Below are 288,358 nucleotides of genomic sequence, written 5' to 3' on the forward strand. Positions count from 1 at the left end.
ACCCTACTTTTGGCCCTTGGCTTCTCCAGTGTCATGATCTCCTGTTGTATCTTCCTTGGTCCTATGCAAGGGAAGTTACTAGCTCCAGGGACAACCTTCAACAGTGAAAGTGGAGAGCTGATGAATAGATACTCCCAACTCCTTCTGGCAGTTGATTCTGGGGGGCATGCTATGCACTTTTTAGGAGGTCCTAATGGAATCGCACCCTCACGACCCAAAGTCATGACTTGATAATGCACTATACATTGATCTTTCTCTTTCTTGTCTCACTTCTTCTGCTCCCTTAAGGCCATCTATCAATTAAACAACCTATACACAAATCCTTGCCTCAGGCTCTGCTTTCAGATGACCCCAAGCAAAGACAGGCAACATAATTAGATTTCTTGAATCAAGATTTCCCCAAGGATGAATGTCGAGGTTTCAATAGGTGAAAGTGGGAAACATAGGTGTACAATTATAAGATGGGGTTTTGCACAAATCTGCCACACTGGACGTGTCCACGTGGGTTTCTTCTGGCTTCTTCAAGGTGGTATTTATGACAGGTTTCCCTACTCGACATTACTGACAGAAGTTCATACCCTTTAGGGCTAGTTTATAAGCTACACAGAGAAAAGAAGGCTCATGACCACACTGTTGTGCCAGGTTTTCATGTGTATATGACAAAGCACTTCATGGCTTAATCATGTCCTTAATCCCTCAAGTTAGCCAATGGCAGACAGTTCTCTGAGTTATTACAAACTGATTTCCTCATTTGTAAAATCTTCCATGACACCATTAACAATAATAGTAATGGTAATAAAAATAATAATAATACTGTTTACTCTTTTTATCCCCTGTGTATATAGTGCAGTGACTAATACAACATTCTTGTAAGTTAAATTCCATCATGACCTCCATTTTAGAGATGAGAGAACTAAGGCTCTCTGACATTTGACGACTGGCCCTGGGTCACACAGCTGAGTCTAAACATAAATCAGGTTTGTCTGACACTGGAAGTGTTCCATCCCCTACGCCACACCTTTATTTATTATATTACACCAGTGCTTGTCAGCGTCGACACTGTTGACATTTTGTGTCAGATCACACTTTGCTGTCTGTGGTGGGCTGTTCTGTGCACTGCAGTACGTTGAGCAGCATCTGTGGTCTCTGCCCGTCAGATGACATTAGCAATCCCCCTTCCCCTAGTTGTGAAAACCAAAAGTATCTTCAGACATTGCTGAATATCCCCTGGGGTGCAAAATCATTTCTGCTTGAGAACCACTATGAGATTAGGATTTTGCATTTTGTTTTGATTAAAGTTAGGGTTCCACAGCTCTAATTTGGAAACCACTGTGTTCATTGATGTTTAATTTCCTAATTTAGGTCCTAATGTTCCTTAAAACTATATATAAAACTTTGCATGCATGTATATATGTGCTCATACTCATTTTTCTAGAGAAACAACTCATGGTTTTCATTAGATTTTTAAGGGGAGTCTGAGAATTCTTCTTCCCCTCTCAGCCCCTTCCAGTTGGATGATATGACTTTTGAGGTTTTAAGTCCCTTTTCTCTCTTTCTTTTCTGCCTCCCCTCAAATTTCCCTCCTCCATTGTTGTAACAAAAGGGACTTGGGCCATGGTTTCTTCTCCAGTATAGTCATTCCTGGAGAGGAAACTGCCACCCTGCCTCCATAAGCTGTGGGGTGTGTTGGTGGAATGAGGAAGAAAGAATTTCTAGGGAACCACTGAGTTGTAGAGTAAGAGATGATTGCTTGGCAGTTGCCATGGGAACCTATAAACCAACTGCAGCTAAGAACCCAAAGGCATCTGTATCACCAGCTCCCAGCCTGCTTCCCTCATGGTGGCCTGTTCTTCATCTCACCTCACCCCATGGGTCCTCAGCCCCAGAAAGGCCAGCACTTTGCTGACTCTGTTTTCTTCCCTCATCTCTTGTGCTGCAGCAGTCTCCTGCTTGCTGGATGCTGCCACCGACAACCCTCACTGTGCCTTGCAAGATCGACCCTGTCTTCTTGACTCTGGACACATGTCTTCCTCTAGGATGCAGTATAGTGGCTAAACACATGGACTCTGGAACTAGATTCCCTGGGTTCAAAGTCCACTATTTCTAAGCTGTGTGATCTTGGGAAAATAGCTTTACTTCTTTGAGGCTTGATTTCCTTGACTGAAAAATAGGGGCAATAAGATTCCCTGCCCCCCAGGGATGCTTCAGTAATGTTTCATATGTGAAGCTCCCAGCATAGTGCTCAGCACAGAATTATTTTTCAATAAATATTAGCTATTATCATCATTGTAAGTTGTTTCTTACTTCTCTTTCTCCTTGGCCAATGTCTGGGCAGACAGATCCTTCTATCCACTGACTCAAAGGTTTGTGAGGCCAACAGATTGGTAGATGGTGTTAAATATAATTGACGTTATTCATTCTTTCATCAGCTGAACATTTGCACATCATCTAGTCTGTGCCAGGAAGCACAATAGGGATCCAGAAATGAAGATTTTGTTTATCCTAATGAAGCTCATATCTTGGTAAGACACATACACACACATGCACACACACACACACATGCACACATGAGCACACACACACTTGCACACACACATACACACATGCACACACACAGGCACACACATACACACCAGATTACTAAACACAATTGTCATGTCCAGAGCTGTGATTAGGGAGGTTAGAGGAGGAATCCAATCTTGTCTCTGTAGTCAGGAGAAGCTGGCAGGAAGAGAAGGAGGCCAAGACATCAGCCAGATAAAGGCTTTCAAGTGGAGGAGACAGTATGAATGAAAATATGGAAAAGAAAAGAAATAGCATGGTGTGTGCCTGTATAATTTGGGCAGCAGTGTGCTGGTAAATACTCAACTGTTTTTAAAAAAAAAGAAAAAGAAAGAAAGATAAAAAAAGAAAAAGAAAGAAAAGAAAGAGAGAGAGAAAGAAAGGGAGGAAGAAAGGAAGGAAGAAATAAAAAGAAAAACCTGATTTGTAGCATTTACCAATTTCCATGATGTATATTCTCACCATGGCCAATTTTAAAATACCCATGGGATGCCACCGAATGTGAATTTGTGAAGAGATACATTGGCTGTTGAGAGCTAGGATGGTGGACTGCACCACACCATTGGCTTTGGGGGTCCAAGATGGGGTTGGGAGAATAAAAAACAATTCTATATTACTAGAGGTAATATTCAGGTCAGCCAAAAGACTTACTCAGGCCTCCTCTGGCAAGTGGATTGTGGCTTTTATCTCAATATCCTTTAATAATCCTTGATTCACTTATTTTAGAAAATCAACAGACGTTTCCATAGCACTTACTATGTGCCAGGTACTATGCTAGCTCTAGCAATACACAGATCATAATGCATGAGAAGCCATGGATGCACGGGTGATATCAATAATGCTTTGTACTCTGCTGTCATGGCAGTGCCTACATTGGGACCAGCAGTCACCCACAAGTCAATTATAATCACACCTTTGCCTCACTGCAAGTCTACAGGATCATTGTAACCCACCATCCTGGTGCACCATCTCTTATTGCAGTGGTCCCTATACCTGGGAAGCTTTGGGAAATACAGGAGGACTTCTGGTCCCCATATTTTAGAAAATTTGATTCAGGAGGTCTGGGATAACACCTAGGCATTCCAAGTTCTGGAAGCCCATGTAATTATGGTAAAAGATTAAGTACCTAACTTACGTTTCAGAAAGGAATTTCTCTTCCTCCCTGTTGTCCCCTACTTTGAAAGGACACACAAAAGTCTTGTCACCCTCAAGTGCTATACCCTCTCTCTCACCCCTGGCTGACTTCTCCTTTCTCCATAATTGTTTAGCAAATGACTCCAGAATACACAAAAATCATTTTGCTGCAACACATTCCATTCCATAATGACTGCTCATTTCAATTAGCTGTCTAGGCCTGAAATAGAGCTGCCCAGCCCTTCTTGGATAAATCACCACCTTTGTTTGAAATTGGATTTAAGGCAGCTGTGGCAGGGAGGGTGGGGCAAGGGGATAAATATTTTATCATTTCTTCCTCAGTGCTCTGCCAGTCTGTTCTCATTCTCGTGTTCCTCCCCATGCTCACTGGCAGATTGTTGACTGTAAATTTGAGGGGCAATAGTAAACCTGCAAACATGATAAATAAACGTGTTGCTTTTGCGAGGACGGCTATTATTACCATCCAGATTTACAGCTCTCCGCGCGTGCCCGTTTTATTGCTTTTTGGAAAAACCAAGTTAGGCTTCCGTGTTATGTTGATCAACTTTCTGCCCTCCGCCCCCTGACATCCACTCTGAGTCATTTAAATATCAACATGGACCGCGGATACAATTCGTCTCTCTGGAAGCAAATGTGTCCTGACAGGTGTTTTCTTTGGGGATGGTTATTTATAACCGCCAAAGCTATCATACAGTGGGGTGCCTTTGTCTCCTCTCCTTTCTCTAAAAGTGAACATATTTTTGTTTTCCCGGTGGGAAGAAGTGCCAGATCAATGATTTAAACCTCTCCTTCTCTGTTTCTCTCCCTGTGTCTTTTTTCTGCCTCTCTCTCTATCTCTGCTTATTCTACCTTCTTCTGTCCCCTCCACCCTCTGGACAGGCCTTGGATCGTCCCCAGGTTCAAATCCAAGTGCTGCCACCAACTTTTGTGTCCCTTGAGCAAATTATTTAACTTCTCGGAGTTAAGTAATTTAAAACTACACATGTTCCTTCTCCCATGTTCCTCGTTGCCTATTTATAAGAGAGAATTGAATGAGATATTTCTGTCATCTCTACACCTTCCCTCCCCACAACCCCGACTTAGGTGGCGAACTCTTGGGGACACGAAGCCATATCAACTCAACATGTTTTCTCCCTTCCTCCCTGGCTTCTCTGCTCCCTCCCTGGAGCTGCCCAGGCCAGAACCTTGGGGTCCTCTTTGTTTTCTTTATCTCCCCACCTCCACGTTCAGTATGTCACCAGGTCCTGCAGATTCTCCCCCCAGCTCTCTGCGTACTATATGCTGCTCTCTGATCCCAAAGCCCCACATTTCTCATATTTTTGAGTGTCCCCAAAGTACCAGGCACTGAGCTTGTCTCTGGGCACTGTCCCCTCTCATTAGGAGCATGTAGGAGTGTCTTTATTGTTTTAAGGCTTGCCCCTCCCATCCTCTCTCTCTCTCTCTCTCTCTCTCTCTCTCTCTCTCTCTCTCTCTCTCTCTCTCTCTCTCTCTCTCGCTGTCTCTTACTGTAATAGCTAAGGGCTGGGGCAGTGGAGCCCTTGCCTGCAGATTCTGTTGCTAAGGAAACCACTTCCTTGGTTACCAGCCTGGGTAGCATTTGTCTCACTAGGTCTGGATCCTGCTGAGTCGCCCCCACTCTTCAGGAAGAGGATGAGGAGATGGGAGAGAAGAAGAGGGGTGGGGGGAGGGAGGCAGAGAGAGAGGCAGAGAGCTCAGAGATCAAGAGGTAGAGATGGAGAGATGTTGCACAGGCAGAAACAAAAATCAAGAAAGGGAGAAAGAGAGGGAGAGAAAGAAAGAGGGGGGAAGGAAGAGGAGATGAGAGAAGAGAAGGAGGGGCAGAAAGACAGGAAAGAAAAGAGATTTAATGAGCAGCTGGAGGAAATCAGAGACCACAAAGAGGGGAATTGAGAACAGGTGGCTGGGTAAAGAAAAACAGAGAAAAGGGGGAGGGATGGGTGAGAAAACAATGAAGGAGAGAAAGGGGAAGGAAGGGGGCCCAGCCTCTGGGAGGACGCTGGGTCCCTGCAGGACCTGCTCCCAGCAACCTTTTTGCCTCCCCCTCTACCCATTCCTGCATTGTCCACTGGGATGTATCTGCAGCCTCCTCTGGGGTTATAGGAGAATCCAGAAGAAATTCCCCAAATCAGCAGATTCCGAGCCCCGCTTGTTCTCCTGAGTCCTGGAGCCCCAGGCGGCAGCAGGACGAGAGTCCAGATGCCCTGGCTTCCAGGCCGGGCATGGACCCAGCACTGGGGAACTCTTGGATCTAAAACTTTCCTTCCTTTTTAGGTGTAAGGGTCATGTCACTCTCTGTATGTGGAAAGGACCTTTAGGCCTTGGAGGAGGCTGTGGCCCCAGCTCTGCTATAGCAACCTAGGCTTTCTGGGTTTGGGGGATGCAGCCTAGGGTTTTGGGGGATGCACTGTGAAAAAGTATCCACTTGTGACTGTTGCACCTTGAGTTCTTGCTGTTTCAAAAAAGTTCCAGGAAGAAGCTCAGCCCTGGAAAAGCAAAACCCCGTTGGACCCACAGATGCCTGAGTTGGAGATGAACTTTGGTGAACTCTCCTCAGTACTAACCCCACACCCTGCCCAATCCCAGGGAGGAACTTGTTGGCCATTTTCTATGCATGCGATGTATATGGAAGTGCGATCCTCCACTGCGCCTGTGTGGCCTTGACCCCAGCTCTGCATTCAATGGCTCGGCTCACCAGCCCAAGAGCCCTGTGTTCACCATTGTTCAGGGAGGCACTGCTTGGGAACCATCCCTAGTGTCCTATTTACTTGTGACAAGTAAAGTCCCCCTGTTAAATCTTCCTTGGTTGTGGTCACCCGCCAAGCCATTGAACCCACTGGTTGTGTGGGTAACACTATTAGTTTCTGTGTGGCTTGGGCCAGCCACTGCCTGCCTCTGAGCACCGATGTTCCCCTATAAAATGGAGTTAACAATCTCTGTTCTATCCACTTCATGGGGTTGGTCAGGAACCACTCTAGTCCTTTTCCTTCTTTGTCTCACCATTATTTCCCTGAAAGTTTTCTGATCACTTTGAGATATCTGCTCAGTACCAGTAAAATGTTAAGTTGCTGGAGCACAGGTTTTTGTCAGTCTTGTTACTCTCTTAGATTTAGAATCGGGAGCAGTGCCTGACACATGGTAGGTGCTCAGTAAATATGGAACGAATGAATGAATGAATGAATGCTACCTTGGTTCCTTCTGGGTCTGAAATATGAAGATTTTATTCTAGATGGCTGATGAAGTGTGATAGGAAGGGCAGAAATCAGCCAAAGAAGAGGCTGGTAAACTGTCCAGCCCCACCTTTGGCCTAAATAGCTTTCGCACCACCCCCTCTCACCTGACGGTGATCTGTGGTGGAAAGGCGGTGGAAAGCGGGGATTTACATAAGGCACATAATCTGTGGGTTCTCAGAAGGATCCATGAGAGCTTGGAGCTAGACGCTGCATGGCTTCCTGCACCTCCAGTTGGGAGGATTTGGTTACATGGATAGCATTTAGAAAAGTGAAAGAAAATTGGCACCTTGGTTCAGGGCTCAGCCTGTGACCAGAATCAGAGCTCAGTCCATGACAGAGATTAGGGCTCAGTCAGGAGACACTATCAGCATTAGTTCTGGGGCAGGTAAGGGCTCAGTCTGTGACTGAGGTTGGAGTACAGTCAATGGCTAGGGTCAAGGCTCAATATAAGTAGTTTGGGACTCAGTCCAATGTGACTCAGTCAACGTGGGGCAGGAATGAGGATTCGTGGATCAGTATTGCACAGGATTAAGGCTCAGTCTGTGATCAGGATCAGGGCTTAACTTTGACTCAGGTTCAAGGCTCTAGGATTGGGCTCAGTCTGTGACTAGGTCAGACTTGGTTTAATATTGGGGACAGAGTATATTCTGGACCCAGATCAGAGCTCAATCAGTCATCACAGAATGAACTTTGTGAGCCAAGATGAACCCCTAGAGAAAGGCCCTATTCTTCTGGATTCTGGAACAAACTCACACCCTTTCTGAGATCTTCTCCCATCTCCACCAGTCTCCCCAGCACTCTCAGTCCTTCTGAGCTCTCCTTGCCTGGGGGAGGAGAAGCCCCTTTCTCTTTCCTCTGCCTGGCCCTGCTCCTCCCCTGCTTACTTTCCATGCGTCAGTATACAAACACTTTGGTCTCCCTCTGGCTGGGAAACAGCCCCTGGACTTCGGCACCTCCTCCCAGAAGCCCCCCTGATGCACGAGGAGGAAGAGCACAGGGTCTTCCTTCAGCAGTATGTGGAGGTTTAGAAAAGCTCATCCGCACCCACCGGGGAACAGAGGGGACTTCTCTGTCCTCCTGGACTCTCACTGACTTCCCTGCTGCATATGCCTGTGCAAAGCATTACACTCAGGGTCTCTCTCTCTCTCTTTTTCTCTTTCTCTCCCCTCCCCCCACCACACACACTCTCTCTCTCTCTCTCACGTACACAGAAGGGATGCCTCTCATAGATAAACCTCTTCCATACCTGTGCACATACTTAGGCAGGAACATTTTCATGACACTCTAGTGATCTCATCCCACCTACCACTTCTCCCCACAGCCCCTCCCTCTCACAGCAGCCAAGGACAAAAGTACATGCAGAAGACATGCCCTCCATAAATAGACAGGCAGCTTCTCACACATGGGTTTCATGCACATTAACCATTTCCTCCTTCACATGGGCGCAATCCCATACACAAGAACCTGCACAGACACATTAAAAATGGGACGGTCATCATGGCAATTTGCGGGATACAGTCTCAAAACACAGAGAGGCAGGTGGACACAAAGGCAATTTTACACACAGAGGCACGTAATTCTTCCTAAGCAGCTATGCCAGGGTCACACAGGCACAAAAGCAGTTATACACCAATCTGCCCATCACCCTGAACATGTTCTGTGTCTCTGTTTCTCATCTCTCTCTCTCTCTCTCTCTGTCTCTCTCTCTCTTTCTCTCTCTCTCTCTCTCACACACACACACACACACACTATACACACACCAGGAAAACATCCCATTTGTGAACCTGTCTTACACAACACTCTACCACATGGGAGAATCATCAACAAAACTCGCATTTAATGATGGTGTTGACCTGAGGAATTGTCAGACAGAAGCTTGTGGTCAGAGGGGACCACCAGCAAAGAACTGACCTAGGTCTTGGACCAAGAGTCTCCCAGAGAGAGCCGACCTCCCAATGGAAGGGAGGCCAAACTCTCCACTGCTTCATGAAAAAGACTAGAAATTCACCTGGGGGAAAGAAACACGGTACAAAATACATTCAGAGCCCCCTGGGTGGGCCTGGGGCTGCCCAAATCCTACAGATGAGGGAATTGGGGAAGGGTGGCACAGGTCTAATCCCTGTGCCCTTTTCTTTGCATGGACAGATTCCAAGGGGCGGAATGTATTAATCATATTCCTCTTACAAAAATATATCTCTTTACACGCACCTTCTCCGTGGTCTCTTTGCTACTTGGGAATGAGCATTTACCTGCACCCCAAGGCTTCAGAGGGACCGCTTAGGGAGGCTGCTCCAACAGAATAGCAAAGAGGCTGTGATCTATGGCTTTTTCATCTACACAATGATGGATGGTGCAGGTGTGGAGCGGGTGGGAAGCCACTGGTGTCCAGGGTTGGGGAAGAGATGGGACCCTGGACCAACACTTTGTAAGATTGATGCTCCATGATTCAGGTCCTCAGAAATCCTTTGGTTTGGCATGGCAGCATCAAGAGAGCAGTGTTTGTATAGAAATAACACAATTTCATTCTCCCCATTCCTTAAAGGGCCCCCCAAGGGAAGCTGGCCTGTTGGACTATGGTCAAGGGGAGACAGGTGGTCTGGGAAGGTAGTGGGGTTCCATTTTGGGTATGGTTCCATCTGATTAAGAGCACTCTTGCTGTCTCCCCTGGATAGCAAAGGACCCATTTGTAGGGGTCAGAAGGGCAGTGTAAGACTGACTGGAGCCCATCGTGGAGAGAGGTATCACTGGGGCTCTCTCTTAACTCAAATTCTGCACATGGCAGGTGACCATCCTTGTGGGTTCACTGTTGGTGCCTGAGGTTCCTTGGATTTGGGATCAGGATCCCAAGGTCACTTCCTGGACACAGTATGGACAGAAGGGGGCAGGGTTTATGCCCTGGAGGTGGAAAGGCAAGCAGCTTGTTTCTGAGAAGCAGTGTGGCCTGGGGGTGGGCCCATGACACCAACAGCCCCACTTGGTGTCTCAAATTAACCTACCATGAGCACCATTGCCTCCCCACTCTACCCAGTATGTCAGAAGCCTAAAGCCACGGAGAAACTTCCCAGCAATCTTTCTTTAGAACAGAAGGTGGCCTGAGTTAAACATCAGTGCCAGTGCTTCTTGAGTGGAGGTGAGAAGGGGGCTACGAAAGCTCAGCCCAGAAGGGACAAGCATCTGGGACCATGTTTTTACAAAAGCCCCCCAGGCCACGGGGCATCCAGCAAGTCTCCTTGAAGCTGATGAGCCCTCCCTCCCACAAGCGGAACCCAGAGTGGCAGGGGCAGGGACACAGGGGACAGAAAAGAGCCCATGTAACGAGAACCCCCCCAAACCAGATGCCCCACATTGCCAAGAGGGGAACATGTGAGTAGGGTGGTAGTGCCTGGACAATCTCTTCCCTTGAGCCTCCTCTGTCATGCAGGAAACTCACTGAAGGCAAAGAACAGTCAAGGGGATTGTCCCCAAACCAAAGAGAGGACAGATCAATGGGGCCACCAGGGGTCTTGAGTCCACAGGGCTTGCATGGTCAGGACTCCTAGTCTACCCTCCCCCCATGCGGACACATCATCTTGGGTAATAGTCATCAGGGACACCCGTGAGGTTCCTCCCTTTGAGGGCTGCATCCACCATCTTGATGTAGGCAGAGATGGTCTTCTGCATGTCCGCGGTGTAGGGGTCATACTCAAGCTTCCGGAGCCCCGAGCGCTTGAAGTTGCCATCCTTCTGGCTCTCCACACAGAGCAGCCGGTCCTCCCTGACAGCCACACCCAGCAGACTGACCATCCGGCCCAACTGGACGAAGAGGTCCTGCTTCAGGTCCTCAAAGTGCACCACCAGCACCTTCTTGCCAAACTTGAGCCAGTCCAGTGTGTGAGTGGCCCACCATGGGGCATAGTTCCTCACGAATTCTGGCCACTCTGCAGAGGGAGGAGGGAGGACACAGTCAGAGGGAGGAGAGCTTGAAAGACCCAGTCAGATGGTGCTGGCCATTGTTACCATTATTCACAGCACAACACAATGACACAATTAACAATTAAGTATAATAACACAGACCAGGTGAGGTGGCTCACACCTATAATCCCAGCACTTTGGGAGGCCAAGGCTGAAGGATGGCTTGAGGCCAGGAGTTCAAGACCAGCCTGGGCAACACAGCAAGACCCCATCTCTATAAAAAATAAAATAGCTGGGCATGGTGGTGCATGCCTGTAGTCCTTGCTACTCAGGAGTCTGAGGTGGGAGGATTGCTTGAGCCCAGGAGGTTGAGGCTGCAGTTAGCTATGATGATGCCACTGCACTCCAGCCTGGGTGACAGAGCAAGACCCGGTCTCTAAAAAACAAAAAGAATAACAACTTTGTTCAATTCACTCCATTTAGAGCTCTAAACACACCCCTATACTTCTCACCTCAATGCTGTTTCTCCCTGGAATATTCTTGGCCACCACCTTCTCTTTGGGGATAACAATGATACTTGTTTGGTGATTACTATATGCCAGGCACAATCCTATATATGTGTTACTACAATATAATATACAACATATTATATTATATATTATTTATGTTAATATATAATGTATTAATTGTATATTCTAGATTACATACTTACCTATTAATATATTAATATAGCTCTTAATTCCACTTATCTTCACAACAACCTTACGAGGTATCATCATTATCTCCATTTAACAGAAGAGAAAACTGAGGCACAGAGAGGTTAAGTAATTTGCTCAAGGTCATATAGCTAATAACTGGCAGAGCCAGGATTTGAACCCAAGCAGTCTGACTTCAAAGACGGGGCTTTTGGCCGGGCATGGTGGCTCACGCCTGTAATCCCAGCACTTTGGGAGGCCAAGGCGGGTGGATCACGAGGTCAAGAGATCGAGACCATCCTGGTCAACATGGTGAAACCCCGTCTCTACTAAAAATACAAAAAATTACCTGGGCATGGTGGCGCATGCCTGTAATCCCAGCTACTGAGGAGGCTGAGACAGGAGAATTGCCTGAACCCAGGAGGCGGAGGTTGCAGTGAGCCGAGATCTCGCCATTGCACTCCAGCCTGGGTAACAAGAGCGAAATTCCGTCTCAAAAAAAAAAAAAAAAAAAAAAAAAAAAAAGACGGGGGTTTTAACTACCAGGCTTTTCTGTGTAATAGTAGTATCTCCTCACAAAATAATAATAGAATTGTTGTACAAAGTAGAAAACAACATATAAAGTTTCTAGTATGGTGTATTGAGTTCAGCAGGTGCTCAGTAAATGTTGGCTATCATTATTACCGATATTATTCTGTTTTCAGATCATCTTCTCTGACTCCCTGGGCTCAGGCATGTGCGTCCTTTGGGTTTTACAGTTCCCCTCTCCATCCCCTGCAGCCCCCCACAGCACTCATTATGCTGTGCTGAAAGCCCTGACTTCTGTGGTCTGTCTTCCCAGCAGACTGTAAGCTATCTGACGGCAGGGTTTAAGTTGGACTATTTTTCATCTTCACACATTTTTGTCCCACCTTTTTAAAGTTTTCATGGAAGCATCATGGTGAAATGACAGGATGGATTGTCTTGCAAACTGAGAGGGTGCATTTGGGACTGTCTGACGAAAGATAGGTTAGAGAGAACCTGGAAATTCCGTGAGGAGAGGCAGTCAGCTCCCTGAGCTGCTGAAACTCCCACAGTAGAAGGAGCCGGGGAAAGTGCAGAAGGGGGACTGGAGGGTGTTGGGAACAGAGAAAAGGAATTGCAGCCTCGATTCTGAGCCCCAGCTGGAGAATCAGAGGGCAGGAGCTCCAAAACCATGAACTGAGACCTGCTGCTTCTCACAAGGGCAAACGCTACCCGGTGCCCGCCAGAGCAGGCAACAGGAGGACTCTGTTTATTGAACGAGGGTGATGAGTCCCCCAGGCTGCATTGGGGATCCCAGCTGGTTCTTAAAAATTAAGTCCTAATCCCTTGCTGGGTGATGGTTACCCATTATCTTATTTAATCCTGCTGACTACCCTGAAAGGAAAAGAACTATTGTCCACTCATCACCAGGGAGGAAATGGAGGCTCACAGAGGTGAAGTGACTTGGTCATGGTCACACAGCCAGGAAGCACTGTCCAGATCAGGCCTGCCTGGTTCCAGGATGGATCTTTCCCAGGCACCAGCAGCCTCATCCTGACTTCCTTCTGATGCCTGTACTCAGCAGGTGCTCAGTGAACGGTTGTTGAACTAAATTGAAATTCGCAACTGCCAAATTGCAGTGTGGCAAAGGCCTCCCTTTCTTTGCAGAACTCATCAGAATCTGTGGCAAGACTTCTCCCCCCGCAAGTCCTCCGGAACATTCTGGCTGCTTGGGAGATATTTATGCTGGTGATAAGGATATTTTTTATCCTTAAAATAGATTATTTACAATGTATCTGACTAATTGGGCCCGTACTGTTATAATGGGTTAAGACCAGATGTATCTGAGTGATTAGGAAAAATCTAGTATGTTGTATGCTCGTTTTCCTTTTTCAGAATTTCCCCACTCCTGCATCACCTCACAGCATCGCTGGTGATTCCGAATAGCTGCTACTCTCAGGGGAGATGCCCAGGTGATAGAGACGGTGCTCGTCACCCAGCACCCAGCAACAACACAGATCCAAATTTCTAGGCTTGGCCATCTCTCGCCATCTCAAGAGGTTGCTGAAAGAGGGCTGCAGGATGGTTCAAGAAAAAGGAAGGAGTCTCTCAGGTAGCTCCAGGTGTCCTAGTCTTGGATGCAGGTGGGATGGAGATGACAGAGTGTCCTTGTGGACTGCAAACCTCTGTGGGACACCAGGCACCTCTGTCTGAAGGTCAGGAAGGGAATGCATGTCACCTGAGCATTTGTTGGGTATTGGGAGCTATGCAGGCACTTTGCATGCATGGTCTCACTCCGTGCTCTCAAGTAGCCTAGAGAGTAGGAATTATTAACACTGGCCCCATTTTAGATACAGGGAAAAGGAGTCTAAGAAGCAGGAAGCAACCTGCCCAAGTCCACACAGTGGGCATTAAAGGCAGAGTTTGAACCCACACCTATCCCAGACTGTAGAAGTATCACTCAATTCAGCAATCCCAATACTGGATATCTACCCAAAGAGAAAGAAATCATTACATAAAAAAGACACCTGCATACATGTTTAGTGCAGCACTATTCACAATAGTAAAGGTATGGAATCAATCTCAGGGTCCATCAATGGAGGACTGGATAAAGAAAATGTGGGCATTTGGGTTGGTTCCAGGACTTTGCTATCGTACACAGGGCTGCAGTGAACACATGTATGAGTGTGTCTTTATAGTAGAATGATTTATAGTTCTTTGGGTATATACCCAATAATGGAATTTCTGGATCAAATGGAATTTCTATTTCTAGATACTTGAGAAATCACCACACTGTCTTCCACAATGGTTGAACTAATTTACACTCCCACCAACTGTGTAGGAGTGCTCCTATTCAGTTGGGGGGTTGGTAGGGGAGGGACAGTGTGGGGTGGGGAAGGATAACATGGGGAGAAATGCCGGATATAGTATACACCTAAAGTAAAATTAAAAAAAAAAAAAGAAAATGTGGTATGTATACACACATGTGCATATGTATATAAAATATTTATTTTATATTTTATTAATTTATATTAAGAAACCTGCACTTTGGAAGATCCAAGATGGCTGGTTAGGAGCAGCTCAGGATTGCAGCTCCCAGTGAAAGTGCAGAGGGCGAGTGGACACTGCATTTCCAGACATATTTTTATTGCCCACAGACCAGGAGATTTCCCAGGCGGAGGAGCCCCACAGGTCACCAGAGCGGCTGTTTAGGTCGGCATGGCTGTTTTGCTGGCGCCCTGGCGTGGCGGTTCCCAGTGCAGAGTATATGGGACTGTGTCCCCACTTAGCCAGCAAGGGGAGCTGAAACAGGGAGCCAGGCTGGGAGATTCCAAGGCAAAAAAGCACCACGAATCTCAGAGCCATGGTTTCAGCCAGTGCAGTGGGTCACTGCAGGGGAAATCACACAGATCCTGGCACCTTTTCAATAGGTGACAAGGACACCCAGGAGAGAGCTGACCGTTCAACTAAAAAATAAAAGGCTCTGAGGCAGGGAGCCAGGTGATCAGGCCCAGCTGGTCCCACCCCCACAAAAACAAAAACAAAAACAAAAAAACAGCAATTGGAAACGCTCTGGGTTGAGAGTTTCACAGCAAGCACAGCTGAACCCGGGATGGTCCAGCTCGGTGGGGGAGGGGCGTCCGCCATTACCGAGGCACTCCACCACTACGGAGGCAGTCCGCCATTGCTGAGGCAGCCTGCCGTTGCCAAGGCAACCCACTGTTGCCGAGGCAACTTGCCATTACAGAGAGAGTCCGTCATTACAGAGGCGGGCCACCATTGCCAAGGCAGTTCTAACTACACCCATATAAACAGAACTGCAGGGAAGTTCACACGGCAGCTGGGTGGAGCCCACAGCAGCTCAGCGAAGCCTCTGCAGGTAGAGAGTGACTAGGCTGCCTCCTTGTCGGGCAGGGCAGCCCTGAAGAAAAAAAAAAAGGCAGCAGCATAGCAGAAACTCATAAATAAAGCCCCAACTCCCTGGGACAGAACACCTGGGAAAAAAAGGGGTTTATGAGTTCGGCTGCTGCAGACTTAAACTTACTTGCCCAGTAGCTCTGAATGAACAATGGAGCTCACAGCTCAGCACTTGAGCTACTATAAAGGACAGACTGTTTCCTCAAGCAGCTCCCTGACCCCCGTATATCCAAAGAGTCACCTCATAAAGGAGAGCTCAGACTGACATTTGGCAGGTATCCTTCTGGGACAAAGCAGAAGAAGAAACTGATAGCAACCTTTACTGTTCGGCAGCTGCTGCAAGTGATCCCCAGGCAAGCAGGGTCTGGAGTGGACCTCAGCAGTCCTACAGCAGAGGGGCCAGACAGTTAAAAGGAAAACTAAGAAACAGAAAAAACTTCATCATCAACAAACAGGATGTCCACTCAGAGACCCAATCAGAAAGTCAACAGCTTTAAAGCTGGCAGGTGGATAAATCCACAAAGATGGGAAGAAACCAGCGCAAAAAGGATGAAAACACCCAAAACCAGAACACCTCTTCTCCTACAAGGGATCACAACTCCTCACCAGCAAGGGAACAAGACTGGAAGGAGAATGAGTGTGATGAAATGACAGAATCAGGCTTCAGAAGGTGGGTAATAAGAAACTTCCGTGAGCTAAAAGAACATTTTCTAACCCAATGCAAAGAAACTAAGAACCTTGAAAAAAAATTTGATGAAATGCTAACGAGAATGGACAACTTACAGAGGAATATAAGTGAATTGATGGAGCTGAAAAACACAACACGAGAACTTCGCGAAGCATGCACAAGTTTCAACAGCCGAATTGACCAAGCAGAAGAAAGGATATCAGAGGTCGATGATCAACTCAATGAAATAAAATGAGAAGGCAAGATTAGAGAAAACAGGGTAAAAAGGAATGAACAAAGTCAACTAGAAATATGGGACTATGTGAAAAGACCTAATCTACGTTTGATAGGTGAACCTGAATGTGACGAAGAGAATGAATCCAAGCTGGAAAATACTCTTCAGGATATTATCCAGGAAAACTTCCCCAACCTAGCAAGGCAGGCTAATATTCAAGTCCAGGAAATACAGAGAACACCACAAAGATATTCCTCAAGAAGAGCAACCCCAAGGCACATAATCGTCAGATTCACCAGGGTTGAAATGAAGGAGAAAATGCTAAGGGCAGCCAGAGAGAAAGGTCGGGTTACCCACAAAGGGAAGCCCATCAGACTCACAGCAGATTTCTCAGCAGAAACCCTACAAGCCAGAAGAGAGTGGGGGCCAATATTCAACATCCTTAAAGAAAAGAACTTTCAACCCAGAATTTCATATCCAGCCAAACTAAGCTTCATAAGTGAAGGAAAAATAAAATCCTTTGTGAACAAGCAAGTACTCAGAGATTTCATCACCACCAGACCTGCTTTACAAGAGCTCCTGAAAGAGGCACTACACATAGAAAAGAACAACCAGTACCAGCCACTCCAAAAACATACCAAATGGCAAAGAGCATCAACACAATGAAGAATCTGCATCAACTAATGGGCAAAACAGCCGGCTAGCATCAAAATGGCAGTATCAAATTCACACATAACAACAATATTAACCCTAAATGTAAATGGACTAAATGCCCCAATCAAAAGACATAGACTGGCAAATTGGATAAAAAGCCAAAACCCATCGGTGTGCTGTATCCAGGAAACCCATCTCACATGCAAGGATACACAAAGGCTCAAAATAAAGGGATGGAGGAAGATTTACCAAGCAAATGGAGAGCAAAAAAAAGCAGGAGTTGCAATTCTCATCTCTGATGAAATAGACTTTAAAGCAACAAAGATCAAAAGAGACAAAGAAGGACATTACATAATGGTAAAAGGATCAATGCAACAAGAAGAGCTAACTATCCTAAATACATATGCACCTAATACAGGAGCACACAGATACATAAGGCAAGTTCTTAATGACTTACAAAGAGACTTAGACTCCCACACAATAACAGTGGGAGACTTTAACACCCCATTGTTAGTATTAGACAGATCAACCAGACAGAAAACTAACAAGGATATCCAGGACTTGAACTCAGACCTGGACCAAGCAAACCTAATAGACATTTACAGAACTCTCCACCCCAAATCCACAGAATATACATTCTTCTCAGCACCACATCACACCTACTCTAAAATTGACCACATAATTGGAAGTAAATCACTCCTCAGCAAATGCAAAAGAACGGAAACCATAACAAACAGTCTCTCAGACCACAGTGCAATCAAGTTAGAACTCAGAATTCAGAAACCAACCCAGAACCGCACAGCTTCATGGAAACTGAACAACTTTTTCTTGAGTGTTGACTGGATAAACAATGAAATGAAGGTAGAAATAAAGATGTTCTGTGAAACCAACGAGAATGAAGACACCACATACCAGAATCTCTGGGACACATTTAAAGCAGTCTCTAGAGGAAAATATACAGCAATAAGTGCCCACATGAGAAGCAAGGAGAGATCTAAAATTGACACCCTACCATCAAAATTGAAAGAGCTAGAGGAGCAAGATTAAAAAAAAACTCAAAAGCTAGCAGAAGACAAGAAATAACTAAGATCAGAGCAGAACTGAAGGAGATAGAGACACAAAAAACCCTTCAAAAAATCCATAAATCCAGGAGCTGGTTTTTTGAAAAGATCAACAAAATAGACAGACCACTAGCCAGATTAATAAAAAAGAAAAGAGAGAATAACCAAATAGATGCAATAAAAAATGAGAAAGGAGATATCACCACAGATTCCACAGAAATTCAAACTATCATCAGAGATTATTACAAACAACTCTATGCACATAAACTAGAAAACCTGGAAGAAATGGATAAATTCCTGGACAGTTGCCTCCTCCCAAGCCTAAACCAGGAAGAAGTTGAAACCCTGAATAGACCAATTACAAGGTCTGAAGTCAAGGCAGAAATCAAGAGCCTACCACCCAAAAAAAGCCCAGGTCCAGATGGGTTCACAGCCGAATTCTACCAGACATACAAAGAGGAGCTGGTACCATTCCTTCTGAAACTATTCCAAATAATCCAAAAAGAGGGAATCCTTCCCAAATCATTTTATGAGACCAACATCATCCTGATACCAAAACCCGGCAGAGACTCAACAAGAAAAGAAAACTACAGGCCAATATCCATGATGAACATAGATGCAAAAATCTTCAATAAAATACTGGCAAGCCGATTGTAACAGCACATCAAAAAGCTTACCCGCCATGATTAAGTAGGACTCATCCCGGGGATGCAAGGCTGGTTCAACATATGCAAGTCTGTAAATGTAATTCACCACGTAAACAGAACCAAAGACAAAAACCTCATGATTATCTCAATTGATGCAGAGAAGACCTTCGACAAAATTCAACAGCCCTTTATGCCAAAAACCCTTAATAAACTAGGTATTGATGGAACATATCTCAAAATAATAAAAGCTATTTACAACAAACCAACAGCCAATATCATACTGAATGGGCAAAAACTGGAAGCATTCCGTTTGAAATCTGGCACTAGACAAGGATGCCCTCTCTCACCACTCCCATTCAATGTAGTACTGGAAGTTCTAGCCAGAGCAATCAGGCAAGAAAAAGAAATAAAGTGTATTCAAATAGGAATGGAGGAAGTCAAATTGTCTCTATTTGCAGACGACATGATTGTATATCTAGAAGACCCCATCATCTCAGCCCAAAATCTCCTGAAACTGGTAACTTCAGTAAAGTCTCAGGATACAAAATCAATGTGCAGAAATCACAAGCATTCCTATACACCAATAACAGACTTAAAGAGAGTCAAATCAAGAATGAACTGCCATTCACAATTGCTACAAAGAGAATAAAATACCTAGGAATACAACTAACAAGGAACGTAAAGGACCTCTTCAAGGTGAACTACAAACCACTGCTCAACGAAATAAGAGAGGACACAAACAGATGGAGAAACATTCCATGTTCATGGTTAGGAAGAATCAATATCGTGAAAATGGCCATACTGCCCAAAGTAATTTACAGATTCAATGCTAACCCCATCAAGCTACCAATGACCTTCTTCACAGAACTGGAAAAAACCACCTTAAACTTCATATGGAACCAAAAGAGAGCCCGCATAGCCAAGTCAATTCTAAGCAAAAAGAACAAAGCGGGAGGCATCACACTACCGGACTTCAAACTATACTACAAGGCTATAGTAATCAAAACAGCATGGTACTGGTACCAAAACAGAGATATAGACCAATGGAACAGAACAGAGGCGTCGGAGGCAACACAACATATCTACAACCATCCAATCTTTGACAAACCTGACAAAAACAAGCAATGGGGAAAGGATTCCCTGTTTAATAAGTGGTGTTGGGAAAACTGGCTAGTCATGTGCAGAAAGCAGAAACTGGACCCCTTCCAGACACCTTACACTAAAATTAACTCCAGATGGATTAAAGACTTAAACATAAGACCTAACACCATAAAAACCCTAGAAGAAAATATAGGCAAAACCATTCAGGACATAGGCATAGGCAAGGACTTCATGACCAAAACACCAAAAGCATTGGCAACAAAAGCCAAAATAGACAAATGGGACCTAATCAAACTCCACAGCTTCTGCAAGGCAAAAGAAACAGTCATTAGAGTGAATCGGCAACCAACAGAATGGGAAAAAATTTTTGCAGCTTACCCATCTGACAAAGGGCTGATATCCAGAATTTACAACAAACTAAAACAGATTTACAAGAAAAAAACAAACAAGCCCATTCAACAGTGGGTGAAGGATATGAACAGATACTTTACAAAAGAAGGCATACATGAGGCCAACAAACATATGAAAAAATGCTCATCATCACTGGTCATTAGAGAAATGCAAATCAAAACTACATTGAGATACTATCTCACACCAGTTAGAACGGCGATCATTAAAAAATCTGGAGACAACAGATGCTGGAGAGGATGTGGAGAAATAGGAACACTTTTACACTGTTGGTGGGAGTGTAAATTAGTTCAACCATTGTGGAAGACAGTGTGGTGATTCCTCAAGGACCTAGAAATAGAAATTCCATTTGACCCAGCAATCCCATTACTGGGTATATATCCAAAGGATTATAAATCGTTATACTATAAGGACACATGAACACAAATGTTCATTGCAGCACAGTTTACAATAGCAAAGACCTGGAACCAACCCAAATGCCCATCGATGATAGACTGGACAGGGAAAATGTGGCACATATACACCATGGAATATTATGCAGCCATCAAAAACGATGAGTTCGCGTCCTTTGTAGGGACATGGATGAACCTGGAAACCATCATTCTCAGCAAACTGACACAAGAACACAAAATCAAACACCGCATGTTCTCACTCATAGGCTGGTGTTGATCAATGAGAACACATGGACACAGGGAGGGGAGCACTACACACTGGGGTCTGTTGGGGGGAAATAGGGGAGGGACAGCAGGGGGTGGGGAGTTGGGGAGAGATAGCATGGGGAGAAACGCCACATATAGGTGAAGGGGAGGAAGGCAGCAAATCACACTGCCACGTATGCACCTATGCAACAATCTTGCATGTTCTTCACATGTACCCCAAAACCTAAAATGCAATAAAAAAAAGAAACCTGCGCTTTATACCCTAAATATATAAAAATAAATACATTTTTAAAAAGAAAAAAATAGAGCACCTAGGTCTGATCAGCTCCTGCCCTCTTTTCACTCCAGGACCTGGGAAGCATGACTTCTAGGCTGCCTAATGCTCACTTCACCTTCAGGTTTTTGTCTGAGACCTGGGGTCTGTTTATAGGTGATTCTGCAGTCAGGCTGCCAGGGTTCAGAACCCGGCTCCTCCCTAAATGAGCTACGTGACTTTGGAGATGCTACTTGATCTTCAGCTTCAGTGCACCCATCTGCAAAGTGGTGATCTGGATAAGACCTACTTCCTACAGATGCTGTGAAGATGCAGCGAAATAAAATTTGCAAAGATCCTGGTACGGCACCTGGGACAAGCAAGGTGCTTGATAAAAATTGGTTACTGTTATGATTCTTCATGATGATATTCATCCTCCTGTATCCCCTGACTCCCTACATGCCCCCTCATTTTAGACCAAGCATCCCTCCAAAATCACAATAGATATCCAAGCTGTTTCAGCAGCAGATGTTTGGCCGCCTTGCCTCCTCCTATGGCAATGCTTCCTCCCTTGAAACTCCCAAATGACTTCCTTGGAAAGAAGAAGAAGAAAAATTGAAAACCAAAGCTCTCGATTAACTCAGGATTCCTGATAATTGATCGCTGCCTGCAAATTGGTCAATAAAACCATGGAACATTGGTAATGAGTGCTATTTCCACCAGAACTGTCGTACAGGTGTGCCTGGCAGGGCACAGGCTGGCCAGCCTCCCCTCTGTCTTCTTGTTGATGGAAGGAACTAGGGCCTGATTAATAGCTTAACTGTACTTAATTCCCCACAGAATCATTAAACACAGTGTCTGTTTCATTAAACAGATCCAGGACAATTCACCTTGTATAATCATATCACATACAATTTTGCTCTGAACTCACTCTAGGGAGATTGTAAAATTAACACTATGGAACCAAAAGCAGGTTGCGGGTGGTGGTTGTAGGAGCCTGGACTGAGATGTAACTGGGAGGGGGACAGGGCATGGTGGGGTAGACACACTCAATAGCTAGGTGACCTTGGCTCTTACAGGGTGACTTTCACATTCTGTGTCACTAAGGGCATCCAAAAGCAGCAGTTCTCAAACCTTAAAGTGCCCATGAAGCGTCTGCGGAAATCTTGTTAAAATGCAGATTCTGATCCAGGAAGCCTGGGAGAGGGCTTGAGATTTGCTTGCCTAAAAATCTCCCAGGTGATGTCCATGTCGCTGATTCACAGGCCACACTTTGAGTAGCAGGGTCTTATAGCAAAAAAGAACCCTCCTTCCAAGAGAGCAAGGGTTCTTTTTTTTTCTTGAGACAGTCTCACTTTGTCACCCAGGCTGAAGTGCAGTGTCGCCATCTCTGCTCACTGCATTCTCCACCTCCCGTTCAATCTCAACCTGGGATAACAGGTGCCCGCCAGCATGCTCAGGCAAATTTTTGTATTTTTAGTAGAGACGGGGTTCCACCATGTTGGCCAGGCTGGTCTTGAACTCCTGAGCTTGTGATCCACTCACCTCGACCTCCCAAAGTGCTGGGATTACAAGCGTGAGCCATCGTGCCTGGCCGCAAGGGTTCTTAAACCAGGGTGCTCGTTCGAATCACCTGGAGGGCTTGTTAAAACACAAATTGCTGGAGCCCTGCTCCTAGAATTTCTGATTCAGTAGGTTTGGGGTTGGGCCTAAAAATGTGCATTTCTACCAAGTTCCCAAGGGATGCTGATGCCACTGATTCTGGACCTTAAAGCAAGAGTCTCAAACTCAACCAGATGGTGAATGCAAAGGGGAGGAATGGGCTGAATGGAGACTGAGTGCTCTGTTCTTTGGGGAAGGCTCTCTGCCAGAGCCCTTGCACACCTGGGTCAGGCCTTGGAGGGGGCACTTGGAGAAGATCCCTTCCCCCATCTCAGGCTCATATGGGACCCCAGGCCCCCAATACGAGAGGAGTGTGGTGGTTCCCCTATCCCATACTCCCTGAAGTCTCTCCATTCAACCTGTTACAACTCCTTCCTTAGTGTTGGTTTAGAGCTCCCGGCTGTCTTGGATAAGGAAATAGAGGCGAGATGGGTGGCTCTTGGGAATTGGGAGACTTGTCTGAACCTAATACAGGGTTCAGGTTCCTCTTCCCCTGAAAGAGGAAAATATCTGAATGTACCAGAGGGTCAGCAACATCTCAGGGCAGCAGAGCCTGATGGTTAATGCCTGGGTTTGAATCACAGCTCAGTCATTACCTAGGGCCTTAGCCAAGAGACTTGTCTCTTCCTGGGATGGTTCTCTCACCTGTAAAATGGGATGTACTGATGATCATTGCCTTTCTTACCTCCCGTGGGCCTTAGAGAGTTTAGATGAGATAACAATCATGAAGTACCCACAAGAGCTTCCCAAGTAAGCCTCTTTTCTGTTCACTTGGTACAGCAGGGTTCCTGGGAGCTGGAGAACTGGATCCTAGGACTTGACCAACCTTGGTGGTCTCTGCTTCTCTCTGGGCCTCAGTTTCCCCACTAATCAATAGGAATCAGTGGCTCCCAGCCCTCCTGCACATTAGAAGCAGCTGGGGAGCCTTAAAATAATATTCATACATGGGGGTGGGGAACAACACACACTGGGGCCTGTCGGTGTCGGGGAGGGAGGGCATCAGGAAGAATAGCTAATGCATGCTGGGCCTAATACCTAGGGGATGGGTTGACCTGTGCAGCAAACCACTATGGTGCACGTTTACATATGTAACGAAACTGCACATCCTGAAAATGTAACTCAGAACTTAAGATAAAAATTGAAAAAAATATATTGATGTCCAGGTGCCACCCAGTAATAGTCCAGGGTGCAGCCTGGGCACTGGGGTTTGCCCACTCTCCTCTAGGGACTCTAAGGAGCAGCCAGCACAGAGGCCCACTGGGGTCGCTGATGTCCCAGGTCTTTTCCAGCTTTGACAAGAAGAGTCTGTGCTCTTAGGACAGGGTACTACCATTTGCACATATGGATGTCTCAGCCTAGCCACCAGTGTTTGCTTTTGGTTGATTGTTCTACAAATAAATAATTCAGAGGTCTCTCTACCCCTGGGCATAAATGGACAGATGTCACAAACTGTCCAAGCTTCCACCCCCTCACTGAGAAGAGGAGCAAGGGAGGGGGAGGAACAGACAAGCAGCTTAAGTGAACTGGGACCCAAGGGGCAGGCCCAAAGGTTTTAATCATCGAAGTCAGTGTTGAGGGTGTTACCGGTGAATTGCTTTGGTCCTCTCTGGGGAGGGCCTGGAGTATTGGAGCAGCCTGGTTCCTGGAGGCTAGATGAGCTGGGGATAACTCACATTTACAGAGCACCTGCTGTGTGTTGGGGGCTCTGGACTGGGTGATTCATAGCCACCAATAGTTCATTTAATCCATTATCACAGCGCAGTGCTGAAGAGTGTGGGCCCTGGAGCAAGACTCCCTAAGTTCAAATCCCAGCTGTACCACTTCATGGAAAAACTCCTCCTAACTCCAGCTTTATTAAGGTATAACTGATATACAAAAAACTGCTTATACAATTTAGTGAGTTTGGCTTTGTGGATACACTCATGTTACCATCGCCATAATCCAGGTAATAAACATTTCCATCATTTCTGGAAGTTTCCTTTTGTCTGTTTTGTTTGTTTTTGTGTACAGTAAAAAACACCTAACGTGAGATCTACCCTCTTACTAAAATGTTAAGTGAAGAATACCTTCTTGTTAACTAAAGGCACCATGTCGTACAGCAGATCTGTGGAACCTACTCATCTTGTATAACTAACTTTATGCGAATTATACAACCCCCTGTATCCCTCTTATCCTAGAAAAGCTCCTTAATCTCCCCGAACCTAGATTACCCCATCTATAAAATGGGGACAATTATCGTGGAGATTTAAGAAGTTCGCCTTTTCCTAAACCCTCAGTAGATGTGACTTTCATTATGGTGATGGAGATCATCCTATAATGGATCTGGTACTTTAGGCTGAGAAGGTTAATACTCAAAATGGCAGAAATTGGGTTTGACTTCAAAGCTCTGGCCACTGCCCTGGGCGACCACTCTGCATTGAAATGTTGAAGCACACAGCCCTCTGTCACCTAGTAAGTGCCAGAGCTGAATCTCAAACCCAGGTCATCTTAGTAAGTTCCATGCTTGGGGGTCAGCACAGGCACTTCCCAGCTGTATGATGTGGGGCAAGTCACTTAACCTCTCTGAGCCTCCTCACCCAGAGTCCTTGGGAGTGTTCATTGAAATGATGCCCTGTACCTGTGCTCTTAGGACCTCGTGGCAACACAGCCACTGACCTGGGGCTAGATTCAGTCTCCTGAAGCTCTTTAACAGGTTTCCATCAATTCCACATCAATTTCGGGAGCATCTCCAACATCATGAGAGTCACACCTACTGAGTGTTTGTAAAATTCTTAAAGCCTCACAATTTTATAATCTTCACTTTATAGATGGGGCCATCTAAGTTCAGGGAGGTTAATGAGACCTTCCGGGAGGTGGTAGAGCTGAGATCTGAACCCAAAGAGCCTTTCTCCTGCACCCACGGTTTTAATCCCCCGTGAGATGCAGCAGCCCGGCTCACAGAAGGTGATGCTTGCGGCGGGGGGCGGGGGGGGGGTTTGTGGGAGGCGCCTGCTCTACTGGAAGCAGGGACTGGAGCATGACGTGTGCCCTCCAGGATGCCCTCCAGGGTTCCTCGCATGAGGCATCGCCTCCTGTTGACCACGCTGGTACGGTCCGGAGCACGTGACCCTTCCACCACCTCCTGCAGCCCGGGTCCCCTCCCCTCCCCTCCCCGCCCCGCCCCGCCTCTCCCCTCCCGGCTTCTCCCCTCCTCTCTCCGCCCCTCCCCTCCCGAGCGGTACCTTTGCCCTTCCAGTGGGCATGCGCGGCAAAGCCTATGTGGCCACCGTATTTGCGGTTGAACTCAGCCATGAGAGCTTTGTATGGGTTGCGGATGAGCAGGATGGCGGCATCGAAGGCCTCTATCTCTTTCTGGCCGCTTTCGTGCGTCTTGATGCAGATGGTCCGTCCGCTGCGCCAGTGGTCCCGCTCACCTTTAAACCCTTCCCACAGCCAGAGGTGAGGAACAGGACTGGTGAGCCAGGGAAGCAGGAAGCTCACCCCACTCGCTTCTGGGCCACCTCAGGAATCCTCATGCATTTGTTCACTCAATCACTCGCGCATTTATTGAGCACCTACTATGTGCCAGGCACTATGCTAGGACCCTGGGATTAAAATGACTTACAAAACATTCACAGATCTTCAAAATCATTCACAGGTCTTCCTGTTTTTGAGAGTTAGGTAATTCAACTAGTGAACACAAGTAAGTGCAAAACCTCTGCCCTGGTGAGTGCTATGAAAGGGCAGTATTGATGCTTGGGTGCTGGCTAGGCACAGTGGCTCTCACTTGTAATCCCAGCACTTTGGGAGGCCAGGGTGGGAGGATAGCTTGCTCCCAGGAGTTCGAAACCAGCCTGGGCAACATAATGAGACCCCATTCTCTACAACAAAAATGTAAAAATATTTAGCCTGGTATGATGGCATTCACTTGTAGTCCCAGCCACTAGGGGGTGCTGAGGTGGGAGGATTGCTTGAACTAGAAGGTTGAGGCTGCAGTGAGCTATAATCATCCCACTGCACTCCAGCCTGGATGACGGAGTGAGACCCTGTCTCTTAACAAAAAAGAAAAGAAGCAAAAAAGCCTGGATGCTATGAGAGGGGCCAGACAGTCATGTATTGGTGACCCCTCTTTGTGGGGGTCAGCGTCCCTACCTCATCGATGATGGGGATGACTTCCTTTGGCCCATGGAATAGGGGTGGAAGTAGGTCTTCAGCACAGTCTCAAGATACATCGTATGTTTCTGCTTACTCTCCATGAGGGAGCTCTGCTATCACGGTGAAGGGACATGCCCTGGGGGTGGGGGATCCACCCAGATGAAGCCAGACACATAGAATAGACATGGTCCCAACCTGCAGCCTGGAGATGGGCAGCCCAGTCAGCTCAATCAAAATCACTCATCTAGTCAAGTGGCATCCAGAAAGGTTTCCTGGCGGAAGAGGTGCTTAAGCATAGAACTGAAAAACGAGGAGAAACTTACTAGCTCAAGAGAGCTGGGAAAGGAGGGCCAAGGGCTGGGAACAGCAGGCACAAAGGGCCTGTGATGGGTAGGAAGAAATGTGTCACATACGACTGACTGCAAAGAGAATGCAGGTAGCAAGAGGGGAGCATGGGGCTGGAGAGGGCTGTGGGGTCTATGATGAAGAGGCCAGCACTAGACCAGAAAGACTGGGGAACTCTTAAGAGGATTTAAGCAAAAAGAAAAGGAATATGATCAAGTTTTCCTTTCAGAGGCTGAGGAGCTGAGAGAAGTTTTGTGCAGCTGGAGACTAGTCTAAGGCCTTTACATATATTAAGCAATTCAATCCTCTCAAAAATTCTGTGGGGAATTTTACAGATGAGGAAATTGAGGCAGAGTTGTCCCATAACTCTCCCAAGTTACAGAGCTACAGGAGAGGCAGAGCTAAGATACAAACCTGGGTTATCCAGGCTCCTGGCACAGATGTGTCCTTCACCCTCTAAGCGCCCCTTAGCTCATGCAAGCTAAGGCATTTGGATACTATATTAAGGCCAGGTAGAAATGTTATTGTACTAGGCCTTCAAGATACTGGCTGTGTTTACAACTCAGTGAGTCATTGTGGATATTGTGTCACCTCTCTGAGCCTCGGTTTTCCTCATCTGTAAAATGGGTCCATGCACTTTCTCTCTCACAAGGGCATTCTGAGAAATAAGTGAGGCCCACAGTAACACTTCAATAAATGGCAGCTAATGCAGAATAGGACTTAGGGTGAAATCATGGACTGAGAAGCCGCTCCATATCATCAAACCTTGGAGTATAGTTTCTTCCTTCCCTGTTGTGCTCTGGCTTTAAAGACGGATGGAGTTGAAGACTGGCTTGATATCTGTTTCTGTTCCTGGAGACAGGGGTCCAGAGAGGTGCAGCCTCCCTCACAGGGCCACTGAGCAGAAGAGCCAAGAATGGAATGTGATTTTCTCAATCAGGTTCCATTCTGGGACTAGCCAAGTCAAATTGCCTGGGATTAGCCTAGCCTTGCAAATTAGCACTGGCCCATCCCCATGAGAATATATTAATCCACAGCCTTTGAGGCCGATGGGAGGCACAGTGTCATGGAAAAAGTCTCCTCTAGAGGAGAATGAGGACTAGGATGTGGGGGCTTGAGAGAGCGAGAGCTTGGGACATAAATATTTATGCAAGGCAACACTGGATGTAATTTCATGTCATGTAGTCTTGTAGATCTCTGCATGACATGGACAAAGGGCTTTCTTTCCATGATTTCATTTTATCTTTACTAAAATCTGTTTCACCATGAGGGCAGCAATGGAAAACACAGGCAGGGGGTATACCAGAACTCACACAGGGTCTCAACTAGGAAAAATACATTGTCAGAAACAAGGAAGGACGGTCAAACTATTTTAAATCAGCTCCATGCATTGTGAGACCCAAGTTACATTTCTATTTGTTCATGATGGGGTCAACTTAGCACAGTATTTATCAAGATTAAACACAAAACTAAACAGAAACCCAAAAATACCTAGAAAAGCTGTAAAGATTGGGAAAGATCTGTTTCATATTCCAGATTCTGGTTGCTTGAAGAGTTTGTCTATAGGGAGTACTGCAAATGTAGAGGAAATTCCATTTAGCAGAACATTTCCCAGAGAGGGAAGAGTACCATGTCTGGAAGGAACTTTGGAGAAGCCAAACGGAATGGGCCTGCCTGAGGAACAACAGACAGTTGCTCAGTTGTCCTCTAAAGAGGGCCTGTCTAGGTAACTGAAAGGGAATCGTGGGTGCAAGCTTCCTGCCAGAGTGGAATCGCTGGACTCCGCCACCAGGGTGTCCCCCTCTCCACTGTCCTTGACACATAGGACCCGGCATCTCCATGACATAAACATGGTATATTTAAATCGTATCTTTTAAGAGTCACCAAAATATCAGCTTATCTTGGGCACCCATGTGACCCTCAAACTCTAAGGGGCTGCCCAACTGTCCCAGGATTTGGAGAAACAACCTTGTTCCGTGCCACAGAGAGAATAAGACATGTTTTCCCCTTCTCTCTTCCAAATCTGTTACTATAGTTGCTTGTGCAGAGAATGCACATCTCTGCCACTTCCCTTCAACCCCACAATAGCCCACCCCCTATTCCTATCCCCATAGCCCTCAGGACAAGGGCCCCAGCTCTCAGAAGGGCATTCTAGGTGCTTTGCCAAAACCCGTTCTGGATGCCCCTTGTACCTTACACCCCAGCCCCACTCCCTCCCTTTTCCCTATCCAACACCATCAAACTATTTGTATTCACCCATCACACTGTGCCATTCTCCTCGTCTCTGTGCATGGCGTGGCCTCTGCCTGGGACAGCGTCCTTTCCCTCCCTTTGAGTAAATCCTATCCATCTTCTGCACACATACCTCGAGACTGAGTTAGAAAAATATAAAGTGCCTGTCACAGTGCTGGGCCCATTGTAAATATTAAATAAAGGCCCATGATGATTAGAATTGTTGACAGTGACGTGAATATATTCATAATAATAAGGGCTATGATGAAGGAATGTCTGGGGTACAAGGAGGGTAAAGGAGGACTTGTTAAGTCTGCCAGAGACACTGCAATGGGGAATTTGACCTGCAGCCTCAAGAGATGGTTTCCAGGCCAATAGACAAGAAATAAGAGTGGGGGCTGTGGGGATTGACATCCCAGATTTGCACGTGCAAATCTCCGGCACATTACTGAACTACAAAGAGCTCATTATACCTGGAGTCTGAGTGGGGCTGAAGAACTTTGGCCCAGTGATGGCAAATGCAGCAAAGGGTTTCATGAAGTTCAGCATCTTTCAGCTGCAAGGTGGTGTGGGGAGAGACTGGGCAGGGTTAGCTAGATTGGCTGATGCTGTTGCGGGGCAAGAGGCCCTTCACTTTGTCTGCACCCCACTGCCAGCTCCTAGCTCCCAGGGAGAGTTCAATGTTAACTGCAAGGGCTCAGGCTGCAGGAAGGATTTTAAAGCTCCTAATGAAAAGGCAGCTACATTCAAAGACTCAGCTGCCTGTGACCAGCCCACAAACACCTGCCTGTCTCAGTATGAATGAAGGAAGTAGCTAGTAACTAGACACAGCTTGAGGCAGGGAATTGCCACAGAGGGGTTATGTTTTCTTTCCATCTTTTTTTAAAAATCAAGATTTTTAAAAAAGATTCTAGTAGGTGTCTCACTCCATTAGTGACTAATTAATATCTCCCAACACTAGAGTATTAACAAACACAGGGCAAAGATGAATTTTTGGAACGTTTTAGGTCTGGAAGTAAGAATGCTGAGTTCTTTGTCTAGGGCCGGAGGTCTTGGCTCTGGTTTTGCATTGGAACCCCCTGCGAGCTTATTAAAAACTCCAACACCTGGGCCCACACCTGAGAGTCTGATGGTGATGGGCTGAGATGCAGCCTGGGTGTCAAGACATTAAAAGCTCCCTGGGCAATGCTAATGTGTAGTCGGAGAGCAACTCCCTTTGCCTTTGCCTAAGTAACTGACTGTCCTGGTTACATAGCATTTAAAAAGTGTCTATTTTACACCAAAGGCTCACTCATATTATCTCACAAGCATTATCTTGTTATATTTTTTGGAAAATCTCTGAGTTCAGTACTGATATCCTCATGTAACAGATTAGGAAATTAAAGCTCAGAGAGGTGAAAAATTTTGCACAAATTCTCATAGCTGTTAAGTATCAGAGTGAACTTTCAGACTGAAAATTAGAGCTTCTGACTCCATCTTAAGATTCCATTTCTTCTTCTCTGACATTAGGAGGCTGAGTTAGATCAGATGGTGAATTCTTGGTGTATAGACCACCGTTCCCCATTCTCCGCTTACAGCAGGCATTACTACTAGATTAAGGCACTTTGTTTCAGAGAGAATAGAACCTCGGAATCTTTCTTAACACATCATCCTTAAGCAAGGATTCATTGGAATCACACTAGATGAAACCCATTTTGATCCCTGAACTAAATGATTCTGAAGGACCCTGCTGTTTGTGATATTCTGGGATTGTATGAGTAGGGTTGCTGCCACAGCCAGGAGAGTTAGAATGTGGGCCAGCCATGGCATCTGTTCTGAACTTGCATTCCCCAGTTTCTGCTCCAGGACAAGCCAGATAGATTCTGGAATATCCCAGTGCTCTTCCCAGCAGCTCCCACAAAGGCAGCACCTCACAGGGGTTAAGATCATAGGGACTGCTGACAGCCAGCCCTGGGTTTAAATCCTGATATAAGCATGCAATAACCTCAGCCTGGAGCCTCATATGTAATAGGTACTTAATAAACAACTTCTCAGACCAAAACTGAAAATTAATAAATATATAAAAAGTTGGGATTCTCAAGCAGATTCCCCTGCCTGACCCCTACCAACCCCAACCATCAGCCTATCCCTCCTCACCCTTCTTGCCATTTCTCCCCCAGCCTCTGCCTCGCCCAGCCTCTGCCTCTCTCCTATGTCTTACCCTGAGAAAGACATGTGCCTGGCTCTCTCTGAGCTAGGGTTCAGGAATGACTGTCTATCAGCACCAAGCTGTGCCTGGCTAGTGCCTGGCACCCAGACCAGAGTACCCAGAGCCAACATTTATTGATGATGTTGAATGTGGCCCAACACAAATTCGTAAACTTTCTTAAAACATTATGAGATTTTTTTTGTTATTTTAATTTATTTATTTTTTAGCTCATCGGCTATCATTAGTGTTAGCGTATTTTATGTGTGGTCCAAAACAATTTTTCTTCTTATAGTGTGGCCCAGGGAAGACAAAAGATTGGACACCCCTGCTTTGAAACAACCTCATGAGGTACATACTCTTAGCTCTAATTTGTGCATGAGGACACAGAATCAGAGAGGTATAGTAACTTGCCTAAGGGCACACAGCCAGGAAGTGGTCTTCGGCTGGTTTGCAGACACAAAGACCATGGCCAAGGGCTGTTCCACATGTAGATGCAAAGCCTCCTTGCCTCCCTGATGTCTCCCACCATGCTCAGGAGAGGGCTTCATGCCCAAAGGGGCATTTCTTTCTTTTCTTTTTTTTTTTTTTAAAGAAAAAGAGAGAGAGAGAATAGGAAGGAGGAAAAAGAAGAGAAAGAGAGAGAGAGAATGGGGAGGAGGGAGAAGGAAAAGAAAGAGGGAGAGAGAATGGGAGTATTGCTTTCTTGCCCAGGCTAGAATGCAATTTAGTAATGGGTATTGAAAACCTCTTTTATACTGATAATTATACTTAATGATGTAGTCAGGAAGGAATAAGGGAAGAAGATAACAAACAAACAGCCAACCAATATTTAATTTAAACCTATGAAATGCTATGCGATTACTGAGGAGTGATTTACTTCCAATTATGTAGTCACCTTTGGAATAGGTGTGAGGTGGTAATGTATGTTTTGTGTATTTGAAGTGGAGAGTTCTATAAATGTTTATTAAGTTTACTTGTTCCGGGTCTGAGTTCAAGTTCTGAATATCCTTGTTAATTTTCTATCTCGTTGATCTATAGAATCGTTAGCTCTTCTTGTTGCATTGATCCTTTTGCCATTATGTAATGTCATTCCTCGCCTCTTTTGATCTTTGTTGCTTTAAAGTCTACTTTATCAGAGGCGAGAATTGCATCTCCTGCTTTTTGTTTATTAGTTTATTTTTACTCTCTGTTTGATTGGTAAATCTTCCTCCTTCTCTCTGAGTCTTTGTGTATTGTTGCATGTAAGATGGGCCCGGATGCAGCATACCGATGGGTTTTGGCTTTTTATCCAATTAAAATATATATAAGTTTAATACCGGTGTTTGATGCTAGCTGGCTGTTTTGCCCATTAGTTGATGTAAATTTTTTATTGTGTTAAAGTTCTTTGCTTTTTGATATATTTTTGGAAAGGCTAATATTGGTTGTTCCTTTATATGTATAGTGCTTCTTTCAGAAGCTCTTGTAAAGCAGGCCTGGTGGTGGTGAACTCTCTAAGTACTTGTTTGTTCGCAAAAGATTTAATTTTTCCTTCGCTCATAAAGCTTAGTTTGGCTGGATAGGAAATTCTGGGTTGAAAGTTCTTTTCTTTAAGGATGTTAAATATTGGTCCCCACTCTTTTCTGGCTTGTAGGGTTTCTGCTGAGAGATCTGCTGTAAGTCTGATAGGTTTCCCTTTATGGGTAACCTGACCTTTCTCTCTGGCTGTCCTTAGTATTTTCTCCTTCATTTCAACCCTAATAAATCTGGCGATTATGTGCCTTGGGGTTGGTCTTCTTGAAGAATATCTTTGTGGTGTTCTCTGTATTACCTGGAGTTGAATATTACCCTGCCTTGCCAGGTTGGGGAAATTTTCCTGAATGATATCCTGAAGAGTATTTTCCAACTTGGATTCATTCTCTTCATCACATTCAGGTACACCTATCAAACGTAAATTAGGTCTTTTCACATAGTCCCATATTTCCTGGAGACTTTGCTCATTCCTTTTCATCCTTTTTTCTGCATTCTTGTCTTCTCGTTTCATTTCACTGAGCTGGTCCTCGACTTCTGATATCCTTCCTTCTGCTTGATCAATTCGACTGTTTAAACTTGTGCATGCTTCGCGAAGTTCTCGTGTTGTGTTTTTCAGCTCCATCAATTCACTTATATTCTTCTCTAAATTGTCCATTCTCGTTAACATTTCATCAAACCTTTTTTCAAGGTTCTTAGTTTCTTTGCATTGGGTTAGAACAAGTTCTTTTAATTCACAGAAGTTTCTTATCACCCACGTTTTGAAACCTGCTTCTGTTATTGGAACACACGTGTAATCCATTAAGCCTTGTTCCGTTACTGATGAGGAATTGCAATCCCCTGTAGAGGGAGAGGCATTCTGATTTTGAGTATTCTCTACCTTTTTACGCTGGTTTCTTCCCTTCATTATATATTTGTCCGTCTGTCGTCTTTATAATTACCGACTTTTTAACTGGGTCTCTGACGTCCAACTTGTTGATTCCCTGCGCCGAAATCTGAGCAATCCACTGAGCCGGCCAAAACAGCGGTGTTAAGATTGATGGTGCTTTTCTGCCCGGAATCTCCGGACTCTGCACCAAGAACTGGCGTGCTAAGGCACCAGCAAAACCGCCACGCCGGCCACAAGAGTCGCCCTGGCGACCCGTGGAGCTCCTCCACTGGGAATCTCCTGGTCCGTGAGCAACTAATATTCGTCTGAAAGTGTGGCGTCCTCTCGTTCTTTGCGCTTTCACTGGGAGGTACGTGCCCGAGCTGCTAATCATCAGCCATCTTGGATCTCTCTCCCCAAAGGGGCATTTCATCCATGATTTCTCGTTCCTCAGTAAGAAACCTGGGAATTTCTTTCTTTCTTTCTTTTTTTTTTTTTTTTTGAGATGAAGTCTCACTCTGTCACCCAGGCTGGAGTGCAATAGTGTGATCTCAACTCACTGCAACCACTGCTTCCCAGGTTCAAGTGATTCGAACTGATCTTAAACTCCTGACCTCAGGTGATCCACTCACCTTGTCCTCCCAAAGTGCTGGGATTACAGGTGTCAGCCACTGTGCCTGGCCAGAAACCTAGGAATTTCTTACCTGTGTGATAGAGTAATAAAGATGTGGGCTTTGAAACTGGGAAACACTAGAACGCAATCCCCGATCAGCTTGTTAAAAAACACGTTGTGTGACTTTGGGCAAGTTATTTCTCCTCTCCAAGCGTCAGTTTTCATTTCTGGGAAAGAGCATCATTATTGTACCTCGCAGGGTTTCTATGCAGGGTTAAATAAGAATACGCCACCTGGCCACCTACTAGGTGCCAAGAGAACATCTTTGGCAATCTGAACCTACGTGAGTCACCTCACACACAGCTGGTGTTCCACAGATGCATGTTGGGACACCTAACTTAGGAAGTGCATCCAGAACATTCCAGGGCTCAATAAACATCTGTGAATGGAATGAAAATAGATTACCTACATTGTGAATATTGTTGACTTAAATGTGGAGAGGACCCCTGGTGTACAGTAGGTGCTCAATAAATGTCCCCAGAGTGAACACGGTTCTTGTACCTCTATTACATCAAAGAGTTGCTGGTCAGTAAACATCTGTGATGAAGTACCAGCACACAGTAGGTGTTTAAGGAATGTTTGTGGTGACCTAAATGGAGGAAAGGTACCCAGCACATGATAGGTACTTGATAAACGTCAATTATTGAATAGATGCTGGTGGAGTATCCAGGACATGACTCAAGAAATGTTTGTGGGGCATAAAGGAACGGGGGGAGTACCAAGCATGCAGTGAGTCTCAATAAGTGTGCCTGGGAGAGTGGCACACAGTAGGTACTCAAGGAGGAGTATTCCCATACCCTCCACGTGGGGACCTTCCCAAGCCCAGGGAACCTCCTGCTCTGCCCTCCCTGCTGTCTCCTCACCTTTGTTGTAGAGGGAGCCATCGAAGTAGTAGCTGCCGGTATAGAAGCCTGTGGCCAGCTCAATGAGGTGGCGAGCCCATGTGTTGCCGGCACCTGGGAAGCTGGCCAAAGCAATGAGCTGCTTGGACTTGCCTGGCAGGAACCTTCTGTCCATGCAACGGTTGTCTGAAAAGGGTGGGGCATGGACAGAGGTCAATGCCAGGGGCAGATGGAGCCTGTCTGAAAGGGACCAGGGTATGAGCCCTACCCCTGCCACTTCTCAGCCAGGTGATCCAGTGCACAGGACACTTGCCTGGGTCACGGGAAAGCTTCCTTGGGCCTTGCCTCAGTTTCCCTATCTGTAAAATGAGGGAGATGGTTCCTCCCTCATAGGGTTGAGGTGAGTGTTAAATGGGATAATGATGGAAAGGGATAAACACAGTGCTTAGCCCATAGTAGGGATCCAATGAAAGTCAGCTAGGAGGGTGAATCTTCTCTCCAGCCTCAGTTTCCCCCCAGCAGGGCAAGTCTTTCCCATTCTCCTGTACCCTTTCCTCCAGATTGAAACCGTCAATGGCATCCATTTTATATTTTCCATTATTCTTGTATTTTGTGGGCTCTGAAAAGCCAGAGAATCAGGAATATCCAAATGGTACTCACCACCTTCCAACCCATTTTACATATAAGAAAACTGAGGGCTAGAGAAAAATAATATCTATGCCTTTTGAGAATAGGATGCAGTCCAAGGTTCTTATCTTTGCCTCCAAGCCCACGTGGTTGGCCTCTGCAAACTCAAAGGCCCATTCTAATCCACTCCACCACATGCCAGCCACCTGGTTTCTCTATACTTCCTCTTCTGTGCTCTGTTTCATCCTGACATAGCGCCTTCATGCATGCTGTTCCCCCTCCATTGCCTCCTACCTGCCTTTGCTTTTTGTACTTCAGCTCTCAGTTGAATGAGTCCATCTGTCTGTCCGTCTGTCCTTCCTTCCTTCTTCCTTCCGTCTTTTCTTCCTCCCTGCCCTCTTTTCCTGACTCCCTGAGCTGTCATTAGTGTGTTACTACATCCATCTTCTTCTATTGTTGATCACACTTGCAATTCAGATAATTATTCATGCAATTAGTCGTGTGGTCAGAAACCCTGCTCATATTGTGTTTTGCTGATTCACCAAAACTTTCCACAATATCTGGTATACAGCAGGTACTTAATAACTGCTCCTGGGATGGATGGGTGAATGGGTAGAATGGTGAAGGGGTGGATGACAATAATATCATGTGAGGATTACATGAAACAAAGTGTGTAATATGTTGATACTCTAAAGTGCTCAAAATGCATACCTATTATTTTTCTCTAGCCCTCAGTTTCCTTATCTGTAAAAAGGGTTGGGAGGTGGTGAGTACCATTCAGATATTCTTGATTCTCTGGCTCTTTAGAGCCCACAGAATGCCATTACCATCAGAATTAACAGAAAATACAAGCCCCAGCACCTCCCACTGCAACCCCAGTGGGAGCTCAGAAAGCACAAGCCTTTCTTTTGGTCACCTCAGTTGCAAGGGCAGCTGAGGGAAGGCTCAGAGCAGGGGGAGCTGGAGCAGAAAGGAAGATGAGATCCCGGCCTAGAGGCCCCAGGTCTCAGTGCTGCCTTCTTCAGCAGGGGGCAGATGATCTTCACCCTTATTTACTGTCCAAGGGAAGGCAGGCAAACCTCCCTCACTTCCCCTGGCCCCTCTCCTCCATCTCTCCTCCTTCTGAGGGAAGCCACCCATCCCCTGCTCATGTGTGCAGTCCATATTGCCTCCCTTCTCTTCAAGCTCCTTGCTCCTTCCGTCCCCCAATACCTTCTCTCTATCAGCCGGCTCAGTCACATTAGCACTCAAACAGGAACAAATAGCTCCATCATTTAGAAAGAGCCCCTTCCAGCGACCACCAGCTCCCCTTCACCCTATCACTGCTGCATTGCCAGCAGAGTTGTCCATGTTCCCTCATGTTTCCTCCCTTCTATCTGCTCCTTGGCCCTTGCACGTGGCCTCTTCCCTGCTCACTGCCCCAACCAGTTATGGACAAGGTCCTCACTGACTGCCCCATGCTCAGTTCAACAGACGGGCTCGCCTCACGGCACAGGGGCCGATCACTGCCTTCCATAGGTAATTACTTCCCAAGTTTTTACTAGGGTCTTTCCTGTTCTGCATTAGCTCCTGTTTATTGAAGTCTTACTATGAGCCTCATTGATTTCACACAAAAGCCCTTTGAAGGAGAGGTGTGAATTCCTAGATTTAAATTCCAATTCTTTCACTTACTTGCTGGGTGACATAGGAAAAAAATGATCTATCTGAGCCTCAGTTTGCTCACTTGTAAAATGGGACTATTAAGCAGTGATGACAGCCTGAGGTTGTTTAAGAGAATGAAACTCATGAATGAATGCAGTGTTAGAGTAAGACAAATACGCTGGAAGTGCCCATAGAATTTACTGTGGTTTCTGGTGGTGTTGCTGCTAGCTGGGGGTTCAGCTCTCTTCTCCTGCTTGTTTAATCTTTGTTCTGAGATGAGCAGATTTAGGAGAAAATAAACCAAGAGACATCTATGTTGAAGCCAAGTAAGCTTCTGGGGATGGTTTTCACTGGAATATACTGCAGAAAGGAACCCAGGCACAGGGGCTTTCTAGAATATGGTTATGTTTTATAGTTTGACAGGGGAGTGGATTACCCAGTTGACATTAACCAGTACACTTAAAGTATGCGCACTCCACTCTGTGGAAATGTTACTTTAGAAAAGCTAATATTGAATTATAACCAATGACAACATCCTGAAGTACAATGATGTTTGCGACTTACTTTGCAAGGCACCAAAAATTAGGAAGGATTGAGGGAGGCGGGAAATGGAGAGATGGACAATAAAGTAAATACAGCAAAAGTTAACATATGTCACAGAATCTATGGAATGAGCATATAGGTGTTCACTGGATAATTCTTCCGACCTTTTTGGAGGTTTGATTTTTTTTTTTCTAGAATAAAATATTGGGTTAATAGGTCGTATGGGGCAGACCAGGCTCCTTAATTTCCTCCAAAAACAGAATTCTCTATTCAAATACTTCCTGGAAGGCCAGGGCCAACCCCAAGGTAAAAGCTGTGGTTCTCAGTGCCATAAAGCAAGTTGATTTGGTTCCTAAGCCCCATAAATTAAGCAGATGTTAGAGGCAGTATCATATGCAGTTTTGGAATCAGACTGACCTGGGTTTCCTTCCAGAACTCTCATGGTCTACCTGTGTGACACTCAACAAGGCTTTCACCTCACTAAGCCTCAGTTTCCACACCTATAAAATGGGGCTAATAAACCTTACAGGATTATGTGGGATAATGAGTGTGAATTATTCACAGTGTATTTTGAGAAGCTAGGGTGGAGAGTGCAGTCTTGGGACCTCGATTGCCTGGGTTTGAATCCATATACAGCCCTGTCTGAGCTGTGTGACTCTGGCCAAGTTGCTCAGCCTCCCTGTGCCAAGTTACCTCATTTGTAAAATGGTAATAACACTGCTTATGCAACTGGACTGTTTGGATGATTAGATGATTTAACGCAGGTAAAAGACTTGACAGAGCCTGGCACAGAGCAAGTGTTCAATGATTATTTAGTTCCCATAAGGGGCATCAGTGCTGAGCACACAGTAGGTGCTCAATAAATGGCAGCCCTGGTGGGCCAGGCTCTTGGCAGGCTGATGAGCCACATAACTGTCAAACCTCCCCAGTGTGTAGAAACTGCAAGAGTGACATGGAAAAATGCAAGCCCTAGTAATGGCCTGGGGGTAGGGCACTGAGAATGAGCAAGCTCATCAATTAGGGAATCGTTATCTGCTGTTGAAAAGGCTCCAGTGTCTGTTCTGGCCACCTCAAAGCCATTCATGATCACAGAGTAATTAATCTGTGTATGACTTTCCCCTGCAGGCTGAGGCAGCACAGCTCTGCACAGACTAACCAACACTTTTCTGAAAGCTAACAAAGATCCATCCTTCCCCATCCGACTGTAAATAGAGCCAAGAGCCACATGCTCACTAGGCTCTTAGAAGGACTTTAGCTACCATACAAACAGCCACAGTGGATCACTACTGGTACCCCATCTGTCAAACAGGGACAGGCTATTGGTGAGGCTGCCACTAGCTCTTACAGAACTTTTGTGCAGATCAGAAAAAGGTGCCCACTCCTTCCTCTGGACAGATGTTCTGCCATCCAGGGCACACGGCATGTGGCTAGCTTTCAGGAACCACTTTTTCTGTAGACTGTGCCAGTGCAGTGCTCAACCTGCTCAACCACATATGGCAGCTTGGTGACTGGGAAATGGCGAGGAGGACGTCTAGCCCAATGGTGTTTTCTTGGCTTTCCAGACTGTGGGGAGTGTCACCGGAGCATGGGCAAAGGTTTCTAGCAGGGGCTTTGGAGTCAGACACCTGAAAACAAATTGCTTTTGTAGACGTATAATTGTGGCCAGTTCCCAGTCTCTCTGAATCTTAGTTCTGTCATCTGTAAAGTGGGGATGATGCTGCCCTGATCATAGGTTTACTGTGGATTTCACATCGCTAAATGAGATGAGGCTTGGCATAAGGACTGGTACATAGTAGACAGCCAATATATTCAGACATTGGGGTGATCCTTCAGGGACTTCCTTTGGGCTGAGTGTCCTGGCAAGGGATGCCCCCAATCCCCACCCAAGTGCCACCCACCCTTCATGATACCTTGTCAAGAGAAACGGTTTTTATTGGGAAAGTTTATAAACACTATGACTTAAGGTAAGCTCCTCAACTGTTCTGAGTCTCAATCCCACCCCCTCACGGTAAAGAGGGCATAATGACTGTTTCCAACTTATAGAGAGTTGAGGGGATTCAATGAAAAAATGCATATGAAGGATGCAACATTGAGTCTGGCACAGAGTAAGACCAGACCTTGAGAAACCCCAAGTGTTGCTGCCTGCTCCTCTTCCTCCTTCTCATCACCATCATCAGCACTATCAGCATCACTATTATCACTATCATCACCATTATCATAATCATCACCATCATCCTCATCACCATCATCATAATCATTATCATTATCATCATCATCACTACCATAATTATCACCATCATCATCATCACCATCATCACCATCTTCATAATCATTATCATCATCACCATCATCATCATCACCATCATCGTAATCATTATCACCATGACCATCATCATCATCATCATGATCATCACCATCATTATCATGATCATCACCATCATTATCATTATCATCACCATCATCATCATCACCATTATCATCATCACCATCATCATTATCATCATCACCATCATCATCATCATCATCACCATTATCATCATCACCATCATCATTATCATCATCATCACCATCATCATCATCATCACCACCATCATTATCATCATGTCTGATAGCCCCAAGAGACAGAAGAGGAGATAACAGTAAGTGTGCATTCCACTAGCTAAGGAAGAAGACTAGAAGTGGAAAGGGTGAGTGAGACAGAGAGAAGAAGGGAGAGAAAGAAGAACTTATAGATAAATTTACAACATCTTAGCATTGGAAGGAATCTTGGAGGCCAACAGTCTACAGCTTCATTTTATAGATGGAAAAACGGAGGCTTGGGAAGGGGAAATGACTTGTCCAGGATCTGCGTTGCAGCCAGTGGGAGGCTCAGTCTCTCTTCTCATTCAGTCTCACTACAGGAGCCACCAAGGATCCTCAGTGATGAGGGATAGAGATGGGTCATCAGAACCCTCCCCACCCTGGGCACTCCTGTTGCCTATCCAGGAACTCTAAGCCTGGTGGAGCTCACCAGCCCTGCCCTCTGCCCTCTGGCTTGCATGGTTCTCTCCTTGCTGTGGGCTGTGTGGGATGGACTGGTGGGGACACGTCTGGGAGGGAAGCCATGGGGAGTGCATCTGGGGTCCACTGGGGAAGGGCCTGGCTCACCTTGGACTTGTGTCTGGTACACAATGAAGTAACTAGAAGTCCCGCAGCTCTCAAACTCCTCTGCGCTGCACTTCTGGGCACAGAGCTGCTCATCCTCTCTGTCATGGAGGGGGAATCGGGTGGTGGGAAACCCACAGTGGCAGGCGTTGCCTGCAAGAGCTGCCAGCGGGTACTCCTGCGGATGGAGTGGGAGAAGAAGAGGAAGAGAGTTGCTAAATTCCTTGACAGCTTCAGACTCCAAATGGAGAACAGGATTTGCATTCCAACCACTGCCTTCTCTGTCACTCTCCCTCAACTTGAGAGTCCCCAAATTCCATCCCCGAACCCTGCTTTTATGATTTTGCCCCATCTGTGCACCTTCTGTACTATTGTTTACTTATTTGTTTCCTTTAAGTCGATTCACATTTTGTAACCTAAATTTCAAAGGATACTTTATATTGCTACCACAAATAGTAGTTGTGGACAAGTAGCACTTCCATACATCTCCATACTGTAAATGCACGTACTATAGAAACAAAGCAAGTGATGAAATTCTACCTAGGCACTCTGGCCAGCCAAGACTCTGAGCCTGGTGTTGGTTCCATTTTTCCTGCATAGAGAGTAGTTGAGGGTGAGAGGTGTTGATGCTTAAACACTGAGATGAAGCTTTCTCCTGGAAGAATTGAAAGAGAACTGAAAAAGAAATCCCTTTCTCATGGTCATGCGATACACCACAGTAAATGCCCCCTTGGTGAGATGGTGATATGGGACCCATGCTTTGGGAAAAGCTGTCTGAGTCTGCTCTTTTAAGCCAAAGGAGATACTGATACCTCTGTGTAACCAAAGTCTTTGTTGGGAGAGCCGTTTCTGATTGCTTTATTTGTTCTATTGAACAGCTAAGTGGGGGCAGGATGGACCTGAGATCTGGTGGGCAAGGGTCTGCCTTTTGCCCAATTTGCTTGTAAACTGGACCTACCACCCGAGTTCTCCCTGGTAGCTGGTCCAGGACTAATCTGGTGGCAAACCAGGGTCACACCTGCGTGGCTGGATCCAGCCAGCTTTGTCATGGTAGCTTTGGTTTCTTTCCTAAAAGGTGTTAAATAGGAACTGCGGTGCCCAGCTGAAGAGCAGAAGTGCTGATGTGCTGGAGGGTCAGCTTGGGCCATGACTGATGACATTTTCTAACTAGTAAGAATGCTGCAGCCTCCTCTGACACCCTAAACCTCAGACCCTCTATCACTTGACACAAGCAGCTCTGTATCCTGGTCCACTTGATCCCCTTAATTTCTCTCCTTTGCCTCCTAAGGAGATCAGAGAAAATAGGAAGAGGGAGGTTTGCAGGAGGACTTCTTGTTCACACATACACACCCTCACTTCTCTGCAGTCCTGTGTACAGTCTATCACTTTGCTGCACCAGTTTGCCTCATGATCTCCCTGTTCCACCCCTGCTTGTCCCCCAACTTCCAGGGGATCTATAGGTTCCCCCAGGGCCCTCTGGAAGTGAGGGACTGCAGTGTGGGTGGAGGGATTCCTGCTAAGGGGAGAGAGCTGGACCAAATAATAGCCAAGCCTCCTTTAATCTCACAAACGTCACCTCCCATCTTCCAGGATGCCTTAATATATATATATATACACACACACACACACACACATATATATATATATAAAAATTTATTTATTTTACTTTATGTGCATACTATATCTGGCATTTCTCCCCATGTTATCCCTCGCCACCCTCCCCACCCCCCGCTGTCTCTCTCCTACCCCCCCAACTGCCCCCAGTGTGTGATGCTCCTCTCCCAGAGACCCAGCAATCCCATTACTGGGTATATACCCGAAGAACTATAAATCGTTCTACTATAAAGACACATGCACATGTATGTTCATTGCAGCCCTGTGTACAATAGCAAAGGCCTGGAACCAGGATGCCTTTTAGGAGCACAGCAAGCCCTTAAGAAAAACTTGGTGATTTGAGGTCACCTAGTCTTCTCGAATGGCTCTGGGAAGCCTCTCTGGTGGGGTCACCAGGGTGGCTCAGAAGTTTAAGAGCTTGAATTTGGAGTCAGTCCCCAGTGTGACCTCCAGCTCTGCCACTCACTTGTGCTGAGAACTTAGGCAAATGACTTCACCTGTGTGAGTCTTGGTTTTCTCATCTGTGAAATGAGACTGAAAATGTCAAACTCATAGGCTTGGCCTGAGAAGTAAACTGTGTGATCCATGGTGCACAGGGCTGCATGGAGGATGTTCTCTCAGCAAGCAGCCACTGCTGTGATGCTGCAGCCTTTCAGATTTCCAGAGAATTGCTTCATGCCTTAGCAGCCCAATGCATGAAGAGAAATAGCCAAGCAGGATGACTCAAAGCAGATGGGGCATCGAGGACTCGGTGTGGTCTGAGCACCCAGGAGGTGCCACAATGCAGATGCCCAGTGAATTCCTGCATCCTTGAGGACAGAGATTGTGTCTTGTTACTTTGCATCCCCAGCACTAAGCAGGAGTCCTGACACACAGTAGGATCTTATTAAATATTTGCAGATTTGGTGTGATGGTGATACAGGACCCATGCTTTGGGAAAAGCTTTCTGAGTTTGTTCTTTTAAGCCAAAGGAGATACTGATACCTCTGTGTACCCAGAGTCTTTGTTGGTAGATGTGTTTCTGATTGCTTTATTTGTTCTAATGAACAGCTAAGTAGGGGCAGGCTGGACCTGAGATCTGGTGGGCAAGGGTCTGGCTTTTGCCCATGTTGCTTCTAAACTGAACCCACCACCTCTAGTTCTCCCTGGTAGCTGGTCCAGGACTAACCTCATGGCAAACCAGGGTCACACTGGTGTGGCTGGATCCACTGGCCAGTGATCTGTGTAACTCGATTCACTGAGTCTGAGAATAGATTCAGACAGATTTCCCCAAAGCATGGGTCCCATATCACCATCACACCAAGGGGGGCATTTTCTGTGGTGTATTGCATGACCGTGAGAAAGGGATTTCTTTTTTAAGTCTTGCAGGAGAAAGCTTCATCTCAGTGTTTAAGCATTTTTACCTCTCTACCCTCAGCTACTCTCTAGAAGGAATGAAATGCTCAACCATCTTTTTGTGGTGGAGGAGGGATGGTTCTCCTCTGGGCACTGTAGTAATTAGATCATTTTGAGAAAAAGCTGGAGCTCCTTGGACATCACTGAGTGCTGGTTATGTGCCCAGTTCTGTGCTGGGGGTATTGAAGCAAGGTACAGCCCCTACCCTCCAGGAGTTCACAGTCTGGCTAGGGAAGAAGCATAAACAGTCAGACATCTAGCATCTTATGCCAAAAAAAAGATCATCCAGCCCAATTGCTATCCAGTGCCCAAAGCTCTGGATGATGCCTCTGCTCGCACACCTCCAGCAATGGGGACCTCCCTCTGCCCCAATGTGGGGCTGTCCTTACCTTTACCTGGCATTTTTTTTTAATGCTTCTAGGCCCAGTTCAAATGTCACCACCTGATATGGTTTGGCTGTGTCCCCATCCAAATCTCAGCTTGAATTGTAGCTCCCATACTCCCCATGGGAGGGACCTGGTGGGAGGTAACTGAATCATGGAGGTGTGTTTTCCCATGTTGTTCTCATGATAGTGAATAAGTTTCACGAGATCTGATGTCTTTAAAAAGGGCAGTTCCCTTGCACATGCTTTCTTGCCTGCCGCCATGTAAGATGTGCCTTTGCTCCTCCTTTGGCTTCACCATGATTGAGAGGCCTCCTCAGCCATGTGAAACTGTGAGGGCATTAAACGTCTTTTTTTTTAAAAAAATAAATTACCCAATCTGGGGTATTTCTTCATAGCAGTATGAAAATGGACTAATACACACTCATTCCTAAGTATTCCTCAGTATTAAAACTCAATTCCTCAAAGGCAGGAAACTCTATTCTGTGCAGCTCCAACCCCTCAGGTCCACATGAAACAGTCACATCCCTCTCCCATGTCATAGACCCCAGTCAACGACTGCATCTGTCCTGACTGAGCTGTTGCATCTCCAGCCAAGCATGTGGTTCCTTCAGCTGTCCTGCACCATCCCCTCCTCCTGAGTTCTGTGGTCCCCACCTTGGGCTCACCTTCTCTGTGCAGAAGTCCACGCACTTGTCCACGGACATGTTCAGCATGGCAGCTGTCACGGGTAAGGCCAGGGAAAGGTTGTCAGGCCTGCGAAAGCAGCCCCGGAACACTGCACTTCCATCTGAAGAGCCAGAGAGAAGAGGACCAGTCAGATACACAAGGAGTCATATCTGGTGTGGAAAACTACCTTCTGAAGAAAGCCCAGAGAAGGCAAGAGTCTGGCCCCAGGTCACAGAGTGAGTCAAAGCAGAGATAGAAAGAGTGGCCATGTTTTCTGTTCTTGAACATGTCTGCTCATAGTCAATGAGCTTGATACATCAAAGAATGTTCTCCTCCTGGCCCCTTTGTCAACAGCCCAGGTCGCTGAGATGAGGTTCTTCCTGGGTCATGCTATCCCCCTTTTTTAGTCAGACTCCCATGCCTTACTTCCTCATCCCCAACCATGGCAATGCCCCATCCAGAGAAATGATTAAGTGCATGGAGAATTGTTGTAATCTCATCAGGACTGAGTGTTTGAGGACTAAGGGAAGCAAGGGGTCCGGGGCTGTCTTGTCGTTACTCACTACTACCAGGGTTCTCCTCTCCCTCTTACTGCCCTGGGCTTTAGGGGAAAAGTCTTGAGCCTCAGAAGTCCCTATCTACCCAGTATTGAGCACCATGACAAGCTGCAAGGGACTGACATGTCAGAGGGACTCCCTTTAAGAAACTTTAACCCAGAAATAGTGCAGCTACACAATAAAAAATTTGGAGCCCGCTGTCAAATCTTCAATAGAAGTCATCCCTTAAGAAAATATTCAGAGATGCTATCTTAGGCTGGGGCCGCTGAAGCAGAGCCTGAGACAAATGTTTTATTGAAGGCGTGCTCTCAGATAAAGAAATCGGAGAGGCAGGACCTGACAGAGCTAACTGAGGATGTGACCTCAGCTGGGTCCCACCTCCATCCTGGTCTCACAGTGGGAATCAGGAGGGTGCTCTGGATGGGAAACTGCACTGCAGAGCTGGCTCCACCTTACGGAAAGGAGGCTGGCTTGCATTGGCCTTGTCCATCCTAGCCTCCAAGGTCAGTCAGCTTTTAGCTGTGGGCTGTCCCCCAGGGTGGGGCATAACTTCCTGGGAAGGGCCCCTTGCTCCTGATGGGTCCAAGGCTATTTTTCAGAGAAGGGGGCCGATGTGAGCCATTGATTGCCACCAACAGTCACCACAGCAAAGAGGACTCCAGTGGGCGCCTATAGCATCCACTGCAGATGTACAAAAAGGTTTATCAATGAGGATGTTCACTGCAGCATTTTAAAAATTAACAAGCGAAGGAGTAGAAACAACCTAGGTGTCCAGCAATGAGATAATTGGGCTAGGAATGTCTGGAATGACAGCACACAATGGAATTGTATTGAAAGTGGAATTCCATTGAAAGAAATGGTGTTAAAGGATATTTTGGCCAGATGAAAATGTTTTTAAGATATGAAGTTAAATAAAAACAAATATAAAATTCTACATTATAAAATACCAATTTTGTAAAAAAAAAATAATCTCTAGAGATTATACCAGCATGTTAATGACCGTGATGTCCCTGGACAGTAGGTGTGATGGATAAATGTTATGTGTCAATTTAGCTAGGTCATGGTGCCAAGTTGTTTGGTGAAATATTGGTCTAGATGTTGCTCTGAAGGTATTTTATAGACGTGATTGACATCTATCATTAGTTGAACTTAAGTAGAGGAAATTACCCTTGATAATGTGCGTGAGCCTTGTCCAATCAGTTGAGGGCCTTAAAAGCAATCCTAAGGCTTCCTGGAGAAGAAGGAATTCCATCTCAGGACCGCAGCATTAACTCCTGCCTGAGTTTCCAGTCTGCTGGCCCGCCATACGAATTTCGGACTTGCCAGCTCCCACAATTGCGTGAGCCAGTTTCCTTAAAATAAATGTCTCAGTATATCTATTCACATATCCTATTGGTTTCAATCCTATTTCTTCTGTTTCCCTGGAGAACTCTGACCAGTCCAGGAGGAATATAGGTAATTTTTATTTCCATCTCTTTGTAAAACTCTTTTCTTTTTTCTACAATGAATATGTATTTTATGTAATAAAGACAAATTTTAAAAAGTGAAGCCAAGGCAGGGAGATTGCTTGAGGCCAGGTGTTCAAGACCAACCTGGCCAACACAGTGAGACTCCATCTTTATTAAAACAATTTTTTAAGTGGCCACTGTTAAATCTTTTGAAAGGCTTGTGATATACATTTAAAATTGGATTCAGTTATTTCTCGAAGTCTGAGTTGTAGATTCCCTTCCAGAAGCATAGCCATCCACATGAAACAAAGGGCACTGCTAACACGGAGTGATCAAAACCACCAGCCCAAGAACAGGCCCCATTTACTGAGTTCCTATTATGTATCATCTGCTCTGCTGAGCACTTCAGAAACATCAGCTCATGTCACCTTCTTGAAAATCCCGCAAGGTTCATCGTAAACTCTCATTTTACAGATGAGAGAAACAGGGCTTCGAGAGAAGATGTTGCAAGACAAATCTAAGGACCTAATCATTTGCAGAAACTTACTGAGGCTCATCTCAGAATCAAAATATTAGCTAGCCCTTGGAAGAAAGCAAAGCAAGTTGCAAAAACCATATGTCTCTCTCTATAGCGGTGTTTGGGTCTATCTGGAGTATAAAAGCACTTTTTAGCATACACATATATATTTATATTTATGCACAGAGAAGAGGATATGAAATAACTCCCTGAGCAGAAGGGTGGGGGGAGGGTGTTTATGAATGATAATTTTTTATTTTAGCTACCAAAGGCACCGTAGTGATTCTACCACATGGCGCCTGGTAACCTGAAGTTGCTCGTTGCAGTGGCAAGCCAAGAAAACTAAGAGGACATTAGGAATTTGGTTAAGTGGCTGATTTCCAGGGCATGCCCCAGACTCCTGCTATTTTAGCTTTCTGGGTCTCTGGCTTTATCCTGGTGAGACAAATGACAGTGGTAGTGGTGACAGTGCCAGGGTGCTGCTGATCTGCTGCATGGTCCCTCCAGACCTCAGTGTCCCCACATATAAATGAGGACTAGGAGTTAGACTATGCAGTGACTCTCTTGCCTACTACCCTGGGAACATGCCAAGAAGTGTGGGAACACTTTTGATGGCTCCAGTGGTTTGAGGCCACTGGCACTTGAAGGGCTGAGGGCAGAAATGTGCATGCCTGTTTTGTATAGGACAGCCCTTCACCACCTAAACAAGCACGTGGCACATCCCAAATGCTACTAGTGCCCTGTAGAGAAACATTGGACACTCTTCCATCTTGTGGCCTGGGGTGCTGAGAGGGATGCCCTGTAAGATCACCCAGAGGATGATGTTCATAGAATGTGCCATACAAGGTGAGGGGAGGGAGGGAAGTGGAGATGTATACACACACGTATGTATATGTGTGTGTGTGTGTGTGTGTGTGTGTGAGACACCAAGTTTTGCTTTGTCACTCAGGCTGGAGTGCAGTGGTGCGATCTTGGCTCACTGCAACCTGCAGCTCCTGGGTTTAAGTGATTCTCCTGCCTTAGCCTTCTGAGTAGCTAGGATTATAGGTGTGCACCACCACACCCAGCTAATTTTTGTATTTTTAGCAGAGACGGGTTTTCACCATGTTGGCCAGGCTGGTCTGGAATTCCTGACCTCAAGTGATCTGCTTGCCTTAGTCTCCCAAAGTGCTAGGATTACAGGCATGAGCCAATACACCCTCCTGGGAGATGAGCCTTTGAGCTAAAGATTTATGGTAATGAGGCAGGAAGCCCCAAGCACTGTGGATGAACCCTCACTTAACTAGAAAACACAGTTAGCCGGATGCTAACTCAGGTCACTGGGCAATGAGATCCTGCTTTCCCTCTCTCTCTTTCCACTCCACTTGCGTTTACTGAGTTCCTGCTGATGCCGGGCTCCATGCTGGGAACTCTGGGTCCATTCAGTCTTCACAGCAGCCATAGGCAGTAGATGCTATGGGTACCTCCATCTCACAGATGAAAACTGAGGTGGCTCGGGAAGGCTTGCTGGCTTCCAGTGTTACAGAGCTGGCAAACAGCAGAGTGAGATCGAAGCCAGGTTTTCTGTCTCCAAAGCCTGTGCTTCTTCCAATAATAATGATACCATTATGAATAGATGCTTATATTACTATAATGTTGGCCAGGTGCAGTGGCTCACACCTGTAATCCCAACACTTTAAGAGGCCAAGGCAGGAGGATCCCTTGAGCCCAGGAATTTGAGACCAGCCTGAGCAATATAGCGAGACCCCATCACTACAAATAATTTTTTTAAAAAATTGGCTATGTGTGGTGGCACATGCCTGTAGTCCCAGCTACTTAGGCTGATATGGAAGAGTTGCTTGAGCCTAGGCAGTTGAGGCTGCAGTGAGCCATGATCATGCCACCACACTCTAGCCGGTTGACAGAGTGAGATCTTGTCTTAAAAAAATTATTTAATATTGTGATCATTATTGCTACCACGTACTGATTGTCTGGTATGTGTTGGAAAGTAGACTGAGCTGTTCACACACGTGGTCTCAATGAACTCTCCCATTCATCCTGGTCATATGGGGCTTCCCATTTTTACAGATGAGGAAACTCAAGGCTTAGAGGACTGAACCTGCTTGATGCAGGTCACCCAGTTTGCAAAAGTCAGTCTGATATCTTTGATATTTAGCAAGTGCTAGGCTTTGTGTAAATGCTTGATATATCTTATGCGATGGAACCCTCCTAACCCTTAGCTAGAAGATCTTATTCTCTCCATTATAAAGAAGAGAAAACAGGTGCAGAGGGGCAATTGACTTGCCCAAGGCCATACAGCTGACAAGTGGCAGTGTCTGGATTCCAACCTAGGAATGTCTGAATTCCAAGTCTGCACTCTCCTGGGCTGTCCCTTTTTAAAAAGCCATCCCTGGCTTTAGCATTTCACAACAGTGGGACATTGATTTTCTCTCTCCCACCCTTCATGTCCACTCTGCTTTTGACCACAGATCATTCAGAAAGTCAGGGCTGTCACTCTGAGGTCACCTGACACTGGAGTCTGATTCTTCTTTAAGCATCCTCAGATGATCAGATCTTGACCCTGGGTCTCTAGAACCAACTTCACATTGTTAACCTGCCTCTTCCCCACCAGAATCCTATTTGAGGGACCATAATGAAATCCCTCCTGGGTCATAAGCTGGAGCTGAGGGTTGCTACAGGTAGTATTTTGAGGGTTGGGGCCAACAGAGGCCCCTTTGGGGCTAGGGCAGTCCTGGGTACCCTTGTAGGGATCCCAAGCCCACCAGCTCTTATCCTGTAATGTGGGTCCTTTCTTGAGTCCCACCTCAACACCCTGGTGGGGTCTGAGGCCCCAAACACAGCACTGTTGGGAAGACACAATCGTGTCTGAAGAGGTGAGTGGTGTTTGGGCATGTGGGTGTGGATGTGTCTGTCTGTGCTTTAATAGGAGGCAGGAGAGGCTGTGTGAGGGCAGTTGTGGGTCTGGCTGCAGTGAGATTGGGCAGTGGGACGTGACCCTGAATGTGTGTCTGTTGCTGTGCACACAGTGCTCATCTGTGTATGAGAGGGTGTGAGTGATGATGTGTGCATCTCGTGTGTATGTGTGGCTGTGTTCATGCCAGTGTGAGTGCAGATCCACCTATCTGGGCATGTGGATGCCGAGCTCTGAGAATGCAAATGTGACCCTGTGGACCATGTTCATTTACACATAGTGGGTCTGTCTATGGGGGAACATAGGAGTCTGTGGCCCTCTGCATTAGACTGTGCGCTTCTATCGATAACTGGTGTGGTTGTGCATCAAATCAACCTCTAGGAGGGTGATCTTACCATAAGGTGTTTGTGCACGTGGAGACAATAACCCTAGGGGCTCTCTCTGGGTTGCCTGGCAACCAGCTGGCTGGGAGGAGGGCTCCTTTTCTCCTAGTAGAGGATGAGGCTGGGCTTCAGCCATCTCATGAGCCCGACTCAATGCCACCAGGTGTTTGACATTTCCCAACCATCCCCCACAACAGCCGGTACCTAGGTTCAGATAAAAAAACATTTATTTCCCCAGTGCAAGGGGAAATGCACCATAAGAAGAGAGAGCAACTGGGTGGGCAGGTCCCTCTGATGGAGTCTCAGGGCCTGTGGGTGGCACACATGCGTCTTCCTTTAGGCTTCCTTGACCAAATGCTCTGCCCTCTCCCCTGCCCCCAAGCTGGGCACCCATCATATTTGGGCTCAGTCCCCTGATGGGTCACATTAGCCTGCATCTTCAGTTGAGCTTCAGGAGACCCACCCTCACCCAGAGCCCCAGGAGAGGTCTTCTATCCTGGTACCACATCAGAGGGCCATGACACGTCCCTAGACTGACAGGCTCAGGATGAGTCATCCTGGCTGAGAAACAGAAAACTTAGCGACTAGGAAACAGGAGTTCGAATCCTGACTCTGTTAAAATGGGGAGCTTTCCTTCACATGGTACCCACTGGCACCTCCACCCTACCTTGTCTTTGACCATGGGCAAGTTTCCTCTCATTTCAAAGCCTCAATGTTCTCATCTCTAAAATGGGGGTATAAATACTGGGTAGATCATTCAGAGATGGACATGAATGAACTTTGTGAGCTGCAGGTAGTAGAGACGGGGCAGTCAAAGGTCTATCTCCTTGCCAGCCATCCTTAGACTGAAAAAAGGAGGAGAGCCATGTGGAATCCCTAGGCTGGCATTTCTCCATGTGCTTTCTTCCAGCCTGCCTAGATATTAGGAGGCCAGAGTAGGAAGAGGAAGGAAGTCTTTGTAGATCCAGCTCTGCAGAGACTGGTTTCCCTTTGACATTTAAGCACCTGCTAATGAGTCTCTGACTCTCCCAGATTAGAGAGGAGGGTTAAACGGAATGCTCTGAATACCAAATAAGATGAGATTTTTAGAGGGCTTAACAGACCAGAGATGGATTAGAAACTACTGCTATGCACCTCTTTGGGTAAGATGTGTTCTGGGGGTGCGGTTAGGAGGATAACAGTCTGGGAAGTCAGTTCCAGGAGCATTTAATCTCCTGGGTGGAAGGTATTCCTGAAGTCTGGCCTATTTTACTTTGTGAGGAGACTGCGTGAAGTCACAGAGGGCTTCCTGATGTCTGGTGGATAGGTTGGAGAACCTTCCAAGCCATCAAGACAATGGTTTAGCTCGACACCCAGGGACCTGGGGAGCACTTTGGAGGCCGTCTCTCTCTGCAGGTGGCTCTCCACTGTCTTGGTGATCTCGACACAGAATATACACGGTAGCCAAGACATTTAATCTCCCCACTTGCCTCATTTCCTCCATCTGTAATATGGGTCACCTCGCCCCACCCCGCCCTTCAGTGGGCGAGAGACTCTTTTATTTCTCATGTCTGAAAATGAAAGGGAAGTGGCCAGGGAATCCCTTTGCTTCCCTGACACACTCCTGTGGTATAAAGAATTCTGGATTTCCAAAGCAGTGAAAAGATGCCTTCTTGTTTGCAAAAGGCTCTGGTGTAATAGTGTCTTCCTAATAACCAACCCTTCCTAAATAATAACAGTGATGGCAATAGAAACAGCTGTTTACTCTATGTCATTAGTGCTAAGTGTGTTGTGCATATTCTATCTCAATTAATCCTCACAGCAACCTATGAGGTGGACAATACTATTACCCTGTTTTATAGGCAGAGACCCTGAAACCTGACAAGATTCAAGTACTTTTCCAGGTCACACAGTTAGTAGGGAGTAGAGCTGGGATTTGACCCCAATCTTGTTTGACATCACATCCTAGTTTCCCATCTCTTTACCATCCTGAAGGTCTGTCAAATTTTAACAAGTTGGGCTCCAGAGACCCCCATGCCAGATACCTGAATTTTCCAGAAATCCTCCCAGGCCTCATAGTGGGAGTCCAAGGATTGCAAAAGCCCATGCCCCACATTCTGACAATGCCAGCTCTGCATTGCCAGGCTAGCTGGGATGGTACATGACCTCAGCAGCTTGGGCTTTTTACTAGCAAGAAGCAAGCAGAGCAACTGTTCATCAACTCCCTTTGCTGGGGGCAGATGAAGAACAGCCTGGAACCAGCTGCAAGTGTCTCTGAAGTCCTATCATGTCTTTGTGCTGGAGCTTCACAAAAATGAGGTAAATGTCACCAGGCATCAGCTTAGAGGCAGCTGTGGAAGAGTTCTCCTTGGTTTGAAAGAAGCCACCACCCCCTGGGTAATTAGGCCAAGCTCCACTGCATTAAAGATGCTGGTGAGGGGGAAAGGCAGTGAGCTGGAAGCTGTTAACAGCTACCTAGCTACCTATAATCAGAGAGAGATTGAATTACACAAAGCGCCTAACTGTCCAAAGAGAATTTAAACCAGCTATTTTTAGACATTACCAAAGGCTCTTGTGGGCTGTTGGAAATTCAAATCGCTTGAATTGGGTGTTTCTTGGAGTAAACTGGGGAGCTTCCATTAGGAAGAAGCTAATCTGTAACAGGCACTATGCTAGGTGCTTTCTAGACTTTATCTCACTTGGTGGCCACAGAAATTGTGAAAGATTGGGATTGTCTTTATTTTATAGATGAGGCACCTGATGCCTGGAAAGATCAAGTGGCTTGGCCTAAGTCAATACAGCTGTTCAGTGAGAGAGTTGGGACAGAAACACTGTATGCCTGATTCTAAAACCTGCATTGCTCCCATGGTGCTGTCCATGGGAGAGAATTGGTTTGCTCTCCCACATTTGGCTTTCAGGCAAATGGGACTCTTTGCTGATCATCTGAGGGTTCCCCTCAGCAGAAGTAGTTGAAATGGAGTATCAGTGAACATAAAGCAAAGCACTGCACAAAATTCTCCTTCTAACTTTGGGAGACAAAAGATTGCCAGAATTAACAACAGTACACAAAATTCACCATGTAAATTGTGAACCATAAATAAGGTATCTATTTTTTCAGTGATAGTGTAAGCTTCATAATGTCTTCAGCTAGGAAGGAAAAAACAAGAGGAAAAAAGTACAGATCCCTAGGAGAGGCTGGTTTGCCATCAGTGGGGTTTTAGGCAGTGCTAAAGGGTGGTCAGCACCATGGACAGCCACCCATGGGACTGAGGAGCCACGTTCAGCGTATTTCTGATGAACTTTGTAACTCAAATCTTGCAAGAATCTTTCAGGCAAATGAAATTTCTTGCAACAGCCCACAAAGCCATAATGTTCTCAAATCACCAGCAGGTCTCTACCCCTGGGAGGAGAGCTACGCTTGCCGACACATTTAGCAAACTGCTGTGAAAAATGTAATCTGACCAAGAAGGAAGTCCATTTCTCAGTTCTTTTGTAACGGGGGCAAAGAGTCCACGTGCCTGAGAGTCTGTGTCAAGGCAGAATAGCAGGGTGCCTGCAGACATTTGCTCTTCTAACCTTTTAATGCTCTCACTATTATGGGAGCATTCCATTACCTCAGAAACACGTAGGCTGGCACCCTGTGCGAGGCAGATGCCCCACCAGAGTGGTGCTTGGGAGATAATAAGCTTCCTTTAGATCTCTCCAGTCATTAAGAGTTCTGTGCCACTGCTCAGGAAAACACAATTAGGACACAGTGTTAATACCAACTAACAACTCTACAAATGAAATCTGGTTTCCACCATAGCTGTTTGCTGGAGCGTTCACTCATTTCTCTTGCCTGATGTAATACATGCCAGAGTTGTGTGCCAGTGACTTGGAAGACATCCCTTTCTGACTTATTTGTGTACAAAGCAAATCCTAGGCACAGTCCTAGGAAATCGAAGGTACCACTGAGTCAGAGAAGAGACATTGCAGAATTCATATTGCCTAGAGTCTGGAAACAGGATGGAAGGAGGGATCAGGGGACAGGGAAGGAAGGAGATGAGCTGGAGCCAAGGAATTCCCTCCAAAGAGAAAAGATGGGGTTCTGAACCAAATTTCAAGGTCAGGGTGTCTACAACGCTGTAGCAAGTGGGTACCCTAACTGAGATTCAGGGACCTGGGTTCCAGCCCATGCTTAGTCCCTAAGAGGCACAGTAGCCTTGGAAAAATCATGCCTGCCAATCATTTTCTGTAATAGGCAGCCAGCTTTTGTGCACTATTCTCTTTGCCTACTTTCTTTCCCACTCCTTGGTGATTTGTCTTGAATCTGGGTATCCTCCCCTTCACCAGGCAACAACCTATGCATCTTTCAAGGCTCTCATCAAATGTCCCCTCCTTTATCGAGCTGCCCCCTCCTATATGGAGCTTCCCCCAGTGCGGTTTAATTTAGCCATTTCTATTCTTTGAGCCTCAGTTTTTACAAATGTAAAATGCAGACATCAGTGAGAAAGGTGTTTCCAACATAGCATTCAACACATGACCTTTGCTGACTCTGGACTTTTGAGCATGAGTTAGAACACGTGGCTGTCCTTTTCACCTGGAATCCTCTTAGAATGAGATTCAGCTCAAAAGTTGCTCCCTTGGCTCTTGAAGACAGAACCCCCATAGCCCTCTGGGTCTCTGTTCAACCAATCCTACTGGTATCAAGTCTGCACAAAATTATCCTTCTAACACATGGTTGAACCAATCCCATTAGTATCAGGTCTGTTGCCCCATGAGATGGCAAGCTCCCTGAGGTCAGGCATTGTGTTTTACTAACCACTGAGCCTCTCCATACCTCATCAAGTGTTTTGATTCAATGAATGGTCCCAGTGCTCTCTTTGTATACCATGTTGCCAACTGGAATTGAAACATGTCCTCTTGGACATAATACAAAAATTCTATTCTCAGATGGTACAAAGCACCACCCAAATAATTGTGCCACACAGAAGGGGGCAGGTGAGGGGTGCAGTAGCATTCCTGCCTGCAGCGTCCCCCTCCCAGCTTGCTCACGGTCAGCGAAAGTGTTAATTATATAATACAAGGTGATCACATCAGTGTGTGTGTGTGTGTGTGTGTGTGTGAGAGAGAGAGAGAGAGAGAGAGAGAGAGAGAAAGGGGGATAAAGAGGGGGAGGAAAGTGAGGGAGAGAAAGAAGAAGAGAGAGGCGGAGAGAGGGAGGCGGGGCGAGAGGAGAGAAAGATTTTGAGAGAGAGTGTGTCCAGATTATTCAGCCAATCTGAACATTAACCAAAAGGAGGTCTGGCTAGTGTCTGGCTAATGACATACACAATCCAATTCTTGTTATCTATCTCAGCTTCATACACTAGGATGTGTTAGTGGCAGCAGCTTTCTCTCTAAATATCCCTGACTTTAAGGTCATCTCTTCAGATGGTCCAAATGTTGCTATCAAAATAACATAAATATTGACATAAAGGTGAATGAGTATGAAGGTGATAAATCTTCCACCAAGTTAAAAACTCATAACATTAGCAGCCAAATCAGAGACCCACTCTATGGACAGTCTCTGGCCTGTATTTCATGTACTACCTCTGCCCTCTGCCCTCTGCCCCCTGCCCTCCTAGGCCTTCATGTCTGAACTGAGGTGACTATGGGGAGGTGGAAGTTGCAGTCCATTTGGAAAAACCAGCCGGTCTGCAAATTGACAGCATGTTTGACCCTACTGCACAGCAAAGCTTGAATGGAGCTTCAGAAATGTGGGATTTGAGGCCAGGCATGATGGCTTATGCCTGTAACCCCAGCACTTTGAGAGGCTAAGGTGGGTGGATCACAAGGTCAGGAGTTTGAGACCAGCCTAGCCAACATAGTGAAACCCCGTCTCTACTAAAAATACAAAAAATTAGCCAGGTGTGGTGGTGGACACCTGTAATCCCAGCTACTCATGAGGCTGAGGCAGGAGAATTGCTTGAACACAGGATGCAGAGGTTGCAGTGAGCTGAGATCATGCCACTGCACTCCAGCCTGTGTGACAGTGTGAGACTCCATCTCTCAGAGAGAGAGAGAGATGAAATTCTTGTGATAGAGGCCTTGCATTCCAGGTCGCACTCTGCATATATATATATATGTATATATGTATACGTATATGCATATGTATATGTATGTGTGTGTGTGTATATATATATGTGGAGAGAGGGAGAGAGAGAGAGAGAGATAGAGTCAAACACACTCATTGTTTGCTTGAAAATGTGTTCAGTGTTTCAAGCAAACAAACAATGAGTTTCTATAAATGATGAAATTCACATGGAAGAGGCCTTTCTCTGCAAACAGACTAGCTGTTAACTTTCTGCTAAAGCCACCCGGGTGGGCAGGACTACATTCTGGATGAGATCCACAGAGGCTCAAAATGCGGTTTGTGGACCAGCATCCTGGCATACCTGGGAGCTCCTTAAAAATGCGGCATCTCACTGGACCTGCTGAATTAGAATCTGCATTTTTACGAGATCTCCTAGGGGAACTCTGAGGCACACGCAAATCTGGAAGCACTGGCCAGAGGGCTAGAGAAGCAGTTGTGGATTTCTGCTTCTGTCTCTGGACTGCATGGGAGGTCTAACCTCCGGAAAGGTCAGTCCCCCCATCTTTCATCAAGCCCATTAGCTCTTCTCACAGGTCTTAAGGTCATTTGGAATTCGACGATGTGACCTTGGACTGGTTGGGGATAATGAATGACAGTAATGACCTGAAAAGGCTGTAGGGAAGTTAAATAAAATCAGGTCTGTAATTGGCTTAGGACAGTGCCTGGTGTGCAGCAGATTATTGATACATAGTTATTAGCTGTTATTAAACATTCCTCTCCAGTCCCCAGGAGGGGACAATAATGGGACAATGCCCACAGACAAAGAGCCATCTCTGTCCTCTTATTCACCCCCTCCTTCTCTTGGTTTGGAAACTGGAGAGATTTTCCAACAAGACTCAAACCAGAAGCATGAATAAGCCAAGATGAATTCTCTCTTTGAAAGCATCAAAGACTCCGGAGTTGGTTTAAATTCTCTGCTGCTTACAAGCTTTGTGACATTGAGAACTCAGTTTCCTCATCTGTAAAATGGGAATAAGCAAACAATAGTACCTGTGTCAAGGGTCATTGTGAAGATTAGATGTGCTATTCTATATGAGGCATGGAGAAAAGGACAAAGTGTTTGCTATTGTCATTACCATCATCATCACCATTAGAGACAATCTGCTCTGCGAAAATCAGGATGGGAAGGCAAGGCCCAGGCTCCAACTCAGTTTCAGAAGGAGGAAGACTGGTGAGAATGAGTGATGCAACTGGTACCAGAGGCAGCTCAGAGTAGTGGGAGGGAGAGAGAATCACATGCGGGACTATTCAAAGGAGCTGGGGCAGAGGGCTCTGTGAGGGACTGGGAGAGGCGAGGCTGGGGCAGGATGGTGGTGGCCTTGGAGTGATGGGGAGCCATGGAGGGTGCAAGGTGGACATGTGGGACTCTTAACTCTGGTGGGCAAGGACTGCAGCCAAGGGAGGAGCAGCAGAGAGGGGCAGGGCAGACTCACGTACACCTGCGGGCTGACTCCTGGGCCAGCTGCAGCCGGTAGACGGAGAGGTGGTTGGCGCCGCCGCATATGCTGCCTCTCTCACCCTTGCACTCCATGTCGCACTCTGCCTCGCTCACGTTCGCCGCCTGGATCTTGTGGCCACAGTAGCACTCGGCGCCAAACTCCAGCCCGGCATACAGGTAACCCCTGGGGGAGGCTGCTGTCAAGCAGGGTGGCTGCCACCATGGAGACCCCAAGACAAGGAGACTCAATGTGGAGACCTGGGGGATGGGAGGGCTCTGGGGACCAGGAGATCCCACGGGAAATGGGGAGACTGCCGATGGGAGGTAGGGGCAACTGGGAGGACCCCAGGGGACAGGAGAGACCTCAGGGGACAGGAGACCTACCCATTATGGAGACCTGGGAGATGGGGGCTTTCAGGAGACAGGGGGACCCCAAAGAAATGAGATTAGGGAGGTAGCACACAGGAAAATCCTGGAAAGAGGGCAGGGGAGACCCTGAGGTGGGCAGGGAGACTCTCAGATCTGTGAGACAGGCATGCTCCATGGGGCAGGGGGATATGGTTCTGGGATAAGGAGACCCCAAAAGGAGTCAGGGAGGCTACCGAGTTAGCCTTGCAGGGGGGCAATGTGGAGGCAGGAAATCCAGGAAAGAATATAGGTAGGCCCCTAGAGGACAGGGAGACCCAGGGAGGGGACAGGAACACCCAGGGAGGGGACAGGAACACCCAGGGACCATCCACCAGTCTTCATCTCCACCTTTCTACACCTACCCACAAAGACACACCATGTCCATATTCACACTCCTGTACACACCTGCACTTGGTACACCTGTCATACACACACATCCCAGATCCTATGGCCTCCCATACCGCACTCTCTTTCTTGCTCTTCCCTGTCTGGAAACCTAAGACATTCATCTTTCCAGAGTGCAGCTCCTTTATTCCTGGAAACATCCCCCAGGAATGGTGCCTCCTTGTCCCATGAGAGGAGCTAGGGTGAGGGAAGGAGGCACAGGGCGCTCATCAAGGAGGCAGGGACTCTTGCACCCCTTTGGGGGAGGACAAAAATGGGCTCACACATTCAGCCAAGGAAAAATTCCTCAAACTAAAAATCCAGGCACTTCAAGGTTTTCAAGTTTTTTTGAAATTTTTCATAGTGACGGAATCCTTTACTAAAAAGGGCTCTTAGTGGCTACCCTACTCTGTAAACAAATGAAAAGAGCATTGCTTGCTCTGGCTCTGGGAGTAGGAAAAACAAAGTCTGAGACGGTGGAGAACTGAGGTGCAGAGGAACCCATGAAAGAGGCTTGAGGGAGTACTTTTGCTCTTCTGCCATGGGAGGACACAGCAGCAAGACACCATCTTTGAAGCAGAGAGTGGGCACTCACCAGATACCAAATCTATTGGCACCTTGATCTTGGACTTCCTAGCCTCTAGGACTGTAAGCAATAAATTTCTGTTGCATATAAATTACCCAGTCTAAGGCATTTTGTTCTAACATCCCAAACAGACTAAGATGTCCACCAGCCTTCTGCTGGAGGATGCTGAAGGCCAATTCTGCTGAAGTCATGGGCTTTCTGATCTTTAAACACGCTGAATTCAGTCCTCCTCAAGGCCTTTGTCCTGGCTGTTTCTCTGCCTGAAGCACTCTTCCTCTGTTGTTTGCATGGTTGGCTTCTTTTTACCTTCCAGGTCTGGGCTCAGTCATCTTCCTAGAGAATCCTTCACTGACTACCCCACCGAAAGTCACCCCTCACGCCGGGCACTATCCCATCACTCCGTTTTAGTTTCTTCCGGCTCTCATCACTTTTGAAATGATCTTAGTGATTTCTAATGTATTTGTAAATTGCCTGCCTTTTTCTCTAGAATATAGTCTCTAGGAGGGCGGTGACCCTGTGGTCTTGCCCACCTATCCTGGGACAATGCCTGGCATATGAGAGATGATTAATACACATTCACGGAATGAATGTAGACCCCTTCCTTGATAGACACCCTGAAGTGGCTCCCTATTGCCCTCCAGGTCAAATCTGGATGCTTTATTTGGCTCTCAAGGCCACGTTTCACTGGGCTTTTGGCACCTCTGTGGCTTCCCCTGCTGACACTCCCTTTGTACCTTCTGAGCACTCCCATGCTGCCTACCTGAGGACCCTGAGTGAGTATATTTCAGGAGTCCTGGCCTTTGAGCATGCTGTTATTTCTGCCCTACCTAGAAAACTCCTACTCATCCTTCAAAACCCAGCTTATGGTCTCACCTCAATAACTCTTCCTGTACCCTCTTCGTGGAGCCCTCCATCCCTTCCATCTTCTTGACTTTCCTGCACTTTGCAAAGCACATCCACCCCAGCACCCATTATACATAATGTCTCTGTACCTCGGTTTCCTCATCTGTGGAATGTGGCTCATAACATTGCTACCTCATAGGGGTCTTGTGAAGTTGAGGAGTTAATATTTGCAAAATGCTCAGACAGTGCCTGGCACAGAACAAGTGCTTTTTAACTATTGTAAGCTGTTATTATTCTACTGCCCACGCCTATTGTTCACACCTCTATCTCCCCATCCAGATGGGAAACCCTCCTGAGGACAGGGCTGTGGCTGGCTCATCCCTGCATCTCCAGCACCTGGAATCAGGTCCAGCACCCATGGGCAGTCAGCAAACATTTGCTGAACCAAACTGAATTACATGAGTAGCTCTGACTCTTCTTGGCTGTTATCTTCTCTGAGAAGTATTTCCTTTCACCCCAGGCAGCTTAGACTTCATCTGCATGTCTAACTGTCTGTGATTCTTCCATCTTATCTGACTGTGTTATCCCTCTCTGTTTACACGTTTGTCTCCCCTTGCAGGCTGTGAGCTCTTTAAGGCCAGGGGCTGTGTGGATTCCACCTCTGTTTCCTCTGCTCCCCTGCCCCCAAGTTTGACAGATAACTTATTGACTTCATATTACCAAAGACTTGGAATCCTTTTCAAGTTGGAGCAGGTCCTGGGCTCAGGATTTTAATAGAGGGCTCCCCAGGCAGTTGATTATAAAGGGGACAGTGTTTCCTAATCAAGAACAGCAGGAAGAGTCTCTCAGTGGCCACCCACTTGCCCATTTCCACACCACGCATGCAGCTAAGGTTGGCAGAACTTGTGACCATCAGAGGCAGCTAGCTGGAGGTAAGCATATGAGAGCCTCTTCATGAGCTACTACAAGGTCAAGGGGCCCAAGAAAGAAGGAGAGAAGCTCAGCTCAGCCCCATGGTGCCCTCAGGGGTTTTGTCCCTGTTCACCAGGCCTCTGGAGACTTGTCCACTCCCAAAATGTCAATTCCCTCCCCCTACTCCCAGTGCATGTCAAAAAATCATCATCTTAGATTGGAAAATACTGTCTGAACAGGCGAGTGTCTTTCTCTCGGAGAAAAATAAGGAGTTTATATTTTGACAAACCATTAGATGCTGCCATCTTATCCTTCATGTGGACATCTTACAAGCTTCATGCTTACAGCCCTCATCTGCACGCACATGCGCACACCTAATGATGCATTTCTAAGTTGTGTGCAATTCTTCACAGCCTTGCATGCTCTCAACACAGTGTTGAACATTCAATAAATGCAATCAGACACCTACACACACAAGCACAATTCTGGGCCCTTGTACACATTTTTACAAAGACTCCTGCATATACGGCCACTATTATTTAAAGATCATTGCATGTTGGCATTAAGCTCACAAACACAACTAGCTGACCCTGTACCCTGTATGCTCCAAAATTGTTCCTAGACACAATGTGACACAGTTGCACAGTCACAAACTCTCATAGACCAACTCAGACAGTCCCCAGTTGTGTGCATGTGCACATACACACAATGCACACACACACAATGCACACACACCCTTGAATCACCCTTCCCTTGTGATCACGTGCTCACCCTTCAACACACCCTCCCATAGCAGGGCAAAGAATACCACAGGCAGCAATCTGAGAAGGAAGGGCCTGAAATGGACAAGTCTGGGGTGCTGGGACCCTACCGTTCAGCACAGTTGTCCTGGCAACGGAAGATGGTCATCTTTTTGTAGTCAAAAAAGGACACTCCTCGAAGGGCCCGACTCTGGGTGTCATCCAGGTAGCAGCCGATGTACTTGGCTTTGGGGAAAGGAAAAAGTCAGAGGTGGCTGGGGACAAAGCTGTAAGGGTTAAAGGAGGAAACCTCACCAATGTGTCTCTGGTTATGTGACCCTGTTGACCTTTGAATGTCAAGCCCTTCCTTTGGGCAGAAATGAGAGACTGAATGTCATTTGTCTTGGCAGAACCTGGTCTAATCAGGGCAGTGGAGACCAACACAAATGAGGGAACCCTTCTGTGGGCTGCAGTCAAGCCCTTGAGGTCACCTGGTGACAGCTGAGCATCCAGGAACCCAAGCCAAGGCCACTCCCTAAGCACCAAATAGAGCTTCCCATTTCTTGCCCTAAGACAGCTCTAAAAGGCTCAACGTTTGACAACATGTTACCATTTCTACAAGCTGCCTTAAGACATTTATTTTTCCCTGGAAAGCGCCCTGGACGTGGCTATCTCAAGGTCTAGGTCCTCATTTCACTTTGGTTACTTCCTAGCATGGACCTGTTAAGTTTAAGCCAGTTAACCTCTCAGAGACCTAGTTTTACTTGAATCAGGAACAAAAATAACAATCTAGTGAGGTTAAAATAGAATGATTTATGTAAAAGTTTCTATCATAGTGCCTTGCATATGATAGGCATCAAATTAAGGTGAGTAGAATAAGAAACAGACCATTCACAGTGCTGTGTAAAGTACTTTACAGTTTGCCTCTATTGTAGGGCAAGGTGAATGTTTCCATTGAAAGGAAAATTTTAAATGATGTAAAATAACCATCCAATTATAAAGCATACACGTAGTTTTCTTAAAGTAGTCAACATTTTCCTATACTTTATGGCAAATAGTAACTCCTATACATGAAAACAGCTGTTTATAATGTCTTTAAACTCACAGTTTATAATGCCTTTTCCCATATGTTTTAGAAATTATTACTATAATTTGGACATTCACTTTGGTAAGTGCTTTACATATATTGTCTCCTTGCATCCTTACAATGATCCTATGAGAATATTATTACCATTTTATACAGAAGAGAAAATGGCCCAGAGAAGTTAAGTCACCTGCTCAAAGTAACACAGCTCATATGTGTGGATTCAGAATTGAAGCCAAGCAATCTGGCTCCAGAGCCTGTGTTCTGAACTGCTTACTTTTGAATCAGGGGATCTTTGTAATGCCCCCACTTGAAGTGGAGAACATTAACACTGTCATGCTCTTATCTTAGATGATTTAACAGAGGTCCAGAAAGGTGCAGTGGCCTCCCTAAGGCCTACAGCTAATTGTTCACAGAATGAAGGTTTAAATCCAGGCCCATGATCAGACAGAGGATCCAGCCAGCACTTGGAATTAAGTGTCCCTTATAGGGAATGATTGAAGAAAACACTAAATTCCACTTAATCACTTCCTTGGCTAGGCAGCTATCTAGTTTAAATTGTGAGCTTCTTTCCCTGCTTACTTGTGGTAGAGAGTATGATCTAGCAGAGAACGTGGGTTCATTACTGAGCAATCACGTCCATGGATAGGGCTCTGCTGAGTGCACTGTATTTTCAGCCCCGCTGGAGACGTGTCTTGACCTGATCGCCTTGAATTTCCTTCATAAGACAGAGGTGACCTGCACGACTAAGAACAGTCCACCTTTAAAAGAAACATTGCCTCCCTGGAGCAGGCACACCAGACACTGACAGCCCCGGAGAAGCCCAGGTCTTGTCTCTGTGCTTGTTCAACAGCGTGTGCCCCTCCCACCACAGATGGAGTCATAGCCCTTGACTTGGGGCACAAATGCTATTCATACCTGAGCTGGGAGTGGGCACTTTGTGGCCATGTGGGCAAGGGCTGCACACTAACTTCAGTTCAGTCTTTCCTAGAGGACTGAGTGTCTAACACGTACCATAGGATAGGCAGGAGGGAAAAATAGAAGGAGCTGGAGGGAGAAGGAGAAGGAAGAAAAGGAGGGATGGTGGAGTGGGGAGAGGGAAGGGAAGAGAGGAAAACGTTGGTTTATTTTGATAGTCTGAGATCTTTGTCATCAGATCAGCAGATTGTGTGTGTGTGAGAGAGAGAGAGAGAGAGAGACAGAAACAGAGCAGACAAAACTCATGTTTTGAACACCTACTATGTGCTATCTACTTTACTATGTGCCATGTCCCCTTTTTAAAAATTCAGTCTTCACAAACTTCTTATGAACCCATGTAGTTTGATGACATGAGACAATGCATTTTCTTCTTTAGCTTAAGCTGGTTCACGCTGGATTTTTGTCCCTTGGTACCATGGGAAGCAGGGGCGGGGGGCAAACTAACTATTACACTGATACTCAAGCTTAGCAACTTGCCCGAGTCCACCCCACAGTGAGGGTCTCTGGCCAAATCCATGCCCGGGTCTGTCTATTCAAAGCTGCCCCTTCCTATGTGCCACACTGAGTCCAAGCTTGGGAGGAGGTGTCTTGGGAAGAGGTGTCTCCCCAGAGAGACCTGCCCAGGAGGAGGACGGAGCTGGGAAGTAGGGCGGTTCCTTGGGAGAAGATTTGGGATTTTTACCATAGGTCCACCTTCCCTAAAGCTTAGGCTTTTAGTTATTTATTTTTAAGCTTTATTTTAAGTGCTGGGTACATGTGCAGGTTTGTTATATAGGTAAACTCATGTCGTGGGTTTGTTGTGCAGATGACTTTATCACCCAGGTATTAAGCGTAGTGCCCAATAGTTATTTCTTTCCTCCTCTTCTCCCTCCTCCCACCCTGCACCTTCAAGTAGTTCCCAGTGTCTGTTGTTCCCCTCTTGGTGTCCATGTGTTCTCACCAGTTGGCTCCCTCTTATAAGTGAGAACATGCGGTATTTGGTTTTTTGTTCTTGCATTGGTTTCTAAGAATAATGGCCTTCAGCTCCACCCATGTTCCTGCAAGAAGCATGATCTTAATTCTTTTTTTATAAACCTGGGCTTTTAAACGGTGCTCTATCCCCTTCCTCATCCTCCCACCAGACCAGACATCAGGCTGAGATGTTCCACACAACAGATGCTCAAAGACTTGTTGAATGAATGAATGACCCTCTGTTTCCTTATCTGTCAACAGGAGGGAGAGGAAGATACATGGTCCTTTGTTAATGCTTTTGGAAAATGCAGGCATGTTATGCATCATGGCCCGATTAATGGGCTGAGCTGCATGGATCAGGATATCAATATTGAGTCAGTTTCCTTCCTGCCCTAGGCAAGATCTGGTGACCCCATCCCATGGACCTTTGCTGCAGGCTGAATGAAGACCGTGGTCTCTGTCCCCAGAGTTAGTGTGGTTACTGCCAGCCTGCTAAAATCCTCTCTAGCCATTCCTCCGGACTCCTCCACCTTCAAATCCTGCTGTGGTAGCAGAATCTCTTGGAGACAGGAGGTCAGATATGTAAAACAGGGACAAAATCACAGGCCACTTGAGGGTGGATTAATGACCGAGTTCACATAATCTATCAGCTCGTCTCCAGAGCCATCCGAAGACTGCTGAAATGGCAAAGTCACCCCAGCTGCTATTTATCTCCAGTACAGAAACCAACATCTGAAAAGAACCCTCCTGGTGGCACTTTTTTTCTTTACTTTTTTCTTTTACTACAATTAATCTTTTCCTGAAATTTTGCTCTCTTCGATAAAGATGATTTGTTAACAGGGTAGCTAAACATGCACTAATCTGTATGCCTCTGATTTATAGTTTGTGAACAGATTCATGAACAGGAGGCCTCACGCTGTACTGGAGTCAACCAGACCTGGGTTCGAATCCCACGTATGATGCTGCAATAGCCTCAAATATTACTCAAGCTCTTGGAGGAGCAGTTCTCTACCCGAAAAGTGAGAGCAAAAATTCTACTAGGGTTGTTAGACTGAATTGTGTTCCCTGTCTCCCCCACCCAAAGTGACATGTTAGTCTTGACTCCCAATTCCTTAGAATGTGGCCTTATTTGGAAATAGGGTCATTACAGATGGAATTACATTATGAGGCTAAACTGGAGTAGGTTGGGCCCCAATCAAATATGACCGGGGTCCTTATAAGAAGATGGGTATATGAAGACACAGAGGCAGATGAAGGCTATGTGAAGACACAGACACAAAGGAGATGGTCATGTGAAAATGGAAGCAGAGGTTGGAGTGATGTGGCTGCAAGCCAGGGGGTGCTGAGGATGGCCGGGAACACCGGAAGCCAGGAGAAAGGCATGGAACAGAGTCTCCCTTTGAGCCTTTGAGAGCTCTGCCAACACCCTGACTTCAGACTTCTGGCCTCCAGAACTGTGAGAGAATGGATATCTGTTGTTCAAGCCACCCAGTGTGTGATAGTTTGTTATCGCAGCCTGAGAGAACTAATACAAAAGTATTGTTGAGAGTGACCTAAGTAATATTAATTTGGTGCATTGAGCCTAGCACAGGGTCTGGCGCAGAAGGAAGACACAAGAAATAATTTTTCTCCTTCTGGGGATTCTCTGGAACCCTGGAAGGTGGTCCCTCCGGAAGACCACCCAGTGCTGCCTGGGTTTCCTTGTACTGGCGGTGGAACTTCCTGCTCATATCTAGGCTTTCCTGGGGCAGGAGGGATGCACCTCTCAGTTTGGTCAAGGCATAAGGATCCTACAGACTAAACTCACCCCTCTCCTCCCCCAGGAAGCCAGCTGTGGTACCCCATGACCGAATGGGGTCCCTCCCTTGGGGTCCCTCAAAACTTTTCTAGATTTTCTTAGTATTGTCCATGATTTTTTCAAATTAGAAATAATTTTCGCTTATTGTGGAAGAATTTTTAATAAAAAGGAAAGGTATTATAATGGGGAAAAGCACAGCTTTTTCCTCTGAGGAATATTCACAACCAGTGCTTGAATCATTCCTGTGTCTCCACCTCCCAGCAAAGATCTGGACACGTAGTAGGTGTTTGATAAATATGGAATGAATGAATGAATGAATGAATGAACGAATGGAGTTAGAAATCATATATTTTAAGAAAGAGGTAGTATAAGTCCAGTGGTTAAGAATAAGGGCTTTGGACTCTGATCAAATTGGGCTGGAGTCAGCTCTGCCTCTTAGCAGCTGTGTGATACTGGGCAAATAATTGAACCTCTCTGAGCCTCTGTTTCTTCATCTGTGAAATGACACTTGATATTTTTACCTGATATGAAGCTGAAAGGAGAATATCGACAAACAGTCCCTGACACAGAGCACCTCAGTAACCTGCAGCCCTTGCATCTTCAGCTGGAGAAGATGAGGAATGGATGCCCCTGCTGTCCTTCCAAAAAATGCAGACTAAATCTGTTCACGGACACCTTCACACTCAGCCCAAGCCTGTCTGTAATCTCATGGAAATAGAAGCAGAACAGCTTTTGAAGTCAAAGTGGGTTTGGCTCCTGGCTCTGCCCCAGACTAGCTGTGTCACATTATCTCTATTTCTCCACTTTCTTCTGCAAAATTACAGTATAAATAATAATACCTGGCATGTATTAAGGTGGTGTGCCAGCTCATTATAATAATAATAATAGTCCAGGTGTGGTGGCTCACACCTGTAATCCCAGCACTTTGGGAGGCCGAGGCGGGAGGATCACCTGAGGTTGGGAGTTTGAGACCAGCCTGACCGACACAGAGAAACCCCGTCTCTACTAAAAAATACAAAATTAGCTGGACATGGTGGTGTGTGCCGGTAATCCCAGCTACTTGGGAGGCTGAGGCAGGAGAATCGCTTGAACCAGGTAGGCGGATGTTGCGGTGAGCTGAGATCACGCCACTGCACTCCAGCCTTGGCAACAAGTGTGAAACTCCATCTCAGAATAATAATAATAATAATAGCTGGCATGTACTTTCTGTACACTGAGAAGTGATGTGATGTGGTGGTTAAGGTTCAGGTGTAAGACTCACAACACCTGGTTTACATACTGGTTTGCTCCCTCCTCCAGCTGAGTAATCTTGGGCAAGTTACTTAACTTCTTTGTGCCTGAGTTTCCTTCCTTAAGATGGAATTAATAACAGTGTCTATGTTATTTCATCACTATGAAGATTATGTGATGTAATAGATGTAAATGCTTTGAGCAGCACCTGGTACTCAGAGAGCACACACTGGATTCACCTTATGTAATCATTCTGATGATGACACCATCTGATGTTAAGTACTTTTTATCCTAAAGAGGAAACTGAGTGTCAGAAAGGTGAAGTGGCCTGCCCAAGGCTGCACAGCCAGCAAGTTGCAGAACTGGGATCTGAACCCTGATTTGGCTGTTCGAAGTGCAGGCTCTCACATAGCCATGTGAACTCAGAAAGTCCTAGGTAAATGACTGGTATATGGTAGGTGCCAGTTGCACCAAGGAATTCAGGCTCCTGCCCAGCCTCAGCCCAGCCTGAGTGCAGCTCTTCCCTCCCACCCCCCGGGCCATGATGGGTTCTGAACCCTCTACAGCTTGAGTCCTGGATCACTGCATCAAGCAGAGCCCTCGCCAACTTTAGAGAAAACCAAATGAGCTTAGCATCAGGTCGGAGAAGTGTCTCATTTTTATTAGCGTTAATCTAATATGTTGTCTTTCCTTGCTGAACTCTGAATAAGTTAATCAAGGACAGGCTGGATTTGTGTTTTCTTAATAACGCTGCCTGATTCCAAAGGCTGTCTGCCGAGAGCCCTGGGCTCAGGGCTATGCCGTTATTTTCTCTTCCTTCTCTCTGCACTTTATAAAATATATAAGATTGCTGGGAAGGCATGGTGGGGGTGCAGTTAGCATGGCATAGAAGAATGCTCACAAGCTTTGGAATTAAAGAGACCTTGTCTTAAACTTCAGTTCCTCCACGAGTGACCTGTGTAACCCAGGGTAAATGATTTCTTTCTGGATCTCGGTTTTGCCATCTGTGAAATGGAATAACAATCCCTAATTTAGCGAGTTGTGGTAATTAAATGAGGCTATGAAATGCATAACATGGTCTAACCTGTAATGATCATTCAGTAGATATTAGCCAATATTACTACAAATAAAGACAGCAACTATTAAGTGACCTATTATTATGAGCCAGAGGATAGGATAAGCATGTTACATATATCATTTCATTCAAACAATACATGAAAAGCAAATAGACAAGTGGTTGGTGTGAAGTAGGTACTCAAGAAATGGTAATTATTATTAGCGGTATTGATGGCAGTATTTCACTCTCACAACAAATGAGAGATGTTGTTGTTTCTGCATCATCTACACCACAAGGAATTAACATTCTAATAGCAGACATGGACAAACATACACAATTGTCATTCATATAAGGGCCATGCCAGGGAGTATAGTGGAGGAGCATTTGATCAAGCCTGTAAGGGGATCAGGGACAGTTTCTTGAAGATTAGCAAAGCTGAGACTTGGAGGAAGAGTAGAGCTAACCCTGCAGAGGTACTCCAGGAAGAGGGATAGCCATTCATTCGTTTATTCATCCAATCATTCACCCATTCAACAAATAGGTGTTAAGCAACAGCTCTAAGCCAGGTGCTGTCCTGGGTGCTGATAGAACACAGACCCGGCAGGACAGGCAACAGCCTTGCCCTCGTGGAGCTGACAGTCCGGTAGAAGAGGCTGACCTTAAACAAAGAGGCAAACACATAAATGAGACACTTTCTGATGGTGATGTTATGATGAAAATAGAGTCAGGGAATGTGGTTGTGACTGGGTAGGAAGTGGGGTTATTTGAGTTAGGATGCTCTGGGATGGTCTCTATGGAAAGGCAAGGTTTGCTCGAAGACTTGAAGGAAAGGAAGAAGGGAGCTAGGCAAAGATCTGGGGATAGCTCATACCAGATGGAAGGCACTGCATATACAGAGATCTTAAGGTAAAACAGGGTTAGTATGTTCAATGAACTGCAAGGACAGTGGGGCAGAGCATGGTGAAGGCAGTGGTGTTATAAGATGAGGTTGAAGAGTTGGACTATGTGAGGGGTCTGGAATTTGTCCTAAGCATGATAGGGAGCATATCTCAAGGTGTAGGGTGAAGAGAACTCTGTGGCTTTCAAAGGCCAGAATGGAGTTTGGAGTGGCTGAGGTGCAGCACCTCGCACCTCACCTATACCTATAACCTCCCTAGCATGCTATAAGATGATCCTCCTTCCCCAGGGAGATCCCAGGAGCACTTTCTGAGCACCTCTAAGCACCTACTTGGTGCTAGGCTTTCATGACCCTTGTCTCATTGAGCTCTCAGGAGCAGCCAGTAAAATCCCCATTTTACGGATTTCAAAACTGAGGCCTGAGAAGGGAAAACCATTTGCCTGGGCAACAGGGATGGTGGGACTGGAGCTGGACTATAAATCCACATCCCTGTCCATTCTGGTACCTCCAACACCTCCTTTGTCTCCCTGTGAATGTTGGGTTCTTGAAGAGGCAGAAGTCTAGGAAGTTCCTGAGGGCAGATTTTATCTAGAAGACTCAGACTCTATCTAGAAGACTCTATCCTAGGCCAGGTAGGGGGAAGGACTGGGGCAGGAGAATGTGCTCCAAGATGAATCCTTTCCATTAATCCTGCTTCCTTCCATGGTAGGAGAAGAGTTTTTTATGAGTTGAATCACAGTAGAACACAAAGGCTAGTGAAGTTTTCCATCTGCCTTGATTGGCGGTTTATTCTCCCAAACCATCTGGCCCAGATTTCCAAAATGTCCATTTGTGTTAATCTCATGAATTGTAGGGGTTGTGGGTTCCTCCCTATCATGTTGGTTGGATGAGTAGATGCCAGTGGACTCTGGGGGACAGCCTTAGAGAACTGAGTGTTCAGGACAGATGGATCAGATCTAAACTCTGTTCCTGCTGCTGCACAGCTTTGGGCAAGTGTCTTCCCTTCTTCAAGCCTCAGTTTCCACATCTGTTAACTCGGCACAGGATCATAGAGGCCTTGTTTAAGCCCATGAGGTGTAGTGAAAATCAAATAAACTAATGCAATCACGAAGAAAAGCCTTTTAAGATTATAAACAGCTGAGAAAATACAGTGAAATCTATCCATGACAATGATATCCCCTGAGAACCATCACCAAGGGACACAGCAAGGTGGACTGAGAGACAGTCTGGTGGAGCAGAAGCTCTGCCACTTAGCTATGAAATCTTGTGCTCTTGGTACCTGGTACCTCAGTTTCCTCATCTTTAAAATGGGAATAAATAACATCTATCACCTAGAGTTGTGGTAACATTTCTATATATGTAAAGTACTTGGAAACAGTACTTGGTGCTTAGTAAGTACCCAGTAAATGCTGACTGTTTTTATTTTCACATATATTTAACAAGGACTATGAAAGCCTGCAGGGGAGAGGCAGACTTTGATCTCTGATTGATGTGGAGTCCAAATCCAAACTTGCCTGTTGACAAGCTGTGTGACCTTGGGCAAGTTGCTTCATCTCTCTGAGCTTCAGTTTTCTCCTCTGTGCAATGCGGATGATAATGGAACGTACTATCTATTTACAGCTACAATTATATGACAGCTGGTTCCTATTAAACACTGAAAACTGACAACTGTTACTGTATTATTAGTGTCTCCTCCCTTCTCCCCGGCCGCGCTGTGTCCAGAATTTCCTCGCTCTTACCTCGCTCTTCCTCCTTCTCCCGGACGACCCTCCCCTTGAGGGCTCGGCTCCAGGCTCCACCGTAGTCGCCAAGCTTGGCTCTCTCATTCCCATCCTTGCCCTTGAACCAGGGTCCGTACCTGCGAGCGATGCTTGAGGCTTCACCTGCGTCCCGGAAGCCTCTGCCCAGATGCATGTCGCCCAGGAAGGGCAGCTCAGCACCCTCAGCCAGGCCTCCTGCGGCGGCGGGGTTCGCCTGGTTCTCCGAGACGGCGGGCTGGCCCACAAAGCCAGAGTGAAGGAAGACGAGGCTCCCGGCAGTCAGGTAGAGCGCCAGCAAGGTAAAGAAGCGCACGGGTTTCCGGCGGAAGTACCGCTGGAATTTGAACCAGAGCTTGGCCATAGCGGGATCATTCCGGACTGGCTCTCTGGGGCTTGGCTGGGGTGCTTGGGAGGGGATGGAAGGGGCTTGGTTTCCCAAGCTTTTTTTAGGGATGGAACACTTGGGGGTCCTCAGTCTCACTCTTCCTGAAAAAGTAATCTCCAAGGCCAGAAGGGGAGGGCAAGTTCAAAGCTTGGCTGAGGCCATGAGGAAGGACGGAGCTTACCTGCCCTCCCAAAGTCAAGGTGAGCTTCTTTGGGCCAAGAAAGGGGTTTTGAGGCTCAGGACACACATGAGTCGGTCCCATTTTCCTACATATTGCTCTTCACTTCAGAGTGTTCCCAAAGAACGGTGAGAATAGCAATTGGAGGTTTCTGAGGATCACCAGCAGCTGCAGCTCACTTCTTCCCCTTCCTCTGCTTCTCAGACCAACGGATCTGGGTTATTTCACCGGGGTCCTTGTTTCTGGCCTCTTCCCCCGCTGAAGACCAAGGCCTGTCTACCTCATGGGAACAGAAGCTGACAGGCTTCCATCCAGTCAGGCATCAGGACTCAGCGCTGCTGCCTGCAAAACAGCAGAGACACAGGCATGAGAAGCCCCTTCACCAAAGCACAGAACCCACGGGGTTCTTATGCATCCTGGAGGGAAATGCAGAGGCCCAGAGAGGGGAGGAAACCACCAATGGCACGAAAGGGCTTAAGAGCAGTGCTGGATATAGAGCATCCTCGCGTCTTCTAGAACACTGCCTTTTTCTTGAAACCAAACTGGGAATGTGGGGGTCTGGATCCTAGTGGGCCCTAGTTGGTGACACACTTTGTCTTGGACAAGCACAGGTTCTTATGGGCCAGTGGTTTGCTTTGCTCCATACTTCCTATATGTTTATCAAATATACACTGATCCATGGATTACCTCAAGTCCAAAAAGTACTTCCAAGGTCCTTGCTGAACTACCTGCTGAACCTGGGCGATTCTGAACCAGACCAGATTCATTCATTTTATTTTTCTCAACAAATATTCAGCGAGACCCACTTTGTGTGAGGCACTGTCCTAGGTGCTAGAAATAAAGTTGCAAGCAGGAGAGAAAAAATCCCCTCTTTCATAGCGCTTACATTCTAGTGGGAGAAATATAATCCATAGCCCGTCTCCTCTATCCAAAGAAGAAAAGGACAAAGAGGGAGAGTAGGGTTATTTTGCAGCATATTTGTTCATTCAGTGTTTACTGGGTGTCTACCATGTGCTCAGCTTTGTGCCCAGCCGTCTACACTTATTGTCTCATTTATTCCTCCCAACATTCCTATGGGAGGTAACTATTTCCCTGCTTTACAGATGAGAAAACTGAGGTCACACAGCTGGTGAGTGATGGAGCTGGGATTTGAACCCAGGACAGTCCAAATTGCAAATCACAGCTCTTAACCAGTGCCTTTTTGGCTCCGCCTCTTTCCCACAGTCTGGACATCACTTGAGAATTCAGAGACAGCTCCCAAAACAGTAGCCCATCCTCACTGCCACCCAGTTACCAACATGGCTCACTCTTTGTCAGGGTCTCTCAGGTGTGGGTCTGAGAAACAACTGATTCAGAACCACCTGAGAGCCTGGTAAATATAGATCCCTAACCTTTCTAACCAGAATGTCTGGTTGAGAGGGAAACCCACAGCTGTAACCAGGTGCTCTCAGATAATGGTAATGAGCACAGAGCGTTGACAACTACGGCTTTATGAGTAAATGTTCAGGATTATCAGTCAAGAGGAAAAATAGAACATAATCAGAAAACAGAAAACTCCATTTAGGCAATGCTTTTTCATATTACCACCAGCAGGGGGCCCCATGACCATCTTAGCCAACGCCTAAGATTCTGTAGTCAGCCAATGGAAGAAATGAATTATAACAGCCTCTGCTAATCCAGACAGTAGTGTGGGCATTTAACTGTGGTTTAATGCTGAGTCTGCCATCCCATTTGTTCAAGAACTAAGTACTGAGTACATACTATGCACCAGTCACCTTTGTAGGCACTTGGAATAAGTAAGTGAACAAAACAGACAAAAATCCATACCTTTGTAAAGTCAAACTATCCATCCATCTATCCATCCATCTGTCTGTCATCTGGCAGTCCACATACCCATCCATTCATTAGGCCAACTATCTATCCATCACCCATCCTTTCATCTGTCATCCAGCAGTTCACCTACCCATCCATTCATTAAGCCAACCATCTATCCATCTGTCATCCAGCAGTCCACCTTTCCATCCATTCAGTAAGCCATCCATCCATTCACCCACCCATTCACTCACCCATCTATCTATCCATTCATCCACCCATCCATCCATCCATTTGTCTTCCAGCAGTTTGCCTACCCATCTATTCATTAAGCCATCCATCCACCTACCATTAATCTATTCATTAATCCATCTAACTATCCATTCATTCATCTGTCCATCTGAACTGTAGTAGCCCATCCATCCATCTGCCTCACTGTCCACCATTCAGTTATCCACTCATTCTTCCATTTATTTAAAAATATATGCTGATCACCTACTATGTGTGTGCTTGAGATGCAGGAATAAATAATACAGTCCCTGCTTTCAGAGACTTCAGAGTCAACTGAGGGAGAAAGCAATGTAAATAATCACTATGCTAGACAGACAATTATAAGTTCCATAGTAGATGTGTGTACAAGACACAGATAAGCAATCAATATTAATTCAAACATTAATAGTTAATGTTTATTGAGCACTTAATACATGCCAGACATCCTTCTACACAAATACATACTCCGATTTAAACAATTCTATGAGGGAGACATGCATCTATTTTTACACAAGAAGGGAATGAGCATGAGAGAGATTAGGTAACGTGTTCGGGGTCACGAGTGGCAGGAGGGTTGTAAACCAAGGCCACCTGACTTCAACGCCTATATTCCCAACTGTGTGTCTGTTCTGATCTTGTAACTTTGAGGCTCTCATGGCAACTACAGATGTATGCCCAGAAAGAAAAATCCCTTGCACATAAGCTCCCAGAATTTGGCTTAACATATCAAGGTGGGGGGTTTGGATCCTGGGTTGAGAAGCCATGGAATGTGGGAGCCCAGGGAAGCTAGGGTCTGCAACTGCCTGGGGGAAACATAGAGGGCTTCCCCAGGGAGGAGTCTTTGAGCCAGCAGGTCTTGCAAAAGGAGTCAGAATTCTCTGGGTGAAGGAGCAACAGAAGGTTAGCACAGGGAAGAGGAACAGCCCACATGAGGGCACATCACTGAGGTGGAAGAAACAAAGGAGCTTGGGGGACTGTGGGGTAGGAACACAACCAAGCAGTGGGCAGGAGGCAGACCATGGGAAGCCATGGACGCCAAGCTCAGGAGTCGGGACTGTGTTTTAACAATGCACATGAGAATCCACTGAGGTTTCATAATCGTGCCAACACATGTGCCAGATGTTTCTGCAGCTGGGCTAGGATGAGAAAAAGCCAGCAGTCCTCGTGGGATGGGCAAGGGGACACCATCCCTTCCAGAGCCATTTAGGCAAGAACAGAGGTGGTCTCCACTACAGGCAAACAGACCTGGGTTCAAATCCTGCCTCTTTCATCCTGCAGCTGAGTGACTGGAGCAAGACATCTCTTCTCAGCAAGACTCAGTTTCCTCACTTGTAAAGTGGCCTAAAGAATCTTGACTTCTTCCTCAAAAAATACATTGCTGGAAGGACTGAATTAAACATTGTAGGAGGAATACCTGACACACAGGAGATGCTCAAGAAAAGCCCCACTCCCACCCCCTCATGGGTGCATGTGAGACACTTGAAAGCCATTTGCCACCTCAGCACATTTGCTGCCGTGGAGACAGCAAAGATTTCAGCTGTAGTGTTCCCTGTGGCTTTCTGCCTCTCTGAGGATATTTCTGGGTCTAGTCCTTTTTTGTTGTTCCCTCCCTGTTCTTTTATATTTCAACACATCTTTTCTCTAAGTGGGTGCCAAATGGGCTTTAAGAAGATAATGAGCTCGTTAGGGGCTGGCAGGGAACAGAAAGAGACTGAGGCATGGGCGATGTGGAAATCAAAAGAGATCTGCCGGAGGCGCTGTGCCCACCCCCTACTTGAAGAGCTCCCTTTCCTCCTGGGGAGGGAAGGTGCTGACCTGAGCCACCCCACACCATCCTGCTGGTGCTAGGAGGAGGCGGGGGCTCACCCGGAGGAAGAGCCCCCTGGAATCTGAGCCTTATACATAGGAGGGTCCCAAGAAACACTGGTAGAGAAAACAAGTAAAAGGAGTCAGGTTTATCCCCCCAGGGCTTACACCTACAACCATGGCTTCACACGCTGGCAAAACACTCAGGCGGCAGCCTTGGAGAACTGCAAATCCAGGGCTGTGTGGAGGCAGCACCTTGTGATACTCAGCACTGGGTGGTTCTGGGGTTCAGGAGTTCCAGGATTTGGTTGAGCCATAGCCTCAATTCCTCAGAGGTATCCCAGACTCCCCTGCCTCCCACACATCTGTTGTTCTCTCTCTCCTGCCTCTCTTTCTGTCTGTGTCTCTCCAAGTCTCTCTTTAGTCTATCTGTCATTGTCTCTCTTTCTGCTATCTCTCTCCAGACAGAAATCTTGCCTCAAAGGGAGTGGGAAAACAAAACTACCTGCGTTTGTTGAATACCTACTATATGCTGGACACTGTGTTTGAAGGTTTTATAAATACATTCTCCCATATTTCTCCCTGTGGGGATAGCTGCGAGGCAGGTGTGATGTTTCTTCCCAATCCATAAATGATGTGTCTACAACCCTGAGTGAGATGAAGGCTGTTGGCCTTCAGCAAGCCACTTCTCTCTGTCTCCATTTGTTCATAACATGTTGAGGATTATAATTGTATTAACGACCCCTCCTGTCACTCACTTGCAGGTGTGAGGCCCAGACAGGGGCCTTCATCTCTCTGAGCTGCCATCTTCTCTCTATAAAGTTAAGTAAACCATAGAATGGCCCTCCCAGGTGTGTGGGGAGGATTCAATGAGACAATCCATAGGGCTGGCTACCACGACTTCATCCCTCTTCATTTTACATGACACCTCGCTGAGCCTCAGTTTCCCCATCTGTTAAATGTGGTGGACGACCTCTACTCTGCCTTCCTCCCAGGGCTGGTGTGAGCTTCCTTCCATAGGGAGGAGGCTGAGAGGCCCCCTTTGTGGGAGTGGCAGCGTTCAGTTACTGCAGTTCATGTTTCCAGCTGGAGCCTCAAAGTGTCTAAACACAGCCTATTTTTAGCACCAGAATGAGGCTCTGGTGTTGAGCTGCCAACTTGAAGATAGGCAGGGAGAGCTGCCCTGCAGGGGAAAGAAAAACAGAGGCCCAGCCTCCCCTGTGGTTCCTTACCTCCTCTGGGACTGAAAGGGTGCTTCTCCTTTCCAGGTTCTGGAGGCTGGAGTAGGTCAGGATGGAAGCCTGTGAGGCTGGGATGGGGGGCTGACCCCCTCTCTACAACCCAGAACCTGACTTGGGGGGCAGAGGCAGTTTGGAGGGACTGCGCAGGCCCAGCGACCAACTGACCCCCAAACCACCCAAGCTTCACCAAGAGATAGCTACTGAGAAACCAGGTTCATGAAAGTTTGATTTCTTAATAGTTCTGGGTAGGAGATCCATCTGTGAAGTTTCCAAGAAACTTGGGAGTCCAGGTAAAATTTCAGTCTTGTTCTAATAATAAAAATATCAGAAATCACTGGTGTTTGTTGAGCACTTACTATGTGCCAGTCATCTTATTCCCATTGTGCCTTTTAATCCCGACTATCATTCTTTGAGGTGGTCATTAACTCCTTTGAACCTCAGTTTCTCCATCTTTAGAGTGATGATGTAATATAATTTGTCTCTTATGGTTAGTGTGAGAACTAAATAAACTAATAATACAAATGTATCATATTATATTAATACATATCAGGTATGAATGCTACATCTTATAATAATTTCTGGAGAATACATGTGGTTTTTGCCTGTTCAGTGCCCCTTTGTTCTGATACAAGGACTCCATTTTCCTTCATGGAATTGCCAGTTGCTGTAGACATTCCCATACCTCCCTCTTGATGCACGTATATAAGAATTAATGTAGGGTGCATATGTATACCTAGGAGTGAAAGCACTAGTTTTTGTTTGTTTGTTTGTTTGTTTGTTTTGTATGAGCATCTTATGATTATCCTAAAAGACGCCAGTTTTTTTTTTTCCAAGGTGGCTGTAGTCACAACTTCCTCAGTAGAGTTCGAGCATTCCTGTTGCTCCACATCCACACCAACACTTAATGTTGTCAGCCCTTTCCTTTTTGGTCGTTTGGTAGATCTGTAACAGACACTGCATGTGCCCCACCCACAGAGTTAAATTCTGAATGTTCATGTCTACGTCTGGTGGTCTGAGGGGTTTCTCCAGTACCTTGAATGGTTTTTGTGCCCATGTGGTTGGCAGGTGAAACATGCTAGAATGTTTACATCTGGAAGCAGCTGCAACAAATGACTGATGGGAGTTGGTGTATAAATACCCCAGCTCCTTTGCTCCTCAGCTGGGATAACTCTGAAGTATGTTATTTCTCCAGTGGGACTTGGCCTCAACCACCCTCTGTGATAGATGACTTGATAACATACCTTTTATTGATTTCTTCCCTTCCTTGTCTCACTACCCCTCTCAGGGAAGGACAGGAGTAAGCGTGCTCTTCATTTCCTAAATGAACTACTTATCAGTGGTTATTTATTCCTTGGAATCGTTGATTCCTTAGAACAGGAATCAATATGGTTTATTCATATCATATCAATTTTTTTCAACCTTTTCCTTATCATTAGACATGTAAAATATTTCCAGTCATCCCTCGCTTATAAATAAGTAATGCTATGATAAACACCCTGTATGCAAATCTTTGTACAGATTCCTGGAAGGCAATATGGAACCTTTCAACAATGACGAGACATTGGCATATTATACCCACTTTACAGATGAGGAAGCTAAGGTTCACAGAGATTTAGTAACTCGTCCAGGTACACAAGAAATAGGGCATGAATTCAAGTGCAAAACTGAGCCTCAGTGTCACGATGCCATGGTGGACACTATGCAGGCCAGCAAGGCAGCTATTCCCTCTCTTAACCACTAATCCCTTAGTTGAATCCAAGCCTTGATGAAAGGAGCCTTCCTGAGCTTATGACACGGATGACCATGCCTCAAACACTTCTCCAGGTAGATAACCCTCAATTCCTTTAATCAAATTTCTTTCTCACCCTTCTTGCTGGTGGACCAGCTATTTGGCAAGTGAAAGACTTAATAAAATAGCCTGAGAAAAAAAATAACATAAATGCCAAATCCTTTCACTCATTGTCTTAGGAATCCAGAATTTTATTAACCCAGTGAACTTTAGGGAAGACTTTTGCACCCCATACAGTGGGTGGACCCCCTCTGGGACACACCCTTCCATTCATGGGTATGCTGTAGTTTCATTATCCCATTGTGCCCATGATGGAATACAGTAGTTTACTCCAGTTTCTGACCATTCTGTGCAAAGCTGAAACTGGTACCTCTGTACGTACAGACTTATTTCCTGGTCAAAAAAGTGGGATTGTTGCATCAAAGATTCTGAAGAATCCCACTTTGTTGACCAGGAAGCATGTATACACTGGGGAAGCTTCGCCAGCTTCTAGGCACACCCGTATGTTGTCTCCTACACTCACTCACCCACCTCCAGAAAGAATCCTCTAGGTCCCCACACTTCCCTCTGTTCCCAGGACAGAAACTCACTCAGCACTATCCTGAGTTCACAGCCTGCCAACCATATCCATTTTCATTTATCTTTCCCAAAATTCAAGAAAATAAATGAGAAGGCAAAGTGCCATTAGCTTAATGGCCTTTAACACCCAGCCATCTGCCATGATGTAATTAAATAAAAAAATCAGAGGGAGCATATGGTGTCCATTAAAAATAAATATTAAAATTTTGTTTCTCTGGATAATGACTCTAGTGCCTCTTGCTCCGTGGGCAAACTTTACAGCCATCTTCGCTTGTTGCAGGGAGTCAGGCTGGGTCACCGTGAACAGGAATGGCCATGGAGACGAAATGTGGAAAGGGGTCAGGGTCAGGGTCACACACTCCTGCATCTGAACCTGCCTCTGAGATAGGGTGGCTATGTGATCTTTAGCAAGGGGCCTCTCTGCAACTCAGTTTCCCCACCTGCAAAATAGGGCCAATCCACTCTGCCTCACTGGAAAGGTAGGAGAGTTAAATGAGCTACTGTTTTAAAAATACACAGTACCCTAATAATAGCATAAGTTAGTATTTATTGAGCACCAACTATGTGACAGACACCGTCTAGAGTGTATCTTGTAATCCTTACAACAACCCTCTAAGAAAGGTTCCACTTGTTAGCCCCATTTTACAGTGGAGGAAATCAGAGAAGTTAAGTCATTTGTGCAGGTTCACACAGCTAGCAAGTGGTGGAACAGGCTTCTAGCCCAGGGATTCTGGCTCTGGGACGTGCACTCTTAACTGTATGCTAAGCCTGTCATGACAGTTTCTTAGTAGATAGTCATTCTCTGTCACAACTTTGGCCAACCAAACAAAACATTTACCTCTTCTCGTGACAATACCCTTTTCCCAGACTTCAGAAGCAGATAAAGGGTCAATGAGTTGATGCAATGATTGTTGACTATCTAAGTTGGTGTGGAGGATACATTTTGGGGAGTCTGTCTAATGTGTGACACCCACCCCTTGCTTGCAGAGGGAGACCCCGGGGGCCGCATTTGTAGCATATTACCCTTTCCACTGGCATTGCTGGTGGATAATAGGTACATCTAAAACTGGCCAATACATTCTTGGCCCCAGAAATATGGAGTTGGGATTTGAGACATTCACATCTTTGCTGATCACTTAGACTACAGACCTATAGCCTGAGGAGCTGTCACCAGGTGCCCAAAGAAAGAGCAAAAGTTAAGTCTGCAGAGAGAAGGAGAAGAAAATAGCTGAGCAGAGAAGAAATACTGAGACAAAGGACCCAAGAAAGCCTTGGGTTCCTGAGCTTGCAGGACCAAGCCTTCCAGGGTTACAGACACACTGAATGAGAAAACTTTTCATTTTTCTTTTCTTACCATGGTACTATGTACACCAAAAGGGCTCAGTAAGCTTTAGCTACAGTTAGTATTCAAAGGGCAACTCATAAACAAAACATACTCTTACCATACAATCCAGCAATCATGCTCATGGGAATTTACCCAAAGGAGTATGTACATCCAGACAGTGGAGTACTATTCAGGGCTAAACGACATGGAGGAAGCTTAAATGCATTTACCAAGTGAGAGAAGCTGATCTGAAAAAGCTACATGCAGTGTGATTCCAATGATATGACATTCTGGAAAAGGCAAAACTATGGAGACAGTAAAAAGATCAGTGCTTGTGAGGACTATGGGGAGGGTGAGTAGACAGAGTAGAGGATTTTTAGGACAGGAAACTGCTCCGTATGATACTATAATGTTGGACACATGTCATTATACATTTGTCCAAACCCACAGAAAGTCCAACACCAAGAGTGAATTCTAATGGACACTGTGGACTTGGGTGATAATGATGTGTCAGTGTAGGTTCATCGACTGTAACAAATGGACCACTCTGGTGTGGGATATTGATGGAGGGGGAGGCTGTTGGAGGAGGGCCAGGGGTTAGATGGGAACTTTCTGTACTTGCCCCTCAATTTTGCTATGAACCTAAAATGACTTTTTAAAAGTCTATTTAAAAAGTGGGGACCATCACATATTTGAAAAGGCAGAGACCCACTGAGGTATATGTCAGTGAACTATCCAAACTGTGGGCTCTGGGGAAGGGGCCATATTGCAGGAAGGGACAGAGATTGAAGAGAGATGAAGGGTGAACTGACAGTCTCCTTTCTCCAGTGGTTTGCTGAAAGGGACCCACTGCTCAGGTCACCCAGTCCACTGGCTGACCCATGAGGCAGCTGGAGGCCCTTTCCAAAGGCAGATCGCTTTCTTCCCCAAGAGGGACTTCTGAGGGGACTTCTGTATCCCTATCATTAAGCCATCTGGAGTCTTCCTTCTCCTTCAGGAGCTGCTGTGTCTTGGGTCAATTAGTGTACATTTGCATAGAGTTCCTTAATAGGCTACTAATTATCTGGGGGAGATAATGGATGGCTCTGCTGGTTCTGGGCAGAGTGTTTACCCAAGGGGCAGATCGATAGGGAATGGCAAGAATAGGGAGGATGGTAGGAGGGAGGGCATAGGATGGGCTGGGATAGGATGAAAGGGAATGGCGTAGAGTAAGCTATCACTCACTCATATGCAGTAAGGAGAAATGTTATTTTGTGAACCTTTGCTTTGTGTGTGTGCATCACAATGTCAAATGCATTTCTTACAGTGATGGAAAGTCCTAGCAGTGGAGAATAGGAGGAAGCTGCATGGGGTAGGGTGGTTCCCAAGCCTCTCAGAAGAAGGCATTTGAGCTGAGATCTGCAAAATGACAAGGAGACAGTCACGGGAGGATCTGGGGCAAGAACGTCCCAGGCAGCGGGAGACACCATGGAGAGACTGGGAGGTAGAAAAGGTCAGTGGGGGTCCATCCGCAAGGGCCTGTGGTTTCTGCTCAGGCTGTTCCTGAGCTGCAGTGTGACTGGAGCCTGTCTCCTAAAGAATATAATGCGGACATTCCTTTCCCAGTGGGATGTGACCACTTCTCAGAGGCTGAGCTGAAAAATGCTTGTTGATTGCTGGAGCTTAGAAAGGGCTAAGGTCCAGGTGCTTGGCAGGGCTTGTGGGAGGATCTAGAATTTCTTTCTGGCTAGGGCTCAGGGGAATGTGACCCTCAAAGCCTAAAATATTTACCATCTGGCCTTTTACAGAAAGTATTTGCTGACCCTTAATTTTCATCAGCAGTGGAAGCTGACGTAGAGATTATGGGGAAGGGGCTTAGGACCACTGAAGGAGTTCACCCTGTCCCTCTTCAGAGCTCAAAGGTCACTCTCAGTCACTCAGCTTCTTCCTTAGAGCAAGTGACAGCTACAAGAAAGCTGGAGATCCAACACCGAGCAAAACAGTCTCCCTTTACATAAGGGGAAACTGAGGCTTGGAGAAACTTGAATGAAATAACCTCTGTCCATATAAAATGCCTCACATAGGCCTGGACCCAAGTAAGTGCTCAATACTTTTTAGCTATTACCAAGATTATGATTATGATTATGATACCATAGAATCCTAGAGTTCAAAGGGCCTTTAGACACCAGCTAATTCAAGTCTGATGTTTTACAGATGCGGCACCCCGGGGCTCAGAGAGGCTGGAAGAGCGGCCCAGAGTCACACAGCCAGGCCAGGGCTGAGCTGGTTCCTGCCCTGCAGATTTCTTCCCAGAGCACACGCTGCTCCCTGGCAGCCCCTATGGCTCACAGCCGCAAACATAAGCAAATTGCCATTCGTTGGTTCCACACTGACCACGGTGGACTGAACTCTAATTTAGGAACAGTGACAGCACCCATTAGCAGCCCTTCCCCAGAGAGGAACTTTCCACCAGGAGTGAAAAAGAACTGACGTCCCACCCCCAAATCGCCCAAGCCCAGTCTTTCTGTCCAAGCGTGTCTGTGTGTTTGTGGGGGTGGTGGAGAGGTGGCTCTGTGCTCCCCAACCCAGCTCTGTAGATTCAAGTTCTCTTCCCCCCGGAGAACCTTGTGCCCTTGGAGGGGTTGCCAGCACCTGCCGCTGGCTCAGAGTAGGAGTGAGAGGTGGGCTCACAGCCATCAAAGCAGGAGGACATACTCTTCATAACCTACAGGTCGGCGTCCTCACTGACAGATGGGGCAGCTGAGGCCTAAAGGGGAGGTGGAGGGTCACTCCACCCAGACCCATTTTCTTGAATCCCAGCCTTCAGCTTTGGCACCCTCCTGAGAAGGACGAACATCTACCATGTACCCTGTGCCACTGCCTCTCCCCAGGGGCTCTGTGTGGGAGGTTGGGTTTAATCTCACTTTACAGATGAGAAAACCAAGCCCTGGAGAGGTCAGTCAACTTGCCGAAGGACAGAGCTGGTGAGTGGCAGAACAAGACTCAACCTAGGCGTGCCTGACTCCAGACCCTTAATCCTAACCTCTATGTGACATTGTCTTCTGTAGAAGGGCAGCCCTCTGACCTCTGACCTCGGGGTCTCCTTTCTGTGGGGCAGAAAGGGTAATTCGGAGGCCTTCTGTACAAGAGAGCCTTTCTCCTCTGAATGCTCAGAGCCTGCACAGAAGGCACAGGGGTTCCCAAGCCTTCAGTGGCCCAAGGAGTTCTGCTGGCATCCAGCAGGGAGATGTCCCCTCACATGTAAGCTATGACTGCCAGAAACTGACTGACGCTTTCATCCATGAAGACGTCACCTGGACACCATCGTACCGCAGACAAGGTGGCAGGAGGCCACACACGTGTGCAGAGGCTCATGCGTGCTGAACATGTTCACAGCCCCATGCCTGTCATTTCCTTCACCCCAGCACATACGCAGAGTTAACCAGCCCTATCGGTCCATACCCATTTATAATACATGGCAGGAGTCCTTATTCTCACTTCATGAGTGAGAGACAGCAGACATCATGGGACTTGCCTTAGAAACATGGTTAGTCTTGGAGCTCAAACTAGAAATTGGATCTTCTCATTCTGACTGAATGTGTTTTCTTCATCCCCTGGGATTGTCAAAAGAGTAAAGCAGCACACGTCTTGACAAGTCAACACCAGAGGTTCTCATCATTAGTGATGCTGACACTTTGGACTGGATAATCTGTTGTTGGAGCTGTTCTGTGCATCGTAGGGTGGTTGACAGCATCCCTGGGACACACCTATTGAATGCCTGTATCGTTTCCCTTTCCTCAAGTTGTGACCATGAAAAACATCTCCAGACATTGTTCTAGACCTGTCCTTGCGAATAAACAGAAGTGCGAACCAGAACTCTGCCTGTGGACTCATCTGACTCCAGGCTTACAAAGTTTTCATGCCAGATTCTAGAGCTCTTTTCTAAGGTTTTCATCCTAGCTCTCCATCATCAGATTCTATTGTGAGGTTCTATGTGAGGACCCCCAACTTCTAGCACTCTATGCTGAGATACTAGGGTCTGTTCTGTGCAAGGAAAACAAAAAACTATGCCAAAAGGAGGAAAAAGTTATGCTGGAAGCTGAGTCAGGCAAGAAAGCTTCTTTTGTTCCTAAGCAGATAGGTACAGATAAAAGGTGAAATATCTCCACAGGGAGCTACTTGGTGTTCACCTTATCTTATGTAAAGTGCCAATTTACTGAGTGGGAGACAGATAACATAATTGACTATTCCTCTACCTGCTCCTTGTCTCTTGCAACCTGTGTGTTGAGTAACATGACCATACCCTCTTTCCCCCCAGCTTGCGTTTCCCCTTGAAATACTGAGGCCCTCAAAGTCATCTCTGGAGAAAGGTGCAGACCTCTCTTCTGGGCATGTCCTTAACCTTGGCAAAATGAACTTCTAAGTTGATTGAGACCCATCTCAGATAGTTTTTGGTTTATAGTTTCAATGTTGGTGGGCTCTCCATTTCTGAAATTTTGTTCTAAGCTTCTAAGATGTTCTCATCTCCTCCCATGTCAAGGTTGAAATTCTCCCAGGGAGACAGTCATGCCTTGCTGCCTTCCAGTGACCAGGATGAAAGACATGCCCATGAATTATATATTTCAAGTCATCTCTAAATTGCCTGGCAATTACAGAACAGCAAGGTCAGCTGCCAGGAGCAAGAACCTCCCCTCTGGCAGAGAAAGACAAGATGGATGGAAACACATTGATATACAGAAAGACGTTACCTCTTGGAGGTAGGTTTAGGAGTAATTTATTTTCTCATTTTGCTGATCTGTGTTTTTGTTTTCCCTAGTTAGCTGGGATTTAAAGAAAGAGATAGAGGATGAGTTTTGATGTCAGTTAGACTTTGGTCCGAATCTTGGCTTCATCACTTAACGGCAGTGAGAAGCTGAGAAAACCAGTCAATCTCTCTACGCCTTAGTTCCTTCCTTGCCCATAAAATGGGATGAGAATATGGCATGCAAAGCATCTGGGTATTGACAAAGTTAGCTGCAGTTAACTGTTTAAAATGCTTACCATGGGGCCAGGTGAATTCCCAGGCCTCAGCACAGCCACAGTTATTGTTAGTTGCATGTTTGTATCAATAGGGGCAGCTGTGGCTCGGCGGAAGCTGAGTTCTGGAATGTGTAGTAGTCCTCGTCCATCTCTATCACTTTGTAACTCAAGACCCTGGCAAGACTTAAGCCCAGGAATCTGAGGTTGCAGTGAGCTATGATCATGGCATCGCATTCCAGCCTGGGGAACAGAGCGAGACCTTGTCTCTAAAAACAAATAAACAAAAACCCCTTAACAATGGCATGTCACCTCTCTGAGCCTCCATTTTCCAGATGTGTAAGTGGGTACTATCATGCCACCTCTCAGGGCCCCCAACAGGCATCTAGTCCCAGTCGATGTCCTTTACTATTCTTATTATCCGAGGCCAGAGGGCTGACAGGCACAGAGTAAGGTGGAAAAGGGACAGAAGTTAGAACTGGGGTGGTCCTTTATCTCTTAATTTATTTGGGATTCTTTTAAAAGAGAGTCCTCACCAGCCCCAACATTAATAGGTCTTTGCTGTCATACGTCTTTAAATTTAGATGAACACCCCACACACAAACATGCATCCGCCCACACACCCCCAGGAATAAATCCGCCGGGGTGGGAGGGAGGAAGGTCTGTCTGGTTGCATCCCAGGGAGGAAGAGCGAGGCACAAGGGTTGGAATAGGATGCAGACGGCTGCAGCATGTCAGGTTCCTGAGGGGACAGGGAAGCTCCTTTCAGTCCCATAAACAGCACAGGACATGCCCATAGCAGTGCGCAGAGAGTCAAACAGGCTAGTCCCATGAAGAGGTCGACCAGTCGACCACTAAGGTTCGTGGGCTTGAATCCAGACTCACCGGCAGGACAGGCTGGGTGCCCCGGGTGACATTTGAGGCCTCTCTGAGTTGGGTTTCCCCATCAGAGAGGAAGTGGTTGCAGGGGCATTTTGATAGGCTCACAACCTGCACTGCGTGGTTCCTCAAGACCCACGCTCAGAAGGCCTCTGTGCTCGGGTCAAAGCTCTGCCATCGCTGTCTGGAAATTCTTAATACTTTTTGAAGAAGAAGCCCTGCATTTTCATTTTGCCCTGCACCCTGCAAATGATGTAGGGGGTGCTGGGTGGTTGTGAGAGTTGGAGGTTTGAGCTGTGGCCTCAAACTTCCCTTCTTCCTGTCCCCACCTGATAACTTCATTCTAATGACTGTGTGGCCCGGGGCAGGAGGGCTGAGCTTTCTGTTCCTCTGGTTTCTGCTGAGTAAAACACAAAAATAAAAACTACCTTAAAATTTGTTTTGGTTCCTACTTACTGCTCTCTCCCCCAACAGTCAAACTACAGTTTATCCATTCATTCAACAAACATTCCCTGAGTGACAGCCACTTGGCCAGCCCAGGCTTGTTCCACGGGCCTGGGTGGAGCCAAGGGATCTATCCACAGCGCGAGTATCCTGCACAGACTGCACAAGTGCATGATCTCTGGGGAAAATTTCTCCCTCCTTGGCTGAAAAGAGCTCTATTCTGATCAGTGGGAGCCAAATATTCTCCACTGCAGAGGGCAGCATGCTTTTATATCTTAAGTTAACAAACATTTACTGAGTACTTATTGTATGTCAGGTGCTATGAATACATCCATGAAGATGACGTGGCCCCTGCTATCAGGAAAATGACAATCTTATTTTTTAGCTTGTAAAATCTTGGGGTCTGTCTTAATTTCAAACACAAATAATCCCAATTTTACTTGTTTGGCTTCCAGAACCTTGAAATGTGTAATTTCTAATGTTCACCATGACTCTATAAGATGAGTGGTATTCTCCCCATTATACAAATGAGAAACTGGGGCCCAGATAGGTCCAGGAACTTGCCCAAGGTGACACAGGTCATAAGTGGCAGAGCTGCAATTTCCACCTAGGGCTGTGTGGCTCCAGAGGGATTTTAGTGACACCACTGCCTCTGGTACTGAAGTTCACCTCCCCAGAGGAAACATGCACTCCTTGGGGCTGGGTCTTCCCTCTCCTCTGTGGCTAGCTCATTGCCAAGATCATCATTCCTGGGTGATCGTCAGGATCAGACCATTCCTGAGGCAATCTCAAGTACAACTGCCAATCCCACCAGACGGAAGGGAGGCCTCACACAGCAAGTTGGTCCTTAAAGTCTCCTGAATCAGAGAGAGGAAGACCTTCCAGGCCAGAGAAAGCTACTGGCCATTAGCCACGTGGTTGCTGCATTTTATGTTTCATCTGGAATCTGATTTGGCCTTTCGATTTGATCCAATCAGGCAACTCATTGTTACAGTGTGATGCTCAGGGGCTGCCTAGAGCAGGAGTTCTCAAACTGGAGGGTGCTTGCAAATCCTCTGGGGGACTAGTTTAAATACAGGCTCCACCTCCCTCCCCAGTTCCCAGCACAGTGGGATTTGGGTGGGGCCTGAAGACGTGCTTTTCTAACAGGCTTCCAGGTGAGGTTTGATGCTGCTCATCCAGGGACTGGAGTTTGAAACCTCCTGTCCAGGCAATTAGAACAGCCCATGTGAAAGTGATTAGAGGAGGCTGGAAAAAAATATCAGAATTTGATCCTCAGTGAGGGGACGGGGGACCTGAGGGGCCAGCCTACCGTTAGTGCCCATGAGACACAGGGTGTACCCCAGAACCTTTCCAGGCCTCAGTTTGCACTTGTTAAGTGGACAGTATCTCCTTCAGAGGTTGTGAGAATTAAATGAGAATGAATGCCTTATAATAATTACTACAAACTGCTACGCAGAGGGTGCTTTCTACATAGGTGGTTGTAGGTTGAACTATGTCTCCCCAAATTCATATGTTGACATCCTAACCCCTAGTACCCTGGAGTGTGACCTTTGGAGGCAATCTCTTCACAGGGGTAATCCAGTTAAAATTAGGTCATTGGGGTGTGCTTTAATCTAATACGACAGGTAGCCTACGAACATTGTTGCTATTACTGTGAATAGAAGAATAAACCAGTGTTTCAAGTTGCTAGGAAAGTGTAGGATCCATAGTATAGGACTTGACCTACATGTAAAAATAAGCAGATAAAGAATATTCAGGCCCCATTGGCATGTAGATGTCCAATGATTCAGCCATAGTTCACATCTTGACAGATCTGTGTGTGACTGAGGAGAAATTGGTTAAAGTATCTGGTGTATAGTGCATAGCAAGGAATAGTCCTGTTACCATCTGAAGGGTCATGCAAATGCCTAGAAGTGAGCCAAAGTTTCACCATGCAGAGAGATTCGATGGTGTTGGTAGGTCAATGAACGAGTGACTGATACTTTTTTTGGGGGGTGTGCTTTTCAGATGCTGGTCACCACGGATGCTGGTCACCACTATGCCCTTTTGTTAGTGTCCTTGCAAAAGAAGGAAATCGGGACAGATACAGCCCGAGGGAAGACGCTATGAAGACACGGAGAAGATGGCCACCTATGCCAAGGAGGGGAGGGAAGCAAATCCTTTCCGTACACACCTCAGAGGAACCAACCCTGCTGACACCTTAATTTTGGACTTCCAGCTTCCAGTACTGTGAGACAACAAATTTTGGTTGTTTAAGCCACTCGGTGTGTGGTGTTTTGTTACAGTAACCCTAGCAAACTAATACACTAGTGCCCTGCACAGGACCTCCACATTTCCTTTTTCTTTTTTTTTAATAAAAGAATTTATATACGGTATGGTAAAAATGAACACGTCTTAAGTGCGCTGGAATTTCACATATGTACACACCCAGTTGACCCGCCCAGATCAAGACTCTGGACATTCCCCAGGCCTCTAGAGGCTCTCTGCTATCCCCTCTCAGCGAATCGCCCTCCCCAGAGGACATCATTTTTCTAACTTCTGTCACCTTGGATTAGCTTTGTACATGAGCCTCTTATTATTATTTGAGAGACGGGGTCTCACTATTTGCCCAGGCTAGTCTTGAACTCCTGAGCTCAAGCTCAAATCCCAAAGTGCCGGAATTACAGGTGTAAGCCACCCCACCCAGCCGTTGAGCCTCATAAATGCTGAACAATGTTGAACAAAGGAAGCCGGCCGCTTACATTTAAACTCACTTGTGCGGTATAAAAACCCCTTGAGACAGGCACTATAATTATCTTCATTTTACAGGTGTAGAATCAGAGGCCCAGGCCCAGAGAGCCTCAGTAACTTGCCCAAGTTCACACAGCTGGGGTGTAGGAGGCAGAGCCAGGATTTGACGGGGTAAGCCTGGCTGCACTCACTATACTTACTGCTTTTAAAATACACAGTAAGTGCCCAGTAACTATAATCACAGCGACTTCTAATAAGCAGTACTCACTCTGGGCCAGGCACCATGCCGGCTCTCTCCATACTGCTTTATCTAACTCCCACACCAGTCCTCTTTAGTATTTTTAAAATAAATCTATATAAAATAATACACATAATATATATTACATATATAGACATACTAATTTTTCTATAGCTCATAGTATTACCAGCGAGAAATACTAATACAAGCCCCATTTAACAGAGGAGTAAACTGAGGCTCAGAGCATTGAATAATGGATGCGAGGTCATAGAACCAGCAAGTGGCAGAGCTGGGATGGCTTGCAGAACTCGTGCTAATAACGACTGACATCAGCTGCCTCCTGCCAGGACCACAGAACTCAACAACCCGGCTTTAATTAAAACCACAATGAGATACCACCACACATCTGATTTTTTCAGTCACCTCTAATCACTTTCACGTGGGCTGTTCTAATTGTCTAGACAGGAGGTTTTTAAATTCCAGCACACACACGTTGTACTGGAATGGCTCAAATAAAAACCAAAAAAGAAAGACTAATACCAAGTGCTGGAGAGGATGCGGAGCAACTGGAGTTCCCATCCATCTATGGTGGGAATGCAAAAGCGTATGCAGCCACTTTGGAAAATATTGACCATTTTTTAAAAAGTTAAATGTCCACCCTCACTCCTAGGTATTTGCCCAAGAGAAGTAAAAAGCCATGCTCAGGCAAAAACCTGCATGCAGACATGTATAGCAACTTTATTCGTAATTGTCAAAAATGAAAACAACCAAATGGTGAATGAACAAACGGTGGTGCCTCCATGCAATGGAGTACTACTCAGCCATGAAAAGGAACCAGCTACAGATGACACAACAGCACTGATAAACCTCAAAGGCATTATTCATTACGCCTAGTGAAAGAAACCAGACTCAAAGGCTATTATGATTCCATTTATATGACATTCTAGTAATGGCAGAAAAAAAAAAGACAACAAGAAACAGATCAGTGGTTGCCAGGGGCAAGGGATGGGAGAGGGATTGACCGCAGAAGGGCAGAGAGGAATTGTTGAGGGTGATGAAGCTTTTGTACCTTTTGATGGCAGTAGAGGTTACATGGTTGTACACATGTGTCAAAACTTGCCAAACTATATACTAAAATAGGTGCATTTTACTGTAGGTAAATTACATTCAATACAAAGCATTAAGAAAAATGTAACAATAACCCATTGTGCTTTTTTCGCCCTATACTGGCTGCTTCCCTTAAGGAAGGGATGCTTCCAAGAGGATTCACACCTGCTCACTTATCCCAGGCGCCTGAAAATTTCACCTGGAGGCAGGGGATGGCTTCGTGGGGCAGGGATGACTCCCAGGAACACCTGGGTTCTCACACAACCCTCATCCCACTGCCTGCTTTGCTCCCAGAGCAGTAACATTGGTGTTATTTTTGCTCTGAGAAGTACCAGCCACAGGGTTCTTTCTCTGCAGACAGCCATCACCCCCTGCTGTGTTTACACAAAAACACATTTGCACAAGGTTTTGTTTTTACATTTGCCTCAGCGGCCTGGATCCTATTAAACCGAAGGGAGGCCTGATTATCTGGCTGGAAGGAGCTGATGGGAGAAGACAGGTTGGAAGGGGGTGGTGCGGGCACACGCTTCTTGTCTTTTAGTCTGCGTGACCCTGGGGTCTCTGTGCAGAGGCCACAGAAGTGCTCACGGGGCTCACTTGTGCATGCCCCCGCATTTCTCAGCCTCTGCACTACTGACATTTTGGGCTGGATGCTTCTTTGATGAGGGGGAACTGTCCCGTTCGGTTCATCGAAGGATGCTTAGAAGCATTCCTGCCTGCTGCCTGCTGGCAACACCCACTGGTCGCGACAAGCAAACCTGTCTTTAGACATTGCCAAATGTCTCTTTGGGCAGTGGGGGAATTGTCCCCTGTGAAGAATCACCTGCTTATACAAAGAAAGCTGATGCATGCTCAGCTCAGGATCCCCCTCTTCCAAGGCCACCATCAGCACTCTGAAGATAGGGGTGAGTCTGTCTCTCTCCCCTCTGTGTTCGTGGCTCCTACCACAGTGCCTGACACATTTCCATTTTAGAAGCTGAAGAAGGCCAGGCACAGTGGCTCATGCCTGTAATAGCAGCACTTTGGGAGGCTGAGGCAGGTGGATCACGAGGTCAAGAGATCGAGACTATCCTGGCCAACATGGTGAAACCCTGTCTCTATTAAAAAGATAAAAATTAACTGGATGTGATGGTGCATATCTGTAATCCCAGCTACTTGGGAGGCTAAGGCAGGAGAATTGCTTGAACTTGGGAGGTGGAGGTTGTAGTAAGCCAAGATCATGTCACTGTACTCCAGCCTGATGACAGAGTGAGACTCTGTCAAATAAATAAATAAACAGAAGCTCAAGGAGGCAGGGCGTGGTGGTTCACACCTATAATCTTAGCCCTTTGGGAGACTGAGGCAGGAGGATTCCTTGAAGCCTGGAGTTTAAGACCAAACCTGGGCAACAAAGCAAGACCCCATCTCTGCAAACAACAAATACATTTTTTTAAGTTAGCCAGTGCAGTGGCATGCACCTGTATTCCTCGCTGCTCATGAGGCTGAGGTGGAGAGACCCCTTAAGCCCAGAAGTTTGAGGCTGCAGTGGACTATGCTTGTGCCACTACACTTGAGCCTGGGCAACAGAGCAAACCCCTATCTCTAAAAAATAAAAAAAATAAAATTAGAAGCTCAAAGACATATTGTGGGATGAGCACAGTCTGGCAGTAAGAGTGAACCAATGTTCATGAGCTTCCTTGGTTTGGAGGACACTGTCCAGCAATCACATCAGACTCTGACTACCACGTGGGGACTCACGTACTAAGTGCCAGGCTGTTCCCACGTTTGCTCACCAAATCCCTGCAGGAGCCTCCGAATCAAGATCCATGATTATTTCACAGGTGAGGAAACTAAGGCACTCAGCTGGCAGGTGGTAGAGCTGGGATTTGAGCCTGCAAACGTCTGACACCAGAGCCCCATCTCTTAATTATCACACTCTATGTAAGGCAGCTTCAGCCTTGAATATTTTTAAGGGCAAGATGCCTACATGCGTGGGGAGGGAGTGTGGGTGGAAAGTGGAGAAGCTGCCCAGACTACTACGGGAAGGAGTGTGGACTCGATGCAAGACAGACTAACATCCAAATCCTGCTCGGCCACTTCTCAGCTCTGGGAACTTGGGCAAGCGACTGGCCTCAGTTTTCTCATCTGTCAAGTGGGGTCAGTGATCATAATTCAGCACAGGGGTTTGAAAAGATCAAATGAGATAACGCTGTAAAGTGCATAAGAGGGTCTGGCAAACAGCCCGTATTCAAGGAACGTGGTTGGATGAATGCACACAACAGGCTTTGGGGAGAATGGCCCAAGCTAAGGTGGAGGTAGAGGTGAGTTTATGCCAGATCACCTGGTAGGGCAAGGGTGTTCAAACCCCTGATAGTCCCTGGCACACACACAGAATGAGCCAGGAACCAGCTCTTCCTCAATGGCTTCCTGCCTTCTGATTGGACCAAATAAAGGCCCACTGTGTGTACAGACCACTGACAGGATGCCTGGCTGGACAGGAGGCCCTCCCAGGCCCCTTCACCATAGGAGTCAGAAGGATGCTGACCCCCTGGAAACAGCAGAGCCTCATTCAGCATCCCCTGACCCCAGCATCCACCTGCCAATCAGTCCACAGGAGACTTGGATCTGGCCTCCACCAAGGCTGCTCTTGTGGGAACCCCTAGAGGCATCACTGCCCCTCCCAGGCCTGACCAAGGGATAGGATGAAGGCAGGGAGGGTGGGGGGGCCTCCTGGCCATCAGCCATAGAAGCTTCTGATTCTCTGAGTTAATTCAAGAGCCTTCACATCTCCTGCTGAGCAGCTGAAGAGCCCTCTGGAGCCTCTTTTCAACTGAAAACAGTAATTTGCAAGAGCTCACCATGCCTGGAGCAGAAGGCCTTTCTCATAGCCCAGAGCCAGTGGGGCCACTCTGAGGCTCAGCAGCTGCTCAGGCTGGTGGCTGCTGGGAGGGTCTGGGCTGAGAAGGGAGGAGGACATCTCAACAGTGCCCCGGGATGAGCTGGGGCTTTGACAGTGAAGCGGCAAAGTGTCTTAGCCCTCTAGGCTGGGGGGCTTAAACAACACACATTTATTTCTCATAGTTCTGGAGTCTGGGAAGTCCAAGATTAAGGCGCCAGCAGGTCTAGTGTAGGATATGAATATTGAAAGAGATCATGGTCCTCCTTCCTCTCCCATTGTTCCACCTTCTTAGAGGTCTCTGACTGCCCACTAGGTTCAAGGGACCCCTCAGGATTTCCAATTCCTGGTCTTCTCACTGTGTCTTCCCATGGCAGAGAGAGAGGACAGAAGGGGAAGCAAACTATCTCCTGTCTCTTCTTGCAAGATCTCTAATCTCATTCATGACCTAATCACCTCTCATTGAAGATTAGGGCATTAGCTTGTGAATCTGGAGAACACAAACGTTCACACCATAGCACCTGGTGTGTTAGCTTCCTAAAGCTGCTGTAACAACGTAGTGCAAACTGGGTGGCTTAAAACAACAAAAAATCGTTCTCTCACAGCTCTGTGGGCCAGAAGTCCAAAATCAAGGTGGTGGCAGGGTTGGTCCTCTTGGGAGGCACTGAGGAAGAATCTGATCCATGCCCCTCTCTCAGCTTCTAGCAGTTGCTGGTGACCTTTGGCATTTGCTGGCTTATAGAGGTGTGACCCTGATCTTTCTCTGTCTTCACGTGGCATTCTCTCTGTGTGTCTGCCTGTCTCTGTTTCCTCTTATAAGGACACCAGTCACTGAGTTTAGGTCCCACCTGAATCCAGTATAACCTTGACTTAACTAGCTATATCTTCAAAGACGCTATTTCCAAATAAGATCCAATTCTGAGGTTCCAGATGGACATGGAATTTTGAGGGACACTCTTTAGCCCAGTATATCTGGCATTGAATGCCACTTCTGCCACTTGGAGCTGTGTGACCATAGACAAGTGCCTTAACCTCTTTGATCCTGTTTCTTCATCTTTAAATAGGGCTAAAAATAGGACTTTTGTGATAATTCGGTGTGATGACAAAGTATAGCAAGTAATCATGAGCCAGACCCTGGATAGGTTCTCCCACCTACTCGCTGTGCGACCTTGAACAAGCTACCTAAATTCTGGTCATCCATTGACCTGTCTGTAAGATGTGAATGTTGAAAGAGATCATGGTCCCCCTTCCTCTCCCAGAGTTCCAGCTTCTTAGAGGTCTCTGACAGCCCAGTAGGGTTCAAGGGACTCCTTAGGATTTCCAAAATCTCTAGAAATGATACGTTAATTCTCAACCATGGTTCATCTCTGTGCTTCTGGCTGGATTTGAATTGACTGAATGCAAAGCCCATCCTTTCTCAAGACAAGCAGAATTCCTCATCAATAATAGTTGCCAGCATTTCTGATAGTATTTTTTTTGTTTAAGAATAAAAAGAATTCTTATTTAAAATCATACAGTTTGACAAAAATCTTCCCAAATATTTACCTTTATTTTATAGACAGGTACATTGAAGCCCATAGAAGGGAAGCAACTTGCCCAAGGTCACGCAGCTGGTTAGAGGTGAAATGGGGATTTGAATTCAGCTCTGTTTGACTCTAGGATGGAAACTCTTAATCCAGCTGTTCAATCACCTCAGTAGACTACAAACTATAGAGCAGAGAAATACAATATGAGCCATAGACATAACTTAAAATCTTCTAAAAAGTCATGTTAAAAAAACAAAGAAGGAACAGGTGAAATTAATTTTGATGATATATTTAATCTACTAGATCTAAAATGTCATTTTAACCTAAGTGTAAGGCACTGTTAATGAGATGTTTCACAGTCTTTTTATCATGCCAAGATTTAAAAATCTGATGTGTATTTCACATGTCCAGCACACCTTACTGCAGTCTCGCCATATTTCAGATGCTCAATAGCCATACGTAGCCAGTGGCCACCATAATGGATGGTGTAATTCCAGCAGTATGGATATCTGTGCATTTGCAGAGCTGAAAAACTATCTAGGTTCTTTTGGCTCCAAATCAAGAAGCACCATCAGCCTTCTTAGGTGGGAGGTAAGAGATTTGAGTGACTTGTGTCTCTGCCACCTATACTAGTCCAGGTACCCGGCGATTCATTTCATGAGCACAAAAGTACCAGCCTCTCCCATCTTAGCTCATCTTTACCCTGGCTGAATGCTGCTCTGTTTACTCTGAAGCCGGTCTGGTCTCATGTGAACCTTTGAGCCCAGCCTTCACCCAGGGACCGCTGTGGATCAGAAATAGCCCTGCAGAGATGCCTAAAACAGCTTTTGCAAGCACACAGGACTGAAATCCCATGACTAACTTTGCGCCCCAGCTCAGTTATTCCCATCTGGGAGAAACTGCCCACCATTCTCTAAAATCAGGGTCGTAAAAATACTTCCTCTTTCACAGAATGAACAGGAGGATCAAGTGGGGCTGCATAAGAATCACTTTGATTTCTGGAACACTTGCATCGTGTCAGGCATTGACTAAGCATGTTACCTAGAACTGCTATTTTTATTTCCATTTTATAGATAGGGTTACTGAATCTCTGAGAGGTGAAGTAACTTGCCCAGCAGCATACAACTAGCAAGTGATGGACTCAATGATCACAGATCCTTTCTCACAGAGTGATGTGGGACTTAGATAGATTAGTAAGTTAAATGAAAGCACTTAGAAGAGTACGGGGCAATAGATTTTTGTTCTCATGATCATCATCGTCATCATTGTTGTCAATATCATCATCCCTGCCATCCTCAGCAGCAGCGATGTTTACATCATCACCATCATCATCGCTGTTGTCTTGTCATCGTCTTTGTCATCACCATCATCAATGTCATCACGATCACTGATTTTCCTGTTTCTCTCTGTGTGTGTAGTGAGTACACAGCATAGTGCTGGACGTGCCTTAAGTGAGTTTCCTAACTTAGCTAAGCAATACATTGTGCTAAAACTAACCCATAACAAAAAAAAAATAAATAAATAAAGGTAAGGCTGAAAGGTGGTTCTTGTTTGGAAGACACACATGCAAGCTCACACACATACATCCGGGACATTTTCTTTGGCTAGAGAACACTGCCAGCATACAGCTCAGAGGATGCCTCTGGGAAGAGAAAAGCAAACTGCCTGCCACAGGTTCTGCAGGGCTTATTTTCCCTTTCCCAGTACAAGAAGGCTTTGGGAGCACAGCCTCTGCCTTCAGCTTCTTGGTCACCCTGAGGGGAAGCTGCCAAGTAAAATAACCTCCCTTGGGTCTTTAATGTGCTGCTCAAATAGCGGGGGCCTTGTTTGGGGTGTTATATCAACACTGCCAACCAAATTTACAGAGTCACTGCCAGTCAAGTTCTGGGCAAAACCAACAGTGTGCTCGTTGGCTACCTTTCATCTCACCCAGCGAGGTAGCCTCTCCCTGACTTCTTCATCCCTCCACCCATGACCCTGGAAAACTTACTGTCCTGTGCCCTGTTCCCCTACATGCTGCCAGTCTAGCGAGCTCTTCAAAGTCAGTGAGAAGATGGTGATCATGGATTTTTATGTAGATGGTTGCATGTCAGAAGCGTCTTCCTAAACTCCAAGCTCTGGGTGGGTGGGAAGCAGAGAGAGCCAAGAACGGGATTTCAAGAAGAGGAGTGACTTTGGCACTACTCGAATCAGTCACACAGGAAGACTCCTCCTAGCAGCTCACACTGGCCTTTCAAACTTCACGTTTCTGTCGAGGCTCATGGATAGCCGAATGTTGCAATTCTGACAGGAGGTCCCCAACCTTTTTGGCACCAGGGACTGGTTTCGCTGAAGACTATTTTTCCACCCACCAGGGAGTGGGGGTGGGTGGTTTCTGGATGATTCCGTGCATTACATGTTTTATGCTCTTTATTTCTATCATTACATTGTTATATATCATGAAATAATTATACAACTCACCACGATGTAGAATCAGTGGGAGCCCTGAACTTGTTTTACTGTAACTAGACAGTCCAATCTAAGGGTGATGGGAGATAGTGAAAGATCATCAGATTCTCATAAGGAGTGTGCAGCCTAGATCCCTCACATTCACAGTTCACAATGGGGTTTGTGCTCTTATAAGAATCTAATCCCACCGCTGATCTGACAGGAGGCAGAGCTCAGTAATGTGAGTGATGAGAGTCGCTGTAAATACAGAGGACATTTTGTTCACTGGCCCACTGCTCACCGCGTGCTATGTGGCCCAGAGGTTGAGGACCACTACCCTAGAACATGCTGAACTAGGACATTGATTTAACAAATTGTATTGAGCACTTGCTATACACCAGGCACATTGCTAGATACTGAGGTGCAGGAGAGGATGATACGAAAACACAGCTCCATGTATCTTTCACAGTAAGGGAGAAGTTTTATTTCATAGGCTTGTTATTCCACTTGGATTTCAGAACCATTCTTTCAAGCTAGCATTTGCTGAGTCCAGCCCTGTATTAAATGCTTACATAAATTATCCATTGTAATCACTGCAACAACCCCATGAAATAGGTACTAGTCACAGTATCCCCATTTGACAGACAAGGAAACTGAGACACAATGAAATTGATAAACTTGTCCAAAGTCAATTCAGTAAGTAAGTGGGAGAACTAGGATTTGAACTCAGAAGTCTAAGGCTATACAGGCATGTGGAGGAGCAGTCTTTGGATGGGCAGTCAGTCTTGGGATGAGAGATGTGTAGAGGTGACCTAATGGAGGAGGTGAGGCAGGATAAAAGGACATTTGAGGGAGACATGGAGATGGTGATCCAGGGAAGATACGTGACTTGCTCAAGGTTTCTGGCTGAAAAGTGGCAGAGCATGATCAGGATCCAGGACTTCTGTCTCCAGTCCCATGCTTCTTCTCCTTCCTCATACCCTTGACCTCATGAGCCCCGCTGTCTAACCAGCTAAGCTAAACCAGGGCTCAGCAGGAGCCCAAAATAGCTATGGCTTCCAGGCAAAATTACCGCCGAGTCAATGTTGCCCCCATTCATCATTCTGAGTTCAACCTTGTTATTTTCAGGCAACATGGCACTGGGAATGAGTTCAGACAGAAAGACAGAGAGAGGCTCCTTCAATCCTGCTATATTGCTGAGTTTATAATGGAAAATTTGTTATTTATTTGAAAAAAACGTTGGGACATCAGTCGACTGCAGCCCCAGCATCATTTTACCCCTCACCCTCTTCTGGCACTGATGAGCTCCAGAATCCACATTTCCTCCAACAGTGGCGTTTGCATGGGATTGACTGTACACTTACCTCCAAAAATAGGTCCTGCCTGGCCTAAGCCAATCAACATGGCCCATATCCCTCTCCCACCATAGTGATTGGTTCAGAAACAAGCAGGTAACCTAATCAGGACCAATAAGCCTTTGGCTGGGAGAGAAAGGTTCTAGCTTCTTATGGATTTGGGCATCTGGGAGAAGTGAGCTTGGCCTCCTGGCACACTATCTTGCTACCATCAGGGCAGCTGAAGCCTAGGGGAAGGTAGAGATGCAGAGAAACTAAGATTTTGTGAGCTTTCTTTGACTCTGGATCAAGCCATACCTGAAGCAATCTCTTGTGAATTTTGATGTCGCTGAGCCAAAATAAATTATTCTCTTTTTAGAAAGTCCATTTGAGTTGTATTTTGGTCATTTTAACCATAAAAATGTCTTACTCAAGACATTTTGCTGCAGAATGCCCACCTGGGTTTGAGCAGTGGAGAACACACAAGCAAACATCTGGAATAGAATGAAAATTGTAGGGTTGGAGAGGGGCGGGGGCAGGGTCTTTCTGAAACAAATATTTAGCATGATCCTGAGTCCAAGAGGCAGTCAGCTCTGCAGAACATTTAAATGCAGCCTATGGCTTCCTCAAGAAAGAACAATTATAGTAATGATTTTTGTCTAGTAAATGAGATTTTTGTGCATCATCTCATCTTATCCTTCATCTCACCCTACAAGGTTTGAATGTTCCCATTTACAAGATGAGCAAACTGAAACCCAGAGAGGAGAAGTGACATCCCCTAAAACATGCAGCAAATAGGCCTGTTGTAGTTTCTCATGCCTATAATACCAGCACTTTGGGAGGCCAAGGTGAGTAAATCATTTGAGGTCAGGCATTCGAGACCAGCCTGGCCAACATGGTGAAATCCCGCCTCTACTAAAAATATAAAAATTAGCTGGGTGTGGTGGCAGGCACCTGTAGTCCCAGTTACTCTGGAGGCTGAGGCAGGAGAATCACTTGAACCCAGGAGGCAGAGGTTGCAGTGAGCCAAGATCACGCCAATGCGCTCCAGCCTGGGCAACAGAGCGAGACTCTGTCTCAAAAACAAAAACAAAAACAAAAACCATGCAGCAAATAGACAGTGAAACTGGGCTGGGACACAGGTGCGTCCAATAGGGAATCTTGTGTCCCAACACCTCACCACCTCCATTAGCGCAGATGCATGGGAGAGATCCTGCTTACTCTCCAGTGGATCAGATTTAGTGTCTGTGCCTGCGAGCCAATGACAAAGTGTGTGAATTTCACCAGGTCCACTTTCTCCATTTAACCTTGGCAGAATCCCAAGGGCAATAAACATTCCCCCAAAATGGCAGAGAACTTTGCTGAAGCTAACAGAAGATTTTGCTTAGGAACAGACACCCTAAGAATCTCAATGCAGAAATGTCTGGATGACCATTCCCACTGCTGGCATCAGTCTTTAGACATAAGATTCATTAGATGACCCCACCACAAAAATACCAAGAACACAGTCATTTACTGAGTTCTTCATTCACGCTCACAGGCCTCTGAGGCAGGTGCTATGATGATCCCACTGCACAAATGAGGGAGTTAAGGCTCAGAGAGATGAAGTCACTGATCCAGTATTACAGAGCTAGCTGAGCATTCAGACAAAGATCTGATTCCCAGCCAGAAGGCTTTTCAATACATGGTGTTACTCAAAGTATAGAAGCCATCTCAGCATAAGGAAAGATTCCTGCGTTAAATACCATTCTATCATAAAGTGAGAAAAGTATTCAGTTTTAATTTTCTTTCAATATCTCTGATGACATCAATAAAAAAATCTCAGTTTGGTGCTAATAGAGCTTCAACACCTCTCTAAGGCTTGCTAATCGGCCTTTGTAACAGAGAGAGGCCTCAGGCTCAGAATCCCTGGCAGGTAATTGTGTCCAGCTAGAATTGATGTACCTTGTTTTGGATTGGAGTGTTTGTAGTGATTAACCTCTATTTAGGGAAAGTCATATTGATTTCATATTTGCAGGTAAGTTAACTTCCTAAATAAACAATTTCCAGGAAAAAAGTAAATCAATTCCAAGAAAAATGGCAAATGTGGGAAAAATTACAGGGACAGTGTGCTGACGATTTAAGTCTGGGAGATGTCTCCACCTCACACTCAACTAAACTCCAAACTTCCGCCTCATCAACTCAGCACATGGGAGGGTCCCACACAGAAAGAACACATAACCTTGGGACCAGCCCAAACTGGGCCTGCTCTGTTGAAGACAAGCTGCCGAGTAGGCTGAGTGTGGTGGGTCACGCCTATAATCCCGACTCTTTGGGAGGCCAAGATGAGAGGGTCACTTGAGGCGGAAGTTCAAGACCAGCCTGGGAAACATAGCAAGACCCTGTCTCTTCCCCGCCAAAAAATAGAGTCCCCTTTTGTGTAGCAGAGTCTGGGCATGCACAATAGAAAAATCTTTGATCTTTAACAACACCTGGAACCATGATTCCTCCCCTTGGAACCAAGAAGACTGGGACATGACCAGGGCCTGAACTCTGGAACTCTTTCAGAAGTGAGGGGTCTATTGACCCAGAAGACCCAGGGTTAAAATCTGCCTCAACATACCTTACTGCAAGTGGTCAAATTTGAAACCCTCTGATCAAACCCTGCCAAGCCACCATTCCTACATCTTTTCCCTTGCCCTCTGATCCCTTAAAATTTGCTCCAGACCCCAAAGTGAGGAAACAGATTTGAGCTTGACTCCTGTCTCCGTGCCAGCCATGTTTACAATAAAGTCTTTCTTTTCTCAGAAACCAGTACCATAGTTGTTGCCTTTTATGTGCATTGGGCAGTGTGCCTATTTGCTGGTTAACAAATGATCCCACATGAAAAGGAGATGGGGTACCTCCTTTGTCCCCACCTTCTCCCACATCACATCTCCCAAACCCACCAGATCAGATGAGGCTCTCCTGTACTGTGGTGTGAGGAGTTCTTGGGCCTCCTTGTCTCCTAAGCATTGTGACCCACACGATGTGGAGACGTGGGCAAATCTGTTGGAGAGAAAGCTGTTGTGGGCAAGGATGGCATTCCTCAAGTCAGATCCAGGCTGGATGACTGGTGTTGTCCACTGAAGTGAAATATTCACCTACCCAGGACCCTGCCAATTCCACTCCCGGGTATACACCTACACTAAATGAGTGCTTAAACCTCCCACAAGATTTGTACAAGAATGTTCCTAGCACCTCTGTTCATTAGGGTCCCAAACTGGAGAAAATCAGCCACAAGTCCTTCAAAAGGAGAAAGGATTAAAATTGAATGAACAAGAAAGAAACTGCTGATATATGTGACAGTGTGAATAAATCTCACAGATATAACATCGAGCAAGAGAAGCCAGGCACACAAGAAAAGACGGTGCATGATCCCATTTATGTGAAGTTCAAGGACAAGCAAATTAATCTCTGGTGACAGGGGGTATCAATTAGGAAGCAATGCAAAGAAACTTTCTGGTGTGATAAGAACGTTCTGTATCTTGACCTTGACAATGGTTCCATGGCTCTATATGCTTGTAAAAATTTATTGATTTTGTACTTTACAGTATGTAAGGTGTACCATCATAGGAAGTTTTCAAATGTCCCCCTCTCTGCAAAAATGATTTAAGATTAAACAACGGTATGAGCAAGTGAAGGGCTACAGGTCTAGTGGTAATGCCAACCACTCTGTCATGGGTCCTGGGCTGTAGAGAAGACAGTGCCCCCCTGGGATGTCAAGGGCAAGCCATCCTTAATGCTACTATGTGTCACTCATTCATCCACTACCTTTCCAGACATTCACTTATTCTTCTAGTATCTTTCCTTCATTTTTTTTTTTTGTCCATGTTTAGTATATTAGTTTCCTGCGGCTGCAGTGACGTATGACCACAAACTTACTAGTTTTTAAAAAAGTAAGTTCATTCTATTCAGTTCTGAAAATCAGAAATGTAAAATCAAGATGTCTGCAGGGCTAGTTCCTGCTGGAGGCTTCAGGGAGAATCTGCTTCCTTTCTTTTTCAGATTCTAGAAGCTGCCTGCATGCTTTGGCTCCTGGCCCCTTCTCTTCCTGTCTGCATTCCATCACTCCAACCTCTGCTTCTATCATCACATCTCCTGCTACTGACTCAAACCCTCCTGCCTTCCTTTTATGAAGATCCTTGCAATGACACTGGGCCCACTTGGATAATCCAGGATAATCTTCCCATCTCAAGATCCTTAACTCACTTATATTTGCCAAGTCCCTCTTATCATGCTTAGGGTACTACTGTATTTGCAGGTTCCAGGGATTTGAACGTGGACAGCTTCGGTGGGGCAGAGGAGGATTATTCAACCCACCACACTTAGAAAGAAGGATGGCATAGACTTTTTAAGAGCTCAGATTTGGAATCAGATCAGACCCATCTGGATTTAAATATGACTTATTAGTGGTATCACTTAGCTGATGACCTACCGTTTGTTAGCTTTACGTCCATGGGAATGCGATTCAGCCTCTATTGAAGCCTCAGTTTTCCTGCCTCTACTTCCTCTGGGTTTTGGGAGGAGTAAGTGAGGTGATGTTCAAGGCACTTAACACAGAGGGTGGCACAAGGTATGGGCCTGGCACACAGCCTGTGTATGCAGTGATGTCTTATGAATGAATGATATTGATGGAAACAGCCATTTACCAAGCCCAGGGTACTTTGCTACCCAAGACTGTTGGACTCCAGAATTCATCAGAAACTGCTCTGGAAGGAACTCCAGGTCTGGGCAGAGGTCATTTGGAGAGAGAAAATAGAAGGCCTTGCTTCCGGCCCCTCCAGAAAATGGAGAAAATGCATTTTCCAGGATGCTGAGAGGAGGGTCTGAGCTCCGTTTCTCTCCCCAGCAAGGAAGAAACACCCAAGCGTTTCTGGTGGCTGCCTGTCATTTATCAGAGATGGAATTTCCTTGGCACTTTGGGAAAAATAGATGCCAAGATGCAGAAAGAAATTGATTTTTTTCTTTCCCCCAAAAGTAGAACTTGGCTCATACATGTGTGGGGCACGTTGATACAAATGGAACGAGGGAGCTCTGGGAGCTCTGGGTACTCAGGGTGTCATTTGCATCTAAGTGTGAAATGGGTTGGGGGGCTGGGAGTCCCCCAGCACATTTTCCAAGGCATATGAGCTTGATTATTCCATCCGTGAGTCTGAAGGGGGCTTGGCGACCCCTCCCTCTGAACGGGCAGGATTCCAAGAGCTTCCGGAGAGATGTGGGCCTGCAAGGAAGATGCTGAAGAAGCCCAAAGGAGGAAATGAGAACAGTGTGGCCGACACTGTCTTCAGGCTGGGAAGAGAATCTGAGGTCACCTGTCTGTCCGCCGTCCTTCCTTTCCACCCTCACCAATATTCTGTGGCCAATGGCAGGCCTTAGCATGGCCTGTCTACCACTTACCCCATCTCTGCCACTTGGCTTCTGTGCAGCCTTGGATAAGCAACTTCTTTGCTCTGTGAGCCTCAGTGTCCCCATCTGTAAAGTGGGGAGGATGGTGATGCATGGGCCATGGTGTGGGCTTGAGATGACAGTGCACAGGGAAGCCGCAGTAAAGGTTGCATGCGAGGGGTCTCATTCGTTATTCTGATCAGGTGGAGCTTTTGTTTAACAGGTAAGGACACCGAGGGTCCAGAGTGAGAAAGCAACTCACCCACATCACACAGACCGGCTGTGTTCTGGGTTCTGACCCGTTCTGGACCTACCGCAAGCTTCCTAGGCATCACAGGACTGAACATGCTGGTCATAGGAATAACAAAACAGGAACTATGCAGTGAGTACTCATTTTCTGCTGGGCTCTGTGCTAAGCCGGGCTGCCAACAGAGGACCACAAACCAAGTGGCCTAAACAACAGAAATGTATTCTCCCCCGGTTCTGGAGGCTGCAAGGTGTCAGCAGGACTGGTTCCCTGTGGGGGCTGTGAGAGAATCTGTATCTTCGGCCCATAGAAATATCAACCTGCTCTCTGCCTTCCTGGTCCCATGTCCTTTTCCTGCGTTCAAGTCTGTGTCCAAATTTTCCCTTTTCTTTTCTTTTTTTTTTGAGATGGAATCTTGCTCTGTTGCAAGGCTGGAGTGCAGTGGCGTAATCTCGGCTCACTGCAACCTCCGCCTCCTGAGTTTAAGTGATTCTCCTGCCTCAGCCTCCCAAGTAGCTGAGACTACAGGCACATGCCACCATGCCCAGCTAATTTTTTTGTATTTTAGTAGAGATGGGGGTTTCACCATGTTGGCCAGGATGGTCTCGATCTTCTGACCTCATGATCCACCCACCTCGGCCTCCCAAAGTTCTGGGATCACAGGCATGGGCCACCGCGCCCGGCCAATTTTTCGTTTTTCTAAGATTGGATTAGGGACCCACTCTACTTCACTATGACATCATCCTAATTTAACTAATTCCATCTTCAATGCTCCTATATCCAAATCAAGCCACATTCTGAGGTCCTGGGGGTTAGGACTTAAACATATGAATTTGGAGGGAGGAATGCAATTCAATCCTTTACAGCCCCTAAATGCATTGTGGTATTTTCTTATAACAGCTCTGCAAGGTAGATCGGAATCAATATTTCTATTTTACAGATGAAGAAAGTGAGGTTCAGAGAACTGAAAGCCACATACACCATGCGTATGGTGGCAGCACTAAGATTTAAACATCAGGTTGCACCATTCCAAATTTCATTCTCTTTACCACACACCTGCCTGCCTCCATACACATGCTTTTGTCTATCATCCCAGTAATCTTTTTAGGTGGTTTCTGTTATTATTACCACTTTACAGACGAGGAAACTGAGGCTGAGAGGTGATGGGACAAGGCCAAGGGTTGCAAAGCTTGTCAATGGCACAGCTGGGATTTGAATGCAGGCACCCGCCTCCCGCGTTTGCGCGCTTGACAATTTCACCCCTCTCCTACTGCGAAACCCCGGGTGTGCAGAACAACACAGTGCAGCATAATATAATATAGCATATCGTGTTGTATTATCTATCACATCGTATATATATAATGGAGCATATCGTGTCGTATTATCTATCACATCGTATATAGTATAATGTAGCATATCGTGTCGTATCACATCACATATAGTATAATGTAGTATATCGTGTTGTATTATCTATCACATCGTATATATATAATGGAGCATATCGTGTCATATTATCTATCACATCGTATATAGTATAATGTAGCATATTGTGTCGTATTATCTATCACATCGTATATAGTATAATATAGCATATCGTGTCGTATCACATCGTATATAGTATAATGTAGCATATCGTGTCGTATTATCTATCACATCGTATATAGTATAATGTAGCATATCGTGTCCTATTATCTATCACATCATATATAGTATAATATAGCATATCGTGTCGTATCACATTGTATATAGTATAATATAGTATATCGTGTCGTATTATCTATCACATCGTATATAGTATAATGTAGCATATCGTGTCGTATTATCTATCACATCGTATATAGTATAATGTAGCATATCATGTCGTATTATCTATCACATCGTATATAGTATAATATAGCATATCGTGTCGTATTATCTATCACATCATAGATCATATCTGACATGGTTTGGATCTGTGTCCCCACCCAAATCTCATGGTCAGGTGTAATCCCCAGTGTTGGAGTTGGGGCCTGGTGAGAGGTGATTGGATCGTGGGGGCAGATTTCTCTCTTGGTGCTGTTCTCGTGATACTGAATGAGTTCTTGTGAGATCTGGTTGTCATTTAAAAGTGTGCGGCACCTTCCCCACTGGCTTCTCTTGTGCCTGCTTTGGCCATGTAAGATGATCCTGCTTCCCCTTTGCTTTCTGTATGATTGGAAGTTTCCTGAGGCCTCCCTAGAAACCAAGCAAATGCCAGCATCATAATTCCTTTACAGCCTGCCTAACTATAAACCAATTAAACCTCTTTTCTTTATAAATTACCCAGTCTCAGGTATTTCTTTATAGCAATGCAAGAACAGATCAATATAATATATTATCTTTTCACATCCTATCCTATAGCGACAGAGTAACTAGGGTGGAATTTAAAGTAAGCTCTGTCCACCCCAGACTGCAGGCTCTGAAGTGAGTTCTAAGAATCAGCCCATCCCACCAACCATCTTCCTGCAGAACTCACAGCAGCGGTTTGTTTTCACGTTGGGTCTTGAAAGAAGCCACCTTCAGCAGCCACCCTTGGCAGCCTTTAAAGGCCAAACAGCCACACCCCTCATCCAGCCAAGCTCGTAAATTAACTATGAAGCTGTAACGAATGTAACGTGGCTCTCATGTTATCGTGCCGTGTCTAATATCTCCACGAAGGCCCCTGGCAGAACCCTAGCTCAGCAAATTCCCTTTGTCTCAGCACATGGGGAAACCTCAGGAGCCCTCACAGCCAGAAATACCCTCAACAGTACTGAATCCTTGGATTCTGTTGTCTGCCAGGGGCAGATTGTATAGGAGAAAAGCCAACGCTGAGAAAAACAAATGATGGCAAGGACTGTCCTCCCATGCCTGCATTCCCCAGCAAGAGATGCTGCAGGGGCTGCTGGGGGCTTTCTGGGGCAAGGAGACATATTCCTCCCCTGGCCAGAACCAACTCACAGTCCAAAAGCAGGAATAAGAATCCCTCATGCTCAGGTGATCCCAAGCAGTTGGAGCAGGGATTTCAGAACATCACTAGCTCATTTGTTTCAGCAAGACAGCCATTCATCATTCAGTGAGAGTTCATTGAGCATCTACTATGTGCCAGGCTCTGTGTGCTAGGGATGCAGAGATGAGCAAGGCAGAGTCTCACCCTCCACCGGGGTCACAACTGAGTGGCCAGAGGCATAACACTCGTAGTACTGTGGAGCTCCGGCTTAGCCTCTTTCCTCTCTGCCTTGGTTCTCTCATCCGTGGAATGGGCATACTGTGAGTAGTTTCTGTCTCACAGAGCTGTTGTGAGGACTAAATGTGTCACTATACAAAAGAGGCTTAGGACAGAGTCTGGTGTACAGAAAGCATGACAGGCATATTGGCTATCAGCACCAGCGCCATCACCAGGGCTGTGATGGGGAAGCACTGAGGACTGAGGAAAGCAGGCTGGAGAGAAGGTGTCAGGAGAGACATGTGAGAAGATGATGTCACGTTAAGAAAAGGAAACCAGATGGAGAAACAGCCAGGGCAACCTCCCGAGGGGGGACAGGGCTAGGTCCCTTTCAGAGACACAGAAGAGGCTAAGATGGCTCGAGCACAGTGAGCTTTGATTTTATTCTAGGGGCTACAGAAGGTCTTTAACTATCAGATGTGCATTTCCAGGAAGAACTCTGACTGCAGTGTGCAGGGTGTTACAGAATCCAGGCAAAGGACAGATGGCTTGGATCAGAGGTTAGGGTACAGGCATCAAAGACACAAGGAAGGTAATGCTGGTTCCGCCAAAGCTGGGTGAGGTCTTGTTCGCCAGTGTATCGCCAGTGCCTGGCAGTTAGTAAGTAGGTACTCAGGTAATACTTGTGGCTTGAGTAGACATGGAGGGTGAGAGAGAGGGAGGACTTGAGTATGATGACTTGGGCCGTCAGCAGGATGTTGGTGCTGTCAGGGAGGGATGCAGGGCTGGGATATAACATCCCTGTATTCTGCTGTGAGAGAAGCATCATTGCCACCTCTATCTTCCAGAGATGAAAACGGAGACTCAGAGAGACAAAGCAACTTACCCAAGATCACGTAGCACAGAAGGGGCATATTGGCCCTTGCATCTAGGGCTGTTTTGACCACTCCTCACCTGGCCCAGAGGCCCTGAATGTTGGGACCCCAGGGACTTATCACAGGAGAAAGGATTCGGTCCTGCTCAGCCTGACGCCAGGTTGCATTTCACTGCTTAGAGCTTCAGGCTCTTCTCCAAAGTAAAACTTTGCAGCCAAGTTAAAGGGTGGCCTTCAGTGTTGGCTGTGTCTCAGCAGTGTGCTCTGAACTTGAACCTCTCCTACTGTCTCCCTCTGTGGCTGCGATCACCCACGCCTCTCAGGGGCAATTTAATCTCTGGGTGTCCAATTCTCTGACACGCTCCAGAAAAGAGGTCAGTAGGGTGAATTGCAGCATTTGCATAAATTATTGACCCAGAGGTGTATGGCCACTGAAGGACTTTATGTGTAGCCCGCACCGGGGCTCACAGCCTCAGACATCCCGTAAGTACAGGCTGTGCAGAGAACACAGAAGGAATCTGCCAGGTGTAGGATACTGGCTGATGCGGTCCCGGCCTCAGACAGCCTGTAGTGGCTAGGTGTTTGCGTGGCCTCAGAGGATTCTCCCACCAGTTACAGAATAATTTCAAGAGGAATTCATTTGTATTTGACTTCCCTAAATTTTTCTCTCTTTCTCATTTCAAGCAGATGGCCAATTTTCTTGTGACTCTCAGCCCCAAGAATATATTTGCAGGGCAGGAGACAGTCTTTGCAGGAGGCCAGGCTAGGGTCACAAACCCAAATATCTACCAGGGCCAAGGAAGGGAGAGGAGGCCGCTTGCAAGATGGTGAAGAAGAACAAATGGAGGAGCTCACCCCACTCTGGGTAGGGGACTTGGGAGAGACAGCAGCTGGCACTCAGCTCCAGCCCATGGTTGCTTGGAATATCCTAAGTTTTTAAGCGGCTTTGGACATCTGGGTTAAATATTCCACTTTTTAAATCTTGGAAGCTAAAGTAATTAATTTAAAAAGATACAAAGCAGGCAAAACTATAGAGAGGGTAAAAAGATCAGTCCTTGTCAGCAGCTCCGGGGCGCAGAGGATTTGGGGGCCATGAAGCTCTTCTGTATGACACTGTCATGGTGGACACATGTCATTATACACTCGTCGAAACCCAAAGACTGCAACACAGAGTGAACGCCAATGTATGCTATGAACTTTAGGCAATAATAGTGTATCAATATTGGTTCATCGGTTGTGCCAAATGACCCTCACTAAGACCAGATGGTCATATAATGGTGGAGTGAGGGGCCAAGTGGAAACAGCATATGGAGGAACTCTCTGTACTTTTCTACTCAAGTTTTCTTTAAACTGAACACTGCCCTCCAAAATAAAGTCTATTAAGACAAACAAAAAGCAAACAAACAACCAGGAAGAGAAACATCTGGGGCCCTCATTCAATTTTACAACTGCCTGTTTGCAAATTCTGTGGAAAGCTTATTGATGAGCTTATGGGGTGGGGTCCTGGGGAGGAGGGTGGAGGTGAGAAGGTGATTTCTCTGGGACAGGGAACAGGCCAGAGGTTGCAACAAGTCCTGGCAGTGCCTGAGGGAAGCGTCTGGACACATAGCGCCAGAAATGCCAGTGTGGGCCGAGGTTCGCCTGTTGCTCCACGCTTGGCTCAGAGAAGCAGAGTTTCTAGACTTGGAGGAAGCATGCTGGATGGCCAGTTGGGGTTTGGTGGTTGCCAGGGGGATATTCATCCATCCTGGGAGGGGAGGAGCCCCAGTAATACTGAAATAAAGGTTTTTCTACAACTCAGTAGAGACTCCAAGTTGAATTTGACTTAATTTAAAGGATTTAAGAAAGTTGATATTTCTGGTACACCTGCATTTGTGGGCTTAAATAGATTTCTTGATACCCACAACTCACACCTGTCCACCTTAGCAGAATTCAGCAAATCTGTCAAATCAGATTTTTTAATGTGCTGGCTCCTTACATATATAGAAGAGGTGGGATTTCAACCCATTCTTAGGCTCTGCTCGAATACAACCCAAGGTTATCCCTGTACTACTGGGTCCTGCTTATGGGGAAATAAACACCTATGAAGACCCTACTATGCACCAGCCACTATACATGGATATTATTTTAAACAGTTATCATTGCTACTATCGGTTGGGTGCTTACTATGTGCTGAGCTAGCCTGACATGTTAACCTGTGAGTTAACCCATTGCACAGAGGAGGGAACAGCTCAGAGGTACTCAATGGTGGGTGGAGGTTGCCTGGTGCTAAGTGGTGGGGCCAGGACACGAACCTGGGCCTGCCTGGTTTCGGAGCACGTGTTCCTCCCCCTCCTCTTTGTGAAGAACCAAATCTACTGCCTTCATCTTCTCACCATCTGACAATCTATTCACACAATGCAAAGCCAAATAAAAATTACATTTTTTGCTCACGTGAGATTTTTAGAACTTTGGCAAGCATTTAGGAAGCATCTGAAAAACACTTTCAAAATATTACATTTGAACAATATTTGAACTGCAACAGATGGCCTGTTGGTATGTGTGTAGGGGGGCACAGTCTGGGCGGTGTCGATGTATATTTTAAAGATCCCAACATGCCACTTCATATAGGGGGTCTCCAACAGTTCCCTACATCTTTTGAATAGCCTGGGAGAGGTCAGGGTCTTTTCAGATCATCTTCATCTTCCCAGACAATATGGGAGGCAGAATGACAACAATAGTATTTGTAATTATTATATTTACGGAGTGCTATGTGCCAGGCACTGGGCTGTGCACTTTGCATACGTTATCTTATTTAAATCTCACCACAAACTTACAGAGGAGGTACTATCTTATTCCCATCATCCAGATAAGAACACCGAGGCTCAGAGAAGTGATGTAAACTGCCCAAGGTCACAAAACTCACAAGTGATAGGGCTGGGGTTTCAGTCTAGGTCTGTCTGACTCACAGAGATCACATGCCCACCACTAAGTTTCCTGGGGTCTTCCAGTTGCAAGCAGGGCCTTTCAGTCAGCGTTGACCTCTTGGGGCTATCACAAGAATCATACTGCCGTTTCTTCTGTCAGTCAATCAGTCATTCAACAACCAGAAAATATATGGGGTCCTTATTCTAGGCTTGATAAGACATACACGGCTGAATAAAATTTTGTCTCCCTGCTGAGAGCCATGATTGACATATGCATATGGTACTAGCTGTGTATCAGGAAGAACAGTAATTCTGGTCCTGGGGTACAGGGTCCACCATCATGCCCCTAACAGTACTCCCAAACACCAGCTCTCCTTCATCCATATCAAAACTTACCTGTCCTGTGTCCCATTCTTCCAATATACTAATATGCTAACGGCAAAACCTTATCATATCTAAGCTGGAGTGAACCTTAGGAATTGTCTCCATTATATAGATGAGGAAACTGAGGCCCCAGAAAAGAATGTGACTTGGCCGAGCTCACAGAGTAGATCCAGGACCAAAACCCAGGTATCCTCACTCCTCTTTCAGAATTCTTTCCATAATATTACCCTGCAGCTGCAGGCGGGGATCTGGGCATACTCATCATGTCTCATGTGTTACTTCTAGGTGGTACACAGATGAACTCTTCTTAAAATGTCAATAGCTACGTAATTATTTTAATGGGAATAGTTGCAAAAATCACAAAAGCACATCACACCTTGATGGCTATGTATTATTCCTTAGGATGAAGCAATAATAAATAATGAGTTCATTTGGATCCATTAAAAATATGTAGCTCTGGGAAAATTCTTGAAGGTAGATTAGTAAGTGCTGGAGTTTGGGGACATTATTAATCCAAAAAAGAAATGTTAATGGAGGTGATTCTGGACTCTCAGGCACAACAGTGGGGAGATATCTGTACTCTGAGAAGCTTCCTGGAACACTTTTGTGATGAGTAGAATGTTACCCCAAAGATATCCATGTCCTAATCCCCATAACCTGTGAATATGTGACCTGTCATGCAAGCAAAAGGGACTTTGCAGATGTGATTAAGCTAAGAATCTTGAGAAGGGGAGATTATCCTGGATTATCTCTTGGATACAATATCATTTCAAGGGTCCTGGATACAAAAGGTCGTGGATACAATATCATCAGCAGGAGGGTCAGAGTTGGAGAAGGAGATGTGTCGACAGAAACAGAGCCTAGAGGCATACAATTGCTGATTTTGAGGATGAAAAGGGGTCACAAGCCAGGGGATGTGGGTAAAGTGTAGAAGTTGGGAAAGGCAGGGAATCAATTTTCCTCTGGAACCTCCAGAAGGAACTCAGTCCCACCGATACCCTGATGTGAGCCTGGTGAGACCCATGTTGTACTTCTGACCTTCAGAACTGTGGTAGAATAAACGCTTGCTGTTTTAAGCCATCAGGTTTGTGGTAATTTGTTACAGCAGCTATTGGAAACTAATACACCTATCACAACTCCAGGATGCCATCTTCCCACTCTGAGGACACTCAGGGGGCCTGGCCTTCCCTCCTGGTGCCTCTGCTTTCTCTAACCCAGTAACAACAGGAATACTTTCAACTTAATGCCTTTCAACCATGTGTTGATCATCACATTTCACCTAGACTAAGAAAAACCTTCCAGCAGTGTCAAGGCAAGCAGAACCACCCCTGCCCCATCTCTCAGATCTGTCTGCTGTCTTCCTCCAGATATGCTCTTCCCCTTCATCTGCCCTGCTGTCCACCTGGAGGTGGCCTGGGGTAACCACATCAATGAGCTTTCTGCTTCCCTGACTTCCACTCGAGTTTGGCCAATGGGAGGCCATGGCAGGATGTTGGAAGGTGGGTCGAGGATGGTCAAGGTGTTCATTTCTTTCCCCATCACTTCTCCCTCTATGGAGCCACCAGGGTTGGCTGAGCCCCTCTACCAAAGAACATGGCACTGCAGGTGACCCTCTCCATATAGCTAATTTGTCTAGGTTCCTGCACTTTGCCTTTTCAGGCTTGGGGGTGATAACAGCTCCCCACTACTGCTACCTCTGGGGTGCTGCACCGTCCCTTGTGATTTCCCCACATCCTGCCCCTATGGTTATAAGCCATCACTCCTGCTGGCATCCTCACCAATACTGCAGACAACACAGATGCAGAACAGACAAGTGCCATCACTCGTCCAAGATCAGGAACCAGTAAGGGGTAGAGGCAGTGCTGGAGGCTGAGTCTGTCTAAAATCCACCGCCAGAGGTTGCCAGGATGGCTCTTGGGCTGTGGGCTACAGAGAGCCATAGAGCACAGGTTTTATTTATTTTCTTAACTTGAATTCATCGTGAACATTGAGCCAGTGGGAGCTTTTAAGTACAAACCCAGTCTCTAGGTCTCTTGAAAGATAAAATGAGCCAGCATGTTTCTAAGTGCTTTGTGTGTTAGCTTCTTTAATCCTCACAACTCTACAAGGTAAGCACTTGTGCTAACTCAGTTTTTTGTTGTTTGTTTGTTTGTTTGTTTGAGACAGAGTCTCATTCTGTCACCCAGGGTGGAGTGCAGTGGTGTGATCTCAGCTCACTGCAACCTCTGCCTCCAGGTTCAAGCGATTCTCATGCCTCAGCCTCTCAAGTAGCTGGGATTACAGGTGTGTACCACCACACCTGGCTAATTTTTTTTGAGACGTAGTCTCGCGCTGTCGCCAGGCTGGAGTGCAGTGACTTGGTCTCAGGTCGCTACAACCTCCTCCTCCAGGGTTGAAGCGATCCTCCAGCCTCAGCCTCTCTAGTAGCTGGGATTACAGGTGCATGCTGCCATGCCCAGCTAATTTTTGGATTTTTAGTAGAGATGGGTTTCACCATGTTGGCCAAGATGGTCTTGATCTCTTGACCTTGTGATCTGCCCGCCTTGGCCTCCCAAAGTGCTAGGTTTATAAGCGTGAGCCACCCTGCCCAGCTAATTTTTGTATTTTTAGTAAAGAGGGGGTTTCACCATGTTGGTCAGGCTGGTCTTGAACTTCTGACCTCAGGTGATCCACCCACCCTGGCCTCCCTCCCAAAGTGCTAGGGTACAGACATGAGCCACTGTGCCAGGCCTAACTCAGTTTTAAATATAGGGAAACAAAGGCATAAAGATTAAACCACTTTTCTGAGTTTAGGGATCTGAACCTAGCACATTGATTGGTTCCAGTAAGCTGAGCCTCCAGATGTGGCTTGGGCTCCCCCCTCTGCCATGGTCTGCAAAAAGCCCTTCTTATACCACCCACCTGGCCTCCAAAGACCCCTCAGGCTTCTGGGACGGGCCTGGTTAATTCCTGAGACTCATCTTTATCCCAGAGCAGGCTCTGCCACCAAGAGAGGAAGTTCGTCATCATCCCTAATGTGGTTCACCATGAAAATGCACTATTCTGGGCTAAATTACACAGCATCATTACCTGCGTGATCCCGTATTTCTCTGGCCACATCATGGATTTCTGATTGTTTCCAGCGCCTGGCTGGAGCCTGTGGAAGCCCAGCGTACATGTCCTGTGCCCAGGAGCACACAGAGCCCTTGTTCTCCTGGCCTCCCACCCTGCCCGGCTCAGGTTGAACCCTTGCCTTGGCCTGAATGGGGCTCTCACTTTATCCTTCCTTGGTCACAGCCCACCAATGGGGAAATCAAGCCACGCAGAGGCACTTTCTAAAAATCCCTGAAATTGGAGCTGGCTGGGCCTCCTTCTCTAAGTGCAGTGCACTCAGAACGGGCAGTTTTGCTGGGTTTTGCTTCTCTTCTTTCTCCTCTCAACCCTTCCTCCGGTTTCCTCTGAGCGTTCCCCGGGGGGAGCAGAGTGCAGCTAAATGCCCTCATTGTGAGAGCAACTGCAGCTTCCCTGATGCCTGGAGCTGGATCCAGGAGAGCAGTGACGCCTGTGGAAGGAGATGGGCGGCTCTCCTAGTGCACAGCCATTCTCCCGCCTGGGCCAGTGTGTGCAGGAGGAGGGCGGGGAGGGAGTTAAGAGAATGTCGGAAAGAACTGGCTTGACCTCAGGGGAGACAAACACACATTCTAGAAAAAGATGAGAAGTGTTATCTGTCCAAAGAGAGCAATTAATTGGTCATTAGCCCATAGAGTAGGTTTTCATCTCTAAAACCCTCAGAGGTGAGAGAGAGGGAACTAGACCAGGTCCTAGAGAGTGGCCTCAAGGGAGTCCCCAGTGAGTGCATGGTTAATCAATATTCATGGATGCTCCCGTGCACATGGAATTCCCGGAGATGCCCAGCAGGGCTGCACGAGTCAGGAGGCATGGCAGGGTTAGGCCGAGATTCTGATCTTGACTTGCATTGTAAAGGGCTGTGTACCTTGGGTGAGTAGTTTTCTCTCTGAATGTCAATTTCCCAAATATATCATAAGAGTTGGGTCCACCTCTGATCTCAATTCGGTGAATTCTGTACTCCATCCTATTCCCACTTCCTAGTAACAGAACCCCCCCTCCCTGGGAAGGAGAAGTCATTTGCCAAATCCCAGGGAATGTATGATGATTGGTCCAAACCAGTGGTTCTTCACTGGGGGTAATTTTCCCCCCACCACTTGCATCAAGGGGTCATTTGTCAATGTCTGGAGACATTTTTGATGGTCACAATTGAGGAAGAGGCGCTACAGGCATCTAGTAGAGGCCAGGGATGCTGCTCACTACACTGCAATGCACAGGGCAGTTCCCAAAACCCGCAAAAAGAAACTATCTCACCACCGATGTCAACAGGGTTGAGGGTGAGAAAGCCTGCAGTAGACGGCAGGTCAGCAGTTTGACCAGCAGATGAATCTGCGGGACCTCATGGGAGTGAGCTCCCTGGGAGACGGGGCAAGGAAGGAGTGAGGGACGGTGAGGGAAGCTCGAGTGCTGACAGCGCTGGACTTAGCCAAGCAGAAGCTGAACACCAGGGCGCCATGGGGCCAGGGTTCAGGCTGAGGCGGCAGGAGCCTAGATCCAAGGAGAAACTCAGGTCAGAGGAAGGGTTATGAGGCAGGGACCAAGGCAGGCTGCACCAGGAGGCTGGCTCCTGGAGGCTCCATCAAGGGGCCTTTCTTCCAGAGCTTCTCGCAGAGGTCTGCCCAAGTGCCTGCTGGGCCCAGCAACACTCAGCCCAGCAGCAACCCCACTGGGCTTGGCACCGGGACTTGTGCACGGGAGCAGTCACATCAGGGCAGGGTCGGCAGAGAGGGTGTCAAAGGGAAGGCCAAAGTGGATCCATTCCCAAACATACACTGAGCACCTACTGCATATCGGGTCCTGCCTGCCTCTCTCCTGTGTCACTGCCTCCTTTACTTCTGCTTCTGTGCTCCAGCCAGGCATGCTGTGTTCCTACCACACTCCATGTCCACCCTCTGTGGGGGACTTTCTGCAAATCCATCCCTCACCCTGGAATATCCCCACCACGCTCACCCGATTGCTTGGTCGTGTCCCACTCATCCTTCCCGTCCCAGACTCCACACGTCTTCCTGGGAGAGACCCTTTCAACCCCCTGAAATAAACCAAGTCCCCTTCCTCCATGATGCAGTAACACTAGCCTCGCCCTTTGGAAAGCTCACGACACTTCCTTTAAAGAACTTACTTACAGTTAGAGGGACTGAATTCTATACTCCATCCTCTGACCTCTAATCAGACAGCAGAGTGGTTAAGAACACAGCCTTTGGCATCAGACAAAGGCAGGTTCAAACTCTGGTTCTGCCAGCAACGGCGTGATGTTGAGCAAACCCCTCACCTCTCAGAGCCTTGGTTTCCCATCTATAAAATGAGGGTAATAATAACACCACTCTCATAGGGCAGCTATTAGGACTAAATGAGATCCTCCTTGCAACATGCCCAGCACATAATAATCCATCATCACGATTACAATTATTATTATTACCGTCATTAGCATGGTGGTTAAGAGCATGAACTCTTGGGCCAAGCATCCAAAGTCAAACTGCCTGACCTCACTGGACCTCCATTTCCTTGTCTGTGAAATGGGGACAATAATAGCTCATACCTCTTGGGGTTGTTGAGAATGTTCATGAGCCAGTATATGTGACATCCTGAGAACAGTGTCTGGGGCATGGTAGGTGATGCTTAAGGGTTTGCTACAATCATGTTGTAAGAGCCAGGGGATAGGAACTGGGTCTGTCTTGCTCACTGCTATATCTACTGCTATAGGTGCTCAGTAAATACTTGTTCATCAAATTTCCGCATAAGTAGCGCACAACCTAATTGTGTGTGTGTGGCAAGGTGGGGGGCACATAATGGCCACACCATCACCATCTGGTTGAGGCCATATGTAGTGGTATATAAGATACTCTGGCCTCCAGAGAGCATCCCTCTGCCACTCCAGGAAGCCTAAGCACTGAAGGCTCAGCCTCAGCTTCCTTATCTGTAAAGTGGACCCTCAACAGGACTTTCATTATAGGGATGGGGGACTGGCTGGTGGGGGCCGATTTTGGTGCATACTGAAAGCTTCTGACGGCCTACTGGGAAGGTTTCCAAAAAGAGAGAGTGGTAAAATGTAGGGAGTTTTTTTGTTTGTTTGTTTAAACTGCAAATCCATTGTGATCGGCTTCCATTCCAGCATTTAATTCAGAGTCTCTGTTGTCTTCAAGTGAAAGAAACAAAAGACCCTCCATTTGCTCAGAGGTTTCCCAGTGTTTAGCTTGACTGCAAATCTGCTGCAATCCTTCAGTCCCATTCTCTGCCCAGTTCCTGCCCATCCCACTGGGTCAGGGAGATCAAGGTTAAGGACCAAGAGGTTTCACATGGCCATGGGGCTTTGTGAATTTTACAGGGTTTCCTGCAAATCACTCAAAAGTGAAGGCTTCCATAATTAGCATGCCAGTGAGAATCCTTTGATCACGTCTCCTCCGCTGACTAAACAGAAAGGAAAGGGACAAGGACATTGGGGTGATGCCTATTACCTGAGGGTTGGTTGTGTCTCCTTGAGCCCCCACCTTGAAGTCAGCCTCAGATTCTGAGCCAGACATGCCCAGCTCCACATCTGCTGTGTGACTGTGGGTAACTCACTGCACCTCTCTGATCCTCAGAGGCCTTATTTGTAAAAATGGGATGATAATAGTAATCACAGGATATTGTCAGGGACTTCAGTGAAGTGATCCATCCAGAATGGTTAGCCCGGTTTCTGGCATTTATAAGAGCTCAATAAACATCAGTCATTGCCATTGTGACAGCATCTGACACTTGCAAAGACTACGCTTGCTTCCAAAGACCTAGGTTCCAGCCTGGTTCTACCACTCATGACTGTGTGGTTTTTACTCACATCATGTTCCCTCTAACCTCTCCGATCTTCCTAACCTGCCCACTCTTCTACCCCTGCCTGACCCTGCTTCTCTTGAATGGCTGAGGTCAGATGCCTCCTCCTCCAAGAAGCTTTTTCAAGCAAAGTGCTTGCTGAGCACGTTGGTCTGTGACGTCCCGTCTCCTCCACCTGAGCTCTGTGTGGGTGGGCATCAGAGCTTCTTGCTCACCATTCCAGGGTAACCCACTGTCCAGGTTTGCCTGGGATCCAGTTTCCCAGGCCAGTTAGACATTCAGCACTAAAAGCGGGAAAATCCTAGGCAAACCGCAACCAGTTGGTCACTCTCATTCTATACTTGATGTTTAGTAGAGTCTAGGCCCAGCTAAGCTCAATTAATATCCACTTAATAAATGGCAAGAGATGTACAAATGTTTTGGTTGGATGGATGAAGTTCATTGTCAATGAGTTAATAATCCAAATGGACTAGCTGGACTTTTGGGAACCCCTGGAAGACCCTAACCCTGATCCATCCTGACTTGAACTTGAAGGACCAATAAAAATCACAGGGTCTCTGCTCTCCATCCAAGGCCAAGGTGAACCCATCAGTCTGTGCAGAAAGGGAGGTCAAGGCCATTGGAGAACACTTGTAGCAGTTGGGTCCAAAGACCTAATTCTGAACCTGGACGCCAGCCCACCCTAGGCCCGGGCCTCAGCTGCCCCACCTTGGAGCCCCGTGTCCTGATTCGAATTCCTGCCCAGCCCTGTCATCTGAGCTCCATCTGGGACAGTTTATCTCCCTGGCTTGCCATAGCCTGCCAAATTAGGTATCTGAAAATGCTTCTCCTTGGGTTTTAGTTTTCTCTTTCTTTCATATTTTCTTTCAAAAATACTTTCTGGTGCAACCAAGCCTCCATCCTTATCACATTCTGAGAAAAGGGGCTAATTGTATCCTCTGGGCAGGTGGCCTCTGTGCCAAGACAAAGCTGCTCTGGTTCTTTTCACACACGTAAATCTGGACCCCTGGGGGAACGTCAGGACAGAGTGAGGCACACCCACACTCAACTAGAGTAACCTGGCCTAAAACAGGAGTTCAGAGGATGTTCTCTGTGCATAATGCCCAAGCAATGATGGTCCATGTGGACAGGGATCCCCAGGGATAATTATCTTGTGGGATGGAAGGGATTCTTTTCATGACCACAATACAGAAGACAACATAAAACAAAGATGTACAATTTGCATCATGGACAATGATGTACGATCTGCACAATGAATGCACATCCCATGTAACTCCCATCCAGGGCAAGAAACAACACTGCCAGCAGCACCTTGAAACCCCTTCTCATAACACGCCCCTCCTTCCCCACTCGAGGTGACTGCCTTCCGGACCATGGTGGTGACTTCTTCCTTGTTTTTATGCTTCCGCCAAAGCATGTATGCCTCTCTCAACACGATAATGTAGTTCAGCTTCTCTTCTGAGCATTTTGTAGTAGGAATCCTGCAGTATGAGCCCTTTCGTAGCTGGGCTTTTTACTCAGCATTAGTTTTACACGAAGCCTCCTTTCATGGCGTGCAGCTGTAGGCTGTTCGCTGTCACTGCTGTACGCTATTTCTTGGATGTCTAAACCTCATTTAACTTATCTATTCCGCCATCATGGATATTTCAGTAGTTCCTGTTTTTCATAATTGTGTTATAAAAAATTAAAAGAATGTGTCTACTGATTTCTGTTGAGTGTACATCTTGACGTAAAACAGCAGAGTCATGGGGGTGTATGGTGCTGCCTTAATAAATACTGCTGAACAGTTCTGCCAAGCAGTTGTACCAATTCACACTTCCACCAGCAGTGTATGAGGGTCCTAAGGCCTCTTGGAACTTTATCTATTAACTCCACAGTTTTGTTGTATGTATGTGGCAGGCTTGGAGTGTGAGCCCGGGTGGGCTGCCAAACAAGTCCTAGCTGGTTCCCTGACCACAGAAAGCAGACAGTCCAGTAGAAGGATGCAGGTTGGTTAGATCGACACACAGCACTATAATCACAAAGCCTTAAGGAATTCTGTGGAGTTTAGAGAGCACGTGCCCAGGGGCACCCCAGAGGAATTTCCGGAAGTGATACTTCACCCAAGACCTGAAGGAGGAGTTGCAATTAACCAGGGGAAGAGGGGAGGGGGTTCAGCGGCAAAGCATGCTGGGCCAGGGCATGGTATGTGCAAAGGCCTTGAGGTGGGAGGCAGCAAGGTGGGTTTAAGGAGCTGCGGGAAACAAACACCCAGAGAGGTCAAGAAAGTCTCCTGAGATGACATAGTAAGTGAGTAGCAGAGCCGGGTCTGGATTCCATTGCTCAGGGATCCTTGGCGCTCACGGGTGCAGCCAGTGTGAATGCAAACCAGTTCCCTTGAAATGGAAGGGCCTGTCACAAGAGGCAGGGCCTGGATTCAGACAGGCCAGAGTTCAAATCTCGGCTGTGCCATGTCCAAGTTGTGCGAGCTTAGGCAGGTCCCTTTGCCTCTCAGAGTTTCCTCATCTGTGAAAAAGAGGACAGTGATGGGAAAGCCACCAAGCTCAGGGCTGCTGGGGGAGCAAGGAGGCTGTGCTGGGAAAGGGTCTGGTGTGGAGAGAGGGCTCAGTCATGACAGGGGCATCATCATCTCACTCCCTTTCCCCAGGCTGCTGAGGCTGCAGTTTTACAGGAGGAGCTAAGCTTTGTTGTGTATCTACCATGTCCCTGACACCTTCTAGAAGGCAGGAGCTCCCAGGGTCTCCACGCTACAGATGAAAAAACTGAGACTCAGTGAGGTGAAGTGAGTTGCTCTCCATCACACAGCTACAAGCTTGGAGAGAGCTAGCATAGAATCCTGCCTCACACGGAAGGACGGCAGCTGAATTACCTTCTCAGCCTCTGCAGAGAAAGTTTTATCCCAGGAAATCAATAGTGTGAAGCAGGAAATCAGAGAGAACATTAATAATCTCAGGCAGCAAAATGAACTGCTTCGAAGCAGCCGTTCTCGCTGAATTCCATCCACAAAGCCTGTTACAAATGGCACAGCTCAGAGGAAGACAGGTGCTCCCATGGCCATCAAAAAGGATGCTGAATGCAAAGCGCACATGACCCAGGTTTCTAGAACAATGGGCCGGTGTGTCTTTTGAGGTCATCCACAAGCCGAGCTCTCGACGTGAAGACAGTACAGGCTCTGGGTCCCACATGCTGGGGAGACCTGCCTTTGCAAGAAGTGGTCCAACTGAGCTCACAGATACTCTCATCTAGCCTGCCCTGTGTTTTGAAATTGCCCAAATTGGTGGAATTCTCTTGGGAAAAAAAATCAAGCTATGTGACCATCCTGGGCAGGCATTCTTGTGTGGCAACAATAGGCTGGGGCTGGGAGAGGCTGTGCCCTGTGGATGGGGTACTTGGTCTCTGGCTCATTATAGTCTTCCAGCCTGTCTCATGCCCATGGTACCCACCTGTTCTGCGGGCCTCTGGATTTGTGACTACCTCCCTGCATCCCTGGTGCCATCACAGCTTTCTGCTGGGAAATTGACACAGGAGGTGGGGGCTTATTAGGGAACAGCCACTTTTGTCAACCAGATGGGAGGGAAGTGACTGATCCAAGGCTACACAGGGGCTAGTGGATGTTCAGGTTGAGTCTTCAGGATGCGGAGTGCCTCCCACTGCCCTGGATACTTGCCAGGTCCCTGCCTGGCCTGTATTGTCACCATGCTGATAATAATCACAGTTGCAACAGCAGTAGTAATAGGCAGGATTCACTAGGCACGTTGCCTGCTGGAGGCAGCGCTAAGTACCTTGCATGCCTGATCTCAATTCGTCCTCACAGCAATGCTCTGAGATGGGGACTAGATGGCTTGTTGACCAGTCATTTTAGTCTGACCAGTAATCTCTTCCCTTTCTTTGGCTAACTAGGTTCTGAGTTTTCACTGGGGGCCCACCTCTTCCTCTGCTATTGGTCTTCGTGGCTCAGGAAGCCACAAATAGTAATTCATGCTCCTCCCTCAAAGAGGCTTCAAGGTTGGTCACATGACCCTGACCTGATCAAACAGCAGAGATCATTTCCCTGGTCACTGTGATGGGTGCCAGGAGGCTGTAGGTCTTGATTTTCAGAATTGCTGGAACTGGGCTTGCGGATGCCACAATATAAGCAGGGAGAGGCTGATGGGTATTTGTGCTCAGAAGAAGATAGCCAGCCTAAAATGAAGCCCACGCAGAGAAAATGGGAGCCAAAAGATTGGTGAAGCATGAAGGAGAGGCGTGCAGTGATTCACACCTATAATCTCAACACTTTGAAAGGCCAAGGTGGGAGTGTCACTTGGGTGAGAAGTTTAAGACCAGCCTGTGCAACAAAGTGAGACTCCATCTCTACAAAAATACGTATTTTTTAATTAGCTGGGCACAGTGGCACCCACCTATAGTTTCTGCTACTAAGAGGCTGAGGTAGGAGGATCTCTTGAGCCCAGGAGGTCGAGGCTGCAGTGAGCCATGATGGCACCACTGCACTCCAGCCTGGGTGACAGAACAGGACCTTGTCTCTAGAGATAAATAAAAAATGTATACAGAGAGAGTGAAGGAAGGCGAAAGAAAGGAAGAAGAAGTGACCAGAAAGAGAGACCTATAAGATGCCAAGCTGCTGGATCCAGCCAAGCCTGAAGCTCAGTTGTTAGTTATATACATATATTGCATTTTATGCTGGAGAATAAAAGAGTGTAATGATATTTAAGTTGGGTTTTCTGTCACCTACAACCAATAGAATCCTGATGAATGCAAACACTATCATTATTTCATTTTACTCACGTACATGAGAAATCAGAGACCAAGGAGATGGAAGTAAATTATCCAAGGCCCATGCAGCTGTGAATTGGGAGCAGCCATATTTGAGCAAAATCTGCCTTACATGTGAAGCTGCTAGGTTAGAAATCTTGGTTTCTTATAGGGCTGTCCCTCTGCCTCCAGGATCTGAGGGTTGGAGATTTTAGAAATAGCATATATTCAGAGCTGCTGGTACCTGTGGTATTTTGAGGAGGTCAGGGAGGGAGGAGAGGAGGCCGTGTAAAAATGAAATATATAATTATTATTTAAATCAATTCAGATGCCATAAGAAGAAAAATCAAAGCTTTCTGTGGCATTTCCCCAGTGCCATTTTAAATTCTACCTTATCAAAACACAGCTGGGATTAGTTTTTTAAAAAGGAAAAAGCTCCTTTAATAATAATAAAAAAAAATGTTCTAATAAAAGTTAAAATAGCCCACAGGCCCATCAGGTGACAAAGGAAGGAAGACAGGGGCATTTTAGCAACTTAAAGCAGATTAAGAAACTTAATTTGTTGACTCTTTTCTCCAAAGCTCACCTCTCCCTTGGAAGGCTGTGTGTTTTGCATAATGAAGCTGAAATCACCCTGCTCTCTCTGTTCTTTGCAGAGATTTCAATGGGCTCTCATCTCAAGTTGAGGGGGGACAGCTGGGAGGCCTTTCTTCTTGTTGGTCTGGCCAGTGTTTGACGGAATCACCCAGCTCCCCTTTACTTAAACTCTACAAGGTTCCCACAGCTGGGAGGAACTCACGAGGCCCACAGGACGCTCCATCATATACCAGCTCCCCCCACTCCAAAAGCAGGAACCTGTGAATAGGCGACCTTTACCTAGTAAAAGAAACTTTGCAGATGTGACTAAGTTAAGGATTTTGAGATAGCGAGATTATCCTGGATTACTCAAATAGGACCAATGTCTTCACAAGGGTCCTGATGGAGAGTGGCAGCCAGAGACAAAGATGTGATGATAAAAGCAGACATCAGAGTGGCTTGGGGCTATAAACCAAGGAATATGGGTGGCCTTCCAATCCTGGAGAAGGTAAGAAAGTGGATTCTCCCTGTAGAAGCTCCAGAAAGAACCCGGCCCTGCGGACCCATTTTAGACTTCTAACCTCCAGAACTGGAAGACAGTCAATTTGTATTGTTTAGAGCCGGGCATGGTGGTGTCCATCTGTAGTCGCAGCTACTCCAGAGGCCAAGGTGGGAGCATCGCTTGAGTCCAGGAGTTCAAGACCAGCCTGGGCAGCATATGAGACTATCTCTTCAAAATTTTTTTAAAATCACAAACAAACAAAAAAGAGTAATTTTTTTTTTTAAATTAGCTGGGTGTGGTGGCACTCGCCTGTAAGTCTCAGCTGCTTGAGAGACTGAGATGGGAGGATCACCTGAGCCCAGGAATTCAAGGCTGCAGTGAGCTGTGATCATGCCACTGCATTCCAACCTGGGTGAAAGAGACGCCATCTCCAAAAAATAAATAAAAAGGAAAGAAAGAAAGAGAAAGAAAGAAAAGAAAAGAATTTAAAAATCATTTTGTTCAAGCTGCTACCTTTGTGGTCATTGCTTCCCGCAGCCATCGGGAACTCATCCACTCACACTGAAGAGCAGCATGGGAGTGAATGGGGCTGCAGGACCTGTCACAGATCAGGATGTGAAAGGCCCATGTTCTAGTCCCAGCTCTGCCACGATACCCAGGGGGTGGGAGGGCTGGCCGGCTGGTGCCGGGACCCCTTCCAGAGCTGGAAGTCTTGCTCTGCTGAAGTTCACACTCACGGGGGCAGTGGTCACAGTGGCCTAAGGCTTCAGGACTGCAGCAGGGGCTGGCAGGGTGCCAGGGGGCTAGCAAATGCCCCTGGTTAGGGTGTCATGAAGGGAGAGGGCAGAAGATCTGGGCAATCCAGGGGAGAAGACACTGGCATCTCAATCCCCAGCTACCATTACCTATTTTTTTTTTTTGAGTGACACACAGGTTTACCTCTCATAATCAGCCAGTGCCCAAAATAAGGCGAACAGACAGAGCGACAGGTTGGCGTAAAAGATACTCCAGGATGGATTATGGGGAGAGGCCCTGATGCCCAGAGAATCCCCACGCCTCTTCACTCTGCTCACAGACAGTTAGGAGCTGCCTTGGCACTCTGTGATGGAATCACCTCTGACAAGACCTGAAATAAAAGCCACCCAATAGCAGTCATTGCATCACTAACTGGCACTTACGTAACCTGTACCATATGCCAGGCACCATTTTAGGTCATTGAATCTTCACTCAGCCCTTCCAGTTTTGTATCTCAGTTTTACAAATGAGGAAACGGAGGCAAAAAGAGGTTAACTCACGGCCCAAGGCCACTCAGCTGAAAAGCAGCAGAGCCAGGATTGAAGCCCAGGCAGGCTGACCCCAGGCATGACTCGGAATGGCTCCATCGTCCTACCCCGTGTATCTTCTGAGTTCATACCCTGAGCGGAGAACTCTCCATGTATAAGGTCATGTCCTCTTTACAGTATCCTAGACGCGTCAGCTCACCATCCCTCTTTTGCAGGTGAAGAAACCGAGGCACGGAAAGGTGACACCAGTGGCCTGAGATTGTGTGGTCAGTTGATGGTCTCTCTAACCCCAAGCCTGGTGCCTCCTCCCAGCTTTACTGCTGAGCCAGGTTCCTGCCTACTCGCCACTGGCTTCAGCCAGTCTGAGAGAGTTTCTGCTATTTAAAATCTACTGTGTCCCATTCTGACATTTCAGAACCTCACATGGGTTTGTTCGCTCTCAATGATGAATATTGTTCTGAGCACTTACTACGTGCTAGGCATTGTGCTGGAGTTCTCTGTGAACTCACTTATAAAACACTCATAGCAACCCTCGGAGAAGGCATTACTGTGATCCCCATTTTACAGATGAGAAAACTGAGGCACAGGGGTTAAGATACTTGTCCAAAGTTAGGGAGTGAGCAAGTGGTTGATGTGGGCTGTGAAGCCAAGCAGTTGTAGTCTAGAGCCCATGCTGTTAACTCCAACACCCCACAGCTTCTACTTTGTTTACTTTGGAGCATGCAGCACTCTGGACCCCAACCTCCTCCCCACCTGAAGCTGAGCTGAGAAAAACTCTTCCTAGGTGCAGGCACTGGGTCTGTTCCAAGTTTCCAGTTCGCAAGGGCTGGTGAGGGAGTCCTCCATAAAAATGGAAACAAGAAAAAGAACACCTCCTAGAATTGCTACAAGTCATTCAGCCATAAATTCTCTCTTGTTTGAAAGTATGTTTCCCCCAATTAATTCCACCCCATGCAACTATCAAATTTTATTTGGAGATAGACCTCCAGTGCCTAAGGTATGATCCGGGAATTCACACCTTCCTTTTTTTTTTTTTTTTCTAAGGTGGTAAACTGAGGCTGCTCTTCTCATTCTGGGACCCAAGAATTCTGGGGCTCAGATGGTAATAGGACCCACCCATCTGATGGTGCTAAGTACGGAATACTCATTCATTCCTTCTCTCAACAAACATTGAGCACCTACGACGTGCCAGTCTCATCTTGGTGCAGAGGCACAGCTGTGAACATGAAGCATGCTGCCCTCCCAGGACCATATCCATGTGTCTCCTCTGTCCTCCCAGGGGGCATCGCTACCCAGGCCCATCAAGTTGGGCTCATCTCCCAGGGCCTAGCATAAGACCTGGCAGCTCTGACATGAAATAGGTGTCTAATAAATGAGTGTTAAGTAAATGAATGAATGCACAAACATGTTTATGAATCAAGCAAATCACTAAATAATGTTCATGGAAGAGGCAGCTGAAGTTCAAAGAGAAAACTTCCTGGAGATGCCCCAGATGGTGTGAGGAGGCAGAAACTGACTGATCCATCACGAGTCCTGAACAGATGCGCAGACACTTTAGTGCTAGGAGGACTCTTAGTTATGCCCATTGGAGAAAATGACTTATCTTCTGGCTAAGATGAGCACTGTTGAGTGCTTACTCTACACCGAGCATGATCTCATTGAATCCCTGAACCCTATGAGGTAGGTATTAGTATTGCCATTTTACGGATCAGGACATGGAGGCACCGTGAGCCCACACAACCTGCTCAAGATCACACAGCCTATAAGCTACCGAGCTGGGATCGGAAGTGAACCTGCTCAATCCCAAAGCCCAGGCTCTTAGCCCTCACTTCTGGGGAACAGCAGAGTTAAATGGGGCATTTTTACTCAGCTACTGGACATGCATGAAGATGCCATCATATTTCTTTGAGGCCGGAGCATCTATTGCAGGCTGGTTCATCCAACTCCATCCACTGTCCTTTCCTGGTGGTGGGTTTTCCTGCATGCTGGCCATCGAATGACAGAATCTCACTTCTCAGAGTCCTCTCCTGCCTGGTTTCTGCATGTGCCCACCTCCCACATGAGATATAGAAGATGAAAGCAAACGTCACGAGACAGGCTGTGGTGCTGTTCCTTCTGCCATGCACAGACGAGAAGGTGCTCTGGGTTTCCGCAGCACTTGCAGCTCATGTACAGCTGTCCTCGGTATATGGCGGGTGACACTGAGGCTGAGAGGGAGCCACTGGCTGCAGTTAAGTGGCCAAGATCTAACCTAGATTTGCCTGATTTCAAAGGATGTTCATTTCTTGAGCACCTATCACGTGCCAGATACTGTCTAGGTACAGTTAGATGTCACTTATCCAACATTGTGAAAAATGAAGAGTTCTATGTAAGTGAAATTTTCAGATGCCAGAGGCTACCTACACAGAAACATTTATTAGTTTAGCCATGGGATCAAATACTTCATGCAATGAATTATTCCTTGCCCTCGGTCCTGCCTACTAAACAGGGTTTAACTGTTTCTTGGGGCCGGCACAGAGGCTGGCCATTTCCGTGTCCTGTAACATCGGGCTGGACAGAAGTTACGGGATGAGGTTGTTTGACCACTACACTAAACTCCCACACTCCGTCACTTCTGTTTTCATGCTTCTTACTTTTGGAATCTCTTCATGTTCACCCTTGTTCCCAGGCTGTCAGCTGTCGCTTCTGCCCGCTGTCACTGTGCACTCTCCACTGTTCTACACTCTCCTCATTTGCTTCTTCGATGTGCTCTAGGCCTGGGAAATCAGGTCGCTGAGCTCATCACAATGGTGTGGAGAGAAAGAGTGAACAGGCTCTCTTCTGATATGGGTGCTGTAGTAATTAAATCAGACTATTTTCTGATTGTGTTTTATAGAGAGTTGAGTTTCCAGGGTAAATGGCATACAGTTATGATGGTGATACACCTAAGAGCTATGTGAACATTCAAACTAGTCTGATTGTTCCAGAGATTCTAGGTTTTCTACCTGTCCCACCAGATAGGCTTTCAAAATGCAAAGAGCTCAGGTCACTGGAGTGTAAATGGATATTCTAGGGGCAGAAATCAGGGCCATCTTAGCCAAGTGGGGAAGAAACGTGGGTGATCCGCTGTCTCTGGAGGCTCAGAGGCTTTCCATAAACCTGCAAATCCAGAGCCCAGCATGCTCAGCCCCCAGTTCTGCTGAATAGTCTGCTTTTCACTGCCCTAGCAGGGGGCCTTCCAGCCATTCAGTCACCCAAGCCCACTCAGCCCCAGCCTCACTGATAAACCCACGTTTACCATCCTCAGGCCTGTGGGGATGGACCCTGGCCTGGTGCCTACCATTTCCAGGTTAACAAATGAGAGGGAGCAAAAGGGGAAAGCTTCCTCCGAGGAGTTCCTCAAACCATACATCACCCCTACCTGTGAAAGACAGAGCGGGGAGGAAGGGGTAGGAGTAGCTGAGAACATGGGCTTTGAGGTCAGAGTGACCTGGGCTCTGCCATGCACTGGGTCTGTGACTCTAGATAAGTGAATGAATCTGAGCCTCAGCGTCCACACGGGTCAAGTGGAGACTGAGGTCCCTTACCTCACAGGACCATCACAAGAGTCAGTGAGAGAATGGAAGTGAAGCCCCAATTACCATGCCAGGCACTGCAAACACCCCACATACAGAAGCCATGTGATCAGGAGGGTCTGCAGGTCAGGGTCCTGCAGGGCTACCTTGGAGCAGAGGCCAACACATATTAAGGCTTTAGTATATTAAGGCCAACATATGTTAAGGCTTTGTATATTAAGGCCAACATATATTAAGGCTTTAGTATATTAAGGCCAACATATATTAAGGCTTTAGTGCTACTCCAGTTAGAAAGAAAATGGAACCATAAAAAGCTGCACTGGAGAAGTCATTTGTGATCATATGTAACTTCTCTCCCATTCTATAGATGTGAAAACGGAGGCCCAAAGCGGGGAGGGGACTTGCTACAGGCCACGAAGTCAATTGATGAAGAGCTGGGGTTCAGATCTCCTCGCTTCCCACTCAGAAACTCCTCCCCCAGGACCATCGTCGCCTGCCTCCTACTGTCTGCTGGATGTTGTGTTAAATGAGCACGGAGCATCCATTTCTGGGTCTCTATCTCTCTATCTAAGAATTCTCCAGCTCACAGTCTCTGGAGTTGCGGCACCTCTTCTGAGCCTCCAGGCACTTCACCTGTGGGTGAATGCAAACGCCACATGTCACCTGACTCACAATGATTCAGCCAAGTCCATCGAATTCTTGCCTTGGTCATTTCTGTCCATGGCCCAGGACCCTGGCTTGGATTTTTAGCTCATGGGTCAGTAATCTTTTTCTATAAAGGGTCAGATAGTAAATACTTTAGGCTTTGCAGGTCATATGATCTCTGTCACAAATACTCAACATTGCTATTGTAGCTTGACAGCAGCCACAGACAGTATGTCAATGAATGGGCTTAGCTGTGTTCCAATAAAACTTTATTTACAAAAACAGGCAGTGGGCTGGATTTGATTGTGGGTCGTAGTTTGTTGACCCCTATTCTAGACCATTCCAAGCTGGGTCCAATATTTCCTCTGGGATTAGAGTAACCAATTTGTCCTGGTTTGTGTGGGACTCTTCCAGTTTTAGCACTGAAAGTCCTGTATCCTGACGAAACATCTCAGTTTCAAACAATCAGGATGGTTGGTCACTCTATCTGGGATCTGGAGGCCCTTGCTTTCTCTTATCTCTGCATTGCTCTGGCTGTGACACTCAGCTATCTCCGCCGTAAGGAGGAGGAGGAGAAAGAACAGGAGGAAGAAGAGTTATGCCTCTTGTTTATTGTGGCTTCCAACATGCAGGCACTGTGTGAAGGACTTTGCCTACATTACTTTGTTCGATCCTTACAACAATCCAATGAGGTGGAGTTGAAGTTGCTTACAGTAAAGGGTAAAGGCTGGATTGGAACTCAGCTTCCTCTGTCTCCAGAACCCAGGTTATCTTACTTCTTCCCCAGATTGTAAACTCATTGAAGACAGAGCTGGGGTCTCTCATTTCTGTATCTTCAGTGCCCAGCACAGAGTATGATGCTTAGAAGATTCTGAGCAAACACTGAATATCAGCAAATACTGATGCTGAATAAATACTTGAATGGATGCATGAATGGATGGATGGATGGATGGGTGGATGGATGGATGGATGGATGGAGAGATGGGCAGATGGATGGATCAATGGACAGATGAATAGATGGATGGTTGGATAGATGGATGGACAGACAGATGGATGGACGGACAGATGGATGGATGCACGGAAGGATGAAGGGATGAACAAATCTCACCACATTCAAATAGACACTTCCCACTTCTGTGACATGATTCGTTTCTGCCAACCAAACCTCCAGGTGAATTAAGCGGGGAAATGCTGAATGTGTGCTATGACATCAGTTACATAAAACATGTCTGCTGGCACTGGGGAGGCAATATGACATCATGGTTAAAAACATGGTCTCTGACATCAGGTGATCTGTGTGCAAATCCCAGGAAGCCTGGCTTCTGAGCTGTGTCACCTGGGCAAGTCATTCATTTCTCTAAGCCTTACAGATTATAACAGTAGATTAGATGATATACAAAGCTCCTGGCATGGTGTGTGCACCTGGTAAACACTTTGCACGTGTTACTTATTATTAACGTTGATGTTAGGATGGACAGAAAGCAAGGTAGGAACGGGACACCAACAGTGAAAAGTACTGGTGTTCATTATGCACCTCTGAATGAGTACCGGGGTCAAACAGGAGAAGGAAATAAAGATGACTTACTGGCAACTGCATCAGTTAGCTATGACTATGACAATGGCGTGTAGCAAACAACCAGAAAACCCCAGTAAGATATCATGAGAGGCATTGATTTTGCTGATCTGCTTGTGACCAGCTGGAACTTGGCTGGGTTCATCCCTTCACCAAGGTCTGGACTTAACATGTGCTCATTCTAAGGCCAGGCTGAGAGGGCAGCTCTCCACCTAGCCATGGCAGAAACACAGGTCCCCTAAGGCCTAAGCTTGGAATGGGCACACTGTCTCTTCCACTTCACTCTAATGGCCAAAGCTGGTCACATGGCTGAACCCCAAAGGGAGGGAGCAGGAGTCTAAGCTTTGCCTGCTCCTTGAATGAGAACAGCAATCATGTCTTACGGCTAAGGGCATGGATACAGGGAGGAGGCAGGAAATGGGGCCAGTGATGCATCCACCTCAATAACCAGGCACTGGCAGACCTTGAAAAGGGGCCCCACAGTGGCCCAGCCCTGCCCTCCTCACCAGCTTCTCACCTCAAGGTTCTGTCTCATCAGCTCTTGGGCAAAATCTGGAAGGCCCTTCAGCAGCAACCCTTGCAGTCCATGGGGACCAGAGACCAACCCATACCCCTCCACAGTCCTATCTTCCCAACATCTGGACCTGCTCCAGGGAGCCATTAATCTCAGGCAATTTCTTTCCTCACTTGATTTGTTTATTTAAGGAAAACAAGTTGCTCCTAATTAGAAACACTGCTGTCGAGATGTTCAGCATATCCTAGGCTGCCTATTTTCAGACCTTCTGCCTAAAATTATACCTGTGCTTTTAACATCTGCGAGTTTGCTCAGCAGCCGTCCTAAGTGGAGGCTTCTGGCGAGATAGATTTGGGCTGTTACAGAAGGTGAGGGAGGCGGGGCCGGGGGATACACCGGGCTTTGGAGCACTGCAAGGCGAAGGCACTTGGAAAAATGAGCACGCAACATCCAAATCTCTGCTCAGAGCTGGCACCAATTGCTGAATCAACACTCGGAAAGTACACGGCATGAGCACGGTTCAGTCCCGATCTTCTCAGGGAGAAGAGTGATCCTAAAGCTTCAGAGACGGTTTCTGTTTGGAAGCTCTCAGGTGTGTCCACACCCATCTACCCACACACTTGTTTATACCCCTAGAGACACTCAGACACACCCTCAGGGATGTGCATGCTTCGAAGTACACACACACACACACACACAGACATGCACAAAAGTTACACAGCTGCACAAACAGGCAAACACACTCAGAAAAACACATGTATACCCAGAGGTGTGCAAAAAGATACAACACCACTCAGAAGTCCACTCATACATGAGACGTGGACAAAACTTACACTGGAACACACAAAAGCACACCTTCAGAGACACTCACATGCACACAGACACACTCAAATGTACACTGCAAGTGACACACCCAGACAGACACTCAGAAATGCACACATACACACGGAGATACGCTCAAGTATGCAACACTACACAGAGGCATATACACTCAGAAACACCTGTGTAGATGCCGAGAGATGCATAAAAAGTTCACACTGCAATACACACAGGCACACACCCACAGAAACACACACGTATGCACAGACACAATCAAATGCACACTCTAATGTTCACAGATATACATGTTCAGAAACTCAGACATACACACAGAGACATTCACAGAGATTATACCACAACAAACAGATGCAAGACTCACACACAGAGAGACAAGCAGTTGTGCAGTGCTACACACACATATGCCCATAGGGACACATATAAAGGTACATTTAAAAACATACAGATACATAATACCTGTAAGTGCGTAGCATGAATTCACATTCACATGGCTGTATGCACATGTGTGCACTCACACATATGCAGGCATTCAGGAACACCCACATGGACATACAAATAACACACACAGCTATCAAAACATGCACCAGGCAGACACGCATAGCTTCTTAAACATGGGTATTTCTGCACAGACCCCCTACAGCACACACACATACATCTGTGCAAGCATGCATCTGTGTAGCTCAGACACACATGACTCACATATATACAACTGCTTAACATTCACAAGCACCTACACATACCCCCCATTGCACCGATTCACACATGCACCCATTCTCTTGCAGGCATGTACACACACACTCATAAATCCATAGACATGCACATCCACACATACATCCATCAGACACCAAGTACACACTCACACTGACACCATTTACATTAATCCACACACATGGTTCTCATGTAAGTTATGATCACACAAGCACATGAGCACACACCTTCATGAGAGTACACACATATGCACACATTCACACGCACTCCTTACTCTACCATGAAAGCAAAACTGTTCATTTTCTCAGAGTCTTAAAAGTCAAGTCTACAGACCAAGCAAGCTCACAGTGGGACTGCTTCTGTCACTGATGAATTCACTCCATGTCACTGGGATGGGGTCTCCCTTCTCCACTGATGGTTGCAGCATAAACCCAGGGCAACCCACAAGCCTCAAAACCATGCAGAAAAAGATCACACTGACCACTCCGCTGCATTCCGTCACAATTTCAGCATTCCCTTGTGTGTGCATGCACACGCACACATGCACGCACCCGCACGCACACACACACATACACACACTGCTGTAAGACACTTCTTTCCCCAGCTTGACTTTTCCTGCCAAGAACAGTAGCCTTGTCTGCCCGGCATGGGGTAGTTCTCAGGCATCAGCTGGCTGAGTGCCCTACACTCAGACATTCTGAACTTCTCTGTCCTGGTCCCTAGACAGCTGCAAGTTGAAGCCATGGAGACTGCCTACCTCCAGCTCCTGATGTCCTGGCGATGCAGCAGCTGGGTGCAACCAGCGCTCGCAGACCACCCTGGGCTCCCCACTAGGAGCGGCTGGTCCCTAGACAGCTGCAAGTTGAAGCCATGGAGTCTGCCTACCTCCAGCTCCTGATGTCCTGGCGATGCAGCAGCTGGGTGCAACCAGCGCTCACAGACCACCCTGGGCTCCCCACTAGGAGCGGCTGGCTGGTCCAGCAGAGATTTTATGAGAAAGCAAAGCGGGGGGCGGGGACTGCAGTGTCAGGTGATTGGAGAGAACACGGGGCCTGACATGCAGTCCAGATCACCCGGTGCTCGGTGGGACGGGGTCAGCCTCCCTTGGGAAAACGGCACCCAGATATCTGCCCACACACAGGACCCGAAAGCAGGTAGCCTTGGTGCTGGCACCGTTGAGCTTTGCTCTTTGCTAAACTCCACACCCAGCACCCTCTAGGCACCATCTCAGTCCTCGAAACAGCCTGCTGAAGTAGGAACTGTGAGCTCCCCATCCTACAGCGGAGGACCCACGGTGTGGAGCGGGAAGTGACTGGTCACACTTACATATGATCTGAGACCTAAATCTCTTAAATTCTAAGTTAAGATCTTTCCTGGGATTATGAAAATCTCATCAGTGACAATCACGCAGGGTCATAGAGCATCTGAACTGAACTGGGACCTCTGAGGATACATGTAATCTCTTCATTTTTGAGAAGCAACAACTGAAGCCCAGAGAGGTCTAGTGATTTGTCCAAAGTTACACAGCAAATGAGACCCAACTTGAAGCTCAACCTCCTGACCCAGACCCAGGGATTTTTCCAGGACATCAAGCACCAGATTCTGACATCCTGGAGGAATTATTGGGTTTCGGCAGCCTAGGACACAGCTCCTAACTTGGCCTGAGAGTGGAATCCCCCCTCACACCCCAAGAAATGTCTTAAAAACAACATAGCAATGCTACTCCCCAGAGACAGATGCCCAGTACCAATAGGTAGCACCATGCCATCTACGGGGCTGTGACCACAGGGGCAGCTCCAAAATGATCCTCAGAGACCAGGCAACCTCCGTGGAGCACGCTTTTTACTAACAGGAAAAATCATCTAGCCAAACTCATGAGCTGTGTTGGCCTCAGCAGAGCCTCTAGGGGCCTGGAGAGTGGGGATGAGAATGCCAGGGGCCCCTCTCCACGTGGCCCTTCCAGCTCCTTTTCTGCGAAAAGTTTGCACCTCCCCAGGCTCCACTAGGAATGGTCTCATTGAGCAGCCCAGGAAACTTCCCCCTATTTTTTTTCTCTCCTAAGGAGCAGCCCCTTGAAGCTGTAAGAACTAGGAAGTCACCTCCACCCTTCCTAGTGGTTCTGCCAAGGTGAGTTGGCTCTTTTAAAGATAACTGGGGCTGCCGGAAGGGCTTGCAAGGAGGCGATCTGGCTGAGTGGGTCCCCTAGTCTCTAGTTCCCTCTCTGTCTTTACACACCCCCACACCCACACACACACCCCCCACACACACACACGTCCCAGAATGGACATAAGCAAATCTGCAAAGCACTCTGCACAAAGCCCATTGCCCAGGCAGCTCTGGCTCTTGGTATCAGATGACAGGCAGCCTCATTCAGCAGAGTATCACCCCCAAGAAGCATCTCCTCCAGCCAACTTGGAAATATGACTAGCTCCCTCTCTCTTGGAACTCTGCACTGACCATAAAAAGGGTGATTCATAAATCAAATTTACGGGGCCCACTGCCTCCCCGCTGGCCCACCTCCGCGGGAGAAGCTCTTGAACGCATGCCTGTAGGGGGCACAGGAATGCCCAGAGGAAGGATGCCTGGATGAGCCGGAATGTCCCACCCTCCGCCAGAGGAGAGAAAGTTTGTCATCTACGCAGAGCTGGGCTGTCACCACTCTGGGTTCTTTACTCGCCAGCTCTGGGCGCTGAGACCCCAACCTGCGGGGAGGCGTCTGGAACGCAAAGCCCAGATCCGGGGGCAGAAGACATTTCGCAGAAGCTCCGCGCCCCGCTCCCTCCTGGAGCCCTCTTCCCAATCCAGGCACCTGAGCCCTTACCTGAAGGGTCTCCGCGACTTGCAAACTCTGCCGGCGGAGCTGAGCAGGCGCCCGGGGTCCCTCTCTGAGACTCCCGCGTCCCGCTTGGCGCGCCCGCTCTGTGGGCGCCTTCCCGGCTGCTGCAGTGGCTTCAAGGAAAGCGGAGCCTGGATTTCCTTTCTCGCCACCAAGGCTCCTCCTGCCGGGCCCTGGGGCTATTTCTCCAGGTCTGGCTCAAAGGGCATCCTCCGCGCCTCCAGCGGGAAAGTGGGAGAGTGTGCGCCCTGGATTGCAGCAGCGGCGACAGCGGTGGCCGGGGACGAGGAGGCGGTGGCGACGCCAGCCGGCGAGCCAGGGAGGCGGGCGGAGGCGAGAGGAAGTGAAAGCCGGGCTCCTGCGAGCCTGGCTCTCCGGCGGGCGGCACTGCGGGTGCCCCGAGCCGCGGCGAGGCCCCGCGCGGGCACCCGCCCGGGGATGAAGATGCCCGGGCTCGGTGCGCGCAGGGCACAGGCTGCCGCTCGGCGCGGGGCTCCGGCCGCCTCGCTCTCGCTCGCTGCCTTGCCGCTGCCTCCTCGGCTGCCTGGCTCGCTCCCCTGGACTTCACGTCTCCAGCCCTAGCTCCCCGCGCCGCTGCCGCCGCCGCCAGCAGCGCGCCTCAGCCCGGCGCGCTCCTCGCACGGTGCCACAGCACTGCCTACCGCTTAACTCCTTGCATGCCACCTGGCCCTCCCGCAGCCTCCCGGGGCGCCGGGCAGATTCGGTGCCAGGCCGGCTAAGCCTATCGGGCAGGGGCCTCAGCCTTCCAGCCTCAGTGTCCTCGTCTGTAAAATGGGCTCGAGACCCAAGCCCAAGCCACAGGGTCGCTGGAAGAATTCACTGAGCAGATTACGCAAAGTGCCAAGCTGCGTTACATGGGGAGTATGCACCCCAAATGGCAAAAAAGTGCTTGCTGCTGCTGCTACTGTTGTCGTCCAAGAGACTTAGCACTGTGCCTTGCAAATAGTAAACACCTAATAAAGCACAGTTTTGGTTTTTGGTATTTAGTTTGTTGTTTTAACAGGTGGTTAAGTTTTAGCTGTGTGACCTCTGGGTGATCACTCGCCCTCTCTGAGCCTGTTGCTTTCCAAGCTCTGTGACCTTGGGCAAGTCACAGTACCTCTCTGAACCTGTGTGTCCGCATCAGTAAAGTAGGGACAGTAATGCCCTCAGTCAAAGAATTCCCAGAGAAGCTCTAGCAGAGGAGCCCAACTCATGAAGGGGCAGGGCACCTAACGAGAGCTGGACATCTTTTCTTTCTTGATCTGGTTGGTAGCTCCACAGGTGTCTGTGACAAGTCATTGAACTGTGTACATTTACATATCAAGTGCTTTTCTGTATTTGGGTTAAATCTTAACTGTTTCCTTTCTGAATGACAATTCTTGAGCAAAACACAACTGGGTTATTAAAGTGTAGGCTCTGTTACTCTCTGGTTGTGTCACCTTAATCAAGCTATTTCATCTTGAGGAGCCTCAGTTTCCTCATCCATAAAATGGGAACAATGATAGTACCTACTTGATAGGTGATATAAGTAGGTACCTACTTACATCATTGTTCAGTTCTTTTGCTGGCCTTCCAAACTAGGAGATTATAATTAGCTGTAAAAAAAATAAGCAGTAAGGTTGTAGGATTTTCATCTAAAACACACATTTTGCTAAGAAGGGATGAAGTCTGTTTCTTCTAGATCTAACCATTGAGCACACTTTAAGAATTAAAGGGTTTCAAGCAAAATGGCAGATATCAAGCTTGAGGCCTGAACTGAACCAGTATCTGCAGGTACTGATCACAGATTCAACAGTATTTTACATATCTCCATAGTAAAGAGGTGTCTGAGAAATAACCAAGAGAACTAAGTTTGAATCTCTGCAAGAGTTGCCAGGTAAAATACAGGATGCCCGGTTAAATTTTTAGTATAAGTCTGAAATTTACCTGGGATATACTTTCACTATTTTTTTTACATTGTTTACTTGGAATCCAAATGTAATTGGGTGTCCTTTATCTTATTTTGCTGCATCTTGCAATCCTAACCCCATAATTACCAGCTGTGTGTCCTGGGATAAATGGTTTAACCTCTCTGGCCTTGGTTGCCCAATCTGTAAAATGGGATGAAAAGCCTTTTCTAATGTTGACAAGAGAATGAAATTGACTAAAGTGGGTGGGTGTTCCCAGTGGCACATATTAAACCCTCCACATTTGTTCCATACACTTCCTGTCAATCATCTGCCTCCCTCTTCTTCTGTTCTTCCTCTTTTTTCTACCTTGTCTTGAGGTTGCCAGGGCTCTGCACAAGCATCATTCAGGCCTTTTGCTGGCCTTCCAAACTAGGAGATTATAACTGGCTGTAAAAAAATAAGCAGTAAGCTTGTAGGATTTTCATCTAAAACACAAACACAGTTGATTTTGCTAAGAAGGGATGAAGTCTGTTTCTTCTAGATCTAACCATTGAGCAAACTTTAATTTTTGCTAAGGGCTTATGCTCTACCCCTACGTACCCCTGGCATGATTTGTGTTTCAGATTTCCAAGAGAAGCCTCTCTCATTGCCTTTTATGTCAGCTCAGAATTTTATTGCTTCTGGCTAAAGCCTGTTGCAGGACTCATGGAGGAGGGAGAAGAAACAAAGCAATCTTTGAAATAAATTATAAAGAGCAAAACAGGGTGATGTAAGAGAGTTTCCGAGCATTAAGATCAGCCGACACCTCCGAACTACGTTCATAAAACGAGTCACTACTCCATACATCACTGTCATTTGAACCACAGTGTCTAAAAATAGGATTTGCTCTAATTTCCTCAGTAGCTGGAACAAATGGAGAGAATGTGCAAGTAGTGAGTGGGCTGTGTGGAGCGGTAAGTAACTTCCCTTAGATGGTATTGCTCTAGAGTGGAAAGAAGAGGACTCGCCTTCAGAAATGTCAGGCTTATCCTGACAGAGCTCAAAGGGCTGAGATGAAGGACTCTGGAGTCAGCCAGATCTGGAATGGAGCCCCAGCTCTGCCAACTCCTAGCTGGGTGGCAGTTAAGTTAACTGACCTCTCTGGGCCTTATCTTTTACAAAATTGAAAGAATAGTATTTTAACCTCTCTGGGCCTTATCTTTTAAAAAAATTGAAAGAATAATATTTGTAACTTTAGGAGCATTTTGTGCAGATTAAGCAATAGGCACATACAGACAGTTTACCACAGTGCTGACCATACAGGTTATTATGCACATGAGCCATGATCTGTCATTTTAATGATTCCAGATGGACAATATATATCCAAGGCAAAGTGTGGATGTCATTTGTTCAGGGCACTGGAGAGAATTCCAGTCCTGGAATTCAAGTGTGTGTAGGTGCCAAAGGTTTTTTTTTTTTTTTTTTTTTTTCCAGGCAAAAACAACTGACTCACGTTACTGTGAATATGTGAAAGGGAGAATGAGGTTGGGAAAAGAGAGTTTTGTGGGGTCGCTGTGACTTTTTCCTAGGGACAGATATACACTGAAGGAGGTCTTTGAATTCAAGGAGCTTGGGCGTGATGTCCAAAATAAGCTGGTCATTCCCTCCACAGCCCTGTGTTTCTCCATCGTCCATGGAATCTCTTTGCTCCCTGGCCCCTCCAGTTATTCCATCTGACAGAGGTTGATGCTTATTCTCCCAAGCAAACTCCTGGAGATCAAGAGTTGTGTCTCGTAACCACTTATCTGTTCCTAGCACTCAACACAGGGCTTGGCACATAGTAGGTGCTCAGAAAAAAGTTGATGAATGAATAAAACTGTCCAGTATTATCATAGTTCTGTACAGATTAGAAGAAAACCTGGTATCTTAGTCTGTTTGGGCTGCTATAACAAAATATAGTAAACTGGATGACTTATAAACAATAGTTTATTTCTCATCATTCTGGAGGCTGGGAAGTCCAAGGTCAAGCAACTGGCAGATTTGGTGTCTGCTGAGGGTCTGCTTTCGGCTGATTTATAGATGATACCTTCTTACTGTGCCCTCACATGGTATAAATGGCTAGCTAGCTCTTTGGAATCTCCTTTATTTGGGCACTCATCTCAATCATGAGGGCTCCACCCTTATACCCCAGTCATCCCCCAAAGGCCCCACCTCCTAACACCATCACCTTGGAGGCTTGGTTCAACATGTGTATTTTGGAAGGACACACATATTCAGACCAGAGCCCCTGGTATGATCAGGAGAGTTCATCCATCAAAATTCCAGTATACAAATGCCGAAGAATATATATTGCAGCACTTTTTAATAGTGGAAAACTGGAAAGAATCTAAATGCCCATTGAGAAGAGAATAGATGGATCAATTTCAGTCTATTCTTAAAGGAGAGTACCATGCAGCAGTGAAAATTAATGAGCTAGAACTCTATGTGTCATCACAGATAAATCTCAAATACTATAGTGTTGAGTGGGGGGAAAAGAGAGTTGCCATCGAACGCATATAGAATTTTACTATTTAATAACATTCAAAACCTGAAAAGCAATTCAGTATATTTTATGCATACATATAGCAAAATTATAGAAACATAATGGAATGATGAACACTCAATTCAGAGGAGAAGTTAGCACAGCTGGGGAAGAAAGTGGTTTGGGAGGGTTTGCAAAGAGCTTTAAGTGTGTTTCTCATGTTCTGTTTCACAGAAGTTTGTTATATTATTCTTTGCACTTTTTTATATGCCTGAAATATTTAATTAAAGAAAAAAGAACGAGGCCACTGCTGAGAGTCAAGGCCAGAGTGGAGCTGGCCTCATTTCTACCCCCATTCTGATGTTTGTTGGCTGTGTGCCTTGAGCATGGGATTTAACCTCTCTGAGCTTCAGTTTCCTAAACGTTACAATTCTTCCAATGTGATTTCCTTGAAGAATTAAATGAGATAATCTGTAGAAATTGTTTAAAGCAATATAAACACTCAACAGATAACTATTGTCATCATTATTAATCATCAACAGCAAGTCAATTTCAAATTATGTGAGGACTGGAAACACCTCAGAAGATCATCCGTCGCTAACGTTTCTTTACAGGGGAAATCCCTGAGACTAATAAGATTAAGTTGTCCAAGGTCGTATGAAATACTCCATGTGCATGGATGGTCCTCCTGGGTGAGGTACTCTATAAGACTTCCACTTTAATGTGCTTCCCACAAAATCTACAGAAACCTTGACTTCATTCCAGGGGACCAATGACAGTCAGACAGCAGACCTGCAAAAGTTAGGCCAGAGAGGCGGGAGGATAAGTGTAACTTCAGGAGTCCTAACATGGTGTCACCCCTTTTCTCAATCCAAAATGTATTTATATCATCTTGAAAGAGATTAAGAGTGATAATGTTATGAGGCCATCCTTTTCTAACTAAAATTTTAAATAATAAAAATATTTGACTCAGCCTGGGCAACAAAGTGAGATCCTGTCTCTCTCAAAAAAAAAAAAAAAAAAATACAAAAATTAGCTGGGCATAGTGGGGTGTGCCTGTGGTCCCAGCTACTCAGGAGGCTGAGGTAAGATCACTTGAACCTAGGAGATTGAGGCTGCAGCGAGCCAAGGTCATGCCACTGCACTCCAGCTTAGGCAACACAGCCAGACCCTATCTCTAAAAAGAGTTTGAAAATTTGATACTTAACACAAATGGGCATATGTTTTCACAAAAATACACATCCTAGAATGCACTATTTGTAATAGCCCCAAACTGGAGCCAAATGTCTGTCAGTGGAAGACTGGGTAAATAGAGCTGAATTCATTCATGCTCAATCTATTCAGCATGCAAAGCAGGCATCAAGGTGGAATTAGGAGTGCACAAGGTGTACTGGAGGAAACTTCCATTGGAATATAGTATCCCACGGAATACTATACAGCAGTAAAAATGAATGAAGTATGGCTACCATACTACCATACAACCACATGGATGAATGTCACGAACAGAATGTTAAACAAAGGAAGCTAGACCTGGGGGAGCACACGTGGTCTGCTGCCATTTATGTAAGTTCAGAAATTGCAAAACTAACCAAGCTTCTAGAATAGTGGTTATACTTGGGTGGGAGGTTGTTACTGGAAAGAGGATAGCAGGGCAGGGAGGATTTCTGGGGGCTGAAATATTGATCTGGGTGCTGGTTACATGAATGTGTTCTTTGTGAAAATGCATCAAGCTATACCCCTATTTGTACACTCGTGTACATGTTAGACTGCAGTTAAAAGTGCTTTTTAAATGTAAAAATTCTCAAATTTCAGTATTTTAACCTTTATCAGTTACTGATGACTAAGTACGGTCCTGGATGGAGCCATATAATAAGGGTGGTAAATGTAGGACTCTAAATTAGCGTCCCCTCCTAAGCCTTGACCTTGAACATACCAGCCAGAGCCAGCTTTCATTTCAGGCTCTCTGAAAAGAGGATTGTTTACGTAGAACCAGGCCAGGTGGAGACAAGAGCCATTGCTCTGGACATGTGATCCAGAGGGACAAGCAAACCACCAAAATTATCTGATTTGGCAGATTCCTGGGCTCAAATGACCCAGATAATGGTCAAACTGCCATAGTGACACCACACATTGCAGCCAAAATATCTGCAAGGTGGACCCTTTCATTGGGGCCATATTTGTAGGCAGAGAGAATAGATGCCTCCCTCAGGTCTCGTTTCTGCAAGAAGAGCCGTGGGAGCTCTTTGAGAGACTACAGAGGCCACGGAAAAGTAAGGCAGCCTTGGACACCCGAGGGGCTCCTGGTAGGCCTCCAGCTCCTGCCATCCTGCCCTGTGGCTCCTCCCACACCCTGGCCAGAATGCACAAGGCTCTGAGTCATTGAGCATGGATTATTTTATTTAATCCAACAGCCTCGGAGGGAGGTAATAGCATTATTTACTTATTTATTTTGCAAGGGAGGAAACTGAGGCTCTAATGAGTCGCCCAAGTGTGAACACCAGAAAAGAGTGAAATCATGTATTAAATCATTTATTTTTGAACTGATTCTTTCCTCAGCCACGCCCTCTCCCACCCTTCCTTTCCCCAGGAGCACTGCTCCCCATGACTTGCCCCAGCTACTGAGGCATCAGGCCTCGGTGTGAACCTCACTTCTGCAGGCTGCTCAATCCATTCAGTCCTCTGCAAAGCAGGCACCAAGGTGGAATTACAAGCACAGATTTGCTGGAGGAAACCTTCATTGGAGGTGGAGGTTACAGAGAGAGGGAACCAGATTGAGCCGAGTACCTTCAGACTGTGATGCAGGTCTGACACCTGGGAAGGGAGTAGAGGAAGGAAGGAAGGCTATGCAGAAAGAGCCTGACTGCAGCACAGCCCTGAGAAAGTCCTGGCCAGCCCAGCAGGATCCTGGAGAAGACTGCTCTTTTGTCGGTTTGGATTCCCAGGTTAGGCAGGGATGGCCCAGTCTGCTTGTCTTCAGTGGACCATGGGTTTACTCCAAATGTTCTACAGAAGGCGAACATGAGCATTAGTTTATTCAGTTAATTGCTTATGGAGTGGGGAGCAGAGTGTCTCTTAAGAGCATCCATTATTATTGCATGGCTGTCTTCCCCTCTAGACTATAAACTCCACAAGGGCAGGAATCATCCTGTTCAGAGAGCAAGCCTGGCAGAGTAGACGCTCCATGAATATCTATGGACTGACAGACTCTTCTGACCAGTTCCTCTGTGTCTGTTGATTGCCACACACTTCCTTAAAATATTCCGTGCAGTGTATTTTTTTTTTTTTTTTTGAGAGGGAGTCCAGCTCTGTTGCCTAGGCTGCAGTGCAATGGCACTATCTTGGCTCACTGCAACCTCTGCCTCCTGGGTTCAAGCGATTCTCCTGCCTCAGCCTCCCAAGTACCTGGGATTACAGGCACCCACCACTACACCTGGCTAATTTTTGGTTTTCAGTAGAGATGGACTTTCACCATGTTGTTCAGGCTGATCTCGAACTCCTGACATCAGGTGATCTGCCTGCCTCAGCCTCCCAAAGTGCTGGGATTACAGCTGTGAGCCACCACACCCAGCCCCATGCAGTGTATTTTAATGACATAGGTGAGGGATTAGATGTTGGATCTGGGTTCAAGTCTTAGACCCAGCTCTTCCTAACTGTGTGACCTTAGGCAGGCCATCTCACCTCTCTGAGGTTTGGTTTACTCAACTGTAGAATGGGGACAATAATCTCTACTTGTGGAATTTTTTTGAAGGTCAAATGGTATAACAGTATTTTTGTCATTATTATTATGATGAATAGACTTATCATATGTAGATCGTCACTTTCAGTATTTCTGATGATTCCATAAACTATAAGGCCACAATCTCTAAAATATGAATATTATCTTGAAGTATATTTTTATTTCCATGGACAAATCATATGCAGCATACATTAGCACATCTCTTGCAGAGAGGAACAGTACTGAGCAGAGATTACCTTTTAGCGTCATTTGTTATCTGTTCAGTTACCTGTTCAAGCCTGCCCTTGAATGCAGGTTCCATATCTAATTTGTCTGTGTATCGCTAGCCTTAGCAATGGCCTTACACATTGTAGAGACTCAATACATGCAGGTTCCTGACCCCCAGCTGGAGCCACAGCCACATGCCACATGCCACATGCATTTGTTGATTTAATCCTTGCAACAGACCCTCATGGCCAGTATGGTTTCCATCCTGCAAATTGAAAAACTGAGGCCCATGAGGTGAAGTGACTTCCCCAGACTCACAGAACTTGTAGGTTTCAGGCCTAGGTCATTCTGGTCCTGCCCTGGGGATCTTCCACTGGGACACCTGGCTGTCAGGGCTGGTAAACGGGTCAATCCTGGATGCAGTGTGAAATGTAGCACGATGCCCTCATTCTCTCAGGAGATTCCAGCCTGGCCTCCAGAGAAATGATCTTGGAAAGCAGCCTCCTCTGGCACGTTCCAATTTAGACACAAAAGACTACTGGGAACTCTGAGAGCCATAGGCTCACAGGCTGGATGATTTTTACCTTGGAGTTTGTAGGACTCAGCCTGACCTGATTACAGAACTACTGCAAGATGCTTCAGTCTTTTGAATGTTATTTTTCCCCCAGGACTTCACTGTTCAAACCTTTTCCATGTGAATACACTTATGAGCCACAGCCCGTTAATAACAACAGCAACATTTACTGAGCTCCTATTCTGCGTAGGTCCAGGGTCCACTGATCCGGAGTCCTCACATTCATTTTAGCCTTGCACTCTCACTACTGCCGTGAAAGGCAGGTATTCCCCAGATGAGAAGATGGAGGCTCAGGGAAACGTTAGATCACCTGCCCAGTGTCAGTGCTGGGAAGCGGTGCAGCTGAGATCCAGACATAACCCAGCCAAGGTCTGAGCAAGAGACAGGGAGTCCACCCTCAGGCAGCCAGAATGGAGCTTGCTGTTCCGCCACCCACCTCTGAAGCAGGAGCTTTTTAAAGACATATGGAGACGTCGTTGTCCTTGGCACCCTGCCTCCTCTTACCATCTTGTCCATTCCCCAAACCCAGCCACAACAATCTTTTAGAACACACACAGCTCTGGCTACACCCCGCCTCTGCTTAAGACCTCCAAGCGGCTTCCCAGCACACACAGCTAATTGCTCAAACTCCTCCACTCAGCGTCCAAGGCCTTTTGACATCTGGCTTCAGGTCCACTTCTGGCTGCATTTCCACAGCCCCCCTCCACCCTCCAGGGTGGATTCTCCATGCCTCCCCCCATGCCCTACTCCTTTACCGCCTTGCCTTTGACTGGTTTCCTCTCTTTGGAACGCCCTTTTCTCCCTCCCGTTTTTCCATTCAACAAACTCCTGCTCAGCCTTCTGTTTCACATGTTGCCTTCCTTTGGGATGCCTTAGTTTCTAGAACCCCATGGCCTCACTAATATAGCAGGGTCAGGGAGAATAGACGAAAACTGGTGTAGCCAGTTGAATCTTACTATCCTCATTATGCCTTTTGACATGATCAAAGAAGGCAGCTTTGTATCCATGGTCTAGTGCAAAGAAATACATCACAAAAACCATTTTCATAAGCTCTACACCCTTCCTCTCCCAGCATGCATTTGTTGTTCTATTTGCCCAGCAGAGCATATCTCATCTTTGTAGGAACTCCTGCTCCCCACTTCAACACATGTGTCTGGAGGAAACCATCCCTGAATGTAGATGTAGATGGGATGCCCTTGACCCTGGCTGGGCCAGTCTTAGAACTCCATTGCCCTGGCCACAGTGATTGGTCCAGCAATTGGCACATGACTCAAGCCCAGCCAATCAGAAACCTTCCCTGAGAATTGTTCTAATTGGTCTTGGTGGGTGTTTTGAGAGCTCCCAGCTCAACAGGGGTTTCAGTAGCAGAGTGGCTAGTGGTCCTGCACTCATGGGAAATAAAGGGGAGCTGTACATGGGTGTCTACAGAGTGCCTGTCATGAGGTACATATTTTACCTGGCAGATGACCTAATGACTAGCTGTCTGACCTGCGACCAGGGGATCCCTCACATGGGAAACTTGTTTCTATTGGCAGACACCCTGTGGCTCTCATCTGACCTGCAGCCAGTTTATCCTTGTCTGATCATCATGTTGGCACTGGGATCCTGACCTTCTGTTTTACCTGGTGTCCTTGGGGCAAACCCAGACTGGGGCAGCCCCTAGTTCTTCAAATGCAAGGTGCAAATTTAATACACCACCACAAGAGGAAACAAGTTCAAAATTTTCTACTAGCAGATCCAGGGCAAGGAAGGCAAAATGAGCTGGGAGGACAGTCTTCTGTCCCCAGGTCATGCAAGGCAGAAATGAAGACTCAGGCAGAGAGAGAGAGAGAGAGAGAGAGAGAGAGAGAGAGAGAGAGAGGAGCACATGGTGTGCAGTACATACAAGGGAACACGGTGTGGGTCACTTTCAGTTTGCAAGTAAATGCTTGAAAGTCCCCTTTAAATGATTCAACAGGAAAGTGGGGAGCGCAGTTGCTAGGCAGGGCAGAGTCCTCAAATTCTTATCTTCAGTCACTTGCTCGAGCCATCTGGGTGTGGTGTAGAACTGGAAACTATGTCAGGAGTCACCGAGCCCTGCTTCTTCTTTGAGAAAGTTAAACTTGTGTTCAAAGCAGATGCCGAGGCAACATAAATTTGTCAGAATTCACTACAATGGAAAACAGCTCTATTTGATGTGGTTATGAGGCTCTGAGTTTGGAGGTGCAGAGCTACCTGTGATGTTAGTTTGAGCCCAGTGGGGAAAACTATCCTGAAAGAATGAATGCAGACAAAAGGGGAGAGAAAGAATATGTTGCTGCATTAGTTCCTGCATCTAACCTTCCCACCTCAAGACCAGCTACACACTTGATCTTTCTGCAATTTGGGTCAAAAGAACCAATTGGCAGGCCTTTGGTAGGTTCAAGTTTAAGGTGGGTTTCGGTGTCACTTACAATCATAGGGTTCTGACATGTAAATGGTTTAACACTCCTTCTCCAGTTTTATTATGCCATAATGTCATCAATAAATATTTATTAAGAATCCAGTGTAGACCAGGCACTCTGCTAAGTGATGGGACACAACAGTGAGCTAAAGATATGGTCCCTGCCATACAGAGCTGACAGGCTGGAGCTGCACAGTCCAATGCAATAGCCACTAGCCACTGTGGCTATTTAAATTTGAAATAATTAAAATTAAGTTAAATTAAAAATTCAGAGCAAGCAAACAAATGATCTGATTAAAAAACAGGAAAAGGATCTGAATAGACATTGCTCAAAAGAAGACACACAAGTGGTCAACAGGTCTTTGAAAATGTGCTCAACATCTCTAATCATCAGGGAAATGCAAATCAAAATCCCAATGAGCTATCACCTCATACCCATTAGGGTGACTATGATCAAAAAGATGAGAGCTAACACGGGTTGGCAAGGGTGTGGAGAAAGGAAACACTTGTACATCGTTGCTGGGAATATAAATCGATACAGCCATTATGGAAAACAATATGCAGATTCCTAAAAAAAATTAAAAGTAGAACTCCCATATGATCCAGCAATCCCACTTCTGGATATCTATCCAAAGAAGATGAAGTCAGTAGGTTGAAGAGACATCTGCACTCTCCTGTTCATTGCAGCACTATTTACAATAGCCAAGATATGGAATCAATCTAAATGTCCATTGATAAATATGCCATATGGTGTCCACTTCTTAATTCAGTATCCACTCCTCCAACCAAACGCTTAGGTTCCTCCCCTGATTGCATGCTTGTTTCATCTTGGTATGCTCAGATGAACACACCATGGAATATTATCCAGCTTGTAAAAAGATGGAAATCCTGTTGTTTGTGACAACATGCATGAACCTAGAGGACATTACACTAAGTGAAACAAACCAGGCACAGAAAGAGAAATACTGTACCGTCTCACTTATAAGTAGAATCTAAAATAAAAGTCAAACTCACAGAAGCAGAGAGTAGAAAAGTGGTTGCTAGAGGCTAAATGGGGAGGGGAAATGGGAAGATGTTGGTCAAAAGGTACAAAGTTTCAGTTAAGCAGGATGAATAACTTCTGGAGATCTAATATATAATGTGGTGACTATTGTTAATAATAATCTATTGTACACTTGAAATTTGCCAAGAGAGTAGATCTTAAATATTCTTATGTGCTATAGCTGGCCTGGAGCCAGAACCTGAGCAATGCCATTTTATATGACAAAGCTGTATCTCCAAAAATGAGTTGTAATAACTGCCCCATTCTCTTTGCAATAACTGCTGACTTGGTTTCTGTAAATAAGACTGCTAGTCTGCTCTGGATAATGTCCACTAGGTGAAGTTGTTTACCTTTCTCATCAGTAATTGACAGAATTACTGGCCTTTGCTTATCAGAATGCGCAGCCCAACCTAATCTCATCTTGGCCCCTGTGAACTAAGATCTGTAAATTCCACTGCTACCCAGATAATGTGTAAACTAATGTTTGTCTTGACTTTTGTAAATCATTTATGTAGCAATTAGAGTGACAATAAGCCCCCGAGCCCTCGGAATGTCCGGAGGCCCCCACCCCCGTCCCTGCCCAGGAGATGATTTACAGAACCCACCAGCCCTCGGAATGTCTGGAGCCCACTGATCCCCCTCCCCGCTCCTCAACCCCACTTCCAAGGTGGTCTTTCGGGTATAAAAAGCCTTGACACTCTCCCCTCAGGGCCGCGGGTTAGAGAGACGTGAGTCCTCCGTGGTCGCCGGCAATAAAGACCCTGCAATTTGGCATACTTTTGTCTTGGTGAGTTATTTTAATCTCGCATCCCAATACTACATTATTCTGGGGGCTCGTCCGGGATATTCTCTCATCACCAGACAAAAGCCATCTCAGAATCTCGTCCGGGTGGCCGCTTCCGCCTCGGGGGTCTCTAGGGGAGGCGCCCCCTGAGCTATCTCAGGGCCCCGGAGTGCCACCGAGGAGGCAAAGCGACTGCACGGCCGACATTCACCCAAAATTCCTCAGGGTCCTAAAAACCTCCGGAGGTGAGTTTAATCTGGGAACTAGTTCAGAGGAAGGGCCTGAGTCGGGGGACTGACGAGTCATTGCAACTCTGACCTGGCAAGCCTCACCGAGACGTCGCTTGAGGCTTTTGGTGGCTGGCACAGTGGGTGTCAGCCTTCTGGTGGCTGTCATAGTGGGTGGCAGCCGTCTGGTGGCTGGTGCAGGGGGCATCAGCCTTTTGGTAGCTGGCGCAGTGGGCGTCAGCCTTCGTGTGGCTGGTGCAGGGGGCATCAGCCTTTTGGTAGCTGGCGCAGTGGGCGTCAGCCTTCGTGTGGCTGGTGCAGGGGGCATCAGCCTTTTGGTAGCTGGCGCAGTGGGCGTCAGCCTTCGTGTGGCTGGTGCAGGGGGCATCAGCCTTTTGGTAGCTGGCGCAGTGGGCGTCAGCCTTCGTGTGGCTGGTGCAGGGGGTACCAGCCTTCTGGTAGCTGATATAGTGGGTATCAGCATTCGATTGTTTTCCGTAACCTCTGTGTGAGTGAGAGAGTGAGTGTGTATATATGTAGTCCCACGGCTGAAAAGCTACGGGGCTTGTGTGGGCCTTCACCCGCGGTTCCACGGGGGCGTCATATGGCATAACGGTGATTCACCACAGAGCTGTCCTACCCGGACTTCCATCCTGAGGTGACCTGGCCTGGGGCTTATACAGGTACATCTTTCGCTAAGACGCCCCTGAAATATTCCTCCGGGAACGTGGCCGGGCAGGCATCTGACTGGTCTCCCATCTGGGGGGCACCTACCCTTTGTCTGTCACTCTTGTATGTGGTCCTGTCCTGTTTGTAAGTTTGTCAGTTTTATTAGACTCCTGCTAGCAGACATACACTGGTTCAGGCCATCTTCCCTTGAGGTAGAGGATGTTTTACAGTGGTTGATGGACCTCTGGATGCAGGGAACTTTTATTAATAACACTCCAGCAGAAATTACTCTTCTTCCTTCTTTGTCATCTTTTTCTTCTATCACTGAGGCCTCACTCTTTCTTCTTTCGCCATGTGGCAGATAGTCTTAACTGTAGTTGTCTTTATTCTCTTCCTTGTTATAATCACTGTGGCCTGTAAATTCTCCCAGCCACCTCCCCCGGGAAAAGAGTATCTTTGCCCGTGCTGGGTCTGATTCCATGTCGGGGAGGCAGTTGTGCCCTCAACACCTCAGAAGTAGTTTCTTTGGGGCCGTAGGGAACAAAGCCCTAAATCAGAGTCTACGAGTGTTCTTTCTCAGGCTGGGGTGGAAAAACTGGTAACTGCCTATTCTGTCAGAAAAGTGTCCAATGTTGTTACGGGCAGTGCCCAACGGTACATCACAGGGAGAGAGGGAGAGAGAGAGAGGAGAGAGGAGAGGAGAGAAGAAAAGAGACAAAGAGGAGAGAGGGAGAGAGAGAGACAGGAGAGGAGAGAGACAGGAGACAGAGAGAGAGAGGAGAGAGGAGAGCAGAGAGACAGGAGACAGAGAGAGGAGAGAGGAGAGCAGAGAGACAGGAGACAGAGAGAGAGGGAGAGAGAGAGGAGAGAGGAGAGGAGAGGAGAAAAGAGACAGAGAGGAGAGAGGGGGAGAGAGAGAGGAGAGAGGAGAGGAGAGAGACAGGAGACAGAGAGAGAGGGAGAGAGAGAGGAGAGAGGAGAGGAGAGGAGAAAGGAGATAGAGAGGAGAGAGGAGAGGAAAGAGACAGGAGACAGAGAGAGAGGGAGAGAGAGAGGAGAGAGGAGAGGAGAGGAGAAAGGAGATAGAGAGGAGAGGAGAGAGACAGAGAGAGAGGAGGAAAAAGAGGGATTTGATTTTTTTTAGGGTCCCTGTGTGAAGGCGATCAAAAAGCCACAGGGGCGGGAATCTCGCAGCTGGCCTAGCGGCTGCAAGCTCCGTTTTAAACTGACACAAAAAGCATTTTTTTTTCTCTTTCTCTCCTGTCAGCCAGAAGCCCCCCCCTGGGTGTGAGGCAGGCCACACCGCCTCAGGGTGCAGCATTTGCATCCCGAATCTGGCTTTAAAAAGCTTTCTAACCCTTTATAATGCAAGTGACTTGTTAGTGCAGTTAAAATTGGCTCTCTGCAACAGAACTTTTCCATTTGAGTTGGCTTAAAACAAACAAAGAAAAAAAGAATAGCTAATACAGGTTCCAGGACCCCGAGAGAGAAAAGAAAGAGAAAAAACAACAACAACAACAACAACAACTAAATAGGCTCGTCACAGTCCCGACCATGCACCCCCCTCCAGTGCATGATGGCAAATTTTAAAACAGGGTTCTCTAGCCAGTATGGGGTTAAACTAACCCTACAGAGGCTTCGGACTCTCTGTAAGTTGGAGTGGCCAGTCTTTGGAGTAAGCTGGCCAGATATGGGGACATACGACCCCAAGATAACTCAGGCTGTCTGAGACATCGTGACAGGGTCCTCGGGCCACCCTGATCAATTTCCATACATTAATCAATGGCTAGAATTAATCCAACACCCTCCTCCTTGGCTTAAAAAATGTATAAGACGGGCTGGACTTCAGGTTATGTTAGCAGGCCCAAAAAGAGCCCCTCGGCACCGGCTATTCTTCCAGCCCCTGCTGAGAACCAGGAGATGCCTCCACCGTATTCTCGGCCCTTGGGGACAGGGTCCCGACACCCCTCTCCGGACAGTACTAATGATCGGCTCTTGTCTCCTCTCCACACTTAAAGCGAGGCCCCACACCTGCCAAAGCTGCTGCCCCTCCGGGAAGCACCTCCCGCAAATGGCAGCAGCTGGGGCAGCCCCTTCTTTGTTCATATCCCTTTTTCCTCTAGTGAGTTGTATAACTGGAAAGTGATAGAAATCAAAGAAAGGGCCAAACACTAAGTGCTGGCACAAGCTTTATTAAGAGTAAGGGAAAAGCTGCCAGGATGCACCCAAAATTGGTGCGCAGCACCTGTGGTGTGGCAAAGGGGATTTTTATGGCCTGCGAGCCAGGAGATGCCTCCAGTGTGAGAGGCCGTGTGGGGGGGGGAGGTGCTGGGGAACTGCTGAGTTTAGTAGTTCCTGGGAAGTGTTCGTGCTGGGGAACTGCTAAGGTGGCAAGAGGGGAAGGGTTAGAAACCTGCTCAGATGAAATGTTCCTGGGAGGGGGTCGTGCTAGGAGGCTGGGGAACTTAAGGCGGTGGCAGGGTTTTACAATAGATAAGTTCCGTCAGAAGGCTCAAATTCCCCATTCTCTGAGAAACCCCAGGCTTTAACAGGGCTCTTAGAATCTGTACTCTAGACTCGTCGCCCCACTTAAGATGACTGCCAACAATTATTACTAATTCTGTTAACCACAGAGAAGAGAAGTAAAATTAGACAAGAAGCCCATAAAGCAATACTTGGGACGGGGAAGGGGTCAGTAGAAGACTGCCAGGAGCAAATTAATGAAATTTTCCCTTCCACCAGGCCCGAATGGGACCCAAACACCGCAGCGGGCCTGCAGGCTTTGAACATTTTTCACCGGTACTTATTAGAGGGGGTTAGAGGGGCAGCCCGAAAACCTACCAATCTCTCCAGGGTAGGGAATGTGACCCAAGGTCCACCGGAGTCCCCAGTCACTTTCCTAGAGCACCTACAAGATGCCTACTGTACCTACACCCCCATAGACCCTGAGGCCCCAGAAAATCAGCAGGCCATCAACCTGGCTTTCGTTTCCCAATCTTCCCCAGACATAAAAAGAAAATTGCAAAAATTAGAGGAGTTACAGGGAATGAATTTAACTCAGTTGTTGAAGATTGCCCAAAAAGTCTTTAACAATAGAGACACCTTAGAGACTAAACAAGATAAGGGAGTTACTAAGACAGTGATAACAGCACTCCAGGAGACCCGAGTTATCTCACAAGGACCAGGAGACCAGCAGAGAGGCCTCGGGAACAAAGGCCCAAATTAAGGCACAACCAATGTGCACTCTGCCGATGAGAGGGACAGTAAAAAACGAATGTACTTGATCCAGTAGCCTCCAGATGGCCAGTGTGCCGGAGAGCAGTGGCAGCCACAGCCCTATTAGTCAAAGCTGACTTTGGGACAGGGGTTATACTTAGTGGCACCCCACGCGGTGGAGTCACTACTCCGTGGAGCTCCAGGAAAATGGATGTCAAATGCCCGCGTAGTCCAATACCAAGCCTTACTTTTGGACCAGCCCCGCATAAAATTTTCAAAAACCAGTTTTAACCCCCGCCACATTGCTACCTGACAGCGAGCCAGAGGAGCCCATACATAACTGCCAACAGACAATAGATGTCCTCCACGCTGCGTGACCGGATCTCACCGACGTCCCCCTGCAGAACCCAGAGGAGGTACTGTATACAGATGGCAGCAGTTTCATGGTCAACGGAGTCAGGTACGCCGGGGCAGCTGTGGTCACCCTAGACTGGGTTATTTAGGCTCAGGCTCTTCCACACGGAACCTCAGCTCAAAAGGCAGAACTCATAACTCTGATAAAGGCCTTGAGCTGGGCAGAGGGAAAAACTGTCAACATATATACAGATAGCTGATATGCCTTTGCTACTGCCCATGTACATGGAGCCATTTATAGAGAAAGAAGGTTGCTTACCTCAAAAGGAAAAATTATCAAAAACAGAGAAGAAATCCTTGCTCTACTAGAAGCTGTATGGAAGCCCAAAGCAGTGGCAGTAATACACTGCACAGGACATCAGAAAGGAGATTCACCAGAGGCGAGGGAAAATAGGGCAGCGGACCTACAAGCCAGACAGGCGGCCTTGGGACCGGTGAAACCTCTAACTCTTCTCGTGACCCTGCCGGCCCCAACCCTGCCCTCTACCCCTATATACTCACCTGATAAAACTTTACTAAAGAACAGGGGGGACGACAAGATTCCACAGGATGGTGGATTCTACTGGACTCAAAGATTGTGCTCCCTGAGGCTCTAGGATGGACTCTAGTTAAGGACACACACCAGGCCACTCACTTAGGGCAAACAAAACTAACTGAGCTGCTGAGGGCCAAATACTACATTCCACATTTATATGAGATTGTTAAGGAAACTACTACTCGTTGTGATGCATGTGCCTGGGTAAATCCAGGAGGCAGTAGGTTTAGTCAGGCAGGGATAAGGCTTAGGGGAGCTAGCCCAGGGGAACACTGGGAGGTAGATTTCACTGAAATAAAGCCCCCAGCATGTGGCTACAAATACCTCCTTGTGTTCGTAGACACTTTCTTGGGATTGGTCGAGGCTTTTCCCACTAGGTCAGAAACTGCATTAGTAGTAACGAAAAAATTGTTACAGGACCTGGTTCCTCAATTTGGCTTGCCCTTGACACTGGGATCAGATAATGGCCCTGCATTTCCAGCACAGGTTTCTCAGGGCCTGGCCAAGGCCCTGGGCATAACCTGGAAACTACACTGTGCCTATCGCCCCCAGAGTTCAGGGCAGGTTGAAAGGATGAACCGGACCATAAAGGAAATTTTAACAAAATTTATTCTAGAGACCGGTGAAAACTGGGTCAACCTGCTTCCTTTTGTTCTCCTCCGTACCCGATGTACTCCCTATAAAAAAGGCTTCACTCTTTTTGAAATTATGTTTGGGAGGTCCCCGCCCTTACTCCCCAAACTTGCGAACGCCATACATGCTGAAGTCCATAACCATACACTCATTAAGTCCTTGCAGGCACTCCAGTCTGTTCAGTCCCAGGTGCACACGCTCATCAGGAAGACTCAGCCTACCCCAGTGGACCTTACTGACCAGCCAGTACACCCCTTCCAGCCTGGGGACGAAGTCCTGGTAAAGAGATTCACCGCCTCCAGCCTAACTCCTCGCTGGAAAGGACCCTACACCGTGATCCTGGTCACCCCCACAACAGTCAAGGTGGACGGACTGACTGCCTGGATTCACCACTCACACGTCAAGACTGCCCCCCCAGATGCAAGATGGGAAGCGGCTCCATCCTCAATGGACCCCCTAAAGCTAAGACTATTGCGCCGTTCTCGGTCATCATCCTAATTTACTCTGTCACACCAAATAGATGACTCTTTGGCTGAAATAGTGTTACAAAATAGGAGGGGATTAGATCTGTTGTTCTTAAAGGAAGGAGGGCTGTGCACAGCTCTCAGTGAGCAATGCTGCTTCTATGCAAACAATTCTGGAATCATTAGAGACAGTCTTGCAATGGTTAAAAAAAAATGTAGAAACCAGAAAGCGCCTTAGAGAAACTTCAGAGAGTTGGTACCAAAAACTGTTCTCTTGGTCCCCCTGGCTAACATCCCTGCTTACTGGGTTAGCAGGACCCTTGATCCTAATAGTCCTAGGGTTAACATTTAGGCCATGCCTCTTGAACATTCTCCTCAAGTTTATCCAGGAAAAAATAGATTCGGTAAAGTTAATGGTTCTAAGATCCAACTATGGGCCCTTATGTCAAGAAGAGAAAACCTATTAAAGATTTAATATGTGTTAAAAGAACAGGGGGGAATGTGCTATAGCTGGCCTGGAGCCAGAACCTGAGCAATGCCATTTTATATGACAAAGCTGTATCTCCAAAAATGAGTTGTAATAACTGCCCCATTCTCTTTGCAATAACTGCTGACTTGGTTTCTGTAAATAAGACTGCTAGTCTGCTCTGGATAATGTCCACTAGGTGAAGTTGTTTACCTTTCTCATCAGTAACTGACAGAATTACTGGCCTTTGCTTATCAGAATGCGCAGCCCAACCTAATCTCATCTTGGCCCCTGTGAACTAAGATCTGTAAATTCCACTGCTACCCAGATAATGTGTAAACTAATGTTTGTCTTGACTTTTGTAAATCATTTATGTAGCAATTAGAGTGACAATAAGCCCCCGAGCCCTCGGAATGTCCGGAGGCCCCCACCCCCGTCCCTGCCCAGGAGATGATTTACAGAACCCACCAGCCCTCGGAATGTCTGGAGCCCACTGATCCCCCTCCCCGCTCCTCAACCCCACTTCCAAGGTGGTCTTTCGGGTATAAAAAGCCTTGACACTCTCCCCTCAGGGCCGCGGGTTAGAGAGACGTGAGTCCTCCGTGGTCGCCGGCAATAAAGACCCTGCAATTTGGCATACTTTTGTCTTGGTGAGTTATTTTAATCTCGCATCCCAATACTACACTTATTGTAACTGCACCAGACTAATCTGGTTCAACTTTTATGTAAGAAAGTTGTGAGTTTTCAGTTGAAATGGACTCCCTGGTTGAAGGTTATGTAACCTGAGCATGCCCAGATGAACCAAGCGTGCAACCAAAGGTGGAACCTAAGTGCTTGGTTGGAGGAGTGAATACTGAATTAAGAAGTGGACACCATATGACAGGTCCAGGGTCCAATCAGATTGAGCCCTGGCATCACCCCATGGTGTAGTTAAGTCAAAGCATGCCTCCTGGCATCACCCCATGGCAAGATCCAATCAGATCACACCTCATTACCCTTTGACTATAAAGCCTGCCCTGACTCCCAGCTTGCGGAGACAGTTTTGAGTGTTTCCTTCTGTCTCCTTGCCAGTCAACTCACAGTAAACCTTTATCACTGCAAAAACCCGTTGTTTCTGTGTGTGACTTTGCATTACACATTGGCAAATGGACCCCGTTTGGTTCCGTAACATCATCACAGAAAATTAAAAATAAGAAAGATGTGAGGTGACGGATATGTTAATTAGCTTGATTGTGGTCATCATTTCACAATGTGTATCAAAACATCATGGTATACACCTTAAATATATACAATTGTTATCTGCCCATTATACCTCAGTAAAGCTGGGGAAAAAAGAATACATCAGTTTAAAAAAATCTGAGTAGGGACATGGATGAACCTGGAAACCATCATTCTCAGCAGACTGACACAAGAACAGAAAATCAAACACCACATGTTCTCACTCATAGACGGGTGTTGAACAGTGAGAACACATGGACACAGGGGAGGGAAGCATCACGCACTGGGATCTGTGGAGGGGAACTAGGAGAGGGACAGCGGGGGGTGGGGAGTTGGGGAGGGATAACTTGGGGAGAAATGCCAGATATAGGTGATGGAGAGGAAGGCAGCAAACCACATTGCCATGTGTGTACCTATGCAACAATCCTGCATGTTCTTCACATGTACCCCACAACCTAAAATGCAATAAAATATATATTATTTAAAAAAAAAAACAAAAAACTGAGTGTCTTTTCTTTGTCCTCTTCTGATTCTTAACCTGCTTTTTCAAGGAGGAAATTTAGTTCATTGCTGAAAGCTACTTGAAAGTTGATGTTGAAGTCCTTATAGAACCCTAGAATATTTATGTGTATATACATGTGTGTACATATGTACATAAAATATAATATGCACACACACACACAAACATACACATATATATTTCAGACACACACACTTATTTCAAAGGTTTGGTAATCCACCGATGCCAATTGCTAAACATGAGATTTCACGAAATGGAATGTCATCATCACACAGATGTTACATACTCTGGAAACTTCCTGCAAGAAGCTCGTCCTTTTAAGTATTTAAAAATACAGCATTTCTCCAAGCAAAGTCAGTTTTTTTACTCTCACCACATTTCAAGTACTCAGTAGGAGCATGCGGCTAGTGGCTACCGCACCGTATAGCATGATTACAGAACACTGCCAGCAGAGCAGATCATTGTATCAGACAGCCTGGTCTAGAGCTTCACTAGCCAAAGTGTTATTCTAAGACTAGCAGCACCGGCTTCACCTGGGAGCTTGTTGGAAATACAGAATCTCAAGCTCCACTCCAAGACCTACGAAGCCAGAATCTGCATTTCAGCAAGATTCCCAGTGTCATGTATACATTAAAGTTTGAGAGACCCCGTCCTGGCAGCCACTCCTAGTTCAGCCCCCTCTGCCTGACTATCACAATCCACCTTCCTGTGTCCAGCAGAGATGGTTCCAGCCTCAAGAGAGACATACAGGCATGTATGGCCGTCAGCTTACTGACCTCTCCCCCAGGCACAAAATAAACTCCAAAGGTGTTTGTTCATGAGCAAAGGTTTCAAGGAACAGCCCCAATTTTCAGCCCAGTAAATCCCCTCCCAAGGCATTTGCCAAGTCTGAATATAGGATTGGCATTACTAAGACCACAGGACTAGGTTGAGGTTTGGTAGCACTCCAACCCCAGGAACGACTTTTCAATGATCCATTTTTTCAGGGTAAAATCACTGCAGACTGCTAAAGGGAGTGAGGGTTTGCGTTGTGTTATATTTTTATTTTTGCAGAAAGAGAAAGAAGGTTTTCATTGTGGAGCAGAAGGGTCCTCCTTGCTTTCATGCTGTAAAGAATTTGCCCACTCCTGGGTGGGTTTCCAGGTTGCCAACCAACTCGGCCTGATTGAGAAGCCCAGCCCAATGTACTCTGAAAAACCTTTATACACACACACACGCACACACACACACACACACACACACACACCCTTGAACTAATTGGTGGCATCCAACCATAACCGAGAAAAAAGGCAACAAACTACCCACATTTAAATTGCAGATTGTGACCTTTATGCTTGAAATCGTTTCAAACACCCTGTTTATAGCTTTGGGGTTCTGGCACTCAATAATCCTACAAATTATTTTCCTCCTTGTTTTAATGGTTATCATTATGCATTACATTTCCCCAATTTCTGGGCCTCACCCCTAGTTGGTTTCTCCAGGGAGACTAGGTAATTTGAAAATGCCTGCAGCGTGACTTTTTTGCTTTAATGTTGCCAGTTTATTCTGCTTAGCTGAACCAGATGCAGAAGCTGGTGAACAATGCTTGGCCCTGCCTACTCATGACACAGGGAGGGAAGTGAAAAAGAGGGAGGGGGTGTGGAGGTGGGAGAGAAAAAGGCTTTTTCTCCAAGCTGTAAAACTTCTTTGACCCAAAGGTCTTTAGTGTGTGGGTCTAGGTTAGCATTCCCTGAAGTGTTGGGAAATTACAGGGGAATATGTTGGTAGGTGTTAACAAGGTAACTCTAGGTTAAACAGAAGTGAAAGCGTTCCTTAACGCAGGACTTCTCAGGACCTTTAAATGCCAACGTGTATGGAGAACTTTCTTTGGTGTGAAGCAGGGAGGCAGGTCAATTGTGTCGTTTCCCAAGTTTATTGAGTTAAGGTGCACCTATTTCTCTGAGTGATCTCACAAAACATGGCTTACAGCCCACTTGGGAGGCACTGCTTGTTCTGGATACAATGGTACCATTGCAGAAAGGTGTGCTCTTTCCTTCCTTCCTTCTTTCCTTTTTTCTCTCCCTCCCTCCTTTCTGCTTCTTTTCTTCCTTTCTTTCTTTCTTCCTTTCTTCCTTTCTTTTTCTCTCTCTCTCTTTCTTTCTTTCTTTCTACAGGGTCTTACTATGTTCCTCAGGCTGGAATGCAGTGGCTGTTCACAGATGCAATCATAGCTCACGGCAACCTTGAACTTCTGGGCTCAAGTGATCCTCCTGCCTCAGCCTCCTGAGTCCCAAGTCTACGACTGCAGGTGCACCTCACCACACCCAACTTGCAGCAAGGTTTCTATGACCCAGTCTTGGGTGCTCAGGAATGTCACTTCTGCCGCATTCCATAGGTCAAGCAAGTTGCTAAGTTCTGCCCAGATTCACAGGAAGTGAAATAGCCTCGGCTTCTCAACAGGACGTCCATCATTTTCAATCCACCATGCTGCCCCGGGCTTCCCAAATAGAATGTTAAAGACTCAAAGTCAGAAAGACAGGAACATAATCACTGCTTCCTGACACTGTAAACATTTCTATTTTAAACACCAACTTACACTCCTCTCCGACTATATCCACAGATCTAGGAGTTGGAGTTGGATATAGTTGTTTCTGCCTTCCAACATTTCTTTCCACTTTCTTCTGGAAACAAACCCCCCTTTCCTGAGGGGACCCACAGGTACTTAGAACTAGCCTGTGGAGAGTAACAGCACACACTTGATTTCTCTCTGAGTGCTCACGCCCGAAGCACAATAAATGTTTGATGATTGAGTGAGTGGATCAAGGATTAATTCCAGCAGAAATAAACAGTCATGTGTATTATGTGCCAGGCACTGTGCGAAGGAGTTTATATTCACTTACTCATTTAATCCTCATTATGACTTTATGAAGTGGCTATTAGGTTTATTGCCGTTTTAAAGATGAGGAACCTGAGTCATCTGCCACATGGGTAACAAGTAGTAAGTCAGAGATTCCAGGCCACAGCCGTCTGACTTTGCATCTGATGTGAAATGCTCTACAACTGGACAGAGGGAAAGAAAAGCAGTCAGTACCCACTGTAGTCCCTATTTACTAAGTACTTCTGGATGCAAGATTCATGGGTTACTATTTATCGTCTTCTCTATGCCAGGCTTTGTTCTAAGACTGTATTTACTCATTCAACCCTCACAGCAACCTCATCATGTAGGGATTATGATAATTGAGGAAACTGAGGCACAGCAATGTGAATTAACTTACTCAGTGCCACATGGCTTGTTGTTAGAAGCACAGTCAGGATTTGAACTCAGGACTCTGGCTCCAGGAGTTATGCTGTCCTCCATTTGGCTACTCTAAGGAACAACCTTCATTTACCTCCCAGATGGCAACGAAAGCTAGAACCAAAAGTCCCAATTGCATTCAGTTTCATTAGAACTTTCCAAACCCTGAGCTTCAGCAAGGCTGGGACAGTGTCCTGCCTCCTGGCTGGATTTTGAAGATATGTACCATCTTCTCTCACCCTTCCTGGGCCAGCCCCGGCCTGCATCAGAGCATTCTAGCAGAAGGAAAGCTACAGCTGGACCAGGGACCCAGACTCAGGGGTCCTGCTTGCCAGGCCTGGCTGTCTGAAAAGCCCCCATTACTTCTGACCACCCTCTGACAGCAGAACGAAGAAATTCTCATTAAGGGGCTCTAAAGGCCCACCCTGCATTCCCTGCATTCCCTATTGCCTCAGGGTGGAAAGAATTTCCAACCCAACTTGGCAGCCAGGAAAGACCGTGGCCTGGCTGCTCCTGCTGGAAGTTGCAGTGCCGCCCTGGCCCTTGCTATCTGCTAAGAATAACCAGACTACCTCCACACCCACTGCTGGGGATGCAGCCTTTTCTGAGATCTCCCTTTGCTCGGTTTAAACCCTCCATGGCAGAAGAGAAATTAGACTGTGAGCCCCAAGAACGGGAGCTCGAATCCAATTTGTGTGTTGCAGAGAACACTGCCTTGCTGTGTTGGGGGAATCACAGCACAATTCCCCCTATGTCTGAGACATTTCTGGAGATGGGAGCTGCTTTCCATTAGGACTACATTTGTGTTGTGGGGAGCTGGCTCTTACACCCTCTGGGGCAGACGCTGTCAGTGCCTGGCCTATATTCCAGCACACTGCAGCAACTTCATAGTGCAAGCCTGGGTCTCTTTCCTGAGGATTTCCCTGAGCCAAGCCATCCAGAAGTGCTAGGGACTGGATCCCCCAGGAAGATCCTTGAAACAAGGACAATGAGAATTGATGAATAAGCATGCCAGGTCCTTGTCCCTGGGGTGGGATAACTGCGAGCTTGTGAGCATGTCTTACGCTGCCTCCCACAGTCACAGCACTCACCGGCTCATCAACATACCCATGTCGACTTCCTTCTCTTCCCTGTTTCACTTCCCTTCCTCCCTACTGATGTTTCTAAGGATTTGCTCCTCGTCTCGGTGTCTACTTCTTCAAGAGATGCTCAAACTGAGACACTCTCGGAGGCTCCTGATTGGGAAGAGCGGGGAAGCCTTTCACCTTGAGGGGCCAAGCTCTTCTTCGTCAGGGCTCATGAAGGTAACAGGTGGAGTAGGTAAGCAGACCCGTGACCAGCCCCTAAATCTTCAGCCTGTGGCCTTGGGATCCCTGATGTGGGTTGTTGTTTTTTTTCCACTGCAGCTACTTTCCTTCCTAAACATAGTAGCTAAACTTATGTTTAGCTTCGGAGACTTCAGAAATCATTTGCAGTCCAGGAGCCTGAGCCAAGCAGAAGTCCATGTGCTGAAATCTACGCTGGGTGTGACTGTGTGTCAGGCACTGTGCAGGGGTCTGGGAACCTGGTGGTGAGGGTGCAGGAAGCATTTAGCAAAGGGAGTCAGCCCATCAGGGGTCTAAGAGATCTTCCTGAGGGAGAAATATTTTTTTTTTTTGAGACAGTCTCATTCTGTCCACAGGCTGGAGTGCAGTGGCGCAATCTTGTCTCACTGCAACCTCCGCCTTCCGAGTTCAAGCGATTCTCCTGCCTCAACCTCCTGAGTAGCTGGGATTACAGGTGCCCACCATCACACCTGGCTAATTTTTGTATTTTTAGTAGAGACGGGTTTTCACCATGTTGGTCAGACTGGTCTCGATGTCTTTACCTCATGATCCACCCACCTCAGCCTCCCAAAGTGCTGGGATTACGGGTGTGCGCCACCATGCCTGGAGAAAACATTTAAGGATATAAAATGATCCTATCTCACCATCCAGACCCACATCCTTCCCAAAGGAGGTGTCTTTCCCAGCCAAAGCCCACCTACCTCCTGCTCACCGTTTGGTTTTCAGTCATGACTTTCACTCTGACCCCTAATTAAAGTGAGACTATTAAAGGTCAATATTCCCAAGAGTGGAACAGAATTTCTGGGTTTCCCTGCATGTGGCCATACAGGCTTTGGAGTCAGAAAGACATGGGTTCAAATCCCAGCTTCGCCACTTTAGCAGCTGTGTGACTTTGTGGAGGGGAGATCACCTCTCTGTGCTTAGTTTCCCTATCTGCAACATGGGGCTAATAATAGCACCTCACAGAGATGTGAGGATTGGAGGATAAGTTATATCGGTGCTTCTCAAATGGGGCTGATTTTGGTCCCCAGGGACAATGAACAATGTTTGGAGGCATTTTGGGCTGTCACAACTGGGGCAATGGTACGGGCATCTAGCGGATAGAAGTCAGAGATGCTGCTCAACACCCTACAGGACATCCATCCCTCTTTTTACCAGAATTATCTGGTACAAAATGTCAATAGTGCCCACATGATCCAGCAATTCCACTTATGGACACATACCCAGAGGAATTAAAAGCAGGGCCTGGAAGAGATATTTGCATATACATGTTCATGACAGCATGAGTCACACTAGCCAAATGGTGAAGCCACACAAGTGTCCATTGATGGATGGACACACAAAACGTGCTGTATTCATAGAATAGAATATTATTCAGCCTTAAAAAGGAAGGAAATTCTGACACATGCAATAACATAGATGAACCTCGAGGACGTTATGCTAAGTGAAATAAGTCAGTCTCACAAAGACAAAGACTGTATGATTCCACTTATATGGGGCACTTACAATAGTCAAATTTATAGAAACAGAAAGCAGAATGATGGCTGAGGGGGAAAAGGAATTCAGGAGTTATTGTTTAATCCGTATAGTCTCATCTCTTTCATCCCAGAGAAAAAGAGTTCTAAAGACAGATGCTAGTGATGTTTGTATATTACAAATGTGCTTAAGGCCACTGGGCTGTACACTTGAAAATGGTCGAGGCCAAGCACGGTGGCTCACGCCTATTACCCCAGCACTTTGGGAGGCCAAGATGGGCAGATTACGAGGTCAGGAGTTCAAGACCAGCCTAGCCAACTTGGTGAAACCCTGTCTCTACTAAAAATACAAAAAATTAGCCAGGCATGGTGGCACGCACCTGTAATCCCAGCTACTCAGGAGGGTGAGGCAGGAGAATTGCTTGAACCCAGGAGGCAGAGGTTGCAGTGAGTGGAGATTGCATCATTGCACTCCAGCCTGGGCAACAGAGCAAGACTCTGTATCAAAAAAAATGATCGAAATGGCAAATTTTATGTGCTGTGTCTTTACTACAATTTTAAAAATTGGAAAAAAATATTAATAGTGCTGCTTTTGAGAAACCCTAACCTAAGTAAATCATATAGCACTGAAGTGGAGATAGAGTAGCTACCCTCAAAATGTTAGCTCCTTTCTATTTTCTTTCTTTTTTACTGATTGATTGATTGAGGCTTGTTCTGTCCCCTAGGCTGGAGTGCAGTGGCTCAACTTCAGCTCACTGCAACTTCCGCCTCCTGGGTTCAAGTGATTCTCCTGCCTCAGCCTCCAGAGTAGCTGGAATTACAGGCCTGTGCCACCACGCCCAGCTAAGTTTTATATTTTCAGTAGAAACAGTGGTTTTGCCAAGTGGGCCAGGCTGGTCTCAAACACCTGGACTCAAGCAATCTGCCCACCTCAGCCTCCCAAAGTGCAGGGATTACAGGTGTGAGCCACCACACCCTACCTATTTTCTTTTTTTATAATCACCCAAGATTTAGCCTGTTACAGTTATCCCAGGTGACGTGTTATAAGAAAAAAATATTAATTAAAAATGTGGGATAATGAGAAACAGGTCCTAGGCCTATGCCCTCCAATAGAAATATGATAGTCGTCACAGTATTTATTATTTTTATTTTTGCATTTTTATTTTAACAGCTTTATTGAGCTATCACCAACATATAAAACTATCTATATATATTTCAAGTGCACAACTTACTTTTTTTCTTACTTAATTTTTAAAATTTGAGATTCAGGGGTTGCATCTGCAGGTTGGTGACATGGGCAGATCGTGTGATGTCGAGGTTTGTGTTTCTAAGTATCCTGTCACCCCCGGTGGTGAATGTAGAAGCTGGTAGGTAGCTTTCCAGCCCTTTCCCCACACCCTCCCTCTCCTCTCTTGGAATCCCTGTGTTTACCATTTCCATCCTTGTGTCCCTGTGTACCCAATATTTAGTTCCTACTTATAAGTGAGAGCACACACATATAAACTTTCCAGTAGTCACATTAAGAAAGGAAAATAAAACAGGTGAAATAATATTACAATATTGTAGATATTTTATTTAACCCAACATATTGAAGATAGGATTATTTCAACAAGAAATCGATATAAAATATGAATGAGCTATTATATACTTTTTTTTTGTACTGGGTCTACAAAATCCCATGTTTATGTGACCCTCACAGACCATCTCAGTTTGGACTTGCCACATGTTAAGTCCTCTGTAGCCACAAGTGGCTCGTGGCTGTGGTGTGGAACAACACCATAGGTTTTCGGTGTTAGATGAAAACCTTTCCACTCACAGGTCACATTGGGAAGGGGAACAAAGATGAGGAGAAACAGGATGAAAGGAAGGTAGGAAGGGAATCTTCCAGAGCATACCAGCAGGAAATAGAACTAATATCTCCAAAAAAGGCCTGGAGCCTTGTGGTCTGCTTCTCTGACCCCAGCTGCTAGAGACGTGTCCACACTCTGTCTCTCCAGGTCAACCTGATTCCACTAGAGGGCAAAGACAAGCCCAGCTTGGGGCCTCAAGAGTGGTGGACACTGACTGCCCAGTCTGGGGAGCGTGTTTCCCACTTGATGCCCACAGTGGGAACACACGGGCACCGGGGAGGACCACAACCCCCAGCCCCATGAAGTCAAAGATACTGTTTGCATAAACCTCACCCAAGCCTGGCTCTTGCAATATTTTAAATTTTGTTTATTTTTGAGAGACAAGGTCTTGCTCTGTTGTCCAGTCTGGAATGCAGTGGTGCCATCCCAGTTCACTGCAGCCTCAAACACCTGGGCCCAAAGGATCCTCCTGCCTTAGTTTCCCAAGTAGCTGAAAGTACAGGTATGCAACTACCACACTTAGTTAATTAAAAAAATTTTTTTTGGTAGAGATAGGGTCTTGCTATGTTGCCTGCGTTGGTCTCAAACTCTTGGTCTCAAGCAAGCCTTCTGCCTTGGCCTCCCAAAGTGCTGGGATTACAGATGTGAGTCACCGTGCCCAGCCCTCCTGCAATATTTTAAATCACCTTTGACTTCGGGAGGCTGAATGCCTGCTTGTTTCATCAAGCAACTCCCTGGCTGAGACACAGCCTATTTCCATGGCTAATACGATGAAGCATTTGGGGAGTGCTGAATCTATTAGGGACCAAAGTGGTTTCCCAGTGTCATCAGCTGAAATCTGGATGAGTGTACAGCTCAGGGCTCAGGGTAGAGGCCCCAGGATCAGTGGGTGGATTCCCAGACCAACTGCTGAGTCAGGGCAGCCCTGTTAAGACCATCTGCAAAGTCCTTAAGGGCACAAGCAGTGGGACTGGGCTTCCTGGGTCCTCATCCCCACTCTGCCACTTGCCATCTGACAATGGGAAAGCAATTTAATTCCTCTGAGACTCTCTTTTTTGTATTTTTTTTTTTGAGTTTTTAGTTGACATATGATAATTGTATGAACTTATGGAGTATGAGGTTTACACTGTGAGATGATTACATCAAACTGATTAACATATTCATAATCTCACATACTTATCTTTTTTTTTTCTTCTGATGGCAACATTTAGAATCTACTCTTTTAGGGCCAGGCATGGTGACTCAGGCCTGTAATTGCAACACTTTGTGAGGCCAAGGGAGGAAGATCACTTGAAACCACAAGTTTGAGACCAGCCTGGGCAACATAGCAAGACCTCATCCCTAGAAAAAATAAAAAAGTTAGCTGGGCATGGTGGTGTGTGCCTGTAGTCCCGGCTACTTGGGAGGCTAAGGTGGGAGGCTCTCTTGAGCCAAGATCTCAAGGTTGCGGTAAGCTAGGATTGCGCAACTGCACTCCAGCCTGGGCAGCAGGGAAAGACCCTATCTCAAAAAAATAAATAAATAAAATCTACTGCTTTAGTAATTTTGAAATGTATATTATTATTAACTATAGCCACCATGCTGTACAATAAATCTCCAAAGACTATTCCTTCAGTAAAACGGAAATTTTGGACCCTTTGAATAACATCTCCCATCCCACCCCTCCCGCCCCCAGCCCCTGGTAACCACCATCCTACCCTTTCCTTCAATGAATTCTACTTTTGTAGATTCTTAGAAGTGAGATCATGCAGTACTTATGCTTCTACACCTGTGAGCCCCTTTCTTCATTCATAAGGTGGATGTAATAATTGTTATTCCATTTGCCTTGGACCATCTTTTCCCAGACATTGCTTGAGTCTCACTCTCACATTTCCCTAGTCTTTGTTCAGATGCCACTTCCTCCATGCAGTCTTTCAGTACTGCCTTGTTAGAAACTGTGACTCCACCCTAGCGCTCATCATTCCCTTTCCCTGCTCTGTTTTATTTTTCATAACATTTACTACTAACCATACTACATTATGGTTGTATACATTTTATTTGCTGTCCCTCTTTCCCTAGTAAGACTATCGGCTCCAAGAGGGCAGAAGTTTTGCCTGTTTTGCTCACTGCTATATTCCCGGAATGAAGCAGGTACTCAAAAAACATTTGTTGAAATAATGTCTTAATTAAACAAGCACCTAACAGTACCTGGTACATCGTAGGTCATTATGATTACTCAGACACTGTTCATAAATCAAGCCAATGCCACATGGTTCTACTTTACTAATTCATCTAAAAATATTTCTTGTGCATATGCTATGTGACAAGGTGTGTGCTGGGTTCTGGTGATGCAGGAATGGACAAAAGGACTTACAGATCAGCAGAGGACTTCATAGTACCTCAGAGGTTATTGTGGAAGTTGAGAGAACAAATGCATGCAATATACTCTACACAATCACACACAAAGTGGTTGCATCTGTCAGCTTTTGCTATGATAAAGCTATGTGACAAACACCCCCAAAATCTCAGTGGTCCTCAGTCAATAGCTATTTCTTGCTCATGTCTGCAAGTTAGTTGTGGGTCAGATTTGGGTCTGCTTTATGTGTCTTGTCATTTTGCAATCAAGGCTATACAAATGTCTCCTGATTTTTTTTGTAGAGACAGAGTCTCACTGTGTTGCCCAGGCTGGTCTCAAACTCCTGGCCTCAAGAAATCCTCTCACCTTCGCCTAAAAAAGTGCCGAGACTACAGGAGTGAGCCACTGCACCTAGCCTTCTTGCAACAGGTAGGCATGCAAGTCTCTTAGGAGAAAGCAAGAATTGGCAGAAACTTGTCATGCCTGATGGAGGCTACTGCCTGGAAATGCCACGTCATCACTTTTGCCCACATTCCATTGGCCAAATAAAGCCACATGGGCAAGCCCAACATCAGCAGGGTGAGGAAATTACACTCTGCCCGCTGAGCAGGAAAGGGAGAGTGAATATTTGATGGGTAATAGCATAAAATACCATATGTTTAATAAACTTCTTTATAAGGGAGAAAAAATATTTCTCCCACAAAACCCCATACAGGGGGTGGTTGACAGTTTCACATTTTCCCAAGGAGAGTCACCTAGATGGTGACAGAATGGGAGGCTAGAAACCCACTGATACTTGTATAAAGAGGCAAGAGCACCAGTTTGCAGTCAAGGCAGATTCAGGATTTAAGCTTTGGCTCTATGAATTGACAACTGAGCCTCTCAGCCTGTCCTCTCACCTCTCCGGTGTGATCCATAAAATAAGCCTCCCAGGCCCAGTGTGGTGGCTCATGCCTGTAATCCCAGCACTTTGGGAGGCTGAGGTGGGTGGATCATCTGGGTTCAGGAGTTCGAGACCAGCCTGACCAACAAGGTGAAACCCCATCTCTATTAAAAATACAAAAATTAGCCGGGCATAGTAGCAGGTACCTGTAGTCCCAGCTACTCGGGAAGCTGAGACAGGAGAATTGCTTGAACCTGGGAGGGAGGCGGAGGTTGCAATGAGCCAAGATCATGCCACTGAACTCCAGCCTGAGTGATGGAGCAAGACTCCATCTGAAAAAAAAAAAAAAAATGAGCCTCCCACATAGGGTTGCCTAGAGAAGCAAGAGGTCTACTGTGGGGGCAAGTCATTTGTGAGCCATGAACACCCCACAGTTGTTGGGTATTTTTCAGAGCCATTAATGCTTGTGATGCCCAGTGGCTCAGTTCAGTGGGCATTTGCTGAGCTTTGGGCCACTCCCAGTGGAAATCTACATAAGGACCACTTGAGTGTGACATCTCAATATTTCTCTTATTGTTCCTTCTCCATAATCTCCTGTCCCTGATTCAGAGTCTCAGTCCTAGCAAATAAGTCATCCAAAGCAAATGTTTATTATGCTTCCTGATGGACCTGGTACTCTTCTAGGGGCTGGAAACACAGCAGTAAGGAAGGCACAAATAACACTTGCTGTTAAGAAGTTCAAGTTCTATGAGGGAAGGACTTTGGGCAAGTAATTCTGAATGTAGGGAGAGTTAGGGTGGCACAGAAAACAATGGATGGGAATGAGAGAAAGAGCCAAGTTGGAGATGAAGTCTTACCAAGAAACCCACCCTTATAACACATGGTGACCAGAGCTGTGATGGAGACAAGTGTGGGAAGCTGAGAGAACCCAGTGGAGCCACCTGATCCAGGCTGGAAAGTCAGAGGCAGCTTCCTAGGGGAGATACAGCACACCATGGTGGTTGATTCTCCCAGATCCACTCCATCAAAAGTGATTGGATGTGTCAAAGTCAATGATGGTGATGCAATTCTCCTTCCCACTAGTGATTGGCTTAGGGAAGGACAGGAGACCAATCCTGGCCAAGGACACATGGAAGACAGTCTGTCAGGAGGCTGTTGGGAAAGTTTCTTTGTTCTAAAAACAAGGCATAAGAAAAAAAAAATTCTGGTTTCTCTGGATGTGTTCTGGATCTGGTTTATGATGCCAGGTCTGCTACAGCCACCTTGAAACATGCCTGGTGTGACACTTGCAAAATACAATCATGGAAGGGACAGGGATGCTTGAGGACACTGTTGAACTGCTGCTTTGATCAAACCAGGACTCTCCTCTCTCTCTTTACTTCTGAGGTTCCATTCATGTGAAATGGAACTTACTGGTTCTGCCAATTTGAAGAAAGGATTTATATTAGTTGCTTCTAAGAGCTAATATAGGGGAAATCTGAGCTGGGTTTTGAAGGATGAATAAGAGTTTTCCAGATGAAGAAGGAGAGAAGGTCAACTAAGGTAGAGTGAAAGAATCACAAGAGGCCAGGTCACGGAGGTATGCATATAACAGGCTGAGGATTCTGGCCTTACTCTGAGAATGGCTTCTCTACAGATCAGGTGAGCCCCCTTAGGAGGCAGTACAGACCTGAGTTCCAGTCCTGCCTTTCCCACTTGAAAGCAACTGAAATTAGACAATGCACATAAAACTTCCTGAGTTTCCACTTCCCCCTCTATAAAATGAAGATGCAAACACATACTTTGCAGGGCTTGGTGAGAATTAAATAAGATAAATAAGGTAGTCGGTATAAAATCCTTAGCAAAGTCTCTGGAATGGGGTGTATGGTAGCCCTTATTGTTACTAGAGTTTTATTATTTTCATACCATTGTCACCACACATACACTGTATTGGTTAGCCATTGCTGCCTAACAAACCATCCCCAAACTCATTGCTTTAATTGTTTTGCTCATTGTGAGTCAGCTGGTGATTCTTCTGGCCTCAGCTAAACTCACTGAAGTGTCTGAGTACAGCTAGAGGTCAGGTGGTAGCTTTGTTGTCTTGGTGGGGCTTTTTAGTTAGTTTTTGTTTTGTTTTGTTTTGTTTTGAGATAGAGTCTCACTCTGTCGCCCAGGCTGGAGTGCAGTGGCCCAGGCTGGAGTTCAGTGGTGCGATCTCAACTCACTGCAACCTCCACCCCTCCAGTTTCAAGTGATTCTCCTGCCTCAGCCTCCTGAGTAGCTGGGATTACAGGTGCCTGCCACCACACCTGGCTAATTTTTATATCTTTAGTAGAGATGGGGTTTCACCATCTTGGCCAGGCTGATGTTGAACTCCTGACCTCGTGATCCACCTGCCTTGGCTTCCCAAAGTGCTGGGACTGGCTTTTTAGCATTTGAGGGTCAATTGGCCACAGGGTGATACAGAATGACCTTGTTTGAAATGGTTGAGGTCCCTTCCACAAGATCTCATCTGCTAGCAGATATGCTGGGGTTGTCCCCATGGAGGCTGAGAAAGATTTCAAAAGAGAAAGTAGAAGTGTTCTAGTCCTTTTGACCCCTGGGCACCCCTAGGAATTCTCTGAGTCACTTTCACTATACTCTATAGGCCAAAGCAAGTGATGAGACCAGACTAGATTCAAGAGCTTTTCGGGAACCAGACTCCACTTTTCAGTGAGAGGAGCTGCAAAAACATTGGAAAAAGAGGAAATACAGAGAAGGGCAGCAAATTGCCACCATTTCTGCATCCATCACACATAACTCTGATGTCAGGAAACCTGGAACGCCCCACTCAGAATTTGTCTGATCAGAGTCCCCAGTCAGCAAACACCTGAAAAAGGCTGTGGCCCACTCCAAAGGCCTTTCCCAACCTCCTCCTTGGCTGTATTCACACATTTTGATTGGTTCCCCTATTTATCGGTTTCAGCAGGAAGAACCTTCCTCATCACCAGCCCCTGAAGAAGGATTAAAATCCTGTACTATTGTCCAGACCTTAATAGAAGATTCCTGAAGGCAGAAACCTGGCTTGCCTTAATTTTCCATAATTAACTCATCAAGGCACATGGTATGGCTGCTGCTGTCCTTGGAGGCTCTCTGGGAGAAGGGAAACTACTATTTATGGAAGACCCATTATGAGCCCAGCTGGGTGGGTGTTTTCTTGGTGTGAACCCATTGTTTCTCTCAACAGCTCAGCCAGGTGTATATTATGATTCCCGTGTTATGAACTGTCTGAGGCCCAGAGGGGTGAAGTCAGTTGCCCAAGAAAACACAGTTGGAAAGTTCCTGAACCTGGGTTAGTGGTTAGTTATTTACAGGGCCATACCTGGACAGATTCCAAAGAAATTGAAGGTGCAAGTCAATGTAGACTCCTTTCTCTGGGCAAAATGGGCCTTCTGAGGTGATGCGATTTAATCACAGGTGTCTCCTCTAGCCGCTATCACAGTGCTTGGAGCCCCTCCACTAATCGCTCCCTTCACTGGGCATTCTTTTTTCCATCACTGTCACCAAAAATTAGCACCAGGCAAGGAGACCCTGTTAGAATACAAATAGTGTGCAGCTACAGTTAGTTAAAACACAGTTTCCTGAGCTTCCCCTTAGACCTTTTAAAACAAACTCTTTAGGAATGAGGCCCTGGAATCTGTATTTTAGTATTTTCCTCTGCAGGTAATTCTGATGTAAAGGGCACTGACAACATCCTGCATGGAAAGATACCCACACGGTGTTGTTGTTGTTATTAGGTGAATACAGCAAATTGTCTAAGGCTTGACCCCATATTTGACAAAGAGATGTCAAATAGGCCAAGAAAAAGTCTGAACATACTGACAGTGGAAAGCTCCCACTCAGAGAGGGGCGATGGAGCTAGGTCACGATTATCTGCATGGCTTGAGCATTGTGCAAAGAGCACGTATTCCCTTGCAATCAGAAAAAGCAGTAAGAATCTTTTAATGCAAATAGCCTTGAAAGAGAGAGGGGGCATTGGCAGTTGGGAGGCAGCACTGAAAAAAATCTCTGACTGTGGCAGCTAGCTGAGAGCAAAGCCTTGCGGGGAAAAGCTTTGGTGTAAGCATCTAGGGGAGAAATGGCGAGCGGGGGGAGGTATGAAAATCCCAGCAACAAGAGACACAAAAATCCAGGTCCAACTGTTTCTACGTCCTGTAATCTTAACCTCCATGCTGAACGTTGTGGTAGACTGCAGTGGTGGCTCCAATTCTTCACCTGTCTCTGTGCCATGTCCTTGGCCATGTGACTGTAGTGCTTCTCCTCTTTGAAGTTGGCTCCAAGTGACTTGCTTTTGCCAATGAGATTTTAGCAAGCAAGACCCAAGATAAGGCCTAAAAAGTGGTTGTGCCTATACCTCTGCCATAAGACCATGCCCAGGCTGCCTGTTGGCGGATGAGATACATGTGGAGGAGAGTCAGTCACCGCTGTTGACATTTCCACCACTGTCACCCAAAATTAGCACCTGCCAAGAAGTCCCTGTCTAAAATAGAAATAACATGGATCTACAATTAGTTAAAACACAATTTCCTGAGCTTACCCTCAGGCCTTTTAAAACGGACTCTTTAGGAATGAGGCCCTGGAGTCTGTATTTTAATGTTCTTCTCCATAGGTAATTCTGATGCATAAGCCACTGACAACACCCTGCATGGAAGGACAGGTTGACAGCCGGCTGATCCCAGACATGTGAGCACACCCAGCCAAGATTGGCAGAGCTGCCTTGCTGACCTCTCCGTGGTCACTAATGATCAATGACCAAGAAGTGTATATAAATAATAATATTATATTTACATATACACAAATTACATTTTCTATTATTTACAATTATTATATTATCATTCTTGTTTAATGTCACTGAGGTTGTTTGTTATGCAATATTTGGTAGCAGTTAATAACTGATACAAGTTTGGACCGGTTCACGCTGACTGCACAGAAGACGAGCCCTTGACGCTGACCTATGTTGGGTGGAGTCCGATTCTGGCAAAAGGGATGTTCTGAGCAGGACTTGCTGGTGGAGCTGACTCATGGGTGTCACCCCTCTGTTACTGTTCTGATTTATTTGGTATCTCCATTGCTCATGAGCTCTCAAGCATAAGTATACTTTTTCCTATCACAGAGTAAATAATGGAGCCCTGTCAACTCCGCAGTTCATCAGTCACATGCACATTAGACTCGACTCTGCTGACAAGCTCTTCTGCTCGCTCTCCCATATGAGCAGACACAAGACAGTAACATTCTTTTGTCCCTTCTCCTAGGTGTTTACATTATAGATCACAAGTACATCCTTGCCTGGCACTATCATTTTAACTAACTCCATCAGCAACACACATTCAGATAACTCCAGAACCACGTACCCACACTCAAAGCTTGTGAATAATAGAAATAATGTATTGACATTACCAAGATTTCTGCTATGCGCTTACATACATTAGGCTATTTAATCTTCACGTGACAGTGCAGTAATACCGTTATAGCAACATTTTAGAAAGAACAAAAGATGTTTCTAAAAAGAACTGTAATGCAGGTGAATGATAAAATCCATACTATATTAGGATAATGTCCATATGATGTCAAAGAGTTCTCACAAACTGACCAGAAAAAATGGCAAATGGCCCCACAGAAAACGGGCAAAGAATAGGAATTTATGGAAGAAATCCAAGTGGCCGAGAAACAGGAAAAATGCTCCAATTCTCTAGAAGTTAGGCAAATGAAAATTAACATAACAATAAAATATCATTCTATACCCATCGAATTGGCAAAAATTAAAAAGAGTTATAACACCTCCTGCTGGTGGAGATGAGGGGAAACGATGTTCTCCTGAATTCCAGGAAGTTATCTGCTTGCCCAAATTAACACATAATAAATGGCAGAGTCATCATTCAAACCTGGGTGCACTGAGCATCAAAGCTTATGCTATTAACTACTAAACAACTGGAAGAAATGTAGAGATTTATCTAGAGGGTATTCAAGTTGTTTTTTTTAAATAAATATATATATATATATATATTTTTTTTTTAAAAAACGTCAGAATGTCTCCCCAAATAACATCTTACAAAAAGTCCTAGTCTCATGAAAGAAATAGCAAAGAGGTTTCTATGGTTGAAGACGAGGTTGAGTGCGAGGGGATGGTTTCAGTCTCTGCTCCTGTTCCTCTATCCTCATTATACAGCCAAAGAATCTCTGGATGTCCATGGAAAAAAGTTTGAAAATGACTGTCAAGCCCAATCCCACCATTTCAGAGAATCAGGGGCATAAGTGAATGGCCCAGAGAAGGCGGGATTTGCTTGAGGTCATACAGCCCATCATGGCAGAGCAGGGACTAAGATTATCACTTCTGCTGTATGACTCTCAGCATTCTGGATAGTCCTAACTGTTACGATCTTGCCCACAGTCATCCTGCATTCAGCACCTTCCCAGGTGTCTGGGGATGTCATGCTTCATGTCCACTCCTCACAGTGACCCCGCATCAGGTGACCAAAACCTATAAGGGTGACAGGGCATGCCCAATGCCGCACATCTAGGAAGTAACAGAGACAGGATTTGGACCAGGTCTACCTGAATTCAAACTGGAAGTGTCTTCCACTGTACAGAGTTACCCCGGATAAGCAGCTGTGGGTTATGCAGAGTGTAGGCACATGGGGCAGGGACTTCAGCCCAGAGCCTACCTGCCGGATCCTTCAATCCCACCTGCTGTGTTGTGTTCTGTCAAGATCTTCATCATCTTCTCTTTCTTTATGTATCAGCTCCCGACCACTCAGCACCCAGCACTGCCCAGCAACTAAATAGCACTCAACAACTCTTATTTTCTGGCTACTCATTCTTAGAGGCTAGCTGTTAAGTCACCTAGCCTCTAGGTAGAGAGGGAGGGAGGTGGACCGAAGGCAGAGATTACAGCCTAGGCTTACAGCCTAATTCAGACATTTCCCAGCTGTGTGATTCTAAACAAGTTAATCCACTGCTCTGTACACCTGCTCCTTCAGAGATAAATCAGGGTTCTACAGTAATAGTAGTGCACCCATTAGAATGCTTTGGGATGCAGGTAAAAGAAATCCCAACACACACTGGCAAAAACACTGACAGAATCTATCATCTTGCATAACAGAAGGTACACCCGGCAGAGCGCCCTTTGGGGGTTAGATTTAGCAGCACAACGATGCCAAAGAAGATGTAGTTCCCTCATCTTTCCACTCTGCCATCTTCAGAGTTAGCTTCCTTTTCCGGTGTGTAGTAAGATGGCTGTCTGAATTGTAGGTGTCACATTTATTAATGCATAGCTACAACCAGTAATGAATATCCCTCCCTTCTTATGGCTCCTTCTTAGTAATGGAAAGTTTCCTAAAAGCCCCTAACAAATTTTCTCTTACCTCTCATTGGACAGAACAAGGTCACATGCTGACTCCTAAACCAATCATTGGCAAGGGGAATAGTATTGCTGTGATTAGCTGGAACAACTCATCTGCAGTGCAATGGCTGATGGGAAGCCAACTATTTATTTTGAAAGAATGCATTTAAGAAGGATCTGGTGTGCTAAATGGCCAGCCCAGTGGGACTTCTGCTTTTTTTTTCAGCTTTGAACGTAGGACACTGGAAACACACAACAACTAGTGAGTAAGGATATCAGTAAGTAAGTGAATGAATGAATGAATGAATGAATAATTTCTTTCCTCTCATTGCTTTCTCCATTGCCCAGCTCAGTCATCTCTGGATGACCTTAATGCCCAAATGAAGCCACAAAAGACGGTGGATCTGGAACAAATTAGGAAATAATTTGAACTCTCTGGAAAGCTCTACTGAAGAGATGAGTGAATCTGGGCCGAGCCCAAGTTGTCTATGTCCAAACATACTCATCAACTCATCAACAGACTCTCTTGGGTTAGGGTGGACACCACATGGCTCACTTACTGATTTTGTCAGTGGTGGTATTGCTGCTAGTGTTCTAAATGAGTTGTCTTAGAACTGGGATAATTTTGGAAGTCCCTTTTTTATGATTATGGTTAATAATAGGCATGGCTGTCTAGAATGAGTAGCCAACCTAGTTTTGGCAGTGGGACAATAAAACATTTCAGCCAGAAGAAATAAAATGGACAGGGTTGACCACCTCCAACTGGAATTTTGGTGGTCTCTATCCAAGATAGGGGCTGTTTGGTTATTGTGCCTCACAGTGGAGCCAGTGGCTGTCTTCACATTCCAACAGTAAATTAGTCTCCCTCTGGGAATTCGTGCTGAAGGCTACTGGTTAGAACAACTGAAATGAGAGATACAGCATCCCCACCACTACGAGTATGGTTAATAACAGACATGACCATTCAGAGTAGCCAACCTAGTTTTGGCAGCCCTCTGTGGTTGAAGACAAACCATGGGAAGGGGTTCAAACCTCAGTTTATCCACCTGTACAGTGGGGTTTGGATAACATGATAAACCTTGAGAAACATAGACGGCAATGTTGGGTAGAAAATGGGATCATATGGCCCACAGTCATGCTGTGAGTTTTGGCAACTATGGTAGAAGTACAATTTACTCATAATTTTTTCCTTCTCCACCCTTTGGGTGGAGTGTACCTTCCTACCCCATTAATACTGGACTGGACCATACAACTTGCGTTAGCCAACAGTAAATGTTTAGAATTGCTGAAGTAACTCCGGGCCAGTTCTGAGCTCAAGCCTTACACAGTGCCTGTGTTTTCACTTGCTCTCTTGAGATTTCTGTTCCCTTCCTTTAGAAGAGCATGTCCTGGGAGGCCACTGACTCCAGAATGAAAGACAAAGAGAGCAGAGTCTTTTTTAATCTGTAGAGCCATCCCCAGACAATCCACAGGACTGTTAAATAAATAAATAAATAAATAAATTTGGCTTTGTCATGAGACAGGAATCATTATCCCCATTTTCAAGATGAGAAAACTGAGGCTCTGTGAAATTAGAGGACTCGTCCAAGCTCACATAATCTGAAAGCTGCAGAGTTGGGATGTGAATGGCCCCAAAGGCTGAATTTTCCCACTCTCTTTTGCTCCACTCAAGTGAATGGTCGAGAATACAAGCGTCAGCCAAGCACAGTGGCTCATGCCTGTAATCCCAGCACTTTGAGAGGCCAAGGCAGGTGGATTGCCTGAACACAGGAGTTTGAGGTCGGCTTGGGAAATATGATGAAACCCTGTCTCTACTAAAAAATATAGAAAAATTAGTCAGGCATGGTGGCACATGCCTGTGATCCCAGTTTCTCAGGAGGCTGAGGTGGGAGGATCACTTAAGCCTGGGAGGTGGAGGTTGCAGTGAGCTGAGATCACTCCACTGCACTCCAACCTGGGTGACAGAGTGAGACCCCATATCAAAAAAATAAAAAAAGAAAGAACAGTTTTGTAGTTCCTTAAGGGCACAAGACCACTGCTCTGCCATCTGGGTATAGACAGAAAAATAGAAGCCTCTTCTGGAAAGCCCCTCTCCAGAGACCCATTGAGCTGACCCCAAATTTATACCTCTTCAGAAAGTCTAGAAGAGGTCCCAGGCAGATGGGTCATTGTCACCTGAATGGGTCTCAGCATCTGCTGCTGTGTGAGCGTAGAAGCCAAGAGGAGACTCAGTCCCTACTACTGGGGGATGCCATTCTGTTCCCAAAGACATTTACTGAGCACCTACTGCTTACCAGAAAGAAATGGGATGCCATGAGAAACCCGAGGTTCTTTCTAGATAAGGGAAGGAAACGCATTTCAAAGTTCTCAGCCTCACATTCCAGACTCTTCTCACCTGACTCCAAACAAACCTCTATTGCTATTTGTGTCAACACTTCACCCTCTCCTACCTCCTCCATTCACTCTAAACTCACACATATGAAAATTGCTTTGCTCCAAGCTTTTGCCTAACTTGTTCCTGTGGCCTGGGATGCACCTCTCTGTTCCATCTCCATTATTACATTTCTGTTCATCATTAAAGGTGTGATGGGTCACCTCGGAACCCTCTTTCCCAATCCTCTCTCTGGGCTCTTTGTTGTCTGTGATAGCCATCTTGACGCTGGTCTACATGGAGAGCTGTTTCCCACAAGCCCATGGTTTCCCACAAACAGAAATGTTTCTTTACTCATTTTGTATCACTTCTCAACCCAACAGGTAGCACAAATGCCAGATACTGGGTAGACTGTGTATGCGAACATTATGCCCTTAGTAGTATAGAGCACTTGGCAATTTACTTGCTAGTGAGATCCAGGTTTAAGTCCCAGATTCCCTTCTTTCTAGCTCTGTGACTGTGGGGAAATGGTTCACCTCTCTGAGCACCGCCAGACACCACTGTTGAAGTATTCCACGAGATATTCCACAGAAAGCAACTAGCACAGCATCTGCCTCATAGCCCCCCAAACACCGCATGCTCTCACTCATAAGTGAGTGTTGAATAATGAGAACACATGGACACAGGGAGGAGAACATCACACACCGGGGCCTGGGGGATGGGTGGCTAGGGGAGGAATAGCAGGGGGTGGCGGGGATTGTGGGGGGATAGCATTAGGAGAAATACCTAATGTAGATGATGGGGTGATAGATGCAGCAAACCACCACCACGGCATATGCATGCCTATGTAACAAACCTGCACAATCTACACATGTACCCAGAACTTAAAGTATAATAAATAAATTATTTAAAAAAGAAATGTGATCTATTCTTACTACTGTTGTTATCATCCATTATCTTAGACTCTGGGATAATGGGCAATGATTATCCTAGATTCCAGGGGTCAGAAAATTTAAGGGCCGGAGTGTAAGTATTGCAGGTTTTGTGGTCCATGTGGTGTCTGTCACACTACTCAACTGTGCTGCCATACTATGAAAGCAAGCACAGACAATATGAAATGAATAAGCATGGCTGTGTTCCAATAAAACTTTATTTATATAAACTGGCAGCGGTCCAAATTTAGACCATGGCTTACTACCTCTAACCTAGGAAATTAAAGGAAACCAGAGATGGAAGATAGCACTTGGACTGTTTATATCAATTCTAAAAGTCACTGTGATGGGGGAACCTGAGGCAGGGGAGCGGTCATTCTTGGCTTGCCAAGCAGAGGAAGAAATGAAGAAATCATAACGCACTGAAGCATGAGCTCCGGATTCAGACAGACATAAGTCCTGAAGCCACTTCGATCAGCTGCTGTGTATGACTTTGGGCAAGGGACCCCTCTCTGTTCAAGCTTCTGTTTCCTCATGTATAAAATGGAAATAACAACAACACGCATTTCCCAGACTTGTGGGGAGCATACAATCACATCAAGTGTTTAGCTACCTTGCCGGAATTTATAGGAACTGCATCACAATGCCAGAGAAAGGGAACGTTACTGAGACCCTAGGCAGTGGAAAGGAAAATAAGCGAAATGGAAAATGCTGACCTTCTATTAGCTTCTAGTACACGGAATTTCTCAGCAAGACCTTGTAAACCGCTTAATTTTCGGCAAGGATGACATTTGGGGGTTGATAAGCTCAGGTGTCACTCATAGCCAGGAAGCTTTTCTCAAGAGGACGTGAGAGCCTCAGCATTATGATCTCAGCACCTCCAATCTCATCCCCAAACAGGTGCAGGCAGAGGACAGAGTCTTGACACCTCTGGAGTTCCAGGACCTATTCTTTGCCAGGGGCTGGTCAACTTTCCCCAGTCCTGCCAGTATGATGGGAGGTGGAGGTGGGAGTCCTGTGGGTGGGGTATTTTTCTCCTGATGATCCAAAATGGAGGGGAACTCAGCGGGGAGAAATGCAGATTAATACTGGAAAGCAAGGGGATTAAAAAAGATTAAAGAGGGTAAAGAGAAACAAATGCTGATCTACTGGATACTTCTGACTCAAAACGCCAGGTTTTCCCCTGATTCCAATAAGCTCTTTAAAAAATTCATGAGGTTTCTGTTTCTCTGAGTATTTATTCGGGGCCCCAGGATAAACTCTGCTTTCATTGTGGGCAAGTCTTGGGGGGAAGGTATAATTTGTACAGTTCAGGCTAATAAATTACACAATGTCAACATGTTCACTCACTAATGCCCCTCAGCAGTCCCAGGCCCTGTTAATGAGGGGTGGCCAGAATGTGAAAGGAAACCATTCTCTGACTTTATTCCTCCTTTCTTTGTTTCCTCCCCTTCATTTCTGAGGAGGCTTCCCTGTGTCAGTCACTGGGGACATGGAGATGAAAAGGCATTTGAAAAGACACAGTGTTGCCAGGCATGGTGATGTGCACCTGTACCCCCAGCTACTCTGGAGGCTGAGACGGGAGGATCTCTTGAGCCCAGGAGTTAGAGGTCAGCCTGGGCAACATAGCGAGACCCTGTGTCTAATAAAAGAAAAGAATAAAAAAGGCCACAGGTGATGGAGATGGCAATTTCACGGAGAGTTCTAAGGCAGTGTGATGGGTCCTAGAACAGGGGCCAGCAGGTACTTTTCAGCAGCACTCACCAAGCCATGCAGTATCATCACGGTGGCACCAGGGGCGGGAAAAGGGCAGGAAGATACAAACCTTCTACCCATGCCTCCATTCTCTCATGTAAAATTGGACCCATGATCCTCCAGAAAGGGCAGGTTCTAAAAAGTTAATACTTTTAAATCTATAAAGATGAAAAAAAGACTAGAAACTACCTAACGTCCAACAATAGGAGGCCACTTATGTAAATTAGGCTACTTGGTGGCATATGACGTGGCCATTAAAGTAATGAGAATGAAAGTTGTGTAGCAACCTGGAAACGATGCTTGCAGACTAACTCTGGCAGTGAAAGGTGAAAACCGCATTTTACTAAATGAGAAAACAAAAGAAACTTCACAAGGATCTGGTTGTCCAGGGGAGTTGAATCTGGAGGGGTGAGTATTTTGGGGACTGGCTCACATGCCTGTCTCCCCACTGGATTTGGGTACTTGGGGACCAGGCCCCAGGGGCTGTGAGAGATAAATGTAAAATCTCCAGCTACTAGCCCTGTTGCCCAGCTAGGATAGATAAAAAATGTGTGAGAGAAGACAGGACATTTATGCCACTCATCCCCGAATCCTGGGCAGAGCACAGTAACTTGCACACAGAAGTTGAAATTGCAGCCTGGGACGTGGAGGGAGGGCTGGATGGGCAACAAGGGAGATGGAAGGAGAGAGAGAGAAAGGGGAGAAATGAGAAAAGAGAAAGAAAAAGGGAGGTAGAATGGAGGGGAAGGAGAGAGAAGGATGATTCTGCCTTAATTATCTCTACCAGGATCTAGCCAGACTCCTACAGCTTGCATGGGCACCTCCTGTAAAACGCTGTTTGCAGCCGGGCGCAGTGGCTCAAGCCTGTAATCTCTGCACTTTGGGAGGCTGAGGTGGCCAGTCACCTGAGGTTGGGAGTTTGAAACTAACCTGACCAACATGGAGAAACCCCATCTCTACTAAAAATACAAAATTACCCTGATGTGGTGGTGCATGCCTGTCATCCCAGCCACTCAGAGACAAGAGAATCGCTTGAACCTGGGAGGTGGAGGTTGTGGTGAGCTGAGATGGCGCCATTGCACACTCCAACCTGGGCAACAAGAGCAAAACTCCACCTCAAAAAAAAAAAAAGCTGTTTTCTCTGTGGCTTCAAAGTGAGGGCACATGGAAACTGCAGCCTCAGTGCTCCCTGGGACAGCTTTGGGCCCCAGGCAGGCGCAGGCTGAGGACCCTGGAGAAGGAGAGTGGGTGTGGCCCTTAGCATTGAGCTGCTTCTTGGGCTCTACCCACCCTGTGATCAGTTTCTCAAGCTGTTGAATCCCCAAAGCAAACTTGGATGCATTTCTGAAGGCACTGACAAAAAACTCTGGATTTTACTGATGGTTTAATGGGGCCCGGAGGATGGAGATTATAAAGCATATCACAGAGCAAAGTTCCCTAAAAATCCCTTTCTGGTGTCTCTGCCTTCCCTGGATTTCCATTTCTTCTGGAAATTGCCATGCCTCTCCCTTCTCCCCCTCTGCCATTCTTCAGTCACAGCTGTTTTTCTCTCCACCCCTTGTCCTCGTCCGCCTTGTTCCTCTAAACTCCCTCAGCATGCACACACACCCTGCAATCAATACCAAGCCCCAGCTATTGGCCATGCCCCACATGTCCAGTTTCCCCAGCCTGCCCCTAATTTCTTCCCCAGATGTCTGAAGTGACTTGCAGCATTTTTTCTGTCTAGCATCATGTTGGAATTTGATTAGTAACGTAAGTCTCTGGTGACTGGGATGAGCTCTAAGTTTAAATTTAATCTTTGCAAGCCAGGTGACCTCAGACAAGTGATATCATCTCTCTGGACCAGTTTTCCTGTCCACAAAATGAGGATCAGATGAACACATGCCTAAAAAGACTTCTGTGACTATTTAACAATATTATGCATGCAAGGTGCTGGTTGAGAGAGAGCATGAAGTCGTTCTTAGCCATCAGTACTATTGTTTATCCACTGGAACATTCTGTGAGGTCAGTAGAGCATGTCTATGGTCCTCATTTTGTTATGAACAAACCACGGACCAGAAAGGTGAGGTGACTTACCCGAGGTTGCACAGGACCAAGCAGCCAAGTCTGAGGTCAAGTTTAGTTCCTTGAGCCTAAACATTGGATATCATCCCAACTCCTTGAAGTCAAGCATTAAGAGGGAAGGTACTGTTATAGGAGTTATTAAGAATTATTTTAGACAGATAGAGAGGAAAAGCCATCCTTGGGAAGTTTTTGTTTCTTTTTAAGTAGCTCTAGAAATGTTTTTTGTCTAGCAGGAAAGCCCCAGCAATTAGAGCCAGTGGGCAACCTTCGATATGCAAAAAGGGCCGTTAGAAATTGGGTCCACTCAAACACAGCAGTCCCGATGCCTTCTTCTTGCCCTTGCCCTCACATGTGCTTGGCAACATGGCTACCCCCACATATCCCCACGTGTGTAGAACATCATGGTGCCCTGTATTTGCATATTAAAAGCTAGGGTGGGAAGCCCAGTTTTTCCAGGACTATGTGAGTGACATGTCTGGTCCAACCAATACCCTGAGCCCTATGCAAATCAGACACCACCTCCTCAAACCTCCTTATATAAACAGCCACTTCTCTGCCACACACGGGGTTTTCTCTTTGTTCGAATCCCCCTTCCCTCTGTCTCTGTATGGGGGAGTTGTTTTCTTCTTCCTTCCTTCTTTCTTGCCTATTAAACTTTTTGCTCCTGAAAACCACTCCATGTGTGTCCGTGTCATTTTATCCAATTCAGGCCGGACTAAAAATCTTGGTGTTCCTCCACTCATCAGAGATGCATCAGTACTCGTGGCTATGAACTCCCACATCTTAGGCCCTTTACATCCCAGGTCCTAGAGGTCAAGGCCTACAAAGGCAAGTACTGGCAAGTGGAGGGCCCTGCAGCCTGGACGCTGTTAACACACTCTGGGGAAGGAAGGTTCTCCTTCTTGGCTTCAGTTTCAAGAGTCTCAACATTAAATTATATGATATATGGCACTGGATTCTGCTGCCTTCTAGCCCCTTACAATTACATTTCTTCCAGGCACAACTCCAGAGAACCCATTTGGCTGTTCTCGGCAGAGTCTGGGGTGACCTGGAGAAAGTTTGGTGCCCTCAAGAGCCGTTTCTCACACCAGTCACTCAGAGACTTCCTATATAGTTTGACTATGTGGTGCCCCGCTCTGGGCTGTTGTCATCATTATTCTATAGTCCAGAATTCAAGGGTTGTCACTGGACCCCAAGCTATCTGCCCAAGACTCCCTTCCCTTCCTCTGCCAACATCATCACTTGGTACTTCATGGTATTGCATGGTGGCTAGGGAATTCTGGAGTCAGACAGATGTGACTTCAAAGCCCACGTGTTACTCTATGAATCTGGGTAAATTATTCAGTTTATCTCAGCCTCCATATCTTAACCTATAAATGGATATTTATATAATTATGGAAAACACATAAATAACACTTCATAGGACTATGATAATTCTATGAGATTGTATCAATTAGATATGACTACAATAATGCCACATAATAAATAACCATAAAACCTTAGGGACACATGAAAATTCGCAATCCAAAGAAGAAATATAAGCAGCCAATGCATGCACACATAAAAAGGCTTCATTACACTAGTAAACAAAGAAGGGCAAATAAAGAAAAAACATGTTAGTTTTCACCTGTGTCTAATTGGCCAAGTTTTAAAATGCAAACTTTACTTTTTAGAATAGTTTTAGATTGACAGAAAATTTAATGAGATAGTTCAGAGTTCCCAGTCTTACCTATTAGTAACATCTTATCTTAATGTGGTATATTTGTTTCAGCTAATGAACCAATATTGATAGAAAATTATTTACTAAAGTCTATGTTTTATTCAGATAGCTTTATATTTTACCTAATGTCCTTTGTTTTGAGCCTAGAATCCCATCCAGGCAGTATTTACATATAGTCATCACATCTCCTTACATTCCTCTTGACTATGATAGTTAGGCACTTGCCTTGTTTTTTTTTACCTTGAAAATTTTGAGGAACACTGCTCAGGTGTTTTGTAGAGTATCCCTCTATTAGGATTTGTCTGATTTTTTAAATGGATTGACTCAGGTTATGGATCTGTGGGAGTAAGACCAGAGAGGAAACTGCAATTTTCATCCCATTATATCAAGGGATGACATTATATCAAGTCATACTAACAGCATGACCTATGAATATTGGTATTGGCCTTGATAACCTGGCTAAGGTAGTCTTTGTCAGGTATCTCTTCTGTAAAGTTACTCTTCTTTCTCTCTTTCTCCCTTTCCATACTGTACACTTTGGAAGGAAGTTACTATGCTCAGTCCACACCAAAAGAGTGGGGAGTTATGCTCTCCCACTTTGAGGGCAGAGTATCTAGGTAAATTGTTTGGAATTAGGCTGCATGAGAGATTTGTTTCTTCTCCCCCATTCATTAAGTTATTCGGTCACTGATTTATATCAGTATGGACTCAGAGATATATGATTTATACCTTGAGTTATAACTCAATTCTTTATTTATATTGTTCCAATTATTCCAGTTTTGGCCATTGGAAGCTCTTTCAGTTGGCTTCTGAGCTTCTTTGATATATGCTTATCATTTGTTTTAGCACATCCTTACAATCTGGCACTATAAAATGCTCCAGGCTCATCTTGTGCTTTTATTGAAACAGTCGTTTCTCCAAGTACTTCTGGTTCCTTTTATTGGAGAATGGTATTAGTAACCAAGATCTGACATTAGGTGTTCTTGTTGTTCCAGGGGTGTCTTTGCTTCTGGGCCCTGTCAGCTGACTTATTTTCTTATGATCTGTGAGTACACTAACCTGCATAAATATACATATCTATAAATATATCTATATGTAACCATCTGTATCCATATTAAACTAAACATTGAGTTCATATTGATGTCCCGAGCTTTGGTTCATCACCAGATGGATCATCTAGCTTCCTGCCCTTGCTTATCTGTAAACTGCCACTCCAACAGTGAGAAAGCTCACCCTCACCATTTTATATCCATTTACTTAATTCTTCAACTGTAGTACACATGTATAGCAGTATCATAATTGTTAACCTGTATCCCTGTGGGAAACAACTTTATCAACTAGAGTACAGTCCTCATGTACAGTCCCTTTTGCCTTTTTTCTTGCAGACTCCAATTATTTCCAAAGTTATGCCAGCACCTCTCCTCACACTCCCTTCAATGTGGTTGTTTCATGCATTTGTAACACAGTTAGATTCTTTGTCACAGTCTGCATTCCTCCTGGGATCTCAGCTTCCTAAACGATTTTTTTAAATTGTATTTATTAAGGTTCACTCCTTGTTTTTGAAAGTTCTATGGGTTTTGAAAAATGCTTAATGTCTTGCAGTCACCATTACAGTATAATGCAGAATTTCGTTCCTTCCTTAAAAATCCCTTTGCTCCATCTACTCATCCCTACACTCTCTCTCTAAATGCCTTGCATCAACTGCTCCTTTTACCCTCTCTTCACTTTTGTCTTTCCCAGAATGGGTGATGGCATTTTGAAGGGCTAATATTTATTAAATACTATCATTGTGATTATGAAGAAATAGGCTTCTGTTATGCTATATGTTGCAGTTTGCTCATTCATGGCCTAAATGTCTTTTTTTAAAAAAGGAAAAGGGGTGCCTATTTTTTATTTTTAATCCAGCAAATTCTACATCTAAAAGTTTATCAAAAGTAAATCGTTCTAAATGAGTACAACGATTTGCTATGAAAATGTTTATGGCAGTATTTTTATTATCATAAAATCATCTATCAATTTAACAAATATTTAGTGTGTGCTTACCGTATGCTATGCACAGTTGTAGGCACTGGAGATCGTAACTCAACAAGAAAAGACAAAAATTCCTGCCTTCAAAAATCCAATATACCTCATATAGCTTGTATCCTGGTAATTAAAGACAGACACACATATATGCATACATACATGCACATAAATGTGCACACACACACACATACATATTATTCTGATGATGGTAGGAGTAGGAAAAAAATCAGAGAAGGTCATTAGGAAATGCCTCTGTGTTGGCAGGGTGATTTGCTTCACTGCCCATGGAGTCCTTTGGGGATTAGAGAAACTCAAGATGTCCTGAGCTCTACTTGTGGTGGCTAATGTGAAAAGTATACAGGACAAAATTATCTCCGAGCGTCTCCTGGCAGAGAGTTGTAGTGGGGCTGTGAGCATTTGATGAGAGAGAGAAGGATGATGGGGTAAGAGTTTTATGAGGCTCATACAGATCTCCTGAGGCACACTCCTCACCCCTGCCAGTGCTGACTGGGGCAGAGGATGGGGTATTAGTCTGGAACATATAGAACTTTGAGGGTTCCTTTTGGCTGCAGAAAAACACCAATCAGCCATTAAAAACCAATGTGTTCACAGATACTTAACATGAAAAGATATTCATAATATATTTTACGTGAATAAAAAGCAAGTAAAGACTGTATATATGATATGGGGATATTTTGGTCACATAAAATATAAATACTTCTGTGTATATAAACATACAGAAAATATGAAATAGAATGTTGTCTCTGGGTGATGGGATTTAAAATTACCTCTTTTTTCTTTTAATTACCTCTTTTCCTTATACTCATGTAACAAACATGCACATGTACCCCCTGAATCTAAAGTAAAATAAAATTTTAAGAAATCAATTTGCAGAAAATTAGCACCTTGATTTTCCAATCTACAAATATGACACACCACTTCATTTCTTTAGCTCTTTAGTAAGCTTTTTCAGAAATACTATGATTTTTTTTACCTTAACATTATTGCAAGTCTTTTGTTAATTCCTAACTTCTCTGTGCTCATTAACACCAGTGTAAACAGAATTAATTAACTTCAGTTTCTAATAGTTTGTAGCGAATATATAAAATTGATTTTTATATATTTTGCATATTAACATGGAATTCTATATTCCCTTTGTATTTCCTATGTTTTTGTAGACTTTATTTTATTTTATTTATTTATTTTTTGAGACAGAGTCTCACTCTGTCATCAGGCTGGAGTGCAGTGGTTCAATCTCAATTCACTGCAACCTCCACCTCCCTGGTTCAAGCAATTCTCCTGCTTCAGCCTCCCGAGTAGCTGGGACTACAGGCGTACACCACCACGCCCAGTTAGTTTTTGTATTTTTAATAGAGACGGGGTTTCACCATGTTGGCCAGGATGGTCTCAATCTCTTGACCTAGTGATCCACTCACCTCGGGCTCCCACAATTTTACTTTTTGTGGAAGGTGAAGCAGGGATTACAGCAGTGAGCCACTGCGCCTGGCCTATTTGTATATTTTTTAAAGACTATCCATGGAAATAATCACATAATTTGCAAATAGATTTTTCTTAACTCATTCCTTTTCATCTGCATGACTTTTATTAATATTTTTTTTTCTTTGCCTTCTTGGAATGATCATCGTCTCCAGTAAAATGTCAAATAGAAATGATTCAGCCTGTCCTTGTTTTGCTAGTAAGGGGAGAACATTCAATATTCAATTATTAAGTATGGCATTGCCTAAAGTATTTTATTGATGTTCCTTTTCAGATTGAGGAAAGTACATTCTCTTCCTAGTTTTCTGAGAGTTTTTCTAAATATTGCAGATGAAAATTATCTTTTGTTCAATGCTTTTCTTAAAATTATATGTTTTTTTCTCCATTAATGTGATAATATTGTGAGTTATAATTTTTATTTTTATTTTTAGTTTCTAAGGAAATTCCCATTAGTCACTGTATTAGGTTGTTCTTGGATTACTATAAAGAAATACCTGAGGCTGAGTAATTTATAAAGAAAAGAGGTTTAATTGGCAGTTCTGCAGGCTGTACAGGAAGCATGGTGCTGGCCCCTGCTTGGCTTCTGGGGAGGCCTCAGGGAGATTTTACTCATTGTGGAAAGTGAAGCAGGAGCAGATATCTCACGTGGCCAGAACAGAAGCAAAAGAGAGAGTAGGAGGTGCCACAAACTTATTTTTTTGGATCTGCAAGGAATTTATTGCTGTACCACACAAAGTCCTTTAAAGGAATAAAACAAAATCCAGTTCTCAACAACATAACACGATAAAAAATGAGCAAGCATGCAAAGAAACATGAAAATACAGCTCATAGCCAGGAGAAAAAATAATCAATAGAACCAGATCCAGAAATGCCAGAGATAATGAAATTAGCACTGAGTGATGAATCATTCATACTCCAAACCTCAGCATCAGGTATTATACCCATGTAACAAACCTGCACAGATATCCCTGAATCTAAAACAGAAGTTGAAATTATTTTTTTTAAGCTGACCTCAAAAAAAGGAGACAAGAACCTCAGACAGCTATTTTAAATGTTATAAATATGCTAAAAATGCTCAAGAGGAGGTATAGAAAAACATGAACATAATGAGAAGAAAAATGGAAAGTAAAAAAATAAATAAATAAAAGACCCAGTGGAACTTCTAAAGATGAAAAATGCACACTGACCCAAGTGCAGTGGTGTTTATCACCAATTCATCACAACCAGTTACAGATTTCTTTGTTCCTTTTCTACTCCTACTGCTTCACTTGACAAGCCTAAAAAAAAATAAAACTATATACATATAAAAGAAAAATACAATATATGAAACCATAACTGTACTAAATAAAATATTGCACAAAGATAATAATGTGATTTTTTTGTAGGGGAGGAATCAATTTCTCTTTTCTTTTTTTCTTTTTTTAAAACACGTTTTATTGCACTTTAGGTTCTGGGGTACATGTGCAGAACATGCAAGATTGTTGCAAAGGTACATACATCGCAATGTGGTTTGCTGCCTCCATCCCTGTCACCTATATCTGGCATTTCTCCCCATGTTATCCCTCCCCAACTCCCTACCCACTGCTGTCCCTCTCCTAATATCCCCAACAGACCCCAGTGTGTGATGCTCCCCTCTCTGTGTCCATGTGTTCTCATTGTTCAACACATGCCTATGAGTGAGAACATGTGGTGTTTGATGTTCTGTTCTTGTGTCAGTTTGCTGAGAATGATGGTTTCCAGATTCATCCATGTCCCTACAAAGGACATGAACTCATCATTTTTTATGGCTACATAGTATTCCATGGTGTATATGTGCCACATTTTCCTTGTTCAGTCTATCATTGATGGGCATTTGGGTTGGTTCCAGGTCTTTACTATTGTAAACAGTGCTGCAATGAACATACATATGCACGTGTCTTTACAATAGAAGGATTAATAATCCTTTACTGGATATATATCCAATATATACTGGGTATATATCCAGGGAAGGATATATTTTACTGGATATATATCCAGGGAAGGATATATTTTACTGGATATATATCCAGGGAAGGATATATTTTACTGGATATATATCCAGTGAAGGATATATTTTACTGGATATATACCCAGTAATGGGATTGCTGGGTCAAATGGAATTTCTATTTCTAGGTCCTTGAGGAATCACCACACTGTCTTCCACAATGGTTGAACTAATATACACTCCCACCAACAGTGTAAAAGTGTTCCTATTTCTCAACATCCTCTCCAGCATCTGTTGTCTCCAGATTTTTTAATGATCACCATTCTAACTGGCATGAGATGGTATCTCAATGTGGTTTTGATTTTCATTTCTCTAATGACCAGTGATGATGAGCATTTTTTCATATGTTTGTTGGCCTCATATATGTCTTCTTTTGAAAAGTGTCTGTTCATATTCTTTGTCCACTTTTGAATGGGTTTGTTTGTTTTTTTTCTCGTAAATCTGCTTTAGTTCTTTGTAGATTCTGGATATTAGCCCTTTTTCTGACAGGTAGATTGCAGAAATTTTTTCCTGTTCTGTTGGTTGCTGGTTCACTCTAATGATTGTTTCTTTTGCTGTGCAGAAGCTCTGGAGTTTAATTAGAACCCATTTGTCTATTTTGGCTTTTGTTGCCAATGCTTTTGGTGTTTTAGTCATGAAGTCCTTGCCTACGCCTATGTCCTGAATGGTTTTGCCTAGGTTTTCTTCTAGGATTTCTATGGTGTTAGGTCTTATGTTTAAGTCTTTAATCCATCTGGAGTTAATTTTAGTGTAAGGTGTCAGGAAGGGGTCCAGTTTCTGCTTTCTGCACATGACTAGCCAGTTTTCCCAATACCATTTATTAAACAGGGAATCCTTTCCTCATTGCTTGTTTTTGTCAGGTTTGTCAAAGATCAGATGGTTGTAGATGTGTGGCTTTGCCTCTGAGGCCTCTGGTCTGTTCCATTGGTCTATATCTCTGTTTTGGTACCAGTACCATGCTGTTTTGATTACTGTAGCCTTGCAGCATAGTTTGAAGTCAGGTAGCATGATGGTCCAGCTTTGTTCTTTTTGCTTAGAATTTACTTGGCTATGTGGACTCTCTTTTGGTTCCATATGAAGTTTAAGGTGGTTTTCCCCAGTTCTGTGAAGGTCATAGGTAGCTTGAAGGAAATAGCTTTGAATCTATAAATTACTTTGGGAATTATGGCCATTTTCACAATACTGATTCTTCCTGACCATGAGCATGGAATGTTTTTCCATCTGTTTGTGTCCTCTCTTATTTCCTTGAGCAGTGATTTGTAGTTCTCCTTGAAGAGGTCCTTTACATCCTTTGTTAGTTGTATTCCTAGGTATTTTATTCTCTTTGTAGCAATTGTGAATGGCAATTTGTTCTTGATTTGGCTCTCTTTAAGTCTGTTATTGGTGTATAGGAATGCTTGTGATTTCTGCACATTGTTTTTGTATCCTAAGACTTTGCTGAAGTTGCTTATCAGTTTCAGGAGATTTGGGACTGAGACGATGGGGTCTTCTAAATATACAATAATGTCATCTGCAAATAGAGACAATTTGACTTCCTCCTTTCCTAATTGAATACCCTTTATTTCTTTTTCTTGCCTGATTGCTCTGGCTAGAACTTCCAATACTATATTGAATAGGGGTGGTGAGAGAGGGCATCCTTGTCTAGTGCCATATTTCAAAGGGAATGCTTCCAGTTTTTGCCCATTTAATATGATATTGGCTGTGGGTTTGTCAAAAATAGCTTTTATTATTTTGAGATATGTTCCATCGATACCTAGTTTATTGAGAGTTTTTAGCAAAAGGGCCATTGAATTTTGTCAAAGGCCTTCTCTGCATCTATTGAGATAATTGTGTGGTTTTTGTCTTTGGTTCTGTTTATGTGGTGAATTATGTTTATAGACTTGTGTATGTTGAACCAGCCTTGCATCCCTGGGATGAAGCCTACTTGATGGTGATGGATAAGCTTTTCGATGTGCTGTTGCAATCAGTTTGCCAGTATTTTATTGAAGATTTTTGCATCTATGTTCATCATGGACATTGGTCTGAAGTTTTCTTTTTTTGTTAAGTTTCTGCAGGATTTTGATATCAGGATGACGTTGGTCTCATAAAATGATTTGGGAAGGATTCCCTCTTTTTGGATTGTTTGGAATAGTTTCATAATGAGTGGTACCAACTCCTCTTTGTATGTCTGGTAGAATTCAGATGTGAACCCATCTGGACCTGGGCTTATTTTGGTTGGTAAGCTATTAATTGCTGCCTCAACTTCAACCCTTGTTATTGGTCTATTCAAGGTTTCGACTTCTTCCTGGTTTAGACTTGGGAGGGTGCAAGTGTCCAGGAATTTATCCATTTCTTCCAGGTTTACTGGTTTGTGTGCATAGAACTGTTTGTAGTAATCCCTGATGGTAGTTTGTATTTCTGTGGATTCTATGGTGATATCCCCTTTATCGTATTTTATTGCATCTATTTGATTCTTCTATCTTTTCTTTTTTATTAATCTGGCTAGCAGTCTATTTTGTTGATCTTTTCAAAAAACCAGCTTCTGGATTTATTGATTTTTTGAAGGGTTTTTTGTGTCTCTATCTCTTTCAATTGTGCTCTGATCTTAGTAATTTCTTGTCTTCTGCTAGCTTTTGAGTTTTTTTTATCTTGCTTCTCCAGCTCTTTCAATTTTGATGATAGGGTGTCGATTTTAGATCTTTCCTTGCTTCTCATGTGGGCATTTATTGCTATCAATTTTCCTCTAGACACTACTTTAAATGTGTCCCAGAGATTCTGGTATGTTTTGTCTTTGTTCTCGTTGGTTTTGAAGAACATCTTTATTTCTGCCTTCATTTCATTGCTTATCCAGTCAACATTCAAGAGCTAGTTGTTCAGTTTCCATGAAGTTGTGCAATTCTGAGTTAGTTTCTGAATCCTGAGTTCTAATTTCATTGCACTGTCATCTGAGAGACTATTTGTTATGATTTCCTTTCTTTTGCATTTGCTGAGGAGTGATTTACTTCCAATTATGTGGTCAATTTTAGAGTAGGTGTGATGTGGTGCTGAGAAGAATGTATATTCTGTGGATTTGGGGTAAAGAGTTCTGTAAATGTCTACTAGGTTTGCTTGGGCCAGGTCTGTGTTCAAGTCCTGGATATCCTTGTTAATTTTCTGTCTTGTTGATTTGTCTAATATTGACAGTGGAGTGTGAAAGTCTCCACTATTATTGTGTGGGAGTCTAAGTCTCTTTGTAGGTCATTAAGAACTTGCTTTATGTATCTGGGCACTCCTGTATTGGGTACATATATATTTAGGATTGTTAGCTCTTCTTGTTGCATTGATCATTTTACCATTATGTAATGCCCTTCTTTGTCTCTTTTGATCTTTGTTGATTTAAAGTCTATTTTATGAGAGACTAGGATTGCAACTCCTGCTTTATTTTTGCTCTCCATTTGCTTGGTAAATCTTCCTCCATCCCATTATTTTGAGCCTATATGTATCCTTGCACATGAGATGGGTTTCCTGGATACAGCACACTGATGGTTTTTGACTTTTTATCCAATTTGCCAGTCTGTATCTTTTGATTGGGGCATTTAGCCCATTTACATTTAAGGCTAATATTGTTATATGTGAATTTGATCCTGCCATTTTGATGCTAGCTGGTTGTTTTGCCAATTAGTTGACGCAGTTTCTTCATTGTGTCAATGCTCTTTACCATTTGGTACATTTTTGGAGTGGCTGGTACTGGTTGTTCCTTTCCACGTTTAGTGCTTCTTTCAGGAGCTCTTGGAAGGCAGGCCTGGTGCTGATGAAATCTCTGAGCAATTGCTTGTTTTTAAAGGATTTTATTTCTCCTTCGCTTATGAAGCTTAGTTTGGCTGGATATGAAATTCTAGGTTGAAAGTTCTTTTCTTTAAGGATGTTGAGTACTGGCCCCTACTCTATTCTGGCTTGTAGGGTTTCTGCCGAGAGATCCACTGTGAGTCTGATGGGCTTCCCTTTGTGGGTAACCCGACCTTTCTCTCTGGCTGACCTTAGCATTTTTTCCTTCATATCAACGCTGGAGAATCTGATGATTATGTGCCTTCGGGTTGCTCTTCTGGGGGAATATCTTTGTGGTGTTCTCTGTATTTCCTGGACTTGAATATTGGCCTGCCTTGCTAGGCTGGGGAAGTTCTCCTGCATAATATCCTGAAGAGTGTTTTCCAGCTTGGATTCATTCACTCCGTCACATTCAGATACACCCATCAAATGTAGATTAGGTCTTTTCACATAATCCCATATTTCTTGGAGGCTTTGCTCATTTCTTTTTACTTTTTTCTCTAATCTTGCCTTCTCATTTTATTTCATTGAGTTGATCTTCAATCTCTGATATCCTTTCTTCTGATTGGTCGATTCAGCTGTTGAAACTTGTGTATGCTTCATGAAGTTCTCGTGTGGTATTTTTCAGCTCCATCAATTCATTTATATTCTTCTCTAAGCTCTTTATTCTCATTAGCATTTCATCAAACCTTTTTTCAAGGTTCTTAGTTTCTTTGCATTGGGTTAGAACATGTTCTTTTAGCTCAGAGAAGTTTCTTATCACCCACCTTCTGAAGTCTGTTTCTGTCAATTCATCAGACTCATTTTTCATCCAGCCTTGTTCCCTTTCCCTTGCTGGTGAGGAATTGTGGTCCCTTGGAGGAGGAGAGGCATTCTAGTTTTGGGTGTTTTCATCCTTTTGTGCTGGTTTCTTCCCATCTTTGTGGATTTATCTACCTGTGGTCTTTGTAGTTGTTGACTTTCAGATGGGGTCTCTGAGTGGACATCCTTTTTGTTGATGATGAAGTTATTTCTTTCTGTTTTTTAGTTTTCCTTCTAACAGTCAGGCCCCTCTGCTGTAGGACTGCTGGAGGTCCATTCTAGACCCTACTTGCCTGGAGATCACCTGTGGCAGCTGCAGAACAGTAAGGGTTGCTTCCAGTTTCTTCTTATGTTATCTTTGTCCCAGAAGGATACCCACCAGATGTCAGCCTGAGCTCTCTTTTATGAGGTGATACCTCTTAGAGACACCTCATAAAGGAGAGCTCAGGCTGACATCTGGGGTCAGGGAGCTGCTTGAGGAGACAGCCTGTCCCTTATAGGAGCTCAAGTGCTGAGCTGTGAGCTCCATTGTTCTCTTCAGAGCTGCTGGGCAGGTACATTTAAGTCTGCCACAGTGGAACTCATAACTGCCTTTTTTCCCCAAGTTCTCTGTCCTGGGAAGGTGGGGCTTTATTTATAAGTTCCTGTTGTGCTACTGCCTTTTTTCAGAGATGCCCTGCCCAGCATGGCAGTAGCCCAGTCCCAGTCTGCCAGCAGAGGTATTGTTGAGCTGCTGTGGGCTCTGCCCAGCTGGTATGTGAACTTCCTTGCAGTTTTTTTTATAGAGGTATAGTCAGAACTGCCTCAGTAATGGCAGACTGTCTCTTTAACAGCGGATTGTCTCTGTAATGGTGGACTGCCTTGGTAATGGCAGATTGCCTCAGCAATGGCGGACTGCCTCAGTAGTGGTGGACTGCCTGGGTAATGGCGGATGCCCTTCCCCCCAAAGAGCTGGACCATACTGGGTCCAGCTGTGCTTGCTGTGAAACTCTCAGTCCAGGGCTTTTCAGATTGCTGGTCTTTGTGGGGGTGGGACCCGCCAAGCCAGATCACCTGGGTCACTGTTTCAGCCCCCTTTTTTTCAGTTGAATGGGCAACTCTGTCTCCCAGGCATTCCAGGCACCAGTTGAAACGGCCACCTAGATTTGTGTGAGTTTTTGTTTGGAAACCCACTGTGCTGGCTGAAACAGCCATGCTAGAGACTTGTGGTGCTTTTCCGCCCAGGAATCTGCTGATCTGTGGGCAGTAAAAATTCATTTGGAAATGCGGTGATCACTCACCCTCTGCACTCTCACTGGGAACTGCACTCCAGAGTTGTTCCTATTAGGCCATCTTAGATCGTCTTCACCACAAACTTTAAAACAACTTGATCTCACATGAACTCACTCGTCACCAAGGGGATGGTGCTAAGCCATTCATGAGAGATCCCCCCCACAGTGCAAACATCTCCCACCAGGCTCCTCCTCCAATACTGGGGATTGTACTTCAATATGGGATTGGGCAGGGACACAGAGCCAAACCATATTAGTCACATAACATCCTCCATACACCCACCACCAGTGCACACACACAGCTGAAATAACATCCTCCATACACCCACCACCAGTGCACACACACAGCTGAAATAACATCCTTCATATACCCACCACCAGTGCACACACACAGCTGAAATAACATCCTTCATATACCCACCACCAGTGCACACACACAGCTGAAATAACATCCTCCATACACCCACCACCAATGCACACACACAGCTGAAATAACATCCTCCATACACCCACCACCAGTGCACACACACAGCTGAAATAACATCCTCCATAAACCCACCACCAGTGCACACACACAGCTGAAATAACATCCTCCATACACCCATCACCAGTGCACACATACAGCTGAAATAACATTCTCCATATACCCACCACCAGTGCACACACACAGCTGAAATAACATCCTCCATACACCTACCACCAGTGCACACATACAGCTGAATTTAATTTGTTAATACTTGATTCATGATTTTTCTGCTTAATTTAATAAGAGATGGTTAACTGTAATTTTATTTTAGTATCCATTCCTTCATTATCAGTGCCATGTTAGCCTTGTGAAAGTAATAAAAGGTATTTAGACTTTTAAAAGTTTTCTTTTTAAAAAAAAATTATCTTAAGTTTCTACGGTCAAAATTTATATTGCTTTTGTAATCATAAGGGGAAAGTAAGAACAATGGAAAAGAATGTACAAATGGATGTTGAAACTGTCTTCAGTAAGAATCAATCATGATGTCTAGAGATAAATTACCACTCTCAAAGAATACTGCCTCCAATCTATAGGGAGTGCCTTGCACCTCTGCCCTTCCTTGCAGCTGGGGATCAAGACACAAACCCTTTCCAATCCTGCGATACCACACTTGCTTCTCTGAATTATTTCTGTGGCTTTCTCTGGTGGTTGGTGGGACTTTGGAAATAAGAGTGGAGATGGGAGGGGACTCCTCAACCTAGACTTAAGAATTTCACAGAGGCTGACAGAAAGGGGCTTCTCCCACTTACCACAAACACCTCTAAGTCTCTCAGCCTGGCTCATTGGACTAGAGGGCAACATGATGACAATTTCCTCCAGCATAAAACCTGGTACTAGAAGGTTTTCTGCTCTGAGTGAGCAAAAAGTGGTGCCAACCTTGATGAAGACATAAGGCAATGTCACCCAGGACATCAGAGTGAAGCTAACATGTTTGGTATAAAATTGGCTGCAGTACTTCATCTAAACACCTTTCTCATGCTAGAGCATTTACCAAGCATCATTTCATTCTCCCTGCCCCCGACCCCAATGTCTGAGAATCAGAAGTGAATCAGATGTGGATCTAGCCCTCAGAAATCTCCACATCCAGAAAGAAATGTAAATCATAGGGACATATCATGTTAATACCAGGAAGACAATAAAAAACAACAGATGAGAGCTGTTGAGAAAACAGAGCATTTACTTTCAGCTGGGCTGGGAGCCTCAGGGAAGGTTTGCAAACTTTGTGCAAAACAAACTCTAGGAAACTGCCTAGGAAGTACCTACTCTGAGGGCAAAAGCATGAGAATGGAGCAAAATAAGAAACAACTCTGAATATGAGGCTAGTTTTCTGATGCCATTGTATATCTCTTTTTGAAATAGAAATAGGTGTCATTTTTCTAACTTAGAAAAGTATTTTATGCTCATAATAAAATAGCTGCATATATTCCAGTATGGGGCTATCATGCAATTTATTGAACCACTCTCATTGGTTAATCAATTGGATTATTTTCAAGTTTTCATGATTAGAAGTGACCCTATGATGAATACATGTATTTAGACTTTGTCCAATTTTATTTTAGGATAAATTTCTAGAAGGCAAATTATTTGATCAAAGTACAAATATTTAAAAGTTTTTGAAATGTACTGCAATTTTCCTACCCAGACCAATTTATATTCAAAGGCATGAGAGTGGCCATGGGTCCACAATTGCCTAATGACATATTACCATTCTTTTTAATCTGCTTACTCTGTAAAATAATGCCATAGAAGCTCATGAGCCAAATGATGTAAACTAGTCTGTCACCATTTTATTTTGTCTTTCCCCCTTCACTGAGCTCAGTGGCTCAAATACAAACCTCTGAAATCCTCCATGCACCACACCTAGAAATGTCCCAAGACTCTCTTTCTATCTTTCCCAGTGACAACTTGAGGGCAGATTACTTATAAGCTCACTCTTAAAGCAACATTGTCTTTATCTTTCTCAAGTCAGGTTTTGAAAACCTGGGCTGCAGGCGAGGAGGCCTATGTTATGATAGAGAGATGACCTGGCCCTTAAGAATGAATATTTTATTAATATCCTTGGTGTGCATCAGCATTTCTGCAACTGTCTCTGCCTTACATGGATCACTTAAAACCTCCAAGGCAGACTTCTCCTATAAGCACCCTTGTCACGCTGGGCACACATCCCATTTCCCAGCCATCTGTGAGCCAATGTCTCCATAATGCAGCAGTGGCAGGATGGTGGGAAGTCCTTGGATCTTGAGAGAACAGGCTTGGGGGGTGTTTAACAAAGAACATCTCTACGATACTTAGTTCCAAGTCTCCTTATGTGCTGGGTAAACCAGGGTCATTAAGGAGGAAAAGTGAGGCACAGAGAAGGGAAGACATCCACATGAGGTCATACAGCATATCTTCCTACCTAAAACCTTATCACCCGAGTCCTCTGTTAGAACTCACTGCCTCCCCCATGGCAAACTCCTGATTCTAAATCTCAGCACACTGTTTATCACATGCAGAGAGTTGTTTATGATATTACATTACCAAGCTTTTAAAAGTCCAGATGGTTCCAGTTCTGGGGGGTCTATGGGCCATAAAACTGTCATCCTCACAACTCAAGCCTCTCTTGTGGTAATGATGTAATCTGTTTGCAGAAAAAGGCCCTGGTCCAGGCTGTCACCAGAGCAGTCACCTCCAATGGAGGCACAGCTAGGGATAGGGAGTGTTCATGATAGTTCTATTATGAGCTGTGCAAAGTAACTTTCCTTTGACTGTATTCTCTAGTACATAAGAACCCAATGTATTTGAGGAGTGCAGGAACCAGACCTCTGTACCCCCCTCATCTCCTACTTCTCTTCAAGCAGAACTGCACAACTTCTGCCCACTCTGAGCTCTTGCATGTGCATTTATGCTTCAGGGAATGTCCTCTGCTACATTTGGCTTTAACCCCCCTTTAGAACTGTAGATGCAAATCTCAGCTCTGAGGTTGTCTAATTCTGTGACTCAGGACAAGTCACTTCATCTAAATGATCATTTATTTCCTCATCTCTCAAATGGTGTCAGTAATAGATCCAGCCTCATAGGATTGCTTCAAGGATTAAGCAAAATAATCCTCATGGGCTGAGGTTGAGGACATTTTGGCTGTAACAGAAACTCACTCAGACTAATTAAAACAGAAAAAGCAGGATGAGGGTTTTCTCAGAAAGGGTACAAATCCAGTCTTAGGATGCAAAATAAGTCATGTCATGTATAAATTTTCAATCAATCAGTCCAGACCCCCACATGCAGGAAGTTCGATATCTTCCTCCTAAAACCTCACTTGCACCCTCACTTGGTGCTGGCCAACACTTCTTGAATGGTTTGTGGGTCCCAGGAGCAGAATGTCCACAGGGAGCAGCTTCCCCAGAAGACAGCAAAGGCTAGAGTCCAGGCAAGGCGCCACCGCTGTGTTTGGCTAATTTTTGGGCTGCCATGAAGATGGCTGTGATGTGGCCTGGTCAGTAGCATTGCAGGTCTGGACTGGTCTTTGCATGAACTGCTTACTGGATGTCAGGAGAGGACTGTTCCATTCCCATGTACCAAATTGCAGTGCTTAGCCTCAGCTTTCCAGTCATATCCCACTTCCCAAGAATCTGGAGTAAGTTCCATGAGGTCAGAAAACATGCCTATCTTATGTATCACTGTGTACACAGTGACTGAAACATGGGCCTGGTACAAAGTAGTCATTATATGTTAAGTAGATGGATGGATAGGTGGATAGGTAGGTGAGGGATGGATAAACAGATGGATGGATGGATAGAGAGAAAGACAGAGATGGATGGATTGACAGATAGATGGACAAATCATAGTGCGAAATATCAGCCCCAAGTCATGGTTAAGATATATTATAAATGAATACCTTCAGTAAATTAGCATTTTGGAATAGGTAGGTATGGGATGTTTTTAAAACACAACAAATAAACCAACATTTTAAAAAGCATAGGCTTAGAACTTGCTGGCTGCATGAATTTGTCATCTTCACTTGCGTTATGCAACAATCACATGTATCCATATAAATATATTTATAAAGATAGTCTCTAAATACATCAATGCAATTTCTATTGATGCCTCTGGAATAGAATTAGGTCAATGTCCACTGGGAAAGGAATGAGAGCAAGCATTTATTGAGTGTCTACTAAGGGTCAAGTTGTTTAATTAAATGCTACCCTGTCAGATACTCGCTCAACTGTGTAGAGGGCATCACTATCTCCTTTTTTCAGGTGCAGGAACTGAGGTGCAATGAGGTTACACATGTCCTGCCTGGGGGCACACAACTAGTAGGTGGCAGAGCTAGCTTTCAATTCAGCTTTGCTCAGTCCCAAATCCCATGCTGTCACCATTTCCCCATATGACCCACCTGGAAGGGGGCCTATGGGAGGCAAGAAATGAGGCGAGCATTGTTTAAGGATTAGTTCTATAAATCCTGTTATCTCCTTCATCCCACAGCAACTCTGTAAGGGAGGAATTACGCTGTTATTACTCACAACTTGAAGGTGGGGAAACTGAGATTTGGAGCTAAATGCCACTTCCAAGGTCATTGATTTAATCCTCAGGAAAGTTCTTTGAGGCTGATTGGATTTCATGTCAATATGACCCTGGCAAGGGCAGACAATAGACTGGGGCCCTCGCAGACTTGCTCAGCGCCCTAAATTCCTTCACTAAATCTTCCTGGAGTCACAGCTTTTTGACACTGGTTAAAATGCAAATCATACCTGGAAGGAATAACCAGAAAGCCATTATCAGCCTGGAACAAAGCCAGGCCACATTTGTGTCCAAATTCCATTCTCAATACCTTTGAGTTTCTTTTTAATAACTTAAAAAACATCTTGGGGGAGCAATTCATGTTCATTGTAGAAGTTTAGAAAATGCAGAGAGACAAAGGAAAATAAAAGAATAAAGAAAAGAAAATAATCAACTGAAATCTCCCTGAGGCAGTCATTTTATCCTGTTACATCTAGTAATAGTACTCAAATTTTGCAATTTTGCTCTGAGAAACCATATATCCCTCACTCTCCACCCAACTCATTATGGTATGGCTTACTCCATGACCCTGCCTGAATGGGGATAGAAGAGCATGTGACCCAGAAATGGCCAATCACAGCATCACAGCCCTGGCCACAATGATTGGCTCATGGCAGGGTATACTACCAATCCTAGCCAATAAAAGTGTGCCCAAAACTTTCAATGAAATCATTGGGAAAGATCATATTTTCCCCCTCTTCCTAACTGCAAGGAGGATAGGAGCAGATAGTGGCCATTCTTAACCCAGGATTTGAAGAACTTGCCTGAGAATAAAGCCAGTTCCACAAAGGAGTTGAGGCACGTGTAGCAATAGAATTTTGATATCGTCTGAGTATCTGGATCCAACTACACCTGAAGCCAGTGCACATAGACTTTTCAGGTGGTAAATTGAATCATATACAATTGCCAGTATTTGATAATTTTTGACCTAAAAATGATGATTTCATATGGTTTAACTCAATACATGAGAAAACAAATCTCCTTTCCTACTTAAGTAAGTTGAAATTGAGTTTCTGTCTCTTGCAACTGAATCATGTCCAATACATCCATCATCCAAATAGAATCGACCTTCACATTTTGGTAGGTCTCCTCCCAGACTTGTTTGTGTGTGTGCATGTGTTTGTGTTGTATAATATAATCATAGTTTCTTTTGTAACATGCTAACAATTGAATTTTACTTACTATTCATGTAATTAGTTACTCAAAATCCTCCTTCTATGGCCCGAAACTTTCATGAGAACATTGCTTTAATAGTCAAAGACATTGTCAGGCCCATAGTAGGTGCTCAGTAAATATTTCTTGACTATACTAATACACATATATACTTTAAAAAAGTGAAATTCAGTATAAGAGAATAGTTTAGAGAAAAGCCAATCTGCAGCCAGGTATACAGCTACTATAGTCTATAAAAATGAGACACATTGCCACATTAGAGCAGGGCCCAGAGGTAGAACAAGCAATGAAACCTGGGTATCTGCATTAAAATATAAATGATACATTAGTGGAGTCTGGCCGTTTCCATAGAAGACTGGCAACTGCTCATCAGCTTCATAACAAGTTGGCATGGGGTGGAAGTTAGGGAGCACAGAAAAGAGATCTAACAGCAAGACCTGTGGCTTGAAACCCATAGGAAGAGGTTTGGCAGAAGGTTTTTGATGCATCTACTGTATGTTCATCACTCAGACCACAGGTCCATGATACATTAGTGCCTCCTCAAGATGGTCCAGCAAAATGCGGGGGAAGATGTGAAAGGCAATCAATCAATCATGTCACTACCATTATCATAGGCTCATCAATTATCAGAACATGGAGATACGTTGTTGTTGTTGGTCTGCTGTTGTGGTAATCATCATCAATCTTCACATCAACAGCCTAAGAGTGACTGATATGTATTCCTCCACAATGTGCTAAGAGGTTCTCATGCATTGTCTTATTTTGTTCTTGCAACGCCCCTATGAGATAGTTACTATTAGGTAACCATCTTAGAGATGAGGAAGCTGAGGCTTAGTGTAGTTAAGACATTTGCCCAGTGACACATAGTTGGGAAGTGGCAGAGCTAGGATTTGAACCCAAGGTCTTCCAACTTTTCCTGCTCTGGTTTTCTAGATGATCGCATCCACCCCACTCTTTGTATAAGTGAGGACAATGAGGATCTGTGAGGAAGTAGTTCTGAGGTGGAAAGAGATGCCAAACAGCTGTTAGAAGCTTTACACAGTTACACCTAAATATTGAACGAATATTTGCCTTTTCAGAAATGATCCTAAGCAGAGGATGGGGAGGGCCCTGATGCAGAGGGCTCCAGATGGGGTTGACCAGAAGTTGCTTGCTGACATTTGCATCACATGAAGGTATTGATTGCAAGCGCAGCCCAGGGCAGCCATGCTGGAGGGTTGAGGCGAAGTGATCCATGACAATCCACCTTGGAGAAGCTCCCGGAGCATGCATGAAGATGAACACTATCACCTGCAGATGCAGTCGGCAATGGTAGCAAGCTGAAGCCCTCTAGGTTTCTGTCCCTAAATACTTGAATGATTAAAATGTGGGGAACACACACCAGGGAGTACCATCCAGCAGTCCTAGATGTATGAATGACAGCATGAGTGGATCTTAAAATCACGGTGCCATGAAGAATATAATAGGATGAAATCCATAGCACAGTATCATTTAGGTAAATGAAAAACTCATGCACCCAAAACCTTTCCCAGGAACAAATACAAATAAAAAGATATACATCAAATGGATTAGGGTGGCTGCCTGTGAGGTGTGTAGGAGAAGAGAACAGAGGGGAGGAGAGTGAGGCATGAAGATCAAGGGGAATAAATGAATGGATGAACGGCACACGGGAGATGCTTGCAGACAATAATGTGAACGTGCCATAAGCCAAGGAGTATGCATGCCTCAAGCCTCAGCATTCCAGATCTGAAAAAGTCAAGAAACACAAAGACAAAATTGCTCAGCTAGGTTTGTGAGTAAAATTAAGTCATAGCAGAAGGAATCCAGCATTTTAAAAACACCTAATGTGTATCAGACACTGTTGCTAGGGGCTTTCTGTGGGTCATCTCATTTACTCTTCAGTAGAACATTGGGAAAAAATTAGCATTTGTTTTGCAAATAAGGGGAAATGGAGCAGAGAGTTGAGGCTGTAGGAGAGTGGTCCTCATCCAGGTTGTCTGAACCCAAAGTCATTTGTTTTCAGATTTTCCAGAATAGACATTCCACAGTCTATATTCTGGGAGCAAATGGAAAGCCATTGTTAGCTGCTGGTAAGAGATAAATTATGACAATTCTATAGAATGGCCTCATTCTTTAAAAAAAAAAAAAATGTGTTGAGTGACTTTTCATATAGAAAAGAGGCAGGAAGGATCTGTGTCCAGGTTTTAGTGGGAAGCTCCCTGGGAGCAGGGGTGAGTCTGTGCTGGTCAGCCCTGTCTACTGCTGTGTATCCATTCAGTGCTGACCCACAAGAAGGCTCAACATATTCACATAAATTAATCTCTGGATGGTGAAGTGCCTTTATTCTGTGTCTTCATAAACCATTTGCATTTTTAAAAAGAGCACAGATTACTTTTATAATCAAAAAGGAACAATAAAGCGTTTTCTGTTTGGAAGGAAAATGTTTGTTTAATAAGAATGAGCAGAGGGATTCTGAGGCCAGCTATGTCTGAGAGTCCTGTCTCCCATGGCAACGACAGCATGTGTATTCTCAGAGAGTCCATGAGTAAGTCTTGAGTGCCTACTCTATGCGTGGTTCATGGCAGAGGGCTCAGAGGGAAAAGGCAATTTGGGGAAGGGGTGGTTACCAGCAGAGCCCACGGAGCCCGACTCCAGGCTAACATGTGAGCTTGGGCAAGTTCTTTGATCTCGCTGAGCCTCTGCTTCCACACTGTAAGATGGGCACAATACTAGCCATGAAGGCTAGCCCATGCCTACGTAGCACAGAGCGGGGGTCCATATGCAATAATATTACTATCATGGATGGGGGGTAGGGAGGCACCTTAGCTGGTGGGAACAGGAAGGAGGACTGCGCTGCGTACTGCAGGGCCTTTGTTTTCAGGTTCCCTCTTTTAGGAAATCTGAGCTGGGGCAACAGGTTCCTTGTTATTCCCTAGCCTCCTCTGGAACTGTACTAGTGGAACCTTAGTTACTCGTTTTAAAAGGCAGTAAAGAATCATTAGGGCCAATTTCATCAGTGGAGTGCTCTGTGGGCTGGTGAAAAGATGAGGAATAATAGCACAGCCAGGAGCTTCCAGACCATGGCCCGAAATCAGGCGATTAAAGATGCAGAAGTGGGATTCCAGATGCAGAAAAAGAAGGAACTGCCCTCGGAGAGGGGGCCACTTCTGTGGAGACAAAAGTCTTGAGAATACACAGACCCCATACATGCATCTATGAGCTTCTGGTAGAAGTGCAGGCCCTGGGTATACACACACACACACACACACACACACACACACACCCCACTTAATGAGCTCTATTCAGAATTAATTTCCCTCAATCAAATCAAATCAGCGATGAGACACCAGATTGCCCATCCGCAATTCACCTTCTCTTTAGTTCTTGCTTTTAAGATAACACAAATATCTGTAATATACAGAGTGATTACAGGTACCAGACACTGTGCTAAAGTCTTTACAGGAATTCGGCCACGTCCTCTTTCCCAGCGCAGGTCTCAATTAGGATTGCAATGGGTCTCAAGGACAGGAAACGAAAAACAGTGGCTTAAGGAAGAAAGGAGTTGATTTCTCTACAATGTTAAACAAGCTCAGGATAGTTGGTCCAGGACATGTGTCAATGACTGCAACTCGTTCTTTCTTGAGGTTCCGCCATCCTCAGCATGCGGCTTTCTCCTTATGGCCCAACAGAGATGCCTGAGCTCCTGCATCACAACCATATTCCAGCCAGCAGGAGGGAGGAAGGGACAAAGAAAGGCTCGCTCCTCTCTTTTACGATCTTTCCAGGCATCTGCACATGACACTTTTGTTTATATCTCTCCACGAGAATGTAGCCACAATGCCTACCTCTAATAGCAGGGAGTGTTAGGAAATGAAGTTTTTGCTCCAGGCAAACGTGGAAATTAAAAAATTAAAAGTCAGAGGAATAAATGGGAAGAATGGCTATTGGATGCAAGGAGAATGACCGTGGTCTTGGCCACAGTGCCACTACTATTAACAATAATCCCGCTTTTCAGATGAGGAAACGAGGCTCCAAGAGGGGAAGTGACTTGTCAAGCGTGATCATGATGGTACATGGCACAGCCATGAGTTGAACTAATGTCTGTTTGGCCCTGAGCCACTGGGTCTTTTGAAATCTATATGAAAAGTTATTTTGTGGTGATTTGTGAGATTTTGGTGCACCCATCACCTGAGCAGTATACACGGAACCCAGTTTGTAGTCTTTTATCCCTCACCCACTTCCCACCCTTTCCCCTTGAGTCCCCAAAGTCCATTCTGTCATTCTTATGCCTTTGCTTCCTTACAGCTTAGCTACTACTCAAGAGTGAGAGCATACAATGTTTGGTTTTCCATTCCTGAGTTATATGTAACTGATACACACACACACACACATACGCGCACACACACACACACATATATATGTATATATACATATATATGTGTGTGTGTGTGTGTGTGTGTATATATATATGTGTATATATATCAGTTTCTTTATCCACTCATTGACTGATGGGCATTTGGGCTGGTTCCACATTTTTGCAATTACAAATTGTGAATCTCCACACTGTTTCCCATAGTGTTAGTACTAGTTTACATTCCCACCAGCAGTGTTCACCAGTTCCCCAAAAACCTATGAAAATAAAAAAATTAAAATAAAAAGGACATAATGACAGTCAAAAACAATAAATAAATAAAATAGTCAAATTCATGAAATCAAAGACTAGAATGGTGGCTACCGGGACTGGAGGCTGGGGAAAATAGGAAGTTACTGATAAACAGGTACAAAATATCAGTTACGTAAAATGAGCAAGCACCAGACCTGCCGCACGACATTATACTTATATTCAACAATGATGTAGTGTACACTTCAAATTGTACACTCATGCTGAGTGTTCTCATCACAATAAACTTTTTAATGGAAAAAAATGAAATCCATATAAAAAGATTTAAAGGAGAAATTCCACAAACACACAGAGACACACCTTCAAAATCACAGGCTTCAGGGCTTGAAAATCATATGCAGGGTTTTACAGCAGAGTCATTTTGACAACTGAATCCAGATCCCCGGGAAACACTTGTTTCTGTCGAAGCTGTGACAGAGCCTTAATTACAACAGCCTACGAAATACACTGTACTTACAGGACACGGGGAGCAGGCTATGAATTCCTTTTATAAAGTCCCTTCCTCCCCAAGGTAAACCAGACAGGGAGGAGGTTTATGCCAGCCCTGGAAGGACACCTGGACGTCCCTCTCTAAGGAGGTGGCAGGGGTGTTATGTGTGGGTCATTTGTCCTCTGCCCTCTCTCATCCGAGTATGTGCAAATAATCGTGGTTATTTGAATTGCCTCACAGAGCAAGGAGAAAATAAAATCCTGTCAAGGAGTCGGTGAGGAAGGTCACCTCCAAGGTGAAACTCCCTCTGTTCAGCGTTGACATGAGGGGCCCATGATGCCCTGACCACTTGCTGCAGGCACCCACAGGGCTAGGACCTTCCCCTTTCTTTGCCCCCTAACCACTGGTGCAAATCACCCCCAGGAGAGGAAATGCAAATGGCAGCTATCACAGCGAAGCCTGTTGACATGCAAGTATCTGACAATACTAGTCTCTCCTCATATGTCCACATCACAGAGGGTCATGCATCACCCCCATTTTACAGCAGAGAAAACAGAGGCTTAGAGCCAAACGTGAAATGGTGCAACCACTTCAAAACTCTATTTGCCAGTTTATAATAAATTAATATGTACTCTTACCATACAACCTAACCATTCTACTCTGAGGTGTTTATCTAAAAAATCAAAAACATATATGTACAAAAAGACTTGTACAGCAACAACACCGATGCCCATAAACAAGAGAATGGATTAAAAAATATGTATCCACAGAGTGAAATACTACTCATCAGTAAAAAGGAATGAACACCTGATCTTAGCAAGAGCATGGCGGAATCTCAGGGAAATTATGCTCAGTGGAAGAAGCTAGACACAGAAGACCACATACTGTAGGATTCCATCCATCCAAAGTTCAAGAACAGGTAAAGTGACTAGAAGGTGATAGAAATCAGAACAGCTGCCCTCCAAGGGAAAGGTTACTGAATGAGAAGGGGTATAAGAGAAGCTTCTAGAGTTGGTTTATATAAGTTGATCTGGTGATACTTCCAAGGGTGTTTATTTGGCAAATGAGCTGTAGACTTAAGATTTGTGCAGTTTGCTGTGTGAAAATTATGCCTTGAGTATTGGAGGAGAAAGATTCTCCCTGTTACAGATGGAAAATGGCTGAGCTATGCCATTGTCCAACAGCCAGTATGAATCAAGGCAGTAAAAGTATGGCCATTGCCTCTTTTTAAAGCACTGGGAAGACTCTGTCCAGGTCATAGGTGTTTCTGAGTGTTCTCCCTGGGCTAGGTCCTGTGCTTCGGATTGGGGTAAAGATGGACACACTCCTATCCTGATGAAGCATTTGTCCTGGGACAGGGAGAAGCATTCATCCCAGGGACACATGGGGAGGTAGGAGCAGGGACAATTGATGCTCCTTGGAGGGGACTGAGTCCAGATCTCCTGGAGGAAGGGGCAGCAAGTTGCAAAGAAATAGGGGAGGAAGAAACATGATGTAGGGATAAGGTTGCATCAGGTTGGGCAGAGACATATACTATGGAAAGAGAAAATGTAGTCTATGTGGGGAGGGGACTGTCAGTAATGCAGTCCTCCTGGAGCTTAGAGTGGAGATAGGAAGTGATCGTTAATAAAAGTGGCTCACTCATGCACAACTTACTCTGTGCCTGGCGCTGTTCATATATTAACTCATTTGCAGTAGATTGCAGTAGATTTGCAGTAGATTGTCCCCATTTAACAGATGACGAAATTGAGGTTCAGAGAGGGGAAGTCACATAGCTGCCAGGACACATAGCTGGTGAGTGGCAGAGATACGATTCTAAACCAGGTCAGCCGGGTCTAGAATCCGCTCTTGCAGTCATTCTGCTCAGCTAACGAGGCGGAGGGGTCCAGGTTACAAAGGCCCTACTCAGCCATTTTACAGTTTCATCTTGTGGACAAAAGGAGTTAGCTCTTCTGTGAGCTTCAGTTTCCTCATCTGTAAATAGACATTAATATTGTCTATCTCAGGGGAGTGTTAATGGGGCTTAAAGTGGATGAAGAGTGTCAAGTAACCAGCAAAAGTCATGGCTTGTATTACGTCATCATATATATTAGCTGTCATCATTCTAATTCTAGCGGATCATCTAATAGCTAACACACGAGGACCTACTGTGCACAGGCACTCTGCTAAAGAGTTTGCATGAATTACCTCTGTGATCCTCACAGCTTGTGAGTTAGGGGACATTATTATTGCATATCCCGCAAAGGAAATGAGAGAAGACAATTTGCAACGTGTCTAGGATAATGCTGTTAACTAACACCAGTAAAAGGTTGCAGCCCAGAGCATCAGGCTCGATTTTGGAGACTTTGTTTGAGAGATCTCATTCATATTTTTATTACATATTGAACATTACATTTTTGACTACATATGAACATGATAATATTTGGATGTTTTGGGTCAAAGACAAGGTGTTATTAAAATTAATTTCACTGGCTTCTTTTTACTTTTTTAAATGAAAGCCTTGGGTTTATTTTTTCATGAAAAGCTTAATTAATTTGAATTTTCTAAATTTCCTCTACTAGTTTTGCTTGTTGAATGAACTAAAATCATTTTAAATTTATAAAATTGTAAAATTATGTGTTCCACTAAATTACTTGATAACATGTAGTCTTTATAAAAATGGGTTTTTTAAAAAAATTATACTTAAAGTTCTGGGATACCTGTGAAGAACATGCAGGTTTGCTACATAGGTATACATGTGCCATGGTGGTTTGCTGCACCCATCTACTCATCATCTACATTAGGTATTTCTCCTAATGCTCTCCCTCCCCTAGCCCCCCCCACCACACAACAGGTCCCAATGTGTGATGTTCTCCTTTCTGTGCCCATGTGTTCTCATTATTCAACTCCCACTTATGAGTGAGAACATGTGGTGTTTGGTTTTCTGTTCCTGTGTTAGTTTGCTGAGAATGATGGTTTCCAGCTTCATCCATATCCCTGCAAAAGACATAAACTCATCCTTTTTGTGGCTGCATAGTATTCCATGGTGTATATGTGCCACATTTTCTTTATCCAGTCTATCATTGATGGGCATTTGGGTCAGTTCCAAGTCTTTGCTATTGTGAATAGTGCTGCAATAAACTAAGTGTGCATGTGTCTTTATAGTAAAATGATTTATAATCCTTTGACCCAGTAATGGGATTGCTGGGTCAAATGGTATTTCTGGTTCTAGATCCTTGAGGAATCACCACACTGTCTTCCACAATGGTTGAACTAATTTACACTCCCACCAACAGTGTAAAAGCATTCCTATTTCTCCACATCCTCTTCAGCATCTGTTGTTTCCTGACTTTTTAATGATCGTCATTCTAACTGGCGTGAGATGGTATCTCAATGTGGTTTTCATTTTCATTTCTCTAATGACCAGTGATGATGAGTTTTTTCAGATGTTTATTGGCCTCATAAATGTCTTTTTTTGAAAAGTGTAAAAATGTGGCTGGATATACATCCAGAGGTATATAAATTGTTCTATCATAAAGACACATACACATGAATGTTCATTGCAGCACTATTCACAATAGCAAAGACATGGAATCAACCTAGATGCCCATCAATGACAGATTGGATAAAGAAAATGTGGTATGTATGCACCATGGAATACTACGCAGCCATAAAAAGAATGAGACAGTGTCTCTTGCAGGAACATGGATGGAGCTGGAGGTCACTATCCTTAGCAAACTAACACAGGAACAGGAAACCAAATATCACATGTTCTCATGTATAAGTGGGAGATAAAGGATGAGAACTCATGCACACAGAGAACAACAGACACTGGGATTTACTTGAGGGTGGAGGGTGGGAGAGAGAGAGGAGCAGGAAAGATAACTATTGGGTAGGGAACTTAATACCTCAGTGATGAAATAATCCATACAATAAAACCCCATGGCGTGAGTTCACTGTGTAACAAACCTTCACATGTACCTCCAAACCCAAAATAAAAGCTTAAAAAAAAAGAAAAAAAGAAAAGAATTTGGAAAGCTCATAAAAACAGAATACAAAATTAGTATGTGGGAAATAATTGCAGAAACTGAAGAAAATAAAAGAATCACAAAAGATTTATTTGATCAATTCCATGTAATTTGAAATAAATTTTAAACTTTCAGAAAAATGTGACTGCTAGAAAATTGTAAATTGCATGTGAAGCAGGCATTCTATTTCTGCTAACCACTGTACTGCTCTTCTCCTTCTGTGGGGTGAGCCATACATTGGCTTCTAGCCTGTCCACATGAGGCCTTTCAAAGTCGCTGCACTTGAACTTCAGTTTATGTGTTGACAAGTTAACTGCTTTGTCCCTCATGCCTTAGTGTGCTTGTGTGTGGGGGTGCACGCTCCTGTGTCCCCTTCAAAGGCATTTCCTGCCAGGCTTCCTCTTTACCATTTTTAACATCACAACACGCAGAAAGTGGGAAAAGGCAGAAGGTCCCCCATGCAAACAGAGCATCACAGCCTCCCATGCCCTCCCCTGCTGGCCACTCCATCTGATGGCCCATGAGCCCTGCGGTTTCAGGTTGTAGCCCACGGCAAGGTTATTGAAGCTGAGATCAGCTGTCCTCTCTCTCCTAGGGGAAAAAAAATATTCTAATTAAAGCTGGGTAAGCCCTGGGAACAATAGTGCTGGCGCCAGGGTTGATGGATGTAATTCAATTTGGAGCATGAAGAGCAGGACTCTAGGCTCTTGCTGTTACCAAGCCATGTGGAGGACAAAAATGATCCAAAAATGGATTTAAAAAATGCAATCCAGCCCATAGGAGGGTAGAGGTGGGGATCTGAACTGAGGGACAGAAAGAGTTCTAATCCATCTGAAGCCAGAGGCAACAGGGAACAGATGAGGTCATGGGATTTGGGGCCCCACATATACCTGGCTCCACCAAACTGCAGTTTTTGTATCTGGGGCAGCGGGTCATTCTGGTGCCCCACTTCTTGGGTCCTCATGAAGACTGAATGTTGTAATGCAGGCAAAGTGCTTGGATGGGGGCTCACTTAAACGGAAGCCCTTCTTCTCTATTTTTGTTCCTCCCACAACCCACATGTTGACATTGAACCTCACCAATTCATATGATCTCAGCAGATGCCTGGAATTGCAGACTAATCCCTGGTTCCTGGGATGACATCCTTGGAAGGCTATGAGGAAAGTCGTAGGGAGAGGCTATGACAAGGGTTACTGAACTTACCTGTGGTTATATCTAACAATAATCACTGCAACTAGGTAGATAAAGTGTTATTATGCCAACAGCTGGCTACTGAAATCTTAGAGTTGGGAATAGAGGGGAAGTTACAAAGACCTGAATGCCAAATCTCCAAAGGTTTCAGAGAAAAGTCAGAATTGGTTCTGTATTAAGACAAAAATAATCATTTATGTTTCCTTCCAGGGTGTGGAGTCAGGAAGGAAGATTAAAAAGAAAAGAGAGAGGAGACGAAGAGAAAATCTAGCAAGATGGCAAGAGCTGGAGCTGGTGAGGGGAAGGGAGTTTGAGGCACCCCCTGACCATCACCCACCCCAAAGAGTGTTGATCAGGGGACATTGAAAAACCATGATACCTAACATTCCATTTTGAGGTTGTCTGCATTAAAGCAATGTTAACCCCTCCTCTTCCACCCCCACCCCTGAAATCTGCAGAAAATTCTCCAATCTTCAAAAATGACTCATGTAATTGGATGTCTTTCTATTTTGTTAAAAAATGGTTTTCAAGCAAGAAGCTATGTTTCATGTCTGGAGTGATGTGGAGCTACAAAGTGTGGAAGCAAGAACCATGGAAACACGGCTTCTTCTGAGAACTGGCAGAAATCTGGAGGAGGGCTCTGAAATGCTCAGGCCATTGCTAAGCTAGCATTATGTGAAGACTTCTTCCTACCGCTCCCCGCCAAAATCCTTCTTTAAAGCAGACATTTCACAGACTCAGGTCCTTCTTCTTGGTTGGGGGTCAGCTCTGTATCATTTTGGATTCTTTCTATTAAAAACAAAACCCACAGACCAAATCTAACTGAAAAAGCAAGGAAAAAGTAAACTGGAAAGTTACTGGGAAGCTCCCAGAATTGAAACATGAGCTAAGTAACAGGACTCAGAAAGGCTAGTGACCAAGGCAATGCCAGGACTTCAGCAGCAGGATGGTGGGCTGTCTGAAGGACAAATACATCAACTTTTTGTAGCTACCAAGATTCAAATTTTCAAGGAAGAGACTGAGGTTGGGTTTCATGGTTACCCCAGAAGTCAGAAGAGGGCTAAGAGTGTGTGTCTGGCATGACATAAAAGGGTGGAGGGAAAGTTTCCTAAAAAAAGGCAATCTAGGCTGGGTGTGGTGGCTCATGCCTGTGATCCTAGAACTTTGGGAGGCCAAGGCAGGAGTATCACTTGAAGCACAAGGATCACTCTGAGACCAGCCTAGGCAACAGCTAGACCTTGTCTCTAAAAAAAAAAGTGTTTTAAAATAGCCAGGTGTGTGGTGAATACCTGTAGTCCTAGTTGCTCGGGAGGCTAGGTGGGAGAATTGCTTGAGCCCAGGAGTTTAAGGCTGCAGTGAGCTACGATCACACCACTGCACTCCAGCCTTCCAACCTGGGCAACAGAACAAGACCCTCTTGAGTCTTTAACAAAAGGAGGCAGGGGTAATCTAGAATAAGGAGAGACAAGATACTAGGCATGTGTATGCATGCGTGTACACACATGCACACGTGCAAACACACACGTGCACACACACACAGAGATGCCCATTTTATCCCACCCCTTCACTGTCCACACCCACTGTTTCTGAACATTCAAACTGACATCACAATGCAATGATTCCACACACAACTACAAACACACACACGCTTCCTCAGTGAGCAAAGGGCAAATAAAGCAGTCTATTTATCTGGAAATATGCCTTTTATGAATAAGAGCAACAATTTCAGAGACCTATGAAAATGTCACAAAGAGGGTGAGTAAGAAGAGTTTGGGGGCTGGCCTTCAGATTAAAATAGGCATTCCATTCTAACCCTGAGCAAAATAGCCCCAGGTTGGTGGTTACTCAGGCCACGTGCTCCTTGGTGTTTGGCTGTCACAGTGGCTACATCAGAGAAGAAGTGATGTCGCCCAGTGGGACTTTGACCCTTGAAAGACACTATCACATGGTACTTAAATCTCACTGGCTGAAGGAAGAATTTTACCTGAGCTTGCAAATACCCTACAGGTCCAAGCGTCTGATGTGCTCAAGGCCCTAAAATTAAGTCAATGACAAAGAACAAGTATAGAGCAGCAGTGACGAATACAGGCTTGGAGTGAGGTAGAGGTAGGTTCAGATCTGGGCTGCTTTGCTTTTTCCTGGTTACACAGCTTTGGTAAGGGCTAAAGCATTCAGAACCTCAGTTTTCTCATCTGTGAAATGGGTTAATATCTACTTTTTAGTGATATTCTGAGGAATAAATGAGCTAATGCATGTGACATGCCCAGAACAGTATCTGGTATGTATCAAGGCTCAATAAAAGTAAACTTTGATTATTCTCTCTTCCTGACAGGTGAGGAAACTGAGACTCAGGGAAGAAGAAGTGAATTTGTCCAGGACAGTACAGTAGTTCATCAAAATTCACAAAGGAAGAACATATAGAAAGAAAAAGACGAGACCAGCATCACCCAATTGAAATATAATGAGAGTCATGAGTGATTTTAGATTTCTCTGTAGCCACATTTTTTAAAAAGAGAATAGATAAAATTAATTTTAATAACATATTTTGTTTAACCTGATATATCCCAGATAGTATCATTTCAGCATATGATCACTATGAAAACTTAAATTTCAATAGTTTGCATTCATTTTTTTCCTAGTAGCCATATTTTTTCCTCCATCTTTTCAAGATGTTTTCTAAGCTTTTAGGTTTAAGTGTAGGCTTTGTTACATAGGTAACCTTGTGTCATGGGGGTTTGTTGTACAGATTATTTCATCTCCCAGGTATTAAGCCTAGTACCCTTTGGTCATTTTCTCTGATCCTGTCCCTTCTCCTGCTCTCCATCCTGTGATAAGCCCCAGTGTGTGTTGTTCGTCTCTTTGTGTCCATGTGTTCTCATCATTTAGCTCCCACTTCTACATGAAAACATGCAGTATTTGGTTTTCTGTTCCTGAGTTAGTTTACTAAGGATAACGGCCTCCAGCTCCACCCATGTCCCTGCAAATGACATAATCTTGTTCTTTTTTATAGTGGCCACATTTTAAAAGATAAAACTAAACAGGTAAAATTAATTCTGTTTATATATGTTTTACTTAACCCAATATATCCCAAGTGTTACCTCAACATGCAATCAATGTGAAAAAGCATTGATAAGTGAGTTCTTTCGCACTCCTCTTTATTCATGCTAAGTCTCTGGAATCAGGTGTGGACTTTCACACTTATAGTGCATCTTAATTTGGACCTGCTGCACTTCAACTGTGCAACAGACACAGGAGGCTGCCACTGTGAACGGGGCAGTAGCAGATGATCGGATTCTCACTTAGTGTTCCCAGTAGCCCCAGGAGGTATCAAGAGCTATGTTTTGTAGATGAGGAAATGATGTCTTCGAGGTTAAGTGGCTCTCCCAAGGTCACACAGCTAGAAAGAGCAGAGTTGGGTTTGGGACTGTGTGACTTTTTGCAACATGTCCCTGCTGGGATCCAGGTCCTTTCGTCTTTTTGGGAGCCCCCACGCCCATCTCAGGGTTGTCCACTCACCCAAACCATTGATTATCACCATGATGTATGGCCCTCCTGCCAGGCAGCCCTGAAGACATAATTGATTTGTTTCTGCTGGTGGAGGCCTGCCTGGACACCCTAACCTCCCTGCACCGCCTCTGCTTCTAGCTGAGTCAATCGGTTCCCAGCTCATCAATGGTGCCGAGGAGTAACCTACAGCTGCAGTTAGATGCGCTTCATCAGGCACTGGCTCAGAGCAGCCCATCTGACACTTTTATTGGGTCAGAAGCATCATATTTCAGTGTCTGTTTCCACCCCAGATTCTTGTTCCTGGATGGGCTAGCGTGGATGTGGGATCCACTGCTTTATGTATTACAGCAGGCCTTGTGCTCCTTCTCAGTAAGAGGAAATCTACTGATTTGGAGTATAACTGATTATCTGACCTGGAAGGGGTTATTTGTCAACCAACCAGCATTTATTGAGCTCCATCTGTGTGCTCAGCTCTCAGTGGGACAGTATTACTGATAATAATACCAGTAACTACAACAATAATAATAAGAGCTAACATATAGTTAGCCCTTGCTACGTTTCAGGTACTGCTGTAGCATGTTGTAGGCTAGGTGTTATTATAATTCCCATTTTACAGAAGAGGAAACTGAGGCTCAGAAAAGTGAAGAGACTTTCCCAAGGTAACATGTTTGAGAAGGATAACTTTGGGATCCAATCCCAAGCAGCCTGGCTGCACTCAAGAACTCACTGCCTTGTTGAAGAGGCAAGATATATACTCAAGAAAAATGTGATGAATAACAAAGGAGAGAAAGCAGGAAGGGCTATTATTTCTGGACTAATAATATTAATATCATAGCAAATACTTAATGAAAAACTCATGATGTGCCAGGCTGCATTCTAAAAGCTTATGAGACATGTACTGCAGTCCAAAAGCTGTATGTACTGTATCTTATTAAATCTTCCCAAACCTAAGACATAGGTACTGTTACCATCTTATTTCACAGATGAGGAATTTGAAGCTTAGCAGGGCATAATGATGGGGCAAGGTCGTAACAGCATAACCCCAATAAAGAGATGAATGATTTGGTTGTGATGTTTCCCCACATATTTAGTTCACTGATGATTCCCTGCCCAAACCCCCAGGGGTTATAAGGTGAGGATGACACCCCAAGAGAGAGGTCTGAGCTGCAAAAAACTGTCATTAAGTTGGGCATTCCTAACCGGCGCAGTCAGTGGTTCAGGGCATTTTATGTGCTTTCAGAGGACAGGATCCATGACTTTTATCAGATTCTCAGAAAAATTAAGACCTCTGCTTTAAAGGGTTGTTTGAAGAGAGAACAGGGGTTCCCCTTTAATGAACAGCATCACATAAAGCAGTGAAGAGGATGTGGGATCGGGATTCGGAACAGGTTCAAATCCTGGCTTTGTTGCCAAACAACGATATGAACTTCCATGAGTGAGTTGCCATCCCAAAGCCGTTTCCTCATCTCTAAGATGGGGGTCAAGATGATACCTAGTCCAATGCTGTTTCAGGGATGAAATGAGATAGTATGTGTGAAGTTCTCAGAAGAATGCTTAGCACATAGCTGTCTTTGATAAATGTAGCCACTGTAAAGTTGGTTTCCACACTCCCCTTCCCTCTTCTCCCAATCTCAAATTGGAATTTCTCTAAAATGTAAAATTAGAAATCACCTGACTCTACTCCTCACCATCTGCCTATGCATTGCTCTTTGCAAGTGTCATTTCGAACAAAGCCAGATCAGAGCCAATGGGATCCCAAAAGTTATTTCTGGTTAATGGAAAGTGGACATTCTCTAGAATAGCTAAGAAGCTTCACTCTCATTGGACCCCCACCCATGACTACTTTCCAGTTCCCACTGTTTCTCAAAGCCACTCCATCTGTCCTTCCCCCTTTTGCAGTCACGTGGGAATGAAGGATACCCAAGTGAAACTGTGGTGGGAACCAAATGGAATGGTACTTGGAAAACATCCAGGATAAACCCAAGACTGAGATCCCAACTTTAAACACCTTTACGGTTACTTGTAAGAGCTGTATACTTTTTCTCTGCAAAGCAGGCCATATTTTTGTTCATTTAAGTCCTCATAGCCCCCCTCTGTGGTAGATGATGGTATTACTCCAATTTTCCAGGTGAAGAAACCAAGACTCAGAAATTAACTTGGCTGAGATATCACCCAGCTAAAAAGTAGCAGAGAAAGGATCCACATTCTTGATCACAGTGCTCTGTCATCTGCTTTCCCCAAAGCAAGTGGTCTCTTTTATACATAGCAACTTTAAAATCTGAATTTTAGGAAGAATTCATGGCCACATGGATTTTTGTCTATCCCCACTTGTATCATAGAGATCCAGTGGAGAGGAATTGGCAAAGGGGCTGCTATAAGAATGGAAGAAAAAGCCACCCCAAATTACAGAATCACAATGGGGTATCTGTAAAATGAGGACATGCGAACAGAAGTAAGGAGAGCACTTAGAGGCTAAATAATCAAAAGAGTTTATAATAATAATTTTTAAAAAGGGCTTCAGAAATTAGGATAAAGCTTTGTGAAGTGGCCCAATGTTCTGGAATATTAACTGAAGTTGTTTCCCCCACAGCGTTTCCTTATAGCTCATCTTTCCCCTCATTCAGACAGCAACTGACTGGCAAGTCATCTCTGCCCAAGAAAGAGTTGACACAGAAGAGTAGACATAATAAAGTAGTCAAATTCCTGGCTCATGAGTCTTTAAGTCTTTCCCAGAATAAGAATCTCTGGAGATTTGACCTCTGCAAAGCCATGATTTTATTATGTTTCCTAGGTGATTCTGATATACACTAATTTGAGAGGCACTCTTGTGCTGCTGATAAAATGTATGTGGAAAAAAGTTTAGTAAGGACAAGATGTCCTATATTTAGAAACTCTCCCTTAATATCAAGGAAGAAGAGAGTAAGAAGAGACTCAAAGTGCTCAGATAGTATTAGGAGCTGGAGAAAGAAGACTACTGCTCAGCCATCCCACTCTCAGGCCGATTTGGGGGGTATGCAGCACCCCCAGGTAGGCTGGGGCATCTGAGAGCAGCAGGCATTGCCCCAGCCCTTCCCCGGGTGTACCTTGTAAAAGGGTAGACCAGAGCACCATCCTTCTGAGACTCCAGTGCTGTAGCATGTCATGGAAGCAGAAGAATATCCAGGACCCCATTTACAGGTGGGTCCTGTAAATGGGGTTTCCTAAATTTCAGAATGGTATGATAGCAGTAGAAGGACTCTTACAGGCTGGGGGCCTGAGAGGACGTTTAGGTCAGAAATGCAGACTCATTAAGCAATGACCTAGATGGGTAAACTACAAAGGCCAGGCAGGTCAAGGAGGTTGCAACTGTTGCCAGAACAGACTAGAAAGGAAGGACTCGCTGTACATCTCACTGCCATATTTTGGTACAGAGTATACTCTCCAGGGAACCCCACTGAACTAGACTAGATTTCTGCTGTGGCAGAATGGGCTCTGCAGCAGATGTTACTAGTGTTCCACTCACATCCCTCAGACACCTTACCATTTTCATGCATGCAATCTTCCTATGTGCTTTGACTGTGTGGTCAGCAACTCAATCTCCTGGTGGAAGGGCCACCTCAGGCTACTAGAACCCCTTAGGCTTAACTACCTAGAGAACCCAGAATGTCCAGGTATTCACTCCCCCAGGACAGCCCTTAAGTAATGCCTGATATTATGCATGAGGGAGATATAAGTATTCCAGCTTCCCTGTCCCCTACTCTGGAAGACTCTGGGAGTGACCGTCACTGTCCCCAGCTCCCTGCAGGACCGAGCAAAGCTTATCCTCCATGAGACCTTGCTTGCCTCCTTCCCTTGGGCTCTCACTCACCTACTCCTTGATCAGATTCCTGGGGCCACTTCCTTATAAGTCATTTGTACATAAATCCTCATCTCAGGGTGGTTTTTGAGGGTTCTAATGTAGAACAGGTGCTCAAAATAAAACCGAGTTTAGTTATAGGGAAAAAAATGCAGTTATATTTTCATGCCTGCCTGAGTTTATAGACTGTGATTTACAAAGGCTATACTTATTAATGAATATCATAACAAAGTTACTTCTTTTTAGCGCTTGTACATTTCCATGAATGACCTCATTAAACCATGAGTTGAAAATCATTGTTATCTCCATGTTGTTACAGAGAAGTTCAATAACTCTTGGTCCAAGGGCTACAAGCAAAGTCTTACACACAGTCCCTGTCCTCAAGGAATGTTTAGGCCAGGAAGACGGAGCACAAGCTCTAAGCCTGAGTCTGACCAAAGTCCCATACTCTGAGTAAGAGAGCCGAGGGAATTCCAAGACATAGTCACTAAGCTGAGGTGCCCTAAGCTCCTCCTACCCAGGCAGTTCTGAGTCAAGAGACTGAGAGGAGTTCAATTTCTAGGCAGCTTTTGCAGTGCAGGTGCTGTTACCACTCAGGCCGGTTTTCTCACTTGCAAAGTGAGGTTAATAATTACTTAAAATGGAGATCCCTTGGCTGGTGATTTAGGGACCTGAATATGGATTGCTGACATGAGCGATTTTTAAAAATCTCCTGCCAAAGTGCACTGATGAGTGCAATTTACTTTGAAATGTATCAAAAAAGAAGGATGGGCAAATTGATAGATAAGTGATAAAGCATGAAAAATAAAATGGGGCGGTAGAATCTAGTGGTGGATAAAATTCTTTCAACTTTGCGATAGGTCTTAAATTTTTCATAACAAAATATTGGGGAGACTTCCCAAAAAGTGATTCTCATTTGATGCAGCGGTGCCTGTCTGCTCCTTTGATAAGTCAATTTGATGCCCAAAGCAATTCAAACCAAGACAGAGATGAGGCAGAGTGAGGTGAGGGCTGGAAGCACTTATCTTTCTAGGATTCCCTATCTTGGGAATTTCAGTCTTCTCTTTGCACTTTCCTTTTATTTGGGAGCTGTCAGGTCTGGAGAACATGTCCCCAATAAGGCTCTCGGCTGAGAGTGCTGGCTTTGATAGTAAGAAAGTGGGAGTAGGCCATAGGTACCTGGGGAAATGACAGAGATGCATGCCATTGGGCATAAGATGTATCTTAAAGCCACCAGATATGACTTCACTGTGGGGCCCACGATATTTCCCAGTGCTTTGGAAATCACTTCCATTCATCACCCTTTATGCTTCTGATTCATCTTGCAGGCAAGACAAGTCGTTTTACACTGAAGCAAGAAAGATTCCTTTAATAGCCCTCTGAATCAGTGGGCTGTTTATTCTCTCTCTTCAAAGGCTTCTGTCAGCTCATGCTGGATTTGTCCAGGTTCATCCTAAAGTGTTTCCCTCCAGCACACAAGGCCACAAGCGGCAAACCTCATTGGTAATTCACCCAGGCCCAGAGAGATGGCCACACCATAGTCAAAACAACAGGGGTCGTGGTTAACAAGGTACTTTTTCATCAGAGGTACCCAGGAATGACAAGAGGACATTGGGCATCGGTCAAGGACTAAAGAGTAGAAAACCAGCATCTATTCTGTGGTTTATTTGTTCTCTTTTTATGACACACACAAATTTAACTTGACTTCCTCTTGTAGAGTTCAATGCCTAATACATTCAAACACAGTCACTATATTTGGCCTAAAGCCTGATGCATGGCAAACATTCAATAAGTTTTTGAATGAATGAACCATATAGAATTAATAAATGAATTAATAAAATAATATTAGGCATCATTTACTGAATAAATTATATACAAAATTGTAGTAGACTGTTTCAAAAATGGCTCTAACTATTCCCTTCCCTGTAACTACATCCTTTGCAATGTGACTTTGCCTCCCCTCCCATTAAGAGATGGAGTCTGTTTTCCTGCCCCAATTCTTGATTGGCTTTGTAATTTGTTTTAGTCGATAGGATGTGACAGCAGTGATTGGGTGTCAATTCCAATCCTAAACCTCAAAAGACCCTGTGAGTGCTCCCTCACTATCCTGGAACACCATCACTTGCCAGTAGGAGGATAAAAATTAAGTAAAGCAAGGCAAGATGGTCCAGCCAGGGCCATCCTAGGTCAGCCAGCTCCAGCTGACCCAGCAACTGATGGAAGCAGCACTGATGGAAGCAGCACTGATGGAAGCTACGCTGAGATCAACTGAGTCTACAACTGCTTACATGAACCCAGCCCAAACTGCTAACTCTCACTCAGCATTGTGTGTTAAGACACTAAATGGTAGGGTTGTTTTCTTACTAACAGCAAAAGCTGACTGTTACACAAGTACCGTGTCACATACGTAATATATTTAACCCATACAGCAGTCCTCCAAAGTAGGGGTAATAGATACAGTAATCTGTCTTCCAAAATATGTTCTTTTCTTATTCTACACTAAGATAATTCTAGTTAGGGCACTGGTATCCAGCTGAGGACTAAATTTCTCAGCTGCCCTTGCCGTTACGTGTGGTAACGTGACTGTTTTCTTGCCAAGAATGGGCAGAGTGGAAACGACATTATAAATTCTATCTCAATTGCTTAAGAGAAAATCCCTAGTTTGGAATTCTGCTATTTTCCCTTTCCTGGTGACTAGATGGGAATAACTAGAATGGCTATGTGTTGGAGATAGCAAACCCATCAGCCTGAATCCTTGAATATTCCTTAGAGGGGGTATGCCCTAGACGGTTATATGGGCAAGAAATAAGATTCTGACTTGCTGGAGCCGCTAATGTCATGTAGCCTGTTTGTAATAGCAGTTAGCATTGTCCTCATGCAATAGAGATTTTAATCTCCATTTACAGGGTAGGAAGAAGAGGCTCAGAGAGGTGACATGACTGGTCTCTAAATTGTACTTTTCAGCAGAGTAGCCACTTTAGCCACATGTAGCTACTTAAACTTAAATAAAATTAAATTAAATTAAAATCTAATTCTTCAATCACACTAACTACATGTCAAGCGTTCAAGTAGCCACATGTGGCTACTGGCTACCATATCGTACTGCACGGTATACAACATTTCCATCTGCACAGAATGCGCTATCAGATGGCATGGCAAAACCGTGATCCTAACTGAAGTCTGAGTTACTTCAGTGCTTTGCTTGCCTGCCTGTCTCCTGCTATGCAGAATTATTTTCAAGAGTTGCTCCCCTGGTGCACGTACATGTTTGTTTACAGATCATTATTATCTATTTGTCAGAGAGGCTGGGAGGAAATGGAGACTTATAATTAAAGAACGATGGCAGCTGGCAAACAGATCAATGCGAAAAAGAAGTCATCTCTGAAACATTCACACTAAGTCATTAAGAAAATATCACTTGATTTGTCAAAGTTGGACTTGAAGCAATATAGGTGCCTCCATCTCCACTCATGCCTTTAAAGCAGGGCGACCCACCCTAGACAAGATTAACTGCTCTTTCCTTGCAACTGCAAAGGAAGGGACTCACATTGATCTGTCTGGGCTGGTTACAGTCTAAGAAAGCCTGTTGGTTTGCAGGGCTGTTGGGTGCTCCTGGATATATTCACCACACTGGTCTAGTTGGGTGAGATATCAGAATGAGGGGGATGGGGAGACCAGCTCAAGAAGGGAAACCCATGGGATAATGTCCCAAAGGGGAAACATCATGGTGGTGTGGCTGTGCAACATTACCTCACCTCTGTCTTCCAGCTACAGGTCAGCCTCAAGCTGAGTATACAGGTCCTCCTTCTTTGCCCCTCACTTGATTCTAAGGATGACCAGGATGGCAACTATATGCATATGCTTTAGAAATATCTGTTGAGTACTTACTGTGTGCCAGGCAGTGTTCTAGTCCCTATGGGGATGCAGCAGCAGAAAGGGTTCACAAATATAGTCTAGTTACGGAGAAAGATAAGTATTCAAGACATTATAATAAAGGGTTTCCGAGCTAGAGAAAGGCGTGGAGTGAGGCTGTGGGGACAAAGAGAAGGGTCTGTAATGGACTCATTCACAACTTGAAGTCCTGACCCCCAGGACCTCGGAATATTGCTGTATTTGAAAATAGGGTCTTTAAAGAGATAGTTAAGCTAAAATGAGGGGGGGTCTGCATCCAATACGACGGGGAGATTATACATGGGTGGGTCTGCATCCGATACAATGGGGAGATTATACGAAGCGGAAATTAGGACATGGACAACACGCAGATGGAGGAGGGACCATGTGAGGACACAGTGAGAAGGTGGCCATCTGCAAGCCAAGGAGAGAATCTCAATCTGCTGACACCTTGACCTCGGACTTCTAGTCTCCAGAACTGTGAGAAAAAGTGTTTGTGGCTGAAGCCACCCAGTCTGTGGCATTCTGCTATGGCAGTCCCAGCAAACAAATACAGTGACCTAATTCAGTTTGGGGTGGAGGACATGTCAGAGAAGGCTTTTGCTAAGGGGTGATTACTGAGCATCAGTAGGGGAGCCTGACAAAAGGGATGGCCTAGAGAAACTGAGCACCCTAGGCTTGAGGAACACCATGTGGAAGGTTTTAGAACATGTCACAGATGATCTTGTGAGTCAAACTAGAGAATTTAGTCTGTTTCCCAGAGGCAATGGGGAGCCCTTCCAGGGATAAAGCAGAGGCATGGCATGACCAGGTTTCATTTTACAAAGATTGCCTGAGTGCATCTATATGATGGATGGGGGACAAGCTGGAGGACAGGCTGAGAGGCTGGGCAGCAGTCCAGATCAGAGATACGGAGAGCTTAGACTAAGCATCAACAGGAAGAAAGAGAAGAGGTCAGTTTGGTGAGATATTGAAGGACACAGGCATTGAAGATGGATCAACATAGTGGCTCAAAGGGAGAGAGGAGAATCCTTAATTTGGTCCCCAAAGACCCTGGGATAGGGATTCAAGAGGGAGAATTACATTTAGAACGTAAAGGTGGAGGAGTAGGGGAAAGAGAGAGAGAGAGAAAGAGAAAGCAACCAATAAAGGAAATGTTATCTGCTCAGCTCCCACTGAGGGCAGGTGGGGCTTAATCCTGTCAGGGAGCTGTGAGGGACAGTGTGGAACATCACCCCAGAGTAATCCCACTTGAGTGGCAAGGGATTTAGGGTGAGTCTACACAGCTCCTCCTAGTATTAGCTGAGGGCTGCTTCTGGGAGTTGGGCACATATTCTCCAGCACATCTGAACCACCATATAAGCGGCAGAGTGGGTTCTAGTGACAAGAGAAACCCTCAGGCCATTAAATGCAGGAACTGGTGGTTGAATGTCTGTCTGATGCATCCTGAAGTGGCAAGAATGAGAGATACGGTGAAGGTATAGTTTCTGCCCTAGGAATCTTGGGTGTCCCAGAATCCTGGCTTGAGTATTCAGTACTTCATGTACTGAATTGGGGAAAAGAGGAAAAAGAGGAGAATATTTTAGACCCATTGCCCTGCGTATGGTGGTCCTCGGTAGACAGATGGGTTTAGAGACTCACAGAGTGCTCCATGCTGTGAAGTCAAAAGTACATGGCTACTATCTAAAATCATGGGAGAGGGCACAATGGTCAAGAGGAAATGCATGACATGCAGAGGTCTGGGACCCCAAAATGAATCGCTGAGGTCCACCCACTCCATCTGACACTCAAGTCCCCAAGCTCCACCAGTGGGTCCTGTATGGCTCAGGCTGCTGTAGACAAAAATCTCAGGGCAGTAAAGGGGAAAGTGATTACTAAGAAGAAGTATCTGAATTAAGGAAATGATTCTCCAGCCTTTTTTAATTAAAACCTTCAACCCAAGATGCTTGTTAATTTTAGCTTCAGCAAGTGGTTCTGCAGCCACTCGGCATCCTGCTGTCTGTGCATGATCTGAAGAGGCAGCCTCTGATTTCCCTAATTTGTGAGGCACTCGCTTTGCGTAGCAGGCGGGGGATTACAGCCAGATGGGAAGCCGGCCCTCCAGAAGCAGATTCCTGTAGGATTTTTGCAGCCAGTAGGAGGCTGGTGGGAATGCTGGGAACTTTCTCACCCCCACCCCCCAACTCCCTCCTCTTTAGATGCATTTGAAGGCCAAAAGAGAAAAATCCCAGTGGCAGGGTGATTGGCAAAGAGACTCAAGACAGGCTAGTTAAGCACTTCCCACTGTGGGAATGAAAGAGTAATGTTAATTCCTGATTAGCTCCATGGAAAGACTAATAGAAATGGCTAATATTTATAGAGTTCTTACCATGTGCCACGCATTGTGCTCTTTATTTTATTCTTGCATGACATCCTTACAGTAGGTCTGTGAGTTCAGTAGTATTGTCATCCCCATTTTGCAGATGATACAACTGAGGCTTGGTAAGCTATAGTGACTTGCCTAAGGTTACGTGGCTAGCAAGTGGCAAAGCCAGCAATTCATGTTCCAAATAGTATATAAAAGCAGCACTACTGAGCAAAGGCAGAAACATGGAATCTGGAGACACAAAAACTAGTTTGGAGTCACTTGCCCATATATGACACACTTCAAAAATGTTAGCTGTTACTATTATGATGGTGATCTCATACTTCAAACAGGCTTTTAAGACTACCATCTCAGGCTGAGTGTGGTGGCTCATGCCTATAATCCCAGCATTTTGAGAGGCTGAGGCTTGTGGATTGCCAAAGCTCAGGAGTTTGAGACAAGCCTGGGCAACATGGTGAAACCCTGTCTCTACAAAAAAATACAAAAAAAAAAAAAGTTAGCTGGGCATGATGGCACCCATCTGTGGTCCCTACTCAGGAGGCTGAAGTGGGAGAACTGCTTGAGCCCAGGAGGCAGAGGTTGCAGTGAGCCAAGATTGTACCACTGCACTCCAGCCTGAGAGACAGAATAAGACACTATCTCAAAAAAAAAAAAAAAAAAAAAAAAAATTAAAGACTACTATCTCAAAAGTTCATGTTCAGGGATGTTTATTCCAGCATTGTGTATTCATAACTGAAAAGTTGGAAGTAATCTGGATGTCTAAAAATAGAGGATTGGTAAATTAATTATGGTAACTCCATACAGTGTATATAGCATGTGTGTGTTAAAAATCACATGTAGACAAATGGTTAATGACATGGGAAGATGCTCAGCATATATAAAATTAAGTCTGAGGGTTCTTCTAAAGCAGGTTGCCAACAAATGTGATACCTTTTACACAAAATTATTTCAAAAGTGATATGCATACAGATATTTATATATACATACATATATATTTGAAGATTGAAAAGAAAGACAGTAAAATACATTTTCTTATTTCCTCTCAATGTTGTGATCACAAATGATTTTAGTTTCCTTCTATGTGTATTCTGAATTTTCCACACTTCCTACAATTAGTATATGTTCTTTAACAATGAAAAAAATGTTTTTATTATGTTTTATATCTGACATACTCTAATTTATAATCCCTCACCTTTGATTTTTATCTTCTGTTTGCTCTGTGATCTCTGCTTACTTGGGCATTCATTTTTCTCTTTCAGGTGTGGTTTCTTTTTCAATTAGAGACCCTGGGTTTCTAACTATTGAAAAAGAAACATCTTTGTGTCTGAGGTACGAGCAGGCTTTCTATTTCCTGAAGCCTGCCTCTGAGGTATGTCGGGGTGAGACGCTGCAGGGTGGGTGGGGAGTGTCAGCCGCTTGTTTCTCCATGTAGGAGGTCCCATCCTCCTGGGGTTCAGAGCAGCCTGGGGTATCTAGTTGAGTCCTGATGTCCACACTTCTATTGACCCTAAGTGAAAAGAGTAAAGCACTCTACCAGCTTCACTTGGTGAAACAAAGCCCACAAAGGGCCGCCCCTATAGCCACCCCAGAGCTCTCTTCTACTTCATCATCAATTTACTCCAAACTTGGAGCAGGATTCCAGGCTGTGGCTTTCTCTGGAGTCCCTTCTCTATAGACCACATAGCATCTAAATTAAATCTTTCAGAAGTTTTTTAAAATGACCGGTCCATGGTAAACACCCACTCCCCCCACCCAACCCAAAGTTGTAGATAGATTGGGCTGAAATTAGTTTTTTCTTCTTATTTTTATGGAACTTGGGTCAGGAGGAAAGGAAGTTTTTGTGATAAGTCCTCCATCTTAATCTATTCTCTAAAATGTTCTAAAATATCATTTTTGATTGAACCATAATGATGTGGTTTGGCTGTGTCTCCACCCAAAATTCCATCTTTAATTGTAATCCCCAGAATCCTCCTGTGTCAAGGGTAAGACCAGGTGGAGGTAATTGGATCATGGGGGCAGTTCCCCCATACTGTTCTGGTGAGAATGAGTGAGTCTCATGAGATCTGATGGTTTTATAACCATCTGGCATTTCCCCTGCTTGCACTCACTCCATCCGGCCACCTTGTAAAGAAGGTGTCTGCTTCTCCTTTGCCTTCCACCATGATTGTAAGTTTCCTGAGGCCTCCCCAGCCATGCAGAACTGTGAGTCAATTAAACCTCTTTCCTTTATAAATTATCATCTTGAGTACTTCTTCATGGCAGTGTGGGAATGAACTAATACACATAATAAGAAATAAAAATAATTTTAAACCTCCTGTCTATCTTCTTGTGAGAATTAACTGAGACAAAGTCAGCAACCACACCTCTCCCACCAAATTGCTTAAACTTTAAAGCATAGTTTGCTACTGTGATTGTTCTCACATGTTTTCATGTAGAACAGAATGAAAGGGATGCTGGCATGTGAAAGGTAAAGGAAACCTGGGATGCTGGCCCACTTAGTGGCTTCTGCTGCAGGTCATTTGAAAGCTGATAACAGAGCTTCCTAGGCTGACAATGCACATGGCAGAACCCCAATCTCATCCAACCATTTTCTCATCAGTTTGAGGAGGGTGAGGCTTTGGGAGGGTTAAGCAGCTCCTCATATGTCACAACCAGGAGTCAGGAGTCAGGATGTGAACCAGGTCTCCAGTTAGAGGAGGGCACAGGTATATAGAGGCCTCCTGAGCAAGTGACGTGACAAAGATGAAGGACTGAGAAATATGACATGTCTACATGAAGAGAAAGTGCAGGCTAGGAGTTAAGAGCTTGGCCTCCCAAGACCTGGCTTGGAATGCTGATTCCACCATCTACCAGCTGGATACTCAGGCCAGTGGGTCAACCTCTTGTGAGTTAAGTTTTCTCACTCTAAAATGGGGAAAATCACACCACCTACCTTTCTGGAACGTTAGGAGGACAATGAGATTAATTCATGTGAAACTTTCTTCCTAATATCTGACAGGTGCTCAAAAATATTCACTATTAGTTTATTCATTCATTAAATAAGCCAGTATTTACAGATAGCCTACTAGGTGTCAGGCTCAGGGGAGAGTCAAGAACGACAAAGTCCCTGAGTCCCTGGAGTGTCCATTCTGGAGGTGAGACAGACAGACACTAAACAAACAAACAAACAAACAAAGAAGCAAAGGAAACACCAGCCAGGGAGAAGTGCTTTAAGGAGAAGGCTATAGCGCAGTGTGATCAAAGCGATGAGCGGCAACTGTCAGGTGGGGGTCAGATAGGGCTGCTCTGGGGAGAGGCTGCTGGGCTGAGATATGAATGAAAAGAAGGAATGAACAAGAAAGGAGAGGTCAGGGAAGGGCACCCCAAGCAGGAGGAATGGCAGTGCAAATGCCCTGAGGTAGGAGCTGAGGAGAGACTGGGAACCTCTTGGCCATTGCAGCTAGAATGGAGTGGGTGACGGGACCAAGAGGCAAGTGAGGCCCAGTGGATCACACTTTATAAGCCAAGGTCAGAAGATCGAATTTTTTTTTTTTTTTTGAGACAGAGTTTCATTCTTATTGCCCGAGCTGGAGTGCAATGGTGCGATCTCGGCTCACTGCAACCTCTGCCTTCTGGGTTCAAGCCATTTTCCTGCTTCAGCCTCCCAAGTAGCTGGGATTACAGGCACCCGCCACCATGCCCAGCTAATTTTTGTATTTTTAGTAGAGACGGGGTTTCACCATGTTGGCCAGGCTGGTCTTGAACTCCCGACCTCATGATCCGCCCGTCTCAGCCTCCCAAAGCGCTGTGATTACAAGCGTGAGCCACCGTGTCCGGCAGGAGATTGAATTTTATTTAGAGACCTGCAGAAGGCTTTTTAGAGTTGCAAGCAAGGGCAATATGGCCTTCTTTAGGGGATTGTGGTCATTGCTTCCCTTGCCTACTGTGTACTATAAATTCTGAGAGCAGACACCAAGCCTGATCCATCTTTGCAGTCTCCTCCTTCCTGGTAACAAATGAATGGTAAAGCTGGTAAAGCACTCAACCAGCCTCGCTGGGCGAAACAAAGCCCACAAAGGTCCCCCATAGCCACCTCAGAGCTCTCTTCTGCTTCTTCATCTATTTGCTCCAAGCCTGGAGCTGAATTCTAGTAATCGGTGTCCTGTAAATTCTGAGGGTAGACACCCAGCCTGCCAATGTTCACAATGCTCTCCTTTCTGGTCCTAAGAAACTGCCCTGAGCTTCTGAAAATATTTGTCAAATGAATAAAGAAACAAAGAAAAGACAGATGGACCTGTTTCCCTTAAATTTGTTGTAAGCCTCCTTCTGTTTCTGCCACATCGTCCCAGAGGGAAGGGAGTGTCAGTTTGGCTCTTTTTCTCATCTTTGTGAGAGAAGCTCTGAGCCTCTGTATGGAGATTTCCCCTCCATCGGCAGGAGATGGATAGGCTGGCTCTGTAATTCTCCCATGTGAGACCCTCCGTGACTGAGGGGCTGAGCAAGAGCAATGATTGGGAAGCAGGCTGGTGTGGGAAATGACCACCATTTGTTACCAGCCTTGGAGGAGCCATCAGTGTGGCACAGATAAATTGAGTCCTTGGAACTCTAAATGAATCTGCTTGCTTGGGTGAAATAGCCAGGGTTCAACCCCAACCCAAATGTGTGGCATTGGAAGGCATTGCAGAGAGACTCTGGTACCCAGGCTCCGGCCAGTGCAGGATTCACAGGGCAGTTCTGTGCAGGCTCAATCATGCTGACCCCAAAATGAAAGAAAACATGCAGCTCCCTGCTGAAAACTCTTCTGCTCTTGTTTCCTCTCTCTCCCTCTCCCTCTCTCCCTCTCTCTCTCTCCCTCTCTCCCTCTCTCCCTCTCTCCCTCTCCCTCTCTCCCTCTCTCTCTCTCTCTCTCTCTCTCTCTCTCTCCCTCTCGCTGTCAATCTCTCCTCCTCCCCACATTTTCTGTCATTGTTTAGCATTGCCTCCTGGGGTTCTGACATCTTCCTTCTCTCACGCAATGCTAATGCAGGGATGGCACATAAATTTGATCCACTTGCCGGTTCAGATTGATGGACAGCGGTTACCTGTGTTGAGAAGGCTTCCGAGGTTTCCTCAGGGCTCAGATAGAGAGAAACTGCGACTGATGAGTGACATCTTGCAGGATATATGATGGGGACGATGACGGTCTAGAGGTATGATATTTTATCCTTGTTCTGAGGCCTAGAATGTATAATTTTTTTCCCAATGCACACAATTCTAGCTTTAATTTTGCCTCAATGGAATAATTGTAATATCTGTCATAATCAAGTACTTAAAATATGCTAGTCCCTGAGTTAAGTGTTTTACATATATTATCTTATTTAACCTGTATTACTACAATAAGGATATCATCCCAACTATTTGACATATAAGAAAAGTCAGTCTTAAAAGAATGAAAGACAGAGTGACTTGCTCAGGGACCCTCAGTAAGTAGTGGGGTCAAGATTTATTGGAACCCAGCTCTGTCTGACTCCAGTGGAATAAAGCTTCCACAGCCTCCTTCAGGACCCAGTGTCTGTGTTTTTAAAACCCACGCTCACAAGAAGCTCTCTCCTGCATTTAACCTATACTCCCTTGTTGCAGCAAAAGCACAGTTCATATTAGAATTCCACAATCTAAATTCAAGACGCAGTAGGAAAAGAAGAATGCAAATATCACTTTAATGGTATTTTATGTTTATTACATGCTGAAATTGAAATATTTTTGCTATATTGGCTTACATAAAATATATTATTAAAAATGATTTCATCTGTTCTTTCTCTGCTTTTGCTAACATGGCTACCAGAAAATTTAAGATTACACACGTGACTCACATTTGTGGCTCGTAAATGTTTCTGTTGGATGGCACAGCTCTTGAGCTCAGCCAGTCATTCTAATCTCATTTCTTTTTTTAATTAAAAAATAATTTTTAAGAGATAGAGCCTTGCTTTGTCACTGAGGCTAAAGTACAGTTGTGCAATCCTATCTCACTGCAGCCTCAAACTCCTGGGCTCATACAATCCTCCCACCTTAGCCTCCCAAAGTGCTGGGATTACAGGTGTGAGCCACTGTGCTCAGCCCCAATTCCATCATTTTTAACAGGTAAGGAAATTCCCCACTAGAGTGGCACAGTGACGGGCCTAAAGTCACATCACTTTTGACAGCAGATGAAAGACCACGTCCTAGTTTTCTTGTGCCCAAATCCTATGCCCTTTCTTCATTAGTGGAAGAGGAGCTGGCTGGAAGCTTTTTTTTTCCCCCTCCTTTCAAACGTACTTTCACACTGGGGAAAAAAAATGAATTTAGACCAAACAAGAAAATAGTCGTATTTTTTTCTCATCCAATATTTAATGGAACATAAGACGGCTGTCCCCAGTGGTAATCATGTCGCCTTGACTGCCTTAGCCTCAAGGCCGCAGGGAACCCAGGCGCTGCTGATGTACCTGACCCATGCAGAAGGGTGTCCTAGTTGTGCCTCCTGCTAGGAACCAGGCCATGTTCCCAGCAAGTACGTTCCCAGAGACAGCAGCCTACACAGATCCCTGCTTGGGCTCTGGGAGTCTGGGACTGCTGTGGAACTTCAGCACCTTCTGAAACAACTCTGCAATTAGCTATTGCTCCAGCTGGCACCGAGAGCCTTGGGCTGCAACGATTTGATGCCCCTACTGCCTACCAATCCCTTCCTTCTGGCTCATGGCTCTCAGTTCTCTCTAGAACTGAAGCACATAACCAAGAGCAGGCCTGACTTCTACACTAATTGAGTCTGATGAACTCTTTGGGATTCGCTTTGGGCTCGCGAGATATAGTCCTGAAATTCAGATCTGACTGGCATCCACCTGCTTAAAACATCCTCGATGGCTCCCTGTTACCACAAAGATGAAGTTTATATTCTTCAGCTGAACCATGTCCAGCAGGGGGACTCTAGATGTCTCCAGGCTGCCGCTTATAACAGATATTGTCAGTTTCCCACCTACACCCATCACACCCATCCACTCCGGTGTGCTTCAGATAACTTTCTACACCTCTATGTGCAGCGTCCCGCCCCAAACCTCAGAAGGCTGCTCTGCATGCTAGCAGGAAGTGCTGGGGAATTCACTCCTTGAAGGAGCAGCCCTCAACCAATCAGTGAGGGGAGAAGACATATAGATACCCTAGCTCCCTTGTCCCTCAGTGGTGTGTGTTTTATACCATTTCCCAGTAACTCTCCCTGGAATTAAGCTCCAGCTGCCCTGCCTATACTGACTATCGTCTGTTTCTTTCTTGTTTTCCAATCTCCTTCCCCTATTTCCTTGAAATCATCTTCTGAATAAACCACTTGCACTGGAAACCTTATTTCAGGATTAGCTTTTTGGGAGAACCCACCTAGGATGCCTCCCAAACACACCTTCCCTTTCCTTCCTCCTGATTTCCCTTGGGCGTGGGGATTTACCACCTTCCCATTATGTGGCAACCACATGGTGTGGTTGGCACTGATTCTACCCCAGCTCCAGGGGAGATTGAGCCAATCAATGCCCACCTCCCTCAGCCATAGTTATTTGTTACAAAACGACTGTGTCTTAGCTGGGCATGGTGGTACACACCTATAGTCCTAGTTACTCGAGAGGCTAAGGTGAGAAGATTGCTTGAGCCCAGGAGGTCAAGATTGCAGTGAGCCATGATTACACCACTGTGAACCAGACCCTGTCTTAAAAAAAAACAGACTGAATTTGGTCTACTGAGAAATGAGAGTGAGTAAGGCCCAAGATCCTGATTTACATGGATTCCTCTAAAAGTCTCCTCTCCCTCCCTCGTGGGACAGAATAAGAAAACCTGTGTCCCCAGGAAAGGTTCTCCAACTCTCTTTTGACCACAAGGGAAGGCAATCTTCAGATTAAGCCAACACATGGAAAGCAGAGAGAGGAGAGATGTAGAGAAATAAGACCCTTAGTGACAATGCTCACCTTCTGGGTCTACACTCTGCCTCTAGACTTTTGGGTTATATTAAGCTCATACATTCTTTGATTTTATCAATGAGTGTCCTTAGGGCAGCATTCCTACAAAGGGGATGAATAGGATGGCACAAAGCCCAGGGAGGGACTTGATGTCATTTACCCAGTGGCAGGACAGTAAGCTGGGAAGGTCTGGAGGCCTAGGCAGGAGCTGGGTCCCTGTCCATGATAGACATTCGGGCTAGGTGAGCCATCCCCAGGACACTGGACTGGTCCCCACAAGGTTGGGCTCATATGATGCCCCTCACAGCCATTGTCCTGGTCCTCTGTCTCCCACTGAACCCTAGAGTAGCCCTCTCAAAAATAGAGCACAAGTTTTTAAGTCCCCAGCCTCCCACTCTTGCCCTCTGCCCTGGCTTTGGGTCCTGTTTTGTCCTTTTTTAAGTTCGTAATCAAAATTCTTTCATGCTACATTATTGAATGGCACACCAGAAAGAGAGTGTTGAAAGGGAAGCCATACCTTTAGCAAGCTGCAACATGCCAGGCAGGGCCCTGTCTCTGGAAAACAAAAGCAAGTTTCTCTTCCCTGAAGAGCACAAGGAATATTGTTATTTATCCTAGAAGGTTACCCTCCACATTATTCCAAAGACTTATTCTAATGCTGGAGGAAGTGGATGGTTACTACATATTGTATAACACTCTAACCGTAAATTACAAGGTGATCCAACATGCTGGAACCATCCAAAGGTCACCACCTTGAATCTTAGCTTCTAGAAGACCATGTGCTCTTAGAGGGCAGGGATGGTATATTCAGCTTTGTGTTTTCGTTCACGGCTCATATCACCAGCATCACCTGCATTGGACTAGAGCTGGACTCAGTCTCAAGTCAGGACAACATTCCTTCCTACCTTTCCACAGCTCCATCCCCAACACCCTCCCTAATTTAAGCCAGTGACCTTGAAATGAAAGGTTACAATATAACATCCTTCCACCCTTCCAGGAAAAGAATATATCAAATCCAGAAATTCAGACAGTCTCAAAAGGAGATGTAGGAATTTACCATGAACAATTATTGAGCCCTAGGCATTGCGTTAGATGATTCACATGAATTATCTCCTTTATTCTTTACAATATTCCTACAAAGTAATTACTATTATAATCCCCATTTTACAATTGGGGAAATCTGAGCATCATAAAGGTCAGGTCCTGTAGTTCAGGCTCATGCAGTAAGCTAATGCTAGCTTTCAAGGCTAAGCAATCTGACTTCAGAACCTGCCTTGTCAACCTGTACTCCATACTGGGTCCCTTGGAAAGCATGGAGACCATGTGTCTCCAAAGTGAGAGACACACTTTGGAAAGTGGCATTGCGTAACGACATTATGCAATGTCTCCTAGCTGAGCCTCCAAGAAAGAATTTCTGCTGGAACTAAAAACGATTCTGGTTTCCTTCGAGGGAAGTAGATATTTTTGATGTCATCAGAAAAGATAGTCTGTGGTTCTCTGTTCTATTTTGGGCTGCTTCTATTTTTGTCACATACTTACTAAAAATGAAGAATTTTCTCTCCTTCCTTGGCTATTTACTTCAGAGACCACACCTACCACTCTGTCTCATCCATCCATTCACAAATCATAACTGAGAACCTACCATGGGTCAGGTGCTATGTCAGGGACCGTGTCACCATAGCCAACATAGAGCTACACTTCTTTCCTCCCGAGTCGACAATCTGCACGGTAATTACCGTATTTTCAGCTCCCTTCACAAAGAATCAATGTTTTGTTTTGTTTTATTTTGTTTTTTTAATTTGGAAGCTGTGCTGAGGAAGGAGAAACAAGACACAGGTAGGAAACATCCTCAGTAGAACCCTCAAAGTCGGGGTAGATTAAAAGCGGTGAACAGAGAGCTGTTTTGGGGTCAGTCCAGCCACAAATGCAGGAAACACGGCAAGTTCTGCAGCCAGAGCCATCCTCCCCTGGGCACCGGATCCTGACGGCGTGGTCATCAGCAATCAGAACAGAACAGAAGCCGGCGTCTCTCTGTATGCGGCAGTGCGCTGAGCGTTCTCAGCACTCCCTAAATGCTTTTCCTCTTAGCTGAGCAAAAAGCTTCCCTGGCCGACTGCAAATGGCCTTTCGCTCACTGCAAGTTCTGCCGTTCAGAATTTAGAGAAGAGGAGCTCCGTTTTTGGAGCCCATTGTGGCTGACCTTAGATTTCAGGTAAAGAGATGCAGCTCTTATACAACTGCTTGAGAATGGTCCCAAATGGGGCAGCATCTTCCCAGGGCTTCATGTGGAGGGTCCCTTTGACCCTCAGGAAGTCATCCTAATCTTTTAGGCTTTAAAGGATGGAGAAACTGGGCTACTAACAGCCTCCGCATGGAGTTGCTGTGAGGACGAATTGTGGTCGTGTATGCATAGCATGTGGTTTGAAACCTGGCTGCCGGAAGCATCTTACTCATTCTCTCAGGGAAGTCCAGTCCCCACGCGGCTCTGTTCTACATCACGTGACCACAGCCTCCAACCCCAGTCACAGCTGATTAAACTGGCATGGTCACATGACCTAAGATCAACCAATCCTGAGGCTGGTGACAAACAATACGTGTGGCAGCTGGGAAAGGATGGGCTAGGCCACAGCTTCCAGAAGGGCGGGACGCACACAGCTGGTGGTACCTGAATGAAACTATTTTAGTGAGAACATGTGACTAAAAAAACATAAAATTGTTATGCTTTGATTGTAATGTACACCGGGAAATGGTTTTCCATTTGTGATACTGATATAAAGTTCCTTTTATGACACATAATACTAAGATGTATAAAAATTGGTTTTTTTGAAAACGTATTAAGTAAATTTTTAGCCCAGCTGGTAGATGTCTATGGCAAATAATGGCAGGCGAATGACTAACACACGAGGTCTCAAGATCTGCATTCGTCCCTCAGGAACCAGAAACCAGGGACATGAGAGGCTGGGTAGTTGGTGAAGGGGCTGAGTTGGAACTGCAGCAAACCAAAGCCATGAGTGGCTGCTAAGGAAAGGAAACAAGAAAGGAGATAGGAAAACTGGTCGGTGGTGAGATATGATACTTGAAAAAGTGTGCGTGAAGGAGGAGAGAGAGGAAGAGAAAAGCCATGGAGACAAAGCTAGAGATGGAGAGACAGACAAAGGGAAAGGCAGAGGGACAGACGTGGAGACAGGTGGAGACACCCTGAGTTATACCTTCGTGGACTCCCTGGATCCACCCCCACTCCACATGTTCTTACAATGTATCCTGTTTTTGTTCCTGAGATACCTTGAGTGGGTCTCACAGCAGAAAGCTTAGCACAATGAATGGCTATGAAGGAGGAACCCTATTTGGAAGATTCTTGGGCATCAGCCAGCATATTTTAAGCCTCTAAGAGGAGGCTCTGTAGGGGCCATTGCAGACAGGGACTAGGCTAAGGTAAGAGAGATGCCCAGGGAGAAACTTAGGGAGATACTCATTCACAAAGCCAGACATCAAATTCCAGCAGGTTGGCTGATTTCTAGAGCTCTTCTTGAAACTTTATGGAATTTACTGATCAAACAGAGTATTGGCAAGTATGTGAGGCCCCTCTCTATCCAAATTGTGAGTGCCCGTCTCTAGAACTCTGTTACTTTGGAAGCAAATTGAAAGAACTAGTTGTGATATTATTTAAATTCTGCTAATGTGTATTTACTATCTATACCCAATTATCACCAATCAATTTAACAGTTATTACTTAATGGGTGAAAATTGCAATTCTGGTTCCCCAGATCAGCATGGGACGTTGCGGCTAATTGGGACAGAACTAACTCAGAATTATAATGAACATGTAAATTCCCACACATTAATCAAACAGTTATTTCTATAACCACAAGACAGCTGATCCTAAACCTAATTAGGAAATAAACAAAGTTAATCAGTGAGCAGACAACATTTAATAATCATATATGTGTCATGAGAAGAGAAATATTAGGCAATGATTTATTAAGACATCCCAAAGCCCAGCCATTCTACAATGTATGATAATACAGCCTCCCCACTTCAATAATATGATATTCAAATTTTTATTAAAGCATTTTTCAGCTTTAGGGTCTAGAAGTTACCATGTATAATAAATAATTGCACTACTTAAAAATAAGAGAACCAAGAACTGGAAATGTATGTATGTGACATGGTGGATACATACAGCACACTTTGAGTTTAATTATCAGAGGTTAGTTCTTTTTAAGTAAGACGGGGAAAAAGAAGCTAATTCCAGTGCAGACATAAAAATCACAAAAAGACATAAACTAAAGCCAATTGTGTTTCTCTCTCCACTGCACATCTTTAGTTCATTGTCAAAATTGCTGCCTGTACAATTTTGGGTCCAAATGTGGAATCTTCACCTCAACTTGCCTCAGCTCCTGATTGTCTCTTGGGGCTTTTACTGTCCTTGATGGCTCTGGGAGGCTCTGCCTGACCATCATGTGGATCTAATCATGGTGCAAACCCATCTGGCAGTTTCCAAAGGGATGTTTGCTTTTTCCTCCTGGAAATAGCAAATGTACAAAATGAAATTTGGGAGACTGCTGGGAGAAGAATATCTAATATGAAAATTTTCCTAAGAGGAACATAGATTTGGCCAAGATCAAACTGCACAGCAGAGTATAATAATAAAGGCCAAAACTCTGCTTCCCTCAGAAAGCATTATAACCAGCCCACTGGAGGCTTGGAGAGGACACACTAGGAGACATCCTGACCTAGGAAAGAGGAGACAGGTATCCGAGCTTGGGTGATACAGCCCCACCATTTCTGCACAGCCCAGGGCTTTGGCCACACTGAGAGTCTGGCTGTGTTCTCTATGAGTGACAGGAGGGACTTGCACCATCACTGGCCAGAGGCACGGTGCTCACAGTGGCTGTATCAGTGTGGATGGGGACAGGTCACATTCCTGAAATTTATGAGGCCAGCCATTGTCAGCTGTACTGCTGCCACTCTGTGCAAACTCAGCAGTGAAAACTGCATGATTTCAGTAGTTGGGGGCTTTGAGTACCCTGATCTTGTTTCAGTCGCTATAGCAAAATTGTCTTTTTATCCACATCTGACCTACATAAGATAGAGAAAACATCCATCACTCATGTCAATGAATAATATAATTTGAGGTGTGGCTTTGAGATCATTGCGGGGGGATAAAACCCATACCACCCCAGCCTGTGTCAGCAAACCCCCACCCCCAAAACTGTCTCTTTGTTTCATTTTCTCTCCCCAAAGCCTCAAATCCTTCTTTTCTCAAAGCTTTGCATTTTTATTATTACAAGGACACAGTTGGCGTAGGAATTGGATGAAGAACTTGGCTCTCCTCCCTGCTTCTTCCTGCACAGATCTCCTTAAGCTGCAGTGTGTGTTTATTTCCTGGCATTTTGGCCAGACAGGCAGACCCCAGAGAGATGCACGCGGGAGCGTTAGGGGGAAGGTCAAGTCCCACTCTCAAAGACGCAAAGCAGCTCCGTTGTTAAAACAGCACTTGAAATAACATTTGCTTTTTCTAGTGTCAATCTATAATTTCTATTTATTATGGCAATTTCAGAAATGCCAGTAAACAAATAGAAGTAACTAAAAGTCACCTAGGCCCCCACACGAAGATTGTAACTCAACATTTTGGTAAATAACCTCGTGATTTTTTTTTCTATACCTGTAGTCATTTTTCATTATAAAGATGACATGATCTTGTTCAAACTTTTGTGCCTTTTTTTTTTCTGCTTGATGAATTGTGAGAATCATCTCATGCCTTGCAAATAAATTCCCATTATTTGTAATGACTGTGTAATGGTTCATCGAATGGCTTTAACCATCTCCTCTTGTTGGCTAGCCGCCTGCCCTCTGCCCTTATTATTATAAATCATACTACTGGCCAGACTTGTAGTCTTTTCACCAACTTTCTATGCCCCTAGATATTTCTGAGGTCCCTCAAGGGTGATCACACCATACTTGATCCCTGTCATGGGAGAAAGAAGTCTACCTCGCATCACTAGAGACCACGGGATGTACCCAGGTTCTTCAACATGATAGACCTGGCCAAGCGCAGTGGCTCAGGCCTGTAATCCCAGCACTTTGGGAGCCCGAGGCGAGCAGATCATGAGGTTGGGAGTTCGAGACCAGCCTGACCAACATGGTGAAACCCCATCTCTACTAAAAATACAAAAAAAATTAGCTGGGCATGGTGGCATATGCCTAGAATCCAAGCTACTCTGGAGGGTGAGACAGGAGAATTGCTTGAACGTGGGAGGTGGAGGTTGTGGTGAGCCGAGATTGGGCCACTGCACTCCAGCCTGGGTAACAGAGAGACACTCCATCTAAGAACAACAACAAAAAACCATGATAGACATGGAAGCCCGATGCCTTCTAGCATTCTTGTCTTCTTCAATGCCTACCCTCACCTTGCCCTTACGTTGTATTGGTCTGTTCCTATCTGGAAGCAAATCCCTGTTTTAAGTCTTCCATAGTACAGGCAAGACCTGACATCAAGTTGTCAAGAAGTTGCTGGACATCCAGGAAGGATTTTCAATCGAGGATGCAATTTATTTCTGCTGCTAGAGGTGGGCTGTCTCAGAATCCCAGGCTCCAAGCCTACCCTAGAGGCCTTTACTGGCTATCCCTTGCCTGGCTGCTGTCCTGCCACCAAGAGCCAGAGGCAGCTGACCCCACTCCACCAGGGATATCCTAGAGCACACCTGCACTCCTGAGGTCCAGATCCCCTTGTCTAAAATGCCACCTTCGCTGTCCTCCTTATCCATAATTTAACAATGGGAACTGTAGAAACAAACAAAAGCCCCCAAAAGAGAAAAGTAAAGCTGTTTATTCACAGCTTGTTATAGCAAGAGAGTCAACCACCATTACATGCATTTAGCAAAGGAGCGGGAAAGCTTTATAGGGGAAAAAATAAAAAGTATCAGATGTGCCCTGATTGGAGGCTGCTGGCACGGGGAAGCCGTAGGTGAGCTAACTAAAAGTAGGCATCCTACGGAATATAGTTTAGATATTCATCCCTTCCATATCTCATGTTGAAATTTGATCCCCAAGGTTGGAGGTGAGGCCAAGGGATGTATTTGGATCATGGGACTTGGTGCTGTCCTCACCAAGTTCTCCCTCTGTTAGTTCTCACAATATAAAATTGTTGAAAAGAGCCTGGCACCTCCTCTCCTCTCTTCCTTCCTCCCTTGCCATGTGATGCTGGCTCCCCTTTACTTTTCACAATGAGTAGAAACAGACTGAGGCCCTCACCAGATGCAGATGCTGGCGCCATGCTTCTTGTACAACCTGTAGAACAGTGAGTCAAACAAACCTTTTCTTTATAAATTATCCAGCCTTGGGTGTTCCTTTCTAGCAACAAAAAATGGAATAAGACACTATGAGATTGGTTAGCAGAACTTATTTTCCTTTCCTGGTTGGTCCTAAACTGGAAGTGGGGGTGAAAATTAGCGAAGCTGGCAGTTGTTGATCAAGTTCTGGCTGTTTGGGGCTAATTGCTGCAGAGGTTATGGTTTGGCTTCCTGGGTTGCCTGCTGCAGAGGTTGTGGCTCAGAGTTCTATTTTTATATATGATCTGGCCACTGTCCATTTGTATGTTCAGTCTCAGGAAGGTCAACTTCCTTTATGAGAAGCTCCATCAATACCAATGGGGTGCAGTTGGCACGTAAGAATAAAATCTCCAGCATCAGCACCTTTCCCAAAGCCTGACTTAGTCTTCAATAGCACTGTACAAAAGAAACATTTCCACTTATATCAGTGCTTGCTTAGACATATCCAAACTGACTGCTGTGCATCATCACAAATGGTTGTAACTAACTGAAGCTGATAAAGGACCATGAGCTCTTAGTGACCCTGCATGCCAGCCCTCACTGGAAGCAACTGAAGACTCTTTCCTAACCAGGGATCTGTGTACAGACTGATGAGCTCATTCATCCTGTCCGCAGGACTAGCTTTCAATGCCTCATTACGATAGTGCCATGAAAATCCCTTTCTACCACTTAAAACTCCTGACTTCATCCCCTCTGTGCATGACCTGCTCAGTGAAATTTCTCACAGGCATTCTTTTGCTTGACAACTTAATAGACTCAGTTTTGTGTTTTTATTTATTTTTTTCAGCTTATGTGGTATGTGTGTATTTTTGACTATACCATATCTGTGACCTCAATTGCAGAGTCCATATTTTGGGATCCCTCAACAGGGACCACATACTTTTTAAGCTGGACTTTCCCATCTTTCCTGCAGCCAGTAGGGCTGCAGCTTCAGGTCCCCATCAGCTATGCTCCATCACCAGGATGCAGCGAGCCTTGAAGACAAGAGTGGGATCCAGGCCTCCTGCACAGTACCACCTAAATCCATCCCAGAAAAAAAGAAATATACCCCCACTCACCCCAAACAAAACAAAGTCTCCAGTGAATTAGGAGGAGCTTCGCTGAGTTATCTGCATTCAGGACAGTTGATAATTCACAGCTTTCCTTAAAACAATTGACACCCATTTGCTTTGTACTTAGTATAGCTAAAGGACCTGTTCAGGTGGTTTTTCCAGAACAAAGGAATGGCTGGCCCCAAAGGTTTTTTAATTCCCCACCACTTGCCAAGCAGAAATCTGCTTCCAGTTATAAAATAGGAGTTTTTTCTCCTGTGCTGGTCCAAGTGAGTTTTTTATACTTTTGTGAGAATCTGTTATATCATGAAAACAGAATGGTGAAATTCACCGCTTCCTTAAAACACACTTTTCCTAGTGCTTTTTAAATGGGTTTTAATTGGCCTATAACAAAGCAAAAGTTTACATTATATAAAATTGTAAACCTCATGAGGTCAGGATCTTTTTTTTTTTTTTTCATTAAACTCACACAGAATAATTTTTTTCCAGGGCTTTGATAATAGTAGATATCCAATAAATGTGTTTTGAATGAGAAAATGCATCAATTTATCAGGAGTGTTACAGGTTAAGAGAAAGATTTGGGGACCAGGTACTGAAGAATTCCTGAGGCCTACAGGCAATTGTGGGAGGAGAAAGGAGCTGAGGAAAGGCAAGGGAAGGGAGAAGGGGAAAGGAAGGAGGAAGGAAAGGAGAGTAGGAGAGACAAGAAAAGACAAAGGAAGGAAGGATAGAAGGAGAGTGAGAGGAAGGTAGACAGAGACAGGGAGGGAGATATGGAGATAGATAGGCAGACATAGATGGATAGATGAGATAGATCAGCTGGGCGAGATGGCTCACACCTGTAATCCCAGCACTTTGTGAGGCCGAGGTGGGCAGATCACCTGAGGTCAGGAAATCAAGTCCAGCCTGGCCAACAAGGTAAAACCTCACCTGTACTAAAAATACAAAAATTAGCCAGGCATGGTGACACATACTTGTAATCCCAGGTTCTTGGGAGGCTGCAGTGGGAAGATCGCTTGAACCCAGGATGTGGAGATTGCAGTAAGCTGAGATTGAGTCACTGCACTCCAGTCTGGGCAACAAAAAAAGACACTATCTCAAAAAAAAAAAAAAAAAATCAGATGGATAGATCAGAACATGGTAAGATAGATAAATAGATATATAGATAAGATAGATGATAGATAGATCTTCAAAGTAAGTCTCATCTAATTATTGACAAGCTGAATATTCAGAGAGCATAGACTAAAGGGAGATGGACTCAAGCATAAGGACAAAGAGAAAGGTGGGTCTGGGGTCCTATCTTTAAGGACCAGTAATCACACCCATTAATAAAATGCAGCCTCGTCAGTATCCCAGGCATTGACTAATCAGATTAGCAAAGGTAATGTGAACCCCATCATGTTCCTGAGATATGACAGTGGAACATGCTGGGGAATATAGAGTGTTACTGTTGCCATGTCATTATCATGGGTCTCGTTTTAGTGAGAAGGGGGTTTCCTTCCGTCCTCTGGGATGGAAGTAGCAAAGTGTGGTGGGCTATGGAGGCAGACTTGGGTGTGTATATTTATCACACATTTATAAGCTGTGTGATGTTGATATGTTAGCTCACCTCATTTTCCTCATCTGTAAAATAATGATAATAATAGTACCCACTCATTGAGTTGGAGCAGCAGAGAGAGGGGCTTTATGCAGGCTAGTTCTAGTTCTCTGCCTTCTTTCTCAACTTAGGGGACACTGAGACTCCATGCCAGCTACAGAGGAAGAGCTCAAAAATGTCAGTGGTGGTGGCTGTAAGTTAATCTCTGGGCAAGAGGAGATCTTGTGAAAGAAGCATTTTGGAAAGACTTCCTCCACATCCCAACCTGTGTTATACATTTAACAATTCAATCCACAAACATTTGTTGAGCACCTGCTATGCATTGAGAACTGTGCTAAGCACAGGAGACACACAACTAGATGATTTTGTGTTTTTCAATTTCATATGGAGAGATATATCTCTATATGAAATTATATATATACACATACATATATATATGTGTGTGTGTGTGTGTGTGTGTATATATATGTATATATATATTTTAACTCCCCACAATGAATATTCATTGCTATAACTTCTGATCAGACTCTAACTCCAGGCGAGGATACTGCTCCCAGCAGACCACCTGTTGAAGACACAGGCTTCACTGTGCCTCAGTCTCCAAAGTGGAAGTCTTTCTCACAGTGCCCAGGGCTCTGTGATCCTCAGATATCCCTAGCCTCTCCTTGAATCTAGTTGTTTACCTTACAACAAGATTCTCCTGTTCAATAACCATGATGCAGTAACTCCCTTCATTGGTCCTGGAATGTCATCTTTTAAGAGCAAGATCTGAGTCTCATCTGTGCCCTCTTCTGCATCAAGCATGTGTATGGTCAACAAAGGTTGATGGGGCACCTTCAATGTCCACAGAGATGGCCACCAGAGGTTCTGCCTTCTAGGAGATCACGGGACATGGGAGCAGGGAAACAACAGCAGGGTGTGACCAGTGCTATAGTCAGGTATATATAGGTGGCTGTGGGATGCAGCTGGGCAGAGGCAATGGAACCTGTGGGCCAGAGAATACCCCAAGGCATATTGACACAGAGAAGTAGCACTTTCCTGGCATTCAACAGTGACAGTGAATGATTTGGATTATATTTCTGCTTCCCATATTCCTTGGTTTTACAGCTTCTGGTCATCCCTTCACTCACCCTTCATCTTTCCAGATGGATGCATTCTAACCATGTTTTGTGGAGGATGAAGGGACTTCATTTGGCCTTTGCAAATCAGTCTGAATTAATTTATTGGTGCTTCCTAATGCAGTAGGATTTTTTTTTTTAACAGTGTGAGGGTTGAGATCAGCTGAACACATTCACTTCGTCAGCAGATTGTGTCCAAGCTATTCTTTCCCTGTGGAGCTCTGTTTCAAGAGTAGGGGATATCCAGGGAGGTATTGGACTCTGTGCAATGAGTGTGCTTCACTCTAGCTATCAAGAAGGTTCCAATATGAGATTTAGGTGATGTTGGCACATGCTGGGTGCAGTTTGTGTCTAGCCTTACCAAATTTCAGTTTAGTAGGTCATTTTTCAGTCATTCAGCTAGCTTTGCCCCTTTTACTAAAGAGTGCACAGGAGGGGAGGCTCTGGAAAAAGACTAACTGGCTTGGATCCCAGCCATGCCACTTCATTGCGTTGTGACCTTAGACAAGTGACTTCACCTCTCTTGCTTTTCTGCAAAATGGGATCACACAAGTACTCACTTCACAAGTCTTTCTGACAAGACAATTCATGTAAAGATTCAGCAGAGTAAATCTATAGAAATATGAGCTGTTAAAAAAGACCATACTTTCCAAATCTAAGATGCCATATGTTGCAAGACACACTGTTATTGCATGAACCACTGATAAAAGGAAAATGATGTCAATTATTTTGACACAACACTTTTGTGTCAGTTGATGGCAAGAAACATCCTGATTTCAGAGTTGTTAAAATGTGGAGGAAAATATGCACCTTAGCATCGGTAACTGCAGTATAGAGATATCTCTATCTTTCTCAATTACACTCTCATTGGGACAATTCTATCCCTCTGACAAGCAGCCCTTCCCACACATCCCTCCATCTGCAGAGCACAGATCCAAATAAAACCCCCATAACCTTCTCACTTGAGAGAGACCCAAGGTCACCTGGGCAAGGTGAGAGGGCAGCCTTTCCCTCACTTAGGTTGAAGCAGGTAAAATGGAATGGATGTACCTTGTCTTCTGGCCCAGGTTGTTGTAATCCTCCAGTCATCCAGCATGTGTGTTTACATACCTGGCTGGTTGACTGTGCTTTTTGTTAGGCACGTTGCTCATGTAAAGAGACCACCAGGCAGGCTTTGTGTGAGCAACATGGCTGTTTATTCACTTGGGTGCAAGTGGGCTGAGTCTGAAAAGAGAGTCATCGGAGGGTAGTGGGATAGGAGTTGGTTTTAGAAGTTAGGGCAAGGGGTCAGTTAAAGGTGGTAATCTATTTTAAGGAGGGGAAGGCCGTCACAGGATGCATGGTCACAAGGGTAGGGGTTGGTAATCTATCTTGGGGAGGGAAGGGCATCACAGAATGCATGGTCACAAGGGTAGGGGTCATCTGTTACAAACATGCATGATCATAAGGGTGGGGGGTATCGGTTGCAAGCAGAGGGGAGGGTGTGGTAAGTTACATAGTTACAGGGGTGGGGATCTTGAGAAACTCAATGTCCAGGTGGGAAATTCCACAGAACTGAGCAGGAACAATGGTTGCAGGTTGCAGGGGGAGAGCAATTAGTTGAGGCAGGAACAAGTTGTTTCCCTTCTTTCTGTGGCCACCTGGTTACTTGTGGTTACCTTAGACTTTCTGGCTTCTCGGGACCATCCAGAGGTGTACGTGTGGGTCACCAAGGCTATAATGGCCAGGCTTGGACTCGGAGGCCTAACACTTTTGTTATTTATCCTACAGGGTTCAGACTCATAGAAGTGAGAAAAAAAAAAGTCCAGCTTTACACGGCACTCAGAACATGACTCCATTCTCTGTAATTCTTGGCAACCACCTAGAACCTGGATTTGAACCTCCCTGGAAAGCCATGATTCATGTCTTATGTCTCAACATTTGACATCTACCTCCCAGAAACTGAGACTTTTCCAGCGAGAATTCAAAGTGTATGAGCATTTCAGAACCATGCCCTCCTTCTGTCCAGAAACAGCACTTGGGAAGTTAGGTCAGACTCACCAGTAAGAAGACTTGAGTTGAGGCATTCAAGCCCCCAAGTCTGAATGAACCATGAGTAAAATCCAAAAGTAATGGGTACAATTGAGCAATAAGTGCCACCCACCATAAAAAAAAACAAAACAAAAAACAAAAAAAAAACAAAACAAGAAACAATTTATTTGTTGAAAATGTATTTACTATGTGCCAGGTAATGGTCAAAATGCATTATATAGGTATTGTCCCATTTAAATTTCACAGCCTTTGAGGTTGGTCATAACTCCCATTTTGCAGACGAGAAAACTGAGGCTCAAAGTCACAAATCTAGAAAGAGTTGGAATGAGGATATGAAGCCCGGAAGCATTGACTCTTAAACCCCAAGGAAAGGAGAGTGATGTGAAAAGAGGCCCCAGAACTGCCTACTTGAGTCCAGTGTGGCTGTCTGTGGGACATACTTCGTGCTTAGTAGCAGATGTGAGTTTACAAGGGTTCCAAGCATTTGTGTCTGGAAATGGGTAAATTTCTCCTTCTACCACCTAAGCATTTATTTCTCATTCACACATCTTCAAAGTGGGGGCTTGGCTTATCCAGGCTAGGCTCAGCTGGGTTGGGCTCAGGACAGGCTGGATCTACATCTGCTCCACAGGTCTCCCTTAAGAGGCATGTTCTACTTATTCCAAAGGCAGGAGCACGAGAGGGCAAGCCCAACTGCACAAACAGACATCAAGCTTCCATTTGCATCATGTCCTGTTACTTCCTATTGGCCAAAGCAAGTCACATGGCCAAACCCAAGCCAAGAGGTGGGAAGTACACTTCTCTCCTGGTGATGGGGTCGAAGTGGATATTTGGTGAACAATGATCTAACATTCCACATCTTCCTCATGGGATTTCTTCCTCCTTGTGCCTTCCGTGTGCCTTGTGTTGACATGGCCGTTTATAAGGCAGAAATAATTTCTCTGACACAGATTAGATCAGGGCTCCCAATTATTGGTGCCTTGTCTCATTTTTCACTCTGAACCTTTGGTCTGTCATCTCCAGATATAAGCTAAGTTCCTCCTTTGATGCTATATATCTACCTTGCCCCTCAACATCTGAAAGAGAAGACCCTCTTTTAAGGCACCCTCATTCCTGGGAAAGCAATGCCCCCTCTGGGCTGCTCACCAGGTGTAGTCACCTGGGGACCAGGTAACAGTCCCCGCCCCTGCCATGTGACTGAATGGCCCCTCATACTTGCAGTCTATTGTCCAAGGACCCCTTTGACCTGGTCTCTTTCTCTCTGGCTTGTGCTCTGAGACAATCTTAAGATGAGACATTGATTGTTCACTGGACATCAACTTTCTGGCTTAAAACAAATTACCCTTCTTAATTGGCTGCTCCCTGCAGGAAGCTTCAGCCTTTTTCAAGACCTTTCATGTGCCTCTCTCTGGCGATCCTTGCAGTGCCTTAACTTTGAGCAACCCATCAGTTTCCTGATCTGCAAGCCCATTCACTTTCTTCAAGGAGTTTCTTCATCTTTCTTCTTTAATTTTCTTCTCCCCTGAGCTTAGTGCAGATATCCAGGTCATTGGGCCATTACACAGGCCCTCTTACCCATTCTTACTGGAGAAATATCAGTGTACCCCAAAATCTCCCTCAGGCATGGCACCTCCGTAAATGGCTCCACTGGGTACAGCAACCACCAGGCATTATTTAATCTTCCACAGGCACCATCATTTCTTCCACTGAAACACTAGGAACCTATTGCAATATACTGAACGTTCTTTGTGCTGATGTTGCCCATTGGCCTAGGCTGAAGAGGATGTGAATGGATATCTCCCCTGTGTATGACACCCATATTGGAAGGGTCTTTGTGCTGCTGCTTGGGCATCAAGGTGCTACAGAGTTTCAAGAAGCTGCTCCTCTCCGGATGGCCTGGTTTGGGGCTTGATCTGGGCAACAGTCCCCATGACATACTCAGGATCCTCACTCTCCCACAGCTCGGGCTCTGCTGTCAGAATAGTCTCATCATGCTAGGCCATCTCTTCCCTCAGGGTGAATTCTCTCCCTGAAGGCTTCCACTGAGACTTCCTGAATGACAGCAGGGGTCATATTCTAGGATCAAGTAGAGATCCCAGCTTGTCAATCAAATTAAAGTCCACGTCAGCATTAAATAATTTTGTTTATAGGGAAATAAGTCAAGTCAATTCAAAGCATGACCAAGGTGAAGAGATGTCAAGGAATTTGACCCGGAAAGAGAAACACTTTTGCCCAGTCAGACTCCTAGCATATCCCCAATGGCCCCGAAAAGCTGACCTTTCGATGCCTTGTGATTAAATTTCCATCTGAAGTTAACAACTTTCTAACTGCTGAGAGCTAAAAGGTCTCTGGCCCAAGCAGCAGGAAGACAGGGGAATAATCAGCATCATTATTAATATCCTGTATGTAATTTCAACGGAAAATTGTCAGAAATTGGGGTAAGGAAAGAGGAGGGCACACAAACCAAACTGCCCCACATCCTTTGCAAGTGGCTGTGGTTGGTTGAGTTAAGTCCCTGATTTGAAAATGTCACGAGCACACCCCCTTCTATGCAACCAATTATTTTCCTGCCTGCAGGAGCCGGTGAGTGTATTAACATGAAACTGATATGACTGTCACAAAATGGAAATATCCCATCTGGGACAAGAGCAAAAACTGCAATTCGACCACACTTGATGGACTCCGGCCTGAGATCCATTAACTTTTCATTCGCCACTCTATTCAGATACAGGACACTCCAGCTCTATCTGGTTGCTGAGCCATAAATACTGTTTTCTACCACCTGACCAGAAGTCCAGGGGGAAGGCATGGAATTCCAGATGGAGAACTCAGATAATGGGTAAACGTTGTCCTTCCCAGAGCCCTGAGAATCAGGGACATCCAAGGGAACCACTTCCAATAGGATGCAAGACTCCACGATTAGACAGAATTTACAGGAAACTGTGGGTCAGTTACCTGAGCCAGTATTTCTCAAAGGGCAATAGTCACCCCTACCTGGCTGGGGTTGGGGGGCAGGGCATGAAATAATATTTCAAGAAAGCCACCCCCATGGGATCTTAAATAGTAGTAAGAAAATCATTCCCTTTTCAATTTCCTTTCATCCTTCTGATTAGGTCTTTCACCCCTCACACTTGCTAATCTGTCCTGATTTAACCAAGAGGATCAGGCCCCAGGTAAGACCCTTGGGCAGGCCCTAGTTTCTAGCCAGAATTCACTAATTCTCTTTTTCTCTTTTGTTTTCCTCTTGTGTGTTTCTATGGCAACCTTCCATTCACAGCAAGTGATGCCTGTTTTCTGCTGAAGGTATTGATAATGTTGTTTTCTTTTTAAATAACTGTATTTAAGTATTCAAAAGGTGAATCACCTCAGAGAAAAATACTGACAAGTAAAGTTTCAGGTGATGCATGGATATGGCAAAAATAGTGAAATCATTAAAAGACTCTGACCTAGGCCAATCCCTCATTTTATCCCCTTACTTTTGTTTTCTGCAAAAATATATGGAGCATTCTCTGTGTGCTAAGAATGATGCCAGGCATGAGGATGTAATGAGAGTGTATGTGGTCCCTGCCCTCAGAGAGTGGGTTAATGAGAAAAATGAAAAGAGAAACAGGCAGTTTGTGAGAGAAAATTCCCAGGAAATGTGGAGAAGAGTCTACTATGGGACCAAGCCTGGCGGCTCACTCCTGTGATCCCAGTACTTTGGGAGGCTGAGATGGGAGGATCACTTAAGGCCAGGAGTTCAAGATCAGCCATGGCAGCATAGCGAGACCATGTATCTATAAGAAAAATTAAAAATTAGCTGGGTGTGGTGGTGCACATGTATAGTCCCAGCTACTTAGGAGGCTGAGGCAGGAGGATGAATTGAGCCTGGGAGGTAGAGGCTGCAGTGAGCTGTGATCGTGCACTGCACTCCAGCCTGGGAGACAGAATGAGACCCTGTCTCAAAAATAAATACATACATACATACATACATACATAATTTGTGTGTGTGTGCTCAACTTTTTAAAATTTTTATTAGAGTAATATGCATGCAAGGTAAGCGAAATAGTGCAGAAAAGCTTATGATGAGACACTGTCATCTTCTCCCTCCCTCACCTCTAATCCTATTCCCAAAGGATTTTAATTCTTGCAGTCATTAATTTCCCACCCCTAAACAACAGGAGTATACCTCAGTTTCTTGATTTATCAGCTTTAGAATTGTCTACTGACCCTTTGCCCTGGAAGTTAGAGATTTAGCTAACTCACTGTCATCTCCATTGTCCTTGTGTCTGCCTGGGCTTCAACACCCCTTTGATATGACCTTGGCTTACTCAACCTTCAGAACTTCCCATATTCCCCAGCAAAGGCCCTCTCTCCTGGTCAGGCCCACACGTCTGTACCTCCTCCCCTCTAAAATGCCCTCCCACCCCCAACTCTTCTCCTTCACCTCCCGGGTCCTTCTCTTTTCTCTGAAGGCCCAGAGCATTGTGTCCATTACCTGGCTGCATGCCCCACAAACCATCTCACAATGTAGAGGCTTGAAACAAGCATTCTGTTGTCTCTCACAATTTTGTGAGCTGACTTGGCTCACGAGGTCAGCAAGGGCTGCTGTCATCTGGGAGCTCAACTGGGCTCAAATATCCAAGATGGTGTACACACATCTTTGGTGCCTTGGCAAAGACAGCTGGGATGGGACAGCTGAGCCCAGCTGGCATGCTGGGGCAACAGGCCTCTCTCTCTTTGTGTACTTCCACAGTTTATTCCTCTCCATGTGGCATCTCCAGCAGGACAGCCAAACATCTGATGCTGCAGCTCAGGGCTCCCAAGGAAAAAAAAAAAATGGAAGTCGCCAGCCCTTTGCAAGGTTTATGCCTGGAAATGACACAGCATCTCCTCTGCCATATGCCGTTGGTTAAAGCAAGTCCTAGGGCCAGACCAAATTTAAGGGGAGGGGACATCACAAGGGTGTAAGTATTGGGAGACCTGGGCACTGGGAGCTGCTAATATCCACACATTCACTGTATTCTAGAGTCTGAACCGCTCATTTTACCCGAGGGTCAGAGACCTCTTTTGCAGTTTATTTGAGAAATGTATTTCATTTATTTTATATATTACTTTAATCAATACCTCTGGTGAACGAAGACATCATTAAGGCACGATCTAACAGGGGTTTGTCAAGGCCTAGGCTCTCAGCTTATTCTTTGTCTGGCCTCTGCTGGAGCCAACCTGGCATCAGACACAGAGCATATGTCAGTGTCAGCCAAGGAGGGAAAGAGGAGCTGGAAGAAGAAAACAAGAGGGGCAGAGGCCTACAAATGTGGCTGGTGGCCTTCAGAGTTGATAGAGATGGTCATAGTCATCCAGCGATGGCAATAACAGTAACAATAGCTATAGTTCAACTGACATGCCAGCCACTGTCCTTAGCATGTCATGTACTGTTTCTCATTTAGCCCTAGAAGGTAGGTATTAAGTGATACCCATTCCTCAGAGAGGTGATGTGGCTTTCCTGAGGACACAGAGTTGCTAAATCAAAAAGATGGGATTCCAACTCAAACCTGTCTGTATCCAAAGGCTATACCTGTAACCACTCCAATGTTTGAAGGGGACTTCTGTGACCTTCAGACGCTACTTCTTCTTCCCAGGTTCCAATTTGCCTGATTCCATCCTCTCACTCACTATTGCACTGGGTGTGAGAGACATAAACACAAATTTAAAAGCCCCTTCTCTGGGGTATCGTAGCCCCCTCCCACCTCCATCCCTTGCTTCTATCACTGTCTGCTTGCCTGTCTGTGAATCTGCCAGGACACAGGCTCCAAAGGGTAGGACCATGCCCACCAGATAACGGCTCTATCCCCATCTTACAAGAACCCAGCCAAGAAGCAAGATCCCCATGTTACAGATAATGGCACAGCCACAGAAACATTTCATATCCATGTCTGTTGAATAAATGAGTGAGTGAGCATACTCAGCTTGGCACTATGCACCCTGGGGAATGAAATATTAATATGACATCCCTCTCTTGTCTTTAAGGAACTTAAATTTTAGTGCAAAGCTCTAGAGTAGCAGAAATGATAGAATCAAGGCCAGAAGATTAGATGAGATTCCTGCCTTCACCGCTTACAGCTCTGTGGCCTTGAGCAGGGTCAGTTAACATGCTTCCATCTCCATGTCATCATCTGTAACATGGGAATCGTGCTTCCTGGCTGGGTTTTTTGTGGGCTCTAATAAGAGAACATAAGGAAGCATTTAATAAAGGTTGGAGAGTGAATGAATGCATTAGTGAGTAAGAAAGTAGATGAATGAGTGAATGAATAAACATATCCAGCATCTCATATGTGCCAGGCACTGGAGGAGACCAAGGAAATGCAGCAACAAGGGACTAAGACCTTAAAACTTGAAGTCGCCAGGCGCGGTGGCTCACGCCTGTAATCCCAGCACTTTGGGAGGCCGAGGCGGGTGGATCACTAGGTCAAGAGATCGAGCCCATCCTGGTCAACATGGTGAAACACCGTCTCTACTAAAAATATAGAAAATTAGCTGGGCACGGTGGCGCGTGCCTATAATCCCAGCTACTCAGGAGGCTGAGACAGGAGAATTGCCTGAACCCAGGAGGCGGAGGTTGCGGTGAGCCGAGATTGCACCATTGCACTCCAGTCTGGGTAACAAGAGCGAAACTCTGTCTCAAAAAAAAAAATAGAATAAAAAGTAATTAAAACTTGAAGTCAGACTGGATCTAAAGCCCAGCTTTGCTCTTCTGCTGTGTGACCCACTCTAGGTCTCAGTTTCCTTATCTGTAAAGTAGAAACAAACAGAGCATCATCTGCCCGGTCTGCAGTAAGCATCGGCTGTCGTCAGGGATCCAGAGACCAGTAAATTCTAAACAGGAAAGTGGGGAGACAGCCCTGAGCCCCTGTTTTCCTTCCTAGCAGGGTGCCGGTCTTCAGAGGCCGTGAATACCAGCCATCTTGGCAGCTACTAATTCTGAACAGTTTCCAAGCGTAACTCAGATCCTGCAGAGAGAATCTGCAAATGAGGCCTCCCGTAAATCACAGTTGACCACTCTAATCAGTCTGTTTGTGCCGCTTTCAGTTCCAATAAAGCCAAGCCCTGTCACCTGACCCATTATGCTGTCCCCTCACCACGATTAGCTACCCTGGAAGGGAGATGGCGCTGGTGCTAATGTTCTGAGACCCGTGTCCCTGCCATCCCTGTAAATGAATTGTGAAGAACTCATGGGTCTCCACACCACTGTGATTCCATCTTCCGCCTTCTCTGTCCACTTAGGCCATTTGATTCATCTCTCTGATTTAATAAAAACAGCATCTTCCCTGGCTTCTGCCAAGACCGGAGACAGGCAAGAGCCCTCCAAAGTTTAAAATAGGCCAGCCCTTAATTAGCGAGCAACATCAATATCACTTTTTCCCCACGATTAGCATTTCAAAGTAAATTCCACATCTAGGGCTGTCAGCATCCAGGAGCCTGGAAGAGGGCTGTTACGGGTAGCAGAAAAAAAATCACACCATGGAGTGCATGGGATTTCAGAAACTCAGCAACTTTGTGGAGGCCCCTTCCTCTCAGCTGCTGACTCAATGCCAAGGCCTCTGGCTGGCTCCCTTTTCACCATTCTATCCACAGGGCTTCTCTGCACACTCTGAGGCCTCGGTCAGCAATGGATGGGAGACACTGCTAAAAGTTACAAACTGAGGGCCATAGGCCAATTCTCCCAGCAGATGTGCCATTTTTCTAAACAGTAATTTGTATACAAAAGTTTCCATCTCTGGCTTCACTTGAAAATTGCAAGATCTAGCTACACCAAGCCTACTTTTCCTCAGGTAGCTGTATTGATATGAGCTGAGTAGCAGCTCTTCCTTTTAAACAGGTGGGAACTCTCCAGTTAGCCATTCCTTCCTGTTGTGCCTGGCTATCTCATGTTTTATGGGACTAGCCCCTGTAAAAACTTGAATGTTTGTCCCTTGGTATAGGAGCTGAATTGGAGGAGGCAAGACTGGTTACAAGAAGTGCTGGACGTCTACAACCATCTGATCTTTGACAAACTTGACAAAAACAAGCAATAGTGAAAGGATTCCCTATTTAATAAATGGTGTGGGAAAACTGGCTAGCCGTATGCAGAAAACAGAAACTGGACCCCTTCCTTATACCTTATACAAAAACTAACTCAAGATGGATTAAAGACTTAAATGCAAAACCCAAAATCATAAAAACCCTAGAAGAAAACCTAGGCAAAACCATTCAGAGCATAGGCATGGGCAAAGACTTCATGACTAAAACACCAAAAGCAATTGCAACAAAAGCCCAAATTGACAAATGGGATATAATCAAACTAAAGAACTTCTGCTGAAACTATCGTCAGAGGGAATAGGCAACCTACAGAATGGGAGTAAATATTTGCAATCTACCCATTTGACAAAGGTCTAATATCCAGAATCTATGAGAACTTAAAGAAATTTACAAGAAAAAAAACCATCAAAAAGTGGGTGAAGGATATGAACAGCCACTTCTCGAAAGAAGACATTTACTTGGCCAAAAAACATGAAAAAAAGTTCATTATCACAGGACATTAGAGAAATGCATATCAAAACCACAATGAGATACCATCTAATGCCAGTTAGAATGATGATTATTAAAAGGTCAGGAGACAACAGATGCTGGCAAGGCTGTGGAGAAATAGGAGCACTTTTACACTGTTGGTGGGAGTGTAAATTAGTTCAACCATTGTGGAAGACAGTGTGGGGATTCCTCAAGGATCTAGAAACAGAAATTCCATTTGACCCAGCAATCCCATTACTGGGTATATGCCCAAAGGATTATAAATCATTCTACTATAATGACGCATGCACACCTATGTTTATTGCAGCACTATTTACAACAGCAAAGACTTGGAACCAACCCAAATGCTCATCAAAGATAGACTGGATAAAGAAAATGTGGCACACATCACTTCTCAGCCTTTTGGCTAAGATCAAGTGTAGAAAATGTGGCACATATACACCATGGAATACTATGCAGCCATAAAAAAGGATGAGTTCTTGTCCTTTGCAGGGACATGGATGAAGCTAGAAGCCATCATTCTCAGCAAACTAACAAAGGAACAGAAAACCAAACACTGCATGTCCTCACTCATAAGTGGGAGTTGAACGATGAGAACATGTGGACACAGGGATGGAAACATGGCACACTGGGGCTTGTTGGGGGTCAGGGGAAAGGGGAGGGAGAGCATTAAAACAAATACCTAATGCTTGCAGGATTAAAACCCAGATGATGGGTTGATAAGTGCAGCAAACCACCATGGCACATATAAACCTATGTAACAAACCTGCACATTCTGCACACGTATCCCAGAACTCAGAGTAAAATTAAAAAAAGAAAAAAACAGAAAATCTCTGGGAAAAAAAAGAAGTGCTGGAGCCATGGAATACTATGCAGTCATTAATGAATAAAATCATATCTTTTGCAGTAACTTGAATGTAGCTGGAGGCCATTATCCTAAGCAAATTGACTCAGAAACAGAAAACCAAATACAGCATGTTCTCACTTATAAGTGGGAGCTAAGCATTAGGTACACACAAACACAAAGATGGGAAAATAAACACTGGAGATTCCAAAAGCAGGGTAGGTGGATAGGGGGAGGGCAAGGGTTGAAAAACTACCTATCCGGTACTATGTTCACTTGGGTGACAGGATCATTAGAAGTCTAAACCCCAGCATCATGAAAGCTACCCATGTAAAAAACCTGCACATGTAGCCTCTGAGTCAACAATATATATAAATATATTTTTTATATAATTATATATATGTATATAATTTTAAAAGAAGTGTTGGAGGAGGATATTGAGCAATGGCTGGCAGACGTTGAGACCAAAGGGGTTGCCCCTAGAGGAAAGTGAGGAAATGCAGGCAGGGAGAAGAAAGACCTGTCAGAGAGTATAGGACCCACTCAAGCTTTCCCACTGCCCCATCGCACCTCTGCCTCTGTATCCCTCCAGGTCTAGTACAAAGAAAATGAGTTCTCGGGCCAGGCGCGGTGGCTCACTCCTGTAATCCCAGCACTTTGAGAGGCCGAGGCGGGTGGATCACGAGGTCAAGAGATCGAGACCATCCTGGTCAACATGGTGAAACCCCGTCTCTACTAAAAATACAAAAAATTAGCTGGGCCTGGTGGCACGTGCCTGTAATCCCAGCTACTCAGGAGGCTGAGACAGGAGAATTGCCTGAACCCAGGAGGCGGAGGTTGCGGTGAGCCGAGATCATGCCATTGCACTCCAGCCTGGGTAACAAGAGCGAAACTCCGTCTCAAAAAAAAAGAAAAAAAGAAAAAAAGAGTTCTCATGAAAATCTCTGGGGTGAGGGTGGGGTGGAACACACCCAGCTGAGTAGCAGGACAAATGGGTCCCTGCCTAGCTCTGTCATTAACCTGATGGATCACCATGGATTAGTTCCTTCATGCCTCAGTTTCCCTTTCTGTAAAGTGAGGCTGCTGTACTGAGTTCACTTGTCCCAAGGAGGAGGCTGAATAACCAGAGGCTCTCTGAGTTCTGAGGAGGGACAGAGTAAATCCTCAGTGGATTTAGACACCCCTCCTAGAATCTCCATCACCTGCCTGCATGTAAACTAACATTTTCTGAATGTTAGGTCAAGGGCTTTGCCCACTGTGCCTCTCCAAGCCAATCCCTCCAGCCAGTGGTTCCAGGCAAACTGCACCCCTAACTGCCCCCATCAGGAGAAATTCACTAACATGAACATTCACGCCCCTGCTGAGGGCTTGGACCTCTGTCTGCTTCCAATTCTTTCAGTCCACCCACAACTCACAACTTTTCATTCAACACATGTTTATTAAACTTGTTTTAAGCACATCTTATGTGCTAAGAAGTATGCAAAGCCTCAGGGCTGTGTGTCAAAGGCAGTGTAGAGAGAGTTCCGTCACTAACCCCCACTGCTCTTTGCCACCACCACTCCTGATGGGCAGAGGAGTCATTGGAGGTGATGATAATTTATTGAGCACTTGCTATGTGCTGGCATTTGACTTGTTCATTCTTCACTGACTTTTTACAAGACTGCAGAGATTCTATTACCATCTCCATTTTGCAAATGAGGAAAGTAAGGCTCAGACAGGTGAAGCCTCTTCACTGAAAGTCACTCAGCTAAAAACAGTAGAAGGTAAATCTACCCAGTCCCAATTCTCTTGCTCTTGAGCACAAAACCGCACTGGCTCCTATTACAGTAAAATAAATAAATAAAATTTTAAAAATCGAAATCGTGAAAGTCCAGTTTTTCTCTCTGGTCCTACTGCACTTGGTGCATAAGAACATTCATCACATTGGTCAGTGACTGTTGATAAATCAGTTTAAACTCCTGAAGAGTAAAGACTGACACTTTTTCATCTCTGCACTCCTAGTATACAGCAGGTGCTCAAAACAAATTAGATGAATTAAGCTGAACTGAATCTAATTGACTAGAGTCAGTGGAATCAAATGGAATCGAATGGAATAAAATTAAATTAAACTGAATTGAACTCTGGCCACTAGGTAGGTGAAGACTGAGATTATGGATCAGCAAGACCGCAGAAAATGCTTTAACCCCTTGCATATTAACACTGTATTAGAATTCTTTTGAGTCACAAATGATAGAGACCCAACACAAACTGGCTTCAACAAAAATTGAAATATACTGGTTCATGAAATCAGCAATCTCAAAGTAAGTTTGGGATTCAGATATAGCTGGATCCAGGAGTTCAAATTAGACAGTGTCCAGCCTCTTACTCTCATGATGTAATTGGAAACACAGCCATTGGCAACCCTGGAGTCACGTGGTCCTGAAAAGCTACGTCAGTAGGAAAATCGTATTTCCTAAGAGCTTCTGTAGAAAAATCCTAGAGAGAGCTCCTATTGATGGCTTGGTTCATGATTGCACCACTGACCCAATCACTGTAGCCTGAAGAAGGAGATATTCTGATTAACTATATGTGGCTTCATGCCCACAGTTGTGGCTGGCAGGAGGAAGCCAAGTCACTTAAAGTGGGTTCACCCCAGGGAAGAGGGGTTTGCACTCCAGGAGAAGAGGGCTGGGAAGTTTCCAGCAGGAACGCATCTCAAAACTCCAAACTGTAGACCTTCCCCAATCAGGTGTGGGTGAGCGTGCTAAATGCCCCTTTCCAGTAGTCACTTGAAATATAAACTCCACGTGTTCCTAGAGCTTGCCCAGTCAATCTGTCTTTGGCTGCTTCCCTCCATCCAGGAATGTCAATACCTTGTTAAATTGACTCTGAATAGAGACAAGATTGTGGCTCCCCTCCCTCCTGAAGCAGGTGCCAAAGGAAAATGATTTATTTTCACTCCTCAGAGGCCAGAACCAGGAAATTGATTCCGGTCCAATTCTCAGAGCCCAGAGCAGCACCTGAGGCACAGCTCTTTCTGCCTCTCTGAAAGCCGATGACCAGGGTGGGACAACTGACTTTGAGTTTTTCCAGACTTCTTTCCCTAGTTCAAAAATATCATCCTGAAGACTTTCACAGTCAGAGGATTCCTGATGCTCTCATACACACTATGGGGCTGCCAGTGGCATGTATTTTCTGGAAGAAACTTTGTCCAAAACTAACAAAGTTTTTAAGATGTAAGTGTGATGAAGGAAAAATAAAATTTAACATTTGACTGTTGACATCTTCTTACTCCCCTCCACCTGCTAAAAACAATTTGGTGATTGCCCCTTTGACATTTCCCCTTCTCCCAACAGGGAGAACTCTTAACCTTCTGGGTTCCTGAGATTTTATGATGTAATATTTGGTATAGAAATAACTAGATAATAGAGGACAGAGAATTCTTATTTTTATAAGATGAAAAAGAATACAGGTGGAAGGAAATAGGGAGGGGAAAAAAGGCAAGATACTAAGACAGAAAAAGCCATTCAGAGAGAAGTGTCAGGAAAACAAAGATGGCCCGGTGCCATGGCTCACGCCTGTAATTCCAGAACTTTGGGAGGCCAAGGCAGGCTGATTGCTTGATACCAGGAATTTGAGATAAGCCTGGGCAACATGGTGAAACCCCATTTTTACAAAAAATGTAAAAGTTAGCCAGGTGTGGTGGCATGCACCTGTAGTCCCAGCTACTCAGGAAGCTGAGATGGGAGAATTACTTGAGCCCAGAAGTTTGAGATGATGGATGAATTAAAGAAAGAGTGGATAAGCAGATGGGAAATGGGTGAGTGAGTGGGTGATGGGTAGATGGATGGATGGATGGATGGGTGTATGATAGGTAGATGAGTGAATAATGGATGGATGGTTGGATGGATAGATAACTGGATGCATGTATGGATGATGGATGAATGGATGGATGGATGGATAACTGGATGCATGTATGGATGATGGATGAATGGATGTATAGGTGGATGATGGATAATGGGAGAAAGAATGGATAAGTAAATGGGAAAATGGATAAATTGATGGATGAGTGAGCAGATTCTGGGTGGATGGACGGATGAATGGGTTACGTGATTGATGGATAGATAATGGCTGAATGATTAGATGATGGATGAGTGAGTGGATGATGGCTGGATGGCTGGCTACTTGCATGGATGATGGATAGATGGATGAATGAGTGGATGAGGAATGATGAGAGAAGGAATGAATAAGTGGATGGGAGAATGGATGGAATGATGGATGAGTGAGTGGATGATGGGCAGATGGACGGATAGTTGGAAGGAGGGAGAGACTCCACAGATCAAGTTCTTAACCACCTCCCTGACCGTTATAATGCTTCCCTGTTTTCTTGCTTTCTCATTGCCTATTGACTCTAACCCCTTCTACCACCCTCCCTCTGCTCTGAAGGTTGAGTGAGCTGATGAGCTCAGACCAGAGACCCATTCTCTGCCCTTGCCCTCACTTGCTCTTCTGGGTTTTGGGACCTGATCACACTCTCTGGAATCATAGACCACTCTACCCTAACCCCCTTACCCCAAGAGTCCACTCAAGACTTCCTAGAAACTCCGTCTTTTCTAGCCCCTGCCCTATGGAGCATAGTCCCCAAGTGTTGGCCAGTGTCTCTCCCAGTGAGCCTGCTCCCCATGGGAACCTCTAAATTCAGAGGTAACGGATGAAGGAGTGGGAGGAGGAAGGTAGTAAAATCGATCATACTTTTGAGAGCCAGCAATGGCTGGGCTGCTGCTGGAGATGGCAATCCCTTCCCACCTTCTAGGCTCCAAGCATTTATCTGAGAATATTTGCTTTGGCATTGGCAGAAAGCTGGCAGGGTGGGAGCAGTTTAGAAGACTGCCAGAGGGCAGGGCCAACAGGCAGCTGCTTTCCAAGTGAGTCTTGCTTCTCTTTGCCAGCCTTGAGTCTCCTAGTGATGGAGGTTTCTCTTGCTCTCTCTCCATGTGTTTCTCTACTCTCCATTCTCTTTTTCTCCCTTGACTGTTCCCAGTCATCTTTCCATCTCTCTCCTCTCATATTCTCTTCAGCAAGATCATACAACGTGTTCTAACAGTCTGAGAGGCCTCCAGATGAGGGGCAACCACTGCCCCCAGCATCTTGTGGGGACCATATGGCTGAAGTGTCCATGAATGGACCTTAATGATTCAGAGATCATAAACATGAATGGATTCAGAGATCTGTGACTCCCACCCATCTTCCGGTATGTGTACTTTTCTGGGGAAAGTTTCACCACATTTACCAAATTATCAAAGGGGTTGTATAAGAATTCTGGAGTCAGTTTCTGACAGATCCTTGGCGAATTAATAAACAACTTGAGATAAATCTCCCATACCCAACCAAGACTCAGTTTACTCTTCCTTAAAATGAGTAGCTTGGGCCACATTAATGACATTCAGACTATACTCTTCAGAGTACCAGTGTCTTGAGGATCTGCTCAGATAAGAAGGTAGTTCTGGAATTCAAGGGCCCAGACTACCACCTCCGTTTCCACCAAAGGGGTTCCAAGTCTATCTGAACCACACACACAGGGCTGCCAGGACAAGTTTCACTGGCACAACAGATTCTGAATTTTTTTTAAATGCTGAAATGTTTATTTCAAACATCTGAAATTTTCTTGGAAATTCATCATAGATGAAGAGACATAGCAAAGCAAGTACAGTGAAATGCTTCTGGTAGATTTTAGGTTTATGGTTGGCGATCATTGGGGTGTTCTTTTAACTTCAGACATTTTCCTAATCAAATATCAGGAAAAGACTGTAACTATGTCTTCTGCGGTCTCTACTCTATCCCTTCAGTTTCCTTCACCTCCCCTGGCCACCCCAGTGTTTCTCTTCTCCTTCCCGGAGAATCCTGACTCACAGAGAAACTAAACGGAGAGAGTGCACACGTCTGGCTTCAGGCACATTAGGGAATCCAATGTGGCTAGAATGAAGGTAACTGAGGAATTCACCAAAACACCAGGGTCTTCACCACCAAGACTTTCAGAACCAAGAGACCATGTCTGACAAGGCGTCCATCCCCTGGAACATCAGCTCGTATCAAGATCAGATGAGTCTGTGAGCCTAGGGAATGCACCAACTGGTCTTGTTTCGCCTCCTGGGCTCCTCCACCTGCAACAGGAATGAATGCTGCTTTCCATGGCCTGGCCTTTTGCTCCTGGGAACCTGCCTCCTCCATTGAGGGCAACCATGTAATAATGACAGTGAGAGTAGCCATTGTTACAGTAGTAACTGGTGCACTCCTTAGATAACAGCCATGTTAAACTCTCTAGAGGACTTCAACTAGTTTGTCCTTAGAACAGACCACTGGTCAGATATTACTCTTCTACTAAATTCACATCACTTACTTGTTGTGTGAGCTGAGCAATGTAGTTAACCTCTCTGAGTCTCTGTTCCCTCATCTGTAAAATGGGGATAATGAAGATGCCTGACTTATTGGGTGGTTGGAGGATTTTTCTATGCATGCAAAGCGCTTGGCCCAAAGCCTACCTCCTAGAGGAGGAAACTGACTCTTCAGAGAGGTTAAGTGATTTGCTCAGGGCTACACAGCAAGCATTAGAGCTCGGGTTTCCCTGGCCCTGAAACAAGTGCTCTCAGCCAGTATACTATGCTTAAAAACCAGAGCTCTGTGCAGCTGAAAGCATCCAGGGAAAATCTTGCCTTCCTTAACTAGATTAAAAGATTCATCATGAGCATGTAAACCAGCAAGCCATAATCCACTGATGCTGCTGCATTTTAAACAGAATTTCAGAGTAAGACATGAAGAGGCTGGTGGTTGCTGGGGGCACACGTGCAGTAAGGAGGAGGAGAGTGAGGGATGAGGGGTATTTATCGCAGGGTATTTTGGAGCAGGCAGGAGGCATTGGAAGGCCTTTTTAGAGAGGCTGAGATATGGGATATGTGCAGGCTACATCCCCCCTTTTTTTTTTGAGACAGAATCTCGCTCTGTTGCCAGGCTGGAGTGCAGCGGCATGAGCTCAGCTCACTGCAACTTCCGACCCCTGGGTTCAAGTGATTCTCCTGCCTCAGCCCTCCAAGTAGCTGAGACTATAGGCTCATGCTGCCACATCCAGCTAATTTTTGTAATTTTAGTAGAGACAGAGTTTCACTATGTTGGATGGGATGGTCTTGATCTCTTGACCTAGTGATCCACCCCTAAAGTGCTGGGATTACAGGTGTGAGCCACCGTGCCCAGCCTACATCTCTTAATGTTCACTCCAACTTTGAAAGCAAGGAAGAAAGGATGAATCTCTCAACTCCACGCCTCCTGAACATGGTTTGGTGTCATGTCACCCGGGGGACTCGACAAAATGAACATTCTTTGGTCCCATCACAAGACCAGGTATTAGAAGCGGGGTCTGAAGATCTGTATTTCAAGAGCATTATAAAATGTTACTGAGGCAGCAGAAAAAACCACATTGTGTCCTTGAATCTTCAAAACACTTCTGAGGGGTTAGGGGTTAGGACTATTTTGTTGATAAGGTGACTGAAGCTCAGAGAATTCAAGAAAATTTACTCATGCCCACAAAACTAGTATGCCAGGATAAACTCTGCTCTAGGAGAAAATGCAAAATTTAGAGGTAGCTTAAACAAGACAGTAGTCTATTTCTCCCTAATGGAATAAAAAACTGAGTTAAGAAATTCAGAAACCCAGGCTCCTTCTAGCATGTTACTCTGACACCTCAACATGAGGTTTCCTCCTCATGGCTCAAAATGGGTGCTCTAGCTCCAGCCATCACGCTCACCTTCCAGCCCACAGGAAAAAAGAAAAGGAAGACGGAAGTTTTAGATACAAATTGCTTTTCTTTTTGGTAACACATCATTTCATATTTAACAGAACAGAAGAATATAAACTTGTAAGGCTTTGATAATATGTAGCATTATGTTTTTTAATAAGATTGTATTATTATTATTATACATACATATTACAAGAGCATTTACTCTTTAAAGTGGAATAAATACAGCCTAGTTTAGACTGACTTGCAAATCAGTAAACAGATTATAGCAGCATTTGTCTGTGGTGGACAGGACCTCATGGCTCTGGGTATTCGGGGGTGCATGAAGATAGGAATGACCTCAATTATTTTGCACTCCCTTCCTTCTGTCATTGCCCATAATTTGCCCACATGGCCACATCAAACTCCAAGGAGACTGGAAAATGTAGTCTTTATGCCCAGTTTCAAAATCAGAGATTCTCTTATTACAGAAGACGAGGCTAGAACCCTATTCTTACCCCTAACCCTAAACTCCCGACCCTAACTAAGAAGACATGGATAACGGAGCATGGAGAACAAGACGATATTAGCAGCCTTTGCCACCAAGAACAAGAATCTAAACGACCAAGTGCCACATGGTTTTTATTTCTCTTACTTAACCTTAACAACACCCAACAAGGCAAGTGCTATTATTACCTGCACATGTCCAATGACGGGACAGACTCAGAGGAGGTAAGTCGCTTGCTCAAATCAGTTAGATGATCTAACATGGTAGTCAGCTCAAGGATTCGAACCCCAGAGGGTTTACTCCTAATGCTAGGAGTTCTCCTTCCCTATGCAATGCTGTAATGCCAGCAGAAGGCGGGAAGGAGAATCCTCTTTAAACAAGGCTTCACTGGGGGGAAGACACCTTCCACCCAGTTCTGAATCCATGCATTTGGAGAAAACCATCACAACTTCCCTGTCACCCTGGGCTGGTTCTGTCATGTGCTCCAACCCCTGACGGTATTTGCAGAAATGCCTAGATGCCATATGTGTCCCGCACGCTAATGAGACTCAGGCCTAGCTGCTGCCGGCAGAGACACCCGCTGGAGTTCTCAACCCAAACGCTGCTTCTCATCCGATATGATTTAAAGCGGCCGTCCCTACGTTGTTCGCCTCACAGGTAACCCCAGGGGCCTAAGAATCAAATGCTTCTTCCTGGATATCAGTATCTCCTGTCCACTTGGAAGGGACGTTTCTTCTCTCAAACAACTCTCTTTACTCCCTTCTGAAAAATGTGTCCGTTTTCTTCTCCTTCTTGTCCTCTTCCTTGTTTTCCTTCTTGGATCCACACAATGAACTGGATGATACATATTCCCAGGGACTATATGGTTGCAACTCGCTTCCACGAAAGGCAAAGGCGTCACTGTCTAGTGGAAGAATGGACAAATATAATCTGTAAAGGGACAGATAGAGCGCGTTTCAGGCTTGTCGGGCTGGTAGTGTCAACTCCACTCTGCCTGTAGCAACGAAGCAGCTGTAAACAATATGTAAACAAACGGCTGTGTTCTGATGAAACTTTATTCCAAAAACAGAGGGAGGCCTGCCTTGACCCAGGAGCCCTGGTTTGCTAACAACTATCCTGGTGCTTTTAGGCAAAATCCCAGTTTGCCCATCTTTTAGTATAGGATGAGGATTATCTACCTAATCTCCTTGGACCTCAGTTTTCCCATTTCACAAACGAGGATAAATATTACCTTATTATGGTAATGAATTCTCTGATTTCAAAACTTGCTCTGACCTCAGGGACCTTGAGCTTTCCTTGCAATCCATTCTACCCCTAAGTGCCCTTCCTTCCAGCCCTGGCATGCTGGCTCCATCTCATCATACTGTAGTGCCTTCAGTCACCTTCTAAAAGCTTCCCCACCATCCCTATCCAAGGTAGTAGAACTCCCTGCCTGGCCCATGGCTGATACAGAAGCTGACTTGTTTAAAGCTTTAAGGTGGATTCTTTTCCAGATGAGAAAAGATACAGTTTCTGCAGCCCAGAAATTTCCTACACTGAGGATATCACTTTCTCCCTTTCGCCAAAATCGCCAGAGCAGGTCCCTTGGAGGATTTAAAACTCAAGACAAGGACTATCAACACACCTTTTTCCATCGTGAGCTTTTCAATCCTGGACACTTTCTGCCTTAATTTGAGTGACCGCCTGAGCTAGCAGAGAAAAGAAGGTGAAGGAGCCAGCTTCAAGGCCCTTCAACCAAGCCAAGAGTGCAGAGTTCGGCTGTCCAGTGACCCATCCCCACCCTGCTGAGAAGCCTTCCATGAGTCACTTGGAATTTTCCACCTAGATTTATGAAATCTATTTTCCCTGAGACAGGCTAAGCAGTTTATAGAGAACAAATATAATTAGGTTAATGATTCCCCATAAATTATTACCCACATTGCCTAGTTAATTTCACAAATGGAGCCCTAATAGTGAAAGATCAATTGCTGGCCTTTCACAATTCCCAGGGACAAGCTTGGCTTAGGTAGGTGGTGCTCCCTAAAAAGGGTTTGCTTATCAGGTTGAATCCCCACTCCACAATAATCCTCCATTGGGCACTTTGGGATTCCCACTGCAGCCTAGGTATGACTTCCCCATCAGAGACGCCCCAAACAAAAGTCATAGCTGGGAATGATTTCTATCTCATTTCATCCTCAGCTGTGACTTTTCATTTCCCATTGATGTCTGATTTATTTATCTGTTTATGAAGCAACCCATTTCGCTTGAAGCAACAGCGATAGGCATTTGATCAAATAGAGCTGCAAATCTCATCTTCCACCATCCTGAATTTTTATTCCATCATTACTTAACAAAATGGAATTAAACTGGGGAGGAAGCAGGCTCTTGCATATGCATTGGCCTCATTTCATTGGTTTTATGCTCTCTCAGTGTTGCATTTTTTCCACGTTACCAAGTGTTCCCAGGGAAAAGCAGTTCCCTTTCTGATACCCAAAGAATTTTATTCCCCACCCTGATTTCCTTGGGTTCAGAAAGCTGGCAGAGTCGTGTAAGGGACGAGCATCAGCTCGTCTTTAGCCAAGATGGTTCCCATGGGGAAACACTCTGAAAGCCTTTTTCACAGACCAGCCAAACTCCCACAAGTCCAACCTGCTTAGAATCAGGTCTGTGTTTGCAATTCGTCCTAGACGTCTTCCTATTCCTTACCCAAGCAGACATAGAATGACATGGAATAAACAATGTTAGCATCACCATTTATATCAAAATTATCAGAAATGAATTATCCAAAATTCTTGCAGGTGCCAAGCACTACCCTAAATGTCTTTCTATCTGTGTCCCCATATTACAGATGAGAAAATTGAGTAAGAAACAGAGCTAGGATTCAATTCTCATCTATTCATCACCACAGTTAGGTTCTTAACAACTGCATGATTCTGCCTTGCAAGGAAATTCTTTCTTTCTTTCCAAAAAGAGAAGGGAAGTAATTCATATCTACTGTATACCTACGTATTGGATACCTTTCCACATTATCATATTTAATTCTTAAATTCTCCCTGTGACATATACATTTGTTTGCCCATTTTACAGGCAGGACAGCTAGGACTTGAAAATATTAAGATAATCTGACTCCGAATCTAAGATAGTAATCATCTCCATCCAAACCAGGGATCTTCAGAAGAAAAGTATCAAGATAGCAGATTCTACAGCAAGGTGTCTCAGGGTACAACATCCCAAGCTGGACTTCAGGGCACTCAAATTATTACACAAAACATAGTGTGCACGTATACATGGGAATATTTTCTAAGGAATGATCCATAGCTCTGAACAGACACTTGAAGGGGTTCTAAACCCAAAATACATTAAAAAAAACACTTGTCTAGAAGGGGAGAAACTGCATCTTATAAATATTTACTGACTTCAAGGAAGCAATCAGTGCTCAACACACATTTTCAGTACCTACTCTGCATGGGTGCAGTGAAAAAAATGCAAAGATGAATATCCATCCAAGTCTTCAAGGAGACAAATATTAGGAGGAACAAAGTCAACTCGTCATTTCCTGCTCAAAAATTTTCATTGGCTTTCCATCCTACTGAGAATAAAACCCAGAATTTTCACTGGCCTAAGAGCAAGGCTCAGCAGAAGCTTCCTCCACCCTGCTGAGTTCTTTACCTAGCTGGTTCCTTCTCATCCTTCAGGACTCAGAATGAAGATCACTTCATAAAAACCCTCCTTGAACTCATGTAACGCTAGCAAATGTTGGGTTCCCTCTAAGCAATTATTACATCTGTGATCATTTTATCTGTGTGTTTATTAACACATTGTCTGTCTCCCCAGCTAGAACATAAGCTCATGAGGGTAGAGGCTTGCCCATCCTGTTCACCACCTGCCCAGGGCCTGGCAGGGGCTTGGCACAGAGTCAGTGATCAACAATATCACATGGATGCATGGGGAAATCATTCACCTTCTCTAGGGTGAGATGAGAAACTCTCAGTTTTCTCATCCATAAAGTGAAGACTCAGGCTATGGGTGGTTTCCAAATTACATGCCCCAGGAACCAAGTGGCCTCTCAAAGCACCTCAAGACCCCACGGAGAGAAAGAAGTATAAATAGTAATGTCCTTAGTCTCCTACCCTCACCCCATCCATATATTTTAAATATTTCCACTTGGAATAAGATTTTATTTGCAAGGAAAAGAATCCTTCGGTTTAAAGGCAAAGTCTTGAATTGCTAGACTCTGAGAATCTTGCTAACTGTAAAGTCTATAACCTCTAGTCAACAACCACAATTAGTGGCACAGAAGAAAAGAAGCCTCAGTAGCATGGAGAAGGAAAAAGATGCCACCCAGCTAGGCTAGACCTGGAAGACCTGAAGGAGGAAGGACTTGAATGTGACCTTGAAAAATAAGTCAGCAAAACAGGAATAGGAGTCATGGCGTTGTGAACGATGGCAGTGAACAGTGCCTAGATGAGGCATTGAAAGAGCAAGAATAGTTCTAAGGCAATGGTCTCCCAAGGATAGTCCCTGGATCAGTAGCATCAGCATCATCTGGAACTTAGAAATGCAGGTTCTCCAGCACCATCCCAGATCTACTAAATCAGAAACTCTGAGAGTGGGACCCAGGAATCTGTGTCTTAACAAGTCCTCCAGACATTTCTATGCATGCTCAAGTTCTAAGGTAATAAGGGGGAAAAAAGGGTGAGATGTCTGCCAAAATCCAACTAGAAGGAAATCAGGACAGAATCCTAGGGCATAACTTATGTCCTCTTTGCGTTTCTCAGCCTTAGCTGTACATGAGAATTACCTGGAGAGCTTTTCAAATTCCTAATGTCCAGGCCACATGCCACACCAATGAAACCAAAATCTCTGGGGATGGAACCAATGAATTCATACTTTCTTAAAACCTCCTCTTGTGATTGTGCTATATAGACATGGTGGAGGAGCTGGTGTCTGTATTTCATATAGACTGTGTGGCAAGAGTAGCTAGGACCCAATACGCTTAGAAATTCTGTTTGATAATTTAGCCTTTTGAGGTTCACCCAGCTGCTGCAGAGGGATAATGGTGATACTGCTCAGAAAGAAGAATTAATATAATACAAAGGAGAGAATGCAGGAATAGAATGAATCCATGGTACGTGTACCTCATATGTAGCTCTGTGCAAGAGAGAGAGGAAGAGGCAGAGAGAAAGGAAGAGAAAAGAAGAGAGGTGATTGTATACGTTTTCTCATGTTGGCAGCAATAGAATGTATTGGGTCGGTAGAATTAGATGAAAGAGTATAATGATAAAGAAGCAGAGACTGAGCACTAAGGACATCTCAGGAGAAAGGAGGTTGCAGACTGGAGTGGAGTTTGGAAGGATGTTTTGCAAAAGACAAGGAAAAATCATACCAAGTGTCATAGTGGTCAGGACTTGAACTTTCTGAGTTCAAACCCCATGTCTGCTATTTCATTTGTGATCTCAGGCACATTGCTCAGCCTCTCTGGACTAGTCTCTTCATTTGTGAAATGGGAATAACAATTTTTATCTCACAGATTTTGTGTGATGAATAAATGGGTTAATCTATGCAATGTGCTTACAGCAGTGCGTGGTGCTTAGCAATGAATAGCTATATTAACTGTTGTTTTTATTTCTAGGGTTGTGGTTTTAAAAGTGTACACTGAACCAGGAGCTCAGGCATGACTTCTTGACATGGGGCATTCTTCTTTACGTCCCCCAATAACATGACTGTAACTCTTGCAAGCAAACCATGTGTACATTAATTCATGTAGTCGCAAGTGTCCTACCTGTGTTGAATTGTTAGCGATTGCAGTGATTGTTGCTTCGACTGCTCTTCTGCCTCTGGCCATCATCAAAGAGTGTCAAATCACCCCTAAGGGTATAGGAAGAACTCAGAGACTTCCAGCCAATATAGTAGCTGGGCTGACATGAGAGCCCTTTCATACTCTGAACACACAGGAAACCTGGATAAAATGTAGCATCAAAAGCTTCAAATACATAGCTTGGATCAAAAATAAAAAGAAAAGAAAAGAGAAGCCCAGGTGTCATGAAGGCAGAGAAAACTAAATGAGCCAAATGGTCCATGAGATAACAGAACTTTATACACCTAGGGAGTCATAATACCAATGCCTGGAGAGCAGAGTTGCATCCTTATGAAGGGATCTATAAAGCTCAAAGCAGGAACCATAAAGGGCTTTCCATCCATGAAAGTGGCACTAGAAAGCTCTACCTACTGGCTTAGGCTCATGGCATACAAGTGGGTTGATCACCTCAGACTGAAGTTGGGAAAAGATCCCATGAGAGAAATGGAAACAGCAAGCCTGTACTGTGAGTGTCCCCAGTCTTGAGCCCCTGGAAATCTCAAAGAAAAAAATTCCCACTAAAGATGAGTTCACAGCTAAAAATTATAGAGCACATTAAGAAATCAAGTCCCCCATGAGAGTCAAAAGATGCAACTAATGAAGGAATAAAACCATGGGAAATATGTATGCAATCTACTTAAAAATCTCTTTGAATTTATTTAAGAATATATTTGATAAAATAAAAGAAATAAAATAGAGTCAACTGGCTGCTAAGCAGTAATCATAAGACACAAAGCCTACACAAAGGAAATTTATGTGTTGAGCATTAGATTGTCACCTGCTCAGTTTCCACCTACCAAACAGGAGTGAGAAGAGAACACTCTTACATGCATGTAGGCTGGTACAATCTTTCTAGAAAAGGCAAGTTACCAATAAAGAGGAAGCCTTAAGTATACACTTTGGAGAAGCCCACTTTTAGGGATTTATATTTATTCTAAAGAAAAAGTAATTGATCTGGGAAAAGATTTGTTACAAGGACATTTTTTTCAGTGCTGAAAAATTGGAAACCTAAACATCCAGCAGCAGGGAATTTGTCAAATAAATGAAGATACATCCAGATGTTGGGATTCTAGGCAGCATTAAAGTGGATGCTGTAAAAAGAAATGCTTAATGGCATGGAAGGATGCTCATGACGTTGTAAGCTAAAAAAAGCAGGCTCTGGAACTGCATGAGCCAGACAATTTCATTTTTATAAATAGAGGATAAATACTACAGTTTAATATTTAATTGTAGCAATTCAATTATGAGAAATAAATATAATGCTGGAAACAAATGTTACAAACAGGATTATCTTTGAGTGATAATGCATTATATCATTGATGAAAAGGCACCACTGGCCCAGTTGAAAAATGAAAACTGTCTTTAATGGAAAAGGATATGGAAATTTTTAAAGACCATTACATAAGCAGAAAATAACATAGAAAGTGACTATGATGGCTACACAGATCAATATCTACATTATATATTCAGGTACACAGATCAATGTCTACGTTACATGTATGGCTTAAAGGCAACTGGGGAAGGCTTCTCAGAGGAGGTAACATCTGAGCTGGATTGTGAATGCTGAGACATTTACCAGTTAGACCATGGAGAGAGCAGTCCAGAGAATGGCAGAAACGAATGAATAAATAATTGATGGATTGCCCCAGCACTTTGGGAGGCTGAGGCAGGAGGATAACTAGAGCCCAGGAGTTTAAGACCAGCCTGGGCAATATAGTGAGACATCATCCTACCAAAAAAAAAAAAAAAAGAAAAGAAAAGCTAGGTGTGATGGCTCACACCTAGCTACTCAGGAGCCTGAGGTGGGAGGATTGCTTGAGCCTGGGAGTTTGAGGCTTCATTGAGCTGTGATTGTGTTCCTGGACCAAACTGAGGGTCGGGCTGATATTTCTTGTGGCCCAATAACAAGATGCAGATGAACTGAGGAGGAAGAGAGTTTTATTTCTGTAACTGTCTACAGGGAGAAGGCCTGAAAAATTTCACCAGACCAACTCAAAATTACAAAGGTTTTCAGAACTTATCTACCTTCTAAGCTATATATCTAGGTGTAAGTGTGCATTTATATAAAGACATAAGTGATTAACTTCTTTTCATCTATAACTAAGATTTAAGTCCTGAAGACATTCCTCTGGAACCTCAGTAAATTTACTTAATCTAAATAGGTCCAGGTGCTGGGATGGTTACCTTGTCTCCTGCTAAATCATGGATGTTTGGGGAATTTCTTCAGACATCCAATAAACTTGTTTGTGAAGGCCTGGGGAGTTTCTTCAGACACCCAATAAAACTTGTTTAATCCTACATGGTGCCTGTTAAGAATTCCATCATTATCTTGTCATGCTTCAAGGCCCAGGAAAGGCCTGGGCAAAATCTTGGTGGACTTTTGTTACATTCCAGCCTTTGTATAGGACACTGGCTCTTTCAACTTTCAATATTTAACTTCACCACTCAATTAGTGCTGAGACAGTTGTTAAGGAGACCTGCATTAGTGAGACCTGGCCTGCCACAATTGCACCACTGCACTCCAGCCTGAGTGACAGAACAAAAGCCTGTCTCAAAAAATAATAATAATAATTGATGGATTGAGTGAATGAAGACAACATGAGAAGATTCTTCACGGAGAAACATGCCCAATGAGAGAGGCTAGTGTCATCTTTGTGAGGTCCTAATGAGTAAGCCTTTGAGAATGTCAGGAGAAGACTGTGGATCATAGTGCCTGTGATGACATACACTACTGACTGTGTAACTTCAGGGTAATTGCAGGGAAAGAGCATGAAGTGCATTTTTAGGCATGGGAAGACTCCTTCAGCAGAAGTAATAAATCTGAAAATTCTTCCAGACACAGACCTTTACGTGTGTGAAGTATTTTAGGAACAGCCAAAATCACATACAATGGGAAAGTGCATCCTAATGTGGTGGAACATGGGACCTGCCTTTTCTCCTGTCTTGGATCAGGCCAGAGTTAACACTTTGGTGGCCAGTCCTCTTTCTGAATATGGAAGAGAATTGAGAGGTTTAAAAGTATATAGGAAGAGATGGAGGAAGGAGATGGCTAGTCCCATTGGAAAGCTTTCCGCTGTGAGGTTTCTCTGGAAATCTGGAAATATATGGCCACAGTGAACTGACTGGGAAACTTTCTGGTCTATGAGATTTTGTTAGATTGTGTGTGTGTAAAAATGATAATCAACTGTCTTCAGTAATTAAAATACAGGCTCACCTGGAGGCGGAGGGATGGACTGTTTGACCTCTTAAGACCTTCCTTCAGCCTTATTTTGCAGGATGTAGCACGGCTAAGGGAATCCAGTATAGTAAAAAATATATCTGCTTTATTCCCAGATCCTGGCATAGTATTTCAAAATACCCTGGAATTTCCTGAGTGATAGAAGTATTTTTTGTTGTTCATAATGAGCATCTTTTGGCCATACCAGAGTTTAGGCTAATAAGACAACTTACGGGAGAGGTGGGGATCTAGATAGCTTCAGGATAGGGGCTGGTTCCTGGAGGAATCAAGCCCATAATTAGAGGATTGAACTTTTCAGCTCCACACTCCACCTCTGGGGAGAGGAGAGGGGATGGGATGGGAATTTAGTTTAATCGCATAATTAACCATTTAATCAATTGTGCCTACATAATGAAACCTCCATAACTAGTCTTGGACACCAAGGCTTAGGGTCGCTTCTAGGTTGATGAACACGTTGATGTGCTGGAGGAGCGCCACACCCTGGTTCCATGGGAGAGTGTGGGAGCTCTGTGCTCCTTCTCCCTGCATTGACTCCCAGATCTTGACCCATACATCTCTTCCACGTGGGGATTTCTGCGTTGCCCTCTTTCTTAAAACCGCTATTGTTAAATATAATGCTTTTAGTGAATTCTGTGAGTCATTCTTGTGAATTACTGAAATTGGAAGGGGGTCATAGGAACTCCCAAATTAGTGGATGACTGAGCAGAAGTATAGGCAGCCTGGGGGCACCTGGGATTTCCTGTTACTGCCTGAAGTGAGGATAGTCTTGTGAAACTGAGTCCCTTAACCTATGGGACTTGTGCTAACTCTAGGTAGTTAGTGTCAGAACTGAACTGAATATAGGACACCCAGCTGGTGTTGGAACATAGGGAATGACAATGACAACGACTGACATTTACTGTGCACTTACTATGTGCCATGTGCATACAAATCTTTCATGTGCATTTTCTCAGATAAGAATTCAGACGCCAGCCTGCTCCCCAGGGTTGATGGTTGCCGGTTTGCTTCTCTTTACAGCATGGATAGACCCACGTCTATAGATTTAAATCAGGTTATACACTCCTCAGGATGGCTTCAACTGGCAAGGGTCTCTACAACCTGTGTTTTTGGTTTTCCTCTCTACCTGCAGCCCTTCAAGCAAGCAGCTGCAGGTCTGTAAAGACTCCAGGGATGCTATTTAAAGACAGCCCTTTGTAAATCAAGGAGCACTTTGAAACACAAATGGATGTAATCACCCCCTAATTCTCCTGGTTTGTGGGTTTGGAGTTGCTTGCTTGCTTTATTTAGACTGTTTTCAATCCTGTTGTGGGCTGAGAATCAATAGCATCAGCTATAAGTGTGTAGACACTGGCTCTATTATGTTTTGTTCTGTACAATACCAAGCGTGATGCCAAATGAATGATTTTTTTTTTTTTGCAATACTGTAAGTTACATATCCAAGTGAACATTGTCCTTCAAAGTTCTCATCTTGAGAAGGTACTTTCACTGCACCCCCACGGCACCTCTGCCTTGAGTAGCCAGAGCACCCCTACAGCACCCCTCCTCCCACTTCCTTTCCCAAGCTCCTGAGGGTTCCTCCAGGGCAGAGACTGTGCTGGTTTGACTTTGTATTCTTACACATAGCACAAGACTGAATCCTACTCACCCCCACTCTCCCAAGCAGGATCTCCCCATTTCAGTCAATAGGCAAGATGCAACCAAGAAGAGAGCTGCAAGTGTCCGAGGCATTTGAACCAGAGCAAGTCCATCTTGAATAGGGACTGGGTAAAATAAGACAGATATGCTGGGCTGCATTCCCAGGAGGTTAAGGCATTCTTAGTCACACGATGAAACAGGAGATCATCACAAGATACAGGTCATAAAGACCTTGCTGATAAAACATGTTGCAGTAGAGGCCAGGCGCAGTGGCTCACGCCTGTAATTCCAGCACTTTGGAAGGCCGAGGCGGGTGGATCACGAGGTCAAGAGATCGAGACTATCCTGGTCAACAAGGTGAAACCCCATCTCTACTAAAAATACAAAAATTAGCTGGGCATGGTGGTGCACGCCTGTAGTCCCAGCTACTCAGGAGGCTGAGACAGGAGAATTGCTTGAATCTGGGAGGCGGAGGTTGCGGTGAGCCGAGATCGCACCACTGCACTCCAGCCTGGGTAACAAGAGCGAAACTCCCTCTTAAAAAAAAAAAAAAAAAACATGTTGCAGTAAAGAAGCCAGCCAAAACTCGCCAAAACCAAGATGGTGATGAGAACGACCTCCGGTCGTCCTCACTGCTACACTACCACCAGCGCCATGACAGTTTACAAATGCCGTGGCAACATCAGGAAGTTCCTCTATACAATCTAAAAAGGGGAGGCATGAATAGTCCACTCCTTGTTTAGCATATAATCAAGAAATAACCATAAAAATGGGCAACCAGCAGTCCCTGGGGTTGCTTTGCCTATGGAGCAGTCATTCTTTATTCCTTTACTTTCCCAATAAACTTGCTTTCACTTTATGGATTCACCTCAAATTCTTTCTTGCAGGAGATCCAAGAACCCTCCATTGGGGTCCGGATTGGGACCTTTTTCTGGTAGCACAGGGGTTCAGGTGCAAGGTGTTGGGAATTTGGAATAGGATACTGACCAAGGCGATTGAAGAGGTGGACCAATGTATCACACATTCATTGGATGTATGGGATGTGGCAGTGAGGCAAAAAGACATTCTACTTACAATCTCTCTCTACAATGCTTAGTGACCCTTCAGAGCCCTTGTCATGCTTTTATGATCACAGTCATTTGTGATTGTTTTTCCATTTCCTGTGTTTTAGACTATGAGCACCAGGTGGGCAGTGGGTAGCAGCTGGCATACATAAATGAAGATTTATGGAATAAATGACTAAATGAATGAATGAATATGTTCTCTCCTGATAGAAGCCCACACAAACCACATGCTTGCTGCATCCAGCAGTTGGGCTCCCTAATTTGGTCCTCAAGCTTGAAAAGTGGAAGTTCTCACAGGGCCCCTCAGCCCCCATCATAAGGAGTCCAAGCGCAGAACACAACTGTTCAAATTCACAGAAGACATCACAATCACATCCTGATTTGGGACTAAACTGAGACTGAGCAATCATCTTAGCCCAAGAGTCTTGTAATTCTGGAGTTCAGGGACACTTTTGAGAATCTGATGGAAGCTACATGGCCTCTCTCCTTCCCCAAGTGCACATATGAACATAATTTTGCTCAATATTGCAGAGATTTCATTGACTACACCTGGACCACTCCCAGAGTTCTGGGTTAAGAATCTGTGATCTCTAATCCAAGGCACTAGTTTTAAAAATGAGCCCAGAGAGCCAGGCACACTGGCTCACATCTGTAATCCCAGTACTTTGGAAGGTCGAGGCAGGTGAATCATTTGAGGTCAGGAATTCAAGACCAGCCTGGCCAACATGGTGAAACCTGTCTCTACTAAAAATACAAAAATTAGCCAGGTGTGGTAGTGGACACCTGTAATCTCAGCTACTCGGGAGGCTGAGGTAGGAGAATCACTTGAACCCAGGAGGCAGCGGTTTCAGTGAGCCAAGATGGCACCATTGCACTCCACTCTGCTTAGGTAACACAGCGAGACTTTGTCTCAAAAAACAAACAAACAAAAAATCACCCAGAGAAGGGAAGTGACTTGCCCAAAATTAGACAGATGAAACAAAAAGAAATGAACCCCTTCTCTGAAATGTGAGTGGTCAGGTCTTTCTCATTTTTCCAGACCCCTCACTTTCTCTGGGCATAGACTGCCATCATATACATCCAGAGCTGAACTTCTCCATTTAAAATTCTTTATTCAGCATGGAAATGCATCTTTGGAAGTTTGTTTTGGACCAAAATCTCCCCAGGCAATGTTTGAAGCTTTGAGGAGAGAAGAGCTGATATGTGTGTGCTGGGAGAGTTTGAGGGAGGGTGGTTTCTGTTGTTAGTTGGGGGAAGTATTTTTCTTTTTTATTCTCTTTTTAGACTGTTTTCCCAAGTGTTTTCTGGCTCAGAGGTGGACCAGAGCTCGGTTCTGCTCCATAGGATTAGTTAACAATCTTTGACAGTGCCGCATTCTCAGTGGAAGTCAGGCTTCCTGCAAAACACTGAATTATTCACACCAAACAGGTCGTATTTGCTGAAGTAGTAAGCAGAATTTTGTGTGTCAAAGAAAGACTCATTAAACTGAGTGCTTCAGCAAAGCAAGCACCACTGGGGTTTAATTTTTTTGGTGCTGCTTGACATCTGCCTCCCCAAAGTGATGGGGACTGCCTCTGTCCATGTGGTCAGAGAGAGTGAGCCCATTTCTGGCTGTGGCTAGAACACTTGTCTCATGAGGGTGAGTCCCAAGCTCTGTCTTTCACCCATGATATTAACATTTGGATCATAGAGCCTGCTATGCCCAAAGCCCGATGGAGTAGAGATAAGACTGGTCATTTTTCAGATGAGGTGGGAGCTTTCATGCTAGCATCCAATAATGTTATCTTTATAAGAAGTCATTTGGTTGAAATAAACACTTTCTAATATTAACCAGGTAAAGGGATTTGACAGGTGGATAAAGGTGGATCTCATCAGAAGTCATCAGGTGACTATTCTCTATCCTTCTCTCTCCCTCTCTCTGTAATTATGTGATAGAAGAAATGAATACAAGAACAAATGAATGTAATACATGGATAAATAGGAATCCAAGTGCATGAACTATGATGGCCACACAACTTCTGCTTAAATATGCCCCCTGACAACCTGGATATAGCCTAACCTGAGTTTCTGGGGGAGGTGCACATGCATGTTGCTGTCCGTGGTACTAAAAAAAATCAATGAACACAGACTTTTTATTTTTATTTTTGTTTTTTATTTCCTTCTAGCACTGCATCGGTGTATCCCAGCTGAGCATCAGGTGGCGTATAGAGATGGAGGTAAAATTGCTGAGATGGAAGTTTTGGCTAATGCTAGCATCTGCATATTCAGTTCTAAGCAATCCCAAGCCCTTCTCAGTTAGAGTCTGCAGTAAGTGCCTTGAGTAGGCCCAAGGGATCAAGCAACCCAATTAATCTGCTTTCACCCCAGTGTAATGTGCCAGTTTTTATGACTGTGCGTGTGCATGTACTCAACAAGCAGGTATCCAGAGGGTAGCCTGCTGTTTATGTCAGCTTGTCCACAGGCAGAATGCTCCCACTTTCTTTGGCCCCCACATCTCAACTTGTCAGAAAAAAAATGGAGATTTTCAATCCAGTATGTGGTTCTTCCTTCTTAAAATCTTGCAGCTGTCACCAGAATTCTGCGGCCCTGTCAGCTCCTCAACTGGGTCAAGAAGGGTGGTGGTCAGGTGTACCATTGTTGTTCTAGATACAAACTTTGGATGTTGGAATATCCAGGATTAATCCTTGCTTTCCCCACCCCCAACCCCTGCAATCAGCTGGAGCTACAGTGGATACTTTGAAAGCATTTCCCCTTACCCATCATCCCCTCCTCTGAGAACTACATTTGTGTTGTTATTCTCCTGCAACATAGCTCTCCACCTGCCACTAGTGATTGGGCTAGGCACTTATGCCTGACAGCCAATCAAACCACCTTTCTCAGAAATTTGGAATTAGGATTGAGAGGTGCTGGTCAGTCTGTGCTGTCTGTTGGCAATGGTATAAACATGGTAGCTAGGGAGGAAAAAAAGAGTGCCTTTGTTAGACAAGCCAGTTTTCAGACAGATTGAGAGAGAAAAAGAATAAAATGAAGAACAGAGCTGGGGCCCAGGGAACATGTGAAAGAGCTATTGCTAGACAAACAGAGAGATTTCCCTTAGACCTGGGATAGCAGGGTTTCTTCCCAGGCCCCACATATCAGCAGAATTTACATTTTGGAGGTACTTCTCTTTCTGGAAACTTTCTAAGTCTTGTCTCTAGAGTCTGAAACCTGCTGGGTCTGTCAGTACCCATCCAGGCAGGATACTCCAAATTCAGACCAGGTGTATGAACTCCAGTCTCTGCTTCTACCCTGCAGAATTCTCTCTGACCCTTTTCTCTATGTACTGGGTCAACCAGATGCTCCAAAGATTAAAGTTGTTCTGGGTCCTATGGCCTAGTAAGCTGATAGTCTCTGCTAGCCAATGTGGTATTTCCTTAATACTAGTCTCTGCTAGCCAATGTGGTATTTCCTTAATACCACTGGGTGCAATTGGTCCACAGAATGGTGCCAGCATACTGCTGTAGGCTGATGCACATTGTTTACACAGACAGGAGATCCACAGTAAGCATTTACCTTGGGACCCACACACCCTAGTGGCATCCCTGCACTGCAGCTCTCGACAGCCTTTCATTTCCTGTTTGCAGTCCTTCTCGGGGCTCTATAAGGAATGCAGTACCTCCCTGTAAAATCTTGCCGTTTATTCCAGCCAGTCCAAGGGAACTGTTCTCTACACTCCTGCAGCCAAATATTGTGTTGAGTAAGAGAGCAGTTTCCATAAGCGTCTCCCGGCCTAGAACTTTCACCACTGCATGTAAGAAAGAGGATCACACTCCTGATACCGCCTTCACCGAGCTAGTTAATGTATTTAATGAGCTCATTCATTCATGCCTTTATTCATTCAGCAAATACTGAGTACCTACTGCACACCAGACATCAGAGATACAATTGTAGCTAGGCATGGCCCAAGCTGCTGCTTTCATAAACTTTACGCCTAGCAGGAGGATACAGGCAAGACCACATAAAATATATATCTGTGGTGATGAGTGTTATGAAGAAACATCAGGCAAAATAAGAGGATTGGTAATTTCTGGAAATGTGGTGTGTGTTACTTTCTATAGGGTGCTTGGGAAAGGCTTTTCTGATAAGATAGCATTTGAGGGAAGTTCTGAAGGAGATGAGGAAATGAGCCATGTGGACATCTCGGGGAGGATCATCCTTGCAGAGGCAGTAGCAAAGGCAAATGCCCTGGGGCAGGAGCACGTTTGGAAAATAAAGGAACAGCACAAAGGTCCACCATGTGGCTGGAACAAAGTGAAAGGAAGAGATGGTCAGAGATGCAATTAGGAGGCAAGGTGAAGAGCTGAACCTGTAGGACCTTGAGAGCCACCATAAGGACTTCGATTTTTCCTCTGAGTGAGATGGAAAGCATGAGAGGGTTTTGGGCAGAGGAAGGATGTGATTTTCACAAGATCATTCTGGCACTGGGGTTAGATTAGACTGGAAGCGGGTAAGGTAGAGGTAGAAATATGGACAGAAGAAGAGAAATCAGTTATGAGACTATTATAATGATTCCAACAAGATGTGATGGTGGCTTGGATCAGGGCAGTATCAGTGGAGATGGTGAAAAGTTTTGAGATTCTGGAAATACTACTTTCAATGGCAAAAATTTCAATTACTTTTGCACCAGCCTAATATTTTGAATGTAGGGCTTGTAGGTTTTTATAATGTGCATTGTGAGAACTGTGCACAGAAAGCATGCACCACCTGCCACTGTGCTTGGCTAAGGGGTGGAGGTCTGGTGTGTTCGATCAAGGGTTCCCCACAGTTTCTGCAGAGGAAAATGTTTCATCTGCTTTTGGACATGGGCTATGGCACTAAGACCTGAGCATTGACCTCCACTCTGTCCCTAAGATTAGACAAGATAATAGATGCCATCCTTATAGCAGCAGATAGTAAAATAAACTGATGATTCTTCTCCTACTATTCCTCACTAGGTACCATATTTTATCCCATTGCCCCCATGGGTAAGAAAATATGACCATTTTGACGGCATCCACTGATCTGTGTTCCCAATTATTACATGCATTCTTTTATTCATACAATAAACACTTATTGAGCTGCCATGTGGACCAGTCGTAGATAATACAGAGATTCCTAACATACAGACTCTTCCCCAAAGAAGCTCATGGTCTGGTGAAGGAGACAGAAACTTATCAAAAATGAATAATTATAGGAAAAGTGACATCAGAAAGATTGACAACCAGAAGACCCTAGTGCTCATTCTTGTCACAAAGACATAGCCAGAACAATAGAAAAACAAGTATATTTTAATGAAAATAACTGAGAGAGATTGCTACAGTGCATCAGAGGAGTAACAGAAACCCTGGTGAACACAAAAACTTGGGATGGCCACATAAAAAAGAGACAAATTCTGGGCCTCCACCACCCCATTCCCCAACCAGGATCAGCTGGGAACCAGAAAGAACTTCTCCCTGCAGTGAGGACCCCAGTCACTCCTATCAACACCTTCGACACTACAGACCTCACCACTGAGGTTCCTTGCCATCCTCACAGGCACTAAGTCTAGCTGAGGAAGTACCTGGAGTCCACATGGCTGGGATTCCCCTAGAGAAGGAGCCAGCAATGTGTCCCACTCCCTGTAGCCCATATGGCTACTGCACTATGCCATCTTGGAGTTGTAACCATAGCTAGATCATGTCTTGTTCTGGGGGTGAGTAGCCATGGTTCCCCTTCATCCCTGAGGCCAAACCATTGCCAAAACACTACAGCCCAGTGGCACATCCCCAAGCCAAGCTGCAAGCAGCTGTTGCACTCTTCCCCAGGGGGCCAAGAGGAGGTAGAGCCACTCCTCCTATCCTTTCCCCAACTCCCTTGGACCAGAGATGAAGGAGCACTGTGTCTCCTAAGAAAACAGTATCCTGGCCATTCAGAGCAGTCATGCCTCCTTAGTGCCTAAGTTGAAGCAGCACCTTGCATCCCAGGAAATGCTGCCTTGGCAACCAAAGTGGTTATACACCCAGTACCTAAGCTGAAGCAGTGCCATGAATCTCAGGGAAATGGTGCCTGAGACCTCAGCTGAAGTGGGATATCACCCCTTTGGGGAATTGGTGCCCTGGCTAAGCTGAGCAGCTGCACATCCCAGGGCTTAGCTGATGTAGTGCCCTGCATCCCAGGGAAACAGAATAGTGGCTGATCTGAGACACCCCACCCTCTAGGCCCAGCAGCTTTAATACCCTGCTTTCCTGGAGCTGGACTTGCTTCCTAAAGTTGGAGCTGCTGACTCAGCTGGGGCGTGGAGGAATCACTGTGCAGTTCCCCATCCCTATCAGGATCCAAACAGCTATTTCAACCATTCAAGGGTACTTGTTGCCACTGCACCTGGCCCCACAGAGTCTGGGGTACTTCCTAACTCTGCCATCCCAGGTTATAGAGTTACTACTATGTGGTGCTTAATCTCCTGGGACTTGAGTTGCCACTAAGCTCTATTGTCTCCAGTTCCTAAAGTGCAATCATGCTCTGCTTCTTGAACCTAAGGCTGCAGAGCACCCCTTCTTCACTGGTGCCAGGCAAGTGCTGTACTCTTACTCCCAGAGGTATAACCACAGCTACAACTAAGTTCCCTGGGCCCAAATGCTATGAAGTGTCTCAGAGTCACAGATCCTGGCTCTGTGGGCAACCTACATCCAACCCTGCCACAAAGAGAAAATTTGCACCCCAAGACCCAGGTGCCACAATAGATTCATGAGACCCTGAGCCTAACACCCCCTCCACAGCTGCTCCAAACACCTACACCCAGAACCCAGTCCTTCTGTAGTGGTTTGTAGATTGTATCGAATCTGACACCAAGAGGGATTCCCTTATTTTAATCTCCACATTGTGGGGAAAATGAGGATAGTAAGACTCCAAAAATCCTTGACACAGAGGACAGTATCAATCTGTGCCACTACTGCCACTGCCACAAACTTCTGCAGCCTAGGCTGCTGAGGCACCCACAGTTATTGCTGACATTGAACACAGTTGAAGAAGTTGCACAGAGAATATACCACTGCACCTGTCTGGAAACAGACTCACCACACCCTTCCCAACTAACACACTAAAACCCAGCTGCAAATGAAAGACTTTCTCTATGGAAGCCACTCTAGAAAGTCTACAAGAGGCAATTGTTTTACCAGATGCATAGACATCAATGCAGGAACACAAGAAACATGAAACAAAAAGGAAAGATGACACCACTAAAAGAACATAATAATTTTCTAGTAACAGATCCCAATGAAAAAGAAATCAACAATTTGCCAAAAAAAGATTTCAAAATAATGATCCTGAGGAAACTCAATGAGAAAAAATACAGATAGATAATTCAAGAAAACCAGGAAAACAAATGACAATATGAATCAGAAATTCAAAAGCCAGATAGAAATAATAAATCAAAGAATCAAACAGAAATCCTACAGCTGAAGAATTCAATGAATGAAATTTTAAAAATACAATGGAGACCTTCAATAGCAGACTTGAAAGCAGAAGAAAACTTCTGAACTTGAAGATAGATAATTTGAAATTACCCAGTCAGAGAAAAAAGACATAAGAATGACTTTTTTTAAAGTGAAGAACATCTACAAGATTTATGAGACACCATTAAGCAAACAAATTTTTGTCTTGCAAAAATTCTTAAAAAATAAGAGAAGGGAAAAATGTATTTAACAAATTAATAGCTGAAAATTTCCCAAGTCTGGGGAGAGATATGGACATCTAGATCCAGGAAGCTCAAAGAACCCCAAAAAGAATCAACCAAAAGTTCACCTCAAGTGATTTTTGACATATAGTCAAAATGTCAAAAATCAAAGACAAAAACAGCAAAAGAGAAGCATCGAGTCACATATAAGAGAATTTCCATTAGACTAACAACAGATTTTCTCTGCAGAAACCTTACAGGCAAGGAGAGAATGGTATTATATATTCAAAACACTAAAAGAAAAAAAAACAAGTGAAGAATACCATAGCCAGCAAGGCTATTCTTCAGAAATAAGAGAAAAATAAAGTATTTCACAGACAAAGTAAAACTGAGGGAACTCATCACCACTAGACTGGACTTACAAGAAATGCTCAAGGGAATCCTACATCTGGAAGCAAAAAGATGATAAGCACTATTATTAAAACATGCAAAAGTATTAAACTCAATGGTACAGCAAATATACAAAGGAGAAAAAGAATCAAACCCAATCACTAATGAAAACCACAAAACAGCAATGATAAACATTAAGAGGACAAGAAAGGGAAAATTATATACAAAATAACTAGAAAATAATTAATAAAATGATAGGAATAAGTCCTTATATATTATTAATAATCTTAAATGTAAACAGATTATATTCCTCGTTGAAAAGATATGGACTGGCTGAATGGGTTAAAAACAAGACCCAACTATGTACTACTTACAACAAACTCACTTCACCTGTAAAGACACTTATATACTGAAACTGAAGCAATGGAAAAAAAGATATTTCACTCAAATGAAACCCAAAAGTGGGAAAGAATAGCTATACTTAGATAAAAACAGACTTTAAGTCAAAAGCTGTAAAAACAGACATAAAGGGTCATTATACAATAGTAAAATGGTCAATTCAGCAAGATATAACAATTGTGAATATATATGCACTCAATGCTGTAGCACCTAGATATATAAAGAAAATAGTATTAGATCTAAAGGGGTAGGTAGACTCCAATACAATAAAAGTTAGGGACTTGAAGACCCCATTGTCAGCACTGGAAATATCATCTAAACAAAATCAATACAGAAACATTAGATTTAAGGTGAATTTTAGACAAAATTGACTTAATATACATTTATATAACATGTCATCTAACTGCCGCAGAATATACAATCTTCCCATCAGCACATGGAGCATTGTCCAGAATAGACCATATATTAGACCACAAAACAAGTCTCAACACATTTATAAAAGTAGACATCATATCAAGTATCTTTTCGACCTTGGTGGAATAAAACTAGATATCAATAATGAGAGGAAGTTTGAAACTGTACAAATACATGGAAATTAAACATGTTCCTGAATGACCAAAAAGTCAACTGAGAAATTAAGGAAAAACTTTAAAAAATTATTGAAATAAATGAAAATAGAGACACAACACCAAAACCTACAAGATACAGCAAAAGCAGTACTAAGAGGGAAGTTTATAGCAATAAATGCCCATATCAAAAAAGTAAAAAGATTTCAAATAAACAATCTAATGATGCATCTCAAGGAATTTAAAAA

The 288,358-nt window shown here is 45.1% G+C and overlaps 1 protein-coding gene across 4 annotated transcripts; it reads right to left on the reverse strand.

Annotated features, from left to right (window-relative positions):
* Positions 1-8,452: 8,452 nt before the first annotated feature.
* On the reverse strand, positions 8,453-138,434 carry WSCD2 (WSC domain containing 2). Of its 4 annotated transcripts, none has more exons than XM_021675537.2 (9): positions 138,200-138,432; positions 72,583-73,508; positions 62,979-63,093; positions 58,974-59,158; positions 45,626-45,747; positions 41,569-41,743; positions 35,632-35,796; positions 26,044-26,244; positions 8,453-10,885 (listed from the first exon to the last, which is right to left on the reverse strand). In XM_021675537.2, exons 2-9 carry the CDS (start codon positions 72,962-72,964, stop codon positions 10,533-10,535), a joined length of 1,698 nt encoding a protein of 565 aa, XP_021531212.2. In that variant the 5' UTR covers positions 72,965-73,508; positions 138,200-138,432; the 3' UTR covers positions 8,453-10,532. The 4 variants fall into 4 exon arrangements, with proteins under 4 accessions (XP_021531212.2, XP_021531214.2, XP_021531213.2 ...); XM_021675539.2 differs by lacking the exon at positions 138,200-138,432 and adding an exon at positions 137,896-137,948; XM_021675538.2 differs by lacking the exon at positions 138,200-138,432 and adding an exon at positions 136,136-136,219.
* Positions 138,435-288,358: the final 149,924 nt, after the last annotated feature.

The sequence above is a fragment of the Aotus nancymaae genome, unplaced genomic scaffold (assembly GCF_030222135.1).
Source record: "Aotus nancymaae isolate 86718 unplaced genomic scaffold, 86718_ANA_hifiasm-v0.15.2.pri h1tg000021l, whole genome shotgun sequence".
NCBI lineage: Eukaryota > Metazoa > Chordata > Mammalia > Primates > Aotidae > Aotus > Aotus nancymaae.

Coding starts and splice junctions, on each gene's coding strand:
- WSCD2 (XM_021675537.2), bottom strand. CDS start 72,964: ATGGCCAAGCTCTGGTTCAAATTCCAGCGGTACTTCCGCCGGAAACCC. Junction 59,159..62,978: donor CAGGACAACTGTGCTGAACG/GTAGGGTCCCAG, acceptor AGCCTCCCCCAG/GGGTTACCTGTATGCCGGGC. Junction 10,886..26,043: donor TGCCCACTGGAAGGGCAAAG/GTACCGCTCGGG, acceptor CTCCCTCTGCAG/AGTGGCCAGAATTCGTGAGG.